At 39.4% G+C, this 288,358-nt stretch overlaps 1 protein-coding gene across 9 annotated transcripts; it reads left to right on the top strand.

Moving 5' to 3' along the window:
• The first annotated feature begins 52,348 nt into the window (after window positions 1-52,348).
• CDH19 (cadherin 19) lies at window positions 52,349-206,158 on the top strand. 9 transcript variants are annotated; one of them, XM_075416530.1, is made up of 15 exons: window positions 52,349-52,474; window positions 62,462-62,594; window positions 145,336-145,427; window positions 160,320-160,400; window positions 161,250-161,476; window positions 164,735-165,029; window positions 171,842-171,961; window positions 172,606-172,770; window positions 173,491-173,675; window positions 174,888-175,141; window positions 178,164-178,300; window positions 185,357-185,478; window positions 194,371-194,488; window positions 200,474-200,725; window positions 204,762-206,158. In XM_075416530.1, exons 5-15 carry the CDS (start codon window positions 161,279-161,281, stop codon window positions 205,250-205,252), a joined length of 2,337 nt encoding a protein of 778 aa, XP_075272645.1. In that variant the 5' UTR covers window positions 52,349-52,474; window positions 62,462-62,594; window positions 145,336-145,427; window positions 160,320-160,400; window positions 161,250-161,278; the 3' UTR covers window positions 205,253-206,158. The 9 variants fall into 9 exon arrangements, with proteins under 9 accessions (XP_075272645.1, XP_075272644.1, XP_075272649.1 ...); XM_075416529.1 differs by lacking the exon at window positions 160,320-160,400; XM_075416531.1 differs by lacking the exons at window positions 52,349-52,474; window positions 62,462-62,594; window positions 160,320-160,400 and adding exons at window positions 134,189-134,269; window positions 138,609-138,680.
• Window positions 206,159-288,358: the final 82,200 nt, after the last annotated feature.

Raw genomic sequence — 288,358 nt, 5'->3', positions numbered from 1 at the left:
TCACATTCATGGATAACCTTTGCGATGGTGTCCATGGTCAAGTCCACCCCTCAGTCGCAAGCCATCTGTATGTCGCGTCTCTTCCTTGGTGGCCCGAGGTGTCATGGGCCCACCGAGCTATAAACAGTTCACCCTTATGTTGCCAGTACAGATCCTCCTGAGCCACTTCAATCTTACCAGCGTGATCTACCTGGTGGTTGTTTTGATGTTCCTCAGTGGCCCGACTCTTAGGGACTTGGTCGTCCACGTGACGCACTTTTACAACTAACTGCTCCAGACGGGCAGCAATTTCTTGCCACAATGGGGCAACCCAGATTGGTTTGCCTATGTGCTGCCAGTTGTTTTACTTCCTTTGCTGCAGCCACCCCACAAGGCATTGGCCACCATCCAAGAGTCGGTGTAAAGATAGAGCACTGGCCACTTCTCTCGACTGGCAATGTCTAAAGCCAGCTGGATGGCTTTCACCTCTGCAAACTGGCTGGACTCACCTTCTCCCTTTGCAGTTTCGGCCACTTGTTGTGTAGGGCTCCATGCATCAGCCTTCCACCTCCGCTGCTTCCCCACAATGCGACAGGACCCATCCATGAACAGGGCATACTGTTTCTTATCTTCTGGCAGCTGGTTATACAGTGGGGCCTCTTCAGCACGTGTCACCTCCTCCTCTGGCGATGCTCCAAAATCTTTGCCTTCTGGCCAGTCCATGATTACCTCCAGAATTCCTGGGTGACTGGGGTTTCCCATTTGGGCCTGCTGGGTGATCAGCACGACCCACTTACTCCACGTAGCATCAGTGGCATGATGCGTGGAAGGGACCCTCTCTTTGAACATCCAGCCCAGGACCGGCAGTCGTGGTGCTAGGAGGAGCTGTGCTTCAGTGCCGACCACTTCTGAAGCAGCTCGAACGCCTTCATATGCTGCCAGAATCTCTTTTTCAGTGGGAGTAGAGCGGGCCTTGGATCGTTTGTATCCCCGACTCCAAAACCCCACAGGTCGACCTCGAGTCTCCCCTGGTGCTTTCTGCCAGAGACTCCAGGTTGGGCCATTCTCCCCAGCTGCGGTGTAGAGCACGTTTTTAACATCTTGCCCTGACCGGACTGGACCAAGAGATACAGCATGAACTATCTCCCATTTAATCTGTTCAAATGCCTGTTGTTGCTCAGGGCCCCATTCAAAATCATTCTTCTGCCGGTTCACATGGTACAGAGGACTTACATTCTGGCAGTAATTTCGGATGTGCATCCTCCAAAAACCCACAACACCTGAGAAGGCCTGTGCTTCCGTTTTGCTGGTTGCTGGAGACATAGCTGCTATTTTGTTGATGACATCCATTGGGATTTGACGGCGCCCATCCTGCCATTTTTTTCCCAAAAACTGTGTTTCTTGCGCAGGTCCCTTGACTTTACTTCGCTTAATGGCGAAACTGGCTTTCAGAAGAATCTGAACTATTTTCTCCCCTTTCTCAAAAACTTCGTCCGTGGTGTCACCCAATACAATGATGTCATCGATGTACTGCAGATGTTCTGGAGCTTCACCCTTTTCCAGTGTAGTCTGGATTAGTCCATGGCAACTGGTGGGACTGTGCTTCCACCCCTGGGGCAGTCAATTCCAGGTGTACTGGATGCCCCTCCAGGTGAAAGCAAACTGTGGCCTGCACTCTGCTGCCAAAGGGATGGAGAAGAATGCATTAGCGATGTCAGTTGTCACATACCACTTGGCGGCCTTTGACTCCAGCTGATATTGAAGTTCTAGCATGTCTGGCACGGCAGCACTCAGCAGTGGTGTGACTTCATTCAGGCCACGGTAGTCTATTGTCAGTCTCCACTCTCCAGTAGATTTTCTCACTGGCCATATGGGACTATTAAAGGGTGAGCGAGTTTTACTGATCACTCCTTGACTCTCCAGCTGACGGATAGGCTGACGAATGGGGAGAAGGGAGTCTTGGTTGGTACGATATTGTCGCCGGGGCAAGATTGTGATTGCGATTGGCACCTGTTGTTCTTCAACCCTCAGCAACCCCACAACGGAAGGACCTTCTGAGAGACCAGACAAAATTGACAGCTATTTAATTTCTTCCGTCTCCAAAGCAGCTGTGCCAAAAGCCCACCGATACCCCTTTGGGTCCTTGAAATACCCTCTCCTAAGATAGTCTATACCAAGGATGCATGGAGCCTCGGGGCCAGTTACAATGGGGTGCTCCTGCCACTCCTTCCTAGTGAGGCTCACTTCAGCCTCCAATACACTCAGCTCTTGCGACCCCCCTGTCACTCCCAAAATGCAAATGGACTCTGACCCTGTGAAATCTGATGGCATTAAAGTACACTGTGCACCAGTGTCCACTAGAGCTTTATACTCTTGCAGATCTGACGTGCCAGGCCACCGAATCCACACCAACCAATAAACATGGTTGTCCCTTTCCTCCACCTGGCTAAAGGCAGGGCCCCTCTAATCCTGGTCAGAGAACTTGCTGCTCGCTTGCTGTATAAATGACTTGGAGGTCCCCTCCAGAGGATCAGAATTAAGATCAAACTGTTTACCTGGTCTGGAGAGCTGTCTGCTGGAAACTGGAGTGGTATTTTTCCTAACAGAATCCCCTTTTGTGATTGTTTTACCTCGCAACTCACGCACTTGTGCCTCTAGACTTGAGGTGGGTTTTCCATCCCACTTCCTCATGTCCTCTCCGTGGTCACGCAGGTAGAACCACAGGGTGCCCTGGGGTATGTAGCCTCTGTATTCCCTCTCCTGAGCAGAGGAACACTTGTCCCTAACAGCTGAGATGCTGCCCATACAGGTGGGGAGTAGGACATTTCCTCTTTGAATTGCTGGAACTCCTGGGACAGTTTATTCACAGCTGAGGAAGAGAGACTTTCCTCATATTGCCGGAGTCTGACAGCCACCTCTTCCACTGTTGGTGCCTCTTTACCTTTCCATTTTACAGCTGCCGGTGAGTTGGCATATGAGGATGGTGCGCTCTGAAAAAACTTCCTCCACATGGATTGTGTGCACTGGATTTCATCTGGGTCTGTGGGTAACTGCTCATCGTCTGGTTCATAGTAAACCAGCTCCCGCACAGCTAATTCCCTCAAGTACTGAATACCCCCCTTTCCATATTGGTCCACTTGACAGAATAGCATCCAAAATCCTCCCTGAATGGATAACTCTCCCTCACGCCTGACAGAAGTCTCCTTCAGAGGCTGAGGACTTGTTCCTTTTTCCCAATGGCCTTGTCAATGCCCTCATCCCTGGCCAGGGATCCCAGCTGCTTGGCTTCCTTGCCCTCTAATTCCAAGCTGCTGGCCCCGTTATCCCAGCACCGCAGCAGCCAGGTGACAGTGTGCTCGCCTGTGTGGCAGATAAAATCTTTCTGCATGTCTCGCAGCTCGCTCAGGGACAAGGACCAGGTGATGATCTCTGTCTCTATCTCACGCGATGCCCCTGGCTCATTGTCATCCCTCCCGGAGCGATCTGCTCTCTTTTCGTTTTTCTTTAGTTTTGCAAGGGTGACTGCTACTGACACAGGCTGGTCACTGGGCTCAGCAGTGATGCTTGCTGCTGGAGCTGGGGCTGGAGCATCTGCCATGCCTGCCGGGGAAACTGAGGCTGCCCCTGCGATCGTGGCGGTGGCAGCCGTGGTGCTGGTCGGAGGACCTGTGACTGCCTGCTGGGCTGGAGGGTCTGCAGGGCCGGCTGGGGGGGCAGCGCCAGCCGCAGTGCCTGCCGCTTCGTTGCCCCCCCCCTTTTCCCTTTAGAGCACTGAATCAGGTTGAACATGGCTCGGTAGGCGTGGGCCAGACCCCAGAACGTTGCGGTGATTTGTGTCTCTCTGGAGTTCCCAGGGTGGCAGCACACTTTTTTCAGATATTTTACTGGATTGTCCAGATACTGCACTTGTTCAGGGGTGAGTTTCAAAGACACTGGGTGTGCCCACTGCCCTAGACACCTGCCCATGCAGTCCCACATGCCCAGCCACTCACAGCTATCCAGCTCCGTGGCAGGTCTCTGCATGATGTCCTTAACTAATTTTTTAACCCTAAACAAAACCTGAAGCCCATTCAGGAGGCAGAACAATAGAAACCCGATGGTCTGAGCATCCCACGGGTACTCAAAAGCCGTTAGGACCATCCTGAAGAGTGAGGGGGGGCAAAAGAGTGGGGGAAGGTATCCCCTCCAGTTTTCCCCACAGATTGGGTTTGATTATTAACAAATTCTAAGACATAGGGTCCGAGGTGCGAAATGACTGCAGTGCCACATGAAAATACAAGCCTAATTTCATGAACAGTGATGTTATCATGTCATAACACACAAACCACACAACCCAGAGAGCCACTCCTGCTGCAGCACACTCCTGAGCCGCGAGTGAGTTCCCCCCGACCAGCTCCCCCCACCGGAACCCAGCATGACGGCACATGGTATGGAATACCCTGCTCTGTTTGACCAGGTGGGGTCAGCCCGCCCGCCTGTGCCACTTCCTGGATATCGGTGAAAATTAGCCCTGTCCTGGCTGAACCCAGGACAGAACCATAGATCCCACAAGCAAAATATTTTTCATTTTAAATCTGACATATACTATTGAAGTTCTGAAGGTTAAAAATCAAGATTTTAAAAAATATTCCGAATTTTAAAATGGACTCTTTTTTTAACTCTAAGATGTAAAACTGCTGGGAGTATGATCACATGTTAGTACCAATAAATAAGAAAAACAAATAGTGGAGATTAATACAGAAAGGAGGAAGAGCTGAGACAATACAAGACAGACTGACAGTCAGTACTTGTAACACATTAGCAGCCTAAAATATAGTTAATCTAACTGCATAGAAGTATAAAATCTCCTCTTCATTTGCAGGCAACTCTACACAAATGAATTCAGAAATTATATTTTCAAAATGCTCTTTTAGCTGGTTTTCTGTGGAAAATGGTCAATGAATTCTTGGTGGGAAGGCTTTGAACTTTTCTGTAATAAAGAACGTTAAAATTTGTGTTGTCACCTTTGAGGACTCTAATGTCGTAGAAGAAACAGCAAGAGGAACAAGGAGGCAGGAGTAAGAAAGGAAAGATTACAGAGCGGCATTTTGAAGAAAGATGAGGATTAATAGCTGGAAAAGATGGATGCACTGAAAACAATTGTCTTGTAATGAAGACTTTGTGGTAAGGTACCTACTGAACTGTCCTATCATAAATATATTTAGGTCCATCACAGAATATCTGAAGATAAAAAATCTGGAGGTTTACTATACATAAATCATCCAGGGAACATATTTTTCCCTGATGAAGTGAAAGTGATGAAGTAGTTCTGAAATTGCTCAAATATAGGGTGTTCAGTCGGATTTCTCCTGCAGTCTATTGGACATCAACGGCCCTGTATGACAAGAGGGAGAAACCAAATCATGTTTGTAGGACATAGATCACCTCAGCTTCTTTTAAAGCCTGCAGTCTTTCCTCTGCAAAAATGCTTCAAGGTATTTTAATGCCACAGGAATTTAGTTGTGTTGATCACTTTGTCGATATAAAAATAATCTTAGGTTTACTTAGAGAATACTTAACTTCGTTACCTGAAGAAGTCTTAAATAGTTTCCTTTTAATGTTATTCCATGAAAAAATATGCATCAGGATAATTTTTCTTCCTTTTCTCAATTCTTTTTCAACTCTTATTACAACTTTCAGGGTTATTGGATATCATGAAAATACAAACACTAAGCCCCTTTAATCAGGAAAGTCTTTACATCTGTTGTAATAACTCTGTGGATTTTTAACGTAAGCTTAATGCTAGGTATGCATTGAAGTGCTTCACAACCAGGAACGTTTTCCTAAATGAAAGATAACTTGAAATAAGTGAAAATCTCATCATAACTAAATAAAACTAAATTAATGCAACTTACTGAAGTCAAATGGAAACAAATTTCATAGACCTAGAAAGCAAAAACTGACTGCATAAAAAGAGTATCTTGAACTATAAATAACACTCATCTAAGCTGTAAAGAGGAATGACAGGTACCTTCAAATAATCAGAATGAGTAATTTGTAAATTAATACTGACTAGAAGCTAAGAAAAGATAGTACTTCTTTTGGGGAAAACATGCACGTTACTTAATGTTAATGCCTTGGGAAATTCCTTCAAGAAAAAATAACAAACATGCTGACAACTACAAGGAGAAATCGCAATTTATGACTACCATTTTGTGCATGAAAGAAAAATAAATATACAGAGATGAACAGGATACTGTTGTAACAAAATGAATTTTTGTAAAGACACTAAGTATAGGTTACCAATGACATTCGTATGACGTCAGAAGGACACAATGCAATCCAGAGGGACCTGGACAAGCTGGAGAGGTGGGCCTGCGTGAAACTCATGAGGTTCAACAAGGCCAAGTGCAAGGTCCTGCATATGAGTCGGGGCAACCCCGGTATCAGTACAGACTGGGGGATGAAGACATTGAGAGCAGCCCTGCTGAGAAGGACTTGGGAGTACTTGTGAGTGAAAAGCTTGACATGAGCCAACAGTGGGGGTTTGCAGCCCAACTGTATGCTGGGCTGCATCAAGAGAAGTGTGGTCAGCAGGTTGAGGGAGGTGATTCTGCCCCTCTGTTCTGCTCTGGTAAGACCTCATCTGCAGTACTGCATCCACCTCTGGAGCCCCCACAATAAGAAGGACATGGAGCTGTTGGAGCAGGTCCAGAGGAGGGCCACAAGAATAATCTGAGGGCTGAAACACCTCTCCTATGAGGGCAGGCTGAGAGAGTTGGGGTTGTTCAGCCTGGAGAAAAGAAGGCTGTGAGGAGACCTTCTAGCAGCCTTTCAGTACTTAAAGGGTTGTATAGGAGAAGTGGAGACAACCTTTTTATCAAGACCTGTTGTGACAGGACAAGAAGTAATGGTTTTAAACTAAAAGAGGGTAGATTTAGACTGGATATGAGGAAGAAATTTTTTACCATGAGGGTGGTGAAACTCTGGAACAGGTTGCCCAGAGAGGTAGTGGAGGCCCCATACCTGGAAATATTCAAGGCCAGGTTGGACGGGGCTCTGAGCGATGTGGTCTAGATGAAGATGTCCCTGCTTACTGAAGGGGAATAGGGCTACATGACCTCCAAAGGTACCTTCCAAACCAAAGCATTCTATGATTCTATGATTTGCTGCATTGCAATTTCTGACTGTTCAAAATTCTAGAATAAAAACAACATTTAAAGGATGAAGTATTTTTTTGAAATTGTTTGAATATTGTTAGTGTTCACCTACTTCTGAACTCCATGTGCTCCACATGGCTTTTCAGTCTTTTGTTTGCACATTAGGTAGGGTGTCAGAAGTTTAGTTCATAATGAATAAGAGAGCTTATATTAATTTTCATCCAGATGTTACTGGCAACCTGATGGTACTTGCTCATCTCATGAGACCTCAAATAGTTTCACATTCCTTGCTCAGCATTTCTTAACTTTTTTTAAATAATTCATATCCCATCCAAATTGTTACCAAACCTTTCATGGAAAGGATCGTACTCGCTATTGCCACTATGCTAAGATGTGAAATGAGCAAAAACAGCATTACCAAATAAAATTCTGTATTCAGCATGCTCTTTCTTGGTTTTAAATTAAAGTATTAAGCTATTTCCTGGTAATAATAAATGGTCATCTTAAACTATCTGATTTAAATATGGTAAATCCTTATCCACTTTGAATGTAATAGACTTTTAATATTTCAGTCTTTCTTTACTGATTCTATATAGATCTATAACAAGATGTCATTTCTCACATATGTAATCTGTTGGTTATTTGTACCATTTCTCAATACTTAGTAGTATATTAAGTAAAGGTACAGGATTTTATTTGTTATTTTCAAATGTTACATAAAAAGTCTGTATTGATGTGGGTGCCCCGGTGCTGGCAGTAGGGGGCTGCAAGGCAGCCTCTGTGAGGAGAGGCTGGGGCTGCCCTGTGTCAGACACAGCTCATTCCAGCCAGCTCCAACAGACCCACCACAAGGCACAGCTGAGTCCCTTAGTCAAGATGGTGGCCTCTGAGAAAGCATATGTCAGATACGGTAAAAAATGCCATGCAGCAGTGAGAGGAGTTGGAAAAATTGCAAGAAAAACAGCCTTGCAGACAGCAGGATGAGAGAAGAAAGAGAGGGAGGAGGTGCTCCAGGCACCAGCACAGAGATTCCCTGCAGCCTGTGGAGGACCCCACACTGGAGCAGCCAGATGTTTCCTGAAGGAAACTGCAGCCTTTGAAGAGCCACACTGGAGCAGGTTTGTCCTGAAGGACTGCAGCCTGTAGGAAAGTCCCATACTGGAGTAGGGGAGGAGTGTGTGGAGGAAGGAGAGGGAGAGAAGGTGTTATGGACTGACAACAATCCCCATTCCCCTACCCCCTGCACTGCTTGGGGTAGGAGGAGGTACAAGAGTCAGGAATGAGTGAGGAGTCAGGAGTGAAAGCTGAGCCTGGGAAAAGGGGTGAGGTGGGGCGAAGCTGTTGTTTCAATTTGTCTTTGTGTCTCATCATGCAAATTTATTGTAGTTGGCAATAAATTACATAAATTTTCCCCAAATCAAGTCTGTTTTTTTCCCGGATGATAATTGGCAAGTGATTTCTCTGTTTCCATGTCTGCCCATGAGCATTTTCATCCCCCTGTCAGTTGAGCAGGGGGAGTGAGAAAGTGTCTGGGTGGGCATCTGACAGCCAATATCATAGTGCAAAGACAGATAATGAAGCTTCAGATTAATCAAATATGTCTTCCCCATAAAATAAGACTTCTGTACTGAAGCCCTGCATAATGGGAGTACTAGCTATAGGATACCCCATATGAATCTTCCTCCCATGAACTAATCTGACACATCACTAGAAATTCACATTTAGGATGTTTTCAGTATAGTAGCTGAACTCCCCCTTCTGCGTGTCTGAGACTTACAGCATAGATAACAATACTCAAGGAGGGAAAAAAATAACACAATTCTTTTCATCTGAAAACAAACTTGTATCTCTTTTTTCTATCTACTTGGAAAATCTGTATAGTAAAAGGCTCATTAAAGTTTTTTACAAAATTATCTACAAAGCAAATTTGGTTGGTGAAACAAAGGTGGATACACAAGGTTATGAGATTCTCTTGCTTCAGGTGTTTTATTGATAGACGTGAAAATAGTGATGGATTACCAGTCACTTTTCTTATTAGCTGCCCAACTTCAAAATCATTAGAAAACATTATTTTCATTATAATCGCAGTTTATCATTTGTCTTTTACATTGTGTGAAGGAAATGCTCTTCTATATACTACAAGAAATCATCTCTTTGAACTATGTAATAAAGGAACACCTGAGAATGTACTATTTTTTTTTCACTACTGATAGTTAGCGATTACAGCAAATTGGAAAAGTAAAATGAACCACTGATCTATAATATCCTTTCCTTGAGACAGATTATTAGCAGCAGCTTTCTCTTTGTCCCATATATCTGTGTTCTCTATTGTTACCTACTGTGCTGAAGTTCAAGTACTTCTCTAAATCCCCTCTATAGTCTGTCTTTCTACGCCTTCAGGCTACAAAGTGATTGGACTGAGTATCTGGACAGAGATGTCAAACCTGAAATATCTTCTAAGGCTGTTAACTGCAACACACTTTTTTCCACTGCTGGAGGAATGCTTAAACTTTGCTGAAAGGCAGTATTTTTCACTTTTTCAGAAGAAAACCACAGCTTTTACATTTTTGCAAACCTATGCTGTAAACAAGAACTAAAAAATAGTTAGCTATCTGGAGTCAAACCATTACTTATTTTGATGAACAATTGAAGAGGAAACAAAAATATTTCGGTGAATTGTCACTGCTTCACTCATCTAAAAAAGAATGAGCTTTGAGACAAACTGCACCAACTCACAATCAATTTTCCCTGTATGTTGTAAATCTAAAGCACTTGTGTAACCAGGGTGATAAAATCAGTTGACCATAAACATGAACAGTGCTGCTATGTTCATGGTACAGCCCTACCCACCTGGACATTAGGTCTGGGAACAGAGGGTCTAGTCTCTAGGTAACCATTAATGTTAAACAATAGTAGTGAAGGGGATTTTTAATAGAAATAGCATTATAGTACCAATCTATTGTATAAATTAACTGAAGCAGAGAGTCTTGCATCTCCATACAAAGGGGTTAGTTTTTGATAGGGTCTAGAAGTCGCCTAGAACTGGTCAAGGTGACCCTACTGTGTGGATGGGAGCCATAAGAGAACTGAGTTTGCCCAGAAACCAAAGTCAATCAACAAACGCTGTGATGAAGAGGATGAGCCTTCATCTTGAGACCCCCAACGACCACCACTAGGAGACACTGTGCAAGCACGGCTGGGAGGAGCGTACGGAAATGGACTAAATTTTACTATGAAAGGAATAGGTGATGTAACCTGATAAATATGTATATTTTGATCTATATAAACTGCAAGGAAAAGATATGAGGTATGCACGTTTGGTGGAATTATCACCCGTGCATCCAGCGCTGCAATAAAGAATGCCTGCCTTTAACACTACATTGGTGTTAGGAGGTTTTATTCCCAGATTTTTGGTGACACTTGACTGTGTAAAATATTACTTATTAATGTGAAAAAGATATTTGAAAACAAAGATTGCCCCTGCATGAGTGTAATCTTTGATAGCCAAAGGTGTGCACAGCCATTTTGTTGGAACAGCTTACTTACTCCAAGTGGAAATGAAACTGTTCTTGTCCTAAAATGTTGTCAGTAGTCCAAATGCCACTTAAACAACTCAAAAAATAGCTGAAGATTTCAGTCTAATTGTCTTTTTCTCATCCAAAGATTAACTTCTGCTCCTTAAGTCTCCTCCTTTTCTTTTTCTTTTTTTATGGCCATTATTTTGGTTTGGTTTGGGTTGGTTTTTTTTCCCAGTTTCTTTTCATTTGAGGAAGTGTGACCTTGGAGAAGAGGGCTACTCTGTCTTTCAAAATATTATGCTAATAATACCTGATTGAAGAAAGTTTACAGCAATAATTCAGTGCTAAAAGCTTTACTGATGGTGTAATATAACTCAAGGTCAACTTTAAAATTATTTACATGATTCTTGGATGCAATTTCCTTTAAAAAATAAAAACCTTTAAAAAAATTAAGAAATCATGTCAGAGAATGATATTTATTTGGAAATGATACTCTGTATCAGTATGAGGGTCCTTACTGTTATGTAAACTGAGCTGATGAAGCAAAGCAGGACACTAGAAGGTTGCTGTCTTAAAGAGGCTAACACTCAGAAAGAAATTAATAAAGCAATGATGAATGTATTTTGTTATAGAACTTCCTCTGGCAGAAAATTAATTTAGCATCATCTCATGACTTAGCAATCAGTTGCAGCTGTAGGTGGGAACATGCCAAATAAAAAAAACATACTTCTGCCTCTACTTTTCATGTTTTATCTTCATATAATCCTATATTCACTCAATTCCTTCTTCTATCATTCTTTTGAACCCCTTGGATAATAATTTTTCTCTTGTTTTGTGTCTACACTAATGCATTTCTGAATTCGCTATCAGCAAATAGCTTTCCTCCCTACTGATTCAGCTTCTCTACTTCTGTCTCAGATAACACAGTACTCTTTACTTCTACTTCTTCACCAGGCACTCATTTGTCCCATAAATTCTCTCTCTTCTATGTCCTACTTCTTTTCTCACTGTTGTGAAGTTTTCAGGAAAGGAATTAAATCAAGAAGAAACACATGTCTCATTTTTCAGACCTGTGCTCATCCGTCCATCACAAGAAGCAGTAGAAATTCAGGCCAGTTCTGGCTACGGCTAATTATTTCTTTGGGGGTTCAGAGTTGTTCAGAAACTGTATGTTCTCTCTGGACCACATGCAACTCAACTGCAAGTTTAGTAGCAAATATTTAACAGATCTCTCCTGAATGTGTGTCAATTACATCATTGGATTTGAAGCACATGATGGAAGTGTGGAATGGCTTTTTTTAATAAACGGAACTGGTAGTAGGTTGAAAAGCTGTTTACTGACATCCTGATCCAAACACCGATCCGAAAAGGACTGTCTGTTTCAAAGACCTCATTTGAATTATAGACATGTTACTGTCTCTTAATAAGAGAAATCCATGCCCCTCTTTCTACACAAACAAAAAAACAAAAAACATATTTTTCTTGTTTTCTTTTTTCTTTTTTTTTTCTTTTTTTTTCTATTATTCTCTCTAAGCACATTTTTGGCAATGATGGATCCGTTTATGCCAAAAATTTGTAATCAAGTTGATGCAGCATGCATAATTCTTTACAGATGCCTGAAGTTTGGCAAAATTATTAACAGCTGAAAACAGCTTCAGAAGAGGAAGCATTACCCAGCCTGCACTGTACATGTTAGTATCTGCATCAACTATAATTACAGTTCATAGCATATGAATTTTATATGAAGCACCATCAGCAGCTATGCAACCTTCTAGACATCTTTGTTCAAATCCAGTTATTTCCATACTCCGTCATTCACATACGAACAAACTTGACTAAGTGGTCCATTCAGAGCAGTCCTATATTAACCAGGTCCAAGATGCACGTGCTGGTTTTGGCTGGGTCAGAGTTATTTTCCTTCACAGTAGCTAGTATGGGGCTATGTTTTGGATATGTGCTGAAAACAGTGTTGGTGATAATACAGGGATGTTTTAGTTACTGCTAACCAATGATTACACAGAATTAGGGCATTTTGTGCTTCTCACACCACCAGCAAGTAGGCTGAGAATGCACAAGAAGTTGGGAGGGAACACAGCTGGGACATCTGACCCTAGCGAAATGAAGCCATGAAAAGCCGGAGTTGAAGACTTTACATTTACAGGTATCATAACGAAAGGGCTATTCCATACCATATAATGTCATGCTCAGCATATAAAGATGGGGGAAGAAAAAGGAAGGGGGGGGACGTTTGGAGTGGTGTCATTTGTCTTCCCAAGCAACCATTGCACTTGGTAGAGCCCTGCTTTGCTGGAGATGGCTGAACACCTGCCTGCCACTGAGAATGAGTGAATGAATTCCTTGTTTTGCTTTGCTTGCATGTGTGGCTTTTGCTTTACCTATATCTCAAGCCACAACTTTTCTCACTTTTACCCTTCTGATTCTCTTTCCCAACCTATAAGGGGAGAGTGAGAGCGGCAGTGTGGTTTTAGTTGCTGTCTGGGGTTAAACCACAACAATATGTATTGAAAAACCACATTTATAATATCAAATGCCTGTCTATAAATTTTACTGAATATGTTGGACAGAAATAAATAATTTGCCTGTAACTACTGGTTTTGCAATTTTTAAATTGTTAGCTGAATTTATAGGCCCCAGAAGTATTCTGACACATGCCAGCGGTAATGATCCAGGAAAACTGAAAAATGTGATACTGATTAGGCAAATGAAAAAAGTCATCTCTACTCTGCATGAGTCATTACCAAAAGGTTTGATAATGTACTAAAAGCAGTGTTCATTAACAGATATTTTCCAATGGACATTTCGAAGGATAAAAATACAGGAACAAACAGACCTCATAAATCCACAAAAATGGTGGTAAGTTTGCTGTTGAAGCAATCATAATGGCAACAAATCTGCCATCTTGCAATCTTGATGGAGAGGATAACCCTTTCACTGAAAGAAGATGCAAATTGAAAATTAGACTTCTACTGAAGAAGCTGTTGACTTTCAAAGATTAAAGTACTGATAAAAACTGACTTTCAACTTTGGCAATAATCTCATTGGCATTAATATCTTTCACCACACCTGTTGTCTGTAGTTCAATTTCTATCTAGTTACCTGCAGCTAACTAGCTGCAAAATAAGATAAAAAACTCACGCAGATAATTGAGTACCTTGTGAAGAATGGAAGGGTACAGGTATTACTGTATATTGTGACAGTTTTCCCCAGTTGTACACAGTACTGTAGCAAACATTTTCTTGAGAATTTCTAGGAACTTGAGTAAAGAAATTCTAAAGAAAAAGATAGGATAGGACAGGACAGGACAGGACAGGACAGGACAGGACATTATAGGAAGCATAACTTGTAAGGAGTAATATCTTCTTAAAAACAAAGACGGTGAGGAAAAATTCCCATAATGTAGAAAAAAGAATTCTTCAAAATTAAGTGGAAGAAAACCTAAATAATCAATCAATCAAATTTGAGATAAAGTAATTATAGTCAATATAAGGTTCTAAAAGTATTAAAACATGACAAAGCAATGTCAGTAGTAGTAAGTTAAATCTTTACCAATTATATGGACCTATCTTTGACACCCATTAGAAATCCTAATTTTATTTCAAGTATACTATTTTCTGTTATCAACACACCTCATGTGAGACTCAGAATAATTCTGTAGCAAGTCCATTAACATTACTGCCACATGCAGATTTTGTCTTCCAGCTTCAAATGAACACTACCTAACCAACTTTTTGGGGAAAATGATTCTTTTGAATGTTGCGGCTCTATAAGCACTGTCATTTGCTATGTTGTTGCATTGCAAAATACTGAAAGAAAATTGTATTACTGTTTCAGAAATAGCTATTTAGGGTGTATTTCCAGAAAGGTGTTTTATTATGGCAGGATGACAACTTAAAAGAAAAGGTAGGGGTGCAGAATCTAGACATTCCCACAACTCATTATCCTGCAAATACATAGATTACCACGGCTCGAAAGCAGCAGCTGTATTCAAGAACAGTCAACAAATCTCCGTGTGAATAATAATTGTGAGAGGCTTGTAATGAGGAAAGTTGAAAGCAACTTTTGTGCTGCTCAAAGACTCATACAGGTACGTAGAGGGTGAAGCTTCATCTTTCCGGTTTAATAAAGCAATTCATTTATAATTAAGCAATAAGGTATGTTAGGGCATAAACTGTACTGCATTAATTCATAGTTAGTGTGCTGCTGCTAGCCTTGAGGCTGAAGGATGTCACCATCAATGAAATCAGGCATGAATTACCACTACTGAATGTTCATTTTTTAGTGTCTTATGACCACTGTAAAAAATGTTATTATTTTTAAAATATTTCTATTGTTAATTAAAGGTGTGCACGAATACATGTTTTTTTAAACAATGCCCAGTTTATTCTATTTTTAAAGTCTAAACATTTGTTTAGCGAGGGAGGAATTCACATCTCCCTGCACGAATCCCATTTACAATGAAATACGTGGTAATAGTGGCAGGAAGGAGTAACTTGTGTTTTCAGTTCTGCTATTCCAGCAGCTTCAGTTCCTTTCTGAAGGGTTTGAATGCAAAATTATCATAAATGTGAAATAAAAAAGTTGGTGATTAAAAAAGAATTTAGATATGTCTTGGAAGCTGAAAATTTCCAGTTCTGAGAAGGGGATCGAATTCTTCTTCCTATTTTTCTGCTGTAAATACTGAGTAAATCACTTGCAGCACAGCAGAAGTCGTCTCTTTACTTCAGCGAGCCACTCAGTAATCAAGTAACAGAACATTCCATCCTAATGACTCTAAGTAGAGTATAATGAATTTCTCAGAGCATTTATCTGCTCCTTATCTCTTCATCTGTTGGAGATTTCCTGTATGCCACATAGTGGAACCATAAACAGGTTCCTATAGGTGTGCCACACACAAACTCCCACCTTCTCCACTCCAAGTTAGATCTCAGCCAGCTTTGGTCCAACAGTACTGCCATGTAACATGGGAGAAACATGAAAATTAACTTTTAATAACATAGAAGGCATACTGCCCTTAGTATGCTTTCAATAAACCACTCATATTTTATTTTAAAATACAAGTATGCTTTACTAAAACCAGAAATTTAATGTAGGTTAATGATACAGATGGACAGACAGAATCATACTAACAAGACAAACAAAAAAGTTGAATAAAACTTTAAATGTCTTCATCCATTCTTACAAGTTCTATACTAATTATAGTTCCTTTCCATACTGTTCTTCCTTTCCTTTTGTCATTTTTAAGCCATGAGACAGGTCCTAAGAATATAGACTGGCAACAAGATCTGTGTATATTATCATCAAAAGTGAATTTCTGTGACAATATGAGACCAAATATATATGGAAAATCCTGCATTTGGAGCACATTGCATGATTCGATTTCTTTATGCTGGTGGAAACCAATTAACAACACAATAAGTTATGATACAATGCAACCACCCCATCTTGTAACAAAACAATTATTACACCTTTTCCAAACATTATTTCAGGATTTTTTTTCCATATGGCATATGAAAGAAAGTCATTGGCAATGTTGAGTTGCTATGTCTGCAATAAGTGCTCTTTGGGAAGCAGTAATTCAAGAAGCAAAGAAGTTTTTATGTATGATTAGCTGATTGACCATGTGAAATCAATAAATTTTATTATTCGTGAATAATTCATGTCTGTGAATGTATTATTGTTGTTAGTTTTGTATAAAGTACTGTTGTTGAGATACTTAAGAAAGATAGGTATAATTTTTATGAATAGTGCCAAAGTGTAGAAAACAGTATAGAAGTGCAGCAATGTCTGCTGGCAGTACCAAGGTTTCAGATGGCCTGAAAACTGCACATCATTTTGTGCACCCTCAGGGGTTAAGTAATCCATTTTATTGTCACAGAAGACAGAGGCAACTATAAGTAGGAACATCATTAAGGTAAGAGCACTTGTGTGCTCTCTCATTATCACCTGGGCTGGAAGTGTCACTCGTCACTAAAGCTCTCATTCATAATGTGAATTTGATCCGTTGACCCACTTTTAAATAAACACTAGATTTCAAATAAGCCACAAATACACTGGACTTTTAAATGATTATATGTCTTTTCAGGGAAGAGGAAGGACATTGATGATTTTACTCTGTCTTCAAAGAAACTTTCAAAAGAACTAACAGAATTCCTGCATAGCTCAGTAATGGCCTAAAGCTAAACTGACTCCACATAGTCCTTAAAAACCTAGTCACCATTAATTTCTCCCCATTTTAAGTGAAACTTCAAAAAACCAAAAAGGTTTTTTTTGTTTATTTGTTTTGATAGCTTTAATACTGTGTAGTAACAAGTAATGACACACCAACAGTACGTCTATTTTCTATTTTATTGAGAAATACCTGTATTTTACTCGTAAACAAGGCCAATTTATTCTCTAATATTTTATGAATATGTGTACAGTACAGTGAAAGGCATCACTACATCTCATCAGTCTGATTCTCACATGGTCAACACACTAGTGTTGATAATTGCTTCTAGTCATAAGCAGAATACACCACAGTTACCTTTCTAGATCAACCTTAAAATTACTATTTGAACCCCTGATTTTCCCATTTCTTGTAGTAGAAAGGTATAAGTAGGTAGACCCATATTCCACTCATTCAAGAAGCAGTAAGACTGGCTAATAATAAAGTTTGTACAAGGAGTAACTGGAAAATTCTTTGCCCCAGTGGTGTCCAATGTTAAAAGAAAAAAATGAAAGATGGTATGTAGCAACATTGACAGACATTAAGGTTCACATCTAACATGTTCAAGTTTGCAAGAAAAGCATTTTGCTACTGATTAGATTAATAGGAAATTTTGCACGAGTTTAACAGTTTCAAAAGAAGTGTTTTATTTTAAAAAGTAAACAAAAATATTTTTGTTCGAGCTGAAATCTAAATGCGATTTGTAAAGAAGACATATAACCAGACACACAAGTAATAGCTAAATACTCTGAACATAACATCATTTTCATCCTGGTTAGTGGAGACATTTTAGACTGTAGAAACTTAAGAGTTAAAGAAAAAATCTAAATTAAAAATTTGCAATATATGTGTTTGAAGAACAGGTTAATAATCTCCAGTTCAGCCTACTGTTCTAGTTCATATCTTATTCTAAGATTTTTTGTCAATTTCATTTTCCAGTGTCACTAATATAAAGCCAAAACTGTTTTAATGTGAATATTTTTGTGCCATTATCACACAAATCTAAGATAATTCCATTAACTGTATCTCTGTACTTCTAACTTTGTAAATTTTTAAGAAGCTTGTCTGATGCTCAGGCAATTCGTTTATAGACATTATGAGGTTTGACTTGGTTTCTTTGTTTGAGAAGCATAACAATGTGGAGAAAAACAAGCATTGATAACCAGCCTCTCTATGACAGTGACCCAAATGGATATTTAAAAATCAGAACTTCTCTTTGTTATCTATCATCATTTTATGCTTTACATAAGATAAAATCTTTGTGAAAGAATATTAGATTAATTGTACCTTGTGATACCAAGCAGAGAAAAGTAGGGAGGAAGGCGATAGAACTGGAAAAAAAATAAATCCTTCAGATTTCTAAAGCAGTCATGTGAATGTTAATAGAAGTGCAGAGAGTCTAATGTGGCAGAGATGTTTCACAGACTCTTCACAGACAAATTAGCCAATGCATGCAGCATGGTACACTTCTGTAAGGCTGCAGAATAGCCACATTAATGTCCCAACACATTTAAATTAAAAAATCTGCAAAATTATTCACTTGCCGTGCATGTTGAATATTAATGACATGTAATACTGCAGTTTATTAAGCTCTTACATTAGTGGTCAGAAACGAAACACTCTGGGAACAAATGCATGACAGAAGGGAAAAACGCTTCTGACGGCTATTGGGATCCATTTGACAGTTAATAAAAACCATCAAGTCCGTATTATGTTAGATTAACCAAGATCTGGATTCTACTTGACAAGTCATTATTATTAAAGGCAAGTGGAGGGTATTTTGAAATACACCCTGGAGTGATGCATGTTAAAATATATATGGCAAGCTCTTGAATGTCAAGGACATTTTGTGCAGTGTATAATGGAAAACTGCATGTAATGTGCAGTTTGGGAACTATTTTATGTACCTCTGAAGACCTCAAAGCATCGCTATGAATGTTTTATTGAAAGCTGTCATAGTCAGTGCTGGGACCAACTGTATTGCAGATATTTATGAACAGCTATCAGTTTGACAGTTCTGCACTTCTGCTAAAGAAGAAAAAGAGCAGAATGTGACTAAATGGCCCACCTCTGATTTTCTGCTTTCTGTTCATTTCATCACCTGTGTTCCTCTGGCATGTTAATTTAGGACTGTGACTTTCACCTTAATATCCTTGTTTTTAAACACACCAAAAGCTTTCTAACTTTGGTCTTCGTGTGTCACGGTGGGATTAAGGACTCGTCATATGATCATTATGATCAGACTAAGCCAGTTTATTGCACTACAAACCCGTGTTTATATAGTTCCTTGCCACACGATAACTCTAACGTGATTGGATGCATGCACTGTCCACGTGCTGTTCACGCTTACTTCTCAGTCTCTGATTCGTGCAACGCTATCGATCACGTGCATCAAACTGTTCCTCAAAGTCTTGTTTTGTCTGCTAACTGGAGTTAATGCAGGCCTCTTTGTTCCTCATCGTGACCTTGATGCCTGCTCCATTACCGGCTATCAAGAGTCAGGCCCAGAGTATCTGGAGGGCTGATCACACAGCCGTGATTCCCCAACATTGGTGTTGTACAAATACACTATTTTCTGAAGGATATTTCTTGGTGAATCTAAAATTAAAGAGCAAAGACTATGTTGCAGTAGTCTGGGAACTATAATGTTATACAGAACAAATTCATTCAGCTTTGTAGTTAGGATCTTTAAGAGAGAATCTGCTTCACATACATTGGAACAGTTCTGTTTTATCAAAGGAAGAGTATTACCTGAAACTAACTGTTGTTACTATACTGAAAGCAAGTCTGTAACACATGATCTCCTATGGTGTGCCCATCGCCTCTGACTTTCTCTCCTCTCATTGTACAAGTAATGTAATTCCTGAGTAACTGGTAAAATAGTAATGAAAAAAATCCACAAAGATTATTCTAAAACACAGTGATATTTGATGACAATGTTTATATTTTTCAGTTTCCTTTTTAATTCCAAAAGTTTTAACCTTTATCAGTCTCCAAGTCACAGTGATTTACCCATGTTTGTCAGGAGAGTGTGTTCATTTCTGAATGAACCTTTGTACTTTCTGCGGTGAATGTCATCAATGTACACTCGGACTAGGACATATTGGAATTTAAAAAGCGAATATAAAAAGTGAATAAAGACCACAGCAAAAAAGATCATGAACTAATGTGCATTTGGTGGCTTCTAGGATAGAAGCCTACTAGAAGAAATAAATGTGACAAGGCAGAGCACAGAAAAGCACCTACCCTGCGTGAAAAATGTAAGATAGTAATGATGATTTTTCAATATGTCCACAGCTAATTCTTGCTTTTATCCCACCTTTTATCATATCTAGAGAGGGACCATAAGAACATTGACACTATTCTGTGTATGATAAAGTCATCAAGTTTAAATTTAGATTTCCTATAGTTTGCCACAAATTCTGCGAAGATGTAATACAAAGCTTACAGTTTTCTATTATCTACATGAAAAGATCACCTTATGTCTGTAATAGGAGAGAATTTAAAAAAAAATCCATTGTTTTATACTCACTAATATGATAACAAAACAATTACCTTATTGCATTTATTCTATTCAGTTTAGGATTTACAGAAATCTTATCTATGATACAACTTATTATACTGATAGAAAAAAGTACCACACTGAATGGCATCTGTTTGTGACTCAATTTATTCATTGAAATTCAATCTGGTATGCAATGGACAATGGCGCTCATTCACTAACCTGTAGGAAATGATGTAACTTTATTGAAATAAATCCACTTGTGCCTATTCAACACCATCTGGAAATGCGAAGTGGTATCCCACTTCATACAGAGTTCTCATAAAACTGGTGGAAATGCTGGAGAATAAAGAGTCTAGCTTCTCCTATTGAGCAAGCCTTATGTATCTAAGTTTCTCATTGTATGAATAAGGCCAGAGGTGATGCTTTGCTCTGACAGTACTTAAGCATAACCATTATCAGCCAGTTCTACTAACTTTTCCTGAGACCTGACTTTCCTGTTGCCCAGATCTAGGAAAGAACTGAAGGATGTACTAGGAATGTTGGACACTCAGGCTTGCCTTTCTAACTTGATTTCCAGTTTTTCAGTAAGCAGATGTCTTGCTTTGGCGGTGGCTGGCAACAAAGGGCCATGCAGTCACTCTGTCGCCGCTCCCCCGGCAGGGGTGGTGTTCTGGTTTGGCCTATATAAATGCCAGGTGCCCACTAAAACCACTCTAACTCTTCCCCTCCTCAACTGGACAGGGGAGAGGAAATATGATGAAACACTCAAGGGTTGAGATAAGGACAGGGATAGATCACTCACCAATTAGTGTCATGGACAAAAGAGACTGAACTTGGGGACAAATGGGAATTTAATTCATCACCAATCAAATCAGAGCAGGATAGCAAGAAATAAATCCAGATCTTGAAATACCTTGCCCCCACCCCTCCCTTCCTCCTGGGCCCATCTTCACTCCCGTTTCTCTACCTCCTCCCCCCCGATCGGCGCAGGGGGATGGGAAGTGGGGGTAGTTGTCAGTTCATCACATGTCTCTGCTGCTCCTTCCTCCTCAGGGGGAAGACTCCTCACACTCTTCCCCTGCTCCAGCGTGAAGATCCCTCTCACGGGAGACAGTTCTCCACAAACTTCTCCAACATGAGTCCTTCCCACAGGCTGCAGCTCTTCACAAACTGCCCCAGTGTGGGTCCTTCCCATGGGGTGCAGTCCTTCAGGAACAGGCTCTTCCAGCATGGGTCCTCCATGAGTTCACAAGCTCTGCCAGCAAACCTTCTCCAGCATGGGCTTCTTACTCCACTCGTCTGCAGGTCCTGGCAGGAGCCTACTGCAGCACGGGGCCCCCCACAGCATCACAGCTTCCTTCAGGCATCCCCCTGCTCTGGCATGGGGTCCCCTCCACAGGCTGCAGGTGGATACCTGCTCCACTCTGGACCTCCATGGACTGCAGGGGAACAACCTGCCTCACCGTGGTCTTCATCACGGGCTGCAAGAAAAGACTCTGTGCTCTGATATTTCGAACACCTCTTCCCCCCCTCCTTCTTCACTGACCTTGGTATCTGCAGATTTATTTCTCTTACATCGCCTCACTCCTCTCTCCTCACTGCCACCTCACCACAGTTTTTTTTCTTCCCCTTCTTAAATATGTTATCACAGAGGCGCTGCCACCATCGCTGATTGGCTTGGCCTAAGGCAGTGGCAAGTCCATCTGAGAGCTGTCTGGCACTGGCTTTATCAGACATGGGGAAAACTTCTCGCAGCTTCTCACAGAAGTTACCTCTATAGCCCTCCGCTACCAAAACCTTGCCACGCAAACCATAATAGGTGGGGAGGAGAATGGAAAGAAAATGGCATAAAACTCATGGATCAGGATCAGGGCAGTGTAACAGAACAGCAAACGAAGTGAACAGTAACGGCAGTAGTACTGATAAGGAGAATATACAAAACAAACAGCGAAATGCACAGAGCAACTCTCACCTCCCAATGCCCCACGCATTCACAAGTTGCGACTGCCTTCCCCCCAAGCCAGCTCCCCAACCGGAACCTGGCATGACGGCACATGGTATTGAATACCCTGTCCTGTTTGGCCAGTTCGGTTCAGCCTGCCTGGCTGTTTTCCCTCCCAGCTTCTAGTGAAAATTAACCCTGGGACAGCATCAGCATATGAAAAGAAGTTCATCTTGGGGGCAATTTTAGATCTTCTTCAAAGAGTTCCTGAGTTCGGCCAGGACAGCAGAAATGTCTGAAATCATGTGTAGCAGTGTAATTTATTAATATGCCTAGGTAAAAAATGTTAACATTCAGACTGAGATAGAAAAAACAGTTTAAAAACTCTTTGAAGCAAATTTAAAATTTCCCCCCCAAGATGAACTTCTTTTCATATGCTGGTGTTGATTTTTAGGTGCCATATTATTGACCACTGTCATGCAATAGCTTTTAATAACTTTTTTATTTTTGTGGGATCTTAAAAACCTATGTTAAAAAAATATTATTCCAAATTTTTTTTATCATTAGAAAATATTTAGATGCTAGCATTCACAACTTATTCTGGATCACTTAGGATTTTATTAAATAGATTGGGTTTCACTGCGGCTCTTGTTTGGTATTCTGGTGGTAATGTATTTTACACACAAATGCTGACAATTTGTATACCCTGACGTTTTTTTCTGGTCTTTGTTTCTTGTATGTGGACAATTATCAATTCATAAGAATCTTTCTTGTTATTCAACGTTTTTATAATTTCTTGAAGAATTTTGAGTGAGGGACCTCTAAAAGTTTTTTAAAAAACATATTTTTAATGACTATTTCAAAGTAGTTAGATTTGGAATAATTCCAGTCTTTCTCATCTGCATACTAGCCAGATATTTAAAAGATATTTGTGTGAGACTGATACCAAGACATCAAGGTGCCCTGTACTTGTTCAAGACATTTTGATTTATCATAAACTCGTAAGTTCCTGATGACTCATATTTTCAAAGGACTTGCATCGTTGTTTTAAAAAAAATACAATAATTTCCAGGTGCACAGTTACAAAATGTTAGTAAAAGAGGTGATTGAAATACACTACTTTCAGTCGGAGATTAGCTCTGTTCTGTCACGTACTCTACCTGATCATCTGAGAGCGAGTGTTTTTTGTTGTAACACTGCTCAAAGACCACTTAAGTCCTCAGTGAATTAATCACTTGTTTCTAAAATATCAGAACAAATAATGCATGAGGTACACCAAGGGCTGAAAATTACTCTTTTGACCCCTGCCCAATACTAAAGAAACATACCAACTTTTTTATTTCTTCTCTTTAAACTTGGAGTCCCTTACAGCCTTCTTTTTCTCACCTAGGTTTATAAAGTCACAGTAGTTATAAGGGATTCAGTATCCAAGAACGCTACAGTTAAAAGAAGATAAATACTGGACAGGAGATTCAAGCTAAGTCTTCAAATATAATGAATAATGTAAATCAAATAAATGAGTGTCTCATGATTTTCATCATCGATTACAAGTACAGTGTGAACAGTTAATATCCTACTCAAATAACACACAAGAATGATGTCTTGATACTAGACCAGGAATCTGGAAAATTTAATGACCTGTGTGCTTACTGTACGAAGTGCACTGTAATTTAAGGCATTCTGTTCTAAATGTTATGCAGCATATTTTGTCATAACAAATATGCAAGCTACCTCTAATATATAAAAATGCATGCAAATTTTCTGGACTTTTACTATACAAGCAGAATAAACTAGCAGATCTTCTGGAAATTATTACTCCTTGAAAAGTTTAGAAGTATTTATAATTGTCCTGTAAATTACACGATTACCGAATTTCCTTGTTTGTATGGCTCCTGCTAATACTTCAGAATAACACTTCAGAAGTAACAAACCGTACCCGATTATTTTTCTGTTACAGTGCATTTTTTTTTTTTTGGTTGGCCCCACTTTCTCTTAACCAGTCACAGATGCACAAATTACAATCTTTTATTTTAACATAATATAGCATTTTCAATGTGTAGTATTACTTGGTCAGCTTTATTGCTTTTAGAATGTATTTCATATATGTACTAGTCTCTATTTCCAATATACTTTTTAAAATTTTTTTGTGTGTTGTATAAAGGACACATTTTTTCACATTGAATACATCATCCAAAAATTCAAAATTACTGTTGTCTTGGTTTCGGCTGCCGCCGGCAAAAAAAGATCCACGCGGCCGCCCCTCCCCCCACCAGCGTGCGAAGGAGAATGGAAAGAAACAGGCAGAAACTGGTGAGTCAGGATAAGGGCAGTTTAACAGAACAGAAAAAAAAGGGAAAAAGGAACAAAAAAGGTACAAATAAGGAGAAAAAACAAAAATGAACCGCACGACTCAGACAGCCGCTCTCCAGAACAGGACCGGTGCCGCGCCCTCCCAAACCGCGAGTGAGTCCCCACCGCCCCACCCCTCCCTCCACCAGAACCCAGGGTGACGTCACATGGTATGGAATACCAGGCTCTGTTTGGCCAGGTGGGGTCAGTCCCCACCCCCCGGCTGTGCCCCTTCCTGGAGTCTGGTGAAAATTAACTCTGTCCTGGCCAAACCCGGGACAATATCCACCCCTTATTCCATACCATCTACGTCATGCCCAGGTCCCCCATTGTTCAGTTGATCACCAACACTTCTCCTGTCTCCAGATATCATTCCCTTTGTCTATGGATCATCACTCTAAAGTGTCCATTGAGTTCATTTAATCCATGACTTCGGGCTCCATCTGTCGTAATGGTCTTCCGTGGCAGGAGAGGTGATGTGTGGTGATGGGCGGTCACTTGCTGCATTCGGAGCTCATGGCTGATGTATCTGGTGCAGCCTGTGCCCACAGTCTGCAGGAGATGTTGATCTTGATGAAGTTGCTGGATGCCAGTTGTTGAAAACCAGGTCCAGTTCCATCATCACTGTGCTCTGCTAGGTTTTCATCGAAAAAGTCCATCCTTCTTTAATCTGGACGATTCTTACTATGCTACTACTGGTACAAAACATAACAATTAACTTTATACAATTTATTTATGGACTATTCTCGCCCAAAATTAAATCCCCATGAGGTACACATCGGACTTCCCCATGCTTCCGCATTATCCACCAGGTACACCCAGGTCCTTGAGCAAAAGAAATCCCGCAGTCGGGCTTGATTTTGCCCAAGGCAGGACTAACCCAAACTGTCTTCCCTAACATGTTCCGCATGTGCACTACAGGGACTTTATCCCCTTCTACGGGGCACTGACGTTTTGACTGGGCAGGACCAGCCCTGTTGGTGGATCATCTGGTGTTAACCAAATAGGTGGCCTTTGCTAAATGGGTATCCCAATTTTTGAAAGTCCCACCCCCCATTGCTCTCAAAGTGGTTTTTAGCAGCCCATTGTACCGCTCGATATTTCCAGAGGTTGGTGCCTGGTAGGGGATGTGATACACACACTCGATACCGTGTTCTTTAGCCCAGGTGCTATGAGGCTGTTGCGAAAGTGGGTCCTGTTGTCCGACTCAATTGTTTCGGGAGTGCCATGTCACCACAGGACTTGTTTTTCAAGGCCCAGGATGGTATTCCGGGCAGTGGCATGGGGCACAGGGTAGGTTTCCAGCCATCCGGTGTGGCCTCCACCATTGTGAGCGCATAGCGCTTGCCTTGGCAGGTTTGTGGCAGTGTGATGTAGCCAATCTGCCAAGCCTCCCTGTATTTATATTTTAGCCATCGTCCTCCATACCACTGAGGCTTTACCCGCTTGGCTTGTTTGATTGCAGCGCGTGTTTCACATTCATGGATAACCTGTGCGATGGTGTCCATGGTCAAGTCCACCCCTCGGTCACGAGCCCATCTGTATGTCGCGTCTCTACCTTGGTGATCCGAGATGCCATGGGCCCACCGAGCTATAAACAGTTCACCCTTGTATTGCCAGTCCAGATCCACCTGAGCCACTTCAATCTTAGCAGCCTAATCCACCTGGTGGTTCTTTTGATGTTCTTCAGTGGCCCAACTCTTAGGGACGTGGGCATCCACGTGACGCACTTTTACAACTAACTGCTCTAGCCGGGCAGCAATATCTTGCCACATTGGGGCAGCCCAGATAGGTTTGCCTCTGCGCTGCCAGTTGTTCTTCCATTGCTGCAGCCACCCCCACAAGGCATTGGCCACCATCCAAGAGTCGGTGTAAAGATAGAGCACTGGCCACTTCTCTCGACTGCAATGTCTAAAGCCAGCTGGATGGCTTTCACCTCTGCAAACTGGCTGGACTCACCTTCTCCCTCGACCGTTTTCGCGACTTGTCGTGTAGGGCTCCATGCATCAGCCTTCCACCTCCACTGTTTCCCCACAATGCGACAGCACCCATCCGTGAACAGGGCATACTGTTTCTTATCTTCTGGCAGCTGGTTATACAGTGGGGCCTCTTCAGCACGTGTCACCTCCTCCTCTGGCGATGCTCCAAAATCTTTGCCTTCTGGCCAGTCCATGATTACCTCCAGAATTCCTGGGTGACTGGGGTTTCCCATTCGGGCCCGCTGGGTGATCAGCACGACCCACTTACTCCACGTAGTATCGGTGGCATGATGCGTAGAAGGGACCCTCTCTTTGAACATCCAGCCCAGGACTGGCAATCGTGGAGCTAGGAGGAGCTGTGCTTCAGTGCCGACCACTTCTGAAGCAGCTCGAACGCCTTCATATGCTGCCAGAATCTCTTTTTCAGTGGGAGTAGAGCGGGCCTTGGATCGTTTGTATCCCCAACTCCAAAACCCCACAGGTCGACCTCGAGTCTCCCCTGGTGCTTTCTGCCAGAGACTCCAGGTTGGGCCATTCTCCCCGTCTGCGGTGTAGAGCACGTTTTTAACATCTTGCCCTGACCGGACTGAACCAAGGGCTACAGCATGAACTATCTCCCATTTAATCTTTTCAAATGCCTGTCATTGCTCAGGGCCCCATTCAAAATCATTCTTCTTCCGGGTCACGTGGTACAGAGGACTCACAATCTGGCCGTAATTTCGGATGTGCATCCTCCAAATACCCACAACACCCAGGAAGGCCCGTGCTTCCTTTTTGCTCGTTGCTGGAGACATAGCTGCTGTTTTGTTGATGACATCCATTGGGATTTGACGGCACCCATCCTGCCATTTTATTCCCAAAAACTGGATCTCTTGCGCAGGTCCCTTGACTTTACTTCGCTTATTGACGAAACTGGCTTTCAGAAGAATCTGAACTATTTTCTCCCCTTTCTCAAAAACTTCGTCTGTGGTGTCACCCAATACAATGATGTCGTCGATGTACTGCAGATGTTCTGGAGCTTCACCTTGTTCCAGTGTAGTCTGGATTAGTCCATGGCAACTGGTGGGACTGTGCTTCCACCCCTGGGGCAGTCAATTCCAGGTGTACTGGATGCCCCTCCAGGTGAAAGCAAACTGTGGCCTGCACTCTGCTGCCAAAGGGATGGAGAAGAATGCATTAGCGATGTCAGTTGTCACATACCACTTGGCGGCCTTTGACTCCAGCTGATATTGAAGTTCTAGCATGTCTGGCACGGCAGCACTCAGCAGTGGTGTGACTTCATTCAGGCCACGGTAGTCTATTGTCAGTCTCCACTCTCCAGTAGATTTTCTCACTGGCAATATGGGACTATTAAAGGGTGAGAGAGTTTTCGTGATCACTCCTTGACTCTCCAGCTGATGGATAAGCTGATGAATGGGGAGAAGGGAGTCTGGGTTGGTACGATACTGTCGCTGGTGCACCGTTATGGTTGCGATGGGTACCTGTTGTTCTTCAACCCTCAGCAACCCCACAACGGAAGGATCCTCCGAGAGACCAGGGAAAGTGGACAGCTGTTTAATTTCTTCCGTCTCCACAGCAGCTGTGCCAAAAGCCCACCGATACCCCTTTGGGTCCTTGAAATACCCTCTCCTAAGATAGTCTATCCCAAGGATGCACGGAGCCTCGGGGCCAGTTACAATGGGGTTCTTCTGCCAGTCCTTCCCAGTGAGGCTCACTTCAGCCTCCAGTACTCTCAGCTCTTGGGACCCCCCTGTCACTCCCAAAATGCAAGTGGACTCTGACCCTTTGAAATCTGATGGCATTAAAGTACACTGTGCACCAGTGTCCACTACAGCTTTATACTCTTGTGGATCTGACGTGCCAGGCCACTGAATGCACACCGTCCAATAAACGCGGTTGTCCCTTTCCTCCACCTGGCTGGAGGCAGGGCCCCTCTAATCCTGGTCAGAGAACTTGCTGCCCACCTGCTGTAAAAATGACTTGGAGGTCCCCTCCAGAGGATCAGAATCAAGATCAAACTGTCTACCTGGTCTGGAGAGCTGGCTGCTGGAAACTGGAGTGGCATTTTTCCTAACAGAATCCCCTTTTGTGATTGCTTTACCTCGCAACTCACGCACTCATGCCTCTAGACTTGAGGTGGGTTTTCCATCCCACTTCCTCATGTCCTCTCCGTGGTCACGCAGGTAGAACCACAGGGTGCCCCGTGGTGTGTAGCCTCTGTATTCCCTCTCCTGAGCAGAGAAATGCTTGCCCCTAATAGCTGAGACACTGGCCCGTACAGGTGGGGAGTAGGAAATACTTTGTTTGAGTCGCAGCACCTCCTGGGCCAGTTTCTCCACAGCTGAGACAAGGGAGTAAGAGAGACTTTCCTCATATTGCCGGAGTCTGACAGCCACCTCATTCACTGTTGGTGCCTCTTTACCTTTCCAGTTTACAACTGCCAGTGAGTTGGCATGTGAGGATGGCGCGCTCTGCACAAACATCCTCCACGTGGATTGTGTGCACTGGGCTTCATCTGGGTCTGGAGGTACCTGCTCATCGTCTGGTTCATAGTAAACCAGCTCCCATACAACTAATTCCCTCAAGTGCTGAATCCCCCTTTCCATATTGGTCCCCTTGCCAGGATATCATACAAAATCGTCACTGAAGGGGTATCTCTCCCTCACGCCTGACAGAAGTCTCCTCCAGAGGCTGAGGACTTGTTCCTTCTTCCCAATGGCCTTGTCAATGCCCCCATCCCTAGCCAGGGATCCCAGCTGCTTGGCTTCCTTGCCCTCTAATTCCAAGCTGCTGGCCCCATTATCCCAGCACCGCAGCAGCCAGGTGACAATGTGCTCGCCTGGGTGGCGGCTGAAATCTTTCTGCATGTCTCGCAGCTCACCCAGGGACAGGGACCAGGTGATGATCTCTGTCTCTATCTCCCGCGATGCCGCTGGCTCATTGTCATCCCTCCCGGAGCGATCTGCTCTCTTTGCATCTTTCTTTAGGTTTTCAGGGGTGACTGCTGCTGGCACAGTTTGATCATTGGGCTCAGCCGTGATGCCTGCTGCTGGAGCTGGGGCTGGAGCAGCTGTTGTGCCTGCCAGGGAAACCGAGGCAGACCCTGCAGCTGTGGTAGCGGCAGCGGTGGTGCCGGCTGGGGGGGCTGTGACTGCCTGCTGGGGTGGAGGGTCTGCAAGGCCGGCTGGGAGGGCAGCGCCAGTCGCAGTGCCTGCCGCTTCGTTTCACCCCCTTTCCCCTTTAGGGCACTGAACAGTGTTGTACAGGGCAGCTCGCTTGATGATGGCCTCCAGGATAAGCTGCTCCATCACCTTTCCCGGGAAGGAGGTGAGGCTGACCGGCCTGTAGTTCCCTGGGTCCTCCTTCTTGCCCTTTTTGAAGACTGGAGTGACATTGGCCTTTCTCCAGTCCTTGGGCACCTCTCCTGTCCTCCAGGACCTCTCAGTTATGATGGCGAGTGATCCAGCGATAACATCCGCCAGCTCCCTCAGCACTCGTGGGTGCATTCCTTTGAGGCCCATGGATCTGTGGGCACTTAGATCGCTTAAGCGATCTTAAGTGTGAGGGATCGCCCTCACACATTCCTCCTTGACCAAGGGAAAGTCGTCCTCTCTGTAGGTTTCTTCTCTTACCTCCGGGGCCTGGGATTCCTGAGGGCCTGCCTTGAAACTGAAGACTGAAGCAAAGAAGGCATTCAGTAGCTCTGCCTTCTCTGCATCCTCCGTCACCAGGACACCCACCTCATTCAGCAGCAGCCCCACATTGTCCCTAGTCTTCTGTTTGCTATTGATGAACTTAATTGTACTTAATGAAGGGAAAGTGTTGCACTTCCTCCTATAATTTAAAGGAATTCATTAAAATACTTTACATGTTATGTATTTTTCTTTTTTTAAAATCCCTGCAAGTAATAATTTCAGTAAAAGCATTTATATGTTAATATTCCATTTGCTGAGACTTGAGCCTTCTTAATCAGTAACCTGTCCTGAAAAATCAGGAAGCGTAGCGTGAGACTAGAACAGAATGTAAAAATAAGAAAATATTTCTGGATCAGTATGAATCTAGACACCAGATGAAATGCATGAAGATCCTTGCTTTTGAACTCAGTAATACTGATGACATTTAATCTGTGCCCTCTACATGGCTTGAGCATTCCTCATATGCATTCTTTCAAGTGCAACTACATGCTCAGAATAAATAAAAATTATATCAATAGCTCTCTATACTTCACATTAAAATGACATTGGAGAAGAATGACAATAGAGTGTAAAAGCAGACTTTTTTTAAGATTCAAGATATATATTAATGTTTATATATAAATTTATTTTACAGATATAGCAAGATTTTTTTTTGCTAGTGGTGTAAAAACAGGGGGACAAACAGTGTGACAAAAGAACTTTCTTTCAAATATAGTTCTTCAGGTGAAATTGGCTGAAAATTTGAAGAATTATGATCCAGACAGGTAGTTTAACTTCATCTTGAAACAGTTTGATATACAATTTCCTGCACATATAGGAAAATACTAATTTAAATGTTTACACTTTAAATTTATTGATCACATAACAGGTACAATCAAAACACTGAGGTGAATAATAGTCAGTTTTCATGGACTGCTTGCACATGTTCAAGGTAAAGAGAAGAGCTTTGTCAAGAGTTTGGCACATACCTAATCAGAGATTTTATGTATTCAATTTTGGTTTTTCATAGATGATTTAAAATCACTGTCCTCAATATTATCTAAATGAAATAGGGAAAATCTTTTAAAATTCTTCATATAAAGACACAGAGATAAAATTTACGACTTTGAACTCAGTGGGGGATGAGGAGATAAAAGCATGTTGAATTCAAAGTTACTTACCATTTGCAGTTAACTTACACTATTAGTCTTCTGTTTGATAGTCAGAAGACAATAAGCCAGGGATAAGAGAGTCACAGTGATTTTGTTTACTTTTCAGATTTCTGGTTTTTTCCAGTTAAATATTTCTTTCCAGATAAATTCTACCTACAAGTGACATTTAAGGTTCAGAGTAGGATCAGCAGTCTAAATTCATCTGTAGCTCTGGCAATATAAGAGAAAAAGCCTGGGACTTCCAAGAGAACATTCAAAGCTTTCAGCTTCCTGTCCATGCCTTTAGTTTTTCTGCCCTGGCACCAGGATTGCTGTAGGTTATCGTTGCACATTTGTAATGCTGTGTGGTGGATAAGACAGGAATTGCTCAGAGCTAAGAAATCTGAGAGATTTTGGCTTCATTCCATTCCTGCTGAACAGAAAAGGCACTAGCACTTGTTTTGATATCAGATATTATAAGTAGCTACATGCAAAGTAAGGTAGAACTCCATACTGTTACCTCTGTTAATGTTATTAATGTAGTGTTTCTAGAAATATAAAACGAATGCTAATTTAGCAACCAAGCACTCAGAAAAGAAGTTAAACAGCTATAAAAGGATATAAAACTTCCAAGTTTCTGTGAGAGTGAAGGAAGCCATCCCATTTCAGAAAATCTTCTAGGCATGATGCTAAAAGGAAGAATGTTGAATACTCTCAGCAAATAGTTGTTTGTCACTGCTAACAATGTAATAAGGTGTAAAAGGGGATTTCCTTTTTTATTTATATTCATTTTTCATAATATTTACATGAAGAAGGAGGAAGGGAGCAGGGAAAGACAGATGAAATTGTGCCAGCAACTAAGATGTCTCAATATCTCTGAGAAAAAGACACATTTAAGGCTGAGATTTGTTGCAGCATATTTCCTTGTTCAGCAGACTACAAGGATGTAAATATGGAAACAAGTAACACAGCAACTGAAGAAAAGCTGCTAGCGGTTTTTGACTTGATGAGAAAACTAAACACTTGGTTTGATTGTTTGTTAAAAAAAAAAAAAAAGTAAATGCCAGCTTTCTGGTTTCAGAAATCTGCGACCTGTGATAATTGTTTCCAAGTGAGGTCACAGACTAAGAGCAAATATGGAACTCAGCTGAACTGCATAGAATCCAAATCTAAGCCAGCAGACAACTGCGTGACATCAGGGACGCACAGGAACAGTACAACAGCCAATCCCAAGAGTATCTGGCAAGAGCAGCTTAATGGTACAATTTTCTGCAGCTTCCTTCTTCAGAAGAAATAATCATAACAATAGCGCTATTAAAATATTGCTTCATTTAATCCTGTAAGCATCTTACTATCAATGTTTCAACATGTCTTCTACTGTTGCATAAACCTACCATGCTCCACAGAACTATTGCAGCACTGACACCTGATGGCAGCTGGACCAGTCACTCTGACTGTGCCTTGTCCTGGAGTTTTATCTGACTCTGCTGCGGTTGTTTCCTCCTGGTTTCCAGGTGAAGCAGCCTGCCAGGAGCGTGAGCAGACATCTGTAGCTGTAGGACTGCATTAGATTTCAGAGGAGCCCAAGTTTGTAGTCATTTACCCTCAGGTCTGCACTGTGGTCAGACCTCTGACACTGGCAGGAAACTGCAGGGCCAATGGGGGAGGTAACTTTGGTGGCTGCAATCACCTGTCAGGAGAATTGGCGTGAGGTCATCACCATTTCTGATCTCCCGCATCTGCAAAATGGAAAGACCTAAATTCATAAGTGCCAGGGTCTTGGCTGGTAATGTTAACATATGCCACAGCCTTTAACAAAGTTCATGCTGTCACTTTTCGTTAAAGACTTTCTAAATGTGTCTTCCTTTATTTTTAGATCCTTTCAATTCTTGAATGGTCTTCATGATTATTTTTAGTTTGAGTGGTCTAAAAGATGAACGGGTGGTCAGGAACAAAAAGGTAGAAATCCCTTAAGCTTTTCTCACTTCAGGAAGGAAAGAAGTTTTTATTCATTGTCTGTATATGACCTGATCACACCCTGAAAAGTGAGTTAGGTAGCAGAGCACTTGATGTCCAAAATTGAGTATACAACTATAATTACTTGCATTCGGACAAATTCAGGAACACAGCAAAGCTGTTACAACTGATTAATACCTGTAAGTAACTGATAAAAGTCATTACTGAGTTGCCCACCATGGGAGTACTGGGACAATTACAGGGCAACTAGTAAACTTTTTATATAGACTTTGTTAATCATTGAATAAAATGTTATTAATATTTTCCATAGCCACAGGTGCTTTAGTAATAATTTTTAGGCACTTGAAAATACTTAAATAAACCCAATATGAACATGTTGAATTTTAAAAGAAAGGAAAGACTTTCAGGATTAAATATTTTATTAAATAAGCAAAAGTAGATAAAGAAATAAAGATTCTTAAAAAGTTACCCTTTCCACAACAAAAACTCTAGGTTTCCATTCTGAGCAATTTAACAGGTTGAAAACAATTTTTTCTGCTTGTCACTCATATATGCTATTTTTGTTTTTGTGCTTTTTTCCTCTTTTTTTTCTTATTTATTTTTATTTTTCCTTTTTCTTGTTCTCTTGCTTGTCTTCTTACCTTTTATTTTTTGTCTTTCTTATGTTTCTTTTTCTTTTTTTCTTTTTACTCAGTGGGTGAAAAGTGATGGTATTAACAACAATATGTTATTTTTGTGTGCCTTATGTCCCAGTGAAAGTGACGTTGGGAATGTAGTTTTATTTTGGTAGCAGGAATGATTGCACTAAATTTACAGTGGAATCTTAAAAAAAAACTCTGCAAAAAAAAAAAATCTGAAACTATTTTGCAAGGCAGACCAAGACTCAGAGTCTCAAAGTGTATAGTAAAATTACAAATTTAACAGAAGTAGAAGAATAACATCTAATATTTAAATATATTGTATCTTCTAAAGGATTAAAATATAGTACAACATTTTTAATACATTTTATATATATACATACATACATACGTATAATGAACACGATTTAAACTCATCATTTTCTTCAAGGGGAAGTACATTTCTGAACAAAAGAAGTCAACAAAGATGAGCAGTGCTTTTCAAAAACACAGTCAAATTTTGAAAATTATGTTGTCACAGTTCTTTTAACAATTGTATCCTCTCCTTATGCTAACCAGGGTCTCCAAGCCTACACTTTCATTGATTACTTTTGCTACTTTATTTCCTTTCCGTCTTATGTTGACTGTTTTTTGACTAGAAAAAAACTCAAAGCTCCTTTTTTAAATCCAGATGGATATGATATTACTCAACTTTTTGCTCCACGCTTGTTTAATTCTTCAATGTTTTGACTTTCTCTAAAGTGTGGTAAAGGAAAAAAAAACTCTAGTCTTTTGAAAGCTTTATCTTAGGAGGATTTAAATCCTTACTTTATTTTCTGTTTGAGATTAGCAAGCTCGATAAAAATTGTATCACTCCTTCTACTATTGTCCCTTTGGGCTTCTGCAAGTGGACACTGAAATTTTGTAATGTACAAAGAATCATTTATCAGATTTAAGCATGGAGTAGCTTCCAAATGTTATTATAAAAGAAATAGAGTCACTACCTTAAACTCAAAGATCTTATTGTCTTTTTCAATAGGTCTATATTTAATTTTATCGTTGAAAATTTCTTGCCCATACTTTCTGATTATTGTAAAGAATGCCTGCCCTCTTGAGGTTGTATTTTTATTATCTATTGTGCCAATTCCTTTTTCTAGCATGGTCATCTGAGAACTTAAATCAAGGAACAGAGTGCCACATTTTCAAGTCTTTTCCCCATCGATCTGAATCCTTTTTTCCCTGCAGTTAAGGAGAACTGCAGATTATGTATTGGCACTTAAAACCTCCAAAAAGCTCCCGATACCATTATCCTCTTTAACGGTTACCTCTGTATTCTCATTATTAGAGATGGCCCGCCAGGGAATGCTTCCCTCCAACTGGCAAGTTCAGTGAGAAAGAATGTGAGTTTCATAATTTTTATTCTGAACTTCACTCATCTTATTTATGAATAGTTCCCACAGAAGTCATTTACAAATGATATTGCCTATAGGACACGTATCCCACTGCTGTTTTTTAGGACTCACAAATGACTTAAAGGGATCCTATTTTTACTGCCTTTCCCAGCAATTTTCATATCAAACATTCTCAAAGTAGGCAAAAAACTGTTTGTCTCATACCAGCTCTACTTCAGCTCAGATAGTTGAGCTGCAGATCGTCTTTATTTGTTAGTACTCACTAGTAATAAAATGTTAACAGTTTTGCACCACACTCTATTTGCTGAATTTAAATGTGATGTTCACCTTTATGGATTTCAAAGTGGTGCTATGGTCCCTACTGTTCATACAGTGTATTTGTTTCCGCATATCCACATCTTTCATAGACAGATTCTATTCTACTTCTTAAATTTGACACTATGAGGTAATTTAAGAGACAGAAGGAAAGCTAAATAAGGAAAGGTAAGGAAAAAGTTCTAGAATCTTCTACACTAACCCCGTTCCAGAGAAAGAAAATAGACACAGTGGCTTGGATGTTAAAGGGGCCACAGCTGATGGCGCCTTTCGGCAAATAAGCAGGAACACAGCCACAAACTCGTAAGCCAACGTTCAATTATCAACAGAACATTAAGATGTCAACCTCTCTCTGAAACTAGGCTTCAATTAATCAATGAGTTCTAATGTTATCAAGCTGCGAGAATGTGAGGGGATAGGCAGAATGTGTTGACTGTTACCAGATAGGCCAGATTTTCATGCAAAATCAGGTTCCAAAAATCGTAAAAGATTCGTCAGTCTAATGAAAATAATTAAGAATAAGACAGTCTTCCTCAAAAGAAGAATGTGTTCGAGTTGAAGAAAACAGTGGTACCCCATTGCACAAAAATAGCAAAGAGAAGGAAGTCCATTGATGCCTACATTAGGAATTCAACTTAGTCTGCCACAGACATGTTTTATCACCTGAATATCTCTTTGGAGTCCAGTTCTTTTTAGAAAAAAAGCAGAATTCCTAGTATCCTTTTTCAAAATCTGTAGTAGTGGAATTCTTTAAAAAGATAATTGTACTTTTTGAGAATAGAGCAAATGGTGTGGAGGTGCAGCCCCCTCCTCACACCTGGCAATCCCAGAACCAGCCAACATTGTACTCTTGCTTGCACTGCAGGAATAGTTAGCCAGTGTGCATTGAATCAGGACAACATGGCACTTTCCTTGTGGTTTGTGCAAGAGCAGTGAGTTGGGCTGATCAGGCACTCCCTGACTGTTCCCTGATGCCTGGGGTTGCACCCACCTGGTAAATGTCAGAACTGTACTGTCTGGGTACTGCTGGAGTTATACAGTTGCTGTCTAAATATCAGGATTGCATCATGTGGACTGTGACCAGTGTGGAAAATCACTGATGCCTGAAGTCAGCCATCTTGAGACCCTAGAAAAAGCAGTGCCAAGGACAGCCCTTTGAGCTCTGCTGGTCCGCAGCGGGCTGAGCCCGGTAACTCCCTCTGGGTAGGGTGCCTGTCAGAGTAACTCGCTAACTGCCTGGGCTGATCTCCTTGAGACTCAACCTTTGCCGGTTGAGAAATCATTTGATTTGAAGTGAATATTTCACTGAAATTGAGGGGAATTTTTACTATTGCCTCTGTGTGAATCGATTCAAAACATAATATTTTATTACTGTGATAGTAATAACAAATTCTTTCTAATCATTCTGTAAATGCTAAGTTAACCAGTGATTAATAGATGCTAAATTCCTGTGATTGTCTCTCTCTTTAAACCGTGAACACACCCTGAACTGCTGCTAAACATATTCCTTAGTCATAAACCATTGTAGTCTAAGGTTGGTTGTGGATCCATTCACAACTAGGGTTCCTCTCTGAGAAGGAGTTTCAAAGAAAGGGTCCAGTCTGAACCAGGTGACTCAACAGGAGGGTTTCCCTTACCCCTGACACTTTTCTTCTACTCTGTGTAAATTATTTTCCACTCAAAACCTGCTTCAGTTTTGTATTCCTTTCATTCAATAAGTAATCAAATGAACCTTGCCAACAAACTTTGTGAGAGCGTATTTTCTAAATTTTCAGTAAAATTTTTTCTTGCAAAAATTTGAGTCATCATTTTAGCGACCTAACCACTCATTCATGACAAATGATTAGAGATAGTCTGTTCTTAACCAAGGAGGTATAGCATGCTGTCATAAGCTTTGTTTTCATAAGGCTATAAAACTAAGTTTCCGCCATGTTTCACTAAGTCAGAGGTTTCAGGTTCATTCGGTGGATAATTAAAACAAAAGCAACTAACAAAATGAATAAAGAACAAACAAAAAAAACCTCTCTGTGTTTTCTGTATCCTTACCTCTGCTTATAATAACATTTTCTATAATCAATGATGAGGACAGGTGGCTAGCACACTGTATTTAATTTGGGGGGGGGGAAGAAAAATAAAATCTTTAAGCTCTGTAAACAATTCCTTCACCTTTTTTTTCTGTCTTCTTAGGATTTTGTTTTAGTTTCTAGACAAAGATATTTTTCTTTTTTATGGAATGAATTCCTCACCTTCCTTCTACAACTGCTAAGTCTATCTAGTCTCAGTTGCAGTAGATTACCTCCTGACAATAGAATTTCACTGAGTTGGCTCAGAAGGCTACTAGAGAGATGTAACAGAAAACATCATTTTGACTAAAAGAGATCTCTTCACAACTTACCAGCTGGGGAAGGGAATACCTCATAGCTTCAGAGAGCTCTGCATGGGCTGCTGAAGGCTCTATAAAACCCATAACACTATTCCACTCTGAAGAATTCACAGTTACAAAATCAAGGTCAAATTCAACATAAAATTTAATCTCACAGATTTATGTGTCTACACATAAATTCTCAAATGCACGTTAGTTATCTAAGTTCCTACTGTAGCTGTTGCAGATATGTTTTCCTACGTTTGAGCTTGTTTTGGGCAATGGAAATAAGCAATTTGACTATATTGTATGTACTCTTCAGAACCATTGCACAGAAGATATAACTTCTTATAGCCCCTGGTAACTGCACGTTGAGCATTTTGCTAGGACAGTAATAATTTCTGCTTTTAGTTCTGGAGTTCAGTGGTTCGAGTCCTATTATATAATTCAAGACAGCAGCTGTCGTACCTGTATAAAATAATATGCTTCATGAATTTGGGACACAAGCTAAAATTCAGAGAGATTACAGATACAACCCCGTATAATGAAATGTAATGTAACAGAAACTCACAGTTTACTGAAAAGTCAATCAACCATTAACAAACTTTCTCATTAACTGTTAGGCTAGGTATCCTGAAATTTGGATATAGGAGAGGAGTATATTATATTTAATTTTCAAGTACAGCCTTTATGAAATAGGAAGATGGCATTATAGAGTGAATAGGATGCAGACTCCATGTCTGTGAAAACTGAAATTAAACTTCCAGGACAATTTTTACTTCAACCTTTTCTCAAGATCTGAATTTCCAGGATTAGCAAAGAAATTAAAATTCATAATCTAGTTCCTAACTAGGACTGAAATATATTAGGAAGGTTAAGGTCTCTAGTCATCAAGTTCATTGCTGGAGTATTCTCAGTTAAATGCAGATAGCCATTAACATTTTTAGCGGTTATTCAGTCTCAGCCAACTTCAGTCTTGACACTATGAGATTCATTCAGCCTTAATCAAAGAAACCTTTACACCGTGAAAGAGGATACTCTAATACAAAAATTGCAGTACAGTATTTTTCAGGGGATGAGGACAGTGATATTTCCTCAAGCATTTACAGAAGCAAATTATCTTAATGGAGTTAAAAGAGTCTGTAATACAGTCGGAAAAAGAATACCAAACATTTAGCAAGATCTATGAAATCAAAGAAGTCCATATGTGTACTTAATAATTACAAAATATATATGATTTTCACACAAGTTTATGATGCTTTGCCTATAAAAGTTTTATCAATGGATGTGTTTAATACTGTTTTATAATCAGCAATAAAACAAAACAATCACTTCTTGATAAAAGTCTACAGTATTTCACATTGAATTCTAATTATGCCATTAGACTACCGCTGCACTGTTTTATGAGATGGTAATTTTGTTCCAGAAGGGATAAAATGTAAGACCAAGGCACAGATAAGACCACATGATAAAGGCATAAAAATTACTTCCTTATAAAACAATACAGAGGAATTGGTAACCCTACTATACTGAGAGGTAGCATCTTTTAATAAAGTATATCCCTGACAATGCTCAGTCCTTTGTTTCTGGTTTAAGATGACCTGCATATGTCCTGTGTCCTGGTTTCAGCTGGGACAGAGTCCATTTTCCTCCCAGTAGCTGCTGTGCTTTGGACTTAGTGAAAGAAGAATGTTGATAATGCTGATGTTTTTACTTGTTGCTAAGAAATCAAGGACTTCTTCCAGTCTCCCATATTCAGTTAATGAGCAGGTGTGCAGGAGCTGGGAGGGAGCATAGCCAGACAGCTAATTCAAGCTGGCCAGTGGAAATATTCCACACCATAGACATCACACTCAGTTAACAAATGAGGGTTAGACCGGGGAGGGAGTTGGGGCAGGAACAGTTTTTTCTCTTTCTCTTTTGAATGAGTTTGAATCCTGTCTTGTCTGGGAATTCAAATTTTTCCAAGAATTCAGTCTTTTTCTGCAATTTTGTGATATTCACAAAATCCATGAGTTCTGGGTTCCGCAATCCCTGCTCGAGGACTGGCTGTGAATTGGTCATCAGGTGGTGAGAAAAATTGTATTGTATATACTTTGTCTTGCATATTCATTTCTATCATTAGTAGTAGTAATATTAGTCTTCCTTTTGTTGTCTTATTAAACTGTCTTTATCACAACTTTTGAGTTCTAGCTTTTGTCGATTTCTCCTCTCAATCACACTGAGAGGCAAGGGGAGGGGTGAGCAAGTGTCTGTCTAATGCTAAGTTGCCGGCTACCAGGTTAAACTAAGACACCTGTCACAGCTTTTGTGCAAATGTTGAACAGTTACCAGTTCACTGTGTTCTCTATTCCTGTTATCTGAAAAAGAGAGCCTAAGAACATTCTTGTTTGACTGTCTTGCTCACTAGTACCAGTTAGTTCAATAACAGGTATCTTTCCCTTCAAACCTAAGTAAACAACACTACAGTTCAGGTATCCACAAATCATGGATTTGGTTTCCTTTAGGCTAAATAAATAGAACTAATACTGCTTAACACCTAGACAATTAGTTTAAAACATTAAGATCATTTATATATCTCCTGCTGCTGTAATTTGAAAAAAAAAAAAAAGGAAATGAAAAAAAAAAGATGGAGAATTAAAAAAAAAGTAGACAGAAATCTAGTCTCTTAATGTGGTGTTTGCATTCTGAAGAACTGTGGTTTTCAGGACATACTTCTGTATTTCCTTGTTTGGTAGTTTCTTATAGTATCTTTTTATTTACAGCAACATTCTTGGGAAACAAATGATCTTATTTTCAAATATTTTTATCCTCTCGTTGTATCTTAGAAAGCACTGAAAGCTCAGTTTCTGCTTACATTCTGGCTTCTGCCCAACAAAAAGCATTACAAGATGCTGTATGGGTGCCTTGAAGATTCAGGAGAAAAATTTTTTTTACTTCCGAGACGCTGCTGGCTGTGATCTTTCTGTATGATTAGGTAATTGAGATGTTCAAACACAAAGAAGTTTTTATTACATGCAAGGCTGTTTTCTATCAGCAGCAAATAAATTAATTTTTCAGGAAAATCTATGAACGAAGGCCCTGGTTACTAAAAGCGTTTTGACAATTTACCTACCTCCCTGTAGCTGTATACTAAAATTGTCAGGAGTAAAATCCACATAAGAAAAAGTTGGAAATGGATTTGCACTTATAAGACCACATTTTCTAAAGCTTAACTGAAGAAAATATTTTTGCATGACATTTCCTAACCTTTTTTTATTCTGTGTTTAAAGGAGAAAATTGTAAGTGATGTTGTTATTGCTTTTAACTAGCTGGAAAATTCAACCTTCAGAAAACTATCAAAATACTTGAAGCTAGGATGTGTAGGGTTAATATAGGTCTCACCTTGTTCTGTGTTTGTTCATGTTTTCTTTTCTCTAAAACTCTGCAGAGTATTTTAACCAGGCATTTGAGCATATCTGCAGTTAGGTAAGCCTCTTCAACGGGGTTCCTATTTCTGCTATAAATCATGCAGCAATCATATCACTTCTGAACAGCTCTTCAGACTCCCCTAACTCTACTGCACATTTCAAGGTCCACAAGGAAAAATCAATGGGTGTTTAAAACTAAATTAAAATTAATGAAAAGCCTCCAGACAATGTGTTTGAGGGTAATCACGACAGTGAACTGTAACTCTTAATCAATGTGATTAAGCATAAAACGGATAAAACAAGGACCGTTCATTCTGTGACAAATTTTCAGTACTTCAAAGTGGATGAGCTATTAAAATAATATTTCATAGTTTTTATACATTACTGTCACAAATCACAGAATCACAGATTCACAAAATGGTATGGGATTGGAAAGAACCTCTGGCGATCATCTAGTCAAATCCCCCTGCCAAAGCAGGATCACCTACAGCAGGCTGCACAGGACCTCGTCCAGGTGGGTTTTGAATAACTCCAGAGTAGAAGAATCCACAACTGCTTCTGGGAGCCTATTCCAGTGCTCCGTCACCCTCAGAGGGAAGAAGTTCTTCCTCATGTTCAGATGGAACTTCTCATGTCTCAGTTTGTGCTTGATGCCCCTTGTCCTGTTGTTGGGCACAACCGAAAAAAGTTTGGCCCCATCCTCTTGACACCCACCCTTGAGATATTTATAAGCATTTATTAGGTCCCCTCGCAGCCTTCTCTTCTTCGGGCTGAACAAGCCCAGCTCCCTCAGCCTTTCCTTGCAGAAGAGATGCCCCAGTCCCCTCATCATCCTCGTAGACCTCCACTGGTCTCTCTCCAGTAGCTCCTCATCTTTCTTGAAGTGGGGAGCCCAGAACTGGACACAGTACTCCAGATGGGGCCTCACTAGGGCAGTGTAAAGGGGGAGGAGAACCTCCCTCGGCCTGCAGGTCACACTCCTCTGAATGTATCCCAGGATCCCATTGGCCTTCTTGGCAACCAGGGCACACTGCTGTCTCACGGTTAACTTGTTGTCCACCAGGACACCCAGGTCCCTCTCCATAGAGCTGCTTCCCAGCAAGTCATCCTGAAGCCTGTACTGGTGCATTGTGTTACTCCTGCCTCAGGTGCAGGACCCTGCACTTGCCCTTGTTGAAATTCACCAGGTTCCTCTCCGTTCAACTCTCCAGCCTGTCCAGGTCTTGCTGAATGGCAACACAGCCTTCCGGTATACCAGCCACTCCTCTCAGTTCTGTATCGTCAGCTAACTTGCTGAGGGTACATTCTAAGTCGTCATCCAGGTCGTTGATGAAGAAGTTGAACAAGACTGGGCCCAGTACTGACCCCGGGGGACACCACTAGTTACAGGCCTCCAACTACACTCAGTGCCACTGATGACAACCCTCTGCGTTCTGCCATTCAGCCTGTTCTCAATCCACCTCAATGTACACTCATTCAGCCCACATTTCCTGAGCTTCCGTAGGAGGATATTATGGGAGACTGTGTCAAAAGCCTTGCTGCAGTCGAGGTAGACAACATCCACGGGTCTCTCCTCATCTACCCAGCCAGTCATGCCATCATAGAAAGCTATCAGACTGGTCAGGCATGATTTTCCCTTGGTGAATCCATGTTGACTACTCCTGATAACCTTCTTTTTCTCCACATGCTTAATGATGGTATCCAGAATGAGGTGCTCTGTCACCTTTCCAGGGATGGAGGTGAGGCTGACCGGCCTGTAGTTCCCTGGGTCCTCCTTCTTGCCCTTTTTGAAGACTGAAGTGACTTTGGCTTTCCTCCAGTCCTTGCAAACTTCTCTTGTCCTCCAGGACCTTCCAAAGATGATGTAGAGTGGCTCAGCAGTGACATCCGCCAGTTTCCTCAGCACTTGTGGGTGTATCCCTTTGGGGCCCATGAATTTAAAGGTGTTCAGTTTGCTTAAATGATCTCTCACTTGATCCTCCTCAACCAAGGGAAGGTCATCCTTTCTCCAGGCTTCCTCTCTTACCTCCAGCTGAGGACCAGCCTTAGCAGTTAAGACTGAAGCAAAGAACGCGTTCAGTAACTCTGCCTGCTCTGTATCCTCCTTCATCAGGGCACCCACCTTGTCCAGTAGTGGCCCCAGATTATCCCTAGCCTTCCTTTTGCTGCTGAAGTACTTGAAGAAGCCCTCCTTTGTTTTTAACCTCTCTTACCAGCTTTAATTCCAGATGGGAAATGAGAGAATGATTATTCTGAAAAAAAGCCCTTTATAACTTGTTTGTAATGAAGCAAGACAACAGGACTTTCTTTTAGAATGTTGCCCAGAAATGCAAGTTTGCCTCTGTATGTGCACAGTGCAGGAGGAGGTGACTGTAAACAGGATTGATGAACTATCTAGAACATAAAGCTCTCAGATGGTCAAAATACCACTTGAGTATAGCTTATATGCCAAACGTGTACCTCCTAACACAGGGCAGGCAAGGAGCTAACTTAATATAATTAGCAACTGAAGGTCTAGTCTTTCTACAGAAAACTGCTGATATGAATAAATGACTTGTATATTTCAGTCTGTAACATATTACCTTCCATATCTATTGTTAAAGAAATTATTTAATTACTTTAGAATATTAACATTTATTCATAAATGATTTTATTTATTCTGTAAGTGTTTCTTGGAGGTTTAGGGTTGTTCTTTGTTTTGGTGATCAAAGATCAGCGTGCTTGAATTCTAAGAAAAACTTGTCACATTTGAGACAATAGAGCAGAAGAAAAAGAAACAGAATATTTTCACCTTCACTGATTTTTTTTTTCTGGTGAAATCAGAAGAGATGACACTTTTAAAATATTTTTTACAGATAGAATCTCAAAATCCATAAAGCACTTGTATCCCATCAAGTTTAATTCTGTTTATACACAATTAGAAATCTGAGTTTCAAAAACTGTCAGTAGCAGCCTAGTTCATCAATTAACTAAGAGCTTTGAAAAACTCCTTTTTAACTTGAAAATTGTGTAAAGGAAGGGGGAGAAGAGGAATGTAAACTGAAGGCATGACGTATCTACTATGAAGACTTGCCTTAATACTGTTGAATAGAAAACTATAATTGCCTCTAAATCTGTTTAAGTACTTGCTTTATTGTCCACCTTCAGCTACCAAACACCTATTTTCATGTTACCTCATACATATCTATCATCAGACATGCAAACATTCTACTTCTTTCCATAGCTGTAACTGGGCCATTAGGTCTCAGGAATAAAAAGGGATGGTGATTTCCCCGTGTAAGTGCCAGAGAGTGAATTCAATATGCTTTTCAGAGCATTGTCTAGTGACTTTACCACTCTGAAATGCATGTTTAAAAAGATATGATTGTGAAACTGTTTGCAAGACAAATGACATTTCTGAAAAAAATTAATTAGAGTTTCATGAGCAAGCAAGCAAACAAAAAAGCCCATATATGCAGGGAAAATGTTGTTCACATCTTTCGCAATCTAGGAACAGCTATGGAAATGTCTTAAGACAAATATTTAAATCTATTGACAGTAGTTATCCAGATTATATTATTTACCTCTACAAGGCACATCAAGAAGTATTGTCTAAATCTTCCTTTCTCATGAATCTTAAGAATATTTGCAGAATCAGGGTTGCTTACAACATTTTCTAAACAAAAAGGGAAGTTCAGAAGAGACCTGATAGGAAGTTGTTACTTTTAAGCAAGAATAGGTTGAGATATAAAATTTTTTTTTAGAATTTCCTAGTTTCAATAAAAAATGAAGGTGTAGAGCAAAAACATCCAGGTTTCCCATTGGTAATATCAAATGCTACCAAAATCTACAAAACGCTTTCTTTATATTTGTGACTGAAAATGCTCATTACATTCAAGCTATTCTAGGCAGAATACATGCGGGTGCATTGTAGATCGATACTGTAAATGGTATACCACTAGAAGACATACATTTTTCAAGAACCTGATACTAATGTCAAATTCAGACTAGAAAATAGACCTTGGTATTTTAAACTTCTTTCCACAGTTTAGGAAAAATAGTAATTTATTAAAGGGGCATTACATTAGTTGCTTAATGGCTACTATAAAACATAAAAACCCCTAGATTATAATAAAGCTATACTGTTAACTTGAGGTTAGCTGAGATTGAAATTCATCCTACTGAACTAAGAACTGACCATTGAACTAAAAACTAATGATTGCTGGGTATAGAAGATTATGGTTTAATTATATTTCCAATGTGATAATAAATACATATCATATCAGTAACAGATACAATTGGCATTCTAGAATATCTCATTTTCCAAAATGTGAAAGCATAGTGGTTCCATAAATATCTAGGGGAAAATGGGAATCCAAGCAGAACTTAATTATAATATTGTCCAGGAAACTTTAATGAAATAAATCTAATGAAGTCACACATATACTTGGCTAAGAAGGGAAGCTAACTACAATTTTTATTAGATATACAATCTGAATGATGACTCTTTTACTTTATTTCTAAGTCTATAGTTCCACTCGATTCTAGCAGCCAACAAATTAAAAACTCTACAGAATAAATCAAACCAAACAAACATACAAAAAAAATAAATAGCAACTTTCAAAACCACAGAAATTTGTATGCAGTTAGGAAGTATAAGTTGAAGTCTTAACTTAAACTTTTGAATTGTGTTTGTGTTGAAGCTACTTGCTTCATGAGTTACATATGAACTGTACTTATGGCTGAAGAGTAAAATGGGTGTAAAATCTCAGTCTGCCATAGTTTTGTATACATATGAATGATCTTGATTTTTTCCTTGCATCATTCACACTGTTTTATTTCTTTCCAGCTGTGGGCTGCAGACCGTATTTATGGTCTTTAATTTATGATACGTGACATAAGTAAATGGTATCTATGTTATATGATATAAATACAATATTTATGAAGAACTTGGGTCTCAATGGAAATCTAGTTTCAGAAATATTGGAATTTTTGGGCTTGTGCTGCTTACTGCATTATCTTCTGTGTCATGGTTTTCTAGAGAAAACATTTTTTTCACCAGTGTATATTTTACAGCACTGTTTTACTCTAAAGTATCATTCCAGCAGAGGTTCACGGATTTCAGATATTTTATATTATGCTCTTAAATTAGACATCTTCAATTCTTGCAGAAAAACAGAAACTAAATTTAAAAAAAGCCCTCTTACATAATCATAGGCAAGTCATTTTTTTATCAGTTGTCTCAAATAAACTAGATTTGGTTTAGTTCAGGATAAATCCTCAGCATCTGTCGACTGACTTTCTGCAGAGCTATACTGTTCCAGTCCACAGTAGGCCTTAACTTTTATTCCTTCTCTTTTCCAGTGAAATAAGCTCTTGATCTCTTTCCTTCAGTTTGTGATATGCCATTTTCTGCCCGTCATTTAGAAGCCTTTGTGTGGCCACCTGCCTATTTTCTAAAGTGCTTTCTCTCCTTGTCGAGTTATCATACTTTGACTGTTCTTTCTAACTTATGGAAGAAGGACTCTTCCCAACACGTTGAATTCTTCTTGATGTTGGAAGACCATGAGAAGGTTACATGAAGTTAAAGATGCATTTGATGTGGTTGAATTTATGCAAAAGGATTCTTTCTCTCTATATACAAAAGAAATAAATTGATTTGGGTTCTAATAGTAAGTACTTGGAAAAACTGAGAACTGGAAACACTCTTGATCAAAAAAGAGGAAGTGAAGGAAATATTTTCTTTGGTAATTTTAACAAAAAATATTTAGAAATTGTTGTTTATTAAAATTATCTGGATTTAGGTGCACTGTCAAGGAGTAATAGAGTAATTTTATGCCTGTAAGTATCCCTTGATTTTGATTAACTGTAGATTAAGCAAGTACAGACTTTTACACTAAGCATTAAACTTCATACACCCATGGGAATTTAATATCAAGATTTCCATTAGGGAAGGATATGTGTAATTATACATATCCAGATAATATACATTCAAATATATGTAAACACATATATTTTCTGGATGCAGGAAGTATTGAGTCATTTGCGAAGCTGATGTTGCTTCAGAGGAAGAAAAAAATTATTTAATAGTTCAAATAATTAAAGCCTGAAAAATGTGTGATTTTTTAACACACAGAGGAAGTAAGGGACAATTCATTCTCACTGAATATTCCGAAAATATTTTCGCACTTAACTAGGCACTGTTGAACTAAAGCATGGCCAATTTAAATAAATATTTATATATAAATTAATTTCAGGTATTATATATGCTACTTAATCTCGCCTTCACCTTTTCTGATTTTAGAGTGAAGATTTCCAACTAAAATAATACTCCTTCCTATATGAAAGAAACAGAGAAGCAGCAGTCTGTCTAGCAGATATTACAGAAGAAACTGAAACTGACTGTACATGAAGTGCTATGAAATGCATAGAGTAAGCACACTGAAAAAATCAGATTATGCTCTGATCTCCTTTCTTTATAGAAATACAGTCTGCTTCTTGTAAGTTATAATAAGAGCAAGCACGACATTTTCAAACAGCAATAATTTTTGAGATGATAGTGTTCCTTAAGACACTGATCTATTTGATTATGTTATCAAACTCAGAAAAATAATCTGCCACTGCTTCAGAATTGCAGACAAAAAAATCAACATTAGAAAATAAGAATGGACTCAGGAATAATAGTAATAAAAACCAAAACAAAAACATAACCTATTTTCCTAAGCAGGGAAACGCACACACACAGGAGGCCAGAAAAACTGCTTTGCAGCACAGAAAACACATATATACTCTACTTCTTCCTCCGAGCAAGAGAAATCAGCTACAATCACAGAAGTATTTAACCTGTTCTTCTTTTGCAAAGAGAATTAGCAGGCACTATTAAAAAAAATAATATCTTAAAGTTTTTTAAATATTTGTAAATATTTTAGAGTATTTTGAAAAAAATATTAGTGCAGAAGAAAAAAGTACTGTTAGCCAAATGAGTCATAAAAAGCAAAAAACAACACTGTCTTTCAAGCCATTAATTTCCAGAACCAGACTTCATCTGTTTACACAATCACAATTTCTTGTGCAGAAAATCAGAATTATCAGTTCTTTTCGTGGAAGTGATGTCAGCCTCAATTGTTGTCATGAAACAGAATGATCAGGAAATAAGATCATCCATAACTGAAAATAAGTTTGGTTTCTTCCTGACTTCACTGTTGACTTCTAGGTGCTGAACCAATGTGTGAGCAATGCTAGAAAAGATATATATATGTAATTTTACAAACAAAGACTCAAAGTTTAAGAAGCTGAGGGAAAGAAGGAACTTTAGAATATGTGACACAGCAAGCTGAACAACAGCTAGGCACAACCTTGCATGCTCCTAAAGCAGATTCCTAAAAAAGAAGTGTGGAAATTTTTCTGGAAATATGGGAAAATATTAATAGTACAAGATAGTAAATTTACTGTCAGACAATCACACTTTGTAGTGTCTTCTAACACATGGAACCTGTAGGGGTGTGGATACATGAAATGATAGCACTTGTAAACCACAAGAAAATAAAATTAGAGCAAATAGAATACCATTTCTGCAGGATAACCTACACTCTAAGAAATAAAGTAAAAAACTTTCTCTTACAAACACTGCAGATATCCTTGGTTATGCATACAGCCTCACTTCCTACAACGTGTGATAGAATCAGAAAAAAAAGTGAAGAAAAATTATCTTCATTTAGGAATATTACTTAACTTAAAAAAGATTTTTTTTTCTTTGACCCCTCTACACCTCCCAGTTAACTACATTTTATCTACAAATGCAGTGCTTACAACCTTATCATTAAAATTATAATATAAGCAACAAGTTCTATTTTTTGCTTTGTCTCAGCCTTTTGTCATTTAGGGAACTAATTCAATTCTTCTGAATCTCCAAATGAGGGACTGATATTTACATAATCCATGAACATGCTCCAACAGGGAGATTACAAAAGGACTAGACAGCATTACAGGTATATAGACTGTACTCCTTTAGATAGACCTAAAGATTTTAATGTTAACTGTATAAAAGTACCACAATGTGTTACATGAGACTTTTGCTTTATGACCATCTTTTTAAGGGTGTTCAGACAGTGTTCCATTCTGTGGAACCCAAATACTTGACTGGGCTGTCTAGGCAGTCTGGTGGCATTAATTGTAAACAATAGCAACAGCTGGGAACCACACTATCTTTCTTTATATGTCAACATTATCTACTGCTCTGAATAGTGAGTAATAACCAGGGTTGGTGGTGTTGTGAATGTGTTAACATTAAACAAGGGAAAACAGAAAGGGGAAAGGCATACAACAGAACAAAACAAAATATGTGCTGTAGATTGGAAAACCAAAGCATAGCACAATATGCTATGACCACTTTCTCTGAATTCTCTGAGTATTGCATTTTCCATGCAAAGGATTTAAAACCTCAGAACTATGCTCCTTTCACATTCATTAGGAGACTCTTCAAAGGTTTAATGTGCACTGGGGACGATTTAATTTTTATTTCAGTTTGTAGCAAGAAAAGTCCTTCTGGGATTTTCAACACAGCAGGTTTGTGTCACTTCTCAACAGGATGTGTCTGTGGTCAAACTTGTATTGCAAAATAAGGAAGCCTAAACATAAGAAGCCACGAAATTCCAAACCAGTTTCAAAAATATTGCTTAGAGTGGTAAATAGTTTGTAACTGGTTTCCTCCATTTGAATTTACAAGTAATAAGATAATCTAAAAGAGAATAGTCTTCCATCAGATAGAAATCCCCTAAACTGGAAATAATAATAAAAAAGACTGTAATCAAAACTTCAAGTAGGAATGCATATTTTACAGTGGTCATAACTTTTGCTTTTGCAGAAACTTGTCAAATGAGTAAAATATTGTTATTTTTGTTATTTTATGAAGAACACATTAATACATGTAATGGAATAGAAAGGGTCAGAGATTAATTTTTTTATTTACTGGCAGATGAAGTTGTCAAGACAATCTCCATCATATTTGACAGGTCTTGATGGTCTGGGGAGGTCCCCACCGCTTGGAGAAGGGGAAACATCACCCCCATTTTTAAAAAGGGAAAAAAGGAAGACCCGGGGAACTGTAGGCCAGTCAGTCTCACCTCTGTGCCTGGCAAGATGATGGAGCAGATCCTCCTCAAAAACATGCTAAGGCACTTGGATAACAAGGAGGTGACTGAGGACAGCCAACATGGTTTCAACATGGGTAAATCGTGCCTGACCAACTTGGTATCCAACTTGGTGATGGGCTTACAGCGTTGGTGGACAAAGGGCAGGCAACTGACATCATCTACCTGGACCTGTGCAAGGCATTTGACACTGTCCCGCGTGATGTCCTTGTCTCTAAATTGGAAGGACATGGATTTGACAGATGGACCACTTGATGGCTCGACGGACGCACTTAAAGTGTTGCAGTCAGTGGCCTGATGTCCAGGTGGAGACCAGTGATGAGTGGTGTGCCTCAGGGGTCCGTACTGGGGCCAGTGCTGTTTAATATATTTGTTGGTGACATGGACAGTGGGACTGAGTGCACCCTCAGCAAGTTTGCTGACGACACCAAGCTGTGTGGTGTGGTTAACACACTGGAGGGAAGGGATGCCATTAGAGGGACCTGGACAGGCTGGAGAGGTGGGCCAGCATGAACCGCATGAAGTTCAACAAGGCCAAGTGCAAGGTCCTGCACGTGGGTCTGGGCAATCCCAAATACAAGTACAGGCTGGGCGGAGAGTGGCTCGAGAGCAGCCCTAAGGAGAAGGACTTAGGGGTACTGATGGATGAGGAGCTCAACATGAGCCGGTAAAGTGCACTTGCAGCCCAGAAAGCCAATCGTATCCTGGGCTGCATCAAGCAAAGTGTGGTCAGCAGGTCGAGGGAGGTGACTCTACCCCTTTACTTTGTTCTTGTGAGACCTCACCTGGATGACTGCATCCAGCTCTGGATCCCCAACATAAGAAGGACATGGATGTGTTGGAGCAGGTCCAGAGAAGGGCCACGAAGATGATGAGAGGACTTGAGTACCTCTCCTACGAGGACAGGCTAAGAGAGTTGGGGCTGTTCAGCCTGGAGAAGAGAAGGCTCTGGGGTGACCTTATAGAAGCCTTCTAGCACCTGAAGGGGGCCTACAAGAAGGATGAAGAGGGACTTTTCACAAGGGTGTGTAGTGATAGGACAAGGGGGAATGGCTGTAAACTAAAAGAGGGCAGATTTAGATTAGATATTAGAAAGAAATTCTTCACCATGAGGATGGTGAAACACTGGAACAGGTTACCCAGAGAAGCTGTGGCTGCCCCCTCCCTGGGAGTGTTCAGGGCCAGGCTGGATGGAGCTGTGAGCACCCTGGTCTACTGGAAGATGTCCCTACTCATGGCAGGGGTGTTGGAACTAGATGAGCTTTAAGGTCCCCTCCAACCCTTACCATTCTATGATTCCATGATTAATGTAAGCAGATCTAAAAAAGTCATAGCAAAAATTGAGAATTGCAGGGTGACAGAGAGGTGTCTGAATCAGTATAAAGTTTGAATCTTAATATCTGCTTTTTCTAGCAGCTTTACCATGGTTCATATGCTGACAAGAAATCTGCTGCCCTTTGAACATGACATTAAATATCACAGGAAGTAAGCTGGCATTTTGTCAGTTCTCTTCTTCTGTCTCCTGGATGTTTGGTAATGGACTGAGATTCCCATGACGACAGCAGTAGGGGAAGATGGCGCTCTCTAGTTCTTATTCCAGAGAGTTTCGCAACTTATTTGGCCAGAATTTGAAACACTCACTGTGCACAGTCTTCTGGAGACACTGTGAAAAGCAGATGTCTTCTGAGAACTTCAGGCATTGAACAAACAGTGATCTGCATGCTGAAGGAAAATTTAAAAAAAGCAGCAAGAAGAAAAGGGAAGAAGAACTGGATTTAGAGCATGTAAAGAGTAAGTAAAGAATTTTTTTTAATAGAAACGTAACATTTTACTGGAAGCATGGCATTTTACAGAACGAAGGCAAGAAGATTTTCTCGGTTCAGTTGGAAATCAAACACTTTCCTTATGCAGTAAAGTATCTTACTCTAGATGTAGATCGTAAGGCAACTACAAGTTATATGCTCCATTCTCAAAGCTGAGATATTCATTTTGGAAGAATAGTCTTGAAGTACTTTTTGACTTAGAAGATCCTTCCATCTACCTATGTCAGAGTAATACTTCTGCCTTGACAGATCCTGAGAAAAGCAATACAGTTTCCTTTTTATAAATGATAAACAAGGTAGAGATTAATGGAATTTATAGATATCTATATAAATATGCATATATACATATATGTGTTGCTCAGTATATCAAGAAACTTTACTGAGTGTTGATGTGTCAGGTAGTTAACATGGGAGTGTTCAAGGTCAGGCTGAATGGAGCTCTGAGCAACCTGGTCTAGTGGAAGATGTCCCTGCTCATGGCAGGAGGGTTGGAACTAGATGATCTTTAAGGTCCTTTCCAAGGCCAAACATGCTATGATTCTGTGATTCTATGATTCTATGAGAATCACATTTGAAAATTTTGGAATAATGGACATTCAGGAAAGAAGTGACAGTCTTCATTGTCCTGATCATTAATTGTATTACCATAGCCACAAAATAAAGTAATATTTTCTGTCTTTAAATGTCAATATTTTTCATTTTCTCTACTGTGCACAAAACATATTTTTAAGCACTCACATTGAAATTTCTATTATTTTTTCTGACAGAAAATTCTCACTTTTAGTCTGAACATGCTACAATGTAAAATAACTCTGCGTAGTAAATGGATGCTCAGAAAGTCAAAGATCAGGAGTTTATTAAACCAGACTAAAAGAGAAATGCATATTATTTTTTTTTTAAAGTGTTGGCTCTTATAGATTTAAAGCTTAAAGTGGCTTTTTATGCTTGGGATAAGCTAAGAAGGAGGAAAAAAATGAAGAACCTGGTTAAAGTGCTTACTGTGTAAGAAGCACTGCAGTAATATCAGCTACGAATTTTAAGCGTATGAATTAAACTTATCCTTAATGGTCAAATACCATATCCCGTTAATCACTATAAAGAGAGCAAGAAACTTGTTTAAAATGGTCTTTTCATATACAAGTTTCAGATGGACAGATGTGAATGCTGCTGAGGCCTAACTATTTTAACATTTTTGCTCTTTATTCATACACAATTACAGGTAATCTATAAAATTGAGTTATTAAAAAAGAAGTAGTCAGAACTTTGTTAGGACTTGGCAAGATTTCTGTCCATTTCCATGAATTTTAAGAGCCATTGAAGCAGTCACTCGGTCACAGAGCAGGAAAAGAGCAAGATGAAATCAACAGGCCGTGATAAACATCAAGCAGGAGTTTCCAAAAAGCCCTTGTTTAGCGTTAGCATAGCGTGGCAGCAGCTCCTGATTACCCCAGAATCTCTGAAGGTGAGATCGAATAAAGGAGAACAAAGATCTGTAAGACATTACATCCAGGTAAAAGACAGAAAGTCTAGAGTCAAACTACTCAGAATGAAATCATAATTACTCTCAAAACATTATGTCTGTGTCCAGTGTAGCATTAACTACAATGACTATGAGCTGTTGGCTGCTCCATAAGTATGCTTTACCACCATACTTAAACTGGCTGTAGGAGCGGATCTCATATATAATACGCTACGTGAAACGGAAGACTGTGACAGTGCTTCATATACATTCTAGTAAATTAAATGGGATTGAAAAAAAAAAGCAAAGAGTGAGAAATTTGTAAATAGAAAATGAGTATTCAGTGTTCACTGTGCCTTTAAGTACAGCATACTGCCAGCTGCAACAGCTCCGATTTAGTGTTTCTGTTGGGAATCAGCATGTTGCAATTCCTCTTTTGCTGTTTTTTTGTTTGTTAGTTAACTTCCCTCAATCTAGAATAAAAGTAAATCAGCCTGGAAAAAAAAAAAGGTTTGCTCTATATGTATAACAACAAAACCATCACAAAGAGATCGAGGAAGAAATAAGTGAGAGAAATCATTTCTTGGTTTTGTTAAGGCTGTGCTTGCTGTTCTCTTTCTAAATACTTCACAGTACAATTTTGGGTTTGAATCAAAAAAGGGAAAAAAAACCCACCCCTCATCTGGCAGCGGAAATATAAAGCCACAAGCAGCCAAATATTTAGCTCCAAAAATCATAAAGAAAATAGTATTCATGTCAACACCCAGATGCAAAACAGACTATAGGTTCAGTGATCAGAACCTTTCCATGTGATTACCTGACAGACTCATTGAGACATTGCAGAGAATAAAAAAATACCTTCTGTGGTTTATTAGGGTTTTTTTGCAATAAAGACGACCAGCAAGTCATCTTATACTGCTTGCCACATAGAGAGCTGCAGCATCTGTCATAATGAACAACTGAGAAGATTCCGGGTATCAAAATTTTTTTATAACTACGGATCAAATCAAAAAGAAAACATCCGTGGTGCAGTTCAGATATTTGGTTACAGATGCCATTCCTCTGTTTGGCAGTGCTTCTGTTATGCAACAGTCACTCAAATGAAAAAATTGAAACTGACATTCCCTTGCAGAAAAACAGGGGAAAGCGCTCCAGTAAAAATTTTCAAGATTTGCCTTTTACTACTTAAACTCCTCTAAAACAGTTGACTTCAACAGATTCTGAATCTGAAATGCATCTGTCAAATGAGTATGAAAAGAAAAAGAAGAAGTAGAAGAAGTAGAAGGAGAAGAAGAAGAAGAAGGAGGGAAAAGAAAGATTTCTAACAGGAAGTAAACCTTGTTGCAATTTTAAAAAGTAAAACAGTGTTGGCGGTGAGTCATAAGAAAGGAAGTAAATACAAATTAACATGCAAGTAAGCATTCATTTGTTATCAGTAGTATAGCCCCTCTACCCCTTAGACTGTAGGAGCCTCAGAGAAGGAACATCAATGCGAGTGACCAAAGCTGCACCACACTCATGTTGTACAATTTGAGGAACAGTAGAACTGATGGTCTGATTAGACTGCCTAGCTGAGCCCAGGTAGTTTGGACAGATCTATATATAGTCATGATGTTCTTTTGAACTGGCTGAATGGCAGAACTCAGAGCCTTGTTATCAGTGGCTCTGAGTCTAGTTGGAGGCCTGTAACTAGTGAGGTTCCCAGGGGTCAGTACTGGGCCCAGTCTTGTTCAACTTCTCCGTCAATGACCTGGATGAAGAGTTAGAGTGTACCCTCAGCAAGTTTGCTGACGATACAGAACTGAGAGGAGTGGCTGGTATACCGGAAGGCTGTGTTGCCATTCAGCAAGACCTGGACAGGCTGGAGAGTTGAACGGAGAGGAACCTGGTGAATTTCAACAAGGGCAAGTGCAGGGTCCTGCACCTGAGGCAGGAGTAACACAATGCACCAGTACAGGCTTCAGGATGACTTGCTGGGAAGCAGCTCTATGGAGAGGGACCTGGGTGTCCTGGTGGACAACAAGTTAACCGTGAGACAGCAGTGTGCCCTGATTACCAAGAAGGCCAATGGGATCCTGGGATGCATTCAGAGGAGTGTGTCCAGCAGGTCGAGGGAGGTTCTCCTCCCCCTTTACACTGCCCTAGTGAGGCCCCATCTGGAGTACTGTGTCCAGTTCTGGGCTCCCCACTTCAAGAAAGATGAGGAGCTACTGGAGAGAGACCAGTGGAGGTCTACGAGGATGATGAGGGAACTGGGGCATCTCTTCTGCAAGGAAAGGCTGAGGGAGCTGGGCTGGTTTAGCCAGAAGAAGAGAAGGCTGCGAGGGGACCTTCTAAATGCCTATAATTATCTTAAGGGTGGGTGTCAAGAGGATGGGGCCAGGCTCTTTTCAGTTGTGCCCAGTGACAGGACAAGGGGCAACAGGCACAAACTGAGACATGAGAAGTTCCATCTGAACATGAGGAAGCACTTCTTCACTTTGAGGTTGATGGAGCCCTGGAACAGGTTGCCCAGAGGGATTGTGGAGTCTCCTTCTCTGGAGATATTCAAGACCTGCCTGGACGAGGCCCTGTGCAGGCTGCTCTAGGTGATCCTGCTTTGTCAGGGGGTTTGGACTAGATGATCCCCAGAGTTCCCTTCCAAACCCTATGATTCTGTGATTCTGTGATTTAGGACTTGAGCACCAATGCTGGTAAGGTCAGGCAAGCAGACAGTGTTCAAACGTATTTCTTGCTCTGCTATGTCCTTTATCAGTTTAAGAATGAGGAATTATAAGGTATGTGAATTGATCGTATTTTATCTGTAGAAAGCTCATATTGGTGCTGTGTGTTCAGACAAGTGTCTCTCAAGAGTTCTCCTTTTTTCATTTGTCAGCTGGGTTTTAGCAATAAAAGTCAAGTTTCTGCTCTATGACCTTGTGACGTCTCAGAATTACTTTCAGAGATGGTAACACATTATGGCTCAGAAATGGTTTTTCCAAACCAAACTTAAAATACTGCAGATGGGAGTTTTTGATTTTTTGGGTGTTCCTAGGAATATTCCTATTTATTCTAAGTTTTTTGAAAAAACAATACTGTATAAAATAAGGGGCAGGGCGCTAGATGAGCATTTAAGTGACCTGTGTCTTCATGGCTCGGCATCTGCAGAAAGTTCCTTCTTTTTCCCCCTCCCACCATCTGTCTTGTCCATTTTTTCTGCAAACTTCCAAAGGCTAGGATGCGTCTGCCTGTGTGTATGAGCATCCTTCATTATAACAGGAGTGCTGTTATGTTGTTTTATTTACTATGATATAAACCTGTTTTGGAGTACTGGTGAATAATACCAATAGAAAAAATGCGAAATAAATGGTAAGTACTGAATAATACAAAAGTGAAGTATGTATACAGTGAACACAAATTTCAGTTTAGAAGAAATAAAACTTGCAAGTTAGAACCAGTAAAGGATGATAGTCATCTCTAGCAGTCTTCATAAAAAAAGAAGACCCTCTAATCCATTCTTCCAGGCAAAGTATCCAAGAGAATTTTCTCAGGGAGTGAATCCAGGCTCCAGATTCTTTATGAACCATAGCCAAAGGCAGTAATTTTTAAAAGCAAACTGAACTGTGAATCTGTGCTAAACTGGAACCATCTGTAAACAATTTTTTTATCAAAGACAACTGTGGAGAGCAAGTATTGTAATAATCATGTCTCAAAAGACTTTTTCCTTGTTTTTATTAACATTAAAATCTAAAGATAGGTTTCATAAGGTAAATGCTCATATGACCAAACTTAACTTAATTGGAACCATATGAAGTTTTTTGCATTTTCTACATTCAAATAATATAAAATGTCTCCACCAGATATTCTCTATCCCTGCTACCATTGTAATGAGTCTAAAAGCCCATAAACCCATGAAAGAACTACTGGAATGAAATGATTGTTCTTTACTGACAGTAAAACCAGGATTTTTATTTTAAATAAACCTTTTTTTATTATTAGTTTTTTTTCTCAGATGAGTCTTGTAGAATATCAGACACATATATAAACTAAAACCCAGCATTCAATATGTATTTCATTTGTAAATAAGGAATTGTAAAAATTCTGGTCACAATATTTGCTAGATGTTGAAACACTGAGGAGCATTTTTGAAGAAAAGATATCCACCCCAAAAAATGTGTTTCAGTCTGTCATGAATTATAGTAGTGTCCGAGAATACACTGTAAAATTGATGCTCATCTGTTGTCTCCATTACTATCAATACTCATCAAGTCAGAGAAGTTATTTTACTATGCAAAAAATTAGCATCTTTTGAAGAAGTATTAGGTCCATGCAGGATTAAAACAAATTGATGAATACCAACAAAACTTAGAAATAATACAGACAAGGGGAAAAGTATAGCCATTTTCACAGTTAGATTTTAACTCTATATCTTAATTTTACTGCTGGTCACCAAAATCCACTTCTGTGCAGTGTGTTTAAAATGTTCTAGATGGGAATCACTTCTTAATGCTTTTGATGAGTGTGATTGTAAGCATCTTACTTTACAAATAATTCTTTTTATTCATGGATAAATCCTTATCTATTTGTCTGTCTTATTGTCTATTTCTTTTTATCACATAAATTATAATCACAAGACTTCCCAGTGCATTTAGTATTAACAAACTACTTGACAGTGTCTGAAATAAACCAGATGATAAGTGGACCTGAAAACTTAACTAACCTGCCAAGACTTTAGACAAAGCATGTAGCTCAAAGGTTGAGGGACACAGAAACTGCACTGGATTGCAGAACCTGGTATCACTTCTCAGTTGCGCCCTGGCAACACCTCAGGGCAAGATGAAAGTGCCTACTGCCATGGCTTTTCGTATGCATACCCTGGAAAGAATATAAAGGGGGCAATCTAGATGTCTCAGCAAACTGATGCACGAAAGATGCTGATGGACTTACGTCTCAGCAAATATACATATTTCTTTTGGTGATTGCAGAACAGCTATTGAAATTCAAAGCAATAAAAAAATCAGCTCATAAGAACAAAGTTGTAGCAAGTACTTTGTTGACATAATGAAACTGAATACAAAAGAAGAAGAACTAACTTTCTTGGACCTGCGACAGTTCTATAAAGTGCCTTCTTATCACCTTTCAAACTTTAACCAAAAGAGTCAAGCTCCATTTTTTGACAGATTCTTCTGCAGTGGAAGTGTCTTTGAGCAACTGTAAACCCAACCGCTATGACATGTCCTAGTTGTCTCATTCATGAAGGTACTAAAAGCCTCCACAGTGTCAATGAGAAAAGGCAAGTTGCTCAAAAGAAAAAGTCAGAGTGTAAGGCCTTAATCATAGAATCATAGAATCATAGAAAGTTTTGGGTCAGAAGGGACCCCTAGAGGTCATCTAGTCCAACCCCCCTGCAGCGAGCAGGGACACCACTAAGTAGATCAGGTTGCTCAGAGCCCTGTCCAACCTGGTCTTCAATGTTTCCAGGGATGGACCCCCCACTACCTCTCTGGGCAACCTGTTCCAGTGTTTCACCACCCTCGTTGTAAAGAATTTCTTCCTTATATTCAGACTAAACCTACCCTGTTTTAGTTTAAAACCATTACCCCTTGTCCTGTCACTGCTGTCTCTACTAAAAAGATTGTCCCCATCTTTCCTATAGGCTCCCTTTAAGTACTGAAAGGCCGCAATCAGGTCTCCCCGCAGCCTTCTCTTCTCCAGGCTGAACAAGCCCAACTCTCTCAGCCTGCCCTCATAGGAGAGGTGCTCCAGCCCTCGGATCATTTTTGTAGCCCTCCTTTGGACCCGCTCCAACAGTTCTATGTCCTTCTTGAGCTGAGGGCTCCAGAGCTGAACGCAGTACTCCAGGTGAGGTCTCACCAGAGCAGAGTAGAGGGGCAGAATCACCTCTCTCAACCTGCTAGCCACGCTTCTCTTGATGCAGCCCAGGATACGGTTGGCCCTCTGGGCTGCCAGCGCACATTGCCAGCTCGTGTCCAGTCTTTCGTCTATCAGTACCCCAAGTCCCTCTCAGCAGGGTTGCTCTTGATCCTTTCATCCCCCAGCCTGTATTGACAGCGGGGATTACTCCGACCCAGGTGTAGGCCCTTGCACTTGGCCTTGTTGAACCTCATGAGGTTCACACAGGCCCACCTCTCCAGCTTTTCCAGGTCCCTCTGGATGGCATCCCGTCCTTCTGGTGTATCAACCGTACCACTCAGCTTGATATCATCTGCAAACTTGCTGAGGGTACACTCGATGTCGCTGTCCATGTCATTGATGAATTTATTGAACTGCACCAGTCCCAGTACGGACCCCTGAGGGACTCCACTCATCACTGGTCTCCATCCGGACATTGAGCCGTTGACCACTACCCTTTGGCTGCAACCATCCAACCAATTCCTTATCCACCGAATGGTCCACCCATCAAATCCATGGCTCTCCAATTTAGAGAGAAGGATGTTGTGGGGGACCGTGTCAAAGGCTTTACAAAAATCCAGATATATGACGTCCACTGATTTTCCCTTGTCCACCCTTGTTGTTACACCGTCATAGAAAGCCACTAGGTTGGTCAGGCAGGACTTGCCCTTGGTGAAGCCACGCTGGCTGTCTCGAATCACCTCCCTGGCCTCCATGTGCCTTAGCATATCTTCTAGGAGGATCTGTTCCATGATCTTCCCAGGCACAGAGGTGAGGCTGACAGGTCGGTAGTTCCCAGGGTCTTCCTTTCTACCCTTTTTGAAAAGGGGCACAATGTTTCCCTTTTTCCAGTCACTGGGGACTTCCCCTGACTGCCATGACTTTTCAAATATCATGGAGAGTGGCTTGGCAACTACGTCAGCCAGTTCCCTCAGGACTCTGGGATGCATCTCATCAGGTCCCATGGACTTCTGTACATTTAGTTTCCTCAGGAGGTCCCGAACCTGATCTTCACTTACAGCTGGAGGGATTTTACCCTCCTGGTCTCCTTCATGCCATCCATCGACTCGGGAGGGGTGAGGAGAGGGGTGAGGCTAAAAGTTGTTGAGTACCTCAGCTTTCTCCTCATCTGCTGTTGCCAGTTTGCCGGTCTCGCTCATGAGCGGGGGTACGCTTTCTTTGACCATCTTTTTTTCCGGCTGACATACCTGTAGAAGCCCTTCTTGTTATTTTTTGCATCTCTTGCCAAGTTCAGCTCCAGCTGTGCCTTGGCCTTCCTGACCCCATCCCTACACAACCGGGCAGCTTCCCTATACTCCTCCCAGGAAGCCAGTCCCTGCATCTAGTGCCTGTGCAGTTCCCTCTTCTTCCTTAGTTTGACCAGCATCTCTTGCCTCAGCCATGCCGGTCTCTTCCCTTCTCTGCCCGACTTCTTACACTTGGGGATCGAGAGCTCTTGCGCTCTCTGGAATACATCCTTAAAGACCTGCCAGCTCTGTTCTGTTCCCCTGTCCCTGAAGACCGTTTCCCAGGGAGTCCTTCTGACTATCTCCTTGAAGAGCTGGAAATTTGTCCTCCTAAAATTTAGGGTCCTGACTATGTGCTTGATTTTCATTCCAAGACCTTAGTCTTATCTAAATCATTCAAGTAAGCATACATATTATAGAAGTCATGGGATCCCACCACTGAGTGCTGGTCTCTGTCCTCCGCAACTGTCACTGAAAAGGTAAAGGAGAACATAACTCCTTTGTGACCTTGTCTGCCAAAACATACATGTGTAATTTCCCACCCCAGAATGTCTCCATAAACTCCCAATGTCAAGGACAGAACAGAAATTGAGGAATAAATTTGCCTTCCTATCTTTGAATGCTTGTGACTCCCAAACAGGGAAATCAGAGATCCTGAGGCAGTCTCCTTGTTACAGATCTCAACTGTTTTTCTTGGTTTCACAGCAGCTGCAGACAGCTTGCTTGGACAACATGGTGAGAGATGAGTCAGACCTCTCTGTGCATCAGGAATTTTCCTCATGCCCAACACTTCTGATGATTGGATGATGTAGGCAGGGTAGTTCGTACCAGAGGAGTTATCATATTGCAACTCAAAACTATGTAGATAGCTTTAGCAGGAAAAAATTGCTTCTATCAAAATGCAATGTGGTTGGAATTGTTGTCAGCAATGTTTCTACAATGTCAAAGCCTCCTGGGTCTGAGATCTCAAGCCTGAATTCAAACTCAACTACTTAATGAAGTCATATCTTGAATCAGAAATGCCTGACTCTTTTTACTGACTGAAAAGTTTAGGACAATAGTGTTTTTCCTTAGACAGCTTCTGACAATTAATGAAGTGGGCTCCTAATTTAGACACTCATAAAGAATGTTAAAACTTACCATGTTACTCACAGTTTAAAATACAAATTGCTGTAAAGCTTATATATAGAATGTTTGCTATCTGCCTAATATTTATTCAAAACCCTTTGCCACTGCAGATGAGAATGCTGTTTCTAAACACCAAAGAAGAATGCAGAACACTGAGGATGTTGAACAATTGGCATTGTTAAAGGTAACAGGGAGAGCTTTCATCCAAAACATACTATGTATCCCACAGATGCTGGTGTACCTCCCAGTGCTGGGATGATGTACAAAATGAGTGAATGCTGAGGCACGGCCACACATACAAAAAGGAAATCTAAGAGGAATTCCTTGACAGCCAGAGACAACTGGTTTTATGAAGAGAGCAGGTATGACATTTATTTTTCCCTTGCACATCTGTCTTCCTACTTTCTAAACTTTGGGACTTATTTTTGACTCCCTCGGGGTGCTCTAAGACAGAGCCTTGGTCACAACAGCAGCAAAACCCCAATTTCCTTGTTTTAAGATGGGGTTATATAGGTATAGGTGGTGCTCAAGAGCATGCAAAGGTGCTCTTGTAAAGGTGTCCTGCACTTTTGAAAAAACGGTGTGCACATTCAGAAGGTAGGATTGATAATCAGAAGAGATCTGTGGTTCACTACGCCTTACTGTTACTCTGTCATAATAGCTATCATGTTCCTAGTTTTCCTCCTTTCACTTTATCTGTTCATGTATCTTCCTCAGTTTCAAGTGGTCTGAGTAGTCCTAAAAAGCATCTCTGTTGTTGGAAAGGCTGTACAGGTTTTCAGACTAACCTGTCTCATATATTGAACTGTGTAAAGAACATTTGCAAGTAATTGGAAACACACAGTCACTTCACGGATGAATGACTCAGTCATTATATTTGAATTATAAATCCTGGCCCCCTCTATTCTTCATTACATAGTTTTGAAACCACCTTCAAACCCTGGCTGAAAAGCTCAGTATATTGTGTAAGATCTGGAAGATGAAGAGTATTCTGAGTTTTGACTCTGAATTATGTCAGATCCTATTTATGGGGAAGCATAAACATTGTCATCTACACTGACTACAGTACGGTAAATATTTAATTGAAATAGGCATAATTGTCTCAGAAGTACCAGAGAGTCAAAATGTTTGCAAATCTTGTACCAGGCTCTCATCTAGCTCCAGCAAAAGTAGGAGAGTTTTTAAAGAAAATCATAGACCTTTATGAAACCTGCTCTTAGGTTCTGAAACAAACAGCACTAACTGAGTATTAAAGTGTCTCTCTAACATTGATCCAGGAGTCACTGAGGACATTTTAAACTCCAGTGCAGATTATAGTCGATCCACTTTATCAGAAGTGGTAGCCTTTAGCCACTGTGAGAATATATAGATTCTGAAACCTTCAAAAATCGCTTGCTTTAACTTTCTTGCCATTGATGTTGAAGTGTTTTTCTTAAAAAAGTGTTTCTGTTTATGCAATTGCTAACAACTATTTGGGAATTTTCTAATGAAAACTTTTTTTTTTTTTTAGTTTTATTGAAAGCAATATGAATAGATGGAGAAATTAAGTATTCAGAAATTTCTTTGTCTTGAAAAGAAAGGAAAAAACCTCACTTATTGAAGTATTATGCTTTAACATTTTCAAGTTTTAGTTGCTTGCTCAAGTTTTAGTTATTTGATTGAAATGACCTTCCATGTGAGAATGTATTTCATTTTAAGAAAAAAAGATACATATTCTAAAATTAATTATTAAATGAGCAAGTAAAAAATGTTAGAGATTGCCAACTTGTGTTTTCTTTTTATGTTTAATATTTATTTTCGTAGAATTCAGGATTCTTATGGGCCAGGGAAAAATATATGTATATATTTAAAAATGGTTTACAGACAAGAATAGCAAAGTGAATAACTTAATCAAGATTTTTCCTATTTATTTTCATAGACTTTCTTTATTTCTCAGTTCAACTTTATAAAATAAACACTGAAAATTTTACAAGTTGTGTTATGCCTCCCATGGTCATTATGATTATGTTCAGTTCAGAAGAAGATTAGGAAGGTGCAGACTGGTCAGGAAGTACTTTGACTGGTCAGTGGAAGAAAAAGACTTCTAATCAGAAGATAGTATATTCTTTTACCCCTGTTCATTCTCTCAGAATTAGTTCTAGAGCTTACAATTATTCTACAGGCAAGGTAGTCCAACTTTGAGCAACAAAATCAATTAATCTAATTTATCATTGATCTATTTGACTAATGAAAGTCATGATATAATAGCAGGCAAAGGTATTCAATGATTCATGTGTTTTCTTCCAGTCCTGAGGAGCCGCAAATAGGAGTATGATTCCTCTGTTCAATTTCTGTCAATAATTATAAGCCTCTATGTAAAATATCACACTAGTTTTATCATAATTGACACTTTTTGCTTTTCAAATGCTTGCAGAGAGTGAGAAAAGGCTGAAGTATTTACCCATTCAGTCCTGTCCCTTCAGTAGTATTAAGGGTGACTAACCAAGGAAAGCTTCAGCATTGTGGTTTTGGGACTTTACATGTCAGACAGCCTAGTCCAATTACCTTTCCTATCCTGGCCTGCTGCAAGAAGGGTCATGTTTTGAAATGTAAAAAAGAGGAGTAAAAAATCCCCTTAGTTCTTTTGCCTAGGAACAAATCATGAAGGCAACTGGGAAGAGTAATCAGTACCCATGTCTACTCTTTCTCTTCCCTGCTCTGGAATCACATTTTTATCGTTGCATCACACGGAGCTTAGACGTTTGCGGATTTTTGTAAGTCTGGGATGCATTTAACTCTTTCCTTCCACAATGGTGGTAGAAAGTTCATCTCACCACAGTGATTGTTTATGATACGTTAAACAGAATTCTTTAACAGCAATGGGTGAAATATTTATGGCTTCTGTGAACGATGAAGTATTTCTACGCAGACAACTGGGGTGGTGTCCTGGGTTCAGCCAGGACGGGGTTAATTTTCACCAGGAGCCAGGAGGGAACACAGCCGGGCAGGCTGACCCAACCTGGCCAAACAGAGCAGGGTATTCCATACCATGTGCCATCATGCCGGGTTCCGGTTGAGGGGGAGCTGGGCAGCAGGAACTCACTTGCAGCTTGCAGCGGTGTCGGGCAGCGAGAATGGCTCTGTCCGTTCCTGCTGTTTGTGTTGTGTATTCCCCTTCTGTACCGTTGTTGTTACTGTTCCCTTTGTTTGCTGTTCTGTCAAACTGCCCTTATCCCGACCCACCGGTTTTTTGCCTGTTTCTTTCCATTCTCCTCCGCAACCCAGCAGAGGGAGGGGCGGCCACTTGGCCCTTTTGTTGCCAGCCGCAGCTAAACTATAACAGGTCGGGACAGCTGTTTACATGGACTGTGCTATGAAATCGCAAATGTAACAGAACAAGGAACAAAAATTTTTGATTCACAGTCTAATAGTTGTTTTTCCAGAGCCTGAATCCAGTGTTATCCTTCTTATGGAAGCCAACTGAGTTTTATTTCATTTTGCAAATGTGGCTTTCTTCACACTACCTGCCTCGCCGTGCTTAGTCTTCAGTAGGATTATGCAATTTACTTGCTTATGTGATACATACTAGCCACAACTATTCATTCTTTGCTGCCCTTTGGGAATGTAAAGAAAGACCCACATTCCCCTTTATCAATTTGTTAAAGTACAGGATGGCTCAGTTGCACCTCTGTAATGCTTATCTGTCTAGAAGCTTTACTATATTACAGTACACAAATATTGTACAACAGATCGTACAACAACATTTATGAGCAGCACATTCAGCAACAGTGCACACAGTGGATAAGACATAATCTCACTCTTCCTACAGAAGCAAAATATAGCCATCATCTTGTGTTTTTTCTGATGCCTGTGTATACAATCCTGAACGCTTCATCTATTTTCCTAGTAATTGATGTGAGACACCAAAAAAGTAGAAGTCATTGCCTTTCCAGTCCATCAGGTCAGTGATCCACAAATAAAGAAACATTCAGGCCAAGAATTAGAATAGATTACAGATCCGTTTCTTTTGTCTTCAGTGTACTTGAAAAATAGAGACCCTTATGGAAATCTTTGTATGAGTTGGGTTTCTTGGTTTGTTTTGCTTTTTTTTCTGGTAATAAATCAATTTTTTTCGCAATGTTCATATATGCAAACACAGAATTAATATACCAGTGCAGTCGTAATGGAGATATTGAAGTATGTCAAGTATATAGAATATTTTAAACATTAAATGCATTTTACCAACTTTGTAAGTAAATGCTTGCATAAAATTATTTGAATGATCTCCTACAAATCAGATCTTATATTTGCACAACGTATTTATTTGAGTATAGCTGAGGATAACCAAATGAGGTTAAAGAAGACAAGAACTCTCGGTTAAGACTGTCTTTCATTAAGCTCAACTGTGATTGTCATTCTGCTACGCAGTAAAAGATCTGGGACGCTGAAGGTCAATTACTAATAGGAGGAGTCAATAAAGTGAAGTCTGGTATTTTCTTAGCATCATTTGTTATATTTACAAAAGTACATGAGTACATCCACATCAGAGGTAGATAACAATGAACACAGAGAAGATCTTGTTGGTGATTTTGATTGAAGTATTAAAGAAAACTCTCTCAAAAGTAGAATTATATAAGAATTACTCAAACAGAAAAACACTTTTCAGCCTTTGCCACAAGACTACCAAAGCATTTCCCGTGCAATATTGTCCTTCTTCCATTCTTCCATGGCTATAACCCTGCTAGTGTGCTGCAAAAGAGAAATGACAAAATGGTTTAAACACACACTGTCTATAGGACTTGTGTGAAGATTTTTCCACAATTAAAAAAACTAATACATGTTCATTGACCTTTTATACAATAACAATGAATCTTAACATACAATTTGCTTTATTTAACTCTCTTAAATTTTAGCAGTCGGTTTAAACTTACCTTAAAGTCACATGTCTGTATTAGAAGTACCTTTCTTTGTGAAAAGAAAGTTTGCATATTCATTTTCCTGGTATGTATGTCATATGGACAATGCTGGTTCTTTCTTAATTCACAAAGACTCTGTGGAATTAATGTGTCAAGATCCAACAAAAAGAGCACCGAATACACAAATGAATTTGATTTAATAGAACTAAGTACCTTTTCCAAGGTAACTAACAGGTCAAATTGCTTGAAAGATCTCTTTTATTGGCTCGAAATACATATTGCTTGTTCAATAAACAGTGCTTTAATTGTATTATATGAAGTAATGTTTAGGGAATACTGGTTTTGTTTGATTTTTCTAAACAGTGGGTGTAAATATGTATGTATGTATGAACAAGTGTGCATACACTGTTTATTTTAGCAGTATTTAACTCATAGTTACACAGAGCAGTACCGTCTGAACTCCTGAAGTTGCAGGGCAAAGAAAGGTACTGCTGTCTCTCCTAACATGTTTCATTCTATCAGGTTGTAATTTTTGAGTCATCAATTTTGTCTAAGCAACTGTCTCATTAGGCTACAAGCAAAACAAATATAATGAACATGGGATTTGATTTTTCATTAAATTAGTGAAGTTTCTGTCAGAGGACACAAAAGCAAAATCACAAAGTTAAACCAAAAAGTGAGAGGATGAGCCTTTGAATATCCAGCACAAGTATAGACAAGATGATATTGAATAAAGTTATTTTCAGCAAGAACTCTCCTTGTAGCAGAGGAAGTAATCTTTGCTTTTCCAAGGTCGTGTTTAGTTTTCTGAAAAATAGTAGAAATATTTTCTCCAACTCTTAGCACACACACAAAATATATCATTCCACAGTATTACCAGGCTGACTAGAAATTCTATTATCTGAAAAGGGTGCAAGTTCTGTAGTTTAAATGTTATCCTTACCACCTCACAAATTGTTCCAATACAATGGTAAAAATAGATCTGTACTAAACTGTTCTTTGTGGAAAGAAAGAAATAATATTCTAAAGACAGAAATGCTTGCATATTTGCCATTTGAGTTTATCTGGATTTACCAGACTGCTCACAGGAACTTTTCTTACATTCTGAGTTTCAGAGATGGTCTTGGTTCGGGCTATCTCTGTTACATTAGATTGACAAATTGTCTCATCAGATTTAGTTTGTCACATGTCGCTTAACAAAACCAGGGAATACAATAGTCATGAGGATACTTATATATACACCTATTCCAGTAATGCAAAGAGATTCCTTATACTGCTAGTGTCCACTCTCCTTTTAAGTCTCACCTATGAAAAGACTAAAAGCAGAGACAGGTGGAGTCCAAACATTCATGAAGTTATTATTAAAATTGTTGAAAATCCAGCCGCAAAAGCTAACCGAATTGTTCCTTCTTTGTTTAAGGCTTTATTTAAAAATTTTACTCCTTCTTTTAAAAACTTATCACCAAGGAACCACAGAATACATGATTCAAGGCACAGAAGAGTATTACAGAAGGAGGAAAAAGTGGAGGAAAAAAATTGGAAAGTGTAGGATTGCTTGTTAAGTTGGTTTTATGTGTGTGAAACACAATGATCTTTATGGCAAAAGGAGCATCGAGCTGCTGCAAAATAATGCTCATGATGGGACTTGGCTCTTGTAGGCCAGTTATTATCTGATTCCCAAGGTTGCAGTGGTAGACTCACTAGGATCTTAAAATTAATTACTCCTATTATTTCAGATGAAATTGAGAGAAAAAGGGGGTAGGAAATAACAGAAATATGTTAGAAGACCACAGATGCAGTAAACAATTCTGAGGATAATGTTCATCTTTAAATTGTATGCCTTTTAACTGAATTGCGTTCAGTAGATCTTCTTGTGCTTTAAAAGTTTCACAATGTTTCTGGGTGACTTTTTATAATAAAGAAAACCAATATTATTTAATCCATTTGCGTGTACATAAATGTATATATATATATAAAACAATAAAATATGCTTCATGAACTTGGGCCACTGATCCCAAGTAGAAGTTAATAAACCGGACTCACAACAGTAACTAGAAGATATGATCAGAACAAAGGTATAAATACAGTGCCGAAGTTAGTATACAACTTCAAAAATCATGAAACAATTTCACAGTATAGAAAATATTGTTCATATACATTTTGAGGACAGCTTTTACAGCAAAATAATGGATCAGTCTATTAACCCTTTAATATTTAATATTTAATTTAATAATCATATAAAAATAGATTTTTGACATCACTGCTGTGATGCAAAAAAACCAAAGCCAGCATAAGTCTCTTTCAAATTTTATTTGGGATCTCTATATTCACTACTTATTCCTTGTTAATTTCCGGTATATTCATTCTTGAAGAAAATCCCAAACTTTGGTGAATTTAAAAATCAGACATTCACATCTGTCCCTAACCAGTTCGTTGAACTGATTGAAGAAAGGATGTGAATTCAAACGAGAAACATCTATCTCTACATTAGATTCATACAGAATCACAGAATAGTAGGGGTTGGAAGGGACCTCTGTGGGTCATCTAGTCCAACCCCCCTGCCGAAGCAGGGTCACCTACAGCAGGCTGCACAGGACCTTGTCCAGGCAGGTCTTGAATATCTCCAGAGAAGGAGACTCCACAACCTCCCTGGGCAGCCTGTTCCAGTGCTCCGTCACCCTCAGAGGGAAGAAGCTCTTCCTCATGTTCAGACGGAACTGCCTGTGCCTCAGTTTGTGCCCATTGCCCCTTGTCCTGTCACTGGGCACCACTGAAAAGAGCTTGGCCCCATCTTCCTGACACCCACGCTTCAGATATTTGTAGGCATTTATAAGGTCCCCTCGCAGCCTTCTCTTCTTCAGGCTGAACAAGCCCAGTTCCCTCAACCTCTCCTCGTAGGGGAGATGTTCCAGTCCCCTCACCATCCTCGTAGCCCTCCGCTGGACTCTCTCCAGTAGCTCTTCATCTTTCTTGAACTGGGGAGCCCAGAACTGGACACAGTACTCCAGATGAGGCTTCACCAGGGCAGTGTAGAGAGGAAGGAGAACCTCCCTCGTCCTGCTGGCCACAAACATGCTCACAAACACAAATACGCTCAGGTATAGTAGATAACACAATGTCCATAAGAATCTGTCTGTTGGCAGGCCTTGCTTACAGAAAAATAACTTCAGATTCACTGACATGAAATATGAGAGCACTACAACACCAAGACACAGACTCTCCAACAGTGAATGCTTTCAACAAGAATCTATAACATTTCTTACAGACACTCATATCTGCAGGATTAGTATCCAAAAAAAGAAGAAAAATATCTAGCACACCAATGCCATAAATGTAATGGACCCTCAAGGAGTCTCAAGCTTCAAGGAGTCTCAAGGAACCTCAGTCTTCATCTTCATAGAATCATAGAATGCTTAGAGTTGGAAGGGACCTGTAGAAGTCGTCTAGCCCAACCCCTCTGCAGTGAGCACAATATCTTCAACTAGATCAGGTTGCTCAAATCATTGTCCAACCTGGCCTTAAATGTTTCCAGGGATGAGGCCTTCACTACCTCTCTGAGCAACCTGTTCCAGTGTTTCACCACCCTCATGGTAAAAAATTTCTTCCATATATGTCGTCTAAATCTATCCTCCCTTAGTTTAAAGCCATTACTCCTTGCCCTGTCGCAACAAGCCCTGCTGAAAATATTTTCCCCATCTTTCCCATTAGCCCCCTTCAAGTACTGAAAGGCTGCTATAAGGTCTCCTCACAGCCTTCTCTTCTCCAGGCTGAACAACACCAGCTCTCAGCCTGTCCTCATAGGAGAGGTATTCCAGTCTCAGATCATTTCTGTGGCCCTCTTCCAGACCTGCTCCAACATGTCCATGTCCTTCTTCACAGAATCACAGAATGTTTGGGGTTGGAAGGGACCTCTGTGGGTCATATAGTCCAACCCTCCCGCCAAAGAAGGGTCACCTACAGCAGGCCGCAGAGGACCTTGTCCAGGCAGGTCTTGAATATCTCCAGAGAAGAAGACTCCACAACCTCCCTGGGCAGCCTGTTCCAGTGCTCCGTCACCCTCAGAGGGAAGAAGCTCTTCCTCATGTTCAGACGGAACTTCCTGTTCTTCATTTTGTGCCCATTGCCCCTTGTCCTGTCACTGGGCACCACTGAAAAGAGCTTGGCCACATCCTCCTGACACCCACCCTTCAGATATTTGTAGGCATTTATTAGGTCCCCTCGCAGCCTTCTCTTCTTCTGGCTAAACAAGCCCAGCTCCCTCAGCCTCTCCTCGTAGGAGAGATGTTCCAGTCCCCTCATTATCCTCATAGCCCTCCGTTGGACTCTCTCCGGTAGCTCCTCATCTTTCTTGAAGTGGGGAGCCCAGAACTGGACAGAGTACTCCAGATGAGGTCTTCTGCTAGGGGATCCAGAACTGGACATAATAGTCTATCTGGGGTCTCACCAGAGCAGAGTAGAGGGGCAGAACCATCTCCCTCAACCTGCTGGTCATTCTTCTCTTGATGCAGCCCAGGATACCATTGGCCTTCTGGGCTGCAAGTGCCGACTGGAGGCTCACGTCAGGCTTTTGATCCACCAGTAACCCCAAGTCATTCTCCTCAGGGCTGTTCTCAATCCCTTCATCCCGCAGCCTGTATTGACAGAGAGGGTTTCCCTGACCCATATATAGGACCTTGCACTCGGCCTTGTTGAACCTCGTGAGGTTCACACATGCCTATCCTCTCCAGCTTGTCCAGGTCCCTCTGAATGGCATCCCATCCTTCTGGCGTGTCAACTGTACCGCTCAGCTTGGTGTCATCTACAAACTTGCTGAGGGCGCACTTGATCTCATGAAGTCATTGATGAAAATTTTAAACATCACTGTTCCCAGTATGGACCCCTGAGGAGCACCACTTGTCACATATCTCCATCTGGACATCGAGCCTTTGACCACTACCCTCTGGCTGTGAACTTCCAACAAATTCCTCATCCACAGAACAGTCCACCCATCAAATCCATAACTCTCTAATCTACAGAGAAGGATGTTGTGGGGTACCACATCAAAGGCTTTAGAAAAGTCCAGATAGATGACATCCATAGCTCTTCCCTTGTCCACTGATCTAGTCCCGCCATCTTAGAAAGCCACTAGGTTGGTCAGGCAGGACTTGCACTTGGTGAAGCCGTGCTGGCTGTCTCAAATCACTTCCCTGTCTTCCAAGTGTCTTACTGTAACTTCTAGGAGGATCTGTTCCATGATCTTCCCAGGCACAGAGGTGAGGCTGACAGGTTGGTAGTTCCCAGGGTCCTCCTTTCCACCCTTTTTAAAAATGGGCACAATGTTTCACTTCTTCCAGTCACCCGGGACTTTGCCTGACTACCATGACCTGTCAGATATTATGGAGAGTGTCTTGGCAACTACATCAGCCAATTCCCTCAGGACTCTGGGATGCATCTCATCAGGTCTTATAGACTTTTGTATGTTCAGGTTCCTCAGGTGGTCCTGAACCTGGTCTTCCCTGACAGTGGGAGGGCCTTTGCCCTTCTGGTCCCCACCTTGCAGTCCATCTCCTGGGGAGGGGTGACGAGAGAGATTGCCAGTCTTTGTCTTAAAAGAAGATAGGTAGTAAGTCAGGAACATAGGCTTATTATGGAAAGAGCATTATGTCCTCTGGCACATCTGAATGTGCCTGAAATCAAAAGTACAGACAAACTGGAAGGTGGGATCACTTGTGATGAACCTCTACTAACATTACTAGCTACTTTCACTTCTCACTCTTGCAGAAATGTTGTAATTAACTTTGCCTCAGCATAAGAACTCCCTCAAAACAATCAAATTTCATGTACAGCTAACTAAGAATGATCATAGGAAAAAAAGTAAAACAGTTGGAAAGTCTAGTTGGCTGCATTTCACCACTGCTTATGAAAAATTTTTGCCATGATGCCACCAAATTGGTGTGCAAGCAAGGACTGGGTTGGAGTTTCAAACAATTCCTTTCGAAAAAGCAACTCTGTGTATCCTGAGACAATCTAGAAGACTATGCCCATCATTTTAGGGGATAATTTTGTGGAAGCCTGTATAGTAACCAAAATATAAGAGCAGAATGTGTAATTATTATTTTCACTAGATACCTTGAACATTGGATAAAGTACGTAAAACAGCAAGCTCAGTGATAGCTACATAGGCCTCGTAAGCAGGAACAGGTAGCTCTTTCCCAGGAATCTGAATGCTGTCAAAGCTAAACTGCTACCAAGCCATACAGTTTAAAGTTAGTGTTGATGTATCTGCATGACCTATATCACAATATGTGATATGAATAACCATGAGCTACTGTAGTTGTTTCTACTAATACTATGCTGATGCTAATTCATAGCTTGCTTGACTCTGGCTTTTTATAAAGGTAGAAAAAGAATTAGAGGAAACAGAGCAACTATGCGTTTTTTCGTTCTATGCTTAGAACACAAAATCCTGAAATGTCAGTATATAAAATAAGTATGCATGTATATACCTATGTTATGTAGATGAAAGAAAATAAACAGTTTCTATAGCTAATATTCCTTTCCATAGTATAAGTTCAGTTACATAAAAGGGAGATTTTGTTTACTAAGTTTACTTTGACATTTGAGTTCAGTTATTGTCAGGGCAGAAGACAAGCTGATTAGGTCATTTGCATCATCTAAATGGAATTCTGAGTAATGTCATCATTCAATGGGCCATTGAGAACAGAAAAGTGATTGTACCCCATCAAACCAAGCTTTATAATCAAGTACGTAATACTTGGAATGTCTGTGCAGATAAAAAGTCTAATTGGCTGGTATTCTGGTAAGGAATATGGACTTTAAATTTGAAAAGGATACTTAGGAGGGGAAAAAAAAGAAAACACAAAGAAGAAGAACACCTCCCAAGTGAATCCACGTTTACAGCCAAACTTATTCATGTTAGACTGATTTGAGATCACCTTTCAACATTTTGTGGTACAGCCAATAAAAAAAATATTTTCAGTAATAAATTCATTTCATCTATAGCCATTATAGTTGGTTTAATCTTATGCAGGAAGTGTACTGGGTACCTTTGGTATATGTTTCAAAATTAAAAAAATACCAAAACACACACTCAAAAAAGCCCAAACCAAAACACAACAAAAATACCCCCAAAACTCCTCAAGTCCCCCAATTTTGTACAAATTCTGAACAATTTTCTCCTTATCTAACTGAATTAATTTCCTAACTCTTACAGCTATGAATATTCCACATACTAAATATCTCACCAATTCAATAACAGACCTCAGCAGATGTTGACTATTGTTTCTATAGTGGATTATGTATTTCCTAATGTAGAAATGTTCAAGACATCCATATTTCAAGAGGAACAGTAGGGATCACTATCCAATCCAGCTTTAATCAAGCTTGTACAGGTGCAGACATATTTAACTTTGACTGCCTGAACCTCTTGACGTTAAATCAAATGGCTCAAGTTATTCCAAAGTGTAAAATGCACTTTCATTTAAAATGTATACCAGCAATGGATATGTATTTAACTTGTAGTCTATTAAAATAGCCTTTGTCAGCAGAACATTGCAGGGATTTAAATGTGTGTTAACAAATTACCTGCATTCAGAACATCAACTTCACCTGAATCTCCTGAGTTATGAAATTCAGCATGATCAAAAAGAGAAAGGAGAGTGACAGGCTAGGTTAGACTTTTTTGGAATTGTAATGTCCTCACTTTCAGTACAACTGGCAAGAGTTTTAAGAAACTGGAGAATGTCTTTTATTGAATGGAATATGAAGTAGTCCCGAGAATAATACTGTATTTAACCTCTATACTACAAAGAACATATATTCATATACCACTATATCTTACCTTAGACCAGTGTCAAAGAAGAGAAGGAGTTCAATCCTATAAGGTACTGAGTGATCTGGCTGTGATCCAGCAAAGCACTCAACTGTGAGTTTAAATTTAAGTACATGGATCATGCCACTAACTTCAATGGGATTATGCTTAAAGATAAACTAACCTTAAATGCTATGCTGGATCACAGTCACAGTGCTTAGCACTGGGTGAATGCAAATCTGACCTGAGGAGCATTTTCCTCTCTCTGTTTCCAGAGAGAGCTCACAAAATACGTTCAAAGTTCCTTTCAGGAAAGAGAGTTCACATGATAGCCAGACTGAACAGGTTCAGAGGGGTGGGACGATTTGTAAACCTTGAGATGCCTGTGTTCAGAGAAATAAATAAACAAACAGACAACACTCTTTGACTTTCCTAGATTCAGATATTCATTTTTTCATTTAACATGACTGAGTCTGCACAGGGACATAGACAAAGCAGAAAAAAACGAGTGAAAGAGTAAAGACACAGGCAAACAGTGTTCCCTATTTTCCTTTGCCAAATTTCTCTCTTGATTTTAGCTGTGGCCTCTGTTACTTATGTAATTGAAAAGAACAAGAAGACTCTAAGTTTAAGAGTGTATGAATACCCTCACAGAATATGTGTCAGTTGAAACCAGACAATGCAGTTTATACAATTAGACATAAGTGACATTCTTATGGGCCTGCTGCTGTTCCAGCTGAAAACAACAGGAAAGCGAGCTTAGGAAACAAAGAATATTTCAAAAAGAAAAAGCTGTGCTTTTTAGCATTATATGTTAAGCTTACTAACTTTGCATTCAGTATGCAAGTTCTGAACTTTTCTTGGCTCCCATCAGTGTAGAGAAGACCTGGTTAGAGCACTGGAGCTAGCTGAAGGAAGACAGAGGAATCATACTTGTTGTCTTTAAAAAAATGAAGGAAGTGAGAAAGAACAAATCTCATGTACTGTTCTACCACTCACCTATTCTTGATGGATGGCAAGAAAGGTTTTGCCCCAATTTTTCTTTTCTTTATTATTTTCAGGTCATATTGCCAACTCATTGGGCCGATAACAAACCTGAAAGCTTGTATCTGTCACAACAACTACGCGCAGATGGTGAAAATGGGCTGTGCAACACTATTTTAGCAGGGCAATAATATGACTCAAATAAACATGTAATAGTTGCTTCATCCTGGACATCTTGACTGTCAAAATGAAAATCAAGCCACACTAAGCTTCCTGTAAAAAGCAAAAGAGAAAATGTCCCCTAAAACAGCATTCAAATACCTAGGACTGTCTCAACAAAACTCGGCCACATGTGGCTTTCTCGAAGGCTTGAATCTTATTTAAAAATAATACGCAATACACACAATAGGGCTCCAGATTTCAAGGGAAATAATTAAAGACAGCATCACACTTTCTAGCTAATAGCTCGCATTGAAGCAATGGGCAGCTCTGGCAAAAGTCTGCTACAGTGCACCCTGCAGTACGATCAAATCAAACTGATAAAGAATTCTATCAGAGGTTAGTGAACATGAGACACTTTTGAAATACAAAGTGCCCAAGCAGCTCAGCATGTGTGCTTTTTTTTTCCCCCTTAAGTTTATCTTATTCCCACAATTCAGCTTCTCACCTTTTCATCATATCCATCAGTCTCTTCCTTGTTGAGAAACAATTGTATCCTAGGAATCTCTTGAACTAATTTATACTCTTTCCTTTATTCTCATTTCCTTCAATCTTGTTCTATGGCTTTATTATCTTTTATACGAGTCATGCCCCAATTATCTATTTACTCCTAGATACTTAATGCTATAAAACGTTCTTCAGATTCAAAATCTGTCATCAACATGTATTGGTTCCTTTCACAAACTGGAAAGCTCAAATTTGATTCACACCTTGAAATTCAAAGAATGGTCTGTAGTCATGCAGGTACATTTTATGTTTCCATCAAATAATCATAACAATATTTTAAAGCAAGAACGTGTTTTCTCAACTATATTCCCATAGATCCACCTTTATAACTCCATAACCAAGTCAGTTAAAACCACAAACAGGGGACTTCCTGATGTTCCATTGTACACAGATTTTTTCCTTCAACTTATGAAGCAAATAGAAAAGAGGTTACTGGTTTTATGCAGTGTAGGAACTCCTCACCTAGTCTTTTGAAATGCATTTGCAGAATGTCCTGGGTTCGGCGAGGACAGGGTTAATTTTCACCAGAATCCAGGAAGGGGCACAGCCGGGGGGGGGGCTGACCCAACCCCAACCTGGCCAAACAGAGCCGGGTATTCTATACCATGTGCCGTCATGCTGGGTTCTGGTGGGGGGGATGGTGCGGCAGGAACTCAATCACGGCTCAGGAGGGCTCAGTGGCGGTTCGGTCCAGGAGAACGGCTCTGTGGGTCGTGCGGTTTATTCTGTGTATTCCCCTTATCTCTATCATTGTTGTTACTGTTCCCTTTGTTTGCTGTTCTGTTAAACTGCCCTTATCCCAAACCACCAGTTTTCTGCCTGTTTCTTTCCATTCTTCTCTGCACCCCGGCGGGGGGAGGGGCGGCCGTGTGGCACTTTTGTTGCTGGCCACAGCCCAAACCAGAACATTAAATTTGGCGCCCAAGTGTGGGGCAGGGATAACGGCAGGGCTGAGCAGTGGGTGTTAAAACAGTTTTCTTAGGTTTTGTTATAAATTTTTGTACGTATTGACTGTGTTAGTTAAGTAGTCGCTGGTAAAAATGTTGCTGACTTTGATCAGATGGTTGTGGTTTTTGAATCCTTATTTGCTGTATCTGTTCGCTGCCATGCTGTTCATTACCTCGGGCAAAAAGGACCAGGATGATGATTTTGCTCTACCGTACGATATCGACTTATGACATGATGACATCACTGTGCATGAAATTAGGCTTGTATTTGCATGCAGCACTGTGGTCTTTTCCATACCTCGGATCCTATGTCTTAGAATTTGTTAATAATCAAACCCAATCTGTGGGGAAAACCGGAGGGGATTCCTTCCCCCACTCTTTCGCCTCCCCTCTCTCCTTCAGGCTGATCCTAAAAGCTTTTGAGAATTTCAGGTACCTGTGGGATGCTCAGGACAGCACTCTCCTTTTGTTCTGCCTCCTGAATGGGTTTCAGCTTTTGTTTAGGGTAAAACAAGTAGTTAAGAACATCATGCAGAGACCTGCCCCGGGGCTGGATAGCTGTGAGTGGCTGGGTGTGTGGGACTGCATGGGAAAGCACCTAGGGCAGTGGACACCCCCGATGTTTTTTAAACTCACCCCTGAACAAATAAAGAATCCGGACAAACTAGTAAAATATCTGCAAAAAGTGTGCTGTCACCCTGGGAACTCCAGAGAGACGCAAATCACAGCAATGTGCTGGGGTCTGGCCCACACCTACCGAGCCCTGTTCAACACTGTTCGGTGCCTTAAAGGGGAAAGGGGGGGGAAACGAAGCGGCAGGTGCTGCAGCTGGCACTGCCCCCCCAGCCGGCCCTGCTGCCCCTCCAGCCCAGCAGGCAGTCACAGCCCCCCCGACTGCCACTACAGCCGCCAAAGGTGCAGGGTCTGCATCGGTTTCCCCGGCAGGCACAACAGCTGCTCCAGCCCCAGCTCCAGCAGCAGGCATCACGGCTGAGCCCAATGACCAACCTGTGCCAGTAGCAGTCGCCCCTGTAAAACTAAAGAAAGATACAAAGAGAGCAGATCGCTCTGGGAGGGATGACGATGAGCCAGGGGCATCGCGGGAGATAGAGACAGAGATCATCACCCGGTCCCTGTCCCTGAGTGAGCTGCGAGACATGCGGAAAGACTTCAGCCGCCACCCAGGCGAGCACATTGTCACCTGGCTGCTGCGGTGCTGGGATAACAGGGCCAGCAGCTTGGAATTAGAGGGCAAGGAAGCCAAGCAGCTGGGATCCCTGGCGAGGGATGGGGGCATTGACAAGGCCATTGGGAAGAAGGAACAAGTCCTCAGCCTCTGGAGGAGACTTCTGCCAGGCGTGAGGGAGAGGTACCCCTTCAGTGACGATTTTGTGCGTTATCCTGGCAAGTGGACCAATATGGAAAGGGGCACTCAGTACTTGAGAGAATTAGCTGTGCGGGAGCTGGTGTACTATGAACCAGACGATGAGCAGGTACCTCCAGACTCAGACGAAGTCCAGTGCACAGCATCTATGTGGAGGATGTTTTTGCGGAGCGCACCATCCGCATATGCCAACTCACTGGCAGTTGTAAACTGGAAAGGTAAGGAGGCACCAACAGTGAATGAGGTGGCTGTCAGACTCTGGCAATATGAGGAAAGTCTCTCTTCCTCCCTTGTCTCAGCTGTGGAGAAACTGGCCCAGGAGGTGCTGCGACTCAAACAAAGTGTTTCCTACTCCCCACCTGTACGGGCCAGTGTCTCAGCTATTAGGGGCAAGCATTTCTCTGCTCAGGAGAGGGAATACAGAGGCTACACACCACGGGGCACCCTGTGGTTCTACCTGCGTGACCACGGAGAGGACATGAGGAAGTGGGATGGAAAACCCACCTCAAGTCTAGAGGCATGAGTGCGTGAGTTGCGAGGTAAAGCAATCACAAAAGGGGATTCTGTTAGGAAAAATGCCACTCCAGTTTCCAGCAGCCAGCTCTCCAGACAAGGTAGACAGTTTGATCTTGATTCTGATCCTCTGGAGGGGACCTCCAAGTCATTTTTACAGCAGGTGAGCAGCAATTTGTCTGACCAGGATTAGAGAGGCCCTGCCTCCAGCCAGGTGGAGGAAAGGGACAACCACGTTTATTGGACGGTGTGCATTCAGTGGCCTGGCACGTCAAATCCACAAGAGTATAAAGCTGTAGTGGACACTGGTGCACAGTGTACTTTAATGCCATCAGAGTTCAAAGAGTCAGAGTCCATTTGCATTTTGGGAGTGACAGGGGGTTCCCAAGAGCTGAGTGTACTGGAGGCTGAAGTGAGCCTCACTGGGAAGGACTGGCAGGAGCACCTCATTGTAACTGGCCCCGAGGCTCCATGCATCCTTGGGATAGACTATCTTAGGAGATTGTATTTCAAGGACCCAAAGGGGTATCAGTGGGCTTTTCGCATAGCTGCTTTGGAGATGGAAGAAATTAAACAGCTGTCCATTTTGTCTGGTCTCTCAGAGGATCCTTCCGTTGTGGGGTTGCTGAGGGTTGAAGAACAACAGGTGCCAATCGCAACCACAATGGTGCACTGGTGACAATATCGTACCAACCGAGACTCCCTTATCCCCATTCATCAGCTGATCCGCCAGCTGGAAAGTCAAGGAGTGATCAGCAAAACTCGCTCACCCTTTAATAGTCCCATATGGCCAGTGAGAAAATCTACTGGAGAGTGGAGACTGACAATAGACTACCGTGGCCTGAATGAAGTCACACCACTGCTGAGTGCTGCCGTGCCAGACATGCTAGAACTTCAATATCAGCTGGAGTCAAAGGCAGCCAAGTGGTATGCGACAAATGACATGGCCAATGCGTTCTTCTTCATCACTTTAGCAGCAGAGTGCAGGACACATTTTGCTTTCACCTGGAGGGGCATCCAGTACACCTGGAATCGACTGCCCCAGGGGTGGAAGCACAGTCCCACCAGTTGCCATGGACTAATCCAGACCACACTGGAAAAGGGTGAAGCTCCAGAAAATATGCAGTACATTGATGACATCATTGTATTGGGTGACACAGCGGAGGAAGTTTTTGAGAAAGAGGAGAAAATAGTTCAGATCCTTCTGAAAGCCGGTTTCGTCATTACGCGAAGTAAAGTCAAGGGACCTGCTCAAGAGATCCAGTTTTTGGGAATAAAATGGCAGGATGGGTGCCGTCAAATCCCAATGGATGTCATCAACAAAATAGCAGCTATGTCTCCACAAATCAGCAAAAACGAAGCAGAATCACAGAATCACAGAATGGTCGGGGTTGGAAGGGACCTCTGTGGGTCATCTAGTCCAACCCTCCTGCCAAAGCAGGGTCACCTACAGCAGGCTGCACAGGACCTTATCCAGGCAGTTCTTGAATATCTCCAGAGAAGGAGACTCCACAACCTCCCTGGGCAGCCTGTTGCAGTGCACCCTCACCCTCAGAGGGAAGAAGTTCTTCCTCATGTTTAGACGGAACTTCCTGTGCCTCAGTTTGTGCCCATTGCCCCTTGTCCTGTCACTGGGCACAACTGAAAAGAGTTTGGCCCCATCCTCCTGACACCCACCCTTCAGATATTTGTAAGTATATATTAGGTCCCCTCGCAGCCTTCTCTTCTTCAGGCTGAACAAGCCCAGCTCCCTCAGCCTCTCCTCATAGTGGAGATGTTCCAGTCCCCTCACCATCCTCGTAGCCCTCCGTTGGACTCTTTTTAGTAGCTCCTCATCTTTCTTGAACCGGGGAGCCCAGAACTGGACGCAGTACTCCAGATGAGGCCTCACTAGGGCAGTGTAGAGGGGAAGGAGAACCTCCCTCGACCTGCTGGCCACACTCTTCTTGATGGAGCCCAGGATGCCACTGGTCTTCTTGGCAACGAGGGCACAGTGCTGGCTCATGGTTAACCTGTCGTCCACTAGGAAACCCAGGTCCCTCTCCACAGAGCTGCTCTTCAGCAGGTCCGCCCCAAACCTGTACTGATGCATGGGGTTGTTCCTCCCCAGCTGCAGGACCCTGTATTTGCCTTTGTTGAACCTCATCAGGTTCCTCTCTGCCCAACTTTCCAGCCTGTCCAGGTCACGCTGAATGGCAGCACAGCCTTGTGGTGTATCCACCACACCTCCCAGTTTGGTGTCATCAGCAAACTTCTTTGAGGGTGCACTCTAACTCTTCATCCAGGTAGTTGATGAAGAAGTTAAACAAGACTGGGCCCAGTACTGACCCCTGGGGGACACCACTTGTTACAGGCCTCCAACTACACTCAGCGCCAATGACGACAACCCTCTGCATTCTGCCATTCAGCCAGTTCTCAATCCATCACACCGATCGTTCATCCAGCCCACAGTTCCTGAGCTTCCCTAGGAGGATGTTATGGGAGACTGTGTCAAAAGCCTTGCTGAAGTCGAGGTAGACAACATCCACGGCTCTCCCTTCATCTGTGCAGCCAGTCATGCCATCGTAGAAAGCTATCGGATTGATCAGGCATGATTTCCGCTTGGTGACTACATGCTGACTACTCCTGATAAACTTCTTTTCCTCCACTTGCTTGTTGACTACCTCCAGGATAAGCACAGTCCTTCCTGGGTGTTGTGGGTTTTTGGAGGATGCACATCCCAAATTACAGACAGATTGTGAGTCCTCTGTACCACGTGACCCGGACGAACAATGATTTTGAATGGGGCCCTGAGCAACGACAGGCATTTGAACAGATTAAACAGGAGATAGTTCATGCCGTAGCCCTTGGTCCAGTCCGGTCAGGGCAAGATGTTAATAATGTGCTCTACATCGAAGCCGGGGAGAATGACCCAACCTGGACTCTCTGGCAGAAAGCACCAGAGGAGACTCGAGGTCAGCCCGTGGGGTTTTGGAGCCGGGGATACAAAGGATCCGAGGCCCGCTGTACTCCCACTGAAAAAGAGATTCTGGCAGCATATGAAGGCGTTCGAGCTGCTTCAGAAGTGGTCGGCACTGAAGCACAGCTCCTCCTAGCACCACAATTGCCGGTCCTGGAATGGATGTTCAAAGAGAGGGTCCCTTCTACACATCATGCCACCGATGCTACGTGGAGTAAGTGGGTCGCGCTGATCACCCAGCGGGCCAGAATGAGAACCCCCAGTCTCCCAGGAATGCTGCAAGCAATCATGGACTGGCCAGAAGGCAAAGATTTTGGAGCATCGCCAGAGGAGGAGGTGACACGTGCTGAAGAGGCCCCACTGTATAACCAGCTGCCAGAAGACAAGAAAGAGTATGCCCTGTTCACGGATGTGTCCTGTCGCATTGTGGGGAAGCAGAGAAGGTGGAAGCCTGCTCTATGGAGCCCTACACAACAAGTCACAGAAACTGCCAAGGGAGAAGGTGAGTAAAGCCCGTTTGCAGAGGTGAAAGCCATCCAGCTGGCTTTAGACATTGCCAGTCGAGAGAAGTGGCCAGTGCTCTATCTTTACACCGACTCTTGGATGGTGGCCAATGCCTTGTGGGGGTGGCTGCAGCAATGGAAGAAGAACAACCGGCAGCGCAGAGGCTAAGCTATCTGGGCTGCCCCATTGTGGCAAGATATTGCTGCCTGTCTGGAGCAGTTAGTTGTAAAAGTCCGTCACGTGGACGCCCACGTCCCTAAGAATCAGGCCGCTGAGGAACATCAAAACATCTACGAGGTGGATCAGGTTGGGAGGATGGAAGTGGCTCAGGTGGATCTGGACTGGCAATATAAGGGTGAACTGTTTATAGCTCGGTGGGCCCATGACACCTCGGGCCACCAAGGAAGAGACGCAACATACAGATGGGCTCATGACCGAGGGGTGGACTTGACCATGGACACTATCGCACAGGTTATGCATAAATGTGAAACATGCGCTACAATCAAGCAAGCCAAGCGGGAAAATCTCAGTGGTATGAAGGATGATGGCTAAAATATAAATATGGGGAGGCTTGGCAGATTGACTACATCACACTGCCACAAACCTGCCAAGGCAAGTGCTATGTGCTCACAGTGGTGGAGGCCACCACCGGATGGCTGGAAACCTACCCTGTGCCCCATGCCACTGCCCAGAATACCATCCTGGGCCTTGAAAAACAAGTCCTGTGGTGACATGGCACCCCAAAGAATTGAGTCGGACCCACTTTTGTAACAGCCTCATTGACACCTGGGCCAAAGAACATGGTATCGAGTGTGTGTATCACATCCCCTACCAGGCACCAGCCTCTGGAAAGATCGAGCGGTACAATGGGCTGCTAAAAACCATCATGAGAGCAATGGGGGCTGGGACTTTCAAAAACTGGGATACTCATTTATCAAAGGCCACCTGGTTGGTTAACACCAGAGGGTCCGCCAACCGGGCTGGTCCTGCCCAGTCAAAACCTCAGCGCCCCATAGAAGGGGATAAAGTCCCCGTAGTGCACATGCGGAACATGTTAGGGAAGACAGTTTGGGTTACTCCTGCCTTGGGCAAAGGCAAGCCCGTCCACGGGATTGCTTTTGCCAAGGACCTGGTTGTACCTGGTGGGTAATGCGGAAGGATGGGGAAGTCCGATGTGTACCTCATGGGGATTTGATTTTGGGCGAGAATAGTCAATAAATAAATAAATTGTTCACAGTTAATTGTTAAATAACCCTGTCACTGTCTGTTATCACGGTTATAATTGTTATATGTTATACCAGTAGTATCGTAGTAAGAATCGTCCAGATTAAAGAAGGATGGACTTTTTGATGAAAACCTAGCAGAGCACAGTGATGATGGGACTGGACCTGGTTTTCAACAACTGGCACCCAGCACCTTCATCGAGATCAACGTCTCCAAACTGCAGACTGTGGGCATGGGCCGCACCAGATACATCAGCCGCGAGCTCCGGATGCAGCAAGTGACCGCCCATCACCACACATCACCTCTCCTGCCACGGAAGACCATTACGACAGATGGAGCCTGAAGTCATGGATTAAATGAACTCAACAGACACTTTAGAGTGATGATCCATAGACTAAGGGAATGATATCTGGAGACAGGAGAAGTGGTGGTGATCAACTGGACAATGGGGACCTGGGCACGACGTAGATGGTACGGAATAAGGGGTGGATAATGTCCTGGGTTTGGCCAGGAAGGGTTAGTTTTCACCAGAATCCAGGAAGGGGCACAGCCGGGGGGCCTGACCCAACCCCAACCTGGCCAAACAGAGCCTGGTATTCCATACCATGTGCCGTCAGCCGGGGGGCCTGACCCAACCCCAACCTGGCCAAACAGAGCCTGGTATTCCATACCATGTGCCGTCATGCTGGGTTCCGGTTGGGAGGGAGCGGGGCGGTGGGAACTCACTCATGGCTCGGGAGGGCTCAGCAGCGTTTCGTTCTGGGAGAACAGCTCTGTGGGTCGTGCAGTTTGTTCTGTGTATTCCACTTATCTGTATCTTTGTTGTTCCTGTTCCCTTTGCTTGCTGTTCTGTTAAACTGCCCTTATCCCAAACCACCAGTTTTCTGCCTGTTTCTTTCCATTGTTCTCCGCACCCCGGCAGGGGGAGGGGCGGCCGCATGGCACTTTTGTTGCCGGCCACAGCCCAAACCAGAACACAGAAAAAAACCAGTTCTTTAAACATGCTCGTAATTTCTAACAAATTTTATTTTTTTTTGTACTGAAAAGTCCACCTGGCTCCAATATGTAGAAAGGTTTTAATTCATAAGGCATTGATCCCTGTTTAACTCCGATCAAGAGATACACTTTTCAAAGCCCAGTATCTCTTATTCAGCACATGCAAAATGACTGCAGTAATTGCAATAGCTCATTTACTGGGAGGCAAGTTTCCATCAGGAAACCCATCACCTGAACTAGCATTGTTTGGGAATTTCATCAAAGCAGCTCAGAATTAAACGCATTTGGAAAAACAATTTTCTTCTGGAGTTAGAATTAGGTCTGCGTTAAGGCATTTTGTTGAAAGTCTTTACTGATCTTTAACTACTGAAATGCCCTGCTGAGGCTCACAGCATCTGGCACAGTTTTGGGCAATCTCAAGATTAGTCCTTAATCCAAGCTCTTGGTTAGTTTTCACAGTGATGTTAACTAAAGTTTTCAACACTTAAGTGAACTGCTTTGTAAAGTCACTGCACAGAGTGATCACAATAGCAGCACACAACTGAGCTCTTGATTTTGAACCCAGAACACCACATGGGCCAGTTAGCTCACACTGAAGGTACTCATTACCTCTGGTGAGAAGATGCCAGCTGTGAATAGGCACAAAGTTCAGATCAAAATAGAAGGTAAAGCCCAATTTAACACTTCAGTAGAAAAAGAAGCACTCATATTTTTTTTTCTGCATATCTTCTAGAGTCACAAGGGAAATGAAAAAAATAAATATCACACAGAGAAGGGAAGCACATTTAGGTAGAGAAAAGATTTATTCTGTTTTATTGATATAAGAATATGTCTTGCTGTGTCAGTCTTGATGGATTAGGTATCTGTTACTGTAGTGTAGTTCCTCTAACCCCAGCAGCATAACTAAAATAAAACTCACTTCTCAAGAAAACTAGCAACTACCATTCATTTTGGGAGGCAGTGGAGATAGTAATCTTTAAGTTCTGTTGCTTGGAATCAGTGACTAAACAGAAGTACAATTCAGATTTAAGCGGATCTTACATAGTAAAGAAGAAGTGTTACCTGTGTGGTTATTTAACCATGATTACTCTGTAGTAAAATCTGAAAGTGAAAGAAAATACAGTTATTAGCTATGACATAAAAAGAGTTAATCCCTTCTCTGGAAGTAGCTCATTGAGACAACAGATACAACCTAACTTCTCTGCTGCTGCAAGAGGTTGAGGTACATCCCTCTTCCTCCTCCCCTAATCTTCCCTCTCTCGTCTCCAACTCCTCCCTTCCCACTTCATACCTGCTCTCCTCTCTGTGCAGTAATTCCACTGCTTTTGTGTCCGCTCTGACTAGTGTGCTCTCGAGCACAAATGCATAGAAAAGCCTGAGAAAGCAAGGGGTCAATAAACTCATTCAACTTTCCATAACAACACAAATTTACTTTTTTCTCATGTTGTGTTTTTTTTTTTTCCTGCCAGATTTAGTTTATTGAATTGATTTACTACGCAGACAATGCTTGAGATGGTTCAACTTTGGGAAGGGTTGTACAGGGAGAAACTTGGAAGCAGCAGAGGTAGGGTTGTAGGATACTTATGTCTGCCATTTGAAGGTAGCAAGCTATTAAGTCATCTCAGTTTCTTGTACAACTGCACCACTAGAATACAATAGTCTGGAAAAGACAACAGGGAAATTTGATGTGGCTGTGCCACATACAGACTTAACTTTAGGTCTAACTTCATACATGTACCTTAAGTGCATGAAATGAAACCTTGCCTCTAAATATGTTAACATATTTCTCAGAGAATGATTCAACACTCAGTGAAGAACCTAAAAGCCTGCCAACTTCCAGCTGAGATGCTCAAAGTTAAATGGGGTTAATACATGAATATTAATTCTATCACAGCACTGAGACCCCAGTGCAGAAACGGGGATCTTGAAGTTTCTCACAGAGCACATGTTTTATAGTATATGAAGAAGCTGAAGGTATTACTTCTGACCTTTCAGAACGGATGACTGCAGAGGTAGGAGTCTCTTACAGAGAATGTGATACCGGCAACCAACATGCTTTTCCAAGAGATGAACTCTTTTGCTGTAAACAAAATGTAATGCAGACAGTTGGCTATCTGTACTCTGATAGTATAGGATTTTAATGGAACTTTGCTGACACAAAACTGGAATAATGTAGTACAAATCAGTCCTGTACTGAAAATGAGGGTCAAAGTACAATAACACAATTTCTACTACTATTCTCTTCTCTCTTGTAATGAAATAGAAAAATTCTTAGCTTTTCTGACCGCTTCTTTGCATTGGGAAACCAAGTTCAACATGCTGCTATGTTTATCTTTTTCATGCTAGGTTAAAACCAATTCTATTACTTTATATGGATTTGTTTTCCTCTTTGGTAGGTGTATCACATTGCTCTAGACTACAATGAATATCATTTCCTAGCACGTCTCTTCATTTTTGTTTTCATGTGGTCCCCCTGCCTTTCATTAACATGCCCTTGTGCTAAGATTATGACACTTTCTTTGACTTCAACTCATTCTCCTCATATCTCCTAACTTTTTTTCTTCTCTGCTATCATTGTGAAATTCCTCAAAAACACCTCTTTCTTCTTTGCCCTGCAGCCAAGAGAGGTCCTCTCCATTCCTTTCAGCTTTGTTGGTGCAATTGCTGGGTAGAGCTACTTGAGTTGCCTCTCAACAAGGCCCTTTGAGTTCTGTTTTGTGCATACTTGGGTTTCCTTTGTTAGAGGTTTCCCACTGTGCAGAGTATAGCCTTTACACCCTTACCCCTTCCTTGCATTTGCTGTCTAAGGCTCAGTAGCACTGCTATCATAAATATTACATCTTGCAATTTTATCTACAAAGAGAAGTCATTCTGGTATATATTTTGATGCTGCATATTCTGAGGGTATGGTTGCATTAGCTATGATCTCGAAAGAGACTGGCATTCAGATTACCTCTTCAGAAGTAAATAGTTGTATTTCTTTGTAAGGAAAAGCTCAGATATTTCTGGTTTGAGGGTACACAGGAGTTGATCTCTAGCTTGATCTAAAGCCTGATGAACTGATGAAAAGGCTTCCAGTGGCAGCAGCTAACTTTGTATTTGGTCCCTTGTGCAGTATCTGTCCTCCACTAGTGACGGATGCCTTGTCCTGTGACTCTCTCAGCAAAGGAAAGACTGTCTTTCCTAACAGCTGATATAGGATGCATCTCTGCTAATTCAGACTTAAAAAAATAGCACTTCAGCAGAAGACATAAATGTATTTATAAAAGCAAGAGTAAAATTACAGACCTTTTTAACTAATTTATCACTGTTTGCAGTTTCCAGTCTGTGGCAAAAGAAATAACAATAAATATTTAGCAAAAGAAAGTGAAACTGCATTTAAAGTATTTTAATAAATGTTTAAATGAATATCAGCATCGATCTCTTGACTCTGGATAACACTTTTTTATCTTCTATCTGTCTGCTTTTGATGGATGCTGTTCATGCTCTTTAGTTTACAGTAGCAAGCAAGTTTTTAATTTTTCTATCTTCCTTCTCTCTAGTGCCAGGCTATGATGAATGATGTGACAAAGAGGTTCTTCAGTGTATTCTAAATCCTGAATACAAAAGAAATTAGTAATATAAGAAGCAGATTTACATTCTGCTTTGACAGTGTTGCAAGTGCATCTGCTGCTCTCTGACTTTTCACTTTTATTTGTTTAATCTTGATAATGGTACTAACTTAGCATAATGATATCTTGCATTTTTTAAAATGCATGAATATACCGTATTGTCCTAATATATTCTGTGTTATTATCTGAGCCGCTGTGTTTGGATTTTGTATTCAAGCAGCAGCAGCTGAATGATAGGCAGCAATCTGAAAATTAAAAATTGGATTTCAAACCAACTGTGTTGCATTCTCTAAACACATTTCTCGAACTTTGTGATACCGATTGTCCAGGTATGGATCATGTACATCAAATCATTTCTCTTTTTGACTGTCCTGAAGGGCAACATTCACCTTATTAATTTCTTTCCTCAAGTTTAGGAATGTGTGGGTTCCTAAGAGGTTTGCTGCAGTTAAATGGTTGCTTGGAATCCTGCTGGGGTCCTCTATTCTTCATGTAGAGAAAAACCAAGGTTCTCTCATTGCCAAAATACACAGTAAAAACAGTGATAGGGGAGATGAATATATATTTGATCTTTTCTTCTGTTGTATAGGTATTTTCGCTCGCATACAATTTCTACTTTAGAAAGGAATTTCATAGTTACTCTTGCATGAGACCTCTGTTAGGCACAAACAAACACAGACACACACGCACACATGTGCACAAACACACATACACACAGAGAAGATTGTGAGGCTTTCTTGAAGGAAGAAATAACTATTCACGAACTTAAAAATTTGTACTTCTGGAAGTCAGGCAGGAGTAAAATAAATGTATACAACTAAAAAAAGTAACTAGCTAAAAATTAATAGTGAGAAGAAAGCTGGATGAATTTAAAATATTTGTTCTTACATATACTGTATTTTCAGTAATGATGTCTCAGTATTGCAGTTATTGACTCCTGCTGAAAAAATACTTTAAAGTCAATCTCAGTAGCAGCTCAGATTCTCTCCAAGAAAAGACTTGTTTTCTTGGTGTGGAGTGTCTCTTATGCAGTCCCTTTTACAACTCTCTTCAAAGGTCAGACTGACCATGCTAAAAATAGATGGCAAGGCATCCTTACACTGTAATCCATTTTCAGCCTCTGGATTAGGTTTTTTGGTCACTTAATCGAACCTTCTGTGATTCTGTTATTCTGTAACTGAAATAGCACTTTGGAGGAAAAAAATGCGAACACTCTATTAGTCTTTACGAATCACTGCAATTGTTAATCAAGGTGGAGAAAAGTGGACGTGAGCTGATTTTGCCTTGTAGGCTCAGCATGGGGCTAAAACAAAGCACCTAGGCAACCCAAGTGTTGTGCTTGCCTTGGCATCCAGTAGGTCCTTACACAGGCAGCTGAGCTTGTTGGTGAAATGTGAGACCAAAAGGTGAACAGGTACACTTGGGGGTGAATAAGAGAAGAAACTCAGAAGCGTTATGTCGTACAGAGGATCGCCTACATCCAGGAAATGTAACTGATCACAAAGCCAAGAACAACAGTATGAAATGACATCTGCTGAATGGTATGAATACACCAGGCATATGAACTTCTAATAACACCTGTGCAGCAACTGCTCAGGAGTTGCTGGTTTACAGCTGAAGGACTGCATATATTTTTACCATGTCTAACTATCAATGACAGTGAGACCTCTTGCTAAGCTGTGGCACCAGTCCCAGGGCAACAGTCTAAATGGGGACATTTTTTTTAAACCTCCTGAGCTTTTTTGTTGTCTAGTGAGGTTCTGAGACTTCTTCCTTGCTTCCTATTACATCCTTGGGCTACTACCATCTCCGTTTCCTGTATCCCCTCATTATTTCTTTCTTCATGTTGTAGTCCTACTGAAATGCTGCTGATATTTGCAGAAGTGACCATAAAACTATCTCAAAATTAAAAGAATACAATAATGTCGGTTCTTTTCAGTCTTGGATGACAGAACTGAGTACTGGGAAATAGCTTTTGAATTGTGTCTAACTTCTTGTAACATGCTGCTAGTGGTTGCAGATGTAGAGTTGCAACAGTCTTTTGTCGTAGTCTTCAGCTGCCTGATAGCCGGGTAAAGGTCACCCACACCTGGAGAATTGCTGCCCCGAGTGTCTTGTTTGAGGCCATCCTATTTTGGTGTTTCTGTGCAGCTGGCACCCACTTTACACCTAACAGAAGAGGTGGAGGGAAGAAGGTATGCTCCCTGCTCTACAAAACTCCCCCAAACCTTGGGTAAAACCAGGCCGGGAGTATATGTGTGCAAGTCGAGAAGTGGTGGAAACTGCAGGAAGGGTTGTCACTACCTACACAGATCCTTGCTTGGAGGAACCGCCTGACACCAGACTGAGATCTTCTGTTGCTAGTGAGCACCACCTCCCCTTTGCTGGCAGGAGCTCCTGTGGCTGGAGGCTGAGGGAGTGAGGTAGAGGATGAACTAGCAGCACAGATCCTACGCAAATGGGCTTTTCTGAAGCAACCTGAGTGTCTCTTTCCCTATTGACCACAAATGAATGGGAGCATGCAAGTTTGCCCAGAGAAGTTGTGGCTGCCCCCTCTTTGGAAGTGTTCAAGGCCAGGTTGGACGGAGCTCTGAGCAACCTGGTCTAGTGGAAGAAGTCCCTGATCATGGCAGGGTGTTTGGAACTAGAAGATCTTTAAGGTCCCTTCCAACCCTTACCATTGTAAGATCCTATGATTCTGCGAATTGCAAAGATGACAGATTTTATCCCACAATTCTTATATCTATCTTAAGGCTTTACATTGTTACTTGATATTATAGTACGTGAGCATAGATAATTTCTGGTGGAGTTATAAATTTTCTTTTAGAAAGGTTCTTAGTCTTTATTTAAAGACTGGTAGAGACAGAACTCAAAAGCACATTGATTATAAGATTTCATTGTTTAATTATTGTCAGTGTAAAAAGTGAGACTGATTTCTAGCATAAAGTTTCCTCTTCTGGCTAATGGATTTTATGATAAGCAGGAAAATATTGAAACTCCGTTAAACAAAACAAATGCAGCTGCATAATTTGTACTTTGAATGGCCAGGAAAGAGAAGTGCCAGGAGGGTATATTTTGAAACACTGAATTCCATGCAACCCAAACATCTAAGAGGATGAAGCACCTAGCAATCAAAACGTCATCTCATTCTCTACTCCTCCTGTAAACCAAAAAAACCAATATGCCAGCACAATTTATGAGGCCAGATACAGGCTCTGAAGATCCATTCCTGTTCTTTTTATCTGTTGTATCATTGAATGTTTCAGCAAACGTGGAAGCTGCTGTTGGCAAAGAGAAGCTGAAACAAATCATTCTTGGGCCAGAAACAAAAATATCATCACGCCTGTGTTCTCATCAGGCAATGGTAATGCCCTTGGGAGTCAGTATGTTCTCAAAGGCATTGCTACAGTGTCTGTCTCAGCAGGAACATAACTTTTGTGGGACTAGAACCTGAGAAGTGAAAATTTGTAAAGCACAGAATGGCAAAAGCACATTACTGGGGAAATAATAAACGAAAATGGGTAAAATCTATGAATGCACAGAGAAAGCTCTATAAAGGAAAGGAAAACAATTCATTTCATGCACTTTGGAAATTATAGTCTTGAGGTAAACAGGAGGTAGAATGCTACACCAGCTTAATTCTAGGACGAGGCATGTCAAGAGAAAGGGTACAAGTATAGAAGATATTTGATTTTACAGAACACTTGAAATGCAGAGGACACAAGAATATGCTTCCGGAAGTATCCCAGAACACTACAGAGCAATAAGACCACTAAGGCAAGGAAGAATATTTTGTTGTTTATTGGTTTTCTGCAATACTTCTCATGTAGACTGTCATGTAGTCTGACAGCAATTTGCTTTTCCTGATAGTGTTCAATACGAAAGAGGAAACTGGGACTTCATATTCAAAAACACATTTATATGTTCCAGTTTCAGTGGAAAATAACCATTTTTCCAAGTAATATTTGAAAAAACCACAAACTGTTTGTTTCACAGAAATTCCAAAAGCTTAGCATGAACTGTTGCTATAAATAGCAGCAGTTACTGAAAATGCTGGGGAGTATACTACAAACGTGTCTGAATTACTGTACCAGTGCTGTGTAAAAAGCAGTATGAATCTGCAAAAACCATGTTGAATAATTAAAAACATTGTGGGACGCACAACAATCACTAGTTCACCCATCCATTGCTGCCCCTTGAAGTTGAGATCTTCTCATTGAGGTAAAACTAAATAAATACTAGAAATGGAGGCCAGAGAAAAACAGCAGCATGCTAAAAGGAAAACTTACAAAGGAAAAGCTGAAGTGGTACGAAAGTTTACTTTTTTCTTCCTTTAACTGAAATAGAATGAAAAAGGGAAGGGAGAATACACAAAACTCTCCAACTAAGACTCACAGGTTACTTATAAAAATCGAGGGAGATAAACCACCACCAATTATTAAGACTAATCTAACTACAAACACAGTCTGGGCAGAAAGTGGCTCGAGAGCAGCCCTAAGGAGAAGGACTTGGGGGTGCTGGTGAATGAGAAGCTCAACATGAGCCGGCAATGTGCGCTTGCAGCTCAGAAAGCCAACCGTATCCTGGGCTGCATCAAGCGAAGTGTGGCCAGCAGGGCAAGGGAGGTGATTCTGCCCCTTTACTCTGCTCTCGTGAGACCCCACCTGGAGTACTGCTTCCAGCTCTGGATCCCCAACATAAGAAGGACATGGATGTGTTTGAGCAGGTCCAGAGCAGGGCCACGAAGATGATCACAGGTCTGGAGTACCTCTCCTATGAGGACAGGCTGAGACAATTGGGGCTGTTCAGCCTGGAGAAGGGAAGGCTGCGGGCTGACCGTATAGCAGCCTTCTAGCACATGAAGGGGGCCTACAGGAAGGATGGAGAGGGACTTTTCACAAGGGTGTGTAGTGATACGACAAGAGGGAATGGTTTTAAACTAAAAGAGGGCAGATTTAAATTAGTTATTAGGAAGAATTAGGAATACTATTTGACTTCAGCAAGGCTTTCGACACTGTCTCCCATAACATCCTCCTAGGGAAGCTCAGGAACTGTGGGCTGGATGAGTGGTCGGTGAGGTGGATTGAGAACTGGCTGAAAGGCAGAACTCAGAGGGTTGTCATCATCGGCACTGAGTCTAGTTGGAGGCCAGTAACCAGTGGGGTCCCCCAGGGGTCAGTACTGGGCCCAGTCTTGTTTAACTTTTTCATCAACGACCTGGATGAAGAGTTAGAATGTACCCTCAGCAAGTTTGCTGAGGACACCAAACTGGGAGGAGTGGTGGATACACCAGAAGGCTATGCTGCCATTCAGTGAGACCTGGATAGGCTGGAAAGTTGGGCAGAGAGGAACCTGATGGGATTCAACAAGGGCAAATGCAGGGTCCTGCAGCTGGGGAGGAGCAACCCCATGCATCAGTACAGGCTTGGGGCAGACCTGCTGGAGAGCAGCTCTGCGGAGAGGGACCTGGGAGTGCTGGTGGACAATAGGTTGACCATGAGCCAGCAGTGTGCCCTGGCTGCCAAGAAAGCCAATGCAAACCTGGGATGCATCAAAGGACTGTGGCCAGTAGGTCGAGGGAGGTTCTCCTTTCCCTCTACACTGCCCTAGTGAGGCCTCATCTGGAGTACTGTGTCCAGTTCTGGGCTCCCCAGTTCAAGAAAGATTAGGAGCTATTGGAGAGAGTCCAGTGGAGGGCTACAAGGACGGTGAGGGGACTAGAGCATCTCTCCTATGAGGAAAGGCTGAGGGAGCTGGGCTTGTTCAGCCTGAAGAAGAGAAGGCTGCGAGGGGACCTAATAAATGCTTATAAATATCTCAGGGTGGGTGTCAGGAAGATGGGGCCAAACTCTTTTCAGTTGTGCCCAGTGACAGGACAAGGGGTAACAGGCACAAACTGAAGCAGAGGAAGTTCCGTCTGAACATGAGGAAGAACTTCCCTCTGAGGGTGACGGAGCACTGGAACAGGCTGCCCAGGGAGGTTGTGGAGTCTCCTTCTCTGGAGATATTCAAGAACTGCCTGGATAAGGTCCTGTGCAGCCTGCTGTAGGTGACCCTGCTTCGGCAGGAGGGTTGGACTAGATGATCCCACAGAGGTTCCTTCCAACCCCTAGCATTCCGTGATTTTGTGATTCTGTGATTCTGTGAAGAAATTTTTCACCATGAGAGTGGAGAAACACTGGAACAGGTTGCCCAGAGAAGCTATGGGTGCCCCCTCCCTGGCAGTGTTCAAGGCCAGGTTGGATGGAGCTGTGAGCAACCTGGTCTAGTGGAAGATGTCCCTGCTCATGGCAGTGGGGTTGGAACAAGATGATCTTTATGGTCCCTTCCGACCCTTACCATTCTATGATTCTGTGATTCTATATGTGTTAGGAATACATTTAAGATATCTAGTCATGACTTCAGTCTTTCTTTGTCACCAAACCAGGTAGGAAACTAGCTGTGACATGCTGGGACAGAGCTCATTGCTAACTGTTCTTTACTTTGATGGATTTAGTCAAAGAAATTGCACTGGTAAGAAAACAGTATCTAAGAAATAGTGTTATAAAAATGATACCCTCATCTGCTAAAAACAGAACTATTTTGGGGTGCTGAGTTTGTCCCTTAAAGAGGAAGTTGTCATACTTCTTGATTTTCCAGGTTTATTTGAACAGGGAGATTTAAAATAAAAGCAAACCAAAATCACTGAAAGCGAACAAACTCCCAATAACAGAAAGCTCTGAAGAAAAGCTTTATTAGGTTCCCCTCTGATCTGATAGCCAATCCTAAAAAAGTTTGCATTACTCTGTTTTTAAGCATTTGAAACTTTCACTTTACCATTGTCTTTGTAAAACACAATTTGTGCACGGCTTCTCCAATCCTGACACACAAAATTCAAACAGGAAAAAGAATTTGTAACAGACTATGATGGAACAGGGTTCTTCTTTTCTTTTAGAGGTCTGAACCTATTACACATAGCAAGTAGATGGCTGGATCCCAAAGATTCCCATGAGAAGATTCCCTAGGAGCTGTGTCTCCAGCCAGGCAGTGTACAGCTCCTGGAGAGTTATAGAGCAGTGAAAGAAGGGCTATGTGACACACAAAAGAGGCAGTTTCTATCAGGTATTGCATTTTACTACCAAGACTTTGAGTCCTTGGCTAGTGCTTTAACAGCTTGGAAATCCTACTTTGCATGTTACTTTTCCTGGAGTGAGGAAAGCAAGTCTCATTCAGCCACACCCCCAGGTCAGGTCTGAGAAACATGACCTGTGTGACTCACCATGTTCATGTGTTGTCAGGTGAGAACAAAAACTTTCAGGGGATTCTTCATGGCACCCAAGATCTTTGCTATATTCACATGAAACCCAAAGGCTAAACCTCATTTCAAAGTTATATGCCCTTGAATACAGAAAACTAATCTGTCCTTTTTGAAGAAGCTACCAGATTTCTATTCCATTTGGCAATTGCATGGTATGTTGATTATGTCAGGTCTCAGAATTCCAGTTTTTCATAATGAAGTTTTAGCTAAGTATTTAAAGATACTGGAAATCCGTCAGTTGCAGCCAAGAGAGAGCTTCATGTAAATATCGAATTTAGTCATGAAGGGTTGTGTTCTGGATGTCAATGAAGGGCACAAGGGCGAAAGGACGGAGTGGAACAAGGAGCTCGCGTGAATGTCTTCAAGCCTCTGGGTGAGCTCAGGGCAGACCCTGTGCCTGTGAGATCATTTTCTATTGTTAGGCTGCACAAAATGTTTGGCTGTAAGCCTGCAGTGAAACTAGGCTGTTTTTGTGCTAGACTAGTGTTGTGAGGACAGTGTATGACTGCTGCTCTGCACATACAGAGCAAAGAATTACTGATTTTTTTTTTGTTCTCTATGAAAGTCATCTTAATAACCATTATTGTAATTTTCTACAACAAATCAGTAGAAAAACATCATGTTCAGGCAGGCATGTTTCTCATGAACTAGAGAAGAGAAACCTTGACTGTCTGTGTCCTAAGGGTGAGAAGAGAGTTATTCCTACCTGTGGAAAGGTGACCTGCCCTTGAACATCTGAGCTGAGGTTTTTGCCTTGGCTTTCTACAAACATTTACATTTACCTGCACAATAATCCTGGCAAGCCACCCTAGTGAACAAGAAAAATGTTTCTGCATGTGAAGGCACATATCTTTCTTTGTTTTTTCCTGAAAGAAAAAACACACTCTGTGTGTATAATGAGGGTGGGGAGGTGGTGGAAGGAAAACACTTTTAGAAATATGTCTAGTAGTAAACCATGAGAGTAATTATATATCTGAAAAAGTCTTCTCATTCCATGTCTCAGTAAGCTCTGCAGTACAGTGTTCTAGCAGGAATGAGTAAGAGAGTAATGTAAAAGTTCATTCAAAATCATTTTAATAAATTAAATGCATTCCTCTAAATCCCTGCATTTTAGCATTAGCATCTGAGTGTGATTCATCTGTTGAACTGCATTTCTGCTCTACTGGTTGTAATAACTACTCAGTTTGGTAATCTTAGTTTTGGATATTGATGGACAAGACATTTTGATTTAGGTGCAGGTCAGACTTTCTGCCCACTGTCTTCAGATCTGAAGGTGCAAGGCTATAAAAATAGAGTACAAAGTATTTTCCACAGGTTATCTGATTCAGCTTTGGAGAAAAGAGTGTTTTGATATCGATCATATCAGGATCTCTTCCTCTGCTCTAACCAGACCAGCTTAACATTAATTACAGAACATTCACAAGGCATCTGTTTGAAAGGGAATAGCTGGGAGGAAGACTAGATGAAAGAACTTAATAAAGTACTATCTTGGTTGACATGTATTCTGAAGAGTAAAGAGCGTTATCAACCTTGAGTATGATTCACATTCTGTCAGCATGTTCAGGAAGTTTCTTTGTAGCAAGAGTAAAATGAATGTCATTTTGAATGTGAAATAAAAACGTAAAACAAGTATCCTAAAACATCATTTCTCTAAGGAAGTTGTCACTGTCAAAAGTCATGAAAAGATTTATTGTGAAGGAAAGCCTAGATAGTTGTGCTCCTCTCCTCAGGGCTCACTGACATTAATTATTTGCAGGAATATGTATATTGCAATGAGACGATAAAGACGAGGAATATTGACTCTGAAATAAATAGTTCCATTAAGTAAACGCCTGTAGGTAAAACTATGCTCTGTGAAATGCAAATATCTTAAAGCCCTACATGCGCTTATACTGACACCGATCCTAAACTGAGGTTACATGAGTACTTCCAAAGAGGTAAGACATATATTAATAAATGAATACAGTATGTCCACTATGTTAAGATGTTTTTTCTCAGATTGATCTGACTGTTAGAGGAAGTAGTAATTACTATTAGATGAAATTTGAAATTAAGACTTAAAGTTATTGTAAACAAGTTATGATACAGCTTGTACTAAATAAAAGCTAAACTCCACAACTTGGTAACTGTTTTACCTAGCTGAAATCATAGCGCCCTTTTAAAGTCCATTAATCCATCAGTTCTTGCCAAATTCTGAATAAGCAATATTCACAGATTTTGGTTGATAATTCAGCTGGTTCATCATACTAATCCCGCTCAGTGGCAAGGGCCAAATGCAGCCAGGTATCGGGTTGTAAATTACTCTTGGCAGCGTGACCCTTTGCATGAATGGATAAACAGATCATATCTGGGTAAATTTATTCTCTGTATTTTCAAGCGTATGTTCACACTGACTAATTCTGGCAAGTAAGTATTAGATTACACTTAATGGTGGAAGTCTTGGTTTATCTTTACTGCTGTTGTTTTTGTGAGAAAAGAAGTGATGCAATCTCTGTTAACTAGGTCTCACATATCAACTCTGGCAGTTTTATTGACTAGCACCTAAAATGTTGGTATAAATTGGATGGATTTACAGTAACATTCCATCAGATTAGGCTAGCATTCATTTTTCTAAAGATTGTGCCCAGATTAACAAAAAATAAACAAAAAAACAGAACAAAAAATCCTAGTTACAGTGATTCATCTTGCAGGTTATACAATCAGTAATGTCTCCATAATGAAGTCTTTATCTTAAAGAGGTGTTTGAATTCTTCTGGACAACCAGTAAGGAAATAAGGGGGTTTTTTTCTAATAATCTAGATGATGGGGAATCATTTACTAGTCTTCCACAAGCTTTTTGAAATACTGTTGATCTGTTTGATGACTGATGTCCTTCAGTATCAGGGGTTGTATGCAAATGATAGCATCAAGTTTGCTTGCAGATGATGTAATGAGAAAACACTGGCATATATGAGCTAATACATAGCAGGGTGCAAACTTCACACCATGCCCTTACGAACTAACTCTGTAACACATTATTTTCACAAGATCACAATTCTGGGAAATTAAAAATTGCTATTGAAGATACAAAAGAAAGAAAGAAAAAAAAGAAGTTGCTATTGATATTAGAGTTAGGACTCTTACTCCATGGTCACTGATGGATTAATGTTACTGTGTCACTGGAACTCAACTTTTATGTCATTCAATCCTGCTCAGTCTGCATGTAGGGCATTTCTTCCACATCAAAGCATTAACAAAAGGCTCATCCCTGTTTAAGGTGTAACTGTGGTATTTTTAAGTATCTGTTTTCAAGAGATTTTTTTTATATTATAAATCTATTCAAGAGCTCTCTCTAAAGGTATAGTAGTCAGTCAAACAATCTGCAGTTTGAGAGAAATTGTGCAATGGCTTTGAAGGCCATGTAGCTCAGCAGTACAAGTGATAGGCAATATCTGCCAGCCATCAGCCCAATAGCAAGATGTTGGAGATGTGTCAGAATAGGCTCTTATGCTGAAGGTGAGATTTATGCCTGAAGGGGATATATTTGAAAATGTTGAATTAAGAGGCCAGCATAATGTCTGTGATATTAAGGAGGTGATAATTCCTATTAATGGAGCAGGGAACTTGGTATTGCACATACAATTCTGCTCAACATCATCAAGACCCATTTTCACAGAATCACAGAACCACAGAATTGTAGGGGTTGGAAAGAACCTCTGGGGATCATCTAGTCCAATCCCTCTGCCAAAGCAGGGTCACCTACAGCAGGCTGCACAGGACCTCGTCCAGGAGGGTCTTGAATACCTCCAGAGAAGGAGAATCCACAACCTCCCTGGGCAGCCTGTTCCAGTGCTCCGTCATGCTCAGGGTAAAGAAGTTGTTCCTCGTGTCATATGGAACTTCCCATGCCTCAGTTTGTACCTATTGCAACTTGTCTTGTTGCTCGGCACCACTGAAAAGGGTTTGGCCCCATCCTCCTGATACCCACCCTTAAGATACTTGTAAGCATTTATAAGATCCCCTTTCAGCCTTCTCTTCTTCAGGCTATTCAATCCCAGCTCCCTCAGCCTTTCCTCATAGGAGAGATGCTTCAGTCCCCTTTGTAAACCTCCTCTGGCCTGTTTCCAGTAGTTCCTCATCTTTCTTGAACTGGCGAGCCCAGAACTGGACGCGGTACTACTTTTTATCTTTTAATGAACAGTCTCAGCAAGATGTACTTTGTAAAGAAAGTTTATACAATCAAAATGGAAATTGAATTCTTACAGAGGAAAGATTTTAACAATAAAAGCTGTAAAAGTCCCCTGCAAGTGAAATTCAGTCACGTTTGCCACAATAACTTGTTTTACTGTTGAACAGAGTCCCACTAGCAAGTGTAGATTACATGTGTAGGACCCGGGTTTGCCTGCAGCAAATGTACCTAGAAGATGTATTAACTGTACAGCTCTCCCTTTTGCAGGCAGTAGAAAAAATTTGGTTCTATTTAAGCATAGAAGGAAATGGAGAAGAACGTCAACACTAAAGCTTAAAAATTATCAAATATTAAAAATTGTTTACTATCAGTAACTGACTTCATGTTCCAGATAGTCTAAGGAGGTGACACTCTTATACATATGTAAATATGTGTTATTATTTGCTGGAATACAGAATAAAAGGCAATTCTTTATCCACAGACAGTAAAATGCCAGAGGGGGGAAGGGGAGGTGCACTATATATTCTGCAGCAATGCCTGCTTGGAACTGTTTGTGCTTCATGCTGTAACAGGCTCAAAATGAAGTGCAAACTCATCAATTTAATTATTTCTTCTACTTTTGTGGAGGCTGTGCTGAGGGATGGACATCTTTAACTTAATCACTGATTACATTTGTCGATGTATGAATCTGTAAGACAAGTGTAGTAAATCTATTGCTAGGCTGAGTCGTTGGGAGCCCCAGTTCCTGTTCTCAGATTTGTAGCTCTGCTGTACGAAAAATAGAAAACCCGCTTTCCCCTGCTGGTGATTTGAATTGCTCTAATTTGTTCTGGTAATGGCACCAGATGTCACTGTATAAAAGGAAGCCCGACCTGGCAAAAAAGATTGCCATTCTGACCTTCTATTGAATTCTAGAGCTCTTGCCCTTTTTTGTCTTCTGAACAGACCCAGCACTCACAAACATGCTGAATGGAGTGGAAAAAGCAGCTTGACTCTTGTGAAAGAAGTTACAAGCAGAGCTGAGATAGCTGCTTGCCACTTTCCCTATCAGGGTGACATCTGCCACTGTTTGCTGAGCTGCTTTTTGTGAGGGGGGAAATGAACCTTCACCCCAGCAGGGCTGGCCCTCTCCACCCATCCCCACAACTTTGTCGCTGCTTCTTTTCTTCCAGAAAGTGTTTAATTTTTCCTTTGGTCTTCGGAGTCTGTCTTTTAGGATAGATGAAAGCTATATCTTATGGGGATTTTACTACTTCAGAAAGATCCTGACACCATTTCTTTTCTCATACAATGACCGTTTGGTTTATTATATTTACCACTCCTTTTGTCTTGGTAAAATGGTGTTACATCTGTGAATAAGCCCAGCAGAGTAAAATAAAGATATTACAGCCAAATGCCAGCTTGTTTTGATAACAGTCCACTTGCATGATGCAGACAGTCAACTTCCACATGATTCATGCATCCTAGACTTTAAATCGCATGTTTTCGGTAACTGATCTTTGCCATGATAAACATAACCTGTGAAATTCTGTTCTCCTGTTTCCAGGAAGAAGTAACAAAGCTTGGCAGCTTTGATTTTGGATGCAAATAGGTGTGCATACATGTATAAACACAGATGTGTACTTGTGTGTGTCTATACATTTCCAAGGTTTTGGCAATTACTTTATTTCCATAATTCTTACTAATAACGAAGTTCTGCCACAAATCCGAATACAGAGCAGGATACAGTTGTACCTTTCACAGGCAGAGAAAGGGTCATTAAAGGAAAAATAAGATAAAAATTTCAAAACCTTTGTCTGTTTGATAAGGCTGTAAGTACCCATTGGCAACCCAGCAAGAGCATAAATTTTGATCTGTCCTAACTGGTTCACATGTACTATTCAACATCCTTCAGGGCAGAGGCATGCTGCTAGGCAGAGAGGGTAATCTCCCAGTGCAACATGAGAATGCCTGTATCCAGTGAGTGCAGAAAAAGAGGAATAAACCCTAGAGAAAAGGGCAAGTGACTGTCTGTTACGGTTTGGCTGCGGCCGGCAACAAAAGCGCCATGCGGCCGTCCCTCCCCCTGCCAGGGTGCGGAGGAGAATGGAAAGAAACAGGCAGAAAAATTGGTGGGTCATGATAAGGGCAGTTTAACAGAACAGCAAGCAAAGGGAACAGGAACAACAACGATACAGATAAGGAGAAAACACAACACAAACCGCACAACCCACAGAGCCACTCTCCTGGACTGCCTCCGCTGCGCGCTCCTGAGCCGCGAGTGAGTTCCCCCCGACCAGATCCCCCCAGTGGAAACCAGCATGACAGCACATGGTATGGAATACCAGGCTCTGTTTGGCCAGGTGGGGTCAGCCCACTCAACTGTGTCCCTTCCTGGATTCTGGTGAAAATTAACCCTGTCCTGGCCAAACCCAGGACATTATCCACCCCTTATTCCATACCATCTACGTCGTGCCTAGGTCCCCATTGTCCAGTTGATCACCACCACTTCTCCTGTCTTCAGATATCATTCCCTTAGTCTATGGATCATCACTCTAAAGTGTCCGTTGAGTTCATTTAATCCATGACTTCAGGCTCCATCTGTCGTAATGGTCTTCCGTGGCAGGAGAGGCGATGTGTGGTGATGGGTGGTCACTTGCTGCATCCGGAGCTCACGGCTGATGTATCTGGTGTGGCACATGCCCACAGTCTGCAGGACATGTTGATCTTGGTGAAGTTGTTGGGTGCCAGTTGTTGAAAACCAGGTCCAGTCCCATCATCACTGTGCTCTGCTAGGTTTTCATCAAAAAGTCCATCCTTCTTTAATCTGGACGATTCTTACTACGATACTACTGGTATAACACATAACAATTGTAACAGTGATAACAGACAGTGACAGGGTTATTTAACAATTAACTGTGAACAATTTATTTATTTATTGACTGTTCTCGCCCAAAATCAAATCCCCATGAGGTACACATCGGACTTCCCCATCCTTCCGCATTACCCACCAGGTACACCCAGGTCCTTGAGCAAAAGCAATCCCGCGGACGGGCTTGCCTTTGCCCAAGGCAGGAGTAACCCAAACTGTCTTCCCTAACATGTTCCGCATGTGCACTACGGGGACTTTATCCCCTTCTATGGGGCGCTGAGGTTTTGACTGGGCAGGACCAGCCCGGTTGGCGGACCCTCTGGTGTTAACCAACCAGGTGGCCTTTGATAAATGAGTATCCCAATTTTTGAAAGTCCCAGCCCCCATTGCTCTCATGATGGTTTTTAGCAGCCCATTGTACCGCTCGATCTTTCCAGAGGCTGGTGCCTGGTAGGGGATGTGATACACACACTCGATACCATGTTCTTTGGCCCAGGTGTCTATGAGGCTGTTACGAAAGTGGGTCCCGTTGTCCGATTCAATTCTTTCGGGAGTGCCATGTCACCACAGGACTTGTTTTTCAAGGCCCAGGATGGTATTCTGGGCAGTGGCATAACGCACAGGGTAGGTTTCCAGCCATCCGGTGGTGGCCTCCACCATTGTGAGCACATAGCACTTGCCTTGGCAGGTTTGTGGCAGTGTGATGTAGCCAATCTGCCAAGCCTCCCCATATTTATATTTTAGCCGTCGTCCTCCATACCACTGAGGCTTTACCCGCTTTTCTTGCTTGATTGCAGCGCATGTCTCACGTTTATGGATAACCTGTGCGATGGTGTCCATGGTCAACTCCTCCCCTCAGTCTCGAGTCCATCTGTATGTCGCGTCTCTTCCTTGGTGGCCCGAGGTGCCATGGGCCAACCAAGCTATAAAGGGTTCACCCTTATGTTGCCAGTCCAGATCCACCTTCAATTACACCAGATTGATCCACCTGGTAGTTGTTTTGATGTTCCTCAGTGGCCCGATTCTTAGGGACATGGGCGTCCACATGACACACTGTTACAAACAACTGCTCCAGACAGGCAGCAATATCTTGCCACAATGGGGAAACCCAGATTGGTTTGCCTCTGCGCTGCCAGTTGTTCTTCTTCCATTGCTGCAGCCACCCCCACAAGACATTGGCCACCATCCAAGAGTTGGTGTAAAGATAGAGCACTGGCCACTTCTCTCGACTAGCAATGTCTAAAGCCAGCTGGATGGCTTTCACCTCTGCAAACGGGCTTTACTCACCTTCTCCCTTGGCAGTTTCTGCGACTTGTCGTGTAGGGCTCCATAGAGCAGGCTTCCACCTCCGCTGCTTCCCCACAATGCGACAGGACCCTTCCGTGAACAGGGCATACTCTTTCTTATCTTCTGGCAGCTGGTTATACAGTGGGGCCTCTTCAGCACATGTCACCTCCTCCTCTGGCGATGCTCCAAAATCTTTGCCTTCTGGCCAGTCCATGATTGCTTGCAGCATTCCTGGGAGACTGGGGTTTCCCATTCTGGCCCGCTGGGTGATCAGCACGACCCACTTACTCCACGTAGCATCGATGGCATGATGCATAGAGGAGACCCTCTCTTTGAACATCCAGCCCAGTACCGGCAATTGTGGTGCTAGGAGGAGCTGTGCTTCAGTGCTGACCACTTCTGAAGCAGCTCCAACGCCTTCATATGCTGCCAGAATCTTTTTTTCAGTGGGAGTATAGCAGGCCTCGGATCCTTTGCATCCCCGGCTCTAAAACCCCACGGGCAACCTCGAGTCTCTTCTGGTGCTTTCTGCCAGAGAGTCCAGGTTGGGTCACTCTCCGCGGCTGTGGTATAGAGCACATTATTAACATCTTGCCCTAACCAGACTGTTCCAAAGGGCTACGGCATGAACTGTCTCCCGTTTAATTTGTACAAATGCCTGTCGTTGCTCAGGGCCCCATTCCAAATCATTCTTCTGCCGGGTCACGTCGTACAGAGGACTCACAATCTGGCCGTAATTTGGGATGTGCATCCTCCAAAAACCCACAACATCTAAGAAGGCTGTGCTTCCTTTTTGCTGGTTGGTGGAGACATAGCTGCTATTTTGTTGATGACATCCATTAGGATTTGACGGCACCCATCCTGCCATTTTATTCCCAAAAACTGTGTTTCTTGCGCAGGTCCCTTGCTTTACTTCGCTTAATGGCGAAACCAGCTTTCAGAAGGATCTAAATTATTTTCTCCCCTTTCTCAAAGACTTCCTCCGCCGTGTCACACCATAGAGAATCACAGTGATGTCATCGATGTACTGCAGATGTTCTGGAGCTTCACCCTTTTCCGGCGCAGTTTGGATTAATCCATGGCTACTGGTGGGACTGTGTTTCCACCCCTGGGGCAGTTGATTCCAGGTGTACTGGACGCCCCTCCAGGTGAAAGCAAACTGTGGCCTGCACTCTGCTGCCAAAGGAATGGAGAAGAATGCATTAGCGATGTCAATTGTCGCATACCACTTGGCTGCCTTTGACTCCAGCTGATATTGAAGTTCTAGCATGTCTGGCACGGCAGCACTCAGCAGCAGTGTGACTTCATTCAGGCCATGGTAGTCTATTGTCAGTCTCCACTCTCCAGTAGAATTTCTCACTGGTCATATGGGACTATTAAAGGGTGAGCGAGTTTTGCTGATCACTCCTTGACTCTCCAGCTGGCGGATCAGCTGATGAATGGGGAGAAGGGAGTCTTGGTTGGAGCGATACTGTCGCCAGTGCACCATTGTGGTTGCGATTGGCACCTGTTGTTCTGCAACCCCACAACGGAAGGATCCTCCGAGAGACCAGGCAAAATGGACAGCTGTTTAATTTCTTCCATCTCCAAAGGAACTATGCCAAAATCCCACCGATACCCCTTTGGGTTCTTGAAATACCTTCTCCTAAGATAGTCTATGCCAAGGATGCACGGAGCCTCAGGGCCAGTTACAATGGGGTGCTCCTGCCACTCCTTCCCAGTGAGGCTCACTTCAGCCTCCAATATACTCAGCTCTTGGGACACCCCTGTCACTCCCAAAATGCAAATGGACTCTGACTCTTTGAACTCTGATGACATTAAAGTACACTGTGCACCAGTGTCCACTAGAGATTTATACTCTTGTGGATCTGACTTGCCTGGCCACCAAATCCACACCGACCAATAAACCCGGTTGTCCCTTTCCTCCACCTGGCTGGAGGCAGGGCCCCTCTAATCCTGGTCAGAGAATTTGCTGCTCACCTGCTTGCTGTAAAAATGACTTGGAGGTCCCCTCCAGAGGATCAGAATCAAGGTCAAACTGTCTACCTGGTCTGGAGAGCTGGCTGCTGGAAACTGGAGTGGCATTTTTCCTAATAGAATTCCCTTTTGTGATTGTTTTGCCTCGCAACTCACGCACTCATGCCTCTAGACCAGAGGTGGGTTTTCCATCCCACTTCCTCATGTCCTCTCTGTGGTCGTGCAGGTAAAACCACAGAGTGCCCCGTGGTGTGTAGCCTCTGTATTCCCTCTCCTGAGCAGAGAAACGCTTGCCCCTAATAGCTGAGACACTGGCCCGTACAGGTGGGGAGTAGGACATGCTCTCTTCGAGTCGCTGGACCTTCTGGGACAATTTCTCCACAGCTGAAACCACGGAGGCAGAGAGATTTTCTTCATATTGCCGGAGTCGGACAGCCACCTCATACACTGTTGGTGCCTCTTTACCTTTCCAGTTTACAACTGCCAGTGAGTTGGCATATGAGGATGGTGCGCTCCGCAAAAACATCCTCCACATAGATGCTGTGCACTGGACTTCGTCTGAGTCTGTGGGTAACTACTCATCGTCTGGTTCATAGTAAACCAGCTCCCGCACAACTAATTCCCTCAAGTACTGAATACCCCTTTCCATATTGGTCCACCTGCCAGGATAGCATACAAAATCGTCACTGAACGATACCTCTCCCTCACACCCGACAGAAGTCTCCTCCAGAGGCTGAGGACTTGTTCCTTCTTCCCAATGGCCTTGTCAATGCCCCCATCCCTGGCCACGGATCCCAGCTGCTTGGCTTCCTTGCCCTCTAGTTCCAAGCTACCGGCCCTGTTATCCTAGCACCGCAGCAGCCAGGTGACAATGTGTTCGCGTGGGTGGCATCTGAAATCTTTCCGCACGTCTCGCAGCTCGCTCAGGGACAGGGACCGGGTGATGATCTCTGTCTCTATCTCCCGCGATGCCCCTGTCTCATTGTCATCCCTCCCGGAGCGATCTGCTCTCTTTGTGTCTTTCTTTAGTTTTACGGGGGCGACTGCAACCGGCACAGGTTGGTCATTGGGCTCAGCTGCGATGTCTGCTGCTGAAGCTGGGGCTGGAGCTGCTGCTGTGCCCACCGGGGAAACCAAGTCAGTCCCTGCAGCTGTGGCAGTGGCAGCCGTGGTGCTGGTCGGAGGAGCTGTGACTGCCTGCTGGGCTGGAGGGGCTACAGGGCCGGCTGGGGAAGCAGCGCCAGCCGCAGTCCTTGCCGCTTTGTTTCACCCCCTTTCCCCTTTAGGGCACTGAATCAGGTTGAACAGGGCTCGGTAGGCGTGGGCCAGACCCCAGAACGTTGCAGTGATTTGTGTCTCTCTGGAGTTCCCAGGGTGGCAGCACACTTTTTGCAGATATTTTACTAGTTTGTCTGGATCCTGCACTTGTTCAGGGTGAGTTTCGAAGACACTGGGGGTGCCCATTGCCCTAGACACCTGACCATGCAGTCCTACACACCCAGCCACTCACAGTTATCCAGCCCCGGGGCAGGTCTTTGCACGATGTTCTTAACTACTTGTTTAACCCTAAACAAAACCTGAAGCCCATTCAGGTGGCAGAACAATAGAAACCCGATGGCCTGTGCATCCCACGGGTACCTGAAATTCTCAAAAGCTTTTAGGACCATCCTGATGGAGAGAGGGGGGGTGAAAGAGGGGGGGAAGGTTTCCCCTCTGGTTTTCCCCACAGATTGGGTTTGATTATTAACAAATTCTAAGACATGGGATCCGACGTACAGAAATGACCGCAGTGTCGCATGCAAATACAAGCCTAATTTCATGCACAGTGATGTTATCACATCATAACATACAAACCGCACAACCCAGAGAGCCGCTCCTGTCGCTGCACACTCCCGAGCCGCGAGTGACTTCCCCCCGGCCGGCTACCCCCACCGGAACCCAGCATGACGGCACATGGTATGGAATACCCTGCTCTGTTTGGCCAGGTGGGGTCAGCCCACTCAACTGTGTCCCTTCCTGGATTCCAGTGAAAATTAACCCTCTCCGGGCTGAACCCAGGACATTGTCAAAGATATAATGTGTAAATCCCTCGTAAGAATATTTTAGAACCACACCATAGCCCTTGCTCACATTAATTCATATTTGTTCAATTAGAGAAATCCAACAAGCATGTACAGTGTTTTATAAATATATTCAGTAAGCAGAATTACATGGAGATGTGTTTTGTTTAATATGAAGAGTTCAAGTTGGGAGCTTTTCTTTATACTGAAATAAAATATTTTTTTTGTGCATTGTGTTCAAAGAAAGTGAAAAGCAAGACAGACATTAGAGGCTGATTTTAAAAATGCATGAAAATATAAACGATTTTGGAATCTTAGCATTAGAATCTATCTTGGACATTAAAATATGTTTTAGCACTGACTATTGAATTCTTCTGATCTGCCCCATGAGATTTCCCATAGGTAAACACGGGAGGTAGAAACTCTTTATTACAGAAGAAATGTGGAGGTTATTTTATATCTTTATATCTTCTTTATATCTTTATATCTATCTTCATATCTTTAATCTTTTTGTCTATATTATTGCATCTTTTAACAAATTTTATCATGACTTTATACTTCATTAAGCTAGATCACTCATTTTGGGGTTGCTTTCAATTTACACAGAAAAAGCAATTAAAGATTCACAACTTGAATTGTTCTTTGGTTGCTGTTCTGTTTTTAAAATGAAATGCAGATAAAAATTATGATGTCAGTTATGGGTTTTCTAATTTGGATCAAAACCACAACTGTGACATTAGACAATGAAGGAACTTGGGACGAAGCTAGTTGTTCACTTGCCTCCCTGACAGTGCTGTAGTTCAGAAAAAAACACAGTCTACTGAAACCCAGAATAAAACGGATTGGCTATTTCATCTTGTATATGATAAGATCTTTAGTCAATTAGCAAAGCAATTTTCCTTTATTTTGCAGAGCATTGCTGTGCATTGCTAAGCTATTTCTTTGTTTGACTTCTGTGTTAGCGACATGTAAGTGCTGAATTCAATTATTCTTTCATCAGACTCATTCTGTTTTTACAGTTCAGAAAGCATGGTAGGCTGTACATAAAGTTAAAATACAGATTTTAGCACGAGAGTGAAACTTCATGAAATTGCACATACAAACACATCCAAAAAAAAATGAAGAAACTCAGCAAATATGACATTTGCTGGTCCAACAGTTCTTCAAGGATTCATATCATCTAGAGATTTCTATCCATCTGTCTTCCTATTTTATCCCCCCAATTCTGTCCTATTTATCATCAGTCCACGTCTTCTTTTTATTGTCTGCAGCAGTAACTGACATCCACCAGCAACAAGTTGAGGTCCTGCTAGAATTGATTGTAGATCTGGGAGTATGACACACATATGACAAAGTAAGGTCACTCAGTTTATTTCCCTCCATTCTTCATTTCTATGCAGGTAGCTATCACTTCAAGGTTCTTCATCCCAGCCTCTCACGTTTTTTCTTATTACACTACCACATGAAAAATAACTAGTAACCCAGCCTTTATAAGTATTGTGGTTTAACCCGGAAGCCAGCAACTAAGCACCAGACAACCACTCACTCACCCCTCACCTTGCCCCCTCAGTGGGATGGGGAGTAGAATGGACAAAAGGTAAAACTCACAGCTTAAGATAAAGACAGTTTAAAAAGACAACAAAGGAAAGAATAACTACAATGATAACCGTGATAATAATAGTAAAAAATATGCAAAACAAGCCATACACAAGACAGTTTTTCTCACTGCCTGATGACTGATTCTCAGGCAGTCCCCGAGCAGCAGTCACAGAACACGCAGATTTTGTGGATTTCGTGGAACTTACGGATTTTCGCTGAACCATGAGAAAAAGTTCTAATTCTTGGAAGAGATCAAACTGATGGAAAAAGAAATACTTCCTGCCCCCCTGGCCAAACATAAATTCAGCATGACATCTATGGTATGGAATATTTCCATTGGCCAGCTTGGGTTAGCTGTCTGGTTATGGTCCCTCCCAGCTCTTGTAAACCTGCTTGTTAGCCGAACATGGGAAACTGAAAAAGTCCTTAATTTCTTTGCAACAATTTAACATCAGTGTTAACAACATTCTTCACGCACTAAGTCCAAAACACAGCAGTTACTGGGAGAAAAAATAACTCTATCCCAGCTGAAACCAGGACAATAAGATACTATCTTGTAAGTATTGCTCTGCTAACAGTTCAGAAACACACTCTCCCCTACAAAATGTCACTGAAGCACAATATTTGAAAAATAATATTTTATGTAGCAACAACTACTACTGTGGGAAAAAAACTGCAAAGAAAGAAAGAAGCCAACTCTTTAGGCATAAACTATTAAATCTTAATGAAAATATGTTGTAGAGGAGTCATATATCTGCAGAGATGACATAAATAATAATCCAATGTGAAGCAAATTTCACTCAAATACCTATGATAGCAACTTTTATTGATGTAAAGCAGTGTAGGATATTCCATAAGTGTCACTAGGCTATTTATCTTCCAGCAAAAGCAGCATTTGGGAGTTGTGCAAGGTCTTTCTTTTAAAACAGATAAGCCTGCATATTAAAAATAAGCCTCACACCCTGGCATCAGTGCTCCGCTCTCAAACATTTAGTGTATTTATGTGAATAAGTGAAACAAACTTCTAGGCTTATTCTTTTGTTTGAATGACTTGACATAGTTACTTAATACTGTGTAGGAGTGAATAGCACATGCATTGACAGGTTCTTGAAACTCTAATTTATAACTGACTAGGGTCTGAAACCTCAGGAATGTTTTTAAATTAATCCTAATCCAAAATTTAAATAACTTCACTGAAGGAAGAAAAACTATTGATTGTTCTATTTCACTGAGTTTAAAAAAAAAATATTGAATGTGAACATAAAAGTTGAGGTCAGCCCTTGCTAGACTGTCTTCATGATCTAGAAAGGACAGAAAGCATTGTGTTTTTACAGATTTTATAATCAACTCAGAATGGAGCCAGAGTGTCAAATGACATCCAGCTGCTGTAGTCACTAGTGCAAACCAAAATCACTGTCCATACCAGTTTTGATGCTAGACTATCTGATGTTTCTGAGAGCTTACAAAGGCACAAGAATAGGAATGGAAAAAAACACATTCTGAGGCCAATGACATAAGAAGATTTAAAACATTTCGGAGAAGTATAGTGAGATAAAGTTTAAAATAAAAGGGTGCTTCCTTCGACATTTCATCCTGTGGGTTTGAAAACTACTGAAGACTGAAAATTTCTTTACCCACGCAGTATAAATCAATCTCTTAGTGATGGATAATAGGTAGAAGGATTGGCTATGGACAATTATTACATCATTGAAAGCTGACTTTTGGAACAAATTTTTCTGGCAATCTTCTGATATTAAAAGACATGATGTTAAGATGACATCATACCCCAGAACCTTGGAATGATAGGAAATAGAACTGGGGTGGAAATTAAGGCATCATTAGATCGCTCCTTTACCCAAAGGCAGAATAAGCTGAATTTAAAACATTGCTGACATATGTTTGAATAGTCTGATCTAAAAGACAAATATTAGTATACAACTTTTCTCCTGCATCTAGATCTCCATTACCCTCAAACTTTTTCTTGCTACATCACGTTGGAAACTCCTATATATTCACCCCTATCTCAATGTCTATTATTTTATAACAAAGAAATAAGACTTATCTATTCTCACTGTTAGATTTTTTCTCCCTGGTATATATGCTCATGGACTCTTCCTTAGAATGACGTTCATTAATTTTTTGTCCTACTGAAGATGAACACGGTGAAATATTTATCCTCTTCCTTCATGTTTTTGTTTTCCTTTCTCTATGTTCTTAACAGATTTCAGCATATCAAAAAGAGACATATACTCTAATATACTGTCCTATCATGATTAATCTGATTTTTTTGTTAAACACCATGATTACTGGGTAGGTCTATTCTTCATGCTGAGGTTTTCCTCAGTTCTGTGGAAAAATTGTCCTGTCTATAACATGATCTTATTGCCTGGGTTGTTCAACAATGTTCAGATGTAATGTTCTTTATCTATCTCTATCCATTTACCTGAAATGCTACCCTCATTGTGATAAGGAAAAGGCTGTAATGTTGCCTACCTAGACTTTAGTAAAGACTTTGACACCATTTCCCACAGCATTCTTCTGGAGAAACTGGCTGCTCATGGCCTGGAAAAGCATACTCTTCTCTGGGTAAAAAAATAGCTGAGTGGCTGGGCCCAAAGAGTTGTGGTAAATGGAGTTAAATGCATTTGGCAGCTGGTCACAAGTGTCGTTCCCCAGGGTTCAATATTGGGACCAATTCTGTTTAATATCTTTATCAATTATCTGGACGAGGGGATGGAGTGCTTCCTCAGTAAGTTTGCAGACTATGCCAAGTTGGATGGGAGTGTTGATCTGCTTAAGAGTAGAAAGGTTCTACAGAGGGATCTGGACAGGCTGGATCGATGGGCTGAGGCCAGCAGTATGAGATTCAGCCAGGCCAAGTGCTGGGTCCTGCACTTCAGTCATAACAGCCCCATGCAATGCTACAGGCTTAGGAACAATGGCTGGAAAGCTGCCCAGCAGAAAAGGACCTGCGGGTGTGGGTTGACAGCAAGATGAATATGAGCTGGTGGTGTGCCCAGGTGGCCAAGAAGGCCAACGGCATCCTGGCTTGTATCAGGAATAGTGTGGCCAGCAGGAGCAGGGAGGTGATCATCCCCCTGAACTCAGTACTGGTGAGCTTGTACCTCAAGTACTGTGTTCAGTTTTGGGCCCCTCACTACAGCAAAGATAATGAGGTGCTGGAGCACATCCAAAGAAGGGTAACGAAGCTGATGAAGGGGCTAGAAAGCAAATCTTATGAGGAGTGGCTGAGGGAAATGGGGTTGTTTAGCCTGGAGAAAAAGAGGCTCAGAGGGGAGCTTGTTCTCTACAAGTACTTGAAAGGAGGTAGTAGCGAGGTGGGTGTCTCTTTTCCAAAGTAACAAGTGACAGGATGAGAGGAAATGACATCAAGTTGTGCCAGGGGAAGTTTAGATTGGATATTGTGAAAAAATCCTTCACCGAAAGGGTTATTAAGCATTGGAACAGGCTGCCTAGGGAAGTGATTGAGTCACCAGGTTTTTAAAAAGGTATTTAAAAGCAGTGTGAATGTGGCACTTAGGGACATGGTGGACTTGGCAGTGGTATGTTAACAGTTGGACTTGGTGATCTTAAAGGTCTTTTCCAGCCTAAAAGTTTCTATAATTCTATGATTCTATTATACGACTCTATGTTTCTATTATATGACTTTATGATTCTAAGATGTGTTAATTTATTTCCTTTAAAAGAGTTTGCTTTTCCTCCACATTCAAGAGTCTTACTCCAATATCTTCTCTCAATCACATTTTGCCACATTGTGAGCTTATAGCTAAATCATTGCACAGTTTATCCCTGTGTGAATGACCATAATTAATATTGATATTATGTAGTTGCGTGAAGCTCCCAGAAAAAATACAGATATGCACTTCTGCTTTATATGTAAAATTATTATAGTGTAACCAAAGCAAAGTAACACAATTAGACAGGTTATGCTAAACTATAGAAAGAAAGGCTCAGGCCTGTGAATGTGTGTAGTTGTAAGAAAGCAAATATACATAACCGGTCAGGTTTCTCAGTCTTTCCTTTGGAGAATAAGGTACAGCAGAGGAAAAAAGAAAACAGATGTCTATTCCCAGGGGAGGAGAACCTCAATCCATCCCACACCTACCAGGCTGGTGCCAGTGCTAGCAATAGATGCTCATAGACTGGAGAAGGGTCACAGGTCAGTAGGCGAGCACCAGAACAGAGGCACAAAAGAATTCCAGCCACTCCAGCCAGTAAGTCTGCTTCATCAGGGCCCAACTTAAATGCCTCTATGAAAGACAGGCAGCATGGAAAATAAACAAGAGGAGTTAGAGACTTGAGCACTCTTGCAGGGCTGTATAGCACACAGATAGAGTATACATAAAGATCTCCAGAAGTCCATGTTTCTGTAGGTTTATCAGGAGTGATTTAATTTCTGATAGTTTTGTCTCCAGATGATGATGTGTCCAAGAATGTCAGCACAGATTTATAATTTGTCATGTTTCTCACTGAGTTGGTAAACATGCTGTAGTATCACTGTGGAAGTACTGCACCCCTGCCCTTTCCACAACATCCCTTGCATTCCGTGCTAAAGACACCATCACTTTAACACAACAGCAATGCCCACTGTAGTTGAATGACAGGGCTTGCAAAATGACTGGAAATGATATTAACTGTTCTTTTTAAGAGAAATGTAGTGAAAAGATGAGTTTTCCCAAATCCAGAATGCTTTGCAGGTATTGTCGTTAGAAGCTTCCTGAAGAATCTCCATTTTGTCTCCAAAGAGGCTTCCTCTACCATTTGCTGAGTTGCAGACTCAGGACCCTTCAGATCATAATTTACTGTCTGAAGGTAGGGCATATTGTGCCTGTTTTATTTCTATTGATGTAATTTCTCTCTTCTCCCGTCCCTCTTTGAAATATCAATGTATGACCATTTCCAACAGTGTGTAAAGCAGAACTGGAAAAAGAATTAATGGGGAAAAAAAGAAATATTTGAAGACGCAGAGATGCTACTCTATAGACAATAAACGAGAGCATGCTAGCAACCTTCGAAACAGTGTTATTGTAAACACAATATAAAATGATAATCAGAAAATACAATGTGTGTGAAAAGCATCAAGAAGGAAAGCAGGAGGAAAAGAAACACTCTAGAACTGTAGTTATGGCAGAAACAGGATAAAAGGTCATAATGTAAAAATGTTCATTGAACTCTAAGGCACGGCTATGAGTGGTAAAGCATTGGATGCATGCTTGGCTAGATTACCTCAGAAGTAATTAAAAATACTGCAACAAGAAAAAATCCTCATACAAGCAGATCAAAGAACAGAAATAATCAATATTTTGCATTATACATACCTGTCAAAAAAAAAAAAAAGAAAATAAATAAATCTGCTGTTCTTTGAGGAGCTAAATGGTAGTTCACTAATAGCAGAGGAAATGGTAACTATCATATCTAGATTTTGTACAATATAAGGGAGAACTACACATTGGTTTGGGATGTTAGTGCTAAAGTCACCATTCACAGCAGTAATATAAATGATCACAACAACTCATCAGTTTTTCCTCTGTAAGCACGAAATAAAATTGCTGAAGCCTGAAGAGAATTATTTATCTCAGAAGATGGTAATAGCAGTAGCTTCATCATTTATAGGAAAGGAAATAAAACCTTCTGTTGTCTTAATCATTTTGTGGCTAAACACACAGCAATGTGTCCTGTTGCCTTGTGCCCCTCCTCCCTGGCCCTGGGGAAGAAAAACTGTCACACCAGTGTTAGTGAACTGCAGCAGAGACCTGCACCTTACCCACATCTTTCTATGCTTTTCCCCCTCCCACAGGGCTGACTGCTGTGGCATGGCTCCACCATCAATCTGCAGGCCATTTTCTCTTGCAGGAGGAGCAACCTGGGAAGCAGGCAGACCCTTCCTGGAGCAGGAGGAGGGACCAGAAGCTGTCCCCTCACCTGGAGGATTCAAGAGCTTGCTGATAGATGCCTCTGTTACTTCAGAAGCAGGGAGCCATCCATGAAAATATGGGGCTGGAAGGATTAACTTTTTTTTACCCAAAGTCCTGCTTTACCTCTGTGTTGGCAATTTAAAAGATTTTTGATTCTCCTAATCAATGTGTTCACCCATGCAGCTTCAATAAGTAAAATAACTGGGTGTAAGCATGTTTTTTCTGATGGATGTTGCAATTAAAAGGACATGACAGTGAGCTGCAAGAGTCATTAGCTATTAATTTTGTTGGCTTATTTTAGTAAGCAATTTATAGCTTTTCCAGAACGTCTTTTACATTTTCCGCTCATTAATTGAGCCCCTTTTATACTCTTTCTTTTGCATTATAAGACGTATTGCACTATTTAAAGTCTTAATTTAGCCCATATGTCAAAACTATATCTAAATGAGCCGCTTACAGCACTTTGTATGAATTACATTATGTAAGTCTTTTCCGTCCTGTCTTTTTTTTCCTTGCAGATCCAATTTCATTATTAGAAGGTAGGAAAGGAACAAATAAAACATAAGCATGATAAGGAGTGAAATTAAAACATGCACTTGAGACTATCAAGTCAAGTTCAAGATGCAGAAGATATTTTTAAAATGTCTTCTGAAAAAAATGGTTTAAGACCTTGCACTATGGTGCAAGTAAGTGAGGTTCTTCCATGTAAACTGGGATAACTGCAATACAATGTGAAGGTAGGGCATAATGTGCCTGTTTGACTTCTATTGATGTAATTTCTGACTCCAATACCTTTATTCTAATTTACATGGTTATGGGTTTTTTTTTTTCCAAACAGTAGCCTATAGTTTTGAAACTTGTAATCCCAGGCCTTTTACTTATCTGTCTTCCTAATCTGTGTACTTAAGTTATTGCTACTATATTCAACAAAAAAGAAGTTGCATACCTTATGAAGATAATGTCTTTGTAAACCAGTGATAGGGTAAAAAAAAAAGGGCAGAAGGAGGAGGGAAGATCAAGGCAGACCGTTATCAGAAATTCTTTCTCAAAGTTCATCTAGTCTTCCACCTTTTGACAGTCCTTAATTCTAGGAAAAAAAAGTAACATAAAGACCATAGCAAAACAACAACAAAAACTCCCCATCCTTGGGTCTACCCCAGAGTTATTGAGGCTGTGACACATTCTATCTTTAAACAGGTTTTTCTTCTCGAAACGCTTTTGGAGTATTTGTGTGTTTGTTTTCCTTCAGGTAATTTCCTCCTGTTTCCTATATTAACTATCTGTGCTGTGAGCTAGATACTTTACTGGTTTAAATTTTCATATCTTTGCTTTAATGTCTCCATTGAATGGCTGATTGATTCCAAAACAGTATATTTACAACAGGGTACAATAAAAGTCTCCTTGGTTGGCTAGCAGTAGGCAGTGACATCTCCCATTGGGAGTGGTACCTTTGCACTGTTCAAATTTGCGTATAACTTACATGCTGATATTGATGGTCACAATAATGATGTTTGTCATCTGCTCCATTGCAGATGTGAGAAGCTCTTTCCCACTTAGTACTACATAATAAGGTGTCTCTCTCACAGTTTTTTATGTTTCTTTCTTTATTCAGAGAGTTTGGTGAACTTCATTTCTACTTTTTTTTTTAATGAGCATAACATGGCTTCATTAGATTATTTAAGGTATATACTAAATTTTAAGATCTCAATTAACATTAATCAAGACTTTTTTTGCCCTTAAAACTGTTTTTGCTCCTAAACTATTTTGTGCTAATATATTGCTTATCATAAGATACAATATTGTTAGTAGTTATAATAATGATCCTTAACATCTGTTCTTTGCAAATACCAACTGTTCCTTAATTTGGTACCATATTTAAAAATATATACCCACTTTCATCTTTCCATTTTAATATCAAGTTATATTTCGTATCACTGTATTTTACTAGTAGCTGATTTTATTTCTTTTATTGTATGGTTGATTCTTAGCTTATAACACACTACTGTTCCTCTCTGCATAAATTTGATGAAGTGAATAACACTCCTTATCATCAGCTTCCATTGACAACATTCTTTCAAGTCTGGCAAAAAAGAAACTAACAAGCACAACATATTACCATGTTATCCTGAGATGGAATTTGGATGTGGAGTATTAGAAGTTGGAGATGCCTGTACTACATATCTAATGATGTTGCTCTTTCCTGGTAACTTCCACACAGAGCAGGGTATTCCTTTTTTATTGGGAAACTATGTGTTTTAGCCTTTTACCATGAAGTGATTTTTACTATAAGGCAAGGCACCTCTATGACGCTTTGTCTACATTGGTCTTGGAAATCCCTCCAAAAAGAAGAAACAGAACAATTCTGAATGCCAATCTTGAATGTTATGGTTCATATTGTAAATTTTGACTTATCATTTTTTTTACATATTAGAACTTTGCTGGAGTTACTTGCTCATATCCTAACTTACTCCCCATTTCTTCAAGAAGTGCAGTCTAACCAGTCCTTGTGCCCAGGCAGAGTCCCTCACCCCTTCTAGTGGGTATCATGACATATACTTTCAACTTACTCATTCTGCGCAAAGGCTTCAGTTATTCAGGCCACCATGCAGTATTACCACCTTTTGAAAAACCTGAGCTCTCTTCCAAATCTACCCTACTCCATAAGAAAGAGTTTTGCCTTTCTTTTTCTTCAAGATAATATTGCAGAAACCTGAAACAACCTAAGGATTTGATCAGGCTCTTAATACAGATAGTTCAGAAAAAGAAGTGTGAATCATGTTATCCCACCATCACTTATTACAGAATTTTTACAACTTCCTGGATCAGTCTAACATTACCAACCGTTGAAGACCAGCTCCTATTCTAGTTAGACTTTGCCCTTATCCAGTGTGGCTATTCCAACATTTCTGCAATGACTTCTGTACTGATACAGGATCTATTCAATTTTTCTGCTGAATGTAACTTAAGTAACCTTGAAAGTCACTGAAATAAACTTTCCGAGAGGAAGACATGGTCATGCACAGATATCTTCAGAGATGGTTTTAAGTGGTTATCCCTGTTAATTTTATTACAGTTTAGACAAAGAAGGCTGGAAATTAACCTAAGTTATGAATAACATAGCTTGTAAGCCTGTATAAGTAACCAATACATCAGAAATACAGTCAAATACAGTCAAAATGCATTTTATGTGTATAGCAGGCCTAGGTAACTTTTCTTTTTCTTCTAAACAAGGAAAGTAACTTGAGTTAATCAGGAACTGACTACAAAGTAGACATAGATACATAATTTTTAACTTCTAAATATATCTGTGAAAATCTAAACTTCCAGTTTTCATTTATACTTGTAGCTGCTCTTCCTTAATGGCAAGACACAGAAACTGAGATCTCAGAAATTTTTTTCTTCCTGTTTCTGATCTGCCAAAGTCAGTGAGCAGAATATTCAAAATCTTATACAAACATATGCTCTTGGAAAATCTACAGCTTTTCAGGCTCACAAATACTGGACAATTCAAAGACAACATATTCATTGCACCAGAAGTGCTCTGGTCTGAAGACACGAACTTTTGCAAGCTTTATTTATACTGTTGATAGAAAAATCCATTTTCTGATATTTTCCCGATTATGTTTAAAATACACAGATCATATGCAGATGATGAACTATTTTTTAAATTATGAATATCAGACTTAACCTTTAAAAACAGCAGTGGAACCTCTTATGTTTCATTGAAATATTTAGATTATATGTTTTTTTTGATGAAGTAACTTACTCTTTTCTCTGTATGTACAGTACCTAACACTATGAAAATGGTGTTTGTTAGAGTCTCCTAGACATTACTGCATATAATACGAAAAACTAATATTATTATTAACCTAGTGGGGTAGCATTTCAGAATTAATTTATTTCTTGATTTGTGGCTTTAATTTTTGTAGAAATACATTTCTAGGAATTTGAAGGATTTATGAAATAAAGTCAAGTGGTAGAGATCAAATATGAAATACTGAGTTGGTTTGTGACAATGCATTGGCCTTAGAAGCAAAAAAGGGCAAAAAGTCAAATACAACTGAAAATGAAATGTCGTGTCATTGACCTCTAGAGAATGAATGTTATTTCTTGTGACGGGAAATGTTAATTTTATGACTTATGCTTTGAACAGTTCTACATTCCTTTTCTATACTGCTTATTTTAAGAATGTTTGTAAAATTTTAGGTTAAAAAAGTACTCAGCTATAATATGTAAATTTTTACGTTATGTGGCAATAAAAACAGAAGATGAGAAAGCCTTACTACCTTGTTTAATGAATCTTAGGATGTTATTCTGAATATTTTGTTTCCACTTTTGTTGAAGATGGCCTTTCTGAAATAGTCCTACTGGCATATAATCCTTTATGTACCCACTTGTTTTGGTTTGGCCTGGATAAATGCCAGGTGCCCACCAAAACCACTCTATCACTCCCCCTCCTCAACTGGACAGGGGAGAAGAAATATGATGCAAGGTTCGAGGGTCGAGACAAGGACAGGAAGACATCACTCATCAATTACCGTCATGGACAAAACAGACTGAACTTGGGGAGAAAAGGGAATTTAATTCATCACCAATCAAATCAGAGTAGGATAGTGAGAAATAAATACAGATCTTAAAACACCTTCCCCCCATCCCTCCCTTCTTCCCAGGCTCAGCTTCACTCCCATTTCTCTACCTCCTCTCCCCGAGTGGTGCAGGGGGATGAGGAATGGGGGTTACAGTCAGTTCATCATACATTCTCTCTTCTGTTGCTTGTCCCTCAGGAGGAAGACCCCTCACACTCTTCCCCTGCTCCAGCACGAAGGTTCGTCTCATGGAAGACAGTTCTCCACAGATTTCTCTAGCATAAGTCCTTCCCATGGGCTGCAGCTCTTCACAAACTACCCCAGCGTGGGTCCCTTCCATGGGATGCAGTCCTTCAAGAACAGGCTGCTCCAGAGTGGGTCCCCCATGGGGTCACAAGTCCTGACAGCAAACCTGCTCCAGTGTGGGCTTCCCTCTCCGTGGCTCCACAGGTCCTGGCAGGAGCCTGCTTCAACACAGTTTCCCCACGGCATCATAGCTTCCTTCAGGCATCCACCTGCTCTGGCACTGGGTCCCTTCCATGGGCTGCAGGTGGATATCCGCTCCACAGTGGATCTCCATGGACTGCAAGGGGACAACCTGCCTTATCATTGTCTTCATCACAAGCTGCAAGGGAAGGTCTCTGCTCCAACATTTCGGGCACCTCTTCCCCCCTCTCCTTCTTCAATGACCTTGGTGTCTGCAGAGTTTTTTCTCTCACACAGTCACACTCCTCTCTCCACACTGCCATTTTCACCACCGAGTTTTTTCTTCCCTTTCTTAAATATGTTATCACAGAGGCACTACCACCATTGCTGATTGGCTTGGCCTTGGGCAGCAGTGGGTCCATCTTAGAGCCAGCTGGCACTGGCTTTATCAGACATGGGGGAAGCTTCTCACAGCTGCTCACAGAAGCCACCTCTATAGCCCCCTCGTTACCAAAACCTTGCCAGGCAAACCCATAACACCACTGTAAATGGTCAGTCAGAAAATTAATAAAAATTAGTCTGTGATACTTGTATGAAAGATCCTTTTGGCATTTAGGGACAAAATTATCTATCTTTCACTGGAAATATCATTACTAGTCTACAAGATTGATTTATTTACTGTGTCAAAAAAGAAATATTTTGATTTTAATGTTCCTACCATGTAGGTTCCCGGAAGCTTTGTGAACCAGTAGAAAATACAAATTTTTACTTCAATTGATGTAATACAGTGTTTTCATCCCATTTTTTTGAGAACTTAATTTGTTGTTTATAATAACCAGATTAAAATTTACTAAATTAATGAAGCTTACTTTTTTCCTTCTAATAATTGAACAGAGTGTATGCTTTGATCAAGGAAGAGATTGCAAAAGCGAAGCTATTGTATCTTCTTAAATTTTCCTCTTGAATATCTTAGCTAAAACGAGAAGGTAACATTCTCTTTTTCATTTATTATCTATATTGTGTATGCCTGTGTGTATACTAAATAATTTTTTACTTTGTTCAGAATGCTGAACAAAGCTATATAAGTAACTGCTCAGAAGCATTTACTCTTTTTCTTGAAAATCTCAAAAACTTCATACTACAGGGCAAACATTAACTCATCTGATGAGTTAATCATCAGCAAAGAATCTCAAATTCTGAAACACTGTGGTACATGCATACATGTGCTACCAATTTGGGTCATCCAAGTTGCAGAGTAGCTTGCTTGGATTCCACTGAATTAACCGCTTCCAAATCTTGTTATGAACAAAGTGCAACGAACATGTTATCTTCAAAATCAAGAACTTGTTATTAAGTTACAGTCTCAAGAGTCTAATGAAATAATAATTATTATTAGTCCAATTGCCATCTTAATAAGTTGTAGTTCAAAATACGTATGATTAAAATTAATATGGTCGTATTTCCTAGTATGGTCACCTTTTGTTTGGTGAAGTGTTCACCCTTTCTAGTGTCCTGGTGGGTGTTGAGGTCTATAGCATCAGTGTGGGTTGAGGGAAATTGTATGCTGAAACTTCAGCATCCCTAGTCCTTGACTGGAAGGAGCTAAATGTTGATATGCATTTTATGATGATATTGCATGTTCCCCCTCACTGCCTGAGATTATTTTCTTTTTTACTTTTGCGGTACCTTGCTCTTCATTGGTCTGCAGGACCACGTCACATCCAAATACGCTTTAGATTTTAACCCAGGTTGTGAGGCTGCATTCTTATCACAAACAGCGATATCTTATCTCTGGTATCACCCTATGCCCATAATTTAAAGGCCTCTTCTTTTATCCTGTGCATCCCCTCCTCTATGCAACATTTCACTCCAGGGTCATAGATAGTTCTTTCTAAAGACACCGAAAAGTTGCTGAATATGAATATCAAGCAGCTACCAAAATGTGTATAGCTATACACACAGATACTTATACATGTGTATACACAATTACACAATTCTAAAAAACTAAACAAATATAAAATAAAATCAGATAGTTATTGACCCAACCATTGGAGAATTGCTTTTGTGGTTAAACAAGCTAATAAAGATCTTCAGAGGTGAGTCCAGACAAAACCCAAGTCCTAGAGCATGAATTGCTTTCTGAACACAAAGACTGTAGCTTGTTACAAGAGATATCATTCTACTGAACTGGAAGGCTGTTCTTTTTTTTTTTGAAGGGCATGGTCCTGAAAAGATGCTGGAAGTCCGGTTGTAACATCACAGACTGACATTAATTTTTTCAAAGTCAGTCAACCACATTCGCTCCATGTCAGGCCTACTGCATATTTGTAAGACAGAACTTACAATGGCCTATGCTATTTGATCTTGTTTTCTGTAACACATTTTAAACTAATGAGCTATAAATCTTGAAACTGCTACTTTCTTCATAACAAATGCAATCCAGATTAATGGTGGCAAACATCTGAAACAATATTTGGATACAAGAATTCACTGCACTGGGAAACTACAACTCTATAGAGATAGTAAAATGGAGATACCAGTGCTGGAATAAATTAAGCTGGCAAGTCCATATAATGTAGTGCAGAACTATATAGATATGGGTACTTTGTTTATTAAGTTTATTTCTGATATTCCTCTTCATACCAGTTTCGGTGATCTTCCATACTCCAACCAGGTAACCCCCATCACTAGAGAATCCTCCACAGCATACAGGGGCCCTGCACACCAGGACGTGTTTAGCTTTCTAGCACATACAGCCCTCATCACTGAGATAAAGATGAGGGATAAGATAAAGAGCTATACTTATCACCACTCCAAAGTCTGCCATTTTGTTGCAAAGTAGATCAATTTTATGAGGGTACATATAATCACATAAGCTCAGAAGTGTAACTGGGCATATAAACTCTGACTTTTGGTACCTTTGGTACATTGGTACCTGTGAAAGAAGCTACATGTATATCACCTCTGGATCTTAGTTTCTAGACTTATTAACTCAGGTTTCCACTATCTCATGCAACTTTGCACAGTTTTATGGTGTAAGCATTTAGATTTTAAATCTGCATTTGAATACAATCATGACATTTCTTGAAGAGAAAGGAAGATTTAACCTTTACAACTTATAAAATATTTGTATATAAAAAACCCACAAGACACAGAGAAGTTTTGCCTAATGGTCAAATATAGTATTTTGGGGCTGCAAATTAAGCATTATTCCAATTTGACATATTGGAATTAAAACAACAGTAACACCAATAAATTACAATACTATACTAATGAAATCTATGCCAGACTTTTTATCTTAAGTGAACACTGAAAAATGTTTCTTTTATTTCCCAATGAAATAAATACCATACATGTTAATTAGTTTATCTTAAGTCAACACTGAAAAATGTTTCATTTTTTTCCCTATTAAATAAAGATCATACATTTTAATTAGTTTAATAACTACAATAATAAGAATGCTACTTTTAAGTTCTCGAAGGAGCAGTCAAATATGAGACTGGGCCTATAATAAATGCTACTGATGATCTTGAAAAAACTAGGCAGTTTGATTAAATAATGTTGTATTCCTTTTACATTTCAGAAGGCAAGGTATTTGGCAAGGTCAGAAACAGAAAGTAGACCTTCAGCGTTTTTTACCAAACAGTAGAATTCAAGAGCCTCTGTCGCATCCTTACTAGATTTAGCTTCCTGAATCCCTAAACCGTCTCTGAAGAGTAGAGTCATCCAGTGGCAGTGATAATTCCTTCTGCTAATAGCCTCCTTCCCTGTGTGAAACCTCACAGCCTTGCTGTTTACACAAGATGTGGGATCACTCCTGAAGGCACTGGCCTGACTGCTGCACGAGCTGTTCTCCATCTGGCTACGGGTGAGCTTGCCAGGACCCAAGGCAAGGCTGACCTTGCTCCTAGGCTACCCACATCTTTGTCTGGGACCTTGCTGTGCTTCTCACAGGTTGTTCTGCCCTTCTCCTGACTGCCAGAAAAACCAGTCCTCCATCTGGCTATTGTCCAAGCCGATTCTGTCGCAGTTTCTCATCTGACTTATTCTTAGAAAGATGAAGTGGATGTTCTTCATTTAAAGTAGTCAGAATACCCACTCTCTCCAGCCTACTTACTGCATCTACAACATATTTAATTTTGGAAAGATTTCTCTATAATTGTGAAGAGGAAATCTGACTGTTTCCCTCTGTCTTTCATATTCTCTCGTAATTTTGTTTTGCTTTGCTTTGCTTCTTTTCTATTCTCCAGTAGCTGGCAGAATGTTTCCTAAATACAATGAAATTGTCACTCAGAAGATTGCTTCTCCATCTTTATAGAACCTTCCTGTTTATTCTCTGCTGTTTTGTGAAAACAGTCCCCCCCTCCTAAAAACAGAACAGCTTAAAGTCTTTATTTTATATTTTTACTGTATTTTCATTGTCCTTTTGATACACCACTATCAGCTGATACACATATATCCTTCCTCTCTCTCCAGTGGGTAAAGCCCATTAACAGCACACATTCCCAGAAATTAATTCCATGTGAACATCTTATATCCCTGTGCCAAATGTTAAAATGCATAAATAAATTATGGTTTTAAAAAGAAGAGTCTCTGAACATTTTCAGTTTACTATGAAATATCTCAGTGTAACTAGGCTGATTTCTCTCCTCGGCTTTTATCACATGAGGTCTTGTTTGTTGGTGGACTGTGCCTCTGACTCTTAGAGGTCAACGCGTTTCCATGCTGTTACTCATGTAGCATTCATGTCAGGGTCTTCAGCTGGTCTAATTGGTGTAAACTACACAGCAGTCAATGAAGACAGATAAGTTTACATCTGCCAGTCCTGCTCACAGATCAAACAGGAGCATTTTACAAACAGCAGTTACTCAGTACTATCTGACCTGTCTTTGACATTTAAAGATAGGACTGACTTCTATTATACCAGCTGTAAATCTGTGTTAGGCAATGCTATATTAAGTCTTTAATAACAAATGTGATAACATTGATATAAACAACAAATTATAAAATTTGGTATTGTTTATGAATGATTCAAGTTTCTGATGTTTAGCCCACATAACCAGATCTGCTGGTTGCTTTAGGGTTTCCGTTGATTTTAGTGCAACTTTAAACTGTTTTTTAGACAGAAAATTCAGTGAATAGTTACAGTGGTACACAGATATTAAGGAGGAGAATCTCAGTGAGAAATACAGAAAAATAAATCACATTATAAGCTTGATTTCAGGTTTTTTTACAGAAAGTAGAGTGAATTAGTTCAGCTGAAGTTATTAATTTGGCCCTCTTTTGAGGAGGGTAAAATTCTTTTACACTCAGTTTTTTTATCTTTTTGTAAATGATTATTTTATTTAACTAAATGAGCCATCTTTTCAGTTTGCAGTGAGTGTTATAAGTGCAATACAGTGCAAGCAATCACATACCTTCTAGGTAAAAACAAAAGCAAGCAAGTTAAGATTAGTGTCATTATTACAAATTGTTGTGCCCAGAATACAACTGTAAACTCAGTATTAAATTTTCTTGTGTCAAGATTCTATCTCTGAACCTCAATGCAAAACACCATCTGCAAAAAATACCCCAAAACTTCTTTTCCCCCAACTTTTTCCCTCTGAATTAGAACAATAAATAAAAAGTGGGGCAAATTCCTTAATAAAGAAGGGAAGGAGGAACTGGTCTCGAACAAAGCAAGGTTCTTCTAATTTTATTTTTGCTGGCTGAAAGACTTTTCTCAGGGTGTAACTGAAACGCCCAATTTTTTTCATTCCAGAAAACTGGAAAGCTCAAGGAATTGCCTTACTGCTTTCCCCTATCCCATACCTGGAAATCAAAAAAAAGGTAGAGTTGAAGGGTGGTCCATAGTTCACAAAGTGAGAGCACCTTTTCTTTTGTCATCTTCTTAGCACACATTAACAAAAAGGAAAGAAATTTCATCCTTCTGCTTTCCTCTGTCTCTTAGCGGGAGGGATAAAATTTGGACCTTTTCCTTACCCAGCAGCTCGTCTCAAAGGCTTTTCCCTTTTCACAATTGTCTTCCAAGTTATCATTTAGGTTTTGTTGGTGGGATATGGGATGAAATGTTGACATTATGAAAATCTTCAGACAAGAATCCTTCATTTTATTTTATTCCATTTAATTTCATTCATTTTTTGAATGGAAATGTCATGGGAATTAATTAAAAGAAAAAAACCCCAAACACATTGACATTTCTGAAGTGGCATATTTCATTTAGTTTTGTTGAATTAATCCAACAAGTTCACTTTTCTGTCACTGAATTTTGTGCGTAAATGTATTTTCCAAATAAAGCTGACCTGATTATGTAATCTCTAAACCAGTTCTCATACTAATCTCTACACCAGTTTTTATACTGAGAGGTTATAAAGCAGCAGAACACTGGACTGGTCAGTGACAGCTATAGATTTGATCTTCATGAACTTGCGTTTAATGAACCAGTTACTAACAGAAATCAGCTAAATTCAGGCTTCTTCAGATCATCAACATGATACCCTGGGCTAATGAAAGATGAGACAACATCCCCAGTTTTGTTCAATTTATATCTAAACAGCATGTAACAGTAAGAGAATAAGGGAGCTCCATTCCATTAGGGAATCATCTTGCAGATTTTCCTGCTCTGAATTTGCTCCTGTTGATTGCATCTTGTGAGGGGAATATAAACACGAAGAGATCATAAGGTGTCTGTGTATTATTTTCCAAACACAATGTGTTCTATCACAACAACACTCACTGTGAAGAAAGGAAATGGGAAAGGAAAATAAAGGAGAAAGGAATCATCTTTGGAAATGTCTGATTACAGAGTGATATTCAGATTCTTTTCATTAAGAAGGCTCTGCACCATTTCCACAGACTTTTCACACTTGCTCATAGGTACACACTTATCTTAAGTAATCATACTTTGTTGCAATTCATCAAACTTCTTTCCCCTCTGAAAAAAAAAAAAGGAAAAAAAAAAAGAAAAAGAAAAAGAAGGATTTCATAACACAGAAAGCACAGAATCCTATGGGAAAAAATATAAAACTACACAAGTTGATAATGAAATATTGAAAGAAATAAGATACAAACAGATTTTGAAACAGATTCCAAATAGATCCGTGAAAAAGAGTCTTAATGGTATTATAGATTAAACCAGGCACTTTTGTATTTACACTGCCTCATGTGTACCTTCTGACTTCTGTTCCAGAAGCTGTGATTTATAATGTATTTCAGTGGAAAATGATTTTTTTTTGAGTGGAATTATTAAAGAAGAAATGGAAAAAAATACATTTATTCAACAAAATGCTTTTATTCATTATCATATATTTATTCTGTTTCATGACAAGTTATTGCTTAGGAATACAAAAAATGTATTATGTTTCAGCCTATGTAGCCCTCCAAACCCCACTTCGCCTTCCTCTCTTGGTTCCCCTTGGCTACTCTCGGAGCTCTGCCTCCCTTAAGTGGTAATATGTAAGACTCGCTTTGGGAAAAGCTGAATATCTGAATCCCATTAAAAAGTCCATCAGAAATGGCAAAGATCCCAACAATAAAAAAAACAAGCCAACAAATTGCCAAAATTCAGTATGGAGTCCCCAGAGACAAAGATCTTGTGAATGCTCTCATTGCTTTTGTTCATATCCCACTGCTGCTCTTTTCACAGTGTCTTCTACACCTTATAGCAGTGTTGTGTTGGCTGTTTACCTAGCCTGGAATAATTCTGCTTACCTTGATGTAAATTCCAAACCCCTATTCCAAACAGAAGAGGCATGATTTGGGTAGAGGTGATTTGGGAGAATTGTTCCCCTTGAAACCTTGAGTTCTGTCCCTCTTCTTCCCTGTCCCTCACTGAGTAAACTCAACTTACTCTGATATTAGATTAATAATTGAATAACCTACCGTATTTTCTCCATGATATGTTTGTAAAGGTTATAAGCTATTACTTGGAAGTTGGAAATACCATATATAAAACAAAAAAAGTCAAAGAATAAAACTTCTCTGATACTTCATGCCAAAGTTCTATAAAAACATCATAACCTGCATGATATTCAGAAACCAAATACAGAGATTAATACCTCCCCTTCCCACCAGTATTAGTTCACAGGAGCAATGTATTCGTATGCAAACCAAGGACAGGACTTACTAGATAAGTCTTTACATATGTTGCTTTTACAAAGTAGCTTGCCATAAAACTTCGTAGATGTTTGACTAATTTCATTTAACTTCTTCTAAAATACAAAGCTTTTAAAACTGCTTTCTTTTTAACATAATCATCTTTATTTGTAGACAAAACTATGGCTTCTTATTCTCTGCAAGCTAATATCCATGCAATTTATTAATTTGTTTTTCACCTTCTAGAGACAACAAAGAAAAAAATCTAGTTTTACTTTAGGCATAAAGGTTTTTTTTCTTCCTTGTGTTTTATGAAAGAAATGCCTCTTCAGGTGGGTAGAACTGAAATCCTACTGCTGGATTTCCTTTAAACCCCTGCCTTAGATAGATACAACCCACAAACACATTAGAAGAATAATTGAACAATAAATAAAAGAAATAATAAGAAAATAAGTATCTTCTTCTGTTGTTGTTGTTTTGCTTTTGGTTTCTTTGTCTCCCCTTTTTGTTTTCCAAGATTTTTCAAGAAAAATTTTGCCCTTGTCATAGGATCATCTGTATTTTGAATTCTTCTCATATCTGTGCTCCCACTGAGTGATCCCAAGAGAGTGAAATCTGCTGAGATCAGTCCAATTAGGTAGGTGTCAAAGATGAGAATACAATCTCATTCATCTCCTCGAATGAGAACTGTCCCCTTTTCAATTCTTTTTTTTTAATATGTAGTGTTCTTATTCTGTTTAAAAATAAACAGTGCTCCTAGGGTTTCCCATCTTTATTTTTTCTTTACTTTCTGGAAGAATGAAATAGATTTTCCTTAAAATAAGATTATTGACTCTACTGAGTTCTTAGGATCATCTTTCTTCAAATCACTGTAGCACATACGTATATATCCAGAAAATATGATTCATCATTATATTTGAACAGAAATTTAAATTCCAAAGAAATAAATAGATATCTTATGACAATTGACAGATCAGTAACTAAGTTTTAAATTGTATAGACATTCTAATTCCAATTTTATTGTTATGTTCTTTCCCTGAGACAAACACCTAATTTAAGCTTTATCTTTTGGATGGATGAAATTCCTATTTTAATTACAAGAAATATAATTAAAAAGTAAAAGACTCCAAGCTGTTTAACTGGAATTCTGAAGCTTCTCTCTCAGCCCCCAGTGTCTATATGACAAATCATTTATTTATTCAGGTAAAATAAAGTTCACTCAACTCTTCTAAACCTGCAGTAGCTTTGCTCAGGTGATGATTAGAGCTCCTCACATGTTTCCTCAGAACTGGGTTGCCCATTCATGTTGATTGCACTACTAACTCTGCTGTTAGCAAGCAACCAGTCTCCCTTGTGGAGGGATGTTAGGCTTTTAACATACCCGAGAGGGAAGTTATGACATCAGTTAAGGTGACGGTGGCTGCTGAAAGCTACTGTAAGGCTGAGATCCCTCTCTGCAGGACTTAGCATGGTCTATGAAACCAGGAAAGAGTTAACAGGGTAACTGTTTTCCTTACTATGTGAAAGTCTAAATTGTTTCCTTTCAATGTTAACATGAAAATGCCTGCCTGTCACTAACAAAAGTTCATCGACAAGGTTCACTCTATTACTTATTAAATTAATGGTATGCAAAATCAGAAAGGGTTTTCGAATAGAAATTTTTTTATACAGAGTGAAAGAAAGTGTAAGAAAGTCACCAGGTTTGGATTGGACCCCTTCGCTTTCTAAACTGTTTCTCAGAAAGGAGCCTAGGTGTAGATGGATCCAGAACTGACCTTAGACAATAACGGTTTATGTCTAAAGGATATGTTCAGCAGCAGTTCACATTTTAAAGAAAGAGAGAATCACAGGAACTTAGCAGGTATTAATCACTGGTTACCTTAACATTTACAGAGTGATTAAAAAGAATTCACTGTTACAGTCACAGTAATAGAATGTTATGCTTTGAATCGATTCACACACACACACACACACACACACACACACGCACACATACTCATAAAAACTCCCTTCAAGTTCAGTGAAATACTCACTTCAGATCAAATGATTTCTCAACAGGTGAAGGCTGAGTCTTATGCAGATCAGCCCAGGAAGTTGTCGAGTTACTCTGAGAGGCGTCCCAGTCAGTGAGAGTTACTGGGCACAGCCCGCTGCAGACCAGAAGAGCTCAAAGGGCTCTCCTTGGTACCTCTGTTTATAGCGTCTCGAGATGATTGACTTTAGGCATTAGTGATTTTCCATCCTGGTCATGATCCCCATGACATAATCCAGATATTTAGACAGTAACTACACAATTCCAGTACTTCCCAGAACGTACAGTTCTGCTACTCATGCCAGCTAACTGTTCTTGCAGTGTAAGAAAGAATGCTGGCAGTTTCTGGGATCACCAGATGTGAAGGGGGAGCTGCACCACCACACCTTCACATGTCACATCTTACTTATATTACATTCTGTGACAAGATTCAACATTCTCAGTAAATGTACGTATCTTGTTTGCCAACTGCCAGCAATGTTCTTACACTTTTCTTACACCTATGTCTATTTAATTCTGGCTTGGTGAATGAAACGTCACCTCTTCTGTATTGCTAGAAAGCCAGTGAGAAATAGCAATAGTAAAAAAGCTCTTTTTCCAGGTGACAAATGATAACATATGATTGAATTACAATTACACCTTTTCAGTTTCCACAGCTTTTAGCAGACTGTCCTTCTCCTCTTCCCATTTTTGTTTTGCACCCACTATACCTCAGCCTGTGCAGAGCTGACGTCAGACCATGACTCAAAAGTAGGATGCAACCATTCTTACTAAATAGCAGCTCTCCCCAAATGTTCTTGTTGCTTAAAACAAACAAACAAACAAACAAACAAGAATGATAAAAATTGCAGAAGATATGAAATTGTGATCTTAGTTTATTTTTATTCCCTCACTCAATTCTAACATCCAGTTTTAGACAAGAAAATCAAGTTTTGCAAAAATGCTTGAGGTAAGAACACCAGAAAGAAATCTTTGTCAGACTGTTTTTGATACCTAATTTCATAAATAATTAAATAACCGTTACTAAGAACACAGTGCTATTAAAAAACCTTAAGCTCTACAATATCATCATGTTTGCTTTGATCTGAGAAAAAAAATATTAGGCAATCTAACTGCTTCTTAAAGATGAAACTGTATATAATTTTTTTATTATGTGTTCATTTCCAGTCTGATACAGAAGCTATATTACTTGTACTGAAGTATTTAAGAGGAAATGATCCTCAAGAAGTTTTCAGGAGATCACCCTCAAAAGATGGAGAAGCAACTCTGAATAACCACACAAAAATCCATCTGCTTAGAAAGTGTACAACAATACTTTACTGTAGAGTATAAGGCCTTCTAAATGTGTCAAGGTGGAATAATGAATGGACAGTTTTCCAGTGTTACTTCAAGCCCGTTAATTTCAAGTTTGAAGGTCTGTGATACTAGAGGTTTTTTGTATTTTTTTGGAACCAGCTGATTTGCCCCAGATGTCTGCACATAAATACAGTAAACAGTGATTCAGTTTTACCCAAAGTACCAGAGCTCATGTAAACATAAATCAGAATGGTTGCCTTTGCAGACCATGTTCTGCTCTACTTTTGTTCTCTGACCCAGCAACGCTATCTAGTCATATTTTCTTATATTACTATGTATGCAGAAGAATCACATTTCCTCATTCACCATGTTTTGTGTTCTGGCCACGAGATTCCTGAATGTCTAAGTAAGATCTGCAGAGCTAGTCAGAATTTACTTTCCTTCCTTTCCAGAAAAAAATTTGTTAAAAATAAGTGACAAAGGTATAGACAAGAGTTTTTCAATTTCCACATAGGAACATTCGCTAAATTTTCTTAGACTGGATGAGGAAGAAGAAAGAGGGAGAAACAACTTTTCTAGAGATGTCAAAATTTTCTGTCTAAAGGAGGCAATTATAGGAGAAAAAGAAAATCTGTCAACCAAAGGTATATTTATTCCTCAACTTACTAATTTTATAGTGGAAAATCTAAAATTTTGTTGAAGTTTTTGAGGTGTGGGTTGTTGTGTTTTTTTTAAATTTTATCATTAACAAGATACATTAAGTCTGACAAAATGTCATATTTTTATTTTACCATTTAGGATTTCTCAGAAATCTTCTTGACCTGGAGCTAATATTTGTTGTAACACTAAGTTATAAATTATCTCACCATAAACACATGTTCCATAGTCATTACATAACTGTTATTGTAATTCAAAGTTCTTGTTTATTGCCAAAATCTCCTTATTTCTTTACAAGAACACAAGGAATGCACAATGAATATTTGAATTATTGTTCAAAATTTCCTAAACTGACTTAAGATAAAACTTAATTTCTATGAAAACAGTATAATCTGTTGCATAATTATTCCACTAGATTTTAAGGGCCTTCTTTTTCTTTTTTATGAGGAATTATTGGTATTATATTTTTCAGCTTACCATAAAAACCTAACACTAGCTAGCAGACAAAAATTAACTATTGTATACACTTTCAAGAAAAGTAAAATGTCTTATTTCACAAGTCTCTCAAAATACGTAAGGATATAAAACAATACCATGGGTATGTGTTTTTTTCTCACCATGAATATTTTATGATTCTTGAAACTAAATTATTTGAGGGAAAAAAAGGCTGGAGGGCAAAATCCAGGCCTTAGAAACTCTCTTCTTTGACTAACTTCTGTGACTACTTCTGTGACCACTCTAAATTAATCACTTGTTTCCCTGATTAATCTCTAAACAGAAGGCGTATCCCTTTCACTTGCAAAATACTCTCACACAAAATGAATTACCTTCCCACCACCTTGGTTACTTGCCAGGGAGTACTTTGTTTTTCCACTAGGAAAAGGAAAGTCAGCTTGTATTTTCCTTGCTAGAGCCTTCTGCATTTTAATTCTGAGCTCTGAATGAACATCAGAGAGGCCTTATGATGTTTTGCACAAAAGTGCCTGTGTTCGTAGTTTCACTCGGGGCACCCAAAATAGCATGCAGTAAGCAGTGTCGTATTGTGAGTTTTCAAAACTAAAAGCAGAAGTGACTTATACTGGCAGGAAGCTGTAACTCCTAAAGTTTTCCAAGGAGCTGTGAAGTAAAAGAGGACTGCTTACTTCTCTGCATCAGATACTGAATTCAACTTTTACAATATCCATTTCTTTAAATTTAGAGGGCCCTGAGGTTACACAGGTAAGAGCTTTATATTTTTTAATTATCTTCAAAAATCAAATTTAAAACATTTAGACGAGTGTCTGTGGTGCAAAAACCACAAATGGCAAAGACAAACCCAGGAGCCACTTAAAACATCTAGAAGTCATCTATTTGTATTGTTTCCTCGTAGTCCACAGATTAACTTCTATAGCTGTGGAAGTCCAACTTTCTAAGTTGCGTTTACCAGAGGAAATTCTTACTACGCCTGTTTTGTCTTCAACTTACTCACTAAAGTTTTCATGATGATTATCAATCTGTTTTTGCAAGATCCCCACCACCAACCAACTGCTTGTGATTGCTCCATCTACGCTCGTTGAAGTGTTTGTCACTAAAATGTGCTTGCAATTTCTGAGGGCGACATCAAGAGTGAAAAGTCTCTTGTTTTACAGGAACACTTAGAAATGCTCCCTGGTTTGCTACTCTCCATTCTACTGTAGCAATAATAGTCTTTTTTTTTTTCATGTCCTAGCTTTACTTTCACATCTCTGTTCCCATTTCTCTTTATAATCCCACACCTAGAAACTGCCAATTCTTTCAGACCACAAAAAAGGGACGCCTCTATTTTTGTTGGATCTCAAGTACGAAATCACAATCTGTTAATAAATAAGATGTTCAAAGAGCAATGCTGTATATATACTATCGAAATACTTGTATTACATGTTTCTTTCATAAGCCTTCTATTAGGAGGTATAACTACAGTTTATTTTTCATTTTCATACTCCCCGATTATACTGTAGTCAAGAAACAGCTGATAGAATATAACCCAGAGATATTTAATAATTGTTGATTAGTTATTAAAATGCTGAATGTCTGTCAGCTTGTTCATTTCTACAAATTATATTGGTATGAAACTGATAGGAAATACATGGCATTTAGATTATACTAATATTTTTAATAGGTTGTAATTTAGAATCAGTGCAAAAGCACTCCAGATAGATAAGATACTTTTAATTTATATGAGGATAAATTTGCACTAAGGTGCAAAAATTGATCTGTAGACTCAATTTTAGGAGTTATAATGATACATTTCAACATTCAGCATTTTTCTGTTAGAAGTGTTGAACCAAGCACTTACATAAAATTAATATAGGGATGTGTCTGGAGTTCAGAATTTCTGCATTTTTACAGACTAAAAAATGCATTAGTGTAAGAGCTATCAGACAATGAACATCCTTTCCTGGAATTATTTTTAGGTAAAGGAGGGAGGAAGAAAGAGGGACTTGCCAACAAAATAGTCTTAGAAAAGTAGCTTAAAATTCAATAAAAAAATTACAAAAGTATTATGGTAAGCCATGCATTTTTAGAACCAAAATGTAACTATTTTAACATAATGTTAGGTAATTTACAAAGTTATAATGCACATTTTATGTTCATAACTGCTAAAATGTAGAATATTTTAAAAATTAACTCAATATGTTGCCTCTCTGTTTCAGAATGCTTTACAACTACTAACCTGAAGTAAATATCCAACAATATCAGCACATTTTGACATTGAAATAAGAAAGCAATATTTGATATGCTATACAGGCAGATTTTAATCATATCCATGGTTTAAGCTACATGTTGCTTCTTATCATTGCCCATTGTTTTATTTGCTTTGATACTTTATAACTCTCTGGGGTCAAATTTCCATTGTGTAGTCTTTGCATTGTGTGCACTGTAAATATTCTTGGAAACTTCTTGTTTGCTTAATCAGAAAGATTTCTGGTGCTAAAGTAAGAACGATGTAACAGAATGTGTTTCTTATCCGTCATTTCAATCTTCTTAATCCAGTGAAATACTTGTTTCTCAAGATGAAATAATCAAAAGGCCAGAGAAGCATGTAAGGTAGGCTCAGCTATTCTGGCTATATTGAGTATTGTGGGAGGTTTCATTCTTCTAAGTAGACAAGGTACTTACCCGTTACAGAGGAAGTTGATGAGGATGGAGCAATGTCAACAAGACCACATGGGACAGACCTGGGAACATAACTGTGTTTTGGATAGACAGATCTAGGTCTCCTCTCCACAGCTGCATAGCCTGTAGCGTAAAAGGAATTGCAGTTGCTGCTGCTAACAAGCTGCAACTGTTAACAATGTTTGCAAAAGGACATTACTCCCAGGCTTTCTATCAGGGACACAAACAGTGAACACCTTGTAAACAGAAGGTGTTATTAAATTAGAATCCCTTATTCTCAGGCCTCTGACCTAACTGTTAAATAAAACTCATTTTGAGATAACAAAATTAGAAACATTCAAATAAACAGCAACATAAAGGGTATTGGGAAAAAAAAGGAAAAAATAAAGAAGTAAAACCTCAGGAAAAGACTTTGTGTCTGTAAATATAGTACTGGAACTGAAAATGCAATAATGTCTGAAATAAGATTGCTAAGACTATCTTAAGGGAGAACTCTAAAGTTAATACATTCTGATTCTATGTTAAATTATTGGAGGACAAACTCTTTTTTGCATTGGCACATTTTTTTTTTCCAACTTGTGAGTGACAGTTGTTGCAACTTTAAAATTGCTAACTAAACATTAGAGGAAGTGTAAGCTGTCACTTAACATTTTCTTGCTTTACTTATTACATGGAATTATGACACAGTGAAAGCCAAAACACATCTCAATAAATTATAAACTATAAATAACAAAAGAAGAACTGAATTCAGTGTGACTGAGCACTGTCTTTATGTATTTATTCTGATTCAAATCTAGCCAGAATAGAATTTCTCTGCAAAATAAACTCTTTTAGAATTTTACAGATCTTTAAGACAGTCAGCAGTAAATAACATGGGTAAATAAACCAGCAATTTGATGTTCTTAAAGTTTTATTTTGATTGACAATTTTCTGTTTAAAGCATTTTTTACAACTATATTAGGCAGTATTATATGTTGTTGTTATATGAATAAATATTTTAAATGCCTTGCCCTCATTCTTATGCAGCATAAAGAAGGTTTGTGGCTATGTTGTTAACATTCTGATGGTGTAGCCAAAGTTTAGTTACAAAGACTACAAAAATTAAAGGAGATTTAAAGAGACAATGCTTGGCAATGGTAAAGAAACTACGGTTACACACTCCTTTGCCTCTAAAGATACTTTTCAGAATGGTGAATAGGATATGTAGAATATGTGGGGAAAAATCTACATGGCAACACGGTAAATTTTTCACTGCTGCAGTTCATAAGTTGAAGGGGGATGATGCCATCTCTCAAAACAGGTCAGAAAAAAACTGGATCAAAAGAATTTACAAAGCCAAGTGCATTTATTTAGTGCCTCTCTGACAATTTTACACTGTTAAAAGAGGTCTAGATATCCAAAACAGATTATATCAGGAGATGGAACAACGAGGTCTATCTTCTATTGCTATGTAAACAGACTGTGGTTCTCTGGAGGTCAAGTGTCACAAGTGAACAAAGCTCACTTCCTAGGTGTTTTACCTATGGTGACAAAACATGGGAGCCAAAAACCGAACAGATGTGAATCCTTGTTAAATTGTTAATATGTGATTTCTGAATGATTGGAAGAACTCTGAAAATTTCAAGAAAATTGCCAACAAACTTCATAAATAAAGCTGAGAAAATCATAATACAGCAGCATGTAAGAATTTATACAATCAAAAAATACTCTGAATATTCTCTGTATATTTTTTGAAATTTATTGAAAACAGTAATACAAGCACATATGTCCATACATAAACCCATGTTCTCTGTTACATGTTGGCCTGAGGAGTATGAATGTGTACACTGCTACAGAAGGTTCCAAGTGCCCTCACTCATTTGCACATATTTTTGAGAAAACGGGCAGCAATGAGGAGTAGTCCTAACTTTGGGTCCCTTTTGACTTATCCATGATATATGAGGTGATATAAAACAGGATTTTTTTCTCTAAACAGTGCAAATTCCTTCTCTCTTTCATCCTGCAAATGAGGAACACAAAAAGAGACTATTATCCAATGGTCTGTGAGCTGCCACTATGGGTCACACAATGCCCTTTGCAGGAGCCTCAGCTTCCCATGGAGTGCACAGAAAACTGGAGGGAAAAGACGAAGGGAGAGTAGGACACTTGTCAGTGCAGTGCAACTTAAACATCCCTGTCTTTGCTAGCAAATTGGGAAACCGTGCTAGTTTCAATTACTGCCCTGTTCATCTTCAAATGGCTGATCTTTCACCCTGTCTTTCTCCACAAGATGCAGATTGCCATCAGAGAAGATTAAGGGCATTGCTGGTGCTTGTTTTATGAATCACTGTGATATATACTGGCTGGACAGAAATTTACCCTTAATGGTAATTCCTAATGGTAGATGAGCTAGAATGATTTATATTGCTTTATATCCCATGAGGTACCCCTGGAAAATGAAAAGATGTTTCCAGACAAATTAAGACGACAACCAGACTTACAAAACGAAAATGTGGTAAGTGTATTGGTTTTCCCCGAACATCAAATTTAGCATATAAATTGAATTGGTTTCAAATGCCAGATCATTAGATAGCTGGTGTACACAGCATTTTCACAAAAGACTGACCCATAAAATTTATAAATAGCACTTGGAAATGTCACATAAACTGTTCTGATTGCTCAGCTTTTGGTATGTGCACTTCCTGGAGTGTGCAAAAGTTACAAAATAAAACCCATTTTCTGGTGCCTTACATGTAATATTATTCTACTCAATTCCTGATCTCAGCTTTTTTTTTTAAGTGATCATCTTATATAAAGGATTTTTCCCACTTAAAGGTTATAGGAAAGCAGAACCGAGACTCAGACTGTCATGGCTTAAGACCTATTCGACAGTTTGGAGACTAAATGGACTCAGTTACTTGAACATTTTAATCATAGCTATAGAAAGTTTTTACAAGTGACACAACTCCCCTGGTCTGCGTGGGGGGGAAATGGTGCCCCTGAGAAGAAGGTCAGGCTGGTCTGCTCAACAGTTTCCACTGTGTGGTGCACAGTGCAGGATGAGGATGTGGGGGTCTCTGGAGCCTCTCTGGTTCCTTCTTAGAGTCCTTCCGCATGTACCCAAACAATTTCTCCTCTCACATAACCTCAGGGTCTCTCCCCCATGTACCGCTGAAGTCTCTCCCTGAGCAAACCCAGTCCCATCAATTATTGGTTCCACAGGCAGTCACTGACTGGGATCCCACAACTGAATGCCCTTAGCACCCCACACCAGCCAATGGACATGGCACTGGCTGTGGCCAGGCCCCTCTGGACTTCTGTCCTCTGCTGGCAGCTTCTGCAGCCACGGGGAGGCTGAATGTGTATGAGGTGTTTCGCTGTTCTGGTGACAGGGCTGCTCCCCTGCACAGTGGGGTTCATGTCCTGGCAGATCCAGCTGTTCACATATGGACAGGTAGCAAATCCCTCGGGAGACACATCAGTAGGAGTAGAAGCAGCTAACACAGAGCAGTGCTGCAAGCTGCAAGCCAAGCGAGCCTGAAGCCCCCTGAGGTGCTAACCCAAGGCGAGATACTGAAACGTCCTCTCTTGATGGCCAGGGCTAGATAGCTCCACCAACAACATCTGAATGGCCAGACAAGTAACCGCCTGCTCTTAGCAACCAGTATTAACAAAACAAAATAAAAATTTTGTATTGCACTGAGTCCTTAAAACCAAGCCAAAGAATGAAGTTACTTAAAAAAAAAAAAAAATCTTGGTAGATAGTATTGTTTATTTCCTGAAAATGAAACTACTTTCTCAGAAGCATTGAAAATTTAAAGCAAGAACTTACCCGCAAATGTAGTATCTACAAGCATGTATTTGTTGCATGAAGCATTCAAAGAAACTCTGAAATATAAATACAATCACATTTTCCTGATATATTATACATACTGGAAATGTAAATAATTCAAAGCTGTGAATAACTGGTAGGTTGTCATAAATCATGGATTTTTGCTTTTCTGTCTATTGGGGTTTTTATTGCATGGTTTGCCTTTTTTTTTTTTCCTGTATTTTCTGATAGATAGTCTCTCCAGAATAATAGCTGATTTCCAAATGGAGAAATACTGCTTAAGTCTGGGCTACTATAACCTGATTCAGTCCATTTTGTTTCAAATGAAAACAAGGCAGCACAGCAAAAAGTGTTGCATCATAAAAATGATAGACTGTCTTCCTGAGTATTGTTAATGACAAAATGTCAGAGAGAGTAAAAAGTCTACTATTTCAGTAGCGTATCTGAAGACCAACTCTGCAGGAACAGTTTTAGTGGCCTTTCACAAGCAGCAGCTTTAGATTTCTAGGAATTTGTGACTGTTGTGAGTAAGGCTTTCTCTTTTTTAAGTCTCGGTATGTTGCAGCAATGCTCACTATACCTGAATCAGGGGAGAAAGATGAGCCTACAGGCTCACTTAACAGAAGTTGTTGAAGAATGAACTGATGTCAGTAAAAGACTGGAAGTGTTCACTTGTAATGCTTGAAAAATGTGAGAGTTTTAATATGTATGTAACAAAATCCCAGAAAGATATACACTGAGGAAATTTTTTTTTTAATTTTTTTTGACATCCAGAAGAAACATGTTTACTTTCTTTGTACACTAAGACATAGTATTTATGATTTATGTCATAGAATTATAGAATGGTTTGGCTTGGAAGGGACCTTAAAGATCACCCAGTTCCACCCCCCCTGCCATGGGCAGGGACACTTTCCACTAGACCAGGTTGCTCAAAGCCCCACCCAACCTGGCCTTGAACACTTCCAGGGACAGGACATCCACAACTTCGCTAAGCAACCTGTTCCAGTGCCCCACCACCCTTACAGTAAAGAATTTCTTTCTTATAGCTAATCTAAATCCACCCTCTTTTGGTTTAAAGCCATGACTGCTTGTCCTATCACTACGTGTCCTTGTAAATAGTCCCTCTCCAGCTTTCTTGTACGCTCCCTTCAGGTACTAGAAGGCTGCTAAAAAGTCTTCCCAAAGCCTTCTCTTTTCCAAGCTGAACAACCACAACTCTCTCAGCCTTTCCTCACAGCAAAGGTGTTCCATCCCTCTGGTCATCTGTGGCGCTCATCTGGACCTGCTCCAACAGGTCCATGTCCTTGCATTACTGAGGGCTCCAGAGCTGGATGCAGGACTCCAGGTGGGGTCTCATGAGAGCAGAGTAGAGGAGCAGAATCACCTCCCTCGACCTGCTGGCCACCCTTCTTTTGATGCACCCCAGGATACGTTTGGCTTTCTGGGCCGCAAGCGCACATTGCATATTATACATACGCTAGTATGATACTGTAGTAGTATGACATTTTGATAGTAATCACACTGATCATTAAACATAGTGATCACATGGGGGAAAAGCATTCTGCTAATCAACTCTGTTAAGCAGGGATTCAAAATGTGTGAGAAAAAGTTTTCTGAAGAATTTTTTTTTAATATGCTGGAAAACATGAAGAAATGTCATTTCCTTTGGATAACATTATTCCTCTTGTCTGACCTAGACACAAACGATTTCTAAAAAGTGCTTATATTATAATTTAAAGTAACTTCTACCAAGAAGAAAAAGAGTGTGTTTTAGAAGAATCTCTAACATTATAATAAGTTAGTTAATCTATGAAACATCTTTGTTCTGGTCTAATTTCTTTTACTGGAATCATCCATCTCTATCTAAAATACAAAGCATACCTAACAGAGGAACTGTGAGCTGTACTCTTAAGTGTGAATTACTACTAACATATTTAACAAGATGTACTTTGATCTTTGCTAATATCAATATGAACACAGAAGTGAAAGAATAAAATATTTCTGTGGGGATGGCACTAAGCTTGAGAATGCAGTTCATCTGACCTGTTTGTAGATGTCTTTTAGTAATTTATTAGCTTAGGTTAATTTTCAATATCCTCTCTAGACAGAAAGGGAATGATTTAGACTTCATGTGTTGGTTACCTTTCTTACAAGGCAATAAAACACTTACACCATTTTCTTTCCATTTACAACTGAGAAAGCCTGTATAGCTGTGTTACACCAAGTCTTTAACTTCCAGGTGCTTAAAATAATAAATACAGTCTTAAGAAAATATGGGAGCCTCAGGCTTTGTGTTATTAAATACAAAAATGTTATCTATGTATGAAAGAATAAACATTCACAGGCATGGAAAAAAAAAATATATAAACTCTTAGGTTGTTAGTAGACCTATAGTATCTGAGCATAGAATAAACACTGTAATATTTCATCTTGTAGTCACAATTTTTCAATAAAAATGAACTTTATTCCACATTATGTTCCGTTCTTCTGGTAATAAAATTAATTTTTCTACCTCATTTAGTGGTTGTACTTAGCAGGCAATGATTCTAGAAGTAGAATTAATTCACACAAATAATATTAATATTGGTAATGTAATAAAAGAATAAAAAATGTAACAACCAAAGCTGAAAAAGGGAAAATTAAACATTTTGGACATTGTCACTTTGACCAAGGCTATGATATATGTTGTCAAAATGACAGTGGGTACCTGTAGCAGAACACTGGATATTTTTTACTCAGCAGAAACTGTGAATAAGTTTGAATTAACTGAGACAGAGAGGCTACAAATTGATTTCTTGATTCATTTAGGACACGGTCAGAGGTAGCATATAGGAAACCCCAGAGAGAAGAGAACAGTGTTATTATTTCCTTACTTAATAGGTGTAAAAGGCTGGAACTCTGTCAAGTGGTGGCAAGTTCATCCGTGTAAAAGACAATGTAAGGCATTTGCCCGTCAGACACATCGATTACTTGATGCAAGGGAGAACCATAGGTGACAGCCTCAGCAGTTGCTGATGGCTTGCTGCCTCCTGCACCTGGAGGAAGGAGATAACCAAGGAATGCTGAGCCAGCCCAGTCCTGCTGCCAGTCACACCACCAAGCTCAGGCATGCAGCCCACAGTTGCACTGCTGACGAATCACAGGAGGTTTACTAGTCACAGCCTCCTCAGTCTTGCCCTATATTAAGAAGTCAACACTTACTTAAAAATTGGTTCAAACTCAGTTCATAATTAGTTAAAAATCAGTTCCAAAAAAATCAGATTTAAAGTTGTATATTCTCACATCCCTCTCTCAAGACAGGAAATGGATTTAAAGAAACTACCCTTTTCAAACTTTGAAAAACTAAAATGTTAAACCTTATGCTGTTCACGTGCAAAACCCACAGTTTTTACTCCTAAACACCAACGTATTTATAAACAATGGTCATAAAATAACAGAGAAATATTTTTTTATTTAAAAATAAAGTTTCATTCAAGTATCTTGCACTGAAGTCACAATGACTTTATGACTTCTCGAGGGCATACCTCAATAGTAATTGACTTAGATCTTCAGGACTTCTCTATTACATAGCTAGCTATAGAAATATAAGTGTAAGTTTTCATAAAGATCTGTGTATTTATCACTATTTACCATTTATTTAAAAAATAATCTACATATATAAAAAGGAAACAATTTGATGGCGTACTCGTTAAATCACATAAAAGCCTCTTAATTTGCAAACATATGTTGGGGTTGTCTTTTGATCATTTATAAGGTCACAACCTGGCTGTACAGCAATAGTCCACCAGTCATACTAATGGTGTGTTAAAAAAATGTCTTTTTTAGTGTTGGAAATTATTTTACAAGTTGAACTGCTGAAATACTTCTATAAATGCAGTAACTGTACATATATTATGTTTTGTTTTCCAGTATTCATAATGCCCTCTAAATTTCCCATTTCTAAATCGGTATATTTTTAATATAATATCTTTATCTTGTATCATTCTTGTAGGTTACGATTATAGCAGGGGAATCTTAAACCATGTTTTGAGTTTAATTGGTCATTTACTGATAACCTGAAGAAAAACTGAAAGATGTCAATTTACTCCATTAAACTCAGCGCAGCCTAAGACCTCTTTCTATACGCAACAAGAAAGACAAGAATAATCTTGATTATCAGATCGGTAAAGTGATTAAGCTCCAAGTAGTTTCTGTTTTGCACTGGTTCTTGTATTGAGCCAATCATTGTGATATTAATGTATCAGAAAATTTTGCTAAAATCTTATCGAAAAGCATTATCTCGAAGTATGAATTTTCTTTCAGTACTGTTCATCCCTCTGTTCCCTACACAGAAAACCCCTGATTATCTTGGGGATGTTGTCTAACCATTTTAATGAGGAATGAGCATTTGGACTTAGATGTAGTGAGGTTGGAAATAGTTCTTCGATATTGGATTAAGCAACCAAAAAAAATGCACACTAGACAAGAAAAAGCTCTGTGACATTAAGAGATTAACCTTAGCCTTGAAAAGAGACAGTACCATCTTCTTTAAGGAGCTGAAACCGTAAACATCCTGTAAGCATCCCAGTCTCTGTCCTACATTATCAGGAATGTTGTCCCTTCAAACCTCCTCTACCGTACAAGTAGTAAATAACCTGGCAACTAATTTTTTGTTGTTGTTGTTTCCACCCCTTCCCCCCCTAGTTTGTTCGGTTAATAGCATATGATTTCTTCATTCAAACAACAAACAGGAAAGGCTGACCAGGGGCAACAAAAGTGTCTGGTGTTAGAAAAGAGGGAAAAGGCAGCCTAAAGTTGAGGTGCTACTGAAAAAAATTAAGTTGAACTATAAGCTATGAAACATAAATTATCCTTTCAGAGGACTGCAAAAGAGCAAGGTCATCCTCTGAGGGGGTAAAAAGGGATATTCTTACAATTCATTTATCATTTAACACAAAAAGAACTGAATTTTTAATATAGAACAATGTTCTACTGAGAGCTAGTGAAGGAAGTGCTCTTCAAGGTTAAGGGCTTTCATTGCAGATGAAGTGTGTGGCCTATATACTGAATCAGTTGTTGTTTCCACAAAGATGGTGTTGTAAATCCAAATAGACTGAATTGTATGAATACTGATAATAGATCGTATTTTGCTTTAAGATTGCCTTTTCACAAAGCCTGCTTGGTCTCTATTTGATTCTAGCTGCAAATAGGTCAGCATCCAGTTTGATATCAGTATTTGAAAAAAAATAAGTCAAGCGTTGTGATCCACGGATAAACACTCCCTCTAGTCCTGTTTATAGGAACCAACTGGATTTGTATGAGATAACTTTTTTTTTTTCCTTCTGATTCTCTTTAACAGAAAAAGGAATTCCTTTGAAGCATTTCAGAGAATTTGATCAGCTTGGAATTTTTCAGCTTTGAAACAGCTCAGAGTTCAATGATTTTCCCAAGGTAAAACATTTATTTCAAGCAAATTGCAGTTTTAAGCAGTAGTACTGTTCTATTTATTTAGTTTAAATATTACATTCTGTAAAACTCACCTGACATTAAGTAGAGAAAATGACAAGACATCCAAAAAGGCAATTTCAGAAGATCTAAAATCCAATATCTACTTCCAGTTCTAGTTGGCGTGTCACCTCTTTTCTTTTGGAGATTGTGTGTGAACGTTTTATCCATTTGTTTCTTTTAGTTTTGCCTAATCTTTCGTGACACATTCAGCAATGAGGCAACACATTAGATTTATTGCTTACAGCGTACATCTTATTTTCATGTTCTACTACGACAGCTTGGAACACTTGTATTTCTTTGTTAGGAAAATTATGCTTTCTATCCTGTGGGGGTTATTTGTTTTGTTTTCACACGGCTATGCTAGCACTCTTAGCAGGGATAACAGCCCTGGCCCCTTCCCAGAGAGGAGGATTTCTGTGCCGTGCTTAAGATTCCATAGCACCGTGCCAATACTCTGTCCCTGTTTCTACTCCTTTGTTACCACACGGCTGTGAGGGTGAAATAGTACAATAACATAATCGGCATTAGCGAAGTACATTTTGAATCGTATTTCAATAAAGGACAAGGAGGTCACAAAAGAAATTTGAAGGAAAATGAGACGGAAAATATACAGAATATACTTTCCTGGTTAACAGTTGTTGGTAATAACTGCAAGAACTCATGACTAAAATATTTTTAGTCCTCTTTTGTACATCCCATTTGTCTAAATATTTTAATCTTGTTTTTTTTTAACTAATCACTAGTGAAATTGTAATGTGCTACCGAATGAAGTTTCAACCCCAGAATACTGAGAGCATCTCTCTATTCTGCAAATGCTGTCTATAGGAAAATACCCTTTCATCCTTTACGTTGGCAAATGATGTCCTTTGTGAAAGCCGTTAAGTATATTTCTGGTATTTAGACTCTGATTTTAAGAGTGGCCTTTTAGTTCTGAGTGTCCAGAGGACAGACATTTTCTTTAAAACTAACGTTCACTGTTGAAGGCTAAATAGGCTGTAGCACGCACAATACGAAGTTCATATGGTCTGTAACAGCCTTTGAGGGGAAAAAAATACCTAACCAAAAAAACCCATAAAAACTGGTTTTATATCCGAAGTCCTGAATCATAAGACCCCTTATAATAAAAAAAACATTTTTTGTAAGAGACCTCTAAAAGGTCAAAATGTGCTGAACAGTAGTGGAGGCTGGAGCAGGTGGAAGAGAGGAAACCTAGCATTAAGGCAGCTCTGTATTTATCTCCGTTCATGAGAGCTTCCTGGACAAAGCAGAACATACCTACAATCACAAAAAAAACCCAACTCTTCTATTTTTGTATGCGACAGCAAAAGAAATTTATGATAGTGGTGTATCTAACTGTTCCCTGCTTTCTTTCACTTTTGTTAACATTCTTTTTATTTCTCTGGATAGTTTTCTATATCCTGTTGCCTCCCATGCCATTTATCCACTACTTACAAGTCCTGGACAAGGATCTATAAAAGGATCCAAACCACCCGGAATGATAGGTGATAGCGGGCATGACACAAAATGTAAATCTAGTGATAAAGTTAGATAGCAAGATGAGCAGTGGAATTCTACACAGGGAGAAATATAGGTGCCAGTCTGCTTTTTTAACTAAATGTACAAGGGAAACTTTCAGGTTCAACAACCTGTTGAAAGCTGGCATTAGAATTAAAATGCAAGAAAAGAATGAAATAAAGCAACATAAAATATAATAAAGCTGTAGTGGCAATTCCCATCTGGACTGTTTTTTTCACACTTGTAGAATTAAAATGAATAACCTGTGTACCCAGAAATCTCATGAAAAAGAGCTACAGAACTCATTAATCTGGGGAATTAAATTATATAGAATTGGGTCTCTAACACACTGAAGGTAGATTCAATAATTAAAATGTCCCAAGTTACAGGTGTATTCAATGATTAAAAAGTCCCTATCCATTTACTAGTACAAAGTTCCCAAAGAATATTTATGATATTTATATTATTTACCAATGCTATTTAGGAAAGTTGCAGTGCACCAGGCCTGGCTTTACAATTTTAATTGTCAAATTGCTAAATGTTGCATAAAGCAGAAAGCGTGAGGAAGGAGGGCAAAATTAAGCAGACAGAAAAAGAAAACACTGTTCTCAGAGTTAGTAGGTGTTCTCAAATCAATTCAAAGTAAAAGATTTTCAGTTTATGATCAAGAAGCTGAGAAGCAGGGAACTGTCTGAACTAAGAAAATATATAATTATTTTTTACTACTTAATTTTGTTACATCCACCTTGATACCCCTCAGTATAACAGTTGACTCTGACACATTCTTATTTTAATACAACACAATTCAGTGCACCTAAATAAATCATGCTGCCGATGACAAAACGAAGTAATTCATAACATATTCTCCAAGAGGATTCTCCTTCAGTATTGCTCTTCCACTTCTTTCTTGTGACTGGAGCAGTGTCAGTGCAAATTGTACCTGTGGACTGGGAACAATAACAATTGACTGTAGTCCCCTTGTTTTCACTAGCTTGCAAAATTCATACTGTGCTGTCCTCTGTTACTGTTAAATCCAAATGGCTTTCATGGAGTTTAACAGATCAGTTTGGGGAAAGTTTTCAAAATAAACTCATAGTAAATTAATATCATAACTCACAGCCTCTCTTAACATGGAAAGCCCTACTGCTACCGTACACTGGTTTCCTGTTCCTTTTCATTCCCCTTGACATTTTGATTGATTTACTATCCAACATACAACTACTTTTGAGACAACACAGGGTAATCAAAGCTCATTTTTCACTAAGGAATTGACACCTACTCGTTACATATATATATATAATTCCTTAACACTGGACTTTATAGACCTAAATAATTTAAAACCATTACTGACTGGAGGATATGAGTTCTAACTTATGCAAACTAGTGAATTAAGTCTTTGTCCACTCTATTACTATGGCAACTTTATGGACTTCCAGTTTCAGCTAGCTAGCAACGAATTGAAGTCAGAAACTCTAACACACTCCTGAAAGAAGGGGAATTCTGTAGATGAAACTAGCTTTAAAGAAGTGAGATATCCATAGAAACCTATTTCAGTAATTTCTTTCATAAGAACTTCTTTTGGTGGCAAATTTGAACAATCTGATCTAGTGAATCATGGCATCTTTGAGAGCTCATGCATATTCACGTATTTATATGCTTTGAAGTTATCCACTTGTCTGTGTAGGAACCAGAGAATGCTCTCAGGCCTGATGAAGGAAAGGAAGTGTCTACAAAGCAGGCATGGTGATGACCAAGTCCAAGGCCAAGAAGTGGCTTGACAAGTATCCACCCATTTCAATGGAGTTTGAAGTGCTATTTCTTCACTACGAATTTTCACGAGCCACATTGAAGGGATGAACTTTGAAAGCAGTAGCCAAAGTCTTAGGCATCAATTTCACAAAAAATATGCCAATCTCCATGAAAAGGTCTCCCATCTCCTATCCCGGGATTTTCTTAAAATATTATTTGCTAGATGAAACTATTCCACTCCTCTCGCAAACATAGTCATTGATGCAGTGAGGGATAAGAAATACAATCTGTGCTTGTTTTCCTGCTCTTCTCCATGAGTTGTTAGCTGAATTTACAGAGACATATAAAGGTTACCAATATAAATAGCAATACAATTTACTGAAATGGTCATATTTTGCCAACTAAACACCACAAGTCTTTAATTTTTATAGGTGTGTTTCCGAGGTCAAACAGTGGTTATTATATAGTTGCTTCTATTCAAGAAAATTAATACAGATAATGGTACAAAATTAGTCATAGACATTAAATTTTATCCATAAAATACTTTAAAGTTTCATTTGTTGATAGGTTGGTTTTGGTTTTGGTTTTGTTTATTTTAAACTTTACCTTGTTACTTTGTTTCTTTATTCAGAAAATTTACTCATAAAATTAATATTTCACCTTTATGTATTCTTATGTAAAAGAAACACTGAAATCCTGGAGCTGCTGGATCTTCAGACTTGCATCATCTGTTGATAAGTTTGCTGTTTCCAAAGGCCTCATGTTTCTTCCTTAGTGCAACTCCCAAGTCTTCCGTCTCCTGCTTTTCAGCACATTTTTTCATGGATCTTTGAAATTGTTTCAGACTGGTTCTGCCTTCCATTAAACTCTGCTCCTTTCTTGGCTGCAAAACTACTTTTGGGAGTACATGTTATGCCACTTTATCATCAAGGTCTGACAACAATAACTTCTGTAATTTTCTTAATCCATGTTCTTACCACTTTTGTTCCGGAGAAACTACTTTGACCATGCACCTCACTAGTGTCACAACACCAACAGTAACCTTCAGTGGTTTTCAAAAGAAAAGTTGTTTCTTTTGAAACAACTGAGAGAGTACTTAACACTTGACAGAGTGCTCTGTTGCTTTCTACCAGACATGGGGCTCTTGCATTAAATATCTGTGACTCCCACAGAATTCAGTTGAAAGGACACAAAACCATTACAGAAGTAATATTTCTGAATAACTTTGATTGAGGTAAACTGGATATATCTATAGATTATAGCGAAGTCTGACTTTTAAAGCTGAGAAGAAAATCAAAACATGCAAAGGACCTGCCTGCTGATTTCCACAGCTCTCCTCTACTCCAGTGTGCACAGATCAGGTGGCAATTCATCCTGTGAAAGTCGCCCATGAACAGAAAGGCCCCTGGCCCAGTACACTGGTGCTCCTTTCCAGTGCAGGTCTGACTCCATGCCTAGCTTCTTTTGTTCCTAATCACCTCATGAAAATCAAGTCTTGCATTTTAAACATCAAGGTCTTCTAGTCTCTCAGTTCTTGTCACTTTCCACTGACCATTATTCCTACCATATTAGAGTCATCCTAGCCAGATTTACTTTCAGCGTGAACTCCTCCTATTTCTGCCTCTCTCTTCCACTTCCTTCTTGGCTTAAGAAGCTTCTTCAAGTGAAAGAAAAAATAGGAGATGAAGTTTAAAAATGTGGAGTTTGGTTGTGGATTTTAACAGACTAGTAATACATAAAGAACTGAGGATACCTGCTCACTTGGAGGTACAAAAGCTAAGGCTTAAAAAGCACATAAGCAGTCTTGAAATAGCCAAAACTACCCTCTGAATGACTCACAGGTACTCTGGCTCAACAATATAATAAAGAAGAATTTATCTTTTACAATAGATTTCTATGAAGTAAAATATCAAAATCAATCTGTACAGAGAGGTCGGACTGAGGGATAACATTGAACAGAGAAGCAACAGAGGCTCAGCAGGTAAAGAAAAGATAATGACATATAAAGATTAAAGAGATGTAAGAAACTTGGATGAAGATGCGATAAACTGTTATTGCAGATGAGTTGCAGTGGTGAGGATGGAACTCACAGGTGAGCAGGTATTTCATCAATCTTAGGTGCAAACAGAAAAAAAGTTTTTAAATGAGGAATGGGAAAAAAGTAGGGAGGGACCCTGAGTACCTCAGCTTCTATGTGAGAAAGGAGAACTCAATGCAGGCTAGGAAGAGAAAGAATCATGTTGTAATAAGGTAAAAATAGGTTGGAAAATGAAAGAAATGAATGAAAAGTTACAAAGAACAGAACAGAAAATATAGAGAAATAACAAAATATTTTGCCGGCTTCAAGAAAGAACTGGATGTCTGGCTTTTCTCTATCAAGAATATTAGTCTAGAAAATAAGTAGTCTTATCAGCTAACAATAACAATTAGCTGAAGTAATATCAGCTGAATTATGGGGGTTACTTTGAAGTTTTTAGCTTTATTGAATTTTTAATCCAATTTTCCAGTTCTCTCACTGTTGTTTTGTTTTTTTTATTTTTCCGCTCTAAAATAAAATAATACACCTGATGAATGACCTGACTTTAAGGACCTGAGAAAAAAGTGTGTTAAAAAGGCAAAATTTTACAGAAGTGTGTGTGGGGGGGGATGTTCAAGGCACCAAATAATAGCTAGGAACTTTTCAAAGGCTATTACCTACATAGATGTAATACATTATCAAAACCAACAACAACACAGTATCATCCGAACAATGACTTTCAAAAAGGCAAGTCTCAACACAAATTCTAGCAATGTTCCTGACTTTCTCATTAACGGACTTTTAATCAAAAGGGAATTTATAATTAATTGGAATGTCCCAAGATATCTTAATTTGATTTGCAATAAGGACTGTGCTGAATGATAATGGAAGTATAAACAGTATTTTTCCCCTTCATTTTACAGGAAGAGAAATATTGCATGTACCAAGTAGTAAGTTGATCGGAGAAAGTGGAATTTTATTTTATGGATAAGCATGAAAGTCATGGACAAAATTTGTGCTCTGAGATGTCATAGGAAGAAAAGGAAACTTGACTATGAAAAATGTCAAGACCTAGGTACCAGATACCATGCAACTTAGATTTTTTAATTTTTTTTTTTTTTTATCTGAAACTATTCTCTGACATTATGTTAGAATATAGGAATATCAGAGGGGTCTAAAATAATTCATATCCTTTAAAAATAGCTTTAAAGTCAAGGATTTTTGGAGGATACAATGTCAGTAGTTAGAAAAGACATTCTTTTTTAGGATTTTTTTAATGGCTCACATAAAATGTGATTCCATTAAAAAATATTTAAATATACACAATATGCAATTCTGATGGGGTTTGTTGGTTTATACCTGGAATATTTTATTCCACATCTTGAAAAGCAACAGAAAATAAATCCTTTATAAAATTCTTTGGTATGAAATTGATTATACAACACCCCTTATTTGGCCTGCATGACCTAATCCTCTGTTCCTATCCTGTTTTGAATACCTCACTGCCCAAAAAGTGCTTACAAAGTTTAATGGAATTAAATAAGAAAAGTATTGTATTAATATATCTTTGATATATGAGACAGATAAAAAAAGAATGTTAGCCTTTAACATAATTGATAGAATGAGTAAAGAAAGATGATAAGATATATTCCTAGTGCAGAACAGTGAAATATTAAAAAAAGGAAGAAGTGAGAGATAGGTCCCTGCTCACTGAGACCTAAGAAGAATTGAATCTGAGGTTACTCCATTGCAGGAGATAATGGAAGATTCATTGGCTGAGAACTAGACTAAGAGAATAAAAAGGCAAGAAACGATATTACATTTTTAGCAAGTTTGTCTTAAATTAAGTCTTCTCTACTTCTCACTGTTCTGAAAACTACAAATACTCTTCAGTTTGTTGTCTCTATCAAAAAGCAGCCAAACTCTACTCTTTCCTGTCTGATATTACTGCAAGCTTTCTGAGGAAGTGCATTCTTACAGCATTTTTCCAACTGATTTCCACTGTGATAATGCACAGAGTGCACTCACACATGAATGCAAGAGACATTGTGTGTTCACGAATTTGAATTGTATCTTTAAACTATATTATAAATTAGAGTAAGTACTCCAGCTTAGAATGAAAACTCTTAATACTGTTAAAAGTAATTGTTCCCCACTTTAATTACCTTAATGTGTTTTAATAAAAAAAAAAGCAAAAAGTGAGTTAATGAAGGTATAAAATTATCTTATTTTCTTCCTTTACTTTTTTTATGTGAAGGTATCATTTCTTTAAGATCTTGTAGGTGACTTTTGTTTTTTTTTTAATGCTTATTTATTTACTTTACAAACAAATCCTGGTAAATTTTCTCAAATATAAGCATTTGAATCTAATTCTAGTCCAGTTTCCCATTGACATAGACTATATAATTGCATTTAAGGGTGTTTTTAATTTATTTCATTTTATGTGTAAAAATGACCCTAAACCCAAAACCATTGGTTTAACAAGGAGTCAAATTACAATAAAAAGCATCCACATAACTGAAATGTTGAAGCTTCTTTTTATCCTTGGATGTTTGACATCTGGAGTAATTAAATCTTGTCAAAAAACATAGGAAAAGTGAATTCATTGCACTATTAGTTTTAATGTATGCAAAGAATAATTATGAATGAAGCAAAAAAAGCGCACCTGAATCCTAAAGAGAGTTTTGGAGCATTTCTTGAAGTGCTTTCCTGAAAAGCGTTTGGCAAACAGATTGAAGTGTGAATCACAGAATGTGGTCCTTTACATCATTACGCTGACAAGTGGTTCTTCAGCACTGAGTGGTATCCTGCAGAGCCGAGAATGTTCCAGTAGGGTTTGCCCAGTGAATCAAACATCTTGTAATTGGATTTGCTAATTCTCTACAATAAAAACAAATGCAAGAAGGCAAGAATTTCTGGGTTTACTGTGTACATGTGTTAGTCTTTTTAATCAGCAAAATATTTATGCTAAAAGAGGTGGGTTTAGTCATAGTTTTCTATAGTGCAAACTGTCTTAAAAATAAGTAATAGTCATGGGTAAGGAAAGCTACTATTAAAACTAAACATCTACTTACGTTTAGTGTACACAGTGCAGTGTACCACAACTACTGGCATAACTGAATCTTTTAGCATTTCAGCATCTGTTTACTAAATTGATTTTTTCATCAGAACAAAATTGTTGAAGATATTGAAAGGCTGAAAAAAATGAACATAATTTTTCATAAAGTGAAGTCCTAAGGTAAACATTTCAAATTTTCTTTAGCCAGGAAACATCTGGACTGAAGTGGGATGTAGCTGTATGGCAGAATAATCTGTGAAAAAGAACTAAACATAATCATTAATTTACCGGTGTTTAGACAAGCGACACAAGTATTCCTACTTCATTTTTCCCTTCTTTTTCTTTCTTACAAGGAAGTGAAGCAGGAATACCCGTATCTCTTATCTATGAAACTATTCACCAAATAACTTCTATTATTTGGTTAACAACATGGAAAAGCTATGCTTCCAAAAGAAAAGAAGACACCACACCAACCTAGGAGAAATTCTAAAAGTTTAGTTACCTCTGAGAAATCTTCTGGAGTGCTGTATATGTGTCAGTGTGACATTCTTGGTGATAACTGCTGGTCCTTTTGGGGGATTTCAGTAGACTCCCAAAGGAACCTTTAATTTTTCTTTACTGCTTTCTGATCTTCCAGATTTAATTTTAATATAATCTTCATTCAAGCTGAAAAACAGTAACACAAGCAGTCACAGGAAAGCTTGCAGCAACATTGAACTGCCTTGGGCTCCACCCATACGCAATGTTTACCTTAATCAGCACTCCCAAATGTCACTGCTACAAAACAAAAGCAGTCTGGCAGAGTCCTGTCCATCAGTAGTTAATCCTTCCCCACCCACACTATTCTGTTGGTGGGAGTGGTTTGGGTGAGTCTTTCTGTGTGTGCAGGGTCATCTTTACCAGCCTGTTACTAAAGGAGATCAAAGGAATTGCAATGAGAGGACTTGGGTCTCCTTCTGCCTTGAGCATGACTGAAATATCTGATGCTGCACTTCCAGCTCTTTGCAATAGGACTGGCGACAGTGAGTGAAATAATAATTTCATGTTTCCAAAATCATCAGAATCCTTGTCCACGGAGTCACAGCAGTGGCAGCAGTCACCTAAGTGAAGTCAAACGTAGGAATGCTGAAACACATCCAGAAACACTGAGCCTGTCCGAGCTACATACATCTTCAGCAAACTGCAGATCAACAAGCAATTGCTCAGTTCTCAAAATACTGGTGGAACAGGGTTGCAAAAGGCAAGAGACTGTCTATCTCGTCCTTTATGCTCACATCCATTAGGCAATAGGTATTGTGCAACCAGTTTTATATGATAAAATTCAAATGGAATAGAATAGCACCAATAGTCACTGGCTTTAATTTAGAAAAAGGCTGTTTGTCCATGTTGGTTTACCCATGTCTTTTGGTCATTGATATAACTCCACTAAGGGAATGAGAATGACCAAAGATACTGTGGTGTGAGGCTGTAAAATATAGACTATATTACCCCATCCTTTACAGAGCAGGGAAGAGCTCTACCACTTGTTTTCTTCAGTCACGGCAGGAAATCTCATCCTTCACCTTTGAACCATTTCCCCTCTTTTAAACAAATATCCTACCTTTCCCTAGAGTTACTATAGGTTTTTAATGGGAGACATAGGATTTGAAGAAATAAATATCAAAATTTGATACTGTAAAAGATGTTTTCCATCTGAACATGAGGAAGAACTTCTTCCCTCTGAGGGTGACGGAGCACTGGAACAGGCTGCCCAGGGAGGTTGTGGTGTCTCCTTCTCTGGAGATATTCAAGACCCGCCTGGACAAGATCCTGTGCAGCCTACTGTAGGTGACCCTGCTTCGACAGGGGGGTTGGACTAGATGACCCACAGAGGTCCCTTCCAACCCCTACTATTCTCTGATTCTGTGATTCTGTGATTCTGTTTTGAATCTCTAGTATGGACAGACTTCTAGCTACTGTTGTCATGCTTTGAAGACTCAGGATTTTGTCATCTGAAATGGCATCTGGGCTTTTTCTACAGTGTCACAGACATGCTAGTAAAATACTAGGGACAGATAATATGTGCTGATATACCACCTGGAAAAATAATTGGTAAACCATTATAAAACAATAGGAATGACAGGATTTCTAATCAGTCAGCTCTACACTGATTAAAATTCACTGACTTAAAGGCACCAATCAACTAACAAATTCATTTCTTTAAAGCTATTTTACCCAAGTGTAACTGACAGATAATGGCTCTGGCAATTCTATATAATAGCTTGAAGGCCTTCTCTAATGAGACAATGTATTTTTACAAAATGAATAAAATAATGTACCAATTAGAATGAAATGAAATTTATATTGCATTCATAACATCTGTGTAATTGCTCTCCATGTAAGTGAAGTGCGGTGTGACTAGTGGAGACATGCAGCTGCACTGTGTTAGTATGCACTACCAGTCAATATAATTTGGTCATATGTCACATCAAGAAGTATGTTAAAGAAGACGCTTCTCAAGGTTAAGTATTAGCTTTTAAAATAGCTAGTCATACATAAAACTAGCAAGACTATTGTTGATATAGCTCTAATTAATTGACTGAAGTTGTTATAACATTTTAGATGTTAGTTCTGATAGCCACACTAAAATTAAATTCAGCAGACATGTTAGATGTAGCAGTCTAAATTTATTGAAAACAAAGTGTGTGAAAGATCAGAAAGTCGAAAATTACAATAGATTTAGATCCAATGCAAATAATAGCTAAAACTAAAACAATATTAAATGTTAAACTAGTCATAAAGAAATAAGTCAGATCAACATAAGCTGAGAGACGTTACAGAAAATGTGATCTAAGCTACAGCAGGACTGGTATCAAATTTAGCTATTCACAAAAATCAGTCAATCAATCAATCAATCAGTCAATCACACAATATGTATATGTGGCATACGACAACTCTGATATACAGTAAAAAATGAATTCAAATTCAAACAAACAAAAAAAAAATCTTGCAAATTTTAGTCCTTTCTTCCCACTACTGCTTTTTGTTAACTCAGTTAAACATTTCTGTCACAACAGTGATTTCACCTGTGCTGGTCTGAGATAGTACTTATCAATGGAACCAGAGGGCAAATCCATCATTATTGGAGCTAAATATGCCATATTTATTCCTTAGGAGTTCAGTGTGCCTTTTTCTAGTGTCTCCAAATTAAATACTGAAAATACATGAAGAACGGAATATTTACATAAAAAAAAATCTTCGCACCGAGTGCAAAAGATCAAATCACAGCTAAAAATCAATGAAAATAGTAATGAAGAGTTTCCAGCACACCAAACCTGTAAAAAATATTTTCTGTCTATGTGAAATTCAGCAACAGTAAGAAGCAGCATGAACAGGATTAAGTCCACTACTTTGCACACTCTGGAAGATTTTGTAGTTGTTCTGTATGGATTTAAAAAAAAAGAAATCACACAACATACGCATTAATTAAACTAGTTGATGTATATATGATGAATTCTTTGGGAATTCCAGAAGAAATATAACCTAGATGTCTACCATATTGTGTGAAATCTAAACCAGTCAATAAAAATTACTTCATATACAGTCTTTTCTGAAAGGAAAATAGAGCAGCAGCAGTATAAAACACAAGGATTATCGGTAATCAGTCATATAAAGTGAAACTACAACAAATAGCCGGTAGACATAGTACAAAAGAACAAATGCATAGTTGAAACTATGAAGGTTTCTAACCATTTGAGCTTTTTCTAAAACAGTGATATGTAGGTGTTTTAGTTACAGATACCCTTTCTTCTTCATCCTATTATGTAAAAATTAAAGATAGCAACATACAAGGGAGACAAAATTTCACTATAATCATAACACTGATGCACGAAACAGAGCTTGCAGCTGAAATAACAGCATGTTAGGCCTCTGCTTGAGATAAGAAATATGTTTCAGAAGCTGCATATTAATGAACTAGGTTGGTTTGCATGAATTTTTCTGGTTTGTTGTTGTTGTTGTTTGCTTGACGTTACTAAAACAAGCAAAGACAACAGCAAATTCCACAGAAGGAATGTCATTCAGTCTGGCTCCTCTCAGTACTTTCAAGGACAGAGATATGCTTTTCTCAGGAGTCACTGTTTCAAAATCCTGCCGCAAAGCAGGGTCAAGTACATATATGAGATGGTCCTAATGGTCTCTGGTTAAGTAGTATCTACCACATCACTTATTACCATGTTCCAGTGTTTTCCTACATCCTAATTAAAAGGTTTTACTTACATCAAATTATGGGGCTTTTGTTGCAAAATTAACCTCTTTTTTCCTTACTCTTAAGCTTACAGAACTGCAACAGAATTTGTCTTCACCTTCTCTGTAATCTGTTTTTTGGGGTTTCTATAACGCTTAGAAGGCTTTTCTTTTGTCCGCCTTTAGTCTTTTATTTTTTGCACCAACAAATACCTAACTTCATTATGTCCCAGAGGCTGTATTTTTTAAACCTTTTATTCTTCCTATAGGTAATCTTGCAATGCTATGAAGTAACAGGTATTATTTTGTAATGTAATGACACGGTCATAATTTAAAATAAATTACTATTATCCAAAAAAAGGGCAAATCAGAACCAAGTCAGACTACCAGCACACCTAAAACTAATATCCAGTTTCAAATGCTGACACGATGTCCCTTGGTGATGGTTCTAGAGCAAACCTAACAAAGGACTCTGCAACTTTGTGCCAAGAAGATAAATCTATTCCTACTCTACAGGAAACTCATGATTTGCTTTGGGTATAAAAGGAACACACAGCTTTAAAAGCTGTAGCCTGCTTATTACAACTGCAACTGATATTCTCCTTATTCTGTTCAAAATATCAGTCTTTCTTATTATAATCCAATGTGACAGAGAGTGGAGATGTATTTTCTGAAGAATAGGACAGGAGCAGAACAACGGTCCCCATTTCTCTTGTTCCCTTGGGAAGTTATTAGTGATACCTCATTTGCTGATCTCTGAAAATATGTTTGTCTTTTTTTTCAATGAGAGATTATTCTATTAAAAATTTATCTATTTGTGCATATTACTATAGCACCTAAAAGCTCTGTGCTTTTACTAGTTCTTCCTTCTGCTACATATTATAATTGTAACACAGAGTACAATGTCATTTCATTTACAAAGACCTTACAAATTGAGTGTAAAACAAGACACAAATGATGGATAGGAAACCACAGAAGAGTACAAGGGAATAATAAGACAGTACTAGTCACTGTGATAGGCAGCAATCATAGCACAGAATCACCTTAAACAATATGAATACTTTTTTCCCTTTAAGTAGGTAATGCCGAAATTTAGTTTTTTTAAGCAAAGACTAGAAATAGAGGAGGGAATAAGAAATTAGTTTCTGGACAGTCTGCAAGAGCTACTTCTGAGAGTGAGTTACAGTCTGTGGAACAGAAAGGTGACTGTTTCACAAAGAGACAATTGGATTTATAAAGAATGGCAACATGTGCTGGCCAGAGGCTGGAGGCAGCATCTCAATGCCAAATGAGTAGGAAGATGTTGGAAGAAAATATGCTTTGAAAGGTCCTGAAAGTAAAGGCAAATTGACTATGATATAGCAGAGAAGAGAAAACCAGAAATGCATGCAACTCTCAATTCCATTACACAGTTTTATGGTTTTTTAACAATTAGTCTAACGTGTATTTTCAAGTTAAAGTCTTTTCATACACATAACAGTGTACAACATGTGAATATCTAAAAATTTTATTTCCCCTCAATTTGTCAGAGATGTGATGCTTGAATCCATGTGTCATAGACTATTAATATAAATTAGTAAAGAGGAGACACTGAAATGGACCAAAATACTAATTATGCTCTTTGAGCTGTTCATTGCTGATGGCTAAGTGTGGAGTGCATTGCTAAAACGTGTCCAACACTAGACCAGCATAGCTGTATTCTGTATCCTCACTAAGCTGATATGTATACATCATGTCTATCAGATGAGTTTGATAAGAAGTGTCTGTTTTAGCATTCACCCTGCATGAAATATTGCTTCACAAGCCTGAAATATTTGTTGAACAAGGTGCAAGGTGGGCAGTCAGAACAAGCAGACAAAACACCAGCTAATTCATAGCCAGAAGCATTTTCTATGACCCAGTCTGAACACCTGTCTCTTTATTTACATAGTTGTTGAAATAATTTTCTTTATGATTCCTCAGAAAGGTCGCTAACTATTCAGCTTTCATTGTTTGAGTTCTCTGTCCTTTGCTATATACTGCAATAAAATGCATGTTCATTTTCAAGATCAGTTTCTGTGCAAGTTACTGTTCAGCATTCATTGTACAGAGACACCTTTCAAGGCCTTTAGCCTTTTAAGCCTCGCTCGAGCTTTATTTGAAGGCCAGGATGAGCTCTGCTGGCTTTGTCTTCCACGTCACAAATATTATTCTGGCAATCTTAGGAAAATAAGCAATTTTCCACAGAAAACTGAAACAAGAGAGTACCCAAGTCACATTTCTTCCATTCAAGTCTTGTCTTGCATAGTTACAACTTTAGAGTTGAAAATCAGAAAATGTTAAGAAATTGGAACCCGCACTTCAACACCTACAGGTAAGGATTTTCAAACTTTTCCTTTTTGCCTCATAGAAGATGGCCATTCTTAACTGAGCATTGCACTTCATTTAAAATTCAGAGTTTGATTCTTTGTATCAAAAATCACTGAAAAGTCAATGATAGCATATAGTTCATGCAAAGCCTTCAAAGAATACTTTGTGCCAATGTAACTAGCTGTAGAAACCTACAATTTTTAAGATGCTTTTACCCTTTGTCTGTTTATTTGAAGATAAGAAAGTCAGTAGTGGTAAAATCAGTTAAGACAATTTCTGTTTACCAGGAAGGAGAAAGCTGCACTTTTCTAATGTTTCTTCATGATATCTTACCACCTCTGGCAGTTTTGCAGGCATTTTGCTGAGCTGGGAAAGAGGGAAAGAAGTGGTTAAGAAAAATATCCACACCGCTTGGTTTCAGCTGTCAGTCATCTGGGCCACTAAGGCCAGATATTCACCCTTCAGGCAGTTCTGTGACTGCAGCTCAAAATGAGCCCTGTCTAAGTAGAAACATACAATTATTCCAATCAAGTTAATCCTAGGCTACACAATACAATTACCCAGCTTGATTTGGAAGATGAATTAATTCATGATTTTCCTTTTTTGCATAGAAAGTACCTGTGTAGAATATTCATAAAGGAAAGTTTAACTCTTGAATTTCATGCCAGAGCCTCTAAGAGAATCTCTATTTTAATCTGGAACAGAATTTGTATCAGCTCTTTTCTTTTAGGGAGAGGAGGAGGTTTTAACACTGCAGATCAGCTATTACATTAGCATAGAATCAATATGTAAAAGCAGAAAGACAAAAGTGAAGCTTTGTCAAAGTTTTTTCTTTTTTTATCCTCTTACACAGATGAAAACTGATTGAAAGAAGAGTTCAGCATGAATTGCTCCACATTGTTATCTCTTGTGTTGATGCTGGTTCAACTATGGCCTTGCTCTCCAAGCACACAGAACCATAGTTCTCAAAACACAGATCGTTCTTTCACAGCTGTTCGAAGAGTGAAACGTGGCTGGGTGTGGGAGCCACTTTTTGCAACTGAGGAACAGACTTCAATTTTGCCTGTGTATGTTGGACAGGTATGATAAGAAATGATTCAAGGATGGTATAAGGTTAAATTTAACATGCTGATTAGCAGTTTACTACCTTGACTTGGAAGACCAAGCATCTCCAGTGACCTGGAAATATCAAGAAAGGTAGAAAGAGGAGTTCAGGGAGCTGTGATTAAGTAGTACAATATCTCTCCTTTCCTGTGGCCTGACTTACAGTCAGAGAACTCAAAGAGCTGGAGGTCATGGCAGTACCAAGGACCTTCCTTCACCTACATCTGCCATCAAGGAAACTCCACATTCACTCTTTTACTAAAACTAGTTCCATATACAGCAGATGAAGGTATCAAGCTGAAAAATTCCTTTCTGCCTTTTGAATGAAAGTTAAGGACTCATTTATCAACATCTGGCAATTTGCTTGTGCTATTTTTGGCACTGCATCAAAGCAGCCATTCTGAGTGCAGTGCAGTTTACAAACAGTATATAGCATGGTTTTCTATTACACTAAGTAACAGCTGATTTACCCTCATTAATTTTTAATGAAGCAGATTAATACTAAATCCTTTCACCACTGAGAAACTACAGGAATCTGCATGGTTCATTAGATTAACGTACTTTTAGCATAATGAGTAATTCTTTTTCACACTCCTTTAAAAATGTGCTTTAAGATAATTGTCTTAATGAGACTTTATCTGCCCCTTTCTTCTCTCTTTGATTCTTATTCTTATTCTTATTTATTATTATTTATTTTCATATACTAGAAGTAATTGTAATCTTGAGATCTAGCTTTCTTTTCTGTAAGGCACTTTCAAAATGTATAAACCAAAAGAAGTTTAACTGCTAATTAAGTAGCACTAGAATTTAATTGGGCCCAAAGGGTGAGGTGCTCAAAATTCATTAATTACTTTTGCATAGCCCCTTTGAAATAACTACTATGGAAGTGTGATGTTTCACTTCTGAAAGAAGTGTAGACATACCTTTATTTAATTATTATTACTTTTCCCATAGCTGGAAAACAGTTTCCTGTAAAATAAACTTCATAAATGTGATGTATTTTCATACAGTTTTAGAAAAACTTTGTAATGTTGTCTTTCTGTTTCTCACAGGTAAATTATGGGTAATATTTATTGAAGATTATGTTTAATTTATTGCAGTCTAACCATTGCCTGATCAGACATATTTACTTCTGTCTTTTTATTGAGTAGAATATGCTCTGCTTTCAGTCTATGATCAAAACATGAATTTTAGTAAATAAGACCCTAAAGGATACTGCATCAATAAAAATACAAAGGTAGTCAGTCTTTATTTTGAAGTCACTATTCCATATCAACTTCTTTTCTCAGTCGGATTCAGAGCTCAATCTGCAGATTTCATTTAACATAGACTCATGAATCCTTTTCCATTATCATGTTTAAGAAAACAAAGTGTCCACCAGTACTGCAGTGGCAGATGTATGAAGGCAAGGACATAAATTCTTTATCCCAGCTCTCATTTACAATGGAAAGACTGTTTGTGTCTAGATTAATAAAACAAGTAAGCTGAAAGCCTTTAGTATGCTTTCTCAGCAAACGTCATCTGTAAGACACCTCTCATTTAACATGGTCAAGGTCATGAAAATCTTTTGGAGATAAACGATTCTAAGTGAAGCAGTTCAACACAGGTTATGTCTAAACAGCCAGTCCAAGGCATGCTTCCAGTCTCTAAGTTTGATGCACTCTGCGATCATATCCGAACCCCATCTTAGGTTAAAGATCTATATATTCATCACTTTTCCCATGCCCTTGGGTTCATGCAAAGAAACCAAGGTTTATGGATCAAAAAGAATCTATGGTGTCCCTTAGCCAGGTACCAAGTGTGGATGGTGTTAAAATGAGTTCAACCAGACCACTCATAAAGGGATGAACCTACCACATGTTTTGCACACCACTACTTATGTTGAAAACATTTGACTTAAAGTTGTTCACACAGCTCTAAACTCCTTATCCTTGAAAATTCTCTTTCTCATACCAGCAAGAGGAATTAGAGCTTTGAGTAACTCAACACTGTTCCTCATATCTCAGAGCAGTGTCCCAGTCACATTCTGAATAAGCTGTCCATTTGAGGCATGCAGACAATTATGCATTATGAAAATCTTTAAAAAGCATAGACATTGTTCCAAAGAAAAGCTAAAATTATTTTTGTAACTTCAGAGGTTATTGCAAAATATGTCGAGTAGATTCAACAAGGAAATGTGCCTTTTACACCCCATAGTTACTTCTTTCCCACTCTGTGGCCTGATATGCTACACTGAGCTGTAGGGTCAGTAAGCATGAGGCAAAACTGTGATTATTGAAGTCAACAGGTAGGCATATTATTTGTATTTAACACCTGCCACTTTGCAGGAGAAGTAGGTTGAATAAAACTTTTTTTTTTTTACATTGGATATTCCAGTGATTATCCAAGCTTGTAGAAATGTTAACACCTTTCATTCTAAACCCAAAATAAATACAGAAAAAAATAGAGAGTTAATGATATGATAGAAATTGCTGTTCCCATAGAATTCAGCTGTGGATTCTTGACATGTTAAGAAATTAAGTTAGTGCTATTAAAAGACTACTGTTACATATTGTTAACATTAACAGAACTATTTTTCTGGTATGAACAAACGCAGCTGGACTGCAATGGTCTCCAGGGCTCAGCTTTATCAGAGGAATCATCACCATAAAATTCATCTTAGCAAGACAACAGAGAATGCAGATCATCCTGGAAGGAAACGGAAAACATCTATCAATTTATTTAAGAATAAATAATATAAGTTTATACCAGAGAAAAGATTTTCATCTCTTTATTATTTCAACAGGAGCAGAACACCACTGTCTCTCACATTTACACATAGTATTGCTGCCTACGAAAAAATGTATAAAACTTACAAAGTACACTTGTCATTCATAACAATAAAAAAATTAGATAACATTTAATAACCTTCTCATTATGTTCAGCAGAAGTTTATGGAGGCTGATAAAGCAATGATCAAAAGTAGGTAATTACATTCATTCCCTTCACATCAAAGTGACTGAAGCATCTTTTTTCAGGTTTACTGTGCATTTATATGCATGTCATATAAATATTTTTAAAATTAACATTGGCTGGCTGATAAAGTGACAGTACCCTCTTTTAAATATTGGTGTCCAAGAAGGCTCATTAGTGATAGGGTTCACTGTAGAATGAAAACAAACAAAGCCTAAAATGAATATTCCAAAACTTTATTCCTCACAAAATGCAGCTTATTCTTCTTTTTTGTACTTGCAGCTGAAATCGGATTTAGATAAGCAGGATGGCAACCTAGAATACATTTTGACTGGGGAGGGAGCTGGAAGCATTTTTATCATTGATGAAAATAACGGCAAAATTTATGTGACACAAAAGCTGGATCGAGAAAAGAAACCCTTCTACACTCTAAGAGCACAGGCAATTAACAGGAGCACTCAGCTTCCTGTTGAACCCGAATCTGAATTTATTATCAAGATTCGAGATGTCAATGATCATGAACCACAGTTCTCGGATGGACCTTATGTGGCCACTGTTCCAGAGATGTCACCTGAAGGTACAACATCCTGACCTTTTATTAGATAGCTATGTTGATATAAAATCTTAATAGCATATTTTATAGAATGCCTTTCAGTGAGAAAGAAGTAAACTATTTTATGAGCTTGGAAATTTGTGAATGTGTATGCTTAAAATGAAGGTTGTGTGTAGCTTTACTTAACATCCTTGCCTTCGAATATTTAGGTGCCTATACGTATCCATCTCCTTTTACAGAATCTTGGTACATGCTTGTGTTGACTATAGAGAGTTTTCTTCCCCATCAGTGGTTCAGCTTTGAAATTGGTACTTGTTTAAAAATGTAACGTTAATATTTTAAGTAGCTAGAGTACTATAGCCAGCTGACACTGCAAAGGAGATGTGGGGTTGACAGATTTCACTACTTTTTCAGTCAGTATAGCACCCTAGTCTGTAGAAAATTGTTCATTGTATGATTATTGTTACTACCTGTCAGCTCTTCAGGCTTCTGCCAATCTGAAAGAAAAGTAGTATGGATGTAAACTTTAAAGTCCTCTGACTTCAGTTGACTTTTTCAAGGACATAATACAAACTTGGTTGAACTGACAAGTACTCAACATGTCCTTCAGTCTAGTCTGATTCTGCTTAATAATTAAACAATATATCATTATTACACCCTGTGTAGCATAGATCATATTGTACTGTAACTCAAAAATAATCACATTCACATCACAGGCACTTATGATTTCCCCCCTAAAGACAGGGATAGTTTTCTTATAAGTAATGGGTACAAAAAGGAATGGTATGCACCTGATTTGGGGCTGATGTGATGAACATCCTCACACCATGTGTGATGCCTAACTATTTACACTGCCAAATGTCTTTGCCATCAGTCAGCTTCTGGATGGTGTGCAGTGAAGGACTGTCTTCAGATTTGCTAAGCACATGAATTGTCATTTTCCTGTCAAAAGGAACAACTTAACCACTGCACCTCTTCTTTCCCACCTCCACATGATCAAAGAGACTTGTAATAGGTTCTGTCACATATCTGGAAACTTAACACAAGAAATATGAAGCAAAGTTAACATCTGACAAATATAGCTGTAGGTATACATATATGTGTACATACACATATATATATTTAATGTGTATATACATACATTTAAATCCTCAAAAAAAACCCAGAATATGAATGCAGCTGATATAAACATGGATGTTATATATACCGCTATCTCCAGATAACTATTTTCTGAATTAAAGCTGCATTCTTTAAATCTTACAGAAAGAATCCCAGTAATCTTTTAAATACCTAACCCTACCTCTTCTGCTATTTCTATTGCAAATAATATCAAAAAGAAATTTAAGTATTGTGCTACTTATAACTGTATCAATTAAAGAGGTCGTTAGCTTTATAATTTCAGTGATCATAAAAGGTAGCAAAAACTATGTTTCAGTCAGCAGTAGCCATTCTACTTTTAGCGCAGATTCAGTGAATCTTTCACAGAGAGCTGCAAATTTTATCATCTTCTGCCAGCCTGGACAGCAGTTGCAAGAAAATATATTTGTGCTTGGGGTATAATCAAAAATGGGGTTAGTATCCTAACTTCTGAGCATTAGTACACCATCACTACCAGCAACGACTACAAAAGATATCCATTTAATCCATTTATTTCCTAGTCACCCTGCTTGTAGCACCTTCTACCATGATAATCTCTTTTGGATGTATGATCGTTTCCTTGCTGCAACTTTCTTCCTTACAGACAAAGTTATTTGTCTCAGGACTTGTGCATCAGAGCTCTTGGTCAAAAGACTTTTTCTAACATAATTTGTTGCTTGTTCAGATGCTAGTTCTAGTGTCTGCATCTTGCTCATCCCCTCAAATTTGGAGATGAGAAGACAGGTGACTTGTCAAGGACCTTTGCATTTTTTTATATGCTCACAGTAATAATGGGCATAGTTCATTGTCTGGAATTGTCTGGGTGTTTTTATCTGGGATTACACAGATCCAGGACTATGACAGTGCCCTTTTTTCTTCCCTCCCCCTTTTTTTTTGCTCCCCTCTGTGGTAAAGCACTGTTTATGAGGCACTTGGTGTCTTCCAGAAATGGCTTTAAAATAGCTGAAAAATTGATATGGCTTGATTTATACTCACACTGACCTGTCACATTCCACAGAAATATATCAAGAATTAACTTATTTTTAATTAACTTCTATTTTATCGCCCTGTCTTAATGATGAGCTTGCGTCTTAATGATGGCTGTATGGGAAAAAAAAAAAGTTTGTAAGGCTGGTACTTATGGACAAAAACAACAGTAGTAATCTATTCCCGTATACCTCTGTTTCTCACCTGAAAACATCAACAAACAGTTGACAGATGTTGTTGGCAGATGACAAGTTTCAGTTTATATTGACTTGGATTGGCTCTAAACTGACACCCTAAGAATGAAAAGCTCAGCTGTCTTTATCCAATCTCCTGTGTCATCTACTATATAAGTTCTTAAAACACCATATTACTTCAGCATAAGATTATTCAAACTTGCAAAAACTTAATTTATTTTGTGATATTCCTATAAGATCATAAAAAAGAGTCCAGTAAAATGTAGAAATATATGAATTTACAATAATTTTAAAAATCAGCAATAACACTACCTCCTATTTGTCAGAATGGGTAAAAAATAAAACAAGATCCCTGTGCACCACCTCTCCTAGACACAGATTATCTGAAAGAGTAAACTCACAGATTTGCAATCATCCAGTGTATGATACATGAAACTAGGTCAGTCCTATGAATCTTGAAATCTTTTCTATCCTGCTTCTTCTATGTTTGACCTCTCTAGCACTAATACCATAGCTATTTCAGAGATCACTCTTTCACCTACTTCTTCAGTGTAAACACTTGTCCTGGGTTTGGCAGGACAGGGTTAATTTTCACCAGGAGCCAGGAGGGAACACAGCCAGGCGGGCTGACCCAAGCTCGACAAACAGAGCAGGGTATTCCATACCGTGTGCAGTCATGCTGGGTTCTGGTTGGGGCAGCTGGGCGGCGGGAAGGCAGTCGCAGCTCAGGAGCATGGCGGCGGTGAGAGTTGCTCTCTGCGTTCTGCTGTTTTGTGTTGTGTATTCTCCTTATCAGTATCGTTGTTGTTACCATTCCCTTTGTCTGCTGTTCTGTTAAACTGCCCTTATCCCGACCCACCAGCTTTTGCCCATTTCTTTCTATTCTCCTCCTCACTCCGGCGGGGGGAGGGGTGGCCACGTGGCCCTTTTGTTGCCGGCCGCAGCCAAACTATAACAACACTACAACACTACTGGCATACTAATGTGTATATCTGACATATAGAATGTAAATGGAGTGGTGCATAATAGTATATAACTTAACAGTGGCCAGCTCCGACACATGAAACAGCTGAGCCACACACAGTGAGGACTTCTCTGGTCTCACTTACCCTGCTTCTCAAAGGGTACAGACTGCACTTCTGAGGTGAAACCTGCTTCAGTGTGCATCCTAAAACATTAATCCTTACAAGGGAATTTCTAACCTCCCAGTAGACAGAAAAAATACTAAAATAAAATTTGTAGTATTGATACTGTAATGGTTCAATATCAGTGCTTTTCTCCCAGTAAAATACAATGTCCTCTTGTATAATAAGGGATTTAGACAAGACTTGGTTTAACTGACAGAATGCAATAGAGAGACTTGGCCTTTGCTCTGTTTGAGATCTCTAGCAGCAGTTCAGCTCACTGATGCTAGACGTGGGATCTCCTAGAAATTTTCTCACAGAAAATGCACTCAGCAAACATGGTCAATACTTGGGAAAGCAGTTCACTGGTAATGAACATTTTGTCTGGAACTAAGAAAGCAAGAAGAGGATAATTCACAGCCAGCCACTTGCCTCAGAGAATCACAGAAAAACAGAAAATAAACACAGAGATATTTGTCTAAATTTAGGTACAAATATCTCTATATATATACTAAGACATCAACAAATTAGAATACATTTTACTACTTCTTCGCTCTTGTTATCTTCAGTACTAAATTTTATTAGCATTTTATATGCAAGTGTCACAGTAAATGAAAAGTGTGTCATCAGATGGACTCTCTTCTGAGAATAAAGGGCTGTGGTTTTCCCTCAGGCATTTGGGGCGATTTACATAAAGTGTCTTCCATATAGCTGTTAGACTTGTACAAATGCATTATATCTGATGGAATGGTTAAGAGTCAGATGCAATAATCTGTCAGTACTTAATGTTTTTATAGATTTCAAGCTCTAGTTAGAAAAATGAATAGCCATTTGCCATGAGTGCCCTGTAGTTTAGCTAGTGGGTTGAAATGTATAAATGGTACTACGTGTTTTGCTCAAGAAGGAAAAACCAAAGCTGCAGAAGTACAAAGAGAAATCTCATACAAGAATCCACAAAAAGTATTTTGCCTTAAAAAAAGGTAATACAAAGCAAAAAATGTGTAAGCTTGTTTATTATCCAGCTTAAGATATTACCGAGTACATAGAACACATATTCAGGGCTAAAATTTGTATCGACATCACAGAAACTCCAATATTCAAACATGCATGTTTGAAAGTCCACAGACATACTGAGTTAATTGGTCCCTGCTGTGATATCCATTTGCACATAAATTTTGTGAAACTGTATCGTAGCTTGATTGTCAATTATATCATGTAATAGCTGCAATGTCAAGAGGTGCGGGTCTGGCTTTTTTGTTTATTTGTTTGAAAGTGGTGGTTTTGTGTTAATTGACTGTTTTAAGAGGTATTATTTGTATCTGACAATTTATTCTTGTCCCAACCATGGAGTTATAAAAAAATGTTTTTTTGGAGTTTTTAAGTGCACAATATTACCATTGCAATTTCTGTCACTCATGTAAAAATATTTAGGTAAACATGATTCCATTCAGCAAAAGGTTTGCTTTTTTTGCTGCAAGTCAGATGTATAAAGAAACGCAGGCTTCATGGCAGTGAAAAATTAAAAACTGAGAAAGTATTCTAAGCCCAGGACAACACTTTTCTTCTGCTTACTACATAGTCCCTATTTAATGTAGACATTCACACAGTGATCATGAAATCTTTGTCCTAAAAAAAAAAGAGAAACCATAGTCCTCTCTTTATGTAGTGTCCTTCCACCCCAGTTTAGAAATAGTCTTCCTTCTGAGAGTGCAAGAGATCTTTTATTTCTTCCCTCCAGGTCAGCTCCCTCTTTATTAGATGCCTCTTGCCTGCTCACTTTTCCATTATATCCACCAGCTATATCTCACTGAGCCCAACTGGGCAAACTCCATGCTTCTGTCTTCCACTATATGCTGGAAGAGTTAACAGGCAAGCAGAAAAGTAGGCTGGGGGTTAGAGAAGCAACAAATGCTAGTTTCGATTCAACATTCCTTTCTAATGGTTAGAAAGTGTGCAGAGAATAAATCTACTTTTAAATGAGTGAGATGCACAAAAGTTTAAGGATTTTTTAAGTATGGGGCTATAAACAAGTCCATTTTTAAAAGTAGTTGTGGGCACTTGGCTTCATTTAGCAGAAAATGCCATTTATAACAGACGATACCTATTGGATGGTTCATAGTTCTTTATCCTTTCCTAACTAGCACTCCATTTTTTTTTTTTTTGAAAGCAACTGCATTCTAGTCATGCTAAGTTGTGCTAGAGGATGAATTCCCTGTATTAGTTAGAACAGTTTCCATAGACCACAGCTGATACAAAATTAATAGTTGTGTAGCTGCAGATTTCCTGAATAAGTTGAGAGAAAACGTAAAAAAACATTTTTTTAAATAATCAAAACATTTAATTCAGTATATTTTTATACGAGAAAGCCTTCTTCATTTCTGTTTTAAAATAAAACTATATAACTGCTAGAAAACTCAGAAATGAATACATTTGTTTTCTTGATGAGAATTATCAAGTTTGAGTTTGCCATAAAAAATATATTTCTGGCCTAACTCCTTGCACTCCATCGTTTCTTCTTTTCTCCTCCAGCATAACTATACAGCTATACTGGTAAGCAGGTGCAACTTTGTGAACATATGCCAGAAAGTTTTAGAAAGTAGCTTGATTTACCGCTGTTCCTCACAGGAAGTGATATTCGTATTCCTATGCAGAACCTAGGTGACGAAAAAAGACAGAAATAATGATTACCTTACAAAATGATGCTACTGTAAATATTTTCATTTAAAGGATAGCCATCACTGATGGTGTCATGAGATTGCTACCAATCTTGTACCTAGGACATAACCAGCTTCAATCCAGAGATGAAATCAAGCTCTGAAAACCGATTCTGCTGTGATTTTGCACTGGGGATTCTGCTGTTACTCTTGCACTGGGACAGGCTCATTAAAGACTCAAGCATAAAAAATGTTATCAGAGCTTTCTTATACTCCTTGGCTGCTTTGCTTGCTAACAGTTAATTTCTTTATTATCAATGGGCCTACTAGTAACAGAGCAGCTATATTTTCTTATTTGCATTTGAAACTTCCATAAAATACTCTGAAGAGTATACAAAGGGGGGAGAAACAATTTCCTGTACTCCATACACATATCAGAAATTAGGCAAAAAAAGCATGTTATGTAGTGTTTTAAGCAACATAATTATAGTGCTGAAAGTCATACTCCACTTGTTTTTATTTTGATTGAAAATTTGAATGAAACAAGACTAGTTGCTGAGGAAATATTTTCCATTTTCAATGATAAATTTTAGAAGGTGCCATTTGCTCCTGTAAATTTTCAGAACTATTTGCTAATAAAACTGGTATTTTAAAAATTTTTTAAAAATTTATATTTTGTAATTATGAGATAACTTATACAAGAAGAAAATAAACATAATCCATTTTATTTTTTCCTTGAGGTACTTCTGTTACACAGGTAACAGCTACAGATGGTGATGATCCTTCTTATGGGAATAGTGCCCGTTTACTTTACAGCCTCATTCAGGGTCAGCCTTATTTCTCTGTGGAGCCAAAGACAGGTACTACTATGATCTTGTAACCTGAAAACATTTGTAAACAAACATAAAATGGAAGTAAGCAAAAATGTCTGTTTCATTTCAACACAAAGATCAACTGATACTACTCTACAATTGTACATCTTACCATAGTTCCTAGATCTAAAAAAAAAAGTATTCTTTTTTCCCATAAGAAGCTGAAATTCTTTCTCTCTAGATAATCAAAAATTTATTTAGCAAATTTTTTTGCTAAAGAAAAGAGTTGGATTCTGAATACCCCATCCAACAAATGGACCTAGCAGCACTTCTGGGTTAACTGCTCTACAATTCATTAGGTGACATTCCTATCTCTATGTTGGAGAAACCACAGATATGTGACATCCCTCCAAAATCCTAATTTCTTGGAAGAAAGGTAGTTATGTGTGGTGGAGGAGATACATGTTATGTTCTGCTCCCCAGAACTCTATGTATGCAGAATGGATCTGTCATATAGCGCAGATGTTGGCATGAGTACTTATTCCCAGTATTAGGACAGTTGTGCAGTGCACGGTCTAGAATGTAAGTTCAAAACTGTGTCCAATGATGCATTTTATACCCATATTATAAGCTCAGATGTTGGAAAAAAATCAGACTACTATATGTTATTATATTACTTTTTTCAATTTTAGGGGTGATCAGAATGGCTTCCCAAATGGATAGAGAAACAAAAGATCAGTATTTGGTCATCATCCAAGCCAAAGATATGGTTGGGCAAGCAGGGGCATTTTCAGCAACAGCCACTGTTACCATCAACCTCTCTGACATCAATGACAATCCACCTAAATTTCAACAGCGTGAGTATAGGCTACTTACAGTAGTTGAAGTCTTGAGGAATTTAGATCTACTAGCTCTGTTAAGTTCTCTGGTAGGTCTTTTCAGAACAGGTCTGTGCTTTGACTTGAGTGTATGGATTCAAATAAAAACAAAATAAAATAAAACCCCCACAAAAGCTCAAAAATGAAGGGGAAAAGAAAACCTATCATTACAAAAGACCTCAGGCCTGCTGTTTTTATCACTAGACTTTGGAGACAAATGACTTGCTAAATTGCTTTCCACACAGTTTGCTCTGCCTAAGCCTAAAATATTTAGTATCATTTTCACTCACCTTCTCTAGTTCTTCTTCTCTTTTCATGCTCTTCTGACAGATACCGTAAACTTTTTGGCAAATGATATGACCTTCTCTATCCAGGGACTTTCTAGCAGACATGGGAGCTGCTAATTGGGCTGTCAGGAAGAACTGGTGAAATGCAGTTGGGAAGTGCTGCCCTCCACTGTTCTTTCACCCTTTTGCTTCTCCTTAGCTCTTCACTGCTAAAGTGGGGCTGAAAGAGGAGGACTCATGAGTGGGGATGTTGTCATCCCTGTCCCCAAGATTTACCCATTACTGGATTAGATCTATTGCTCTAACAAAAGCTGAGGGCTTTTCCCAAATTTCTGACACCCTCAAGCCATCATAGCTACAGCAGCTATTAACCACCGCAGATCACTAAACTCTGCAGTATTTCTTTCTTTAGGACTCTACTATATGAGCATCTCTGAAGAGGCTCCTGTGGGCACTACAGTAGGCAAAGTCTTCGCAGAAGACAGTGACATAGGGGAGAATGCAGCCATGAACTATTTCATTGAAGGAGATAGCTCAGATGTTTTTGACATCATTACTAACAACGAGACTCAAGAAGGAATTATCTTATTAAAAAAGGTGAGATCTCAGAAATCTTCTATAAAATCTCTCTAAATACTCGAAAGAACCTCCTCAAGCAAGCTGTATGTTTAAAAAAGGCCTATTGCTACCATTTTTTCTTTCTTCGGGCTTTGTGATTTGATTGGGATATTAGTAGGATAAAGCAACATGCTTTTCTTTCTGTTTGCTATTTTTGACTCATTCCTATTACTACTGAATACAGTAGCGGCAGGCAAAGTATCTTAAGTTATTCCTAGCTGTGCAACACAGTGTATCTAACTCATTGTGAGAAAATGTTCTATCTTTTCTGTGCATCATCTGTAAATTCTTTATCAATAAATTGTACACAATATTTCCTCACTTCCAACACCTACAGTTAAACTTAACTGAAGCTGGTATGTATTATAGTATTAGATAGACAGTGGAGTTTTTGTTATAACATAGCTTTGAAAAGACACTAAATACACTCAAAAAGGTACCATTTATGAATTAAGATATTTAAGAGGCTTTGATACAGGGTTATTTATTTTGGATTCACGTAGGAAGATTTCTGGGTCATCTGGGTCATCAAATGAAATGATGATAGAGTTTAATAGTCTGTTGAAATCCAGGAGCCTGAAGAACTGAACGCTATAAATTTGGGAGTTTTGGGAGTTTTGTTTTGTTGTGTTTTGTTTTGTTTCTGTTTGGATCTATTGCAGTTCAGGAAGGTATTTATTTAATATTTCTGGTTTTATTTACATTAGATAGTGACTATCTAAAATAGTAATGTAACTATATGTTTATTAAACACTCCTTGCTGCCTTCTGGAATTCATTTCCCTTAGAGAATAAACTTTAAAATACCCAGCTTACCCCCTATAGATTTACTGATTCACATTGTTTATGTAAGAGCAAAGAACAGTGTTCCTGAAGACTGCACCTATGTTGGAAATACAAGCACTAACAGAAGCTGTTTTTCTTAGGCCTGACATTCTATAGGAAGACTTCTTTTACAGTGTTGTTTAACTAACATTAAAGCTAGCCTACACGTGAAAGCAAACAATGGCATAGCACAGTTTAATTTTAAAGTGTTTTTAAAATAAAATAAATCTTAGAAGTAATTATTTCTGAAATATTTCCAAAAGAAGCATAACACTGTTTTATCTTTAATCTCACGTCATTTATTGAACCCTGTTTAATTCAGACATGAAGAAAGAAATATTCCATATGTCACTTTCTTTCTTAACAGAGAGTGGATTATGAGAGCAAGAAGAGATACAGTATTCTAGCGAAAGTTATAAACAAGTACATTGATGAACGCTTTCTGAAAGAAGGACCATTTGAAGACAAAACCATTGTCAAAATCAATGTGGAAGATGCTGATGAACCTCCAGTTTTCACCTTGGAAAACTATGTGATGGAGATTGCTGAAGGGGCTATGAGTGGCTCATTGGTGGGCATTGTAACTGCTAAAGATCCAGACGATGATGACTGCCCAGTCAGGTACCTAACTTAAAAAGTAAACAGGTCTCAAATATAAATGTAGTTTGAGTTTCCAAAGGCTATTTCTGTTCCCTACCTTGGTAAGGATAACAGTTTTTGATAGCCCAGGTTATTCTAGATGTCTTGATTTAACCCTGGTAGGCAGCTAAGGACCATGCAGCCGCTCACTCAGTCCCCTATGGGATGCAGGGGAGAATTGGATGACTAAAAGAGTGAAAACTCATGGGTAGAGGTAAAGACAGTTTAATAATACTAATAAAAAAGCAGAAACAAATAAAAGAACAAAGGGGGAAAAAAGCAAACCAAAACCCCAAGAAAAACAAGTGATTAAAAAAAAAACAAAACAATTGCTCACCACCAGTCGGCCTATATCCAGCCAGTCCCTGAGCAATGGCAACCCCTCCCAGTGTTACTGCTGAGCAAGAAATCATATGGCATGGAGTATCCCTTTGGTCAGTTAGGGTCAGCTGTCCGAGCTGTGTTCCCTCCCAAATTCTTGTGCACTCCCAGCCTACTCGCTGGTGGGGAGACATGAGAAGCTGAAGAGGTGTTGACGCTGTGCAAGCACTTTTGTTCAGCACTAACTAAAACATCCTGTGTTAACAACACTCTTTTCATAACAAATCCAAATCATAACCTCATCAAACCTATTATGAAGACAAGTAACTTTATCCCAGGCAAAACCAGTGCAGTAGGTTAAATTCTGATGCCTAGCCCAAAGTCTAAAGAAGTGACCTTTGTTTATGCATCTTTGCAATCACTTTGAGATTATTATAAACATTGGCCTGGAAGAAGCTGTGCGTAGTAGCAGAACTAGGGTACCACAGCCAAACTTGCAAGTGCCTGGAGGTGTTCCAGTCTGTTCCCACTAACTTCTGGAGATATGGAGAGATGGACTCATTGCTGGGAGAGAGACACAGAACAGCTCCACTAGCATCTGTTCAGCCCAGCATGACCAAAAATTTACCAATTCCCTACATCTAGCACAATCAACCCACAGAGATATATAAAAATTGTCCCCTAAACTTTTAATTTTGCAAAATAATTTCACTGTCTCTTAGGGGAGAAAGCAAGTAATTAATCTTTAGCTTCAGATTTATAATCAAAATAGCTTCTTGAATCACTTGATGACACTGCGTACTGTGCTATTTAGGCAAGCTAGGATACAAGGACAAATAGATGAGACACAAAATAATTTCTGGTGTGTAGATTCCTAACAGCAGAAATATATATATAAGTATATATATTGTTACCTATACTTATGGCTTCAGAGGTTTAGTCAATACAAGGCCATTTGTTCTGATTTTACACTAATTTACTCTTTTTTAGTAAGCTAATCATAGTCATAAGAATAAATAAAAATATACATGATCCTTTCTTCCCCAAAAAAGGGTTTTTTGTGGTTTATTTAGATGACTGCAACATCTCCTGAGAAACATTTAAACATAGTGCATGTCTATGACTTCTTAGTTTGAAATATTTTAATGGAACTTAATACAAAGTGAATATGTCTGCATAGTCCCAAAACAGTGATGTATATATTGCATCACTGAGTTTCTTTAAAATAGAGCATGCCACTTCTAAAGTAAAGATATGTTTCTTGGGCTAAGTGCCATGCAATGAATCTAATTTTGAAACCATTGCTATCATAAATGACTGCAGTTGCTTATAAGACAGAAAAAGAGCTGTGTTGCCTTGTGGCACCCAGTTTTCAAGCAAATAAGATAAAAACACATACCACAAAACCTCACTACATCAATAATAAAAAATAACTATCTAGTACAGATTTTCTGAAAGGTAATTTTCAAGAATCAAGTTACCAAAGAAACCCCCAAACAAAACAAAACACTAATGTCTGAAAACCCTAAACAAGCTTTGGATGCAGAGAATGAGGAATTTACACATTTAAAAAAAAAAAAAAAAACAAAATAAAGGAAGAAATTGAATTGCAAATCCCTAAAATAGAGGTTTATAAATGGCAAATCTTTGGCTTAAATGATAAGAACTTTCACTGCCTGTATTGTGCTGGTTCCTTGATTTATAACCTTACTGATTTTCACAACAGACAAAATGTAACTATAAATAACAAGTTAGAGAGTCATCCAACCTCTGGCACATAATCAGATCCGGAGTTATACATGCCAACAGGAGACAGAAAGACTTTGTCAAGCACAATTAAATGTACAATAAAAGAGGGAATAGTTTCTTGTGCGATTTCCAAACTGAAGTGATAAGAACCTTTCAACTCTTCAAAGAGGTTTTATTTCCATGAAATGAGTCTACTAGGAACTGTAACATAGAGTCTTTTTTAAATACATATAATTAAAAATGTTAATAAATATTCTTTCCATTTGAACCCATAGCTTTGGTACATTTTTCAGTCTAACTCTGGCCTGTGACTAGTGATTAGGCTTTAGCAATTTGAATGGTGTGTATGTACGTGCGCATGTGCGTGTCCACATAAGGACAGAGCATCCAGAGCCTTTTCAGTAAAGACTCAGAAACCCTGGGCTCGTTTGCAATCAGCTCCTGTGTTAGGATTTTGTACCCTGCCTAGGTGTCACCTCATTATAGATAGTTGTCTATCTTTCTTTATAATCCTCACTCACTTGGCATCAGAACATGTCAGCAATGATAGAATAGATTTGCCATTATACCTCCACTTTGCTGTTAGTGTTATTCATTTCGCAAGTGGCACTTCTGCTGTTTCTTTTCAATGAAGTCATTCACCTACTGTGAGCCTGACTTAGCAGTAAGAATGAATAATGCATTTCAAATTCGTTTCACATTAATATAGATCTGAGACATATTTAGTTCTATAAAAAGAAGAGCTTTGATCTTGGCAGCAGTGAATTTTAAATGTTTATAAGTGTATATTTTTCATGATTTCTGAGTTGTTGCAGCACACATTTATATGTATATATGCACAGCTCTGTTTTCTCAACTGACAATAGCTTTCCTTGTCCTTGCCTCTGATGGAACACTTCAGTATTAGGGAATCTTGTTACTTTTTTTGGTGCAGCTACTCTATTGTCCGCGGCATGCATTTAAAGAGATTGTTCAGCATCAATGAACACAATGGAACAATCATTACAACTAAACCTCTGGACCGAGAGATAGCTTCTTGGCACAACATAACTGTTACAGCCACAGAAACAAGTGAGTAAGAAATTTAAGGAAAGCTGCGTTTTATATACTGTGAACTGTAATTATCCTCTGAATATGCCTTGCGAACTGTAATTATCCTCTGAATATGCCTTCTTTTAAGTGGAGAATACTTGCTTCTTTCTCGTCATATTACCTTTGTGTGCTACATTAAGGAGTATTATTAAAATGATTAGTTAAATAGAAGTGGAATGTATTCGAGCTCCAAGGTCCTGTGCTCTTTCATAAAAGATGACCTTATAAAAAAGGAAAGGAAATTGTAATAGGATCAAGACTATCATGCTTTCAAGTTACACTGAAGCATATGCATTGCTCCTGCAGTGCAAGATCTTATGTTAAATTAGACCCTGGTTAATTTCACACCACATTTTTGACTAGTGTGAAATTAGCCAGAGTTTAATATAACACCAGTCACAAACCTGTGGCTCAAATTAATTGCGAATGTAAGGCCTAAATCAGCTAGAATTCTCTTCAATAACAATTAAATCTGTCAAATATCCTTTATATAGATTTCACCTGTCGGTTTTGTTTGAAAGTCAAATGCAAATTACCTCTGTTTGTGCCTTTGGTTTTCTGATCTGGTTGTTGATCTGGTTGTCCTAACTCTGGGACAACAATCCAGAAAATTAACAGCTACTGATTTACAAGGCATTTTAACAAGGTTATTGGGATATTATTTAAAAAATAATCCATCACATTCATCCTCAGGAAGAACAAAAAACTTATGAAACTAGAGTCCAATCAATAAATCAGATAGGTTTTGCCAAATACTGATAGCATAACTTTCTAATCCTGAATATCAGTTAAATGCTATTTATTGCTAAGACTACTTTAAACACATATTCCTAAACTACATTGTTCCCGAAAGGGACCATTTCCCATATATAAGTAGTATATTACTGCTAGAAGTTTAATCTAGGATAGTCAGTAGCTGTTTTCATTGAAGTCTTTATTTTGTGTTTGAGAATTCATAGTATTATCTTCCTGCAAGTGTTGGTAAAATTGATCTCTGGCATTTTTTTGACATATCTTGAATGGCACTATGGAAACACAGCAGGATGACTTTGGTCTGGACTTTTCGGTTTAGTTAAACAATAAAATAGCAGAGAACCAAATGTTACAAATGAATAAGCGTCTCCTGCAGCAAAAGAAAGCGAGTCTTTCATAGTAATGAAAGTTATTGCAGAGAAACCGAGCCCTCATTATTTTGATATACTTATTCTTTATTTCTTGAATGATGATAAGGTCACTGTCTATAATACTATATTCAAAAGCATTGAAGTTAGGTCACCTTGGTCTGGGCATACCTGAAATGATTTGTATCATGAACTGTTAGCATTTTATTCCTTGAAATATGGTCATAACATACTCTGTGTGTGAGACATCTGGTGGATGACACGGTGGCTCCACTGAAGCCAAATCTAAATGCCATTAGAGTTCATCCACACAAGATATTCCTTGCAGCTGAGACAGCTATTGAAACTGCCTTACAACAGCAACCTTCCTAGGGGCCTATTGCTGTCCTGACATTTATACAGGACACAAGACTTTTGCCTCCATTGCAATGACATGGATCAGAGATTAGTAAGAGGAGCTTGCCTCTGTTATTGCAGACTTATAGTGTAGATCATCCTGTCCTCATGCCATTGACATAGCACGTTTTAAAGGTACCCAGAAGATCTAATTCATTGGACCTTAAATGCAGGCAGTTGTAACTTGCAATCTGTGAAGTCTTATTCCGCTTTATGCCTAAGATGGCTCTAGCTCAAGGGAAATCATGTTTCCTTTGATCAGTTTGTACTTGGTTGCAATCAGCTTTGACCCAGTACAAAGGCTGAAGTATAAACAATATCATTCTAAACATAGATGGGAACAAGAAATCTTTAAGTCATCAGCATTACTTAACACTGATTTACTAAGTGAGATGACGATTGACTGAATTAACTCAGAAGAGGAATATCTTCCTCAGCTTTCTCTCTGTTGAACTACAGATGACCAACAAAATTCCCAATGACAGCAACTGGCTTGAGCTTTCTGTGATCCTCATTTCTCTATATGCCTATCGGAAAAGTACACTACCAGTCATAAGCAAACTTGCCCATAAAAGACAACAGTCATTTTCCCACTGGGTCTTGCAGATGTCCTTTCACAGTAGGTTGCAGACCTACTACATGTGTACAAAACTTACAGCTCTTTGAAGATTTCTGTCACGTATCATATCTTTAGTTGAATATTTAACTGTCACCCCACTTTGGTCATATATGATTTTGTTGACAGATTTGTAACTTTTAAGACTAGTCCTATTTAAAAAAAAATTATTTGTGTCCATTTCCTTTAAGAAGTAATTTTCTTCAGCCCAAATATTAATTATAACATCTATTATTACTCTTACCGTCATTGTTATTAGTATAACAAGTTCCCTTTTACTGGCCAGTGACAATACCAAGCATTCTTTAATCCCCTGCAAATCTTGAGTTCTACTTTGTCTTTAGAGATGATTGTTGCTTTTCTTTCCCCAGAGCTCCAAAATAAGCAAGTTACTAATTTTGGTCCCTAGTAATTAAAGCATCAACTTCCTTTTCATACTGATCCAGCCTATTTCAGTTGATATCTTGTTCTCTCAGACCTTGTTTTTCAAGTTCTGATCTCTGTCATGGAGATCATGACAAAGAAATTTTCTGATCATTTAAAGATCTTTAGCCTAATGTAGGATATGAGTACAACAGCTGTATTCAAATTCTGACAACTATTTTCCCGTGTAAGGCACAAAAGACCACATAAGTGTTGCCTACCATCTTCCCCAATTGCAACCAAAGGAGTCACTTTGCTTGACCCAAAATCTTCATTAAATATTTACCAGACACTGATTCCAAGAGTGGTTTTGTAATGTGTTGCTCCCTGGCAAAACAAAACACCTGTTTGGAAAAATTTAAAACTTCCATACTGTTATCTTCCAACAGCAATGTGAGAAATGCTCTTCCTTGCTGTTTAATCATATGCTGAGAAAAAAAAAAAAAAACAAAAACAAACAGCCACAGCACAACCCAAATATAGTAAGGAAGTAGAAACAAAACTATTACCAAAAATAAATAAAAAAGAAGGTTCCTTTGGTAAAACAAAAGAGATGTGAATGGCAGCTCTAGGCAGAAAGGTGCTATTGAAATTTTTGTGCAAGAGAAGGGTAGGCTTTAAAGCCAGCATGGTATCCATGAGACTTATGAACAAGCAGGTTAGGAATAGACCAAGGTAGCTTGGTCCTTCCCATGCCACTTTGTATACAAGTGAAACAACTAGAGCTATTCCTTGCCCCAATTAGAAAATTTTCCTTTCCATGCCAATCCAGCCAAATCTCTGTCCTACATATCCAATTCAGACTTAAGTAAAAGAGGTTAAAGAAGTTCTACACTCTCAGTATTATTTCTAAAAAGGGATGTGTCTCACTTTTTATGTTTATTTTAAAAATAAGTCAAGCACTGTTTCATTGCCTATTGTATTATTATGGATGTTGAGATTCAACAAGAGAAATGTCATTCCACAAAGAAGTATTTTGAGATGACTCTGGCAGATCGTAAGCTGTAATGATTTCACAGGAGGAATAGCAACGTGGAGCTGCTGAGTATTTAGCCCTTTATCTCTGTGGTAGCTGCTTTTTCTGCCATTTCCTTTGGCAAAAGACTCAAAACTATCAGCACAGATTCCATAAGATCTAAGAAAACAAATGTTTGCTCCAAGCAACTGGTGAATTATACATTTTAAAAGCAATGTAAGGACCAACTAAACACATAACGTTTGAAGGGAGGCAGAAAGGAGTTTATTTTGTTTTTCTCTTAAAGGTCTATTTGACTAATTTAAGAAAATACCTTGAGGACTTCTGAACAGGTCAGAAGTGACACTAGCATCCATCATGAAGCATATTTTAACTAAAATGAACATTCCTGTTATTTATATACTTCTGGATTTCACAGAGCAGATTGAGATATTGATAGATTTTAAGGTTGATAGTTATTTAATATTCCTGGAATGTCTTCAGATTATTTCATTCAGTGTAAAAATATCTTCCGTACGGTCCCTACCCTACAACATGTCCAAATTAATTTGAACATTATTGTTGCAGTGGAACTTCTTGACTACTAGAGCAATCAATTACATTGTGGGGAAGGCAGACATTTCTCAGAGCTATGACAAGTAATTGAGGATTTAATGTGCTGATAGATGAAGGACTGTTGAGAGATATTCAGTACAGAATCATAGAATAATTTAGGTTGGAAAAGACCTCTAAGATCATCAAGTCCAACCATCAACCTAACACTGCCAAGTCCATCACTAAATCATGGCTGTAAGTGCCACATCTACACCCCTTTTAGATACCTCCACGGATGGTGACTGCACTACTTCCCTGGGCAGCCTGTTCCAATGCTTTACAACCCTATCAGTGAAGAAATTTTTCCTAATATCCGATCTAAACCTCCCGTGGTGCAACTTGAGGCCTTTTTCTTTCATCCTATCCCTACTTACCTGGGAGAAGAGACAAATACCTGCTTCATTACAATCTCCTTTCAGGTAGTTGTAGAGAACAATAAGGTCCCCCCTCAGCCTTCTCTTCTCCAGACTAAACAGCCCCAGCTCCCTCAGCTGCTCCTCATAAGACTTTTTCTCTAAACCCTTCACCTGCTTCACTGCCCTTCTTTGGATGTGCTCCAGCACCTCAGTGTCCTTCTTGTAGTGATGGGCCCAAAACTGAACACAATACTCGAGGGGCGGCCTCACCAGTGCTGAGTGCAGGGGCACGATCACTTACCTACTCCTGCTGGCCACACTATTCCTGATACAAGCCAGGATGCCATTGGCCTTCTTGGCCGTCTGGGCACACTTCCAGCTCATATTCATCCAGCTGTCAACAAACATCCCCAGGTCAAATACTCCATGTCTAGCCACGGCAGAAATATTTTTAAATCGTGAATTTTGGTGAAATTTTCTCCTAAAGCTTCAAAATTTATGAACACTAAAGAAGAGGAAGCACAACAGAATTTCTTAAAGGATTGTGACCAGTAGTTGTGGTATCCATGATATTAGGTGATATAAGAAATCACGGCTGCCTTTTCCAGTCACTCTGGCCCAGGACCCTCCTGCCTGGCTGTCGGAGGCCAGCCTGGTGCCCGGGGACCTGAGGCCTTTGTCCAGTCTCAAGGATGTGGCTGATGCTTTCCTGTTTGCAGGCTCAAACAGTGGCAAAGCTGAGCAAGTGTCTGGAGACACACATACACACAGACACAGAGGACACTGACTTGAATGGTCATGCAGACTGCCATTGACAAGGTGCTACCTTCAGCAACACCTACGTACAGGACTTGCATAAACCACAAGCACGGACAACCAAGATGCCTCCTCATCTTCAGCTAGAGAGGCAGAAGATCACTGGTGCAAGTACACACAGATCCACGCACACACTCTAACACTCTCCAGGTTCACAGGCACACACATGCTCACGGATCATTTCAGTACCTGCAATGGACCCTTTGTCTGCCCAGCACCCCTGCCCGGATCACAGGTCCTCTTATCTGCTTCGTGTCCCCAGCTCACCAGCTAGTGCATGCTCAGTGCTCACTGGCAAACCCACAGCATTCACACACTCATCTCTCATGCACGCCACATTCACAAGTTCCCCCGGAGCATACCAGCATGGACCACCCGAGCACGTGGCCTGGACCCAAGGACCCCTGCATAAAGTTTGCTAATGAAAATACATACACACTGATTTTGGGGAAGATACAGACATTCATCCCCTGCACCCCCACTCACTCCTGTAGCTGACACCATGGGCCAGGGGCACCCACCCTACCCATCTGACTCTAGTAGTTGGCACCAATTTTCACTCACACATACACAGGTCTCACCAGTAGCTGGTACTTAGTCCCTGCAGCACACATACACGTGCAACGATAAGACAGTGAGATTATGCAGACACATAGCAAAGATTTAATAAGAAGATATAAGGTGATAGGACTCACTGGTGATCAGACGCAGGGCTCAGCCAGATGAGCATACTGGCTGATCCCTTTTTACGCATGACCCACCTCTTTTGTACCCCTTTCTGTTTGCCCTCTGTTTGTTCCTCCCTGCACATCCACCATGGGTGTGTATGGCTGCATCAATTCCCGTGCCCCTCCGGGTCTTTAGTCTCACTGGTTTACAGTCTTATCAGCTGCGAAGTCTGCATTGATCTAACTGGAAATGTTGCCCTGTGGTTTCTGGATAAGCCATCAGTTATCAAGAGGTTTTATTCTTGTCATTATCTTCATGTTTGCTTTGTCAGGTCTTTGTCTTGGTATATTTTATTTCTGTTTTCCACTTTTCTCCCTCTGTTTCCCATTTGACAATGTCCACCTCACGGGAATGAGCATTCTCGCCCTGAAGTGCCTTGATCAACTAGTGTCTCTGACTAGGTTTGGTTCTCATCACCGCCTCCCTTGCCTTTTGACCCTCAAGTTTGTGTCCGTGTATGCTCTCGTTTATGGCTTTCTCTTGTTCTTATTAACTCTTTTTGCATTGAATAAGGTCCTTGACCAGATACTTCTAAAGGAGCAGACAGTCTCCTTCCACATAACCTTACACATGACTAATACAGTAAATTGCTCTATGTGAAGAAAACCTTATAATTTCTCCAGATCAGATTTTATTTTTTACATTTAAACCAGGTTCTGACTTGGTAAATGAAAGAGTGAATAAATCCAAAATTTTACATGAAATATATGTATTTTAAGATATACTGTTATAATCTAATGTGACAGGTTTGTGAAAAAAAACCAGAAAACCAAAACCTTACCACCTTTTGTAAACAGAACCCCAGCAAAGAAAGAGGATGTCCTTTTCTATATGGCTATGATATATTTGAACTCATTAAAAAGATTTAGTATAAAATGTGTCCTGAGATCTCAGTGACTATTTTCTTCTTTGTAGTATATATGTAAAATTTTCTAACATTTACATTGCTTTAAAATGTGTAGTAGATTATTTATAACTTCTGATTTTTGTCTTTTTTTTAACCATTAGAAAATCCTGAAAAAATTTCAGAAGCTAATGTGTATATCCAAGTTCTTGATGTTAATGATCATGCACCAGAATTCCTTAAATATTACGAAACTTTTGTTTGTGAAAATGCAGTTTCTGGCCAGGTAAGATTGAAGGTGTTAACCATCAGTTTTCTCATTAAAATTAAGCCTTGGTCTGAGATTTTACTATTCCTTTTTTTAGTGATTATTTCAGTACTGTGAGTACAGGCTTTATTTTGTCTCTTTCCAAAGTTAGAGTTTATGATATACATATAGTTTGAAATGTAAATTTTAGAAGACTGACATGTATTTTTCCCCCTTTAAAACAAAATTAGTACATCTTGTCTGTTTGCAAAACAGGTAATAAAGAAATACAGACAGAAACTTATGAAAAAATTCTGAAGTCATAGTCTTGTTTCATGTGAATGACATCACTATAAAACTTTGGTCTGTTATTTTCAGCAACAGTATAATGTAGTCTGGGAGAACCAGACTTTGACCAGATCCAAACCAGATTCATTGTGTTCTTTGGTTAGAAATCATTTATTGTGAAATGAATTCAAACCCTGCCTAGTTTGTGGAAGTTTGAAGATGTTTAAGCCACAGCCCTTGCAACTCCTTCCCTAGCTGGCAGCTTAAAATTTTGTTGTGTTAAACATCTTTCCCTGGAGGTTTTTTTCCATTGCCTACTCCCCAGGTGAATGGGATAACATCAGTCAGCTGCCCTAACCACTCAGACACACTGCTGACTCTTCATTTTCCTCCTGCAAAAAGAAACAGAGGATGCTCAAAGCTGTTTTTTTTAAAAAAGGGTACAAAATGAGCAATGACAAAAGCAACAGCAAAAAGCTATAGACAGAAAAATTTATATTATTTTTCGCCACTCTACAGCATCATTTGCACATATGAAAAAGACCTTTGGGATATCTGTGATGGTTCCATTCAAACATTTTGCTATGTTTTGACTTCTGAATCACAGAGCCTCTTGTTTTACACCAGCTTGGTTTACTTGGACCTGGATTAGTCTGCAGTTAAACAAAGCTTTCCCTGTTTCTAAAGTAATTTCTTCATAGCTTTTTGCATCCACTTATATGTTTCTCTATCAGCAGTTGGTTTGTTTGTTCTGAATCTGATAGTTTTCCACCCTGCAAAGGTTACCTCTGATACAGAGGTACTTGGAGTAAGCCATTTCTTTTGGTATTTGAGTAACTCATTGACAGATCAAAGAACAGACATTAAAGCAAATGCCACTTTATGTTCCCTGTCTACAAGACAACATGAATAAAATATGGAAGCTTATAAAAGGCATATTTGTAATCCATGTTTTGGACTTGTCTGCATTATAAAAACACAGGTGATTTATTTCCCAAGATTTTTATTATTCCATAGTTGCTTACTGATAAATAACATCTGTATGCTAACCCATTAACGGCTACTTTTAAAAAAAGTATTTTTGTATATATTAAGTATTCTGGGAATCAACAGGACAAAATGGTACTGTAAAGAAGATACGTAATTGTTCCTGTTTAGCATTGTAATAGCTGAATGACAGATGAGGGTATTTTTCCCCTTTTATAGACATGCCAACTGTTACTCCAAAGTTTCTCTTTTCTTTTTTTTTTATTTTCTTTTTTTTCATTGCTATACGTTTTTGAAGTCACAGCCATCCTTAGTTTAGCCCTTGGAGACCATGGCAATAGTTTTAAGTAATCTTTTCACTAATAAATGACCTTAGGAAGAGCAACAGGAGATTGCTACTGAAGTACATAGCTATCACAGTCAGAGCTGATGATACTTTGTTCAATGTTTATGATTTAAACCACGATAGGTAACTGACGTATCTCCTTCGGTGTTATTGTTCTCTTTTTTTTTACTTTTTACTCACAGAAAATGTTTTTTACTTTCATCAGCAAGAAATTAAAAGGTTCAAAAATTATGTTATAGATGGCCTGATTGTCCACTGACTAACATTTACATTTCAGAAGAATCAGTATAAGCAGATGAAGGCCTTAATTAAGACATTACATAACTTTTTATCATAGCCAAATTTCTGCAATCCATTCCAAACAGCTCAGGAATCTCCTTACATGTTATGAGTTGAGATCAAAGCTTGTGTAGATATTCTATCACATTTCAGTTTTCAAAGTTGTTATCTTAATCCATTTAGCTTGAAATGATATGCTGCAAGATATTCTCAGAGATGTTCTGCACTTCTGGAATTCACTTCCTTCCCTGATCTCAACCTAATTGTGCTTACTTTCATGGGATACTCCAAAATATATTTGCATCCCACAGCTTATAGTGTTTGGGGGAGAGGAAGGAAAGACACTGCAGAGGAAAAGGCAGTATAAAAAAATAATTTGGCTTATATGGGTCTCTTTTTCTTGACATCTGCCGGATTTACAACAAAAGTAAATAAGTTATTTTTACGTAGCCTTGGAGTACACTAGGTTATGATAAAGAATGTGAAACACATAATGAATAAAATAATTGCTGTCCTAATTATCCAAACTCAGACACAGTTACTGATAGCTTCAGTCTAAAGATGAAGGCTTGTTTTGAAGTTTTGGATTTTCTGAAAGATTATCAAAAATTCTTTGACTATTTTTATTGAAGGAGTGTCCCTTTATGGACCTTCCACTAGACCACATTGCTCAAAGCCCCATTCAACCTGGCCTTTAACACTTCCAGAGAGGGGCATCCACAACTGCTCTGGGCAACCTGTTCCAGGGCCTCACCATTCGCATAGTAATGAATTTCTTCCTTATATCTAAATCTATTGTCTTATAGTTTAAAGCCATAACCCCTTGTCTTGTCACTACATGCCCTTTTAAAAAAGTCCATCTCCAGCTTTCTTGTAGGGTCCTTCAGGTTCTGGAAGGCTGCTGTAAGGCCTTCCCAGAGCCTTCTCTTCTCCAGGCTGAACAGCCCTAACTCTCTCAGCCTTTCCTCATAGGAGGTGTTCCATCCCTCTGATCATCTTTGTGGCGCTCTTCTGGACCTACTCCAACAGTTTCATGTCCTTGCTGTGCTGAGAACTCCAGAGCTGAACACAGTACTCTGGATGGGGTCTTAATAGAGCAGAGCAGAGGAGAAAAATCACCTCTCTCAACCTGCTAGCCATGCTTCTTTTGAAAGAAGCCCAGGATATGGTTGGCCTTCTGGGCTGCAAGCACACACTGCCTGGTCAAGTTGAGCTTCTGGTCAACCAGCACCCCCAAGTCCTTCTCCTCTGGGTTCCTCTTAATCCATTCTCTGTCCAGACTGTATTTGTGCTTTGGATTGTCCCAACCCAGGTGCGGGACCTTGCACTTGATCTTGCTGAACTTCATGAGGTTCACACAGGCCCACCTCTCAAGCCTGCCAAGCTCTGTCTGGAAGGCATCGCTTTCCTCCAGCGTGTCAACCACACCACACAGTCTGGTGTTGTTGGAAAACTTGCTGAGGGTGCACTCAATCCCACTGTCCATGTTGCCAACAAAGATGTTAAACAGTGCCACTTCCTATACCAATATTCCCAGTACCAATATTCTAGCAGACCCTTGCTCTACGCTGCAGCTGCAGATGCATTGAGTGTAACTTATCACAGAATCATAAGTTGGAAAAGACCTCTAAGATCATCTAGTCCAATCACCCGCCCAACACCACCATGCCTAATAAACCATATCCCAAAGTGCCACATCTAGACATTTTTTGAACACCTCCAGGGATAGTGATTCCACCACTTCACTGAGCAGCCTATTCCAATATCTGACCACTCTCTCAGGAAAGAAATTCTTCCTAATATCCAATCTAAACCTCCCGTGGTGCAACTTGAGGCAATTTTCTCTCATCCTATTCCTTCTTATTTGGGAGACAAATACCTGACTCATTACAATCTCCTTTCAGGTAGTGGTAGAGACCAATAAGGTCCCCTCTCAGTCTCCTCTTCTCCAGACTAAACAGCCCCAGCTCCCTCAGCCGCTCCTCAGAAGACTTGTTCTCTAGACCCCTCACCAACCTCATTGCCCTTCTTTTGACACGCTCCGGCAACTCCATCTTTTTCTTGTAGTGAAGGGCCAAAAACTGAACATAATACTCCAGGTGCGGCCTCACCAGTGCCGAGTACAGGGGGACGATCACTTCCCTGCTCCTGCTGGCCACACTATTCCTGATACAAGCCAGGATGCTGTTGGCCTTCTTGGCCACCTGGGCACACTGCTGGCTCATGTTCAGCCGCCTGTCGACCAGTACCCCAAGATCTTTTTCTGCCAGACAGCTTTCCAGCCATTCTTCCCCAGGCCTGTAGTGTTGCATGGGGTTGTTGTGACCCAAGTGCAGGACACAGCATTTGGCCTTGTTAAACTTCATACAGTTGGCCGTGGCCCATGGATCCAGTCTGTCCAGATCCCTCTGCAGAGCCTTCCTACCCTCAAGCAGATCGACACTCCCACCCAATTTGGTGTCATCTACAAACTTACAGAGGGAGCACTCAATCCCCTCATCCAGATCATTGATAAAGGTGTTAAACAAGACTGGCCCCAAAACTGAGCCCTGGGGAACACCACTCATGACCAGCCGCCAGGTGGATTTAACTCCATTCACAACCACCCCTCTACACTCGACCATTCAGCCAGTTCTTTATCCAGCAAAAAGTATACCCATCCAAACCATGGGCAGCTATTTTCTGCAGGAGGATGCTGTGGAGAATTGTGTCAAAAGCCTTACTAAAGTCCAGGTAGACAACATCCACAGCCTTTCTCTCATCCACTAGGCGGGTCAGCTGGCCATAGAAGGAGATCAGGTTGGTAAAGCAGGACCTGCTTTTCAGGATCCCATGCTGGCTGGGCATGAACCACTGGCTGTGCTTCATGTGCCGGCTGAGCGCACGCCAGATGAACTGCTCCATAATCTTTCCTGGCACTGAGGTCAGGCTGACAGGCCTGCAGTTCCCGGGATCCTCCTTCTGGTCCTTCTTGTAGATGGGTGTTACATTTGCAAGCCTCCTGTCATCTGGGACCTCCCCTGTTAGCCAGGACTGCTGATAGATGATGGAGAATGGCTTGTCCACTTGTGATATTTTGAAACAGTGGGCACTTTGGCCTATGCAAAATTCCTTTTTTCTGTGTTATATGAACAGTGATTCAACAACATTTATTCAATAGGAAAAGTTCATCAGCATACACGGACAGACATAGAAAGGCATTTAAGTGTTGTGTTACAGCCTTTGTAGTTGGTCTTCCTTTGCTGAGATTTACACCATTTTGCTTGTAGCTGAACAGAAACATCTTACAGTAAGCCCAGAGAAACTAGATCAATAGTCTTCCAATTTGGTTTTTCAAAAAAAGAAATAGAAGCAGTCAAAAGGAGAACCTTGGTCTTGAGGGAGAAACATAATGCAGGGTTTGGCTATAGTAATGAACATTTTAATCTATTACCTGCATTAAACTCTAATGGTCATCAAAAATTATTAAGAACAGAAAAAAATCCTACTACTTATAAGACCTCTGCCAATATGAACGAAATGGGTTCTGTACTCCCAAAATAGGTGTGTGATCAGATCTTTTACAGCCTATAAACCACAGCAGAGCTCCTATAGAAGGACATTGGGTGGAAAAGAAAACAAAAGAAACTAAAGTAGAAAGAAAGAGGTGGTAAATCTGTTCCTACTTCCTTCCATCTGTCTAATGGGAATGGTGAATCTATCATTGAGTATGGAAGCACGCACAAAGGATTCCAAATTATGCACTCAGAGTACTCTAGCATCAAAATTACTGTTACTGATGGTTGTTCTGATGGGCAGTCTATGCTTTAAGTTGAACTTGGTAGAGAGAAAGCCTTAGAAGTAGAAAGGACTATAATAGAAAATCTTCTTCCTTTTCGACGTCTTCATAATTTCAATTCAGTGAGACCAGTTGGGGTTGAGGAAATAAATTTGCAATGAATTTTCTTCAAGACTACCAGGCAGCCAACTACTCTATTTTTCATAACTTGTTATTTGCAATACAAACAACACTCAGCCAGGTAGTCTAGAAGAGTTTACAGAAAATTCCTTCTCTACAATACAATTAATCAGTGAGACATCAGAGCTGTTACTGGTATCTTAGACTTCCTCACTGAAGATATTTATTACTTGAAAGTGCCCACTAATCAGAAGGAGATAGAAGTTGAGTATAACAGGCCACATCTTCTTGTGACCTTTGATCAAAGGAGCTGCTGTTGGTCTCAGCAGTGATCTCAGTGTGTTTGGAAAGAAACAGTAAATGAGGTCTACCCACCATGAACTTAGATCAGTTTATCAAGTAAAATTGAATGAGTTAATGCCAATTTTAAAGAAATTTGCATTTTCACAAGGAGTGCTGGATTATTAAAGCTTCTAGATTAATGAGACTCAAAATAAGAAATTTTACAACAAGTAAGTTTCAGCCTGGTCAATACAACAACTGATATATCCTTGCAAAGAAACACATCATTCGCTCCATTTTCTGTGTTTACACTCTAAAATGTAGCGTATTTTTAAACCTTAACTTACAATCAAGAAGTGCAGTTTTTCTGTCTGTGATGCCAGTTTCCCTGGTGAAAGGCTAGAATCTCCAAGGTTAGATGCACAAAAGCCTAGGACACCAGAAAAAAACAGAAAGTTTCTTTCTGGGTGATTTTTCCTTTAGAGTCAGCAAAATCATAACTGCCTACTGCTCTCTGAATATTTTATAGACTCATCTGGGTTTTGCTGAATCTAAGTGGAAGTGATACAGTAAGAAATACACAGTACGGGTTTGCCCTGTGCTTATGTTCCAAATATTCTCCCACTTCTAAGGCAAATCCTTAAAGGCACGTGAATATGTCTAGAATACCCATAGGAGTTTTATGTTTGTGTAGAACAGTACAGTACAGATCAAAACAAGGAAAGGTGGGGTTTTTTTTAGGTAGTCACATACTCCTCAGAATTTTAATGATTGGATCAGACATGGATCAAATTTAGTGGGGCAAGCACATGCTGTATGTAAACTAAAGGATGTTAAAAATGAAACAGCAAAACAGTATCTAATACGTAACTGCAATACTTTTATGATTTTCAAACATGATGAACTCCTAAAGATACACTTTCCAAAGTAGCATTCCATTAGTAATGGCTTATACCTGGTTAAATAACTACTAATCAGAATGAAAACTTTAAGTATAAAAGGAACATCTATAACTAATTTTTTTTTCTTGGGGTTTTCTTGGTAGGTAGGAAATTATTTTCTAAGAATTAAGTAACTAAACTCAACAAAATTAGGTGTGGCTAAAATGTCTTCATGGATTACTATATTACTCTGTCTATTCATTCTAGCTTGGTAGACCCTGAATTGTATGGAAAGACATACATACATTCAAAACTTTTTCTCAGCTGTGGTCATGGAGACGTTACCAGCAAACCATCAACAAAGACCAACACAGAGTTTTTTAATTTTTTGAGGTATACGGCAGAATATTATCATGAAAATATGCCATTGTTCATGTTTTAGACTTGATATATATTTTTGTTCTCTATTGCTGTTCATATTGAACATATTCTGGGAACTGTATTCTGTTATAAAAATGAAACCTGTGGCGATAAGTTTTTGCCCTTCACTGGTTTCTTGACCTGCATGCCTATACCTGTATTTGTACCACCTTAGCTATTTTGTTTGCTCTGAGGAAAGGGAAAGAAATCAATGAAGAAGCTTTGTCCTTTGTACACTGTCACCAGGTACATCACTGAACAATCACTCTTCTCATTAGCGGCAATAAAAAAATCTCAATTGTTGTCTTTTTGCCATAAAGTGAATATATAGATTTGAAATAAATTTCACATATAAAAAGGGCAGAGTGCTAAGAATAAAAAGCTTCTGGGATTAGAGCCACATTTTGCACTCTGCTGTGATGCTTTTGATTTCATCAAAATTAGCTTGCTTGAAAACAAAAAGAATGTGTGCTGGAGTCTTAGATCTTTGACTGAAGAAGTGGTTTAATCCGGAAAGAGTTATCAAAGGCACAGATGGAAGACTGTAGTCACTTCCATTCACTTACCTCTTTGATGTTAAAGCATTGCTTGTAGCATTTAGGTGCTTTCTGGTTTTGGGAAAGTTAAGGCTTCAAGTCTCTTGGGTACAAATATCTACAAGGCATGAGATGACTAATGAAACAGAGCCCAAGTTCAAATCTGACACTATCTTTTCCGAAAGCTGGTGGGCTTGCATCAGTTTGCTTTCCTCCTGATTGGCAAGGATACTCACTAATATATGCTGATACTCAAGTCATTAAATACTTACTGATAAAAGTAATAAATGTGAGCTCTTTTTAAGCAGAAATATTGCTTATTACGTTAATTGTAGTGTGATTGTTGATTTACTGAGTGGAAACATGTTCTTTTGGATGATAACTCCTGTTTTTTGCTTTATTTTTGCAATGACTATCTGGTCTAACACACTTGTAAATGAAGGATACTTTGCTTTCTTGAGAAAAAGCAGTCAATAAGTTCCATAATCAATCTGTTATAATATCTAGAATCAACATTTCATTGCATGAACTTGTCACTATGTCTCACTTACAGGAGCTACAATGTATCAGTTGAATGATGTCAATGTGTTTGTAGGCTGGAAGGAAATGGGTTTTATATAGAGGGATTTGTTCAAAGGCAGGATGATGTACTTTTCACCTTGAAAAAAGGGGTGAAAAAGCTATATATAAGATTACTCTTTTCATTTATGGAAACTTCATTTACCCCTGGTCTTTTGATCCAGAAAATCTTTTTACATTTTCCCAAGATTTTAATGCCAGCCTCTCTCAAATAGATAAAAAATCAAAACAGAGTATTTACAGAATAAGAGTCTCAATAAGCCTGTTTGGGTATAGAAGGTGTCTATTTGTGAGTGCATAACTTATGGTCCAGGCATATTCACAGATCACATCTTTATCGTGAACAGTTTAACATATCTGACATATCCCTTTATTGTTTTAAAGGACAAGTGAATACTACTATTCCTAAACAATTCTGTTTATCTGTGTTTCCAGCTAATTCAAAGCATCAGTGCGGTGGATCAAGATGACTCAGCAGAAGGTCACCATTTTTCCTTCTCGTTGGCTCAGGAGGTCACAAACAACTCATATTTTACTGTCAAAGATAATGAAGGTAGTGTCATTCATGTAGCTCTGTAAGACCTTCCTAATGAAAGATGCGTACTTCTAGTGGTCCTCACTTTGCTAATTTTATAAACATTTCCAGTTGAACAGAAATTTTCATTACCAGATATGAACATGTCATGAGGTGCATTTCAAAACAATAATTCAGTACTACCAAACAGTTTATTTTTCTTTTTTGGCCAAGTAACATAAACAACAAGAGAGAATTTTATTTCAAGGAAAGAAAATACGCTGAGATGAAAAATACACTGGTATTCCGTAAAATTTATTTTCTTAATGTAGGATGTGGTGGGAATTACAAACTTTCTTGTTAAATTAATTTATTTGTCTAAGAAACAAGATCACCAGAAAGAGAAGATTGTTGTTAATGTAAGTCTGTTACTTCTTCACTTCAGAGAGACCAAAATTATAAACACAGAAAACAGGAATGTAATCTTATTTCCTAATACATTTTAAACTGCATATGCTGATTCCTAATGACATAGTACCAATGTCTTCTATATGTATTTTGATATTATCTAGAACTGATATTGATTGAGACTCTTATTAGAAATGTGATATACAGACCTGTCAAGCAAAACTAGTCTGCAGTGAAAACGCAAGTGCAATATCCAGTGGAGTTTCAGAGAAGATGATCGCTTAGAGCCAGTCTGCTGAGAATACAAACAAGAACTTCAGACTCGGCTAAAGTATACATTGTTCTTATCGGCTTTGCTAATTATTTGAATGTTCTGGCTAGGTGAATAAATCAATGGAAAGAAGTTTTAGAAAGTTCAGATTATGTTAAAAGGCAAAGTACTTCTCTCAATATCTCCAAAGTTAAAGTCAATGTATTAACATGCATTTCAATTCCGAACTTCATTAATCTCTCACTCGGTGCTAGGAAGAGATAAGTTGTTACATTAAGGTCAAATTGTGTACAAGCTGGGAGCCTTCGTCACTTTTGCTCATTCTGCACAAAGCCCAAGCACAGCCACACACAAGGCAATACGTCCAGTTCCTTTTGGTAGTTATGTATGGGCAGAAAATAATCTTTTAAAATATGGTACAGTCAGCCCTAATTCTCTCCATTTATATTGCATTTCATAGAAATGGCTGCATGAACTGGGACAGTGCCAGGCAAAAGCAAAAGAGACGCTACCAGATCTGGAACATTTTATCTGAGTTACTTTCTGAACTGTGACAGAAACCTAGAGGAACTTCAGTGTGAGGGAGTTAACTTTGTTAAACTGGTTAGATGTGTTACACAGGTAATGATAGAATCACTTTTATTGTTTTCTATGTACATGTATGCACACAGCAGTAATTCACTCTGCCATGATAAAAAATTACGACATGTAAATATATAGAGATTTTTCTTCTTTCCTTTATACACTGATTTAGACACAACTAATTTGTTTTGCAACAAGCTAAGATTCATATTTGAATTAGCTGATATGCAGCAGGAGCTAAACTTAAGCTGCTTACTCGGGTTTCTACAGAACTGATTTCTAAATAGTAATAGTTAAATACATAGCAAGGTGAGACCCTCTAGCAGCTTTTTGATAATTAGGTAGTAGGAGCTCAGCTAGGTTCAGTTTTTGTGTCAGGGAAAGAATAAAAAGACTATTTTAGTGGACTTTTTTCTTGCTTTTTCTTCTTTTCCTCGCCACCTGCTTTCTCTGTGTGCTGACAGACACACTTTTTGAAGCGTTTTGATTCGTAAACTGTCTATTTCATCTGTGAACTGCTGGATTGGTAGCAGTTGGTTACATGAAACCATTTTAAGAACTAATTAATTAGTCTGACCAGGTGTCAGGTACTGAACACAGTAGGGTATTTTTAGCTATGAACATTAAAAACAGAGTTCCTAGGTCAATTTTTATTATTGTTTCTGGAACACGTATGTCAAAAATAAGTGCAATTTATTCACGATTGACACAAAAAACCCACCACAGAATCACAGAATCACAGAATGGTAGGGGTTGGAAGGGACCTCTGTGGGTCATCTAGTGCAACCCTCCTGCCGAAGCAGGGTCACCTAAGCAGGCTGTAGAGGATCTTGTCCAGGCGGGTCTTGAATATCTCCAGAGAAGGAGACTCCACAACCTCCCTGGGCAGCCTGTTCCAGTGCTCCGTCACCCTCAGAGGGAAGAAATTCTTCCTCATGTTCAGACGGAACTTCCTGTTCTTCAGTTTTTGCCCATTGCCCCTTGTCCTGTTGCTGGGCACTACTGAAAAGAGCTTGGCCCCATCCTCCTGACACCCACCTGTCCTGGGTTCAGCCAAGACAGGGTTAATTTTCACCAGAATCCAGAAGGGGGCACAGCCATGGGGGCTGACCCAACCCCAACCTGGCCAAACAGAGCCGGGTATTCCATACCATGTGCCATCATGCTGGGTTCCAGTGAGGGGGGGCAGTGCGGTGGGAACTTGCTCGCGGCTCAGGAGCGCACAGCAGCCGTGCAGTCAGGGAGAGCGGTTCTGTTCTGCGGGTTTGTTTTGTGTATTCCCCTTTTCTGTATCGTTGTTGTTCCTGTTCCCTTTGTTTGCTGTTCTGTTAAACTGCCCTTATCCCGACCCACCAGTTTCTGCCTGTTTTCTTTCCATTCTCCTCTGCACCCCGGAGGAGGGAGGGGTGGCCGCGTGGCGCTTTTGTTGCCGGCTGCAGCTGAAACGAGAACACCACCCTTCAGACTTTTTTAAGTGTATATTAGGTCCCCTCGCAGCCTTCTCTTCTTCAGGCTGAACAAGACCAGCTCCCTCAGCCTCTACTCGTAGGAGAGATGTTCCAGTCCTCCCACCATCCTTGTACCCTCCGCTACTGGACTCTCCAGTAGCTCCTCATCTTTCTTGAAGTGGGGAGCCCAGAACTGGACAGAGTACTCCAGATGGGGCCTCACTAGGGCAGTGTAGAGGGGAAGGAGAACCTCCCTTGACCTGCTGGACACACTCCTCCTAATGAACCCCAGAATGCCATTGGCCTTCTTGGCAACGAGGGCACACTGCTGGCTCATGGTCAACCTGTCGTCCACCAAGACACCCAGGTCCCTCTCTGCAGAGCTGCTCTCCAGCAGGCCCGCCCCAAGCCTGTACTGATGCATGGGGTTGTTCCTCCCCAGGTGCAGGACCCTGCATTTGCCCTTGTTGAACCTCATCAGGTTCCTTTCTGCCCAACTTTCCAGCCTATCCAGGTCTCACTGAATGGCAGCATAGCCTTCTGGTATATCCACCACTCCTCCCAGTTTGGTGTCGTCAGCAAACTTGCTGAGGGTACATTCTAACTCTTCATCCAGGTCGTTGATGAAGAAGTTAAACAAGGCTGGCCCCCCCCGAGGGACACCACTAGTTACCAGTCTCCAAATAGACTCAGCGCCACTGACGACAACGCTCTGAGTTCTGCCATTCAGCCAGTTCTCAATCCACTTCACCGACCACTCATCCAGCCCACACTTCCTGAGCTTCCCTAGGAGGATATTATGGGAGACTGTGTCGAAAACCTTGCTGAAGTCGAGGTAGACAACATCCACGGCTCTCCCTTCATCTACCCAGTCAGTCATGCCATCGTAGAAAGCTATCAGATTGGTCAGGCATGATTTCCCCTTGGTGAATCCATGCTGACTACTCCTGATAACCTTCTTTTCCTCCACTTGCTTGTTGATGACCTCCAGGATAAGCTGCTCCATCACCTTTCCCGGGATGGAGGTGAGGCTGACCGGCCTGTAGTTCCCTGGGTCCTCCTTCTTGCCCTTTTTGAAGATTGGAGTGACATTGGCCTTTCTCCAGTCCTCGGGCACCTCTCCTGTCCTCCAGGACCTCTCAAAGATGATGGAGAGTGGCTCAGCAATGACATCTGCCAGCTCCCTCAGCACTCGTGGGTGCATTCCATCGGGGCCCATGGATTTGTGGACGTCCAGATCGCTTAAGCAATCCCTCACACAGTCCTCCTCGACCAAGGGAAAGTCGTGCTCTTTGTAGGCTTCTTCTCTTACCTCCGGGGCCTGGGATTCCTGAGGGCCTGCCTTGGCACTGAAGACTGAAGCAAAGAAGGCATTCATTAGCTCTGCCTTCTCCACCTCCTCCGTCACCAGGACACCCGCCTCATTCAGCAGCGGCCTCACATTGTCCCTAGCCTTCCTTTTGCTGCTGATGTAGTTGAAGAAGCCCTTCTTGTTGTTTTTGACATCCCTTGCCAGCTTCAATTCCAGGTGGGCTTTGACCTTCCTCGTGGCATCCCTGCACGCCTTGGCCACATTCCTGTACTCTTCCCAAGTGGCCTGCCCCTCTTTCCACATTCCATGGACCTTTCTCTTCCACCTGATCTCCACTAGAAGCTCCTTGTTTAACCATGCAGGTCTCCTACCTCCTTTGCTCGATTTCTTTCTCAGGGGGATGCACTGCTCCTGAGCATGGAGGAAGCAATTTTTAAACAGTGACCAGCACTCTTGGACCCCCCTGCTTTGGAGAGCCCTGGCCCAAGGGATTCCTCCCAGTAGCTCCTTGAAGAGGCCAAAGTTAGCCCTCCTGAGGTCCAAGGTTTTGCTCCTGCTTATCGCCCTGCTTCCTCCACGAATGATCCTGAACTCCACCATTTCATGGTCACTGCAGCCGAGTCTACCTCTGACCTTCACATTCGCCAGCAGTCCCTCCTTGTTTGTTAATACAAGGTCCAGCAGATTGCCTTTCCTTGTTTGTTCCTCCACCTCTTGCATCAGAAAGTTATCATCGATGCTCTGTAGGAACCTCCTGGATTGCGCCTGCCTAGCTATATGGTCTTCCCAGCTGATGTCAGGGTCCTTGAAGTCCCCCATAAGAACCAGGGCCTGTGATTGTGAGGCTGCTTGCAGCTGCCTGTAGAAGGCCTCATCAATTTCCTCGTTCTGGTCAGGTGGCCTGTAGTACACACCCACTGTAGTGTCACTCTTGTGAGCCTGTCCCTTAATTCTAACCCACAAGCTCTCAACTCGTTCCTCATTTGCCCCCAGGCCAAGCTCAATGCATTCCAGTTACTCCCTCACATATAGAGCAACTCCACCACGTCTCCTTGTTGGCCTGTCTTTCCTAAAGAGTCTGTAGCCATCCATGACAGCATGCCAGTCATGCGAGTTGTCCCACCACATTTCTGTGATGGCGACCAAGTCGTAGCCGTCCTGCTGTATGATGGCTTCCAGCTCCTCCTGTTTATTGCCCATGCTATGTGCATTGGTGTAAACACACTTGAGCTGGGCTGTCAGTCTTACTCCTGACTCTGGCACACCAAGCCTGGGCTCATCCTTAGTGAGCTGGACGATATCCTCTTCTCCCTTGGAACCTAGTTTAAAGCCCTCTCAATGAGCCCCGCCAGCTCGTGGCCAAGAATCCTTTTTCTCCTTTGAGATAGCTGCGATGCACCTGTTGCCAGCAGGCCCGGTGCTCTGTACACCTCCCCATGATCAAAGAAGCCAAAATGTGACGAATGGCACCAGTCCCTGAGCCATCTGTTAACCAGGTGAGATTTCCTGCCCCTTTCAGTACTGTTCCCTGCCACTGATGGGATGGAGGAAAACACCACCTGCGCCCCTGATCCCTCAACCAGTTGCCCCAATGCCCAGAAGTCCCTTTTGATGGCCTTGGGACTTCTTTCTGCTATCTCGTCCCCGCCAAACTGCATTACCAAGAGGGGGTAATAATCAGAAGGCTGCACCAGACCAGGGAGTTTCTTCGCAACATCCCTAACCCGGGCCCCAGGGAGGCAGCAGACTTCCCTGTGGGATGGGTCCATTCGGCATATCGGGCCCTCTGTTCCCCTCAGAGGGGAATCACCTATGACAATTACCCTCCTTTTTTTCTTAGCCGAGGCAGTAACTACATGTGATTGCCTGGTTTTACTTTTTTAATTTTCTTAATATGTAGCTTTGCACAGTACCATTGTTTTTAAATAGTTCAGATTACACTGGAGTTTTGTTGTTGTTAAAAAGTGATAACTGTGCATTGTTCATGATAATCTATCTTCTAGATAACACAGCTGGAATTTTTACAGCAAAAAGTGGCTTCAGAAGGCAAAAGCAGTTTTCTTTCCACTTGCCAATCATAATTCTGGATAATGGAACCCCATCGCTGACGAGCACAAATACTCTCACCATCACTGTCTGTGACTGTGACACTGAGGTTAACACATTCTACTGTCGATACGGAGCTTTTATGTTTTCAATGGGTCTCAGCACAGAAGCTTTAGTTGCTGTTTTAGCTTGCATACTAATACTCTTAGGTAAGTACAAGTAAGAGAAATTACTTTGTTTCCTTTTACAGTGGGCTTGATTGAGTGACAGATATGTTCCCTAGACTGGAAGACTGGAAGTACTGTGCTATTGAGAAATAAAGGCAAATGTTTTCTTTCTTTTCTGTTTTCTTAACTATAATTTCTCATTACCCCCCCAGTTTTCAGTAAAATTTGAATATTAACATAACATCCTAAAAGATGGCTCTAGTGGAGTCATGTTCCTACTTACTCCTCCAGCATTGATAATAACAAAGATTTCAGAGTCCAAAGTCTGTATTGAGCCCGTGTAAAGCATTACACAAGAAAGGTGGTTACTATAAGAATATATTAAAAGAAGCAGCACCCTTCTCATTCTGCCTTAGGTATGTCAAATATAGAGCTAAGATGAATTTAAAAAAAAGAGAATCTGATACTCTCAGAAAGCAACTTCAGAAATAAACAGACCGTTTCTCTGTCAATTAAGGAGGCTGCATCTCCAGACAGCCTTTTCTTCAGATGCTGGACGTCTCTTTTTTTCTCTCAGTAGACGCCAGTTTAACCTCCATTACATTGGGGAGCTTGTGGATGGAAAAGTGGGTTTGAGAGCATTTTAAATGCACAGGAGTTGTCCTTGTACCTTTGCAAAGGGTCACGCATAGCTGGCAAATGGCACTCAAAATCAGATCAATTACCCAAAGCTGTCTATTCCTGCACTGCATGGGCTATGGCTGCTGCAAGGTGTGTTGAAGTGACTGCACTTAGGGAAACTGCTTCTTCACGTGGTGAAGCATGCAGCTATCTCTGTTACAATGTATTTTCCTTTTTTCAGCAAAAGGATATTCCTGCAGTGTTTGATGAATGATCTGATGACACTGAAACCTTATAACAGCACATACACTGCACTAATCGTTACCTAAAGGTTGAATATCCATTCTGACATTCTGTCTGAGTTAGTGAAGCTAAGGTATGGTAGGTTCTGAGGCCAGGAAAGAAAGACAAGTGGTAGAGATGGGTAGGTTTTCCAAGGCAAGCTGACTGACCTTAGAGCTTTGTCACAGATGGTGATCTTGGGCTTCAAGATCAAGTTCAAGCTGATGTCACTAAAGCAGCAGGGAAAGACTTCGAAATCCCTGCTGCCTGTGTAACAATTCAGCAAATCCATATTATGCCATATAGCAGTATATTTCATAAAATACCATACCCAAAAATACCACAAAACAATCGATGGATTATGTTAGCGAGATCATTTTTCTACTAAAGAAACTACAAATAAATCCAAAGCTAGAAAATGAAAATACAATCAGGATTTCACTAAGAAGTGTGATATAAATTAATCATTGTAAATTGTGCAAACCTAGCATAAATTATTTTTCAGTAAAATTCCGAAAAAAAGGAAAAATCTAGTCCGAATCAAAACAATAATACTTCAGCATAATATCTAGCTACACGAATTTAATGTCCAGAAAGAAAGAAGTAATGATAACAGAAATTACATTGCCTTAAGAAACAAAAAACTTTTAGTGAATATTTTTCTCTTAACGTATTTACTAATGACAATAAATACAATAGCAAACTTCTGTATCACTGAAAGAAATACACAGAATTTTAAGTAAAACCCTTTTTTTTTCAGTATGAAAGATATCTAGGTAAAGAACATTCTTTTTTCTCCCCTTCTTTTACAATATGACCTCTTCTAGTCTACAAATAACAGCATACAACAGTAAGCATAGCATCATGAACTACAAGAAAACTGAGGCTTGAAGATGAAGGCTTGCACCTCTATTCTGATGCCCTATTTTGATCTGCCAAAGTAACAACAGAAGACAAGAAAGACAAGTCCACTAAAGCTAATGGAATTATTTTGATTTTACAACAGTGAAAAAAAAAATTTAACAAGTTGAAGATCACCCATATTCTGCATCCTGTCCATCAGGTTATAGCTTATTTTCCTTAGCACAAGGAATAAATACTGTCTCTAGTTATTTCCTGTTGTACTTCTGACCTCTTGACTGAATCTCTTGGTGAGAGCGGACTGAAATTTCTCCTAAAATGGAACCCTATAATTTAGTCCCACAGTTAAATGCGTTGCCCGGAAGCTGCACACATACCTGGTAATTACGAGTCAGCATCTTCCTATGGCTTTGAACTCTCACATTTAGGTGACCTGCAGGAAACTGCAGAAACAGAATGGTCTACGAAAATATGCATATGTTTTTCTTTATCCCTATGAACTCATTGAACAGATAGGACAAGGACAAAAACAATGGAAGGTTACCTCACAATTATTATGTCTAGATGAGAATACTCTTGCCCAGACACTAGCCATTTCTTGATTCCATAGCAAAGTCCAGGGAAGCACTAGTTTCCCTACTTTCATCTCCTGGTTTCCAACAGAGATAAGAGGAATATACAATTGGACTTTTTGGTTTCCAGACGTGCCTGAACTTCCAGAATCACCTTATTTAAATCTGAGCTTTCCTTGTCTCAGTCAATCTTCAGTAGCGGCACTGGAAGGTAGCCCCCCTGACTGACCTCCGTGCCTTAGACCCTGCAGTCAGTGAGAGCTTACAGGCAGGCCAGTGAGCAATTCAGGTTTTCTTTGATTGTTGCCGGATGTCTGAACCCAGTCACTTTGTGCTACGCACTTAAGGGGCTGAGGATCAGGCAAACTATATCACTGCATTATCCAGGCCTTCAGTGGACTTATTCGTCAAGAGCTGCTTGGTTGCCTGCAGAGAGATCCTCTCTCCAGATGGAATAAACCCTTGGAGTCTACTGGGCCTATGCATATCACAGAAGTCAAAGCAGGGATATAGATAAATATATTAATCAAAAGGAAAAAGAAACTAATCTACCACATGCTTTACAGACACATGTATTTTAAATGTATTAAATCTTTGAATGTATTTTTGTGATTATTTAAAATGAAAGAATAAAATGTTTTACACATACTAATTTTGCCACGTGTCTGAAAATTAAAATTCCATTGTTTTCCATTTACCATTATCATCGTGAGTATCATTAGAAGAGTGCACCATGAAAAATGTTTGGAGAATTGAAACTATCTGGGTTTTGCAAATAAATAATAACGTTGTAGAAATTCTTGTTTACAATGCTTTCAAGTTTGGTGTTGGTATCTCCCAATCAAATGAAATAGTAGACAGAAAATACGTGGAAATAAAGAACTATTTCAGGTCTCTCACATCTCTAAGTGAGGTAAAATCCTGTCATTGTTGGTCGTTGTATCATGTTATGTCCCAGGTAAGAAATTACACTTCACAAACTACTCATTTAATAGAACTGCAGTAAGATTTAGTTAAAAACTGAAATCATTAATCTCTGTGAAAGTCATAGACTATTTCAAAGGAGCATTCAGCTAAAAATGAAATGAGGTAAGGTTAAAAAATAGTACTTTACAACAGAATTTAAAAAAGCTTTCATATGTGAGAGAAACAAGCTGCTCTGATATATAGGCCTTGACAGTAATTACTGCTACAACATCATGCAATATTTAGTGATAAACTTCAACTTTCAAAACCAGCATATCAGAAATAATTGAACTACAGCCTGCATAATCTGTATAACTGAATGATTCAACCCATTGAGGAGGATATCTTGCTCATTGTCTCTTATTTCATTTCATTTTCCTGGGGCTTTGATCTGAGAGAGAGTCAGAAGTTAAGAATTTAAATTCTGAATGTGAAATTGATATATTATGTGATAAAATAAAGCAGTTTCAAAAAGCATAACTTGCATTTCCATCAGTTTCAAATTCCCATCCACCAAAAGAATTGCTCCATTCTGTTCACCTATTTTACAAGTCCCTTTGTAGCTATTTTCCTGCTACATACTACGCTCATCTCAAAACCATAAAATCCGTAAAAATTATAGCTATATAGATTTGGTAAGATAGCTTTACTTTGCAATAACACTGATATTAAGAAACACCACAATTTTTTAAAGTATTTCCAAGCACATTCAAAATCTCTGGTTCTGTTTATATTTTTTTACCTTGTCTTATTTTTCCTTTTCTATTTTTTTGTAGTGTTCTTTTCAGCAATTCTAGCCATAAGACAGCAGAGGAAGAAGTCTCCATTTTCAGAGAAAATTGAAGAATTCAGAGAGAACATTGTCAGTTATGATGATGAAGGAGGTGGTGAGGAGGATACAGAAGCCTTTGATATTTCAGCACTGAGGACCCGCACAGTCATGCGAACGCACAAACCTCGGAAGAAGGTCACCATGGAAATCCAGAGCCTCTACAGACAGTCTCTTCAGGTTGGCCCTGACAGTGCAATCTTCAGGCAGTTCATTTCAGAAAAACTTGAAGAAGCAAATACAGATCCTAGTGCTCCTCCGTATGACTCACTTCGGACCTATGCATTTGAGGGGACTGGCTCTTTGGCAGGATCCCTCAGCTCTTTAGATTCAAACATGTCAGACACAGATCAGAGTTATGACTACCTTACAGACTGGGGACCTCACTTTAAACAGCTTGCAGGCATGTACACTTTCCATAGAAGTGTGGGGGATTAGATACTCTTTGGCTTGTTGTTTCATTTTCCTAAATCTCAGAAACCAAAACCAACTCTGAATTTTTAAAAAGGAGATCATCCCACATTTAAGCAGGAAATAAAAAAAAAAAAAGCCCTTTTTTTTTTTTATTGGAAAGTCTTGGATGTAGAGATCTTTTAAAAAATCACACCAGGCATGTCATGAGGTGAGGGGATGGAGACTCCCATTTGAAAATCTGGTGGCTATTTAGGTGCTTGAATGCAAACTGCTCTACTTTGAATATCTAGGCTCCCTTCTGAATACTGAAAACCTGGGTCTTGCAAGTACAAAAGGAGGATTAGAAGCCATAAATAGATATTGTAAATATTCTGTCATCCATAAGCTTTAAATTGTTTCCAAAGTTAAGACAGACTTTTCCTGTTGCAGCTGAATATATTCATTAACTAAAGTTAAACATGCATATTTGTATAAAGCTTCATTACATAAATACACTTATGTGAAAAAGTAGACGCTAGATTTTCTAATACAATTGTCATAAGTACTCATAGAATCATCTATTTATTATTCTTAGGATGATAAAACTAAAACAAATATCTTTTCCTATCAGTGTAAAAAGATCTATTACATCAACAAGTATTTGCTGCCATTTTAGTTTTTAATGGAGCTATTGGAAAATGTATAAACCAATACATAATTTAGGAAATAAGATAGAAAAAAAGAAATCACTTCAAGTTGGAATCAACATGCAACGTAAATACTGCAATCAATCAACCACAATATATATTACTGTACTTAGAACAAAATTCTATCCAAATACAGAGTTTAAAAGATGACTGATTTACCTGCACAGATTGATTTTTTTACTATGGAATATAAAATTATCTGCAGCAGTCAGTTTTATTATAACAATATTAAGAATCTTTAAAATGCTAAGCTGATGGTTATAAAACTTTATGTATAACATTAGATAATAAGAAAATAAAATGCTTTAATTCTAATCCACTTCTGAAAATGGTCCTGAATCATTCTGCAGGATTGAAGTCAGACTTCAAGATTAATTTCCCACTGTATTCTTTCCAAACTTTTTATAATGAATTTAAAGCTGTCTCAGAATCTTTTTTCACTCTTGCTGATACTGATGCCTAGCAGCAATTTTGGATCTCAGGGTCATCAAATATCTTCAAAATGGTCTGTTTAGAACAAGCATCCTGCCTGTATTTTATTCACATATCTTCCATCAGGTATTCATTTTACAGAAATTACATTATGTAATCAACTGACACATTTGCACAGCTAAAAGCTGGCATCAGGATAAAGAATATTATGAAATATTTCTCATCCCCCCCCTCCTTTTATTAATAAGTTTTTAGGTAAGCACTACCGATCTACATAAGCCAGGCAAAGCTTATGAAAGAAAAAACAAACAAACAAACAAAAACAACAGTAAAAAAAAAGCCGTGTAACATATAAACTCCGCAACATTTTCTGCAGTTGCTGTTTACTGAAGAAAACCAAGGCATTTAGGCTGAGTGGAAAGGTGCCAGTGTAGTGTTTAAATTCCTGTCAGCTAAAAATAAACCATGTGGAGGAGTTTTAAAATAAGGAGATATTTCCAATGTCTGGTAAGGACAGAAACATAAATAGTGATATTCTTAGAAAGATACAGGGAGTTGTCCTTCAACCATGTGTAAAAGAAGCAGCAACTGCTTCATAAGCAAAAACTAGTTCTCACCAGTCTCATGCTAGGACACTAGCATGAAAGAGCAGCTACGAAACAGCTTTAAGAGATGCACAATGAAAAACATTGTATTAATGACTAACATTTGTGTTCAATGGCTCATAAACAGATGTGACAAAATAACTTTTATCTGAGATAATATTGTACATATTAGTGATTTGCTCCAAGGAGAGGAATAGAGAAAGAGAGAACAACACTCCTGTGCTGGTTGTTGAACAAGGTGAATAATTACATTTTTAGGATTAGGTCTATAGATTTCTGCAGGTTATACCCTAAATAAATCTTTATTCCACAGACAGTCCCAGTGGCACTTATGAGAATTCCTCATGCTTTCAGTTTGTATTTAGTGCCAAAAGGATAACAGTGTCTGATCCTATCTCAGTCCAGAGATTTTGTCCATTTACGTGGGGAAATACCCTTGAACACACAACCATGCTTGCACTTACTTCATAATTTCCTCTTTTTACTGTAAGGATCTTTAACAATAAATACTTTTTGTAACTGGTGGATACCATTGTCACGTAATTTTTGTAACCAATATACAACAATGTCAGTAACTTCTATGTGAAAAGGAATTATGCCCTACAATGGATCTTAAATGATCTTTAGCTGAAAAGGCATAAGATTGTGTTTGCATGTCAGAGAAAGGAAGTGGGTTTTGCTCTGAAGAACTTATTCCTAGCTTTTACTGGCCCACATCTAATTAGATTCCTGGTATTTAATCTAAGTCAAACCTGTCAATTGATTTCCACACATGAGAAAAGAATCACTGAATTGACCTAGTAACTTCACACTTCTTTTAATATGCTATACTTAATTGAGCTGAACAATGTCTGCAAAAAGGTTTTGTACAAGTGTCTGTTTATTTCAAGAAAGTAAACGTTGTGATGAAGCTGAAATTAAACACATAAGAGTTATCATAGTAATTAATAGTATGAAATTAATAAAGGATAAGCTATAAGTCAGAGTTCCTGATGGTGAGATCTATTAAACTGTAGAAAGGTTTTCCCAAGAGAATCCTGTCTTACCTTTATCTATTAAAATTCAGTAGTAGCTAGAATTGGCCATGCTACTGGCTAAAGTGAAGAGGGCAAGTATTGTACCAGGTGGTAAATATATATTCAGCTGTTCATGACCTGCCTGAGGGAGTATAAGGAAGACTTACTGACTGGTCAAAGGAAGTATGATCATACGCACTGCTTTTCTGTACATATGTTTTGAAGAGATGTTCCTGTACATTTCTGTTTCTGTAACATGATAAAGTGACAGGTTAAAAACTGGTGAAATACCTGACAGAAGATTGGCTTCCTGTTTCAGTCCTTGCTCATTGGGATTCAGAGTGTTATTTCTCTTATTATTTAAAAGCCAAGGAAATGAAGACTATGAATACATTAATAAATGCTTAACATTCACATGTTTGAACTTGAAAATAAAAACACGGAGTCACTTGAGAGCACATTGCAGCTTCAGACTCATTGTTGTGACTGGAAAAGGGTATTTTGTTTATTAATTCACCCAAAATAAAATATTTTCTTTTGATTTTCATTTTCTATATCACAAAGTAGGATTTTTATTTTTGTAACACTGAGAAGTAATCCTGATTGCCACTGAGGATAATCTGAGTCTTTAATTCACGTAATTTTCCTACCATATTTTCTCACAGATACTGTCATTATATTCATAGATTTGCTTTCAAAATTTGCATTGGAAATGTGGTTGTTTTAATACTCATTCTTAACTATATGGGGTAACCCTGTCGGATAAGAATAAAATAGTTTTAAAAAGACAGTGTGAATTTTATGCTTCAAAGTCAGATCTAATATATGCTTTCTGAGGAGTAGAAGTTGAAGGACATTATGTGATTTTACATTCTGGCAAAGAATACATTTTACCCTTGATCCAGAATATGAACAAATGGAATAGAAGTTATATGAAAAAAAGATCAGTAGCTACTAGTAAAATCTGTATGACTTCTCTACCAGAAAATTGATAAACCTATATTTTATAAAGAAAAATATAGTGGATTAATGTTTATAAAAAAAGTTGACTCATTTTAACACAGTAATTTGGATGCTCTCACATTTATTCAGAGAAATAATTTCTTGATATATGGCTTTGTATCAACCTTATGTCTCATACACAGAGTCCAAGGAACAGTAAGATTTAACTGTAGTGTATGAAAAGATAAAACATAGATACAAACAGATTGCTTAGATCAGTATGAAACACTTCACCCTCTGTAAACAGATAATAGTAGTAGTCAGAGATACGCATAAGACTCAAGAAGATATGTGTCAGCAAAGGCAGTTAGATTTATACACTAAGAGCAAATATTAATAAAGACAATTAGAAACAATCACTACTTCACAAAACTCTCTAATAGCAGAAATCAGAACAGAATATCAATGGCTCTTAATTTCCCAAACATTTTAATTGTGATTTAAGGTAATGTTTTAATTATTTTAAAGCTTATAATTTAAATACATTTTATTTAAACAAAGTATTTAATAATACTCCACACCTGGAGGTTCAAATAAGATTGATTTGTAGAGAAACAATAAATTCATACATCTGGCCAAAAGGATGAAAGAGAAGTGATTGGATTAAAGCTTAAAAGGTTGCAAACTTATCCATAGGTATAAGATGCATCCCCTCTGATTTTGTTACCTGTAAATTAATCTCTGTCATCATAAATTCCTCTGAAAAGGGACTTTACAAAGGGCATCTTGGATAAGTGTTTTAGTAGCTTGGGAGCTGGAACAAGAATTCTTTATATACTGATTCTGTATGTTGGACTTACTAATGTCAAAAATATTCCCCATTATTAATAACGAGGATATCAGAGATATAAGCAAGAACATGATGGCTTGGAAGACTGGAGACTAGAAAACGGATAAAATGGCAAAGATAAAGATCATTCACTTTGGAAACAGTTCTTAAAAAAAATCTGCCATTATACTTATCCAGAAGAGTAATTAAACAGGATGAGTATATTCTAGATTCTAATAAACTATGAACTGTCAATGAGATTCATCCCAGAAAAGCAAAAAAAATACCAAAAAATCAAACAAGTATGAACCAAACTGTAGTAGACAACACAACAGACAAAAGAAAATGTTGACCATGAAATTATAATGTTGTTTCTGAGAGTCATACACTCATTTAAACAGCAATCCAAAGGTAGCTCTAACATTAAAGTGTTTTCATAGGATATCTGGTTACCAATTTATTATTTACTCCATATATACAAGCTCTTTGGCAAGGGCTAACAAGGTGTCCAACAGATGTAAAATATGTGATAAAAGAAGTTATCCTTAAACATCTCCTTTTATAATTTCAACAGTCTAATTCAATATGCACACATTTCATGATATATTCAGTGAACCTCATTTCATGGGTTTCAAACACCGATTTTCTTACGTCACTCAAGAATTCAAAACATTGTTACAATGACTTTACATATATTTTACGAGAATTCTTAAAGATTACAGTGACTTAGGTAATATTTTCTCCAGGTTCTTCTTGTCACAGCAGCTTATTCTCATAAAAATCTCACCCTGTTTTTTCCGTCACTCAATATAAAGACATCCTAGTTAGCTTCTAAAAGCATTGGCATTCACTACAGGTCATCTCACCCAACCTTAGCTACCTAAAAATCAACATGTAAGCTATTCAACTCCTTTGCATCCCATGTTGCCACTCCCTCAGACACACCATAAGTTCAGGGCAGGCTGGACACTTTCCAGGACTGCAAAATGAAAGAGGCATCCTTCTTTATGGGACCGAGTTAGGCATGATAGACCTTCCACAGAAGAGAACTCCTGCTAATACCTCTCCTTCATGTCACTGAGGACTCTAACCTGCTAATGAACCACCTGCCAATGTTCATCTGCTTTTCCTAGCTTGACAGAGGTATAAAGATTCTGCTTTGTCTTCTTACCTTCAGGCACATTCGGGTTTATTTTTAAAAAGCTAATAAATATTTTTCTTTGACAATAGCTCCTGTCAGTCTTGAATGATTATTATTGCTTTATAGTATTCTACTAACAGCTAAAGGTTTCCAAGTCAGCTCCTTGTGGAGATAGCTATTTTGCAATCACAAATTTCAGGAAATGCACAGAAAGAGACATAAAATCAAGGCCAAAGAAGATCAAATGATTCATGTAGCTGGTCAGCTCCTGAGCTGCAAATAAGTTGTAGATCCTGAAATGATCAGTCCACTGCCCATCTCCCTGGACTACAGCTCATTTTTTGCAGCTCTTCCTGTGCTTTCTTGGTGAATACTAAAGTAGTTTAAAATAAAAATGCTGTGTTCACCCGAGTTGGTCTGTTCTGGTTTTTTAGGTCACTTTGAACAGCTTTTTGTATATGACCATTGTCAAACCAGGTAGAAGAAATGCAACTGCTAGTTTCTTGTGTATGATGCTTTCTCCCAACATAAACTAAACCACAAGTGCATGAGAGGCTTTGAAAAAAATACCCCAACAAGTTAAGGGTACAGCTCAGGGAAACACTTTATCTTGTCCTCTCCCTGATATACAACTTTTCTAGATCCATCTTTGCCCTGTTGTGTCTTAAAAGAAACAACAAGCCTTAGCAAATGTAAGTCTCTCACAATATACCTTTTTTTATAGGAACTTTGTAAATAACAGTCTGTGGCTAAGAAGCAACAGGAAATGAGATAAATGAAAGCTGAAGTGTTTAAGGAAATCACCATTGACTTGTTACCGATTTGTTGCAGTCAAGTTGCAGAGTAGGTTACTTGAACACTCACCAATTTGTTAGACACAGTATCTTGTTATAGGGAAACAGTTACATTCAAAGGCAAGAATTTGCTGATGGCCTGATTAAAGTTATAATTAGTGCAGTTCTTAAAACTCATAGTTCAAATTATATACGGGTAAAGTGCTATATAATAAAAAAATTTCCTCTCTACTCCTTTTTTTCTGGTTTTATGCTCAAGATCCTAAGGTTTCCATCTGGAGCAGGAGGAATGGTACGAGTCATCAGCATCAGTAGTCCTTTGCCAGAAGAAAGAAACACTGATGTTGATTGTGTCTTACTCCTTGCTCCAAAATTCAGTCATTTTTATATGTTTGCTTACATTGTTTACACCTTAATCTTGCTTCACTGGTTTACAAGTCTGAATATACTTTATACGGTTTGTTTTACATAGGCTGAATACTTCTTTATTCTAAAGCTCGTTTTACCCAGCTCCCAATATTGCATTCTTTTGGTGATCAGAAGTTAAGCACTGGTAAGCTGTTTCTACCCCATAGCATCCTGTGCCAACAGCAGTATCCTGGGTCAATACTTTCAAGGGGCGAATGCATTTTATTCTAAGCTCATAGGTTCATTCTACAGCAAAAAACTCTTTCAAATAATTACATACAAAAATACATATATATATATATATATCTGCAGCACACAATTATACAAAGCTAAGCAAAGATAAAACAAGTTAGATAATCACAGAATCACAGAATCACAGAATAGTAGGGGTTGGAAGGGACCTCTGTGGGTCATCTAGTCCAACCCCCCCGCCGAAGCAGGGTCACCTACAGCAGGCTGCACAGGACCTTGTCCAGGCGGATCTTGAATATCTCCAGAGAAGGAGACTCCACAACCTCCCTGGGCAGCCTGTTCCAGTGCTCCGTCACCCTCAGAGAGAAGAAGTTCCTCCTCATGTTCAGACGGAACTTCCTGTGCCTCAGTTTGTGCCCATTACCCCTTGTCCTGTCACTGGGCACCACTGAAAAGAGCTTGGCCCCATCCTCCTGACACCCACCCTTCAGATATTTGTAGGCATTTATAAGGTCCCCTCGCAGCCTTCTCTTCTTCAGGCTGAACAAGCCCAGTTCCCTCAACCTCTCCTCGTAGTGGAGATGTTCCAGTCCCCTCACCATCCTTGTAGCCCTCCGCTGGACTCTCTCCAGTAGCTCTTCAAATAATAGTCACCTGATCATTAGGTAATTTCTCTTATGGTTAAACAAGCCAAAACATATCTACAGTCAGGCCAAGATAAGCCCAGAGAATAGCTGGCAGGTCCTGAGGCTTGTGTTATCCTGACAATAAGCCTCTTAAAAACAGTGGCATCTCCATACTTGCTATGCACAAGCCTACAATCCCTGGAAGGTTTTCAAAGGGAAATCACAATCAGAAACTACGAATTAGCTGTCTCCTAAAATTTCAAGTATTTCTGAAAAAGTAATCACCTCTGAAAGAAGGAGAGGACAACCCTGACCTTTCTGTTGGTGTGAATTACCACAGAAAAAGTAACCAGCATTAGAACTAACATAATTCATAAGCATTTGCCAGAAATGTGTTTTCATCCTTGCTATTTCTTCAGGTTATATTTGCAATATGAAATTCCTGAACATGTTTTGGTTCACAGATCCTTGCCCCCAGCTGAAAAATTCCCCAGCCTTCAGCTGTGTAAGTGCTCCTATGTGTTAGATGGTTCAGATTAATTAAAAAAAACCCAACCAACCAAGCAAACACAAGCAGTCTGCAATACTTAACGCAACAGGATGATAATATTTATTTTCCATTGTTATTGGAAAGTGGTAGAGACAATAAAGACCTGATAATTAGTGAGCAAATCTTTTAAAAAAGATCCACAAAGTGAATGCTTCAGCTACAAACTTGCAAAATTTTGGAATAACAAAAATCCAAAGGAGAATCTACTTGGTTGACACTTTCTTGCTTTTTTTTCTGTCCAGAAAAAGAAATTTGTAACGTACGTCATAGCAGGAAAAATCAAAATCCATCAAATAACTGTTGTAGCAGACTTCTTTGGAGTACCATTTCATTCCTTGGATAAGAAGTGGATCTTTGCAGGCTGTTGACAATGTTGATATCATGGCTTAGGCTGAATAGTGCTGTAAATTTAAAGGAATAACAATTCTGGACACTGAAAATTGCATCCAGTTTGTACCACCTTTCTAATTTTCCTTTGCAGTGTGCAGGACATGAATTAACTGTTCCTGACATTCCTTGTAAAACCCATACTTTCATGGTTTACTCCAAAGATAACTCAGAACAATTTTAGCTTTTCAGGTTTCTCCTCCTTACTGATATACTGACTTGTAGGATTGTAAGAGGTGTGCACCTTTTGCTCTGAGTATTTTCTTGATAATCCTTTTTGTCTGCTCCGTTAACAAAAAATACCAAACAAAAAAAAAGAACAAGGAAAAAGGAAAAAAAGGAAAATAGCAGGAGGGAATCAAAAACTCAGCAAGCAGGTAGAAATGTCACTGTGGAATGCAGTTTGAAACACAATCAGAAACAGATTTTACCAGGAGTTCTACAACTTAAGCTGTAACAAAAGAAGATTTTGGATGTTTATTTTCCCTTTGCAGGGCAAAAAATATCCTTATAAATACCTAATAACATTCCTGCTATTGCAGAGACCTGGGATATTAGAGATGCTTCCACCATCTTGTTCTTTTAGTGTGGCATGCTATAGATACTTTAATGTATCCCTTAAGCTCATGGTAGTGAGCTGGGAAGAATTTGGAACCCTTACTAAGGAGCTGATAAAGGAAAAGATGTTTCTAAGGTAGGTATAACCAAAGTGGTTACATTCAGATGATATGTTCTCATACTCCTAAAGTTTTTTATTAGTAGTACTATTTTTATTTTAAACAATTTGACAGTTGAAGTCTGACAGTTTAAAAATGTTTAAGAAAGAAAATTCTTTGTCTACAGAATTTAAGGAAAAATAAAATAAAAATAAAATAAAAAAATAAAATCTTTACGCCATTTTGCAGAGAAAAAAAAAAAGTCCCGTAAGTTCTCATGGTGGGCCTCAACCACTCCAATATCTGCTTGGAGAACAACTCAGTCGGGTGCAAGCAATCCAGCAGTTTCTGGGATGCCAGGTGACAGCTGTATGTTGTAGAAATTTGATGGGCTTGTTACAGGACTAATCCCATGGGCCATCTAGGAGGTAGTCTACCTAAGGTAGATAAAGATCAATATGGTTGCACGGGTGGACTACAATATGGGTGAGAAACTGGCTAGACCACTGGGCTCAATGGATTTTGGCCTACAGTTCACCAGCATTCAGTCTAGTGGTGTTCCTTAGGGCTTGTTACTGAGCTTAACACTGCTTATGATCTTCAACTATTACCTGGTAAACAGTAGGGAGTGCACCTTCAGCAAGTTCATGGACAACACCAAGCTGGGAGGAACGTTCAATATGCTGCAGGGATGCCTTCAAAAAGTACCTAATGAAGCTAGAGGCACAGACAGGAATATGATGAAATGGTACAGAAAGGTTACTCTATGACTCTTCTTAGGTGTCCTGCTCTGAAAATGGTCACCTATTTGTATGAATGACAGAATGGGTTTGTTAAGACTTACACAAGAAAACCCAACAACAATCAAAACAATAGGTGTCCAAATAGTACTAGTAAACTGGAATATGTAGCAGTTGTTTAAGTATGGAATTTCACATGCAAGTATGATACTCACTGTCATTTCTTTTGCTTAGCTAACTCTTAAGGGAAAGCAACGTGTTAGCCAGTTTAATTTTAGGCATAATTTTCATCAAATGTAATAGTTACATCCAGAAATATTCTATCTGGGAGAAAGGAAAGGTACATAATAAGTAGCATAACCATCTGCTTATCTAGAAAGCCATTAATACACAGATAAGCTCAAAGTACAGGATTTCTGTTTGGTTTTATGATGATTTAAAAGGTGTAAATAACTTTTTGCCAACACTGTAATATGCATATGTAGGTAGAGAAAGCACACAAACTCTGTTTAGCTAGATAAATAACATTGTCCTAAAACCAACAATAGTTGCTTATTTCTTTGTATGATCACAGTTAGAAGCAATAAAACATGAGAAATGCCTGACTTCCTGAGAATTTAATATTTCCTGTCATTTTTCAGAAGTTGGCATACCCTAAAAAAAGTTAGACTGAATCTAGGTATACCTGAAGGACTTCATGCATTCCTACTTCCTTACTAGTACTTCTCACAGTTGCTGTTGAAGGGAATCACTACAGCCTGTAACTTAGAGAAGAATGTGGGAGAACAAGAAAGAAAACAAAAGGCGTGCAGCGCAAAACTAAAATTAGAAATTAAGTCACAAGTCATCTTTGATAACAAAAAGTAAAAACAAAGAAACAAAAAAATTTTTTACAGATCTTGAAAATCTATTAAAAGGTAATCTTTAGAGATGAACCTGAGACACAATCAATTTTCTTTACTCTGTCATTGTTTTAAAATGACACTATACCTCGTATTCATCCTCTGAGCTTTTAAAAGTACATAAGTGGCAACAGTGTAAATATAGGAAAGCATCATTTTCTGACAGAATGACTATTTTCTTCAACGCTACCCACAGCTCAAGTTTTTAAGTTAGCCTTTGAGCTCATTCCAGGTAAAAGTCCAGCTCAATCTGACATTACAGCTTTCAAAAACTTTTGGTCTCAGATGCCTTTTTTTACTGTGTTTGCTTTCTCATCAAAAAAGTTAATTATCCAATTTACAACACATGTTCTAAATCCCTGCCACCTGAAAAGGATATGTTGAACCCCCAGTGCATGCTTAACGCTATCCTACACAAACAAGTAGAAAATCAAGTGTCTACTAATTTTCTTAAAAGGTGTTTTTTGTTTTACTGAGACAGGATTCTCAGCTTGGAGCAATCAATCATCCATACAGTGAGAAACCCTATTAGAAAAGCCTTTAAAATAGTGTCATTGTGGGAATATTTATGATGATTTTTTCTGAAGTATGGCGCTATGTATGGGTGGTAATGTTTCATGCAGGTTTGTTTAGACTAATGGATGGGAAAAAAATCACTGAACAGTTGCACTGATGAAAATTCTGAGTATCTGTAGAAGCACATGGGCTCATTAGACTATGCTTACATACTTTAACATGGAGCAGTTTTATAGACTGCTGTACTATTGAAACAATTCTGAAAATGTTTGCTCAATACTTTTATATTAGTGTCATTCTGCATCGCTGGACTAGGCTAAAAATTTTATTAAGAACCTTATCAGTTCTCTATTATGTGTCTGCACCGCATTGAAAAACATCAAAGTGATAGGACTAAGGCCTTGGTTTTTGAACAACTCTAATATGTCTTCATTATTGCAGTGTTGAAACCTCACATCAACTGAACTTATTTTGTAAAGATATTGAAACAATACTAACGAACTGTAGCTAGGTCTGCTGGTTATATCTTTTTTTTCTGCTGATTGCAGAAAATAGTTTTTCATCTAGTTAAGCAGTGAATTTTTATTGCTTTATAAGAGACCTGGAGAGTTAGTGCTTACTGAGAATTACTGCAAAAGCAGCTTCCACTAAGTAAATGATTATGTACATCTTTTCATGGCCCTATATAAACTTAACTGCAGATTATTGTGGTTCTTTTTCATTTTCTTTCTTTCTTTTTCCTTTTTTTTTTTAACTTAAGGTAGTTTGTATGGGTTCAAGTCTTAGCATGTGAAGAAGCATAGATGTGCTACTATAGGGTCTACTTTATATACCGCAGAGCTTATTAGTGGGAAAATCCTGATATCCAGGATTAGTTTCAATGTGATTAACTTTTCAGTGGCAGCAGGATGGGATTTTTAATTCTAGATTTTAATAAGTTTATGTCAGTTATCAGTTGAACACTTTGGTTAGAAATACACTATTCTCATATGAAATGTCTTTATTCTACATAATTTTCTTTTTTTCAGCTTCTCATAAACCAACTCTGCAAATAATTCTTATTCTTTCTTAAAAGATTAATTTCAAAATAGACTTACACAAGGCTTTCAAACTTTAATATTTCAGTTATTTTCCTTTCCAGGTGATTTTTCTGTCAAAACACACATAACTTAATGCGTCCTCCACTGTTAAATAAATCAGGCTTGTTTGTGGCTTACCTGTATGGGTTCAGTTAGGGCAGGAGAGGAGAAAAATGATAAATAACAAGGACCTAAAATTTACTGAAGGACTTGTCACAGTTTTGGGAATTGACTGGCTTAAAATCTATTATTGACTTTGGGACAAGAGAGAAATGAGAACAACCATGGCCAGAATATGTCTGCCTATACAGTTCTAAGGGTTAGCTTTTGAATCCCAAGCTGACCAATCATCACCCTATAGCAGCCTGGGGCACTGAGTCTGTAAAAGGTGACTGCCTTCTTATTATGAGATAGTGATATTATTTTTTATTTTTGTTAATATTCTGTATGTGATAGACTAAAGTATTTGATGCCTTACAGTGATACTTTTCTTGAAACAGATATGGATCCATTGTAGAGCTCTTAAGGCCTGTGTAGTCCAAGGTCATTCCATGCAGCTGTTATTTTGCCTCTGAAATACCTGTCAATTCAATTAGATTATCGGATATTTAAACTTACATCCTCTTTTTTTTCCCCATCTATCCCATCTTAAATGCAACATCTATTTATCTGCCTCATGACCTGCTTTTACTTCCAATTACTGAAAATATAGTCATAGTAAAGCTAAATGTAAAAACAAATTGTTAGTCTGGACATTGATCCACACCTTTCAACAGCTGAAAATTATTTACTTTGCTGCATACATAGACAATAAGGGCTTCTGTGCAAGGGACCAGGAAGGCTTGATAAGTTCACCAAAAATGTTGTGCAAAATGATACCCAATGCAGCATGAACAGTTGTGTAGCATGCTCTGATGTAGAAGATGCTACTGAGAACGTGGCAGCAGAATTGTGTTACAGGTAGGAGTCTGCAGGGGAGATGTTCTGCTGCCTGTCACCTTGGTTCATGTGTATGTACGTATGTATGAATACACAGGTAGCTGCAGAGTATCACGTGAATACTCCCGCCATCCCCTGAGCTGTCCAGATGCCAGCCAGCTGCAGATATTACCATTGACCATTTAGGCACAGAAAACATATTACCATTCAACGTAGAAATAAACCCTTACTAGGAAGAAAGCATGCTAACTTGGTCTAAACCCAGCTCCAGTATACAGCCTCAGAATCATAACTGGCTTACATGTGGTTGCCTTGACATATCTACACCTGCCTGCCTGCACCTCTCTGCAGAAAGGTGGTCTAATATTAGCCTAGCCCTGACTTAATCTGTGAGGATTATTATACTATTAAAGGTCAAATTAAAAAGAGCATCTTCTCAGGGGAACAGGCATTCGTAGTGTGTGAGTTAACTATTCTAACAGCATCTAATAACACCGCAAATTGCAGAAGTGGACCTTCTATTATAAATCACTTGTTTCTTCAAGTGGTGCTCTGTTTTCTAATTAATTGGTCATATAAGACTTACAGAAACTCAGGGATGGAAATTGCTGAAAATTATGGGAGAGTAGTTGAACACTTCAAACCAGCTACGAAAGAACAAAGGTTAAATTCTGCCTTTGAGAAGTGCTGATGTTGAACAGACTATAGCCTGAAAACATTCACTTTATGAAATAAACTTCAGCTATTTTTACTCTGCACAGAGCATGGAAAGCCAGATAATTCACTGCAGTCGAGCAGATGCTTGTTTTGTTTTGTCATTATTATTGTTATTAATACAAAGCATGAAGAGTAAGCGATCCCAGTCAATGGAGAAATGTTATTGCTATAAATGAAGAGCTTTGAAATACTGCACAAATTGAGAAATCAAACAAAGAGAGACAGTTACTTAAAAAGATCTCTGACAAAAAAGAATAAAGGAAGGATCATTATAATTAAAAAGAAGGAAAGAATTAAAGGGGTTATGGACTCAGATTTGTTTCTCCACCACGGTAGGTCTCCAGCTGTTTGGGGGCTGCAGCGTTTTCTGTAGGAGAGCCAGGAGCCAGAGAAAGGGAACTGTAAAAGAAATAATCAGCTTCCCCTTAAAGGAGGCAGAGTTTAAGAGTGGCAAGAAGCACCTATCTCATCCTCCTAGTTGGTAACGAGGTCAGAGCTTATGCAAAATGTCGGAGTGGGAACTCGGAACCGGTAGAAACGATACAATCCCAATGTGAGTAAGATCGTTCTCCTTTATTAGTCATCAAAACACAGTATATATAGCAAAGAAATTACGGCTTCTAATTGGTTAGTTACTCTTAACCATATATAGTCAAAACTGCTGCAATTGGTGCAAAGCTTCATCTCTCGATGCGGAAGCAGTGTTGTGGCAGGAAGCAACACAGTGGCAGGAAGCGGCGACGTAACAGTCCCCCTGCTCCAGTGTTCCGAGCTCGTCGCTCTACCTTCCCAACAGAGTTCCGTGTTCGCCGCTCTCAAGGCCCATCTCTAGTTTGAAACCTGGGTTGCTCAACGGCACCAAACTATGTCCCCTCTCGTCCAGCCAGGACTCCACAATTCCCCCTTTTTGTTTTTGAGCAAGCCACGTATAGTTGATGAGGTTGCTGATGATGATGAGAGCTGACATAATTTTGGCCTTCAGCTTGCTACCACTTTTTCAGAGGCCCACACAAACTACAATACTAAAAACAGATATAAGAACACAAACGCTAATTGAAGACAAAGAGATGTGAAGTGCATACCATAACCTGCGGGATATAAAGAAAGATCAAATTAACTTGAGAATGATACATACTGATGGTAAATCTGTTACCTAGCATATGGGTGTAGATTGATTTACTTGAGTTCAATTTTCTTGCTGGATTTACTTGCATCCAATTTTCTTTCTGTGCAGATGGTGGGACTAAAGTACCGCTTGACCACAACATATCATTATTGTCAATTGGAGGTGATGCCTCTCACCGTGTCAGGCGTCGAAATAACAGTGTACCAATAATATGAGCTCAGTAAATTTGCACTTGGGTTATAGGTGTACTCATCACATATACAAACATCCATAACATTTAGTATTGGCTATCCATATTAATCACCTAGGTTAAGATCAATGTATCTAGAACTATGACTCATTAACTATATAGGTTAAAATTAATGTACATAAAAGCATAAAGCTGCAAACATCACCACATCTATTCCCTGCTGCATCAAATGCTTCCGAAGTCTTGATAAATCAGAGTCCAAATACAACAGTCTAAAGTCAAAACCAGAAATAGTCAATACCTGCAGAACTTACCAAACCAGAAGACACAAAACAGTTACTTAGTCCAGACAAATCCGTTAGATCACAGAATACAAACACTGTAACATAAAACCACACATTCATGGTCGCGACCACACACACACACACAGGCACACCAAGTTTTTAGCATAAATCCAAATATTACAAAGACAGGACTTACAATAATATTCAACATTTAACAGACAAATTCCCAAGCTTCATTTTTCAGGAAGAGTACTCTCTTTTCAATTCTGGATTAGAAAGGACGTTTTCCCTTCTCGTTAGGGATATAGCTCAATGCTGTGAAGTTTTTACTATGACTAACAAATAGGTAACAAGAAACAATACTGGAAGAATGCCTTTGTTTTGTTAATGGTTTATGTTCAGAACTTTTTGGTCCAGTGATCAGAGGTTCTCCCCGAGAATCCCTCGGTGCCAGCTGGAGGTCCTGCAATCCCTCGGACCATTGAAGTTCAATGCGTCCTACCTGGGTACCCAAAATCTATTACTAGAAAGCAGAAAAATAATTAACTTTCTAAAACTTAATATTGGAGTACTAGAAAGCAGGCATTCTTTACTGCAGTACTGAACGCACAGGGAATAGTTTTACTCAAATGTGTGTACCGAAAAGACACTCTTACTAGATATTTATGCCATGTTAACATACTTAAACATTACATTTCTGCGAACTACTTATCATTCTCCATTTCTCCCTCCCCTTTTTATATATATATATATATATTAATGTCTTTTGTACATGCATATTGGCACATCTGGGCAGTTGTCGGGAGCCCTCAGGTAAAGGTTCATACTTTTCCTGACGGTGTCTGCTAGTTGACCTTTGCTCTTGTGCAGACTCTGTCCTAAATTCACGTATACCGTGTCCTCCAAGATTGCTTCGTTATACAAAAACTGTTGTGGGAGATAATTGCCAGATATGCAAGGAATGTATTAATTGGTGTGGGTGGTGCACCCACTGCAGTCATCAGAGTACTTGCGTTTGCTGTAATTTTTTCAGTGTTCCCTGTGTAATAGGATCATCCAGAGTGGATGTCTTCTGTTTCCATGTCAGAGGTTGCTCCCTGAAAGTGAGCGTAGTCACCTCTGGCATTGGATTCCGCGTTACGTTCTTTCAGCTCATGATATAGCTTCACATATTTTGCCGGTAACCATCGAGGGCCTGTTGAAAGAAGAACACATGCATACCCTCTTCCCCACGTTATTAGTTCTACAGGACCTGTCCATTGCGATTCCCCAAATTCTTTATACCATAGCTTTGGTCGAACCACAAATACAGAGACCATCCCAAACTGACGGTCAGCTGCTGTTGTAAATAACTGAACTCATCAGAACGATTTAAAAAATTAAGTACATATAAAGCTTTGTCTAACTGTTCCTGTGGGGTAACATTGCCCATAGGATTCCGCCTTTTTTGTTTATTTAGCATAGCTTTGAGGGTCCCGTGGACACTTTCGACAATGGCTTGTGCAGTAGAAGAATGTGGTATACCTGTAACATGTTGTATACTCCAGTCCTGTAGGAAAACAGAAATTGTCCGTGAAACGTTCCTTTTCTCTCGTATGTGTCGTGGCTACCAGAAATCTTGAGAAAGTATTCACACTAACATGTACACAACGCAGTCGACAAAATGTTGATATATGTGTAACATCACTTTGCCACAACTCATCAGCTCGTAAACCACGAGGGTTCACTCCTGCACACGATGGTATGGGTGTAATACATTGACAGTCAGGGCATGCATGAACATTTTCCGTGGTTTGCCCCTGGGGCAAACCAAATTGTTTACGCAAGGAAGAGGCATTTTGATGAAAGAAGTCATGAGATAATCGGGCTTGCTTAAAATTGTGTGGCAGTACTGCTGCCATTGTCAATATATCTGCTACAGCCTTTCCTTCAGTTATTGGTCCTGGTAGAGTAGTATGTGACTGTATATGCATTATAAAATATACATGTACACGATTTTTAAGTAGTGTAGTTAATTTCAATAGCAAGGAAAAAAATTGTTTGTTATTGACTTCTCTTATCATTGCATCTGCAATGCCTTGAACAATACCCACAACATATGCAGAATCTGCAACAACATTGAGTGGTTTAGTCGAAAACAATTCAAAGACGTGCAAGGCCGATGATAGCTTAACAATTTGTGTGAATCCTTCAACGACTAAAATAGATGATTGCTAATCTGCTGAATTTGTTTGTTTTCACACAACTACAGCTTTATGTGTTTTTCCTTGATTCATCCAGAAACACTGTTTGTGCTCCTTTAAGAGGAACAGGAACACGTCGGTGTTTTGGCTGCAATGAAATTTGAGAGAGGGAATGTAACAGCTTATGTTGTGGAAGGGTATAACGTATGTTATTTAAATAATCAGCTAGAGCGGCTTGCAGAGATAAGGATTCTCCGTTTACTATCACAAAGTCATCTTTAGCCAGCAGCAGGCAAACAGTATCAAGTTGCTGACAGTGATTCCAACCTTGTGCTATTAAGGACACTATCATGTCTACCTTTGTGGTCAATGTTTTCATGGGAGTATGAGACAAAAAGATCCATTCCAGAGTCTGCAACTCCTGTGTGTTAACACACCACTGATCGAAAAGAGGATAAGGCTGGAAAACAAAACCTTCATAAATTATATACAAATTTGTTGGCAATTCGACATTAATTCTGGAGGTAAAGGTAATAGCAATTCTATCTGAAATCTTTTGTAAAACAGTTCTTGCTTTTGTCATTGATCTTCAGGAAAATAATAAATCTGAGTCCCTTTTAACAAAGTAAATAGAGGGGACAAGCCTTCAGCTGTAATGTCAATATTTTCACCTTTCAGCAGAGTGAATAACATCATCTAGATAGACCATCTGAACCCTGGAAAGATAATAAAGTCCAGCTGTTTGTTCACAAGGAATTGTACTGCAGTAATTGAATTGTATACATTTTTTTCAACCAAGTCCTTGAATGTCAGAAAGATGGTTCTCTCTGCACCGCTTCTGAGCTGGCCGGTTGCCCGGGGTAGGGGCCGTGTGCCCAACCAGGTATAAGGTTTGCTGACCCATCTGATGCAGTGACTGCTGGCATGGCGGCTGTACAGCATCTGAGGGACTGTGTAGTTTTATGTTGGAATTCACCTCGTTTTGATCTCAGGTTGGGTACGCCAATTGCTGTAGAAAGACCCTGTTGTACACTTTCGGGATGCTGGATTTTTGCACCCCACTTCTCATTTCTCTGGATTTAAAGGATCGTCAGGTTTTGGCAGATTTACTTCCCGCATTTCTCATGTTCGGTTGGAATTTCGTCGTATGTAGGGTTAAATTTCAACAGACTGCTGCTCTGTCCTTGCTTTTGAGATAAGGGCAGAGGAGTAACAGCTGCTTCTAAGATAGTCTCTGTAAGTTTTAGAGCATTTAAAGCTGTATGCACTGATTTCCAAGTAATGATTTTCTCAGGGATTTTAAACTGCAAGACTTTGTTCTTTCATACTTCACTGCAAAAATTTTTTGATGGAGCTTTCGCTCCTTTCTAGGTGACTGTCCCATCCTCCAGCGAGCCGGGGCTGGGGAACAGACCTGATTCCTGCTCAGGGTCTGTTGGACCCAGTCCCTGCTCACGGCTTTCTTCAGGTGGTACATTTGCAACAAAAGGACTTTTCTGAATGACACTGGACACTTTTTCCTCTGCTGTTATTCCATAATAAGGGTCCACCTGGTCCAGATGTCGCATCGCCTTATCTACCGCCTGTTGTATCCACGCTGATCCCCACAACAAGAACTGAGTAGGAGTTAGCAACAATTGCATTAAACTCTGACAGTCATACGGGCACATTAAGTCAGCAGAATAAATCCAGGTAACAATTTGTCGAGTGGCCTCAGCTTTCACCCCATATTGAGATATGGTATTACGGGCCTGTTGCAAAATCTTCCAGTCATGTGGTTCCCATTTTCCATGCCCATTAACCTGTACCACAGGACAGGCTAACTCCTGAATATCCCCAATACTGGAAGCAACGTTCCACTGTCCATCTAGGATAGTGTCCTTTATATCGCTCCAGCGGCCAGGTCTGACCAAAGCTGGAGACCCGATTAAACACTTTTGAAAGGGAGTTTCATCTGCTCGCTGGGGAGAGCTGGCAGTGGCTTTTAAAGTCTCTAATACCGTTCGCCAAAGCTCCCGGACAGTCTTTATCTCCTTTTCTTCCTTTTCCTCCCCCGTTATTGTCCTTTCCCACATTGTCTTTCCTAACTCTCGCCATTCCGAGACAGAAAACAGTAGCTGGGTGTCCACGAAGTGACCCCTTTGCTGCCCCAACTTAATCAACTTCACGAGTTGCTTTGCCATTGCATCTATTCCTCTCTTAGAGAGCATACCGACAAGCAACGTTGCCGCAGCGTCCACCTCCATGCTGCTGCTTCGGCCTCCACCTTAAATTGTGCCTGCGCCAGGCAGCACCAGCGGGCCTCTTTGATCTGGGAGGCGGCCGTACGTGACTGCCTGCTTAGGCAGCCCCCACTCCCAGCCGACGTCTCCCACCCCCTCCTTTCACTGCTTACCGCAGTCTGGGAGACCCAGGCAGGGAAATCGCCCATCCTCTGCCGCAGAGAGTTTAATCCATAAATCATCTAACCATCCTCTGCTACCATTTGTCAGAGTGGGAACTCGGAACCGGTAGAAACGATACAATCCCAATGTGAGTAAGATCGTTCTCCTTTATTAGTCATCAAAACACAGTATATATAGCAAAGCAATTACAGCTTCTAAATGATTAGTTACTCTTAACCATATATAGTCAAAACTGCTGCAATTGGTGCAAAGCTTCATCTCTCGATGCGGAAGCAGTGTTGTGGCAGGAAGCAACACAGTGGCAGGAAGCGGTGATGTAACAGTCCCCCTGCTCCAGTGTTCCGAGCTCGTCGCTCTACCTTCCCAACAGGGTTCCGTGTTCGCCGCTCTCAAGGCCCATCTCTAGTTTGAAACCTGGGTTGCTCAACAGCACCAAACTGTGTCCCCTCTCGTCCAGCCAGGACTCCACACAAAACCCCTTGGTCTGAGCAGTGCTGTCCATAAGGAATGCAGATGCAAGTTCCTACAGCACTAGGGGGCACATGGAAGCAACATGTTGCCAGACCCATCCTATAAAGCAATAAACTTAAATTAAGAACAGTTTTTCTGGGGCGGAGCGGGGACAAGGGAGGAGAAATCCATTTTCTGCATGATGGGGATAAGTTTCTACATCTATATTCTGTAAGAAAACCCTTGGTTGTGTTTTCTAACACTACAGGAATATGTTTTGGACTATTTCTCCAATACAGAGAGTGATATTTGTTCTTTTTGTATACAGTGTTTTACCCGTTGAATAAGGCTAGAGAACAAAAGCAGCAATTATTAGCCTAGTGATCTCAGGATGTCTGAAGATTACATGGTTTTCTGAATAAACCTCACTGTCTACGTGGTGGTTAACCTGGTGACAGTAACGTTAGGCTTGATGATTGATCTAAAATAACAAACGTAGTGCTCAAAAATTTAAACTGATAGCCAGAAGGAACAGAATTCCAGACTAAATTGCCCTAAACCATGATGAACTTTGCTTGTGCTGTTCATGTAAGGGGAATAAACATTCCCAAATACTCCATAATGGCACATAAGGCAATTCTGATAGCAGCTCCCATGCAGTTGGCATCCTTTCCCCTTAACCTGTTTTGCAAAATTGTACATGAAGGGACCATCGAGTCCATCAGGTTGCTTGGTTGATATCCCAGGGCAGATAGTTGGCACCAAGTAGGAATGAAAAATTCTGGTTGTTCAGTATGTGGCAGGATTTTTATCACAAGCTATCACAGCTAGTGACACTCACTCATTCAGTTTCGTTGAAATGACTCTTCTTTTTCTTCATGTTCTTCTTAGCAGAGATTTCTGGGGTGAGATGTTTTAAAGCCATTATATCAGTTCCATATATATATAAAATAAATATTTATCTTCCTAATGAAAATTGAGGAAATGACATGACATTCATTTGAGTTTGTCAGGTATGATGGAATTACAACATTAGCTCAGAGAAAAGCAAGACAGTCTTAGTCTGTGTTAATGGTTGTTTTGGTGCGTTTCTCTTCCAGTCATTCCAATCTTTCAAGCATTGGCATCAAAATTAACTTCCTCCTTGATTTCTGTCTTATCATTTCAACTGGTATTACTTTTAAAAGATGTTAGTATTTTTGTTCTGTTATATGTTAACATCCATCTGTAGGAAGCAGCTGTCAAAGTAGTACTATCATTTTCTTTTTAAAAGATCTTAAATATTTAGATTTTAAAAATAAATGGTTTTTAAGAACAGATAACTGAAAGCTCAAAAATTTCAACAGTTTGAGCTACAGAACTGAATATTTTTGTATTTCTATTGGGTTTACTTTAAAATAATTATAAGCACAACAGGAAAAAGATCACTAGAAATGAAAAAATCCTATAGAAAAATATTAGTATGAAATACAAAAAGCATTTTTTTTCTTTCTAGTTGTGTGTGAAGTCTTAAAATACATCTAAACTTTATTCTTTTCCCTCTAAAACCTTTGTTGCAGTTCAGTAATATTTTCTCTGACTTTGGAGATTTTGCAACATATGTTTTTACATTTCATTCATAATTTTTCACTCTTCTACTATTTCTTTGAATGCTTTTTTTTCAGAAGAATGATTACTAAGTAGAGCACTCCTTATGAGATTCATATTATTTAGCCACCGACCTGCACTGTTGTATCTAATGTTGGTAGAGGGTGAAAGCTTCTAGGTTCCCTCCTCAGCTCTCCACAAGTCACCTTTAAAGATCTGTGTGGAATGCTGAAAACACTCTCATTCTGTTTCACAAAATAGATATTTGAAACTGATTGTCATACAGTGCTGTAATTCCACAGAATCACAGAATGATTGCACTCAGAAGAGACCTCTGGAGGTCATGTGGTCCAATCCTTGTGCTCAAGGAGGGACACCTGGAGCGGTCTGCCCAGAACCAAGTCCAAATGGCTTTTGAATATTTTGACAACCTCTCTGGGCAACCAGTGACAGTGCTCAGCCACCCTCACAGTGGAAAAAGATTTCTTAATATTCAGAGGGAATCTCCTTTGTTTCCACATGTGTCCGTTGCCTCTGGTCCTGTCACTGGGTGTCTGAAAAGAGCCTGGCTCTGTCTTCTTCGGACCTTCCTTTCAGGTGTGTATATACATCCTCCAGAGCCTTCTGTTCTCCAGAATATCCAGTCCCAGCTCTCTCTGTCTTGCGTCAAAGGAGACATGCTCTAGTCCCTTCGTCTTCTTAGTGGCCCTTCACTGGACTCTGTCCAATAGCTCCACATGTCTCTAGTACTGGGGAGCCCAGAAATGGACACAGTGCTCCAGTTGTGGCCTCACCAGTGCTTAGTAGAGGGGAAGGATCACCTCCCTCAATCTGCTGGCAATACTTTGTCTAATGCAGCCCAGGATACTGTTAAGCTTTTTTTGCCACCAGGGCACATTGCTGCCTCATGTTCAATGTGCTATCCATCAGGAATCCCTGGTCCTCTTCTGAAAAGTTGCCTTCCATCTAGCCAGCCCCCCGAATATACTGGTGCTGCCAGTACCACTCCCCAGCACGTGCTGTGGAGATTGTTCCTGACTGGGTGCAGGACTTCGTACTTCCCTGTGCTGAACTCCATGAGATTCCTGTCAGCTGTTTGCTCCAGACTCTTGAGGTCCCTCTGGATGGCAGAGAAACCCTTTGGCATGTCAGCCCCCCCTCCTGCTTTGTGTCATCCATAAAATTGCTGCTCTGTCACATCACCCAGATCATTAATGATGATGTTGAACAGGACTGGGCCCAGTATTGACCCCTGGGGTACACTGCCACTTACTGGACTCCAATGAGGCTTTGTGCCGCTTATCCCTGTGCTCTGGGCTCAGATGCTTAGCCAGTTTTCAGTCCACCTCACTGCCTGCTCACCTAGCCCATGCTTCACCAGTTTCTCTGTGAGGATCATACAGGAGACAGAGCCAAAAGCTTTTCTGAAGTCTAGGTATGCAATATCCACTGCTCTCCCCTCATTCACCCAGCCAGTCATTTCATTGTAGAAGGCTATCAGATCGGTCAAGCATGGCTTCCCCTTTGAGAATCCTTGGTGACTAGTCTCAATCACCTTCTTGTTCTTCACATGGTTGGAAATAGTTTCCAGAATTAGTTGTTTCAGGATTTTTCTTTTTGTTTGTGCTTTATGTTCTACTGTATTTAAATGCCAGTGTCACAGCAAAATCTCATACTAGTCAACTCTCAAACCTCTAGAGGCATACTAGAGACTTTGAGACAATGTTGGTGGATTTTCCTTTCTGTAAAACAGCCTAAATTATACTGTACTGCTTCATATGGAACAGAATAATTTTTTCTTTAACTTGCTTTCAGAATTAAAATTTTTTTGTAAAATTGTTTTTCTTTTTTTTTTCTGACACTTCTAAGCAAGTGGAACAGCTTTATTAATCTTACATCAACTGTTTTATTGCAATTTGACCCAATAATATGTTAAAATAGTGCATAAGATTAAAAGTTTCTTATATTTAGAATACATTTTCTGTTGCTGCAAGATTGTATAAGTGTCATATTCCAAGCTTAACAGATTTCTGGAAAATTATCTGGGATTTGAAAGAAAGAAAATAATTGGCTCTAACTTTGCATTCACTAAATGTCTTTCCATTCGTTTATAGAGACAATGATTTCATCAACTAGCTTCCAAATTGGTGTTGGCAATATATTGTTAGCACTAAATTCTAAACATGAGAACCAAGTAGTGACATCACTAATGTACAGAGCTGGGAAACTTCCAGTAATTTATCTACAAATTTCAGACAATTAATTTGATGGAAGGCTTGTCAGAGTTCAGTTTTCATATCAAATACTGGCTTCTATTAAAACTGTCTATTTTGGAGTGCTTGATGTTTTGCCTATCTGTCATCACAAATAATGAAGGCAGAGAGAGGGTGTTTTTTCAATGGCTGGGTGGGTGGTGGGTGTTTTTTGTGTTTTTTTTTCTCTCCTGTGTTCCAAAAAATAACATCTGAGTCTTTTAAGCAGTAGTAGCTAGTACTCTAAATTTATCTTCACTGGCACCTCTAAAACTACCATGTAATGGCTAATACTATAACTATTTGAGGAATAAAGAGTCATACATTATTTTATTATTTTTTGTCAGTTGAAGCAGTTTTTAGGTACATATTTTATTTTCTAAAGAAAAGAAGGGGTTTTTTATGCATCAGCTTAAAAAGTAACATAGTTATTAAAAAACTGTTTTTGTATTCTGCTTGAATAGTAGTTGCCAAAACTGTCATCCACATGTTTACTGCATGGTCTTTGAAATTTTTTAGAATTTAGAAAATATAAAACTTGAATTTCATATGCCTGGTGGCATATGTGTATCTGGTGGTTAGAGGTGGTAAAAGCAATAAAAAACCTTCTGACTCAGAGACTGATGAAACCTAATACAGAAATCACAGATAAAAACCGAATATAGAACTCAACAGTGCCAACTTTTTTGTCAGTGTTTAGTGTCCTTATCCCTCACATCTTCATTAATGTCCGAAATAGCTTCTAGTATCAGTGAGAGGGGCTGCACCACTCAAAATTTTCTCTCTATACCATCGCTGTAGCTGTACATAAAAAGTCTTTCAGGTAAACAAGGAGATAAAATGTTGGATATATCTTCTGAGTCTTTTGTGTGATGGTTCCTGTTAGGTGTGTTCTTGTCCTTTGATTCAGGCCTAGATTTTAATTTGAGAACAACTGAAACTGTACAAAACAAGGCCAAGGAGAGAAGTAATGATTTTGCAGTACAGGCTTGCTTCCTGGCTAGGTAGTGCACCATTAGAGACCAAGAGGAGTAGATGCATCTTTCTTTATGAAAATAAGCTATGTTTGCAAAACAAATGTAAAATTTGACTTTCAGCATGACTAGTACACATGATAACTCAGGCTTTCCAAACTGATAAAGAAATAAATGACGTACAATTAATGCCTCTTTTTTTCTTAATCCAAGTTGCAGTCCTCAAGTCAAAAAAAGTAGTTTGAGCCAAAGTGATCTCGTCTCTTTGATAGAGGTTGTTCTACGAATCAGATTACGCACCAAAACTACCACAAGTTTGTCTGATATTTTAGAGACTCCATCTCTTTGTAGAGGTGCCACTTTGCCACCTACTCATCCTTTCTGTTGTGATTAAAATGGTGTGGTTTTTAGACTCTTCAAGTCATACAAAAATGGCAAAGAATTAAACCTTGTAAGAGCACTTCAAAACTTTGTCAACCCAGATTTTAGGAAAAAAATGTGATTTGTCATCTGTTGTTAGTTAAGACAAAAATTCTGTTCACATGTCTCCAAAATTATATGAAATTGGGAACTAGGCCTCTTATCGTGCAGATTGCAAGCCTGAATGGAGTCAGACAAGAAGCAATGACAAGACTTCCATTGAGACTTGCAATCTATGTGTCTGCATCAGGCTGCCTGTAGCTTGAAGGTGTAAACATAACCTATAATGTCCTGCACATATGTATAACCTATAATGTCTTGAGGCATAAACATTGGAATTTTATAGGATCCTCCTGCCTGATGCTGGTCAGGTAACAAGACTGCAAGACAGAATAGGTGCATAATGACTGAACCATAGTGACAATGCATGACTCATTTTGTTAGACTGAAAAATAAGTTGTGCTTGGTTTTACATAAAATTACCATTCCATGTGCTGTAGTCTGTGGTTAGAGGTTTTCTCTAAGTCTGTTTCTTAAGCCTTATATCTGTCTAGGTAGTGTAGATAAGTGTAAACTCAGCCTCAAGCACTGTCTTGAAGGTAACATACATTTGGCCTTCAGAAACAAAATACTGATCTGTACAGGAATATTTCAAAAATGTGTAGAAGAATGAGACCATAGGGGACGTAAATACAACTGAAAAGGTCATAGTTATGTAGTCTTTTTTGGTTTTCCATTACATTTAATTTTCATTGATTATTAATTTCAAGTAGAGTTAGTGATAAGAAAACTATTTTAACATAATTTTACTAGGAGCTGCTATCTTGTGTCCATTGTAGTAGTTCGTCTATGATTGTGTTCCAGCAAAGCACCGTGATACTAATTTCACTGGCAACAAAAGCAAGCAAACAGAAAGGACTCAAAAAACTAACCAATCAAGAAAAAAACACCGAGTTTATTTCAAAGTTCAATATATACTTATGTTCTTTTTCTAAAGGGTGATGAATAAAACTGGAGAAAATTTGATAGATGCAATTTAATGGTAGCAACATTTAAATGTAAACTAAAATTGTTTTTGAGTAGAAGGCTAGAGGCATAGTATTATTAAAGGAAATGTAACTCTTTGTGGACTCAGGAGACCAAGTCCCCAATCCCTTTGAATTTGGAATTTTAAAAAGTAGAGGGGAAAACTGAAAAGAAATTAATAGATTAGAAGGAACACTCATGTAATGTTCAATATTTTGCTACAGCTCAAGGCAGGCCCTGTGGCTGAAGTATTACTACTAATAACATGTTCGCTTTCTAGATTGTATTTTATTAATGTTTTCTTTTGTACCACAGTGTGAAGAGACATTGAGCTTTTATCTTTTGTTTAAAATTAATGAGGAGTATATTACTTTATTGGGAAAGGATAGCACAAGAAAATCTTTTCCCTTAGAAAAGGAAACACACTTTTGTAAGCAGATTTGATTTTCAGTTCTGGATATTCCTGGCTTGTCAGGTGACCTTCGACAAATTATTTAAAGTGCTTGTGCTGAAGTTCCTGCATTTTTATGCTATACTGATACTTGCAAAGTAACTTCTTAGGTGCATTGCACACCTTCACTAAAATAGATATTGTGATAGCAAAAATTCAAGATAATAACATGCAATTTTTTAGCTAATCAAAGGCCCTTGGCTACATATCTTCAATTCAGATTGGATGTGCTGAAGGAGTATCTTGTAGCTAAAAGACATTGTCACACAAAATTTTTAGACAATGTTTGGCAATCAGTAGTTAATGGCTCTCCAGCTGAACCTGAGACAAACTCCGTCTTCCACATAAAGATTCAGTCTTGGAATATGCCTGCCACTTCATATGACACTCCTTTCATTACTGCACAAAAATGTAGGGATTTTCCCACATACTAGCACCAGGGAAATACCTTAGAGCATCATAGCTCTGACAGAAGGAAATAGTTTCATATGAGTTATCCCCAAGGCTGGCTGAAGTAAAGTATCCATCCTACAAAAAATATACAAGTTAACCAGGCTTTCTCTAAACTTGTAAAGTGACTTTGATACAGTAGCTGCAGGTGTCTTTCTCATATGATACAAGGTGTTTGAGAATGCGCTGCACTCTCTTGCAGACATCTGAGATCCCGGGACTGTATGCATGAAATGTAGAAGACGAGTCAACAGTCTGTCGCTCTCACCTTGCCTCCCCACCATCCTTTCCAAAGATAGTGTTCTTGCCAAAGTCTGAACAAACACTCTGAATTTCTCAGTGCAGCTATGTGTTCATAAAAAGTATGTTAACTAAGCATATAAACTGTTTATTTCTATCAACTGGAGCACTCTAAAAATTAGAAAAGCCCTAAACCAAGTATTTTGATTTTTTTTGAAGTACCCTGTGCATTCAGTTGGTGTATCTTCTAATATTTCTATACAAGTCTCTTTCATCCTTAATGATGCAAATACAAGACAATGCATTTATTTAACTCAACAACTCACTATGTTCATCACAATAAATTCTGGGGCAACTAAATTTAAGGAAGATTAATTATAGCCTACATGATTAAGGTAACCAATATTTAATAAAGATAGGATAACAAAGCAAATACACAGAGCAAAAGAACCTGAATGGGGGTAAAGAAAAAATTACAAGACGAATTACTCTCCACATTCATGTCTTCATGTAACTCCACATAGAAAATAAACCAGTTCAAATTAAATTAGGTATGCAGCACTTCATGATCTCTAAAAAGAGCAGGCATATTGTTCTTTTCATATAATTTGTCTGTTTGAATTTCTATAGTTGTAACTATACTACTTTGTTTGGCACATAACATGAGAAAGCCCAGATCCTCCACTCACTGAGCAGAAAACTGACAGATCATCTGAACCTTTCCAAACTATGTTTTATTTCTGTGAAAATGGATTTAATAGCAAAGAAACATAGGAATGATACAGACGTACATTATAGTCCAGATGAAGCTTAGCACTAGAGATTCAGGAATAACTTACAATTTTACAGAACTCCTATTAATTTACTTAATTTCATCATGAGCTTCCACTTTAACAATGTTAATTACATGGTCCCAGTTTTCCTGAAGTGAAAGACGTAGCCCCTAATTACCATAATGATTAGAAGAAAGATGCTCATTAACAAGGTCCATTGGTATCTGGAATATCTGATCGTATTGTATTAAAAAAAAATAAAAAAGATTCAAAATAGGCAGCATAGGTCAACATTCAACAGAGATTTATTCAAAGCATTTTGTATAATTTAATAGCTTTTAATAAATTCCTTTGGAAAATTATAATAACAGTAACGACAAAAAGACTTTAACTGTATTCTCTGTACACGTAGTATTTTTTTTTCATCCAATCATGTACGGTGCATATATATGTTCACTGAATGACTCCAAGATTATAAAATGCAATCAAATAACTTCTCATCCTTATTCAAAATGCTTTTGTTCTTTTTATCAAGCAGTCTAGTGTTAAATGTCTGAAAATTGTTGTTTTCTGGTCTATTGGCAAAAAAAATAGGTTTTTATTCTAACATATAAAAGGAAGAAAGTGCCAGAAACCAGTTTTCAAAATACTATAATCATCTTGGCTTATCGCTGTTCTTATTAAATTTGATGCCTTGTTATTTATTATTCTTTCTTTTCTGAGTTTATATTTCACAAAAATATTGCAATGTATTGCTCACAGAAAACTGATCTTCCATTTTTCTTTTCATGTTCATTTATTTTTTCTTCGTTAAATACTAAACCATGCTCAGACATCTGACCCTTCTAGGTTATTTTACCCATCTCTTTCTACCAGCATGAAACTCCATAGGGTTTACAAAATAAACTAAATTCCAGAAGGGGCTTATTCTTTTTTTCTTCCTTGAGTTGTTTTGGATACTTCCTGATTATATAATTATTATAGACACTTTTTCCTTTGGGATTTTCTTTCAGTTTGCAAAGGGTCACTCTGAAAGTACACCTGGGAAAAGTCTGGGTCTTCAACATATGTTTAATTCAGCAATTTACTTACTTAAAGGCATATCTTACAAAGAGAAATCTTTAATAGCCACTGCTTAAAAGCATCAAACTGAAAAAAATTACAAAATCAGCTGAACCTGTCCTCCTTTACAGTCCTTGGACACAGGTAGATTGATAAATTTTTTTCAAGACTGTGTTTATACTATAAATCTTACAATATATGAGAAAACAGACAGCAAAAAGGTTTTAGGCATTATGAATTCAGAGGAAATCACTGATCTTTCTAATCCAGGGTATTTTATCCACTTGTGATGCACCTTTCTTTTGTTGGTGAAAAACATAAGTTTATTCCAGTGTTCTAGACACAGGGACCCATGCTTCATTTTGCTACTGGTAGAGTCTAATGAAGGCAACAGGTAACAGACAAAGGCTGTCTTGAATGACTCAAAAGACTGGTGTTAGTATGAATTTCATCAGAAGAGAAATTCAGTAATGAATTTTAGGCATGAAGCAAGGATTCTGAAGACATTATAGAGGTATTTTTCAAATGTGGAAAACCAGTGAAATATTGAAGGAATTAAGGCTAAATGGAATGGAGATCCCATTTTATGCTTTCAATGTGGTTTTTTAATTTTTTTTTAATTGAAGACTTAATCTTCAGAATCCTTTTGAAATAATTTACGTTTCTGAACTCCTCAAAAACCTGAGGAGTTCACCCATGAACCTTATTAACCACTCAAGTGCTTTTATATGCATTTTAAGTGGTTTTGCCTTGTAATTCCAAATGAAATGTTAGTTATTAATAAGCTGTGGTAAAGCAAGTATCTTTCTAGATTTATAATAATGTAGGACATTAAGGTATTCCTTCATATATGTTTGGTTACAGATTTCTTCTAAAGAAATGGAGGAAGTTTAGATCTTCATTTGAAGGGATGAAAAGCTCTTGAAGAATCCAAGAAGAATCATAAGAGCAATATTACTATTACTGTTTTATATTAATATTTAATTTATATTCAGGGATTTTCTTTCTTAAGAGAATCTTGTGAGGGAAAGGACTCAATCCTCCATTATAAAAACTCTAGGAAAATTTAATAAAGAGGGGAAAAAATGTGGAACACAAATATTACAAAATGCACTGAAAAATTACATCCTTTCTATGGTACTTTTTGAGTTTTCAGATCTTTAGCAGAAAATATTGTCCATATAATTCTACAGAATTTTCAACAGAAGATCAGAGCTTGTCTGCAATTTCAAGAAATACGTAAGAGAAAAAAGCAGTATAGTGAGGTCAGAAAATCTTTAAACTAATGGAGCTTAGATCATATTCTATTAGTGAATCTTTACCTGCCACAAAAACTTTCAGGTTTTCTGTGTGAAGTTACACTACCTAAAGCACACTTCCAGTCTTGCTCTGAGCATGGAGGTGATTTTCCCTGTACTTCTGGTATTGAATAAAACTTTTAAACCTTAGACTCGCTCTCTGGCCTTCCACTGAATACATTCCATGACAAAACAATGGCGTTTACCTTGACCAACAGCAATGAAGCAAAAGCAGCTACGACTGTGGCCTGGAGTGGTGTGGTGCAATTTGTGAGATTATTTTTATAAAAATATTTTCCTGTGGCTATTTTAATCTCCAAGTATTTTCTTTGTTCGACTAAGCAGACACTAAACATTTCAGGTACCTCCTGTAAGTGAATACAGACTAAAACCAACATTTTAATTTTCGTTTTCATTAACATAGACATTTTATTTTCACCAAATATACACCAAATGACTAATCTACACTAAGTGTTTGGTGGCAATTACTTCTGAAATTAGAAAAAAGATGTTATTAGACTAGTGAACATCATTAACCTTATTTGTATGAAGTATAAAGTAACTGTAATCTTAAAAGAAACTCAGAAAGGATAATATTTACTTGGAATTGAATTAAAATACTTTCACTGTTATGTGGCAACAAATTATACCCTTTTAAGTAAGTGGGAACACTCCTGGTGCTATTTTATATGTGCTATATCTCCACAAGTAACCCAAGTGTGCATCATATTTACTAAAACAAGAATGTGTAAGCAGATGCTTCTGATTTGTTGTTTTATGAATAAGATGTTTCAATAATGCACTGATTCATCTCCATTTATTGTGTAAGTACATGGCAGAACATTATGTGTACAAAGGAAAAGCTTCACTCTTGTTACCAAACCGATTCAAAAAGATGCTGCTGATACCTGCAATCTCAGTAACAGTTCAGAGTATGCCATGCATGTGCACCAAATGCTCAATATTCAACCCTCTCTTAGAAGAGCAGAAAATACTTTAAAAAGGCACATTTTTTTTTTCTATTTTATTTTAACAATGTGAATTTTTAAGTCCTTTGTTAGTTATTTTAATGACTAAAGCCTCCTGTACAGGAAGCTAATAAGAAAAGAAGATTTTATTTGCTGTTTTTCTGAAATGGTAACCAGCACCATCCCAGTTTGCCTCCCTGATGTGTAGGTTAGGAAAGGAAAAGCCCATCTTCTGATCTGTATTCTGAGGATCACTCCAGCATATTCAGCTGCTTAAAGTCAAGTATGTGCAAGGACTGTGTGGAGATATGACACCTGAAGGATCCTCCTCCAGGTTCAAACGCCGATTGGACTTCCCTGGCTCCCCTCAAAGATCGTGCTTATCAGTCCCATCTTGTGGCCAGATAGTCAAGCTGTGCCCGTCACCTGAACCGCAGCACGCAGCAGGCTCTCACCCCAGGGTATGGGGAGCAAGGTGCCATCACAAGGCATGGCAGAGCAGGATCTGTGCAAACACAGCCCTGTAGTTCCTCAGGCAGAAGAGTCTTCACAGTGCCCTAGCTAAAGGCCCTCACCTCGAGGATGGGGGATCAGCCTTGCCTCATCCTCATTCTACTGCAAGGAAACTCTAGCATTGCTTCATAGAAACACCTAATTTTGACCCAAGGACTCTTTTTCCAGCTTTTCAGGTCCCTTTGCTTGATATATGACACTTTTCTGGAGGCTATTTGAACTGCCTGGGCAGCAAATTCAGCACAGCTCTCTCTTCAGTTGGGCTGAACAGAATTTAAAAACTGGCCTCTTCCATTAAACCATGGCTTTTTGAACAGATCTCTGTGAATGGAAGTATTAGCTCCTGCTGCAACTTGGATAGAGCCAGATTTGGCAGACGTGAGCGGACCCACTTGTAAGAACAAACCCTTCCTGAGCCTGAGAGACAAACACCAAGCTTGCCTAGATGCAAAGTGGCAGGTGCTTTGGGAAATGTCATGCAGAAGACTCAAATGTTTATCAAGGCTGGTTTTGCAACACATACGCAACAATTGGAAGTGGACTAGGTACATACAGGCCAACAGTACCACAGCAGGTGCCTGATTATCTTTACTGATATGGACCCATAATCTTTAGTTAAAATGTGAATTAAGGAGAATACACATAAAATTCCCCTGAACTTGTATGGTCAGTGAGCTACAGATACCACTGTAAAAATACTAAAAAATTTCTAAATTCAGTTGTGTTTAGCATATTTCTGTTGACCTTTTAGTTATGTGCTTTAAATGAAATCTCATCTCTTATCTTGAAAAAAACCCTAAACTATTAACCAAGCAACAAGTAACAGTGATTTCCCTAAAATGACATCCCATGCAACCTAACTGAGTTTGCCTCTGCATGTAAAGCACTAGGGCAAGCAAGACTGACAAGCATTACGCATAGTTCTGTTGGACAGATAATAGGGTTCCTCTGTGTGTGTACAAGTGTGTGTGTGTGTTATATCATTTAGAGTAAGCAGAAAAGCAATCGCTTTATCAACAACTCAGACTTTGTCCTCTTTCATGTGTATCTCATTTGGCTGTTCTAAATAAATAGCTAATATACAAGGACAAATTCTTCCAGATACTTTGCTACAGAAAACCTTTCATGTAGTTCTCTCTTCTGTTTATTCTATTTACTCCTATGGCACTGAACAATGCAAAGAGTTCACAGAATCGTAGAAGTATAGAATCATTAAGGTTGGAAAAGATCTCTAAAATCATCAAGTCCGACCATCAGCCCATCACCACCATGCCTACTAAACCATATCCTGAAGTGCCTTACCTACCTGTTTTTTTGAACACCTCCAGGGATGGTGACTCAACCACCTCCCTGGGCAGCCTGTTCCAGTGCCTGACCACTAATTTAGTGAAGAAATTTTTCCTAATATCCAATCTAAACCTCCCCTGACGCAACTTGAGGCCATTTCCTTGGGAGAAGAGACCTACACCTACCTCACTACGACCTCCTTTCAGGTAGTTGTAGAGATCAATAAGGTCTCCCCTCAGCGTCCTCTGCTCCAGACTAAAGAATCCCAGTTCCCTCAGCCGCTCCTCATACGAATTGTTCTCTAGACCATTCACCAGCCTCTTTGACCTACTTTAGACACTCTCCAGCACCTCAATGTCCTTCTTGTAGTGAGGGGCTCAAAACTGAACACAGTATTCAAGTTGTGGCCAACAGTACAGAAGAAACTATCACTTCTGTAGCCGTGCTGGCCACACTATTCCTGATACAAGCCAAGATGACATTGGACTACTTTGCCACTTGGACACACTTCTGACTCATCTTCAGCTGCGCATCGACCAGCACCCCAAGGTCCTTTTCTGCATGGCAGCTTTCCAGCCACTCTTCCCAAAGTCTGTAGCGTTGCATGGGGTGGTTGTGACTGAAGTGCAGGACCCGGCATTTGGCCTTGTTGAAACTCATACAATTGACCTTAACCCGTCAATCCAGTCTGTCCAGATCCCTCTGCAGAGCCTTTCTACCCTCAAGCATATCGACACGCCCACCCAATTTGGTGTAATCCACAAACCTACTGAGGGAGCACTCAATCCCCTCATCCAGATCACTGTTAAAGATATTAAACAAGACTGGCCCCAAAACTGAGCCCTGGGGAAAAAACACTCGTGACTGGCTAACTCCATTCACCACCACTCTCTGTGCTTGGCCACTCAACCAGTTCTCTATCCAGCGAAGAGTACATCCATCCATACCATGGGCAGCTATTTTCTCCAGGAGGATGCTGTGGGGAACAGTGTCAAAGGCCTTTCTAAAGTCCGGGTAGACAACATCCACAGCCTTTCCCTCATCCACTAGGCAGGTCATACGGTCATAGGAGGAGATCAGGTTCATCTAGCAGAACCTGCCTTTTGGGAACCCATGCTGGCTGGGCCTGATCCCCGGTTGTGCTTTATGTGCCCAGTGAGTGTGCTCAGGATGAATCTCTCCATAATCTTGCCCGGCACCGAGGTCAGGTTGACAGGCATATAGTTCCCAGGATCCTCCTTCCAGCCCTTCTTGTAGATGGGTGTTACATTTGCAAGCCTCCAGTCATCTGAGACCTCCCCTGTTTGCCAGGACTGCTGATAGATGATGGAGAGTGGCTTGGCCAGCTCCTCCACCAGTGCCCTCAGCACTCTCACGTGGATCCCATCCGGCCCCATAAACTTTCAAGTGTCTAGGTGGCATAGCATGTCATTAACTGTTTCCTCTTGGATTATGGGAGGTTTATTCTGCTCTCCCTCCGTGTATTCCAGCTCTGGGGGCTCACTACCCTTCGAAGAATTGGCCTGACTATTAAAGACTGAAACAAAGAAGTCATTAAGTACCTCAGCCTTTTCCTCATCTGAGGTGGCAATTTGTCCCCTACATCCAAAAAGGGCTGGAGATTCTCCTTGGCCCTCTTACTGTTGTTAGTGTATTTGTAAAAGCATTTTTGGTTGTCACTTACAAGAGTGGCCAGCCTGAGTTTTAGCTGCGCTTTTGCCTTTCTATTTTCTTCTCTGCATGATCTAATTAGATTCCTGTACTCCTCTGCTTGAATCGCCTTGAAGACTTCCTCCTTGAAGAATGTCCAGCCTGCCTGGACTCCTTTGCCCTTCAGCGCTTTCTCCCAGGGAACCTTCTTAACCAGCATCCCGAACGGGCCAAAGTCTGCCCTCCAGGATTCTATGGTGGTGATTCTGCTGGCACCCTGCTTTACTTCACCACGAACCAACAAGTCTTTTATTTCCTGGTCTCTAAACCCAAGACAGCCTCCGACCTCGACATCTCCCACCAGTGCTTCTCTGTTAGTAAACAGCAGGTCAAGCAACGCACCTCCCCTGGTGGGCTCACTTGCCAGCTGTGTCAGGAACTTATTTTCCACACACTCCAGGAACCTCCTAGACTGTTTCCTCTCTGCTGCGTTGTATTTCCAGGAAATATCTGGTAAGTTAATGTCCCGCACGAGAACAAGGGCTAGTGTTCTTAATTATCCAGACATTTTCTTATGTTTTGCCTTAGTACATACAGGTTTTTGAGTGATGGTTAAGCAATTATTTTCCATCTATCGACATGCAACCATCTCGGTACAAAGAAAAGGCCACAGAGATTTGTGGTTGTTTTGTTGTTAAAAAAACCAAAAAACAACTAAAAAGCCTTATGTTCCTCACACTATGCAGCATGACTTGAATGGCTTAAATACTTCTGTGCTAGTTTGAAGGATTTTGTGCTGAAGTTCCCTATAACTTTGAGAATATGAAGGTCTTTTTTCCACCCCAGTATAAAGAAAGATACCAAAAGCACAAAAGACTCCAATATGTGTTTATCTGCCCCTTTCACTTCTGTGCTCTCCCAGTGTCAGGAACAGGGAGACAGACCCATCCTGCAGCCTTCTGACTCAGGGAACTTCTGCCACCTCTTGGCCTCCTCTCCATTACGTGATGTGACGTAGCACAAGGAATCAGAGCAATTTACCAGGTCAGTCTCGTAATGCTTTGGACTTGATGGGATGTGTTACTTGTCTGTTTTTTCAAACTTTCAGTTGGCAGGCAGTTCAAAGCAGTGGGGGACAGTAAACGCAGGATGCCTTTTCCAAGACTCTGCTGACTCTGTTCTGTTTACAGAGTTTCTATCATCACTTTTATCACAATGGCATCTATGCACTTTTTAGTGTTAAAGATGACAATAAAATTGACAGCTTTTCTAAACCTATTGAAGCCCTGCCACCAGTTGGCACAGCTTCCTCTCAGCTGCTAGATACGGGCTGTGAGATTGCCATTAATATCAGAGGCTGACAGACCAGCAGTGATTCAGCCCAGGGATTACCTGAATTATACCCCTTTGGTTACTGTCTCAGTCTGTCAATTAGAAGTTTTCATCTCAGAATGTTTCTACATGCCAATTTTAATTGTTGTCAAAAAGCTGGTGTGTGTAGATGCAGATGCATAGTACTATTGCAGTTTACAAGACAGCAGAAGACAGTAGGATCAAGTAGGTGAAATGCCAGATACTTGTGGAAAATTTGTGACAGTATGCAGCTTTACTGAGTTTCTATAACATTATCTGAATACAAAGAAAATTATATGTACTAGGACTTTTCTCTTCATTACACTTGTCTTTGAAAAATGACTGAAGAAACAGAATGTTATTTGTAGCCTGTTAGCCAGCTTATCAAGTGATTACTCCACGTATGTTAAACAAATTCGTCTTCAGGGAATGTGAACATTTTCATGAAGAAAACTAAAAGAACTTTTCCTTCTCTTTTCACATCATGCATACATCATCCCTGTACCTCAGTAATAGTATTCCAGTGCCATTCAGAAAGTACTTTCTGAAAAAATATCTGCTAATCAAAATGCTGATTTCCAGATGCTATCCTTGGGAGATTTTGAAATATCTAGTTAGTTAAGAAGTTCATCTTGCCATGTAAATTTATATATGAGACCACTCAAAAATCTCTCTCCAAAAAGTTAATGATCCAGACAATGACAAGTTAACCTTCTTCACTCAGCAGGATATGGAAGCATGGGGAAAGCAGGGGTTTAGTGTCAATGGACTGTTGTTGTAGCTAGTACAGATTTTCATGGCTTTATGAAATCCACACTTACTTTCAGGATCTGAGGATCTTCAACAACAGGTGAAACAAGTTTACAAGTTATAATAAGATATTCCATTCCAGCCTATCTAAACTATAACCTTGCACAAAAAAACCCCACCCAGAATGATAACATAAAAAGGGCTCCTATATTGTTAAGAATATTTATAAAGAAAAATGGATAAGCCAATACAGGCATATTTTTAGGCATCTCAAAAGTGAAAAAATATCCTTGAACATTGATTTGTTAGGAACCATTCCCACTCACCATGGTCATTCAAAGCTTGTTGAAAGTGGGCATGAAATTAAATTAGCTAGCTCCCTCAGTCCTCGTGGGCATAATCTGCCAGACCCATGGACGGAGGGGGTTCCAATTTGCTTACATATCTATTTTTCAGCCTGACCTAACTTGTTTTTCAACTTTGTTTAGGGTTTTACTCTGTTTACAGATACATTTGTCCACAGCAGATTACTCTTTGGTAAAGAGACTGGCTTTTGTTTCTTCTGTTTCAAGGCAATTGACCTTCCCCAGAAACTGCATCAGAAACCAAGGCTGTTTACTCAGGACTGTGTATGCAGTAGGCTGCAAGACTTTTGCAAGACATCTGCTGTTACAGTGAGGAAAATAACCACTATGTTTTAAGATTTCAGAATGCATCTAAAACCTTAACTAAGACTAATAAACAGAAAGTGTATTGTAGCTATATTTTAATATAATTGATGCAGCTGCAGTATAATCTCAATAATAAATTATATGATACATTAAATTAATTTATTATATTTATCACAGAAACTAGCCCAAATAAATTCAAGACAAGTTTTGTTACCGGATTACTTGAAATTAGATTAATGTCTTATATCTTTTGTTGTCAAGTATTGCCATGATCTGTGGCAGGAGAAATAAAACAAAAATGACTGTACATATCCAGAGAAAAATCTGAATTTTCCTTATTTGTCTAGGCAGATTTATGACTTATGCTGTCCCTGAAATGGGGAAGTTCAACCTTCTTAGCACTTAACATATGCATACACTGTTGGTAATAATGCAGTTTTCAAAAATGTCCTAGATATGTCACCCTCAAACATAACACCATGAACTCCCATTTATTAATCTGAATTAATGAGCAGATGATGCCCAGCTAAAGATGGAAAAAATAATATGATATATTGTTAGGGGTGATTCACATACACATACATATAGTATTTTCAGAGAAATAAATCCTTTCTCACAAAAATTGTCTATGTTCTTCCTACTTCTGTGAACATCCCCAATGTTTTTTCAGGGGTGTGAGGACAAAACTTTGACTTAACAGAGAAAGCGCAACTACATTCTCTTTCTGGGTTTTTTTTTCTTGTATTTTTTTAGTAAGATAATTGTTGACACCACAAACATATTTTGTGATATTTTTGTAGAATTGTCTTTGTAGGAGTAGAAAGAATGTGAATATATTTATTGAATATTTTCAAAGAATAATTTAATATAATACTAATCCATTTTAATACTTCTACAAAGCACACAAGAGTTACTGAGAATAAATTAAAAATGTGTATCATATTTTCTTCTACTCATCCATGCTGTCCAATGTCTGAAATTCAATGCTTTCTTGTTTTTGTGGTAATGGGGTATTCGTAGCTATTTTTGTGTTTTAATTATAGACAATTGTATCAAATAAGTACTTCTTGGAACTTTAATTATTTCGCTGAAGGGACACAGAAATTATGTCTAGAAACATTTTTGTTTAAATTCTGGTGCAATTAATTTTCTTCTATTTTGTAAAATAGAAATTGATTGAAATATTTGAAGAAATAACCATTGTAGAACAGTAAAACAGCCCAGATAATTATCTCTCTGAAGATAAATATATAGCAGTATTTTTGAAACATTTTTCTGAGGACTATGAGTTATAGTAGTCTTCTGCAATCTAATACAGTTGTACATAAGATTATTAAAAGGATATTGCTACTTCATGTATCTGTTGCTGTAGAATATGTGATTATAATGTAAACACTCAGAAGTATACATTTCGTATTCAGATGGTGAGGTGGTTCAGTAAGACTACTCTAGTTCAGATTATCAGGTATAGAATGAAATGTACAAGTCTTCAGCAAGAGCAAATTTGGAGCATTAAAGGACCCACACAGACTCCTAGTTTTGGATTGCTTCCGAGGCTGGAACTGTTCATGGAATGTGGTGTGCAGTAAAATTAGGGTCTTCTCAATGTCTTTTAATGTCCTTCTGACTGACCCATCTTGCTACCTTGTATCCCTTTCTAGAGTCCATTTCACACTGAAGGGCTGTTCTTGAGCCACTGAACATCTCTGTCATGGTTGAGAAACAATGAAAAATTATAGGGATGCAAAAGCAAAGGCAGCAATTGTTCTTGCTGTGAGTTTCATCACTGTAGGTCCGTGGCTGGGAAAAACTGTGTCTTAGATAATAATAATAATAATAATAATAATAATAATAATAATAATATAGCAAATTTACTAATAACCTGGGTATTTTAAAAGATTTATTCACTTCCAGATGCTTTGAAACAATTTTCTACATGTGTTTTATGAACCCACACCAGAGGCTAGGGAAACCTGCTTATGAAAACAGACTTGCTTGTAATTGCTGCTAGCTGCATACTATTTTTCTGAGAATCTTTATGTTGGCGTATTCTATGTTATTATTTTAATTTGAAATCTATAACTTGTGCTATTTAGTGTCATTAGGAAATGATGAACAGAAGTGTTTTGACACTTGTCAAAACAGAGACCTGTGAGAAAATGGGAGAAGAGGGATTGTGCGTCATCTAGAGCTGGATTGATCTAGTCAAAAAAGGAAAAATAAAGCAACATAAATAAAGCACAATGTGTTTTTTTAACTGAGATGTATTTTAAAAATTTTTATTTTGGGGCTTTTTTGTTCCTTTCAAAAGCATTTTCTGTTGTATCTTTAAGAAAATTAACTCAATAGCCAGGGAATTTTTTGATAAAACTTCTAAAAATCAATAAGAGAAAAAAATACTCATCTTTCAGCACTCAGGAATAGTTAAAACAGCTAAAATGAGACTTGGCTCCCTCTCTTCATAGTCTTCTCTTTTCACTGAACTGTGGTATTGAGATATTCAGTAAAACAGGCTGTGTTGGACCAGCCCTCTGAGTGTTTTGCCAAATGGACAACAGGCTGAGGAACTACCGTTCAACGGGGGTGCTGGTGATTCTTCCACCTTTGCCTATGCTGCAGGGATGTTTTCAAAATCATACAGGGCTCTATAGATTTCACTGATTTTATTCCCTCTTCATCATAGTCTGGGAATAAGAAATTTGGAGTGCAGGACTCTGCCTATATACACAGATTCTCTTTTTAATCTCTGGGCTGCAGTTCTGAAATTAAGCCAAAAGTCAGAGGGTTAATTTTCCCCATAATGAGCAACTCTTCAGCTAAGTGTTGGTTTCTGTTAACTTACTGTGTTTACTAGTTACCTAGTGTTTCTCCAGGGAGTCTCTTTCCACAGCATATTACTTATTACCTATTTCTGTGGTATGAGTTAAAGAGGTTTGTTTTTAATATAAAAAAAAAAAACAATAAACCAAAACAAACACTAAAAGATCAGCTATAATTCTCTAGAAAGAATTATATGTGTTTCATAAATAGGAGTTTTCGCAGCCGGTTTTCTTCAGGCATTCTGTAGAAGTATGTGTTACACTGACTGGGGCCCAACATCAACACATTCACCAAATGCTAGTCAAATATATATATAGGTTACAGTATTACTGAAAAAAAGATATGATGGCAGATATGATGATAAAATAGAATATCTTAATTCTTCTGTAAAGTTTGGCATTTAAGGAAAAGTGCCTCAGCTCAAAAGGCACAATTGTGTTTGATATCTATGAGGGAACAGCTTGGGAAATATGTTTCGAGAAGAAAAGTAAATCTTGTTGTTAAAATATTTTTGGATCCTATTGGTGAAGGTCCAAGAGAAGAAAAGGAGAAGAAACAGTAAATCAGTGCTGTTCAAGGGCCAAAATTCAGGAATTCAGTATAGTTTTTCACACAAGCTTCAATGCTGTTGAGACAGTAGATGCTGAAGTGATACACCTCCTCTCATTCATAAATCTTTTTGGGGCTATTTTAAGTTGTTTAAGTTTAATTAATTCAATTTATTGTGAGAGTTTTAAATAAAGTTTAAATACTTAATATGAGGTTTTCAAATTTGAGAGCTTTATTTTCTTAGTGTAAATAAAGAATATAAGTAACCATCCTAAACTCTCTTCCGCTAAACATATTTTGTCAGAATAAATTATAGGTAATTAAATCTGACAAGTTTTCATTAATTTTAAGAAATACCTACTAACTTGTTAAGAACTTTTATGAGACTGTAGTTCAGTAGGCATAAATCAGGACAGTTCTATTGGAACATATGCAGTTAAGCCTATAGAACTCTCTTTCAGTTGCACTCCTGCAACATGTTGAGTACCTTCAATTTCCACAGAAATCAGAGTTGGTTAAGGGGAAAAAAGATATTATCAGATACCTCAGTAGGCTGCAGAAATTACCTTCTGAGCCCACAAGGTGTAATCTATGTTAATTATAATACTGTTTTGCACTATCTTGCATGGATGTCACATGACAGTTTAGAAGATAAGGACAGTGAGTCTATAAATCTGGATCCTATTCCTGGCTAAGTCCTTGATTTATTGCTTTTGTAGCACATAGAAGATAGATCTTAACAATCTTATCAAAATCCTGGTCATGTCATCTCAGTGGCAACAGCTCCCTTTTAGTCTCTACAGAAACCGAAATAGGTTACTTATTGCCCAAAGTCTACCCTCACCGTGGCATGAAACTGCGTGCTGGAGCTTGGAACATTGCTACAGCTCTTACTTAAAGACATATCTTCTATGAACTTAGGCAAGTTCTTTTGTTACTTTATGCATTTATTTGTCATCTACGAGGTTGGATTCATGTCCAAGGACTATGAATAATCTCCTCTGTCTATATGTTTGCACATTCTTTGTCAGAAAAGGAGACTAATTTCAGCTGAGAGCTCTTTATGCTTTTATAAAATAAAAATGTCACAAGATAATTATTTTAAGTGGAACTAATTGCGTAGGTAAAGCAATAACATCTCCAGAACACTTTGTTGTTGTTTTCTAGCGTGTTACCAAAGATCCATGTATTTAGTCATTCTAATTTTCTTTCTGCAGCTGCTGTTCCTAACTAACAGGAATGTTAATTGAATAATTTTTTTAAAAAAAGAAAAAATAGTAATTTTCAGAGATGGAATTAATGACTACTGACCACGAAGACCTGTTTTAAAAGGATACAGAAGACCTTTCCAAAGTTACAATTACATAATTTGTCCAAATCAAACAACGATCTTGAAGTACTGGACTCAGTCTGCTAGTAATGTTTCTCATTGCTTTGTAGCACTATAAGAGAACACGACTATTTTTATCCTTTGTTCACCATATATTTGGCCTGTGTACCCACCAGGTCAATTTTCACACCATTATATAATAACTTGTCTGACTTATATTTAACCTGCTTGTGTAATAACATCACATAGGCATCAGATGGAGCTGACTGAAATTGTCTGGAGAAAACAAATAGCTTCTAATTATGACTTCAGAGGCTACTTCTGTCATATTCAGTGTGAAATACATGTATAGAAATTGGGACTTCTGCATTTATCAAATAAAACTGGTAGTATACCACAAGTATAATAACTTACTACAAGCCAAATCTTCACCTTTTTGAAGGCAATCACAAAATATCTGTCATGATCAAAGAACATGAATAACTGTTGTAAAGTATTTTAGATGTTAGAGAGTTCAGTTAAAAGAAGAAAAAAAAAAGCTTTAAACTTTTGGTATTTTTACTTAAGAAATTTGCCAAAAATGCTTATTTTTATTTTTATTTAATTGAAATGCTGTTTCTGACTTTTTAGCTGATTATTATGTTCTTTAACAGAAAGAAAATATTCTACCCTTTTTTAAGCTCAACTCAAAGAAGCTTGTTAAGAAAACATACTGTCTAACTTCATTGAAATGGCAACCTTACTGTCTCATTATGAAGATCAAAGAGCTTCAAATAATTTTAATGAAGGAGAGTGACACTCATATTGAAAATGTCAGCATGAACATTTGTATGTTATGAAAAATAAAAAATAGAATTTAAAAGTAATTTTACATCGCCAGCAAGATCAGTATTTTAAAAGGTTGAAAAATATTTATTGTTATAATTATTGAGCTCCTTCATCCAAGACCAACAAGTTATTTTGTTAACTATTATAAAAATACACAATCAGAATTTACAATTTATTTTCATGAAATAGAAGTCAGTATAAGTAAGAAGGCAAACTGTATTTCTCAAAACCTTCAACATAGCTTGGGAGAGTCAGAAACAGTGTACACGCTGGAATGTAGTCTGGAAAAAATACTAGATTAGATTAGATTGAATTTTATAATTCCTTGGTTTTTTGTTTTCCAGCATGTAACAGTCTTTTTGTTCCCACTGTTCCCACTATGTAACTCTCACTTATATATGAACAGTTCATTTTTACTGAAAATTCTCTTTGCTTTGCACATCATAAAAGAACATGGCATATTTTCTATTTAAAGAGATTTCTGCCTCAGAAATATGGTCTACTATTACTGAGAGTTATTTTCAAAAAATTAAATAAAGTGTTAGTGCAGCTATGCATAAACATTTTTTAAAATATTTGAATTTTTTTTAAAATGTATTTTATCACACACACACAAAAAGAATAGTTATAATGACAGTATAAATACATCTCATTTTGTACATTCTGGGAATCAGCTGAATAATAGTACCATGAAAATGAAAGTAGAATAGAGATGGATCCTAATATAGGAAAAAATTCAAACACATATCCAAACTGAACATGACTTTACTTCTGGTTTCCTTTTTCACATCTCTCTAACTCACTGCTTTCTCCTTTAGGCAACAGACATCAACAGCTTTTTATGTCTAAGTATACTCTCAATTTCACAAATATCTGTTGGAAAGTAGTTAGTGTCTGATTATAATTTCCTAAAATTATTCAATAAACTTCATAGACATAGATTTCATAGACAAAGTATATTAAATATCAGTGACCAGTAATAGATAGAGATGAGTGAAAAAATATGCTGTCCACAGAATTTTATTACTACCTTGTAAAAATTTTAGATCCTTTCATTGCTAAAACCGGGAGCAAATGACTGATCCTCTGCTTACAGTCTTTTGACATTGAAAGGGAGAAATACACTTGGAAAATGCCTTTAGCTTTTGGAAATTGTTTTGGAAACTCAGAAATTTAGTTTTTTGTCATTTCTTATTTGACCAACAACTCTTAGCACAATGGAGTCAAGGCAAATGGGTGTTCAGTAGCTACTGCAATATTAAAATTAAATAATAAGGAAGACTTTTATTTGGGTGTGTTTATAAGAAGGAAAGGCTTTTTATTTGCTCAGTCCCTAACTCAAAAGTGCTTAAGAATTAAATTTATTGACTTGACATTAAGCCTGTAAGCCAAAGAGTGCCAAAAAGGGATTATTTAGAACAGGGTCATCTTTCATTCTGGACTCAGCACCTGTAAATACAAAGTTTTGAACTCATAAATAACTCTATATGGCATGTACACTGGTCTTATATAGGTATAAAGTCCTCTGTATATTCGTAGGTCAACTTTAAGCATAGAAATTCCAGCACGTACAGCACCCCGTCTTTTCCTTTTCAGCTGTGAGGCATCCCTCAGACCGGATTCCTTCCCTTGTAAGTGTGTTGCAAGGGCAGTTCTTGTGTCCTGGTCTAGACCATTGCATGGATGTAGAGACAAAGAAATACTGCTCATAATTTACAAGTATCTGAAATGCTACATAAACTTGAATGGATCAAGTCACTTCGCAGATCGTGGTTAGAGAATCATTTACATATTTGAGTTGTAAATCAGCTAAATATGTGTTCCTGAGTTTTTACCCTACTGTATATTCCAGAATTGCCAATTTGTTTGCTTTTTGTGATCTCAAATAGAGACTCGGCTCATACAGAGAAAGCAATTCTGATAAATACACACTTCTCAAACTATATTGCCTTATAGTCCATCAAAGCAATTTGAAAATCAATCTACTCTTTGACAGGGAGCCAGTGTATTCCCTTCAGGATACAGCCAACATGCTCAGGCCACTTAGTGAGAGGAAAATTCTGACAATGCCATTTTGCCAAAGTTGGAGTATCTGCCATGTTTTCTCAGAAAGATCATAGAATTAAATATGATAAAAGTCTAACCTGGAGATCAAAGTTCAAAATATCTGTAGCTTTAACACGTATCCTCCACTGGCACAGCTGGTTTCTGAGTAGGAGATACCACTCCATTCTCTTTTTTTGTCCTTACACATGTGATAGGACTATCAACGGATGTGGTGAAGCGCTCATGGGTTCCCAGGCATTCTTTATTAAGTAGTAGGCACTAGCAAACTAGAGAAAAATTTCCTTCTTCTGTTGGGATCATTGACTGTACAGATACTTTCAAATCATTTCTGCAGTGATGACTCAGAATACTAATTCTTGAGATTAAGGATTTTTTCTTTGGGTTTTTTTGTTAATCTGAAATGGTCAGTGTGTATCAGATTAGTGGTATTCATCAAATATTTCCTGTTGAAAAGGTTGTTTTATTTTTCTGGGCTATCTTGCATAGCTATTTTTAATTCCTTCAGTGGATTTTTTTTCCAAACCTCCAGCAATTTAATATTTCTACTGTTATATTAAAATCCATGATATTACTTTGATTTACATAAAATAAGATACAGAACCATCATCTGTTCTTTGAGTTGAAAAGTTGCAGCAAGCATTTTGGTTTCAAATGCAAAAGTTCAACAGTATTCTTGAGGGTTACAAATATATCCATTTGGAATCATAGATTTTTACCACAGGCAAGAAAGATGAAATTTGTAGCATTGCTTTGATAGTTATAGACAAGATAAAGGCAAAAAAAAAAAAAAAAGTCTAAAACCAGATTAAGCATATGTTACTTCCCAAAAGACTCATCAATCAAGGATTGCTCAGGCTACCATTAGATAAAACTGCCCAAACCTTACAAATTAAAATTGTAATTCAATAGACATTCACCAAGGCTGATCAAAAAATACTTTGAGAAAAAATTTTTAAACACAAATTAATAAATGACAAACTTTTAATTAGAAGTTAGCAAATCAACAAAGAAATAAAACACCTTAGAAAAGTTGTAAACATGTCCTTACTGAAAGTGAACTTAACTGTGGATGGCATTGGCAGTCTTGACAACATTAATTTATCATAGTGATCCACAGATCATGCATAAGAATTTTAATGGACACACTGAGACATGGAACTGTTAAGGCATTTTTCCAAGGTCATGAGGGAAGTCCGTTGCAGAGCTAGGAATAAAGCTGCTTCACTGCCCCTTCCTTAATGCGATTTACTTTTTCACTAAGTCATTGTCCTGCCACAAGATGGACTCCTTTCCTGTTAAAAAACATGAAAAGAAGTAAGGATCATTTTGGCACCAGTTGGCAATGAGGGTGAGTAAAGGATAGTGTGTCAGCTACTACTCTGAATTTCCTTTCAGCTAGATATGCAGCATAATGCCATATGAATTTCTGTGTATTTACTGATATATATTTTCTCCTATTCATTTCCCATAGTCTGCCATGTCATTTGGGTAATTTATTTCTGGAGAGATGTAGCTGTTATTACACTGGGGGCCATCTAACTATTTTTCTTTATCTTTAATGCTATTACACTTAGTTATGGTTACAGAACTCCTAGGGAAATATGGTGTCCTTTGTCATAAGGCATAAATCTTCACAAAGCCTTCCTGAAACTCTGAATACATTCTTAGGGAAGGGAACTACTTCAGTGGTTTAGCCGTACACCAGTTAACATAGCTAACACTGTAAGGCTGTGGCAATTGTAATTACTACTACCATTGCGATAGTGCCTGAAATGTTGCTGTGCATTCCAAACTCAGAAAAAGATCTGTAAGGAGCAAACTGAAAAAGTATGAATGAGTTACCTCATCTGTGGTGCCATTCTTCAGTCTGTCAAAAGGAAATGAGAATGAAAAAAGACAAATCTTTGCTATAAAAATACAGTATAAACCAAAATGATTTGGATAAATTTAAGATGTCTTAATAAGTACAGAGATGAGTTTGCTTTTAAGAAGTGATAATTACTTTTTATTTCCCTCATTCTTCACCCTGCATGCAGCTGCTGCTTGTTGCCTCTTCAAAATCCACAGTCACTCAGTCAGGTCAAGTTTAGGCCTGCAAATTAAATCAGTAAGTCCTACTGACCTAGCCGCTTTCATCTTTTGACCGTTGTACTAATACGTTTTCAATGATCTTATTAATTTAGATGAGAAGTAACTCCTTCTGCTAGTGCAAATCAATGTAATTTCTTTTGTGTAACTTTACAAACAGGCAGCCCAGTAACCAGTTACAAATGAACAGATCTTTTTTTATTAAAAAAATGTTAGGTAATATTATGAAAGCTTATGATTTCACACAAGGTAGGGGTTAAAAAGAAGGCAAAGTATTGCCAAATGATGTAAGTGGAGAGTCATCTAAAAAGGAACAAATCTGTGTTTATGACTGAAGTACAGAACTAAAATACATGAGACAGTTTGTACAGCTCAGAAATTAGTTTTTATAATCAGTGTTCTAATGCAAATCAGTTATATGGTTCTTACCCATTTAGTTCTGTAAAAAAGAATCATCTTGAATATATGTATTCCATCAGGGAAAGTATATGGGATGTGAAGCAACCTCAACATAACCAGAAAATATCAGGTCAGATCCTGAGATATCTGTATGCACAGAATTAAAGTACAAATAGGCTCCACAAAGACTAACCTATATAGTGGGATTTTTTGTTTGCTATATTATGTGATAAAGAACAAGACACCCCAGCAGATCTTTACACAGGTAACAACACATGCTGTGCATAAATAAGGGTGAAGTCGGTAGGTCAACTTCCAATAAGAACTACAAGCTTAATCCTGTCATGGGAGAGCGGAAGAGAATACCACTTGCGTTAAACACTCTTTCCCTTGTAAGGCAACCAGTAACTCTCCAGGTAGTAAGCCTGCAGTGTTCTTAACTAGAGAAGTCAAAGAAAGACCCCTGAGCAACTACAGAAATGACAGCTATTAATAGCAATAATTTTGATGCTGAAATACAGGATGCTTATCTTCAGTCACAAATTCATGGTACTTGCATTGTCATATTCTTTGCCTGCTTTTGAGCTGTTGGTATTCAGTATGAAATTAAGCTGAAATGTATGGAGTTAATGAGGAGATATTACTCAACAAGCACCACAGCAATTTCATTTAGTACATGTTTTATAAATTGCAAAAAAATCAAGGTTTAAAGGAAGAGCCATGAACATGATTTCTTATTATCAGTTGCCGTCAAGAAGACCCTACATGACAGCCAATCACATGGACAGTTACCAATATAGTAAATTCAAACTAAAGGTCAAAACCTGACATGTTGCAAGTAAAGAATTACAATGGGAAAGGATTTCAAGTTTAAATACTTAAGGATACATATTTTATTTGATGAAGAAATCTTAACAACAGATATCACCTTTGTGTATCACCAGACAAAACTTAGAGTCTATCGAGAGAAAACTAGGTGGCTGTAACAGCATGTAAGGAGGAAAGACATGATGGGAAGAGATATGACTCCTTCCTGTTCTCTCCACATTTTGTTCTTTCTGCCCTTCAAATACAGTTAGGAATAACAAAATGTTTTAGCACTCTGAGAAAGGAGACTTTTTATTCTGTGCCACACTGGCCACCTAGGTGGGCAGCAGAAGGGATGGGATAAATCAGACCCTTTTAAGTATCTACCTATTTTTAGGTAGGTATGTATGTATGAGCAAACTGTATTATTATGTTTTTGACAGTATTAACAATGCCAAGAAAAAACATAGACGGAGATTTAACATCGGTACTTCTGCTACATCCAAGAAAGGAATACAAGTTCTGCCAAGCTGAATCATTTAGGGATATCCTACACTGAAACAAAGAAAAAAACACCACAAACTAGAAAGTCCTCAGAATGGACAAGATACAGAAATGTTTGCATCTACCAGTGGAGTTTGCTGATACTGTTTGCTTGAGACTGCCCTCCCAACATGGGCAAAACCTACCAGGGTTACAACAACTGCTCCCAAAGAGAATAAGTTGTTAGATAAGTACCTTAGTAGAGGGTTTAGGATGAGAATGGAATTTCTTCCTCTCAATAACACATGTTCCATTTAAAACAAAAGTCACAAAAATGTGGAAAAGCATATAAAATATATTCATCCAGCTTTGTCTAAGGTTGGTTCAGTTATTTGGTTTCATTTATTCATCCTGGCCTAATTATTTGTAAGCTAGAGACAGTGAACAACATTTTATGTGAAATAGCTGCTGCTGGAGTCCTTGCTAGCTAGCAAATTCAGCAGAAAGTGAGTCTGCCAGAACTGAGCTGAGATTCTGTGTAAGCCACGGCATGTCCATCTGCTGTACATAACTCGTGCCAGTCTTTTCAATATGCACTGGGAAGACAAGGATGGAGTGTAGGGAAGAAGAAGAATTAAATGCAAAACACAAATAAGACATATCTTATATAATTACCACGCTATTTTTTTTTTTTGTTATACTTCCTTTCACATTATTTCATGTTAAGGTTAATGGCCACATGCCATTTTCTAAGCACAAGACATAAAAAATTAACTTTGCACTAAGGTGAGTTATTCATACTATGCTTGCTGGTACCAAGATTTCTAATTTCCTGAAATAAACTGTATTATAGCTGCCAACTTCTTCAATGTACTCCTGCTTCTGTGGTCATGATTTCTGGCATATGTTTCAACAACAGAAATCTGGTCTTCGAAATTCAGATATTACATGGAAAACAGGACAGCCTAAATCCATCATTAAAAATGAGACAGACTCTGTGAAATTGACACACTAATGAATCTCTTTGTATCTGCGTGGTCCCACTGGGGATAACTATTACTATATGTCCACCAAAATCTGTGTGTAGGTCAATGACGAGATGGTGGACCTGTCCTGGAAAGTACAGTCTTACCAACAAACCAAGCAGTCAGCAACAGCCTGTTTGGTGTACAGGAAAAGCCTGCACAGGTAACATTTGAGTAGCTGTTTACCGTTATACAGCTGCACAGTTGAGATTTACATGATTATTAAGAATTGAATTTTTTGCTTTGTCCATCTGGTAAGTTCTTCAGTTAGGACACAGATCCTAGACACATTCAGGTGGGAAATTACACCTCTCAGAAGGTGTATAGAAAATTCCTAATGATAAATCCCAGAAAAGAGATGCAATCACCTTAGAACTCTGGCAGAAAAGCAATATATAGCTTAGTCATACCACTTAGGCACAACCTTGTCTTGTGAAACTACAGTGTGTCAGTAGCACAGGTGGGTATTCAGGAAGTAACCGGCTCACTTTCACATAACAAGTGAGCTCCCATCTTCACTGGAGGTGAGTAAATACACCAAGAGAAGGCAAAAAGCTCTTGCTTTCCCTGTTTGTTTTTTTTTGTACAAATCAGGGTTTCACCTTGGGAGGTTAGAGAAAGTGATGCCTGTATTTTAGGTATATTTCAATTTGTTACTCTGAGGGGCTACAAGAATTTGTCATTTGTATTATAGTAGGAAACAACCTTGATGCAGTCAGGTAGCACAGCTGCTTTCAGGGATTTCCATCACTACATTATGCAAATTTTAGTGCAAGAAATGAAATGCAAATTAGTTTTATCAGTGGTTTTCACTCCAGCGTCTGTGTTTTATGCTGACAATAGCCAGTTCTGAGCAGAGCTGTATCTATTCCAAAGTCATATTGCACTTCAAACTGAGGCCCATATTCAGTGTTCATTTAATTCTCATCTGAGAAGAGTTGTGACTGATTGATTTCAGTGGGAGATCTCAGTCTGGAGGGCCTGAGTTAAAACAGAGTGATAGTTTTCTGGGCTACCTTTTCCCTTTGTGTTCCCCTGGGGAGGCCAAAAGTCTTTTTGTACAAGTGTGGACAACTTACTTCAGAATGTGAGTTTCATTTTATAGTAACATGTTCATAGCAACTTCAGCTGCACAGTTTAATAATCATTGTTTTCATATTTAAACACATAAAAATACATTTTTTAAACTAAGTAAAAATTCAATACAGGCAACATAAGTTAAAATGCTTGTTTAGATTAATTTACCTGAAGTCATATAAAGAGTCCTTCAAGAAATGCTGATCAGCAGCAGTTCATTTAGCGTTCATATCTGATTAAGTCGTCAACCTTTAGACAAAAACTTTTCCTGTAGTGTAAATATTATTTCACTGTCTTTGGGGCAGATGTTTGTTCGTACAGTTTTCCCAGTCTCTGTAAATAACAAACTCCCTCTATGGGATGATGTTCATTCTATTGTCTCATCATCTATGGTAAAAGAAGATAGTCCAATGTTTTGATAGCTACTATTGCAATCATCCTCACTCTTTCATAATTCTTGAATTCTCTTTTTTACCTGAGCATAAGATGTAGAGGTATCAGTATCGCAATAAAGTATCATAGGAGAAATTTTTACTTTCTCTTATTGACTTGATCATGGGAAGAAAGGTATATTCCTGCTTGGATCCCGTCATATACAGGTCACAAGCAACTTTCCCTGCAGGCTCAAACTTCATTTATGCAATAAAACATACAGTCTGATCCCTTGATTTCTGCAGTCTCATAGAAAGACAAGAAGGAGGAACCAGAGAACTGCAGGTTGATCAGCCTCACCTGAATACTTGTGAAGGTGAGAGAAAAACTAATACTGGAAACTATTTCCAACCATGTGAAGAACAAGAAGGTGACTGAGACTAGTCACCAAGGATTCTCAAAGGGGAAGCCATGCTTGACCGATCTGATAGCCTTCTACAATGAAATGACTGGCTGGGTGAATGAGGGGAGAGCAGTGGATATTGCATACCTAGACTTCAGAAAAGCTTTTGGCTCTGTCTCCTGTATGATCCTCACAGAGAAACTGGTGAAGCATGGGCTAGGTGAGCAGGCAGTGAGGTGGACTGAAAACTGGCTAAGCATCTGAGCCCAGAGCACAGGGATAAGCGGCACAAAGCCTCATTGGAGTCCAGTAAGTGGCAGTGTACCCCAGGGGTCAATACTGGGCCCAGTCCTGTTCAACATCATCATTAATGATCTGGGTGATGTGACAGAGCAGCAATTTTATGGATGACACAAAGCAGGAGGGGGGGCTGACATGCCAAAGGGTTTCTCTGCCATCCAGAGGGACCTCAAGAGTCTGGAGCAAACAGCTGACAGGAATCTCATGGAGTTCAGCACAGGGAAGTACGAAGTCCTGCACCCAGTCAGGAACAATCTCCACAGCACGTGCTGGGGAGTGGTACTGGCAGCACCAGTATATTCGGGGGGCTGGCTAGATGGAAGGCAACTTTTCAGAAGAGGACCAGGGATTCCTGATGGATAGCACATTGAACATGAGGCAGCAATGTGCCCTGGTGGCAAAAAAAGCTTAACAGTATCCTGGGCTGCATTAGACAAAGTATTGCCAGCAGATTGAGGGAGGTGATCCTTCCCCTCTACTAAGCACTGGTGAGGCCACAACTGGAGCACTGTGTCCATTTCTGGGCTCCCCAGTACTAGAGACATATGGAGCTATTGGACAGAGTCCAGTGAAGGGCCACTAAGAAGACGAAAGGACTAGAGCATGTCTCCTTTGACGCAAGACAGAGAGAGCTGGGACTGGATATTCTGGAGAACAGAAGGCTCTGGAGGATGTATATACACACCTGAAAGGAAGGTCCGAAGAAGACAGAGCCAGGCTCTTTTCAGACACCCAGTGACAGGACCAGAGGCAACGGACACATGTGGAAACAAAGGAGATTCCCTCTGAATATTAAGAAATCTTTTTCCACTGTGAGGATGGCTGAGCACTGTCACTGGTTGCCCAGAGAATTTGTGGTGTCTCACACTGAAGATATTAAATATGTGTCTGGACATGGCCCAGGGCAACCTACTCTAGATGTCCCTGCATGAACAGGAGGGTTGGACCAGGTAACCTCCAGGTGTCCCTTTGAACCCCAACCCTGCTGTGATTCTCTAACACTGAGTTTGCATTTGAAAACTGATTAACAGTGCCTTCTGGAACAATAATTTGAGGATTTTTTAAAAATTTCTTTTCATTCCCGGACTTTAGTTAACAGTACTTCATGAAATATCTCTGAGCTGGAAAAGAATCCAAGACAATGACTTTTGAGCAAACACATCAGCCACTTCACTTTGCTGCAGAAGTACTAAGCCCAGAAATTTCACAACACCTTTCAAATTTGTGTGGTACTTAGACTTACAAGAAAGCTGGAGAGGGACTATTTACAAGGGCATGTAGTGATAGGACAAGGGGTAATGTCTTCAAGCTGAAAGAGAGTAGATTAAGATTAGATATAAGGAAGAAATTCTTTACTATGGGGGTTGTGAGACACTGGAACAGGTTGTCTGGAGAAGCTGTGGATGCCCCATTTCTGGAAGTGTTCAGGATCATGTTGGATGGGGCTTTGAGCAATGTGGTCTAGTGAAATATGTCTCAGCCCATGGCAGGGGGGTTGGAACCAGATGATTTCTAAGTTCTCTTCTAACCCAAACTGTTGTATGATTCTATATGCAATACCATCTCCATGTCGAAGCAGGAGAGAGCAGACTCTGTACATTCAAGGCTATTCTGGCTCACAGCTATGTAATGTCACCGTCAACACATAGAATCATGAGAGGGGAAGAGGCAGACTATGTGAGTTTATTTCTAACTTTCCTTTAGATCTTTTAAAGCTAGTTTAAGTATGTCTTTTACACATCAGCTATTCTACTTTGAGCTGAAAGGACTCCTGAAATCACTCAGTGAACAGTTTTTCTTTACTGCTTCACTGTATCTTTTCTCTCTTCACTCTCTTCCACTCTTCCTCCCTGCTCAGAGTTCTCTAGTGTTTTCACTTCCCAGCCTTCAGTACTAACCCCATTCCTGCTTTTCTTGAAACTCCATAAAAGGTCCATTGCCACTGCTGTTAACATGAGGCTTTACACTGACATAAAATAGTCATCCTAAATTTGTGTAACGTTTTTCTTTCACTGGAAATGGAAAGCCTGAATATACTTAGGAATATATCTAGGAGGCTGTAGTTAAACACTAAATATTAGCTGAACACTTTTGCTATTTACAGTGCCTGTTGCATACTTTTTTTGCAACTCAAAGTTTAACCACCTATGAAGAGACATACTGAATAGCCACGAAGAACTATGCCTCTGAGAGAATCCGACCTGAGAAATCTTTCTCAGTTGAGAAAAATGTTATTTTATTTTCAAAATATGATTTTTCTTAATGTTATCTGACTTGCAAACCAAATGTAGTGAACTGCTATAATGACCATACTGGAGTATAATTAGCATCTCCTTTTTTTGATCTGATATTTTCAGTATTGTATGTCACTAGTTCTTGGCATCTCTAATTAAAAATTGGGATCCTTTTATGCTAACTGTCATACTTGCATGGCAAGTTATGCAGTTAAATATGTCAGATAGAAATTGTATCAAATATTTCTGCAATTACATGTGTATTTCTGAGTCTGTACTGCTCTCACGCACCCTTTCTTTTTTTTTAATATTTTCTTTTTTCTTTAGATTTTCCATTTGGTCTTTTGCATGTCTCATATGTACTGAGTTATGTTGTCTTGCTAGAAAAGGTCATCATCTGAAAACAGGACCTATAGTGATTTGAACACTAAATACTTGCTTTCTAAGAACCTTGGCATGCATTTATCTTCAACTGTTTGACACACATTATGAAACCACTTCTCTGTAACCTTTCTCGTGTAACTTGAAAGCTAAAATGTACTTGTTTCCCAGTTCTCCTTCCCAACTGTCAAACTCTAATGAGGGCAAAAAATAGCACAAAATGAATCCGTTCTCACAAGGCATTAACAAGGAATGAGGACTAGAATAAAAGTAACCATTTCTTACAACCTTTCTCTTGTGATCACATATGCTTTTAGGAGACACTGAAGAAAGTGTTTTCCAAAGTTCAGTGATTGCAAGTTCATCTAGGCACAAGGGAAAAGCTTTGCAAAGAAGCACACAAATTCTGAAATCACAAGCATTTTCTGACAGGATGACCTTCACAATCTGACAAACTATTTCAGTAGACAGAGATGCCAACTATGAGCAGTGGAAATCATCAGAAGCTAGCAAAATTGTACCCTGCCAAGGCAATGTGACAGTCCAGCCTTCTGACTCATTGATCCCAACAAGCCTGGACATTCAGAGTAGAGATAAAAACCATCAATAGCTAGTGTAAGCTGTAGCAGGCTAAAACAGCACGACAATTTGACCTGCTGGTTTCGGAACCCCCTCGAGGCCTGCCCAGGAGACTCTGCCATTATGAGCAAAAAGGAATGCTCACATTTGGTCAGCATTTAGGAAAGGCAGACAGGAAAGACAGAAAACCAGGACACAGAATTGCTACCATTGAGCACTTACACTTATACTTAGAGACACAAGCCCTGCTTTCTGCAATTAGAGATTATTAACTCACTTTTTTTCTGTTGCAGAGTTTAGCTCGGTCATTGGTGAAGTGTTTAGCATCTCGCATGCTGCAATCCTAGAAACTGTTTGAAACAAGTCACAGAGGAACTGACTTCAGATCAATTCATTCAGTTGTGAATATAAGCAATACCTACATAATATTATATGTAAAATGCAAATCTCCACTTTATAATATAATACATATACAAAATTCCAACTAAATTTCTCATTGAAAAAGCAATGCTGTTATAAACACACTATTGATTTCCATTAATTAGGAAAATGAATAAAAAATCCTACCATTTGACTTATGAACAGCTTTGAAATTTGTGGGATTTCCCCTTTATGAAGATCTTAGAACAAATGGGCACACTAAACATGCAACTTCCACTATTAAGTTTACAGCTAAAAGGCTGTTTCACACACACTTTAGATTTTGATATTCTTTTTTCAACCACAGGTTACAGTGACTTGTTTTAGTTCTGGTCATATGCCTTGTCTCAGCTTGCTGCAACAATTAAGCAGTGAGAAGGTGGAGTGTGGGATACACCTTGCAGGGAGTTTGCACATATGCAGTATGGTCTATTATGATTGGTTGAGGTCTACTTTATAGCTGCACAATTGTTGTAAACAGCTAAGTATTTTGTTAGATAATTCACTAAAAGTTTCAGAATACCCGTTAAAACAGCATGTGTGAAGATTACAAAGATAGCTGCTTTTACCTACAAAACTGTGAAGGGCCTGTGGGGTCCTAGAAAATCATTCCCTAAAAATGAATTTCTTTTTTGTGAACGAGATTTCATAACTTCTGAAAACTGAAAATGTTAGGACATATTAGGAAATTCTGATATTCTTGTAAAGCTGATAGCAACATTCAAAGTTTGAACCCAGTCTTTGGTAATCAATACAGGAAAGTTGAAATGGCATAAAAGATCAGTCAGAAATAAATAAAATACAAGATTTTAAACTGAAGCATTTATTTTAAGGATATTTTGACTTTTCATTAAAAATCTGAAGACAAAAAATCCTGTGGATGAAAATGAAAAGTTAGTTTTTCACTGGAACCACTATTTAGCAACCTGCTATTAATATACCTGTGTCTAACAGCTTTGTATTAATATCTGTAAATGTTTGATACCAACATATATAAATATCAGTTATGATTTTGTTTATATATGATAACAATTTATGAACTGAACTAAACTGAACTGTCATCATAGATCCAACTCAGGATACATCAGAATTTCAGAAAATCTTTAATTTTGGAGTAAAATGTTCACAGATGCATTACTAGACAGTCAGGAATACCATATGAGTATTTAAAGATGTTACAGATAAGACAAAGTGAGATATCCTGTGGGAAAAGTGAGAATAGATGTTACCTTTACAGGATTTTTCTCCATTCCGTCAAAAGTGACATACGATACAGGGTGTTGCTTGAAAAGAGAGTAAGTTAGAATATATTTATGTTCTGCAAGATTCTAGTACACATTGTCAAGTTGGCTTTTAAAATTCCAAAACTGTGCTTGTGTGACGTTTTGTTGTTACCTGTCTTGTGTATTATCCTTTTCCAGGTAATGTATGTGGTAGACCTGGACAGCGAGACAGTAGATCCTCTGTCTCATTTGCAGTACAACAAATTCAGCACGCTCTCTCTAGAAGTCAGCAAAGCCAGCCCTCATTCAAGGCTGCAAATCTGGATAAAGCCATTACTGGTAGCAGGCCTGGGAGGGATCAGGTAGCACAAAAAACAACTCTAAGGGTGCTAGGATGGTTGGGATGTACTATTCAGGCAGGGTATATTGTCACGCATGGTGTATTAAGAGTAGGTTGCATAATAGTATGTCCAGCAGATAATTTTCTTTTGCTATGTCAAAATACACTGCCTGATTATAGATGTTAGTTTTGAAAAGGTGTAAGAATAAATTGAATAACTTGAAAGACTACATTCACTGGTACCCGAGACAGATGACATAATGTAAACAAAAGATCTGCCTATACCATGCATTCTGTATCAAGTAGTGAGTCTGTTGTGAGTGGATACTTGAGGTTTTATGTCCTGAAAGACTGTTATTGTGGAGGGTAGATGAGAAAGTATGGTCAAAAAACATGTTCCAGAAATAAATATTGAGAAGCAGGATATCGTTCCCAAGAAAAGGAACTGATGAGATCTGCATGGCCTTTTTCAGATTTCATCTTTTGCTTGGAAGGATCTCTTGATCAAGAAATAACATTATCCTTTGACAGAGTGTAAATATTGCCTTATAGCCACAATATGGATCAGACAATGAAGCTAGATAGCGATATAGATAAGCAGAGATATACGCAGCTGTAGTTAAATTCTTCATTTTTTTCAGTATCACTTCAGGATGTGTGTTGTCATTTCACCCCTGTGCTAGGCTGAATCAAAAAACATGCACAAAATATAAAAACAATAACAACATTCAGCAGGGAAGAAACAATCCACACACAGCTCAGAAGCAGAAATAGATTAATGCAGTGCGAAGTTTCAAGGAGACAGCAGATACTCAGTCTTTATTAAAAAGATTACAATGTCCTGGGCAGGTGCAGAATCTCTATACAGAGAGGTAGGGATCCATCTTAATCTTATAAGCACAGAGTTATCTCATGTTATCAGCTGGTGTGTGGTACACAAAATACCAAAGTCTATTTATTGCCTAAAAAATACAGACAGGTGGCATTTTTTTTCTAATTCCTTTTTAAAATGAGTGCTTAGTCACAAATGTGTTGTAGCTTTAAATATTGTCTACTTTGTCATAAGTTAATACTTATTTGAGCCAAAATAAAACACAGAAAAGAAAACAAACCCAAGAATTGCTTAGAAAGGAAATAATGCATTATTAGTTTAGCTTGTATGATTCAAAAAAAAAAAAAATTTTTTTAAAGGGCTGAATAGTTTTAAAACTGGGGCACTGCTGAATGATTTTTTTTTGAGGGTCAGATTTATTTTCATAAGAACAAAATTATTTGAGACAATCTAGTACCAAAGGAATAAATCTGCAATCCAGAGAGTGTTTCAAGGAACAAAAGCTTCTGCACTGATTTACTAAATTATCTATATCCCTTTTTCTTCAGGTCTATTTTTTTTTACCACAATGAATTGAAAATATAAATGACAAATTTAGCTGCAATGAAAAATTTAGCTGCAATGTGGAAATCAATGGGATGTTCAAGAGGAGTCTGCCGAATTTGTTTCCTTGACCTCAGCATTGCCTTTGGTATTCCATTTGAATAGGGTTCCTGTGTAGTGGCAGGAGACAATTGGAAAGTGCTAAAAGAAATGCCACAATTTATTATACATATGAATTAAATAGACAGTGCTTAATTTTGTAGAACTCCTTTCAGAATGGTTTCCTGTTTGATTGGAAAACTACAACTCTGCTATTCACTAAGTGAAATTACTGTAGAAGACTGTGACAAGTCTAATTTATTTTATTTTATTTTATTTTCTCTTCTCTTCTCTTCCCCTCACACCTCGCCTTTTATCCATGTTTAATTTTAAATGCATTGACTATTCCCTTTTAGACTCAGTGAAGGCAGACTAACAACTGCTAACAGAATTCCATAAACAGTAAATTAGCTTTAGATTAAGCTTGCTTCCATTATTTTTTTAAGGCTGTGATAAGAACAGCATGGAGCTTAGAGTGCTCCTATTAAATAAAAGCTATCTTTCATGCTTAGTGCACAAAAAAAGAACTGAAATGCACATTTTCAGGAGACTACTGCTTGAAAATCAAATGCTTTCTTTAAAGGCTAGAAGCTTATAATGTGGTAAAACGTTCCAGAAGTGGGGTGTCCGGAACTTTATCTGTGGCAAATAGTATATAACCTAATAGACCAATCTGCAATGAGTCTCTCCATGCTTTTTACCATAGTCATAGGAGCAGAGTGTAATTCAGGTTCAAGGGACAGCTAGTTCAGCTGCTTGCTCAGAGCACAGCCACTCACGAGGTCAGACCAGGTTGCTCAGACCTTTGTCCAGTCAGGCTTTGAAAATCTCAAAGGACAGAGAGGACACAGCTTCTTGGGGCAGCTGGGTTCACTGCCTGAAGGTCTTCATGGGGAAACACCTTTCTTGTTTCATTTCATGTCCATTACTTCTTGTTACCCTGCTATAAATGGCTGTGAAGAGCCTGGTTTTGTCTTCCCAACAGTCTAATGCACTGGGGAGATTCAGTTCTTCATGTGTCCTCTCTATGGATTGCAGTCCTTTAGCATAACTCTGCTTCAGTGTGGGTCCTCCACAATCTGCAATTCCTGTCAAGAGATCCTGTTCCAGAGTACAAGTATCTTTAATTGCCCTCACATTCACTCTGGAACAAAAAGACATTTTATACAAGTTTCAATTACGGGTATCATGTTTCTACTCATAATATATAAGACTTCATCTTTTTTCTTAGATTATTATAACTTCTGTTGCCTTTCTCCTCTCTGCTCCTCCCAGTCCACTTGCATTTTAAATGTTTACTGAATCATAGAATGGTTTTGGTTGGAAGCTACCTTTAAGGATCATGTAGTCCAAGCCCCTGCCATGGACAGGGACATGTTCCACTAGATCAGGTTGCTCAAAGCCCCATCCAGACTGATTTTGAACACTTCCAACCATGGAGCATCCACAGCTTCTCTGGACATCCTGTTCCAGAATCTCACCACACTTATTGTAAAATGTCGTCCTTAAGTCCAATCTAAACTTTTTTTTTTCAGTTTAAAATTGTTGCCCCTTGTCATGTCACTACAGGCCCTGGTGAAAAGTATTTCTCCATCTTTCTTATAAGATCTCTTTATATATTGAAAGGCCACAATAAGATCTCCCCAAAGCCTGTTCTCCAGGCTAAACAACCCCAAAGCTGTCAGCCTTTCCTCATAGAAGAGGTGTTTCATTCCTCTGTCCATTTTCGTGGCCGTCCTCTGGACTCACTCCAACAGGTCTGTCTTTCTCATACTGGAGAACCCAGACCTGGACACAGTACTCCAGGTGGGGTCTCCCCAGAGCGGAGTCAAGAGGCAGAATCACCTCCCTTGTCCTGCTAGGCACATTTGATGCATCCCAGAATACAGCTGGCTTTCTGAGCTGCAAGGGCATATTGCTAGCTCATGTCCAAAAATAACCTAAAGACTAAATATTTTATAGTCATAACCAAACAAAATAAGCTCACAAACAAGTTTACATATAGTTACTGATATTATTTATATAATGTATTAAAAGAATAAATATTATTAAGGTAATTTTAAATAAATAAAATTATGACTGTTTGTTAGGATTTTTTTTCTCATGGTTTTTAGTGATATTTTCAATGACTGAAGAAAATATATACAAAACCTATGCATCAGAGTAAAATAAATATCTCAAATCTTTATGAAAAATTGTTTTCCTCCTTTCTTACATACAGTAGGTCATCTTTGATCTTCCAGAATGACAAATGGGTTGTTCTATTTGAGTGTGACATGATATAAAACTGGATCCATCTACTGATGTTATTTTCAAGTAAAGAATTTTTTACACAAAATAATAGTGAAGTTTTGCATACACCTGTTTTCTCCAAAGCAGAACTCTAATCCACACAGTTTTATAATAAATAATATAATGAGCCATAAATAATGCAGTAACATGCAGAGCTGGATGTTATAGGTATGTAGAAGAATATATCTATTCTAACCTTGGTCTCGGCTTGAAAGCAGCTAGAACTTCCATTTGGATGGATATGTTAAACATTTGCAGAAGACAAAATTGATATTTTGGTTTAAACAAGCAGCATGTGGCATGTGTAATTCTTTGGTCTTCGGGCACGAAAGAATGGAACACCATCAGAAGAACAGTACAACACAAAGAATTAAAAAAAGCATCCTAAGAATAGGTTGGAGCTTCTAAAAAGAAAAACGCTGAATCACGGGGGAAATTTTCAGACATGAACATGAGTCATTTGCATTAAAAAAATTAATTAGGAATGCTTATTTGAAGAAGAAAAATTCACAGCCAATGTCCTTCTAAGGGTTCCTGTATATAAAATGGCAGGCTGAAAAAAACTTCAATCCTGTCAGTGGCAGGGAAGAAAAATGAAAGGGACAGGAAAACTCACCTGATTAACAGGTGGCTCAGAGACTGGTGCCAGCAGTGGAATTTTGCTTTCTTTGATCACGAGGAGGTTTACTGCTGGCAACAGATGGAGATTTGTCGTCTCAAAGTGGGGAAAGAATTCTTGCTCATGAGCTGGTGGGGCTCATTGAGAGGACTTTAAACTAGGTTCATAGGAGGAAGGGGATATAATCAGGATCACTAGATATGAGTCCACGCATGGCATGCCAGGACTGGGGGTGAGATCGACAGCCCAGCTCTAGTACATCCACACCAATGCACATAGCATGGGCAATAAACAGGAGAAGCTGGAAGCCATTGTACAGCAAGACAGCTATGACTTGGTTGCCATCACAGAAACATGATGGGACAACTCTCATGACTGGAATGCTCCAATGGATGGTTGTAAGCTCTTTAGGAGGTAAGGGTGAGGAAAGACAAGTGAGGTCATGCTGGTGTTAGGGACTGCTTCGATTGTATAGAGTTCAACGATTGTGATGACAAGATCGAAAGCTTATGGGTAAAGATAAGGGGGAAGCCAACAAGGCAGAAATTCTGCTGGGGTCTGTTATAGACCACCCAACCAGGATGAAGAGGCAGATGAATTTTTCTAAAAGAGGCTGGCAGAAGTCTCGCAATTGCTACTCCTTCTTCTCATGGAGGACTTTAACTTACCAGACATCTCCTGGAAATACAACACAGTAGAGAGGTAACAGTCTAGGAGCTTCCTGGAGTGTGTGGAAAATAACTTCCTGACACAGCTGGTAAGTGAGCCTACCAGGGGAGGTATCTCGTTAGACCTGCTCTTTACTAGTAGAGAAGCACTGGTGGAGATGTGGTGGTCGAAGGCTGTCTTAGGTTTAGCGACCAGGAAATTAAAGACTTCTCAGTTCGTGGTGAAGTAAAGGCAGGAGGTCAGCAAAACCACCACCATAGACTTCTGGAGGGCAGACTTTGGCCCATTCAGGGTGCTGGTTGAGAGAGTCCCGTAGGAGAGATTTCTGAAGGGCAAAGGAGTGCAGGAAGGCTGGACATTCTTCAAGGAGGAAGTCTTCAAGGCACAGGAGCAGGCTGTCCCCATGTGCCGCAAGATGAACCGTCGAGGAAGACAAGTGGCCTGGCTGAACAGGGAGCTCTTGCTGGGACTCAGGAAAACAGGAAGGTCTGCCACTTTTGGAAGAAGTGACAAGAGACTTGAGTACAAGAATCTCACTAGGTTGTGCAGAGAGGACACTAGCAAGGCAAAAGCCCAGCTAGAACTCAGGCTCGCCACTGTTGTAACGGACAATAAAAAATGTTTTTATAAATAGATCAACAACAAAAAGAGGACCAAGGAGAATCTCCAACCCTTATTGGATGCCAGGGAGAATATTGCCATCAAGGATGAGGAAAAGGCTTGAGGTACTTAATCACAGAATCACAGAATCACAGAATCACAGAATGTTTGGGGTTGGAAGGGACCTCTGTGGGTCATCTAGTCCAACCCCACTGCTGAAGCAAAGTCACCTACAGCAGGCTGCAGAGGACCTTGTCCAGGCGGGTCTTGAATATCTCCAGAGAAGGAGACTCCACAACCTCCCTGGGACACCTTCTTTGTCTAAGAATTTAATAGTCAGGCCAATTATTCCCAGGGTAGTCAGCCCCCAGAGCTGGAAGACAGGGAGGGAGAGCAGAATAAACCTCCTATAATCCAGAAGGAAGCAGTTAATGACCTGCTATGCCACCTGGACACCTACAAGTCTATGGGGCCAGATGGGATCCACCCAAGAGTGCTGAGGGAACTGGCGGAGGAGCTGGCCAAGGCACTCTCCATCATTTATCAGCAGTCCTGGCTAACAGGGGAGGTCCCAGATGACTGGAGGATTGCCAGTGTAACACCCATCTGCAAGAATGGCCAGAAGGAGGATCCTGGGAACTACAGGCCTATCAGCCTGACCTCGGTGCCAGGGAAGATTATGAAGCAGTTCATCTTGAGTGCAATCACCAGACAATTGAACAGCAATCACGGGATCAGGCCCAGCCAGCATGGGTTCTTGAAAGACAGGTCCTGCTTGACCAGCCTGATCTCCTTTTATGACCGGGTGACCCACCTGGTGGAGGAGGGAAAGGCTGTGGATGTTGTTTACCTGGACTTTAGTAAGACCTTTGACACAGTTCTCCAATGCATCCTCCTGCAGAAACTGGCTGCCCGTGGTTTGGATGGATGTGCACTTCACTTGGTAAAAAACCGGCTGAATGGTCGAGTGCAGAGAGTGGTGGTGAAAGGAGTTAAATCCACCTGGCGGCTGGTCACGAGTGGTGTTCCCCAGGGCTCAGTTTTGGGGCCAGTCTTGTTTAACATCTTTCTCAATCTGGAATCTGATCTGGATGAAGGGATTGAGTGCTCCCTCAGTAAGTTTGCAGATGACATCAACTTGGGTGGGAGTGTCCATCTGCTTAAGGGTAGGAAGGCTCTGCAGAAGGATCTGGACAGACTGGATCCATGAGCCGAGGTCAATTGTATGAGTTTGAACAAGGTGAAATGCCGTGTCCTGCACTTGGGTCACTACCATCCCATGCAATGCTACAGGCTTGGGCAGGAGTGGCTGGAAAGCTGCCATGCAGAAAAAGATCTTGGGGTGTTGGTCGACAGCGGGCTGAACAGGAGTCAGAAATTTGTCCAGGTGGCCAAGAAGACCAACAGCATGCTGGCTTGTATCAGGAATACTGTGGCCAGCAGCAGTACGGCAGTGAGCATGCTCCTGGACTCAGCACTGGTGTGGCCGCACCTTGCATGCTTTTTGGGCCCCTCACTAGAAGGACATTCAGTTGCTGGAGCATGTACAGAGAAGGGCAACAAAGCTGATGAAGGGTCTAGAGAACAAGTCTTATGAGGAGTGGCTGAGGGAGCTGGGATTGCTTGGTCTGGAGAAGACTGAGGGGGGACCTTGTTGCTCTCTATGACTACCTGAAAGGAGGTTGTAGTGAGGCAGGTGTTGGTCTCTTCTCCCAAGTAACTAGCAATAGGATAAGAGGAAATGACATCAAGTTGCATCAGGGAAGGTTTAGATTGGATATTAGGAAAAATTTCTTTACTGAGTGGTCAGACATTGGAATAGGCTGCCCAGTGAAGTGGTGGAGTCACCATCCCTGGAGGTGTTCAAAACACGTGCAGATGTGGCACTTTGGGATATATTTTACTAGGCATGGTGGTGTTGGGGTGATGGTTGGTGATGGTTGGACTTGATGATCTTAGAGGTCTTTTCCAATCTATGATTCTATGATTCTATGAAAACAGATAACTTTTTTAAACTATGACATCTGATATACTATTTAGAACCTGAGAGTTAGAAATTAATTTTTAAATTTATTGTTATTGTTATTGTGAAATAAATTACTGCATCACATTGTAATGTGGACATAAGTACATGAAGACTAGCAGTAGAACAGTTTCTTGAAAGTAGTAACAAATTTTAACTTTCTGCTTCCTCTGCTGTGAAGTGAATATCCTCCAAGATGCCTGGGAATTTATTTAGCACATTTAAGAAGTGCCCGTTTAGAATGGTGGTTGCATGGCAAGTGATGTGCTGAGGGACGTGATTGTCTTGTTCATTGTTGCCATATGCAGCAAAGGATCAGAAAATGGCAAATACTTACTGAAATAATACATGAAAAAATAAGCACTGAAAGAAATTAATAAATGTGAACAGAATTTTTCATTCCATCACATACTAACATAACAACAGCATTGATCCCTCTGGAGTTGTAAATTAGATGTTTTACTGCAGATTATACTGTTCCTGGAGAAGGGCAAATTTCTAAAAATTTACAAAAGGTGACCACATCTATTATAACTGTGATTTAATCAAACAAAAACCCAAAGAAAAACTCCAGAAGTGGAACACGAAACATGCTTTCAGTATTCAGAGAGACACAAGAAAAAGAAGAAAACTTTATTTGGTATCATAATACCGTGTAATAAACTGACATTAAATCACTGACAACAGTATTTGCCTAAGTGAAGCTTTATTTTTTCAATAACCCAAGAGTACACAGGTTGTGCTTTGCTGGAGACCTTTGTGAACACCATTCCGATAGTTAAATTACAGTTCCTAATTGTAATTTCTTTTATATTCTAGGCATTTGCAGCAATACTAACTCTTTCATTCAGCTTTCAGGAAGTATGGATATTGTCAATTGCATGCCAAAAGAAGACAGGAAATCTTTATATCTTCATGTCTTACTTCTTACTTTCTCCCATGTGTATCTTCATCATATTTATTGTAACTACAACGAGTTAAGAAAATCCTGGTGCAAACTAAAAAAAGGCATAATGTGCTGATAATCTTTGACCTTTCATGGCTTGCTCATGTTTATACTCCATCTATCTATCTATTCATCCATCTGTCCAGTCAGAACCTGATTCTACAGATTTTGCTTCCACTACAGTAGACTACTTCGAAGACTCTCCACAAAATTTATGGTATTATTTCCCTACAATATTTTATTTCAGATTAAAAAAAAAAGAAGTTACTAAATAATTATGTTCTGTATAAACAAAGGTCATGAGTTACAATCTTATAAATCATGCAAAATTTTATTGTTTGAGAGGAAAATAATTTGGGCAATTTACACATATTTTAGAAAGAACAGAGGCAACAGATTTAGTCGTTTTGTTTTCTTATCATCTTTTTTCTATGAACATATCAAAAAATACTGCAATCAAAAAAGTGTGACAATAAAAAAAGTTCAGTAAATATTACAGTTCTTTTTTTCTTTCTTTTTTCTTTTTTTAAATGGGGACATAAGACCAGCTACTTGGTATATTATTCTCACTTTAAACCTATCAAATCATTTTCTACAAGAAATCCTTACACCACGATAGATAGATAGATAAATAGATAGATAGATAGATAGAGGTAGATAGACAGAAAAATAGATGGAAGGAAGGAAGGAAGGAAGGAAGGAAGGAAGGAAGGAAGGAAGGAAGGAAGGAAGGAAGGAAGGAAGGAAGGAAGGAAGGAAGGAAGGAAGGAAGGAAGGAAGGAAGGAAGGAAGGAAGGAAGGAAGGAAGGAAGGAAGGAAGGAAGGAAGGAAGGATCTGTAGCAAAAAATCCCATCTGAATTCTTCCCTGTGCATGGATATTCTCCATTTCTTGTTCCAGCTATAGTATAGCTACATTTTTAAAGAAATTTATTTCAAAGGAGTAACTGAAAAAGTAACTTTTTTTCATGAACAGGATCGACTGACTCTGGATGCCACTTCATTCTTTCAAAATGATGTTAGTGGAATGTAATGGATATTTGGGACTAAAAGATTTTTTTTGAGACTGTTTTTGTTCTCTACTCTGGTTTTATACTTAAGCCAAGAGGAAAATTATTTCATCTCAAAAATATTTCCTTAGTAGTTCCATTCCCGGAAAAACTTCATGATTTTACAATATCCAAAATTACCACTTCTAACTAAGTGTTAAAAAAAATAGCATAATCTCAAAGAGAATATAAAGCTTGTTCTTCCTTCTGATTACTCAACTCTTACATCTGTCATCAATTAAAAAAAACTTAAAGGGAAAATATTCAGTCCTCAGGGCTGATTTTACACTATAAATCTTTTATAAGCACTTATGACAACCCCATTATTCCCATGTCAATTCATCATGATCAATTTTATTACAAAGATTAACAAATGAATTAAAAATGATTAAACAATAACTTTACAATGTTAACTAGTAAGCTTTAAATACAATCAGACATAGATTTTGGAAGAAAATCTGTAATAGATTTCTGGAATTAAAATCCTAACCCTTCTACAAATGTTTTTGCTTTCATAATAGAGATGCATTCTTATAGGATGTGAATAAATTACAGCTGTTAAGAATTAAGTATGTGCACCTGAGGAGTTCTTAAGTGCATTTAATTCCGTGGCTACTCTGTACATACATAAAAAAGCAAATCCTTCTTTTGCCCCCTGTGCACCACTTCTGCTGCATTTATGTAATGGAGACTAAGATGGATTGATGGCTTTGGCATGGGAGTAGTTTACACACAGAACTCCCATTCCCCCTTCTCCCATCTCATACTATAATTTCAACTCTGATGACATAATTCTCTTTTAGCCTTTCCTAGCTGCATGTTCATTTGGATTTTTTTGATTGTATTAATTATACTTTATGTCTTTCCTAGATCTGGTGTGTTTTTAATTTTTTTCAAGAAGGAAATATAAAGCTATATAGAAAATACTATGCCTACTTACTAAAATGTTAATCACTTTTTACCTAACATTCTCTAAAAAAAGTCAGCAATGTATTGGGAACTTTGTTCACTGGAAATGTCATTGGACACATAATACTGTGAACAAATCTATTTCTTCAAAAGGTAAGTCATATAGATCATCAGAAATCATGCATTGCTTCTCATTGCCTTGAGTCTGTATTTACAGATATGATTTTCTAGTAAGCCTCACTAGAAGAGGAAGGGCTAATAAGTAGACTTGACTTTTTAAAGGGAATCTTAACTATCTGGATTCATATCTCAAACCATCCAGAACAACACTTCTCTGATGGTTTCATTCAATTTCTCTGGTAATCTGCTGGTTTTGTGATATGGGTGATGGAAGTATTGTTGTTTCATTTGCCTTATAAATCAAGAACTGGTGGAGAGACCTTGATTTTCTACAAGACAATGTGGCTTCACATGAGGCATCACTCATTGTTTTACTTACTGATGCTTGAGAAAAAAATGCATCTTCTTGAAAACTAATTTGCGTTGATCATGATACTGCAGATCTTGTAATAAACAAGTTGCCCTTCAAATGCTGAAGGCTTCCTCGTTAAAATAATTTCTCTCTCCCTCTTTCAACCAAGACTCAGACTGAATCATAATGCTTCATTTGCTGTGGTTAATATTCTTCTGATTAAAAAAGTGGTGTAGAACCCCCTAACATAAGAATATTTTTTTTTCCTTGTTTGTGTGACACAGTATTTAGGGTGGGGGAAGTAATAAAAATATAATACAATTATTATCTACTAATGGGTAATAATTAGCTGTTTCTTTGTAACAGTAACAAAGATGAAAACCTAAACAAGCCCCCCTCCCCATTTTATTTTTAAGCCATTTCATAATTGCTAGCAGGCACCTTCTTCTGAAAGATGAGTGAATACTCTTTGTCATTATTTTTCTATAAAAACTAGATACCTGTGCAATTATCTGAAAACTTAACCACCTGGAGGCACCTTTAAATTTGTGAGTGTACTTCTTCCAGTGTAAAACTTCACTCAAAATCTAAAGTTTTGCTCCTACCTTTGGCACCTGACAGCTCAAAATATCTTTCATCTCTAAACCCCACTGAGAACTGTAATGTAGAAATTCCTCAAACTACCTGACTTGAAGGAATCAATCCAGCAAATGTCACAAGGTGACACATACCTTATGTATTGTGGTCACACTCCAGAGACTGCCAATTCTCCTCTGAAAGATCAGTGAGAAACGCATTTATATGGGGTCCTGAAATACATAGATGTAAACCTTGAGTTTAAATCTTGCATCTGAGTGGTTTTCTTCACTTACAAAGGGAAGAGTTCTCTGAGGAAAATTAGCACCATAATCCAGCTTTTGTCAAAATGTTATTTCATATTTTATTCCATACATATTTTCCAATCCTTTATAACTCTGCCACAAAAATGTATTATTTCTGCTAAGGGTGTGAACAGCTACTACTTAGGTAGCTGTGTGCGGTAACACCAGGTAGAACTCTAGGTTTCTGAAACACTCTGAAAATACTGAATTCTGGCCTTTGCTAGAGAAAAATAATGAAATGCAGAAAAAGGCTGTTTACTTTGATTCAACATGCTTTAGCTCCATTACACAGAAGCCCTTGATGTGTTTTAACCTGACAAATACGTCATAATAGAGTAAAAATATTGTCAGGTTTCATTATCATTCTTGAAAAGGAACAAAGTAGGCAACAACTATTTCAAGGCATAGTAGAAATGCACTAATTCAGTGAAGAGAATCTTGTATATAAAAAAGTAATCAATGTGTAGCTTTAGAAATTCTAACAAATAATTAAGAAATCACAAATAAATAAGGGCTCTTATTGATTACTTACTAAAATTGTTCAGTTCCACTGACTTTAATGGTATCGAAAAGGGTACTTTTTTTTTAGATTTGGGGAAAAAATAACCTCTGCATACTCTGAACTACAGCTGAAAATATTCCTGTTTCCAGCAGAGTTAGAAGCACAGGCTCTAGATGAGGAGTTCAGCTCATTTATGCTATCACTGAGTGAAGTCTGCAACGTGGACAAAACCTGCGTGGTGTATTCAGCGGTTCAAGGACTGAACCTTCCAATTTACTGAAGATAATGAAATGTGTCATAATCATTCCCACTGCAAATGCTCATGTGGAGAGGATTTTTCATTGATGACAAACATATGGACTGATAAAAGGAGCAGGTGTGAAATTGACTTAGTTAAAGCAGAGCTTCAAATCTAGGCTTCCCTTTGATACGTCAAACTAGTCTCACTTCTGCCCTGAAAAATCATGTAGTACTTAGGGTCACTTATACTCATCATAATTATACTTAGCGCTTCTACAGGACTCTACATTTTCAAAGCCTTGCACAAATCTGCATTTCCATTTTATTTGTATGTGGTCTTGCAATTGATGCACAAGATAAGCATTGAAACTATACACACTTCCCAGAGTGACAGGGCTTCATTTATTTGTCATATATGGATGAGAAGGAAGGGCGAAGAGAGAGTAAGAAAAAAAGCTTGGTTTAAAATGGGAGCTGTCTGTCCCTCCTGTTGTCTATCCACTCAGCTTCAGCAAAAGCAGCAGTGTCTGAATTAATATTCTTCTCCTTTTAGGGGTGAATTAGGAAGAGACATTTGTTTCTCACTCATACTTCTCCTAAACTTACCATGCATTCCCATGGAGAGGAGGAATACAGGGTGTTATATAGAGATGGCACAGTGCTAGTGACAGAGTTGAACAGGGAACACAGGAAGACTTGAATGTCAAATTGTTTTGGTTTCGGCTGCCGCCGGCAACAAAAGCGCCACGCGGCCGCACCTCCCCCCGCCGCGGTGTGGAGGACAATGAAAAGAAAGAGGCAGAAACTGGTGAGTCGGGATAAGGGCAGTTTAACAGAACAGAAAACAGAGGGAACAGGAACAACAACGATATAGATAAGGAGAAAATACGACACAAACTCGCACAACAGACCCTCTCTCCTGGACAGGACCGGCGCCGAGCGCTCTCGAGCCGCAAGTCAGTCCCCGCCGCGCCGCCCCCCCCCACCGGAACCCAGCATGACATCACATGGTATGGAATACCGGGCTCTGTTTGGCCAGGTGGGTTCAGCCCCCACCCCCCTTCTGTGCCCCTTCCTGGAGTCCGGTGAAAATTAACCCTGTCCTGGCTGAACCCAAGACATTATCCACCCCTTATTCCATACCATCTACGTCATGCCCAGGTCCCCCATTGTCCAGTTGATCACCACCACTTCTCCTGTCTCCAGATATCATTCCCTTAGTCTATGGATCATCACTCTAAAGTGTCCATTGAGTTCATTTAATCCATGACTTTGGGCTCCATCTGTCGTAATGGTCTTCTGTGGCAGGAGAGGTGATGTGTGGTGATGGACAGTAACTTACACCATCCGGAGCTCACAGCTGATGTATCTGGCGCAGCCCGTGCTCACAGTCTGCAGGAGAAGTGGATCTCGATGAAGGTTCTGGGTGCAGTTGTTGAAAAACAGGTCCAGTTCCATCATCGCTGTGCTCTGCTAGGTTTTCATCGAAAAAAGTCCATCCTTCTTTAATCTGGACGATTCTTACTATGCTACTACTGGTACAAACTATAACAATTATAACAGTGATAACAGACAGTGACAGGGTTATTTAACAATTAACTTTATGCAATTTACTTATGGACTATTCTCGCCCAAAATTAAATCCCCATGAGGTACACATCGGACTTCCCCATCCTTCCGCATTACTCACCAGGTACACCCAGGTCCTTGAGCAAAAGCAATCCTACGGACAGGCTTTCCTTTGCCCGAGGATGATTAACCCAAACTGTCTTCCCTAACATGTTCCGCATGTGCACTACAGGGATTTTATCTCCTTCTACGGGGCGCTGAGGTTTTGACTGGGCAGGACCAGCCCGGTTGGTGGACCCTCTGGTGTTAACCAACCAGGTGGCCTTTGATAAATGGGATTCCCAGTTTTTGAAAGTCCCAGCCCCCATTGCTCTCATGGTGGTTTTTAGCAGCCCATTGTACCGCTCGGTCTTTCCAGAGGCTGGTGTCTGGTAGGGGATGTGATACACCCACTCGATACCGTGTTCTTTGGCCCAGGTGTCTATGAGGCTGTTGCGAAAGTGAGTCCTGTTGTCCGACTCAATTCTTTCGGGAGTGCCATGTCGCCACAGGACTTGTTTTTCCAGGCCCAGGATGGTATTCTGGGCAGTGGCATGGGGCACAGGGTAGGTTTCCAGCCATCCGGTGGTGGCCTCCACCATTGTGAGCGCATAGCGCTTGCCTTGGCGGGTTTGTGGCAGTGTGATGTAGTCAATCTGCCAAACCTCCCCATATTTATATTTTAGCCATCGTTCTCCATACCACTGAGGCTTTACCCTCTTGGCTTGCTTGATTGCAGTGCATGTCTCACATTCATGGATAACCTGTGCGATGGTCTCCATGGTCAAGTCCACCCCTCGGTCACGAGCCCATCTTTATGTCGCGTCTCTTCCTTGGTGGCCCGAGGTGTCATGGGCCCACCAAGCTATAAAGAGTTCACCCTTATGTTGCCAGTCCAGATCCACCTGAGCCACTTCAATCTTAGCAGCCTGATCTACCTGGTGGTTGTTTTGATGTTCTTCAGTGGCTCGACTCTTAGGCATGTGGGCGTTCACGTGACGGACTTTTTCAACCAACTGCTCTAGACGGGCAGCAATATCTTGCCACAATGGGGCAGCCCAGATAGGTTTGCCTCTGTGCTGCCAGTTGTTCTTCTTCCATTGCTGCAGCCACCCCCACAAGGCATTGGCCACCATCCAAGAGTCGGTGTAAAGACAGAGCACTGGCCACTTCTCTCGACTAGCAGTGTCTAAAGCCAGCTGGATGGCTTTCACCTCTGCAAACTGGCTTGACTCACCTTCTCCCTTGGCAGTTTCCGTGACTTGTCATGTAGGGCTCCATACAGCAGCCTTCCACCTCCGCTGCTTCACCACAATGCGACAGGACCCATCTGTGAACAGGGCATGCTGTTTCTTATCTTCTGGCAGCTGGATATACAGTGGGGCCTCTTCGGCACGTGTCACCTCCTCCTCTGGCGATGCTCCAAAATCTTTGCCTTCTGGCCAGTCCATGATTACCTCCAGAATTCCTGGGCGACTGGGGTTTCCCATTCGGGCACGCTGGGTGATGAGTGCGACCCACTTACTCCACGTAGCATCGGTGGCATGATGCATAGAGGGGACCCTCCCTTTGAACATCCATTCCAGGACCGGCAATCGTGCTGCTAGGAGGAGCTGTGCTTCAGTGCTGACCACTTCTGAAGCAGCTCGAACGCCTTCATATGCTGCCAGAATCTCTTTTTCAGTGGGAGTATAGTAGGCCTCGGATCCTTTGTATCCCCGGCTCCAAAACCCCAGGGGTCGACCTCGAGTCTCCCCTGGTGCTTTCTGCCAGAGACTCCAGGTTGCGCCATTCTCCCCGGCTGCGGTGTAGAGTACGGTTAGCATCTTGCCCTGACCGGACTGGACCAAGGGCTACAGCATGAACTATCTCCCGTTTAATCTGTTCAAATGTCTGTCGTTGCTCAGGGCCCCATTCAAAATCATTCTTCTGCCGGGTCATGTGGTACAGAGGACTCACAATCTGGCTGTAATTTGGGATGTGCATCCTCCAAAAACCCACAACACCTAAGAAGGCCTGTGCTTCCTTTTTGCTGGTTGGTGGAGACATGGCTGCTATTTTGTTGATGACATCCATTGGGATTTGACGGCGCCCATCCTGCCATTTTATTTACGGAAACTGGATCTCTTGCGTAGGTCCCTTGACTTTACTTCGCTTAATGGTGAAACCGGCTTTCCGAAGAATCTGAACTATTTTCTCCACTTTCTCAAAAACTTCCTCCGCTGTGTCACCCAATACAATGATGTCGTTGATGTACTGCAGATGTTCTGGAGATTCACCCTTTTCCAGTGTAGTCTGGATTAGTCCATGGCAACTGGTGGGACTGTGTTTCCACACCTGGGGCAGTCGATTCCAGGTGTACTGGATGCCCCTCCAGGTGAAAGCAAAGTGTGGCCTGCACTCTGCTGCCAAAGGGATGGAGAAGAATGCATTAGCGATGTCAGTTGTAGCATACCACTTGGCTGCCTTTGACTCCAGCTGATATTGAAGTTCTAGCATGTCTGGCACGGCAGCACTCAGCGGTGGTGTGACTTCATTCAGGCCGTGGTTGTGTACTGTCAGTCTCCACTTTCCAGTAGATTTTCTTACTGGCCATATGGGACTATTAAAGGGTGAGCGAGTTTTGCTGATCACTCCTTGACTCTCCACTTGACGGATCAGCTGATGAATGGGGAGAAGGGAGTCTCGGTTGGTACTATACTGTCGCCGGTGCACCATTGTGGTTGCCATGGGTACCTGTTGTTCTTCAACCCTCAGCAACCCCACAACGGAAGGATCCTCCAAGAGACCAGGCAAAATGGACAGCTGTTTAATTTCTTCCGTCTCCACAGCAGCTATGTCAAAAGCCCACCGATACCCCTTTGGGTTCTTGAAATACCCTCTCCTAAGATAGTCTGTCCCAAGGATGCACGGAGCCTCGGGACCAGTCACAATGGGGTGCTTCTGCCACTCCTTCCCAGTGAGGCTCACTTCAGCCTCCAATACACTCAGCTCTTGGGACACCCCTGTCACTCCCAAAATGCAAATGGACTCTGACCCTTTGAAATCTGATGGCATTAAAGTACACTGTGCACCACTGTCCACTAGAGCTTTATACACTTGTGGATCTGACGTGCCAGGCCACCGAATTCACACCGTCCAATAAACATGGTTGTCCCTTTCCTCCACCTGGCTGGAGGCAGGGCCACTCTAATCCTCGTCAGAGAATTTGCTGCTCACCTGCTGTAAAAATGACTTGGAGGTCCCCTCCAGAGGATCAGAATCAGGATCAAACTGTCTGTCTGGTCTGGAGAGCTGGCTGCTGGAAACTGGAGCGGCATTTTTCCTAACAGAATCCCCTTTTGTGATTGTTTTACCTCGCAACTCACGCACTCGTGACTCTGGACTTGAGGTGGGTTTTCCATCCCAATTCCTCATGTCCTCTCCGTGGTCACGCAGGTAGAACCACAGGGTGCCCCGTGGTGTATAGCCTCTGTATTCCCTCTCCAGAGCAGAGAAACACTAGCCCCTAATAGCTGAGACACTGGCCCATACAGGTGGGGGGTAGGACATACTCAGTTCGAATCGCTGGACCTTCTGGGACAATTTATTTACAGCTGAGACAAGGGAGGAAGAGAGACTTTCCTCATATTGCCGGAGTCGGACAGCCACCTCATCCACTGTTGGTGCCTCCTTACCTTTCCAGTTTACTACTGCCAGTGAGTTGGCATATGAGGAGGGCGCGCTCCGCACAAACTTCCTCCACATAGATGCTGTGCACTGGACTTCATCTGGGTCTGTGGGTAACTGGTCATCGTCTGGTTCATTATAAACCAGCTCCCGCACAACTAATTCCCTCAAGTACTGAATACCCCTCTCCATATTGGTCCACTTGCCAGGGTGGCATACAAAATCGTCACTGAACGATACCTCTCCGTCAAGCCCGACAGAAACCTCCTCCAGAGGCTGAGGACTTGTTCCTTCTTCCCAATGGCCTTGTCAAAGCCCCCATCCCTGGCCAGGGATCCCAGCTGCTTGGCTTCCTTGCCCTCTAATTCCAAGCTGCTGGCCCCATTATCCCAGCACCGCAGCAGCCAGGTGGCAATGTGCTCGCCTGGGTGGTGGCTGAAAACTTTGTGCATGTCTCACAGCTCGCCCAGGGACAGGGACCGGGTGATGATCTCTGTCTCTATCTCCCGCGATGCCCCTGGCTCATTGTCATCCCTCCCAGAGCGATGTGCTCTCTTTGCATCTTTCTTTAGTTTTACAGGGGCAACTGTTACCGGCACAGGTTGGTAATTGGGCTCAGCTGCGATGCCTGCAGCTGGGGCTGGAGCAGCTGCCGTGCACGCCGGGCACGGGGAAATCGGGGCAGCCCCTGCAGTGGCAGCGGTGGTGCTTGTCGTGGGAGCTGTGACTGCCTGCTGGGCTGGAGGGGCTGCAGGGCTGGCTGGGGGGGCAGCGCCAGCCACAGTGCCTGCCGCTTCGTTTCCCCCCCTTTCCCCTTTAGGGCACTGAATCAGGTTGAACAGGGCTCGGTAGGCGTGGGCCAGACCCCAGCACATTGCAGCGATCTGTGTCTCTCTGGAGTTCCCAGGGTGTCAGCACACTTTTTTCAGATATTTTACCAGATTGTCCGGATTCTGTATTTTTTCAGGGGTGAGTTTAAAAAACACCGGTGGTGCCCACTGCTCTAGACACCTGCCCATGCTGTCCCACACACCCAGCCACTCACAGCTACCCGGCCCCGGGGCAGGTCTCTGCACGATGTTCTTAACGACTTCTTTAACCCTAAACAAAAGCTGAATCCCATTCAGGAGGCAGAACAAAAGGAGAGTGCTGGCCTGAGCATCCCATGGGTACTCGAAATTCTCAAAAGCTGTTAGGACCAGCCTGAGGGAGAGAGGGGGGCCGAAAGAGTGGGGGAAGGTATCCCCCTCCGGTGTCCCCCACAGATTGGGTTTGATTATTAACAAATTCTAAGATATAGGAACCAAGGTATGGAAATGATCGCAGTGCTGCAAGCAAATACAAGCCTAATTTCATGCACACTGACCTTATCACGTCATAAGTCGACATCATACAGTACAACAAAATCATCATCCTGATTTTTTTCCCCGCGATGATGAACAGCACGGCATTGAATACATACTGCAAACAAGGATTCAAAAACCACAGCCATCTGATCACACACAGAAACATTTTTTACCGGCGACTAGTTAACTAACACCAAAAAATGCCTATAACAAAATGTAACAAAATCTAAGAAAACAGTTTTAACACCCGCTGCTCAGCCCTGCCGTTATCCGCGCCCCACGCCTGGACTCCAATTTAATGTTTTGGTTTCAGCTGCCGCCAGCAACAAAAGTGCCACGCGGCCGCCCCTCCCCCCAGCGCGGTGCGGAGGAGAATGAAAAGAAAGAGGCAGAAACTGGTGGGTCGGGATAAGGGCAGTTTAACAGAAGAGCAAATAGAGGGAACAGGAACAACAACGATACAGATAAGGGAAAATACAACACAAATTCGCACAACGGACCCTCTCTCCTGGACAGGACCAGCGCCGAGCGCTCCTGAGCCGCAAGTCAGTCCCCGACGTGCCGCCCCCCACCCCCCCCCCCCTGGAACCCAGCATGATGTCACATGGTATGGAATACCGGGCTCTGTTTGGCCAGCTGGGGTCAGGCCCCCCCCCCCCCCCCCCCCCCCCCGCCGTGCCCCTTCCTAGACTCTGGTGAAAATTAACCCTGTCTTGGCCAAACCCAGGACACAAATATAGAAATGAAAATCTTGAACAGGCTAAAAGAACAAAGCAGGACAGAGAAGCCAACTTAAGCATTCAAGAACTGTGAGCAAATTTAGTTTTGCAGTTGCACAAAGAAACTAGAATGTGGGTTGTCTCCTCCTTGTAGTGAGACAGAGATGTCATACTGAGATAAAGGGAGAGAAACAAGGGAAATAGGTTTTGTTCCTGTTACTGTGCTAGAGAAACAGGCAGCAGGAAGAAATGCTTGTTAAGAGAAACCATCCAACAGTAGCAGATATTAATCCACCCCACCAGCTGATGCTGTACCTTGTGTTTCAGTAAAATAAAACCTGGCACAGACAGTATAGCACTCAAGGTCTTTTTGTTTTCATCTCTTTGGTGTTCAAATTGAATTGCCTATTTTTAATTGATGGACAAAAGGAAGCTAAAGAGAAAATGTGTTCATCTAGAAGAGAAAAAAAAGAGGGGGGGAGGGTGTGAATTACATAAAGTAAAAAAATTAGTTAAAAACCAGCATGAAGCTAGCATAGTTAAAAGAAAAGAAATAGGAAAGACAAAGTGAAACAGAAATTTAAAAGGTAAGCTCAAGACAAACAGAACTGTAGAATAAAATACAAATCTGTAATTGAAAAAAATGCAAGAAAGTGAGGAAATACAACAGAAAGTGGCATATGATCAATAATAGAGAATTATTATTTTTATCTGTTTCATCAGTATTATAGTATTTTTATTTTCAATACACAACTTGGAAAATGTATTCACTCCGTAGTTGGGTTTTTTCACAGGTAAAAATCCTGAGTTACGTTTTGAACTGTTTTACTCTCACAGAATCGCATTTGACTGGGTCTGCATAAAGGAGAATCTTGAAAAAAATTCATGCTTACAAACAGTGCCCTTTTCCACCAAAGAAGCTCCCAAACACTTCTATGACAAGTAATAGAGCATATTTTACACAGTAATTTAAAGAAATATGTGACAAAAATATCTAGACCTAATCAATTCTGATTTTCCTTGGTTACTGATTTTTCACTATGAAAACTCATATCTGAATTACATTCACTGAGGTATACAGGTGCAGAACAAGTAGGTAGAATGAAAGTGATGTGATACAGGATATAAATGCATGTATCCGTGACATTGTTTCTGCTTTGGGTTGCTCCGATGAAGCTATTTCTAAGTTTCTAAAGAGCTTTATGCAGGATGAGCTGTTTGAGATTTGTAGAAGAAATGTATCAATATTCTTTTTCTATGTCAGTGCTGTAGAAAAAAATTTCTAGTTTAACCTATAACACTCTATGTAGATATTATTTTTCTACTGGAATATGTTATATGTGTGTCCTGAGGAAGTGTGGAGGATTCATCTCAAAGGATGATTGAAGCAACCAGTTTGACAAAGATCAGCTCTGTTGGACATGACCGATGAACACAGCTGCTAACTCGCGGGGTTCTTTGTTCTCATCTTGTGCTGGTTGTGATTAAATTTCCTCATAGTAACTTGTATGGGGCTATGTGTTGGATTCGTGCTGAAAAAAATGTTGATAATACACTGATATTTTAGTTACTGCTAAGCAGTGTTTACACAGCATCAAGGCCTTTTCCACTCCTCACACCACCCCACCTGCTAGTAGGTGGAAGTTGCATAAAAAGCTGAGAGAGGACACAGCTGGAAAAGCTGACCCCAAATGACCAAAGGGATGTGCCATACCTTATGAAGTCACGTCCAGCAATAAAACTGCGGGTGGGGTTGGCATGGGGATCACTCCTTGGGGACTGGCTGTGCATCGGTTGGCTAGTGGTGAGCAGTGGTTTTAAAACAGTTAAAAAGGAAATATTATTATTATTGTTGTTATTATTATTATTTCTTTTTTATGATTAAACTGGTTTTATCTCAACCCACTTGTTTTCTCACTTTTAGCCTTCTGATTCTATCCCCCATCCCACTGTAGGTGAGTAAGCTAGCGGCTGTGTGGTGCTTGGTTGGCAGCTGGGGTTAAATCACAACAGTCCAATGGTTTTGTATGACAAATATTGGATCAAACTTACGAAACAGGTATCCAAAAATGAGTGATATCCCTGGTTTTCCAGTAGGAGCCCTCTTCAGTCTTAAAAGAAAGTTTAGTTCTGTGTATTAAACTGTGTTTACGCATTTCAGTGTCATTTATTTATTTACTTGCTTACTTATTGGCCAGTGAAGTATGAACATGGAATACTGCTTTTTGAAATGAATTCTGAATATGCTCACCAAGGCAAAGGGATAAAAAATAATCATCTGCAGTCATCAGAGCTGGTAAGCACCACCTTCAGTGCAGCAGAGACGCCTCTCAGTAATTACAGCGCTGGGCTTTCTCCACCAAGAGATGGCCAACTGGCAAAGGCCTTATTTTAAACACAAGCAACATAGTAGTAGTTGCATCAGGCAGCAGCAACATGAACAGCCAACAGGTCTTATCCCTCTGTTGAGCAGAGGGAACCCCGTCTCCAAGGGCAGTGGGGATAGCTGGTAGCTTGGCGGCTACCCATGCTACAGCTGACTGTACCTCCAGCAGACGTGGGTGAGACACTGAACTCACCTGCGATTTCCTCACAGGGATATTTGCACCGTTGCCTTTGATGTGACCCTAGGAATGTCCCCCTGGGAAGGTTAGATGGAAAGGTTGTTTTAGCTCCCACCTTGCCCGAGGAGGCCATCCTACTCAGCTTCAGAGTGTTACTGTGTCTGTCTTTGAACCTCTTCGTGTGCCACTTCCTATGCATGGTGTGCTCCTCTGCTGCTCTCATTCTCATTGCTCTTGGAGAGAATTAGGTATCACGGTGACCTTTCCTGTTCTTTTTAAAATCATATGGACTAAAAAATCCTCTTCAACCTGTAGTAACTGCATAACATGTCGCAACTGAACCAAGTGCAAAATGCCTCACATCTTTAACATTGAGTACAACAGCTAAATATTAATAGAATAAATGAAGAGACAAAAATATATTTGAGACACATTACAAAAATAATTAGATAGTGCAACCCTCAAGCTACTTTCATATTTTTCAGCCTTTTAAAAAATACATTAAGTAATATCATACAAGAAAGTTTATCATCAGTCTTGATCTTGTAAATCAAGGAATCTCTGTCAGAAACTCTATATGTAGTTTTCACATCTAGTACAGGGAATTTTACAAAATTTTAGAGGCAGTTTAAGCAAATGACTTTCAAAAAAAAATAAAGAAGTTTCATATATGACAGCTAAATGAATGGCACTAAAATGTGCTAATTATTTTCCTTGTTTTTCAGAAAAGTCATAAATGATACTATCTGGATACCTATTGGGGTCAATTTGCCAAAATTAAAAACAAACTAAAAAAAACCTGTAAAACCCAATTTTGGCTACATTCTGTAAAGTTTTCTCAGGTGGTAGAAGCAAAGTCCCTTCAGCATCTCATTCTATATCCATCTTTGTTGAAAGACACACCTCAATTACTGGAAAAGTACTATTATAGCCAATGTAGTTAAGACGAACCTACGATGTATCTTGAGTCTAGGGCAGAGACCAGCAGTTAAGAATCACAGACCTGCAGACAAACCAGTTACTTTTTCAATGCATTGCTCTCTTTCACCTTCTCTAAGTTGCTCAGTGTGTTACTCATGAGAAGCTGATCACAGATTTCACTCCTAATAACTGACTTAAAACTACACACAACTCACAAGAGCCCTATGTTCACTTCATTCACTGTAGTAGCTAATGTTTCGAGTTGTGTTTCTCTGAAAGTGTTCAATGTGTGCATAAGACAAAGGACGGAGTGGAGGGGAGAAGGAGGGAAAGGAGTGATTAAAGATCAGTGTAACCTAAGGAATAGTGAGGTCTTATGAAAGTGAATGTGCCATTATGTATTTGTGTGCATTCACGTGATGGTCAAAATAGCGCTTCTCATCATAATATTTAAAAACAAAAACATAATAAAGAAGCAAAGAGCAACATAATAAAGAAGCAAGGACCTTGAAATATTGAGTTAAACCAAACACAGGAAAATTAAATCAATTGAAGGCCTTGAGGTAACTTGCATCTCTAATATACTGTATGTGCAAGTAAACACTATGTCTCTGGAGTTTTCTTCCCCTTTGGAATGATTCTGCTATTGTGATTTATTTGTTTTTCCCTAATATTTCTCTCGACAGTTATATCAGTAGTATATTTTTTTTCTCAGATAAGTGAATTCATTTCAGATTTTACCCCCAGAGGACTTTAAGGAATCCCATGAATATATAAAATGGAGGCTTTAAAGAAAAATCAAACCCTGCATTCTAAAAAAACGATAAAGAATTCCTGGACAGATTTCAGTTATGTAAATCAGAAAAGTCCAATTGAAATCAATTGCATCAGCCAAGTTCTTTTTTCTTTCTGTTTTTTTTCTCTTCAGTAAAGTCCATGCTTTTTTCTGTTCAGCTATGGATTAAGCCTAGTACAATTTTCTAAGGTTTTCTTTTTCAGCCTTCTTCAATGTCTCATGGAGCCTTTATAAAAAAAAAACAAAGCAGTAGAAATAGGAAATACGACCCCTCCCCACAAAACCAACACATTTATATTTGTTTAAAGACAGTGTTTCAATCTCTACTCTTAGCAGATAAAAAAGGAGATGAGACGAAATTGACTGAAGCCATCTCAGAACAAAAGGTCACCTCAGAATTTTCATCCTAACAAAAGTTGACAGTATGCATTGTACCAGAGTTATTGGTTACTGTCTTGAAAAGAACACAGACATGCAGCTGTATGCCAGGCAACAACTTCCTTCATGATGAGTAGCCAGAATCCTCTCTCTGTAGGAGCTAAAGGGACTTATGAAGGGAAAAGACAAATCAATTTGGATAAAAAGATG

Source organism: Opisthocomus hoazin, chromosome 3 (assembly GCF_030867145.1).
Source record: "Opisthocomus hoazin isolate bOpiHoa1 chromosome 3, bOpiHoa1.hap1, whole genome shotgun sequence".
Lineage (NCBI taxonomy): Eukaryota > Metazoa > Chordata > Aves > Opisthocomiformes > Opisthocomidae > Opisthocomus > Opisthocomus hoazin.
The sequence above is the reverse complement of the archived record's forward strand: the minus strand, read 5'-3'. Positions and strand labels throughout refer to the sequence as shown.

Bases quoted from the DNA above. Each gene is read 5' to 3' on its own strand.
- CDH19 (XM_075416529.1), top strand. From the start codon at position 161,279: ATGAATTGCTCCACATTGTTATCTCTTGTGTTGATGCTGGTTCAACTA. The intron at 171,962-172,605 runs GTACTACTATGA...TTTCAATTTTAG, and splicing joins CTCTGTGGAGCCAAAGACAG to GGGTGATCAGAATGGCTTCC. The intron at 185,479-194,370 runs GTAAGATTGAAG...CTGTGTTTCCAG, and splicing joins AAAATGCAGTTTCTGGCCAG to CTAATTCAAAGCATCAGTGC.